We start from the raw sequence: 288,358 nt of genomic DNA on the forward strand, positions 1-288,358 counted from the left end.
TTAGAACATTGTTCTTCACGTACTATTAAATTCAATCACTTTTTCTTTGTCTTCGCCATCCTTCCTTAGCATTTATAATCCTGTTAATCTTCAAGACATTCACATATCTTCCTTCACTAAACTCTAGCATATTAATTTGTATGCTAGACTAGCTCAAATGACTTCTCAGCTTTAAGCCAAGGGAAGTTTTTCTCCAAAATATTTCCAATTATCAAACAGTTTTGTTTGCCAAATTTTTAAGTCCCCTTTTATGACTAAGTCCATGGAAGCTTGAAAGTGTATGGGTTTTTCATAACCTGCTTCAACTTTAATAAAACTAAATCAAAGTATTTTTATTGACAGCATCATAGATAGTAATCAAGTGACCCTTCACTAATATGTCTCTGGATCATTTCTTAAGGTCCTCTTAGAAAAAATAGTAGTTAATGAGCAAAAAATAAAAATACACACCAAAAAGATAGCTTAGTAGAGTTAATAAAACACATGGGAAATCTAATACAATTTCTTAATATTTTGGACATTTTTTAATTTGTATCTTTCTGTTGTAGTTCACAGCAAGTAAATAACCTATGCCAGAAAATAAGAATAGCATGTGTAGTGTGCATATTTTCCACACCAAAGAATGACCATGAGCTTGAGCCCCAGCAGAGCCCTATTATTCACACCTGGATGAGTGTTGAATACATGACTCAAAACACACACAGAGCTCTTTGACAAGACTAGGAGACTTACTGGTTCCAGAAATTTAAGGTAAACTCTGTTCAACCATTAGCTGACCACTAAGGGAGCCAAGCAGTGGCTTCAGTGACCACACAATACAAAGAATACAGACTTCACAAATGTATCCAGAAATGTCTCTAAACAAACAGCAACAATAACAATGACAAACTGCAACAACAGGAAACCCTGAAGAGCAGGGAATCTGACTTCCAGACATACCACATTATATTATGTAAACTATCCAGTTTTTAACAAAAACTGTGAGGCATACAAAAAACCAAGAAAGTATGGCCCATACACAGTGGAAAAGGCAATCAATAAAATTAGTCTGTGAGGGAGCCAAGACTTAGGACTTACTAGACAAAGACTTTAAATCAGCTATTTTAAACATGTTCAAAGAACTAAATAAAAGCATCACTAAAGAACTAAAGAAAGCAAGAGAATGATGTCTCATCACCTGGAAAATATCATCAAAATGATAGACATTATAAAAGAACCAAATAAAAATTTCAGAGTTGAAAAGTACAATAACTGAAATGAAAAATCCACTCAAGAAGCCCAACAACAAATTTGAATAGTCACAAGAAAGACTCAGTGGACTTGAAGATAGGTCAATTGAGATTATCCAGCTCAAGGGACAGAAAGAAAAGAGAATGAAGAAAAGTGAGTAGAAACCAGAGACTTGTGGCATACCATCAAACATATGATTGTGTGGGAATCTCAGAGGGAGAGGCAAGGGGCATGATAACCCTAGCTTTGTTCTTTCTCAGCATTGCTTTGGCTATTCAGGATCTTCTGTGGTTCCATATGAATTTAGGACTATTTGTTCTAGTTCACTGAAAAGTGCTGTTGGTATTTTGATAGGGATTGCATTGAATCTGTAGATTGCTTTAGGCAGGGTGGCCATTTTGACAATATCAATTATTCTATCCATGAGCATGGGATAGATTTCCATTTATTTGTGTCTTTTTTAATTTCTCTCGTGAGTGTCTTACAGTTTTCAGGGTACAGGTCTTTCACCTGGTTAGATTTATTCCTAGGTATTTTATTCTTTTCTGATGCAATTGTAAATGGAATTGTTTTCCTGATTTCTCTTTCTGTTAGTTCATTGTTAGTATATAGGAATGCAACAGATTTCTGTGTATTAATTTTGTATCATGCAACTTTGCTGAGTCCAGTTATTCTAACAGTTTTTCAGTGGAGTCTTTATGGTTTTCTATATATAATATCATGTCATCTGAAAATAGTGACAGTTTAACTTCTTCCTTACCAGTTTGGATGCCTTTTATTGCTTTGTTTTATTTGATTGCCGTAGCTAGGACCTCTAGTACTATGTTGAATAAAAGTGGGGAGAAAGGACATTCTTGTGTTGTTCCTGATCTTAGAGGAAAAGCTTTCAGGTTTTCACCATTAAATGTTACCTGTGTGTTTGTCATATATGGTCTTTATTACAGAAAAGGATACTATCAGCAAAGTAAAAAGTCAGCCTACAGTATGGGAGAATATATTCATAAATGATTCACCTGATAAAGGATTAACATTCAGAATATATAAAGAACTTGTATACCTTAACACCAAAGAAACAAATAACCCAATTAAAAAATGGGCGAAGGACCTGAATAGACACTTCTCCAAAGAAGACATAAAGATGACCAACAGATATATGAAAAGATGTTCCACATTGCTAATCATCAGGAAAATGCAAATCAAAGCCACAATGAGGTATCGCCTCACACCAGTTAAGATGGCCAACAGCCAAAAGACAAGAAATAAATAAAAAGTGTTAAGGAGGATGTGGAGAAATGTGAACCCCCCTACATTGTTGGTGGGAATGTAAATTGGCCCAACTGCTGTGGAAAGCAATATGTAGGTTCCTAAAAAAAACTAAAAATAGAAATACCATTTGACCCAGTAATTCCACTTTTAGGAATTTACTGGAAGAAAAAAATCCCTGATTTGAAAAGATATATGCACCCCTATGTTTATCATTGCATTATTTACAATAGCCAAGATATAGAAGCAACCTAAGTGTCCACCAACAGATGAATGGATAAAGAAGAGGTGGTACAGATATACAAAAGAATCCTGCCATTTGCAACAACATGGATGGATCTGGAGGGTATTGTGCTCAGTGAAATAATCCAAGCAGAGAAAGACAAATACCGTATGACTTCACTTATTTTTGGAATCTAAAAACAAAGCAAAATGGAACAAAACAGCAATAGACTCATTGACACTGAGAAATGAGTAGTGGTTACCATGGGGGTTGAGTTTGTGTGGGTTGGTGAGGAGGCTGAGGGAGATAAAGGGGCACAAAAATACTCAATCATAATGTAAGTTGGCCATGGGGATAGTAGTACAGCATGGAGAGTGTAGTCAATGATGCTGTAACATCTCTCTGTGTTGACAGACAGTAACTGCACTAGTTGGGGTGAGGATTTAATAATGGGAAACTGTTGAACCACTGTGTTGTATATTTGAAACCAATGTAAGGTGGTATATCAATAATAATTCAATAAAAAAGTAATAATAAAAAATAAAAAGCAAAAAATAATAATTTAAAAATATTCAGGAATATATTTACAAAAAAATTGTAAAACTTAATATACTGAAAAGTACCAAAGATTGTTGAAATAAATTAAACAATATATAAATAACTGAGAAGATATCCCATGTTCATTAACTAGAAGACTTAATATTGTTAATATGGCAATAATCTCCAAGTTGATCTGCAGATTAAAAGCAGTTCCTATTAGAATCCCAGTTGGCTTCTTTGTAAAAATCAGCAAACTGATCCTAAAATTCAAATAGAAATTCGAGAGACCCAGAATAGTCAAAGCAATCTTGAAAAATAACAAAGTTGGAGGACTCACACTTCCCAATATCAACACTTACTACAAAGCAACAGTAATCAATCAAGACAGTGTGATACTGGCATAAAGATAACATATAGATCAGTGGAATAGAATTGAGAGCCCAGAAATAAACCCATATATCCATGGTCAATAGGATTTTGACAAGGGTGCCAAGACCCTTTAATGGGGAAAGAATAGTCTTTTCAAGTAATGCTGGGATAAGTGGATAGCCACATGCAGAAGAACGAAATTGAACCTTTACCTTCACATCATAGGCAAAAACTAACTCAGAATAGATCACAGGCTTAGGTACTCTTAACCTATAAATAAAACTTTTCAGAAGAAAACAGGGGTAAAATTTGGATTTGACAGTGGATTCTTAGAAATGACACCAAAACACAGGCAACAAAAGAGAAACATAAATTGGACTTCATCAAAAATTAAACACTTTTATGCATCAAAGAATACTATTAAGAAAGGGAGAAGTCAACCCACATTTTGGGAGAAAATGTTGGCAAATTATATATTTATGAAAGGACTTGTATCCAGAATATACAGAACTCTTATAACTCAATAAGAAAAAGACAACCCAACTAAAAAATAGGCAAAAGATCTGAATAGCCATTTCTACAAAGAAGATATACAAGTGGCACATAAAGAGATGTTGGAATCATTGGCCATGAGGTAAATATAAACCAAAACCACAAGAGATACCATGATAGCACTTCATACTCACTGAGATGAATATAATAAAAAGTGAGATAAATGTTGGGGAAATTTGAACCTTCCTGCACTGCAGGTAGGAATGTAAAATGGAGCAGCCACTTTGGAAAACAGTCTGCAGTTCCTCAAGAAGTTAAATATAGAGAAATGAAAATACATGCCCACATAAAAACTTCCACACAAATATTTATAGCAGCATTATTCATAATGGCTAAAAAGTGAGAACATCCCAAATGACCAGCAACTGATGAAGGGATAAACAAATATATAGCATGTTCATATAATGCAATATTATTTGGCTATAAAAATGAATGAATTACTGATAGAGGCTACAACTTGGATGAACACTGGAAATAAGCCAGATACAAAAGGACAAATACTGTATGACTCCACTTACATGAAATGTCCAGAATAGGCACATCCATAGAAACAGAAAATACATTAGTGTTTTCCAAGGCATGGATTACGGGGGTGGGGGAATTGGGACTGATTGCTAAAGAACACAGGGTTTCTTACTGGGGTTATGAAAATGTTCTGGAATTGCAGAGTGGTGATGGTTGCATGACCCTATGAATATACTAAAAACCACTGACTTTATACTTTTTAAAAGGTGAATTTTATCATATACGAATTATATCTCAATAAAAAGTTAAAGGAAGAATGAGGAAAATGAAGTGATGTTACCCTTTGTTGGAGTAAAAAATTTTACCAAAAATATAAACCATTAGCCCAGTAGGAGAAAATACCAGCTCATCTATATATCACTGCATGACTTCTATTTCTAGAAGAAACAGTATGTTGCAGGTGGCACAGGCAGAAAGGTGGTATGAAATAAGGCATGTCAAAATTGAATATGACTGTCACCTAGACCACAAGTAAGATCAATAGCTTTGAATCAGAGATGCATGGGTAAGGTATGAAGCTCTGAGAGATCTGCCCAGGCAAGTGAAAGTCAGTGATGAATAGAGTGACCCACTGCCCTAGTTTGCCTGGGACTGAGGGGTTTCCTTTGATACAATATTTTCGGTAAGAAACTTGGGAATATCTTAGGTAAACTAGGATAATAGGTCACCCTAGTCAACAGAATGTACCCAACTGGGCCTAATGCCACGGATCTGGACTGCTCACGGACTGGTGTGTGCCTGAATCTGTCCCAGCCCCTGGGGATCTTCAACACATTAGAGATGAGAATGGGACATCCTTGGGTTCCAGTAGTCAACAACTCACTTGTATAACCCCCACACAAGAAGAGTAACAAGGAGGGAGACCCTAAGTGATTTCAGGAGATGGACTGTTACTCTAGGTGACACCCTGCTTCCTTGCACTCATTTTCATGCCTTCTAAATTCAAAAATGGCCAATGATAAGACTGAAAGGACAGGTGCTTATACACAAAAATGTGTACACATCCCTTAAGAAAGAGCTTCATTCAAAATGAAAAAAAAATGTAATAACATACCATATGCCAATCCCTGTTCTAAGCATTACAAATATAAATTCGTTATATCCTTATAACTCTATGATGTATATATGATTATTATTACCATTATTCATTATCCTCATTTTATGTGTGAGGAAACTAATACACAGACAAATTAAGTAGCTTACTCAAGGTCACACAGCTCATAAATGTTAAAGTCAAGGGTTCAAACCCTGGCAGTCTGGCTCCAGTGTCCAAAGTCTAAGCCACTGTGCTATGCTAAACTGCATCCTTAAGTGAGACCTGTTGTGAATGGACAAAGAACTGCAGACCCACAAGCGCAAGGCAAGTGAGGAGGCAATTGGGCCCAAAGACAGCAATTCCAATAAATCAGGAAAATGTGTCCTCTATTACTAAGCAACTCAGAATCCATAGTCACACACCTCTGAGGCAGGGCTTGGAAGATTTTTGTGTAGATCTTCTCCCCACATCTCTACTTCAAAATGCCTTTATTTGGGGCCTGTATTAAAAATGGGGAATCTGTTATTTCCCAAGACATATATTTGAATACTCTAGTATAAAATATTCCATGTGTTTCAGAGAGTCTGACACCTTGAATTCATGGTTTGACTCAACTTTAGTAAGTCAAAGCACAGAAGTTCTGCAAATGGCACAGACGGGGGTGACAGTGGTGGGGCTTGGATTGTAGAAAGCAGTGGGGATCAACCAGGGAGCACTTGAAAACATAAAGGCTATTTCCAGTGGGAATTCTTGGAAACACCATAGAAAATTAATATAGGTGACTGGCATAATCTCACCCAATAAAACCAGGAGTAGGTGTCAGGTAGTCCTATGGTCAAAACAATAAGATTATAGTGCATCGAGGGTTTAGGGATTGCATGACTTAGGATAAGTAGGATTCCGTTTTCATTACAGATTGGCAAATAGGAGACATTCTGTTACACCTGAAAGTCCCTCATTTGGTTGGCCTTGAGTGTCTACTGTGTGCCAGGGTCTGTGCTAGGTGTTAAAGATTCAGAAATGAGACACAGTCCCTGCCTTCATGGTCTTAATAAGTAAAACAGACATCTTTTTAATATTTTAAATAAATATATCATTAAAATTCTGAGAAGTCCTTGGAGAAAAAGAGCAGGATTTTCTGGAAAAGACTAACTGTAGAGGCTAATTTACATAGAAGCCTCAGAGTCAGCTCCTCTGGGTCAGTGAAACTTAAGCTGAAACCTGAAGGATGACTAGGAGTTGCATACCAAGATTTGCAAGTGGGGCTGGAAGTGGACTTCCCGGTAGAGAGGCTTGAGGTGGGAGAGAGCTTGGCAACCTTCTGGGAATTGAGAAGGACAGTGTGGCTGCAGAGAAATGAGCAGCCCGCAGAGTGGCTCAAGATGAGAATGGACAGGGGAGAGCAGGCTGAATCATATGGATCCTCGTAGACCATGGAAAGGAGTCTGGATGTATGCCAGGTACAATGGGAGGTCACCGTAGAGGGTATTAACAGGGGATAGGGAGTGGCACTAGCCAGTGTATGGTTTAAATATCTCCCAGGTATATATAATCAAGCCCTAAATTAAGAAAGACATATTTCCTGGTAGAGCCTTTGAACTGCAGCGAGGAAAGTCATCAACAGTGGTGCAGCCAGGGAAGAAAAGGTTGGTGGGTAGGGAGCGAGAGGTTGGTGGGTAGCTGAGCCTTGAAGGGAGTGTATGAGACAAAGGCACTCTAAGCCAGAATGGTGCCAGTATGGCTAAATGGAAGAAGAAAATTCTACAGGAAATGAATAGGACTTAGAGACTGACCCTGGAGAAGGGTACGGAGCAGTCATTGACATTTCCAAGGTTTGGAGCCATGGGACATGGAGAAATGTCACAGCCATTCTGAGCTATGGGGGATGAGGAGGCGGATTACTAAAAAAAGTGATCAATTCTGTTTGAGAAATGTTGCTTGTAAATGGAACAGGAGCAAAAGTGTAGAGGCTATGCTAATAATGATAGAAGAGATTAAGCTGGAAATTGATTTGGGAATAATGGAAGAGAAGTGAAAGCTGAGATTGAAGGCCGCTTTGAAAGAAAGGGACCAGAGCCCATCAGGGTGGAAGGATACAGTGGGGCCCTGGAAGGAAACACCAAAAGAACAAAACAACGAATGCAGTTAGAAAAGAACTCAGAACATTGTCACAAATAGGGTCAAAGGCAGCCAAGCAAAGATGCTAGAGTGAAGACTGAGGAAAGAACACAGAACTTACCTACCTTACAGAAATGTCTATAGAGTGAGAAGGACAAGATTAAGAGAAAAACAATGTTGTGCTTAGAGTGACAGCACTGGGTCAGATTCCCAAATTGTTCTATCTGAGGAGTCCCTAAGAACTGTGCGATGTCATGTTGTTTAATCTTACATCAACCTCATAGATCAGGGAGGGAAATTTTAAAAAATTTGTTTTTGTTTTCCTAATTCTTGAGTTAATTGATTACTTCCAAAACTCTATTTCCTGCTGCATAAAGTGACACCTACTTTAATTAGGCAGAACATCTTTCTTTTAAACCTTATGTATGCCCTTGTGCCTCATGTTTTCGAATTCAGCAAATAGGTTTTGTCAGGAAAGAACCCCAACCTTAAAGAAGATGGCAAAAATAACAAGACACCAAGTAAAGATTATTAAAGAGGCAGAGTAGCTTGTCATGGGTGCCAGAAGTAAATAAGACCCCGGGGATCAGAGCAGGGTAGTTTATTACTCAAATCACAACAACACCAGGAGTTTCACATGGTAGCACTGGCTCCCCTAAATGCAAGTCCAATGGAGCAATGTGATGGGCCCAGACGTCAGCCACATGTGCAAGGGGCTATGCTACAGCTGAGGAACCCAGGGTTAAAGGCTCTGCACCTTGGTAGTAAGCAGTAAACAAACCAGTCCCCCACCCCCACGGAGTGAGTTGTCCTACAGTAGTCACGTTGTGGTCTCCTTGGACTATTTCATTGCTTATGTGACTAGCTATAGAAGCTGCTCAGGGTCAGAATGCAGTTATGCCTTGAAAAATGTCACTATCAACAAGAATGTGCAGGGGCCCACTCAGGACCCATAGCAGACTGTCTTTCCCAGCAAACTGGAATTCACTTTATCTATTAAACATTCATAAGTCATATCAATTTGGTTATCAAAAGTTCTCTGTTGTTTTCATTCTTTCCAGAATTAAAAATTCTAATCTTAGAAATCTATTCTCCTATAGCTATTAGTATTCCCCATCTCCCAGCAACCAAAACTCCCAAACATCTTTATCTTTTTAGTCCCTACTCTGGAATTTTTCCTTACCCCCACCCCCACCCCAATCCTCTCTTTCTTTCCTGAGGAATAATGACTGAATTTGTTTCCAGAATTCCACATCTAGATGCACCATGGTTTAGAGCAGGACTCAGCAAACATTTTATCTAAAGAGCCTGATAATAAATATTTTAGGCTTTGTAGGTCATATTGTCTCTATCGCAATGATTCAGATCTGCCACTGTAGTGTGAAAGCAGCTATCGACAATAATACATAAATGAATGAGTGTGACTGTTTCTAATAAGACTTCGTTTACAAAAACCCATTGTGGGCCAGATTTAGCCCACAGGCCACATAGTATGCTGAACCTGGCTTAGAACAATAATAAGATGTTTTGTTTTTGCTGCAAGAAAACATTACAGATTAATGTGTCTGGTAAACAGAGAGGCAAATATTCTTTCAAATAGTGACTGAATCCAGCAACATATAGAAAACATTATACACCATGACCAAGGGGGGTTTATCCCAAGAATGCAAGGTTGGTTTAACATTCAAATCAATCAATATAATTCCCCATATTAAGAGAACAAAGGAGAAAAATACATAATCATCTCAACAGGTGTAGGCATTTGACAAAATCCAATATCCATTCATGATAAAAATTCTCAGCAAACCATGAATAGATGGGAACTTCCTCAATCTAATAAAAGGCACTTATGTGAAATCTATAGCAAATATTATACTTGCTGGTGAAAAGAGTGAATATTTTCTCCTTAAGATCAGGAACAAGGCAAAGATCAACTCCCACTGTTTCTATTCAATACTGTATCACTATCTTAGTTGATTGGTATCAAAGCAAGAAAAGGAAATAAAAGGAAGATGTAAAACTGGCTTTTTGACACATGACATGGTTGTATACATTTCTAAAATTCTAAAGTATCTCCAAAAATGCTACTAGAACTAATAAGTGTATTTGGAAAGATAACAGGACACAAAGACAATATAACAAACAATTGTATTTCCATGTACTAGCAATGAAAAATTGGAAATTGCAATTTAAAAATACAGTTTGTAGTAGCATCCAAAACTATGGCATGCTTAGGAATAAATTTCACAAAATAAGAACAAGACTGGTTCACTGAAAACACTGTAAAAAAATTTAAGGAAACATATATAAATTGAGAGAGGCTAAAAATTGATATCAATTCTTCCAAAATTGACATATAGATTCTATTCAATCCCAATCAAAATTCCAACATCTTTTTTTGTAGAAATTGTCAAACTGAATCTATAATATATGGAAGTAGAAATTGTCTAGAAAGGCTAAAACAATTTAAATGAGCAAATAAAACAACAAAGTTGAAGACAAACTATCTTATTTCAAGACCTACTCTAAAGCTACATTAATCAAGGATAGGCATATATAGATCAATGGATTTGAAGAGTCCAGACATAAACCCACATATGTAGAGTCAACTGATTTTCAATGAGATGGCCTTGGAAATTCAGTTGGGGAAAGGATAGTCTTTTCTACAAGTGGTGCTGGAACTATCGGATATCTATCTGAGGAAAGAATAAACATCAACCTTTTCCTCACACTACATGTGAAAGCTAACTTAAATCATATCTACGTACAAAAGCTAAAACTACAAAATATCCAGAAGAAAACACAGGAAAAATATTTGACCTTGAATTAAGCAAAGATTTCTTATATAGGATACAAAAAGTATGACCCATAAAATAAAATATTGGTAAAGTGGATTTCATAAAGATTTAAAGTTTCTGCTATTTGAAAGACACATATAAGAAAATGAAAAGGCAAGCCATAGACTGGGAGAAAAAATTAGCAATACATATATCTGATATAGGACTTGTATCAAGAATATATAAAGTATGACAGCTCAGTAATAAGACAAACTCTCCCTACCATTGATGCCAGGATTCTTGTTCACGGAGTCGAAGAATGAACTTCGCAAACACTCGAGGTAGGAGAGCAAGGCAGAGGCTTTTATTTAGAGAGAAAGTGAGAGGACAGAGCTCCTGGCTCATGCCAGGAGGGAACAAGAGACCTGGGGTGGTGTGTTGTTTAGGGGTTTTATAGGCTGTTGAGAGACAAAGGGCTAGTGATGTACACCTGCTTAGTGGTCCCAAAATGTTTACCTTTGAAGAAACACTAAGTTTCTTATTAGTCTTCCTGGTTATTTGCAAGATACTGCTCTGATTTCCTTCCAGGATAGCAGCTTCCTCGTCTGGGAGCATATCACTCAAGACTGCCTGCTTTGCTCCCAAGATGGGCTGAGTTTTTGTCTGCTTGCTAAGAAACTTATTTTTAAACTAATTGGATTTTAATGCAATCTTATTTTCAAGATGGAATCCTTCCCGTGTTTACTACGTTGTTTTGGGCTTGCTTGCTACATTGCTCAGGTTGCAAACCATTTGTTTAGGGCTGGAGGAAGAAAAGCAGCACCTGGGTAAAGTCAGAAAAACAAGCTGGGCCCCCCAGCAGGCCGAAGCAAGTCTCACAGTGGATTATCTTGCTTTGTTTTTTCCAGAAGCCTTCACTCTACTCTAAGCCCATGGTCCCTGTCTCACCATGGTAAAAAAGCATGAAAAGAAAGTCAAAAAAGAAAATATAAGAATAGCTGATAAGTACATAAAAAAAAGGTTCAACATTATTTGTCTCCATAGAAAGGCATGAGATACCACTACACAACCATTAGAATGGCTGAAATTAAGACTGACCACACTGAGTACTGGTGAGGATGTGGAGCAAGTGGAACTTTCATTCATTGCTTGCAGAAATGTAAAATGATACACCTGCTTTAGAAAACTCCATGGTAGTTTCTTATAAAATTAAACCCAGGAATTCTGTTAGGAATTCTACACAAATTCTACACAAATGACTTCTATAGAAGTATTCATTGCAATTTTATTCATGATAGCCAGTGGGCAGGGAGGGGGGGATTCTTGATGTGTTGATTTTCTTGCAGTAAATATTCCCACTGTTGTTGATTTCAAGCTACCAACCTGGCATCAGTGAATAGGGAGTTGAGAAGAGATGTGCACCATCGACTCCAGCAAACCAGTATGAGCCAGCTTCAGCACACCACTAATTCTCAGCTCGAAACTGGAAACTACCCAAATGTTGATCAACTGGTAAATGGATAAAGAAATCATGGTATATTCAATGTAATGGAATACCGCTCAGCAATTAAAAGGAATAAACTACTTATGCATTCTACAAAGTGAATGAATCTCAAAGACTATGCTGAATGAAAGCAGCCAGACACAAAGAGTACAGTTATGATGCCATTTATTTGAAATTCTAGAAAATGCAGACTAAAACAGGTGACAGAAAGATCAATGGTTCTCTGAGTCTTAGTGTGGGTGGGGGGTGAAGGGGACTTTGATGGTGGTTACTCATGTGAATATATTTATCAAAACTCACCAAACGGTATCTGTTAAGTGGGTTTAGTTTATTGTATGTAAATTACACATATTCAATGAACTCAATAAAGTTCATTTAAAAAGCTTATTTTCTAGTTTCTCCCCACTAACTAGAAAGATCTCCCTTTAGTTCCTGTCCTTTAATTTGACTTTCACTACTGGAAGAACTTAGTGTTATTAGTAAAGAAAGACATTTGAATATGTACTCTTACTTTCAAAGCATTCATAAAAACATTAAACAAGAGTAGTTCTAGAACCCTGGGGAAGTCCATCATTCATACTACTTTTAATTTAAAAAGTATCCTTTAATCCTTACCCTTTCTACACTGTCTCTAAGTTGGTTTCCCATTTGTCTCTACTCTACCTGCCATTCTCCATACCCAGGGCTGGTCATCATGCGGTATATACAGAGTGGACATAATGTTCTTCACGTACGGCCAGAGAAATGACATCACTCTCACACAGTAATGTCACTAACCTGAAGTAAAATCTCTAAGATTTGGATACCTTAGCAGCAAACTAATTATTTAACCCGCAGAAAGCTAGTAAAATAATTCACATGGCAAACACATAGCATCAGGCACTGTTCTATGAGCTTCATATTAAATTAATTCATTTGATCCTCACAACTTTCTGAAGTAGGTACACCTTCATTATCCCCATTTTACCAATGAAGAGACTGAGACACAGAGTGGTTCCATATCTTGTCCAAGGTCACACAGCTAGTAAATGTGAATGTTGGGATTCAATCACCTTTGCTTACAAGGAGCTTTGTTCTTTGAAGTATAGAACTTTTATAATAAGTACAAAAAAAGTCAGTTCTGTGGCAAAGACAAGATGGAAGGAAATGTCATTTTTTTCATTGCTGCTTTAAAAACCAAGAAATTGAACAGTGTGTTTAATATAACTCCAGTTTTGTTACTTCACAGCAGACACACAAATGGATAAATGAAAATCTGTTGAAAAGGCTTGCAAGATAAAAACCAAAATCATAAAGATTATCTCTGGGTGGCAAAATTATATATGACCTTTTTTTCCTTCTTCATTCTTTTTTTGTATTTTCCTGGTGTTGTACAGTAAATATACATTGCATTTATAATTGGAAAAAGTCAGTGTCTTTTCAACTATGTGAGAATTTTAAATATTTTAAATATTTCTGGCATTCTGTAGTACAGAAGAATCTGTGCAGTAAATCAAAAGTTCTCTTCCCACAAACTGTACTTCACAGTAAAGAGCAAGGACCATTCAAGTTATCACTGGTGTGATACCTGTTTTATATAATAATTTCATACACTATTTTATACTGTTCATGTAGTGTGGCCTTGTGAATTTTAACGAGGATGGCTTTTAAGCAAATGCTGCAAACAACATTATGACAATCAACTTGTTTTGCCATACACTTTGGAAAAGAGGTGGTTTAATTGAAAATTTGTATGCAATAGCATGGGAGTAATTATATGTACTAAGCCAAATTTACTTGTGATAATAGACTTAATTGGAAAATTCTTTAATGTGCAATTTTAATAAGGGCATTAAAGAAACTGGGAAATTTGAAGAACATCTAATCATTTCTGAATTATAATTGTAAATGAGTGCAGATGACCTAATCTGCTTACGTAAATGATAATTATTAATTTAGCATTTGTACAAATGAGCTCAAAACATGAACTACAGTAATTGCAATACAAACCAATAACTTCCTTGTTGCCATTTGCACAAATGATTAAATTATATGAAGAATGTTTTCTCTATACTTTAAAAGCTAGTGTAAATTTAAGAACCTAGGGAAGTTATTAGTGTAATTAAAACTAGTATGTATACACAAATATGGAAAACAAACAGCTGGATTTGTAAAGCTTGAAGAAAGAACATTTCCTTCTTTAAATCCTACTATCATGCATCTTTCATTGTAACTGTAATGAATAATTAATCACTGGAAAAATAGTATCACTTCCTGTAGTACCTCACCTTCTAAGGCACTGTTTTGTTGTTTTCTGTTTCATGTCTCTTTATTTTCTTTATTCTGAACACCTTTTCATAAATTTTTTTATTAAGGTATCATTGATCTACCCTCTTATGAAGGTTTCACATGAAAAACAATGTGGTTACTACATTCACCCATATTATCAAGTCCCCCCCATACCCCATTGTAGTCACTGTCCATCAGAGTAGTAAGATGCCACAGACTCACTAGTTGTCTTCTCTGTGCTACACCGTCTTCCCCGTGATCCCCCCACGTGTGCCAATCATAATACTCCTCCATCCCCTTCTCCCCCACCCCCTCGCCCCTGCCCTCCTTCATCCCTCCCCTTTGGTAACTGATAGTCCCTTCTTGGAGTCTGTGAGTCTGCTGCTGTTTTGTTCCTTCAGTTTTGCTTCATTGTTATACTCCACAAATGAGTGAAATCATTTGGTACTTGTCTTTCTGCGCCTGGCTTATTTCACTGAGCATAATACTATGGCACTGGTTTTTAAAAGCATTTTGCACTTAAGGCTTTCTCGAAGAACGTCTTCTCATTCCCACCTCAGCACAAATAATTTTACACTCTGAAAATAATGCTATAGATTGTCAGTTAACCAAGGGCACTAAGCGGAAACCCAAGGTAATTTTCAAAGCGTCTTTAAATGCCAAATACCTTTCATTATATTGTGATTCACGTTGAGAGAGTCTGTGCAGGAAAAAATTGGGGTAAAAATATCAGAAAATTGCAGCGTTTAGGTCCATTTATTGTTGGGGGACGGAGGGAAGATGCAGCACAGAATCTCTGTCAATTAAGGAGTAGCGGAGCCCGGGATTGGAAGCAGCCAGCCGGTTCCAGCGCGTGATGCCCAGGCTCCAGGAGGGCCGAGCGAGCCCCCTGCGGGCCGAGGAGCGCCCGGCCCGGCCCGGCGACTTCCCCATGCGTCCCTTTGTCAGCCAGGCCTGAGCAGCCTTCTGAGATCGCCCCAGTTCTCTGTGGCGCAACCTGCTCATCCCCAGGACTTTGGGTGACATGGAGTCCAAGACTTCTTTTGCCTTCTCGGAAGTGTGTCCTCCAACCCAGGCGAGGGTTCCTGGCCAAGCAGGCCAGTGGCCACCGCGACACCTGCCCCAAGCCACCTTGCAGCAAGGTGAAGGCTGTAGGCCCGCCCTGCCGAGGGGAAGGGAAACCAGTCTGGTGGCAGCTCGTCCACGTCGCCGAGCTCCGTGACCAGGGCAGCTGCCCACAGGCCTCCTTCTTCCTGCTGCTGTGGCAACCCAGAGACACACTAATCTTCCTGTGGGGCTTCGGAATGTGACTAACAGAAGGTTCTAGAATCCCAGATAGGCCACCTGACCTTTCTGCATCTCACTTTCCTTATTTGTAAAGGAGGACAATTATAGAGCCTACTGTGAGATTGCCTTAAGATTCAGTGAAGTAATACGTGTGTCTGGCATGTAGATGCTCAGTAATAGCAGTATCACTATACTGTATATATGACTGGAGTTATAGCAGGAATAGACAGCTGTGCCCGTGATAGTCTGATGGAACCTGAAAAAACTAGGACCGTATTTTTTAAAATTCTTAGATGTATCCCGCCTTCAGAAAAAGTGCATAAAATACATGTAAATGTCACAGCAGTGCTTCTTAAGTTTCATATGCACAGGAATCACCTGGGGATCTGTTAAAATGCAAGTCTGAGTAAAGCCTGACATTCTGCGTTTCCAATGCTTCTGATAGCAACGATTAAAACAATAAAGATAAATCAAACACCCCTGTAGTCACCATCCTCGTCAAGAGACAGAGCATTGCCAGCATGCCAGAATCCCAGCAATCCACTTCATTACTTTCAGAGTTAAGCATTCTCCCATTTGCTGTAGTAATCAGTACCTTGCTACTCTTTGCTTCTGAACCTTTATATGTGTACCTAGACAATGTGGGTTATGCTTGCCTATGTTTCAAACGTATACAAAGGAAATTATAATATGCATGTTCTTTTGTAACTTGTCTCTCAATAATATGCTCATGAGATTGATCCATGTTGATAAGTACAGCTGCCATTTATTCATTCATTCGTTTTACTATTATATGGTGTTTTACAGCATGATTATACCCTATTTAAAATGCTCTTATTTTATTTTTATTTTTATTGAGGTGTAATTGACATACAATATACTGGTTCAGGTGTATAGCATAATGACTTGATATTTGTTTATATTGCAAAATGATCACCTCCACAACTCTAGTAAACATCTGTCACCATACATAGTTACAGAATTTTTTTCTTGTGATGAGAACTTTTGAGATCTCCTCTCTAAGCAACTTTCAAATATGCAAGACAATAATACTAACTATAGTTGCCATGCTACCATAGTACATTACATCCTCAGGATTTATTTATTTTTAATTTGGTAAAAATATATTAGATGTAAAATTTTCCATTTTTACCAAATTTAAAGTATACGATTCAGTGGCATGGGTTATATCCACAGTGTTGCACAACCATCATCACTGTCAGTTCCCAATTCTTTCTCATAATCCCAAACTGAGACTCTAAGCATTAAGCAATAACTCCCCATTCTCCCCTTTTTCCAGCCACTGGCAATCATTAATCTACCTAGGGGCTGATGCATTTACCTATTCTAGATATTTCAAATAAGTGAAATCATACAATGTTTCCAAGGTTTTTCAATATTTTCAAGGTTCATCCATGCTGTAGCATGTATCACAAATTCATTCCTTTTTTGGCTGAATAATAATCCATTGTCTGTATATACTGCATTTGTTCATTCATCTGTTGATGGACATTGGGGTTCTTCCTATCTTTTGGCTGCTATGAATAGTGCTTCAGTGAATATTGGTGTACAACTCTCTGTTTGACTCCATTTCCAAGTTTTTGGGGGTATATACCTAGAAGTGGAATTGCTAGATCGCATGATAATCGAGCAACTGCCAAAATGCTTTCCACCATTTTACATTTCTACTACCAATGTGCAAAGGTCCCAGTTTCTCCACATCCTTGCTGACACTTATATTTTTATTACAGCCATCTTACTAGATGTGATGTGCTGTCTCAGTGTGGTTTTTATTTGCATTTATCTAATGACTAGTGACACTGAATATGTTTTCCTGTGCTTATTGGCCATATATATCATCTTTGAAAAAAATGTCTGTTCATGTCCTTTGCCCAGTTTTTATTTGGGTTGTCTTTTTGGTTAAGTTTTAGGAGTTCTTTATATATTCCTTTTTTCCCAGCTTTATTAACATATAATGGACAAATAAGGATTGTATATATTTACAGTGTGCAACTTGATGTTTGATATACATTATGAAAAAAATAAAAAATAGAACTACCATATGATCTTTATTCTTGATGCTAGACACTCATCATATGTATGATTTGAAAATATTTTCTTCCATTCTATAGGTTGTATTTTTCACTTTCTTGATAATGTCTTCTGATATACAGATGTTTTAATTTTGATGAAATCCAATTTATCTGTTTTTTTCTTTTGTTGCTCATGCTTTTTGTGCTCTAATGATTCATTACCAAATTCAAGTTCATGATTATTTACCCCTGTTTTCTTCTAATAGTTTGGCTCTTATCTTTAGGTCATTGATTCATTTTGAATTAATTTTATATATGGTGTGAGATAGGGGCCAAACTTCATTCTTTTGCCTGTGGAAATCCAGTTATCCCAGAACCATTTGCTGAAGAGATTTCCCTTTCCCCATTGAATAAATTTAGCACCATTGTCAAAAAACAACTGGCCATAGATGTATGGGTTTATTTCTGGACTCTCAATTTTACTACATTGATCTTTATGTCTAGCCTTATGACAGTACCATGATTTTCAAAATGTCTTTGGCTCACATTAGTTTTGAAATCAGGAAGTGTGGAACCTCCAACTTTGTTCTTCTAACAAGGCTGTTTTGGCTATTTGGTGTCCCTCATAATTCCATATGAATTTAAGGGTTGGCTTTTCCATTTCTGAAAAAAATACTGTTAGAATTTTGACAGAGATTGCATTGAATCAGTAGACCACTTTGGGCAGTATTAATATCTTAACAAGAGTAAGTCTTCCTAACCATGAACATCAAATATGTTTCCATTTATTTAAGTTTCTTTAATCTTGTGTAATTCTTTCAGCAATGTCTTGTAGTTTTCAGTGTATGAGTATTTCACCTATTTGGCTAAATTTAGTCATAGATTTTTAAAATTTTCTTACATGCTATTGTAAATAAGATTGATTTCTTAATTTCCTTCTCAGATTGTTCATTGCAAGTGTATAGAAACACAACTGATTTTTGTGTGTTGATCTTATACCCTACAATTGTGTTGACTTCATTTATTAGCTTTTGAGGCTTTCTTGTGAATTTTTTGGAGTTTTCTTATGTAGGATCATGTCATTTTCAAATAGTTTTACTTCTCCTTTTCCAATTCTGATGCCTTTTATTATTTCTTTTTCTTGTTTAATTGCTTTGGTTAGAAAACTATGATGTTAAATTGATGTGATGAAAACTGGCATCTTGGAATGTTCCTCACATTAGGAGAAAGCTTTCAGTCTTTCACTATTGAGTATGATGTCACCTGTGGGTTTTTTTTCTAATTGTCCTTAATCATGTTGAGGAAGTTCCCTTCTATGCATAGTTTTCTGAGTGTTTTTGTCATGAAAGTGTGTGGGATTTTGTCAAATGCGTTTTTTACATCAATTGAGATGATCTTGCAGGGTTTTTTTCTTCATTCCATTAATGTGGCATATTAAATTGGTCAGTTTTCTTGTGTTGAGCCACCCTTGTGTTCCTGGGAAAAAATCCCACATGGTCGTGGTGTATAATCCTTTTAATATGTTGTTGGATTCACATTGCTAGTATTGTGTTGAGGATTTCTGTGTTTCTATTCATAAGGAATATTAGCCTGTAATTTTCCTTTCTTGGGATATCTTTATTCAGCTTTGGTATCAGAGTAATGCTAGCCTAGTAGGATGAGTTAGGAAGTGTTCTTTTCTCTTTGGAAGAATTTGATAAGGATTGGTGTTGTTTATTTTTTAAATGTTTGGTAGAATTCATCTCTGAAGCCATGTCTTTTTTTGGCAGGTTTTTGATTACTGATTCAAGCAATTGCTTTGCTTGTTATAGGTCAGTTGAAGTTTTCTTGTGTCTGGTTTTTGTATTTGTGTGTTCCTAGAAATGTGTCCATTCCACCTAGGTTCTAATTTGTTGGTGTACAATTGTTCACAGTATTCTGTTATAATCCTTTTTATTTCTGTAAGGGCAGTAATGTCTGCACTTTCATTTCTGATTTTTAGTTATTTGTGTATTCTGGCTTTTTTCTTTGTCTAAAGGTTTGCCTAAAGGCTTTCCAATTGTGTTGATCTTTTCATAGGACCAGCTTGTATTTTTGTTTATTTTCTTTATCATTTTTCTAGTCCCTATTTTTTAAAATCTCCATTCTAATCTTATTATTCTTGCCAGATTTGGGTTTAGTTTACTCTTGCTTTTATAGCTCCTGAAGGATTAAAGTTAGGTTGTTGATTTGCCATCTTTCTTTTTTAAATATTGATGTGTTTTTGTGAATTCCCCTCAGAGCAGTGCCCTCACTGCATCCTGTAAGTTTTAATATGTTGTGCTTTCATTTTCATTTGTCTTTCTTTTCTAATATCCTTCATGATTTCTTCTTTGACCATTTGGGTTTTTAATAGTGTGTTGTGTAATTTCCACATATTTCTGAATGTTCTAGTTTTCTTTGTGTTATTGACTTGTAGCTTCATTCCATTGTAGTTAGAAAATATGCTTTTCATGATTTCAGTCTTTTCAAATTTGTTGAGACTGCTTTTGTGGTCTATCCTGGATACTATTCCACATGTACTTGAGAAGATATTCTATTGGGTAGATTGTTCTATATGTGTCCAGTAGGTCTCATTGGTTGGTAGTATTGTTCAAGTCCTCTATCTTATTTCCTACACCACATTTATTTACCAATTCTATTACTGCTAGACAACTGCATTAGTTACAGTTTGTTGCTATTTATAAACAAAGATCTAGAAAAATATCTCTGGGTACACAGGTTTCTCATAATATATATACCCTAGGAGTGACTTTGCTATGTGTAGGTTATACACATACTAAACTTCACTGGCCAGTGCCTACTTCCCAAAATGGCTGTACCAATTTATACCTCCATCCTGGTGTATAAGAGTTCTCAGTATTCTAAAGACCAGAGCAGAAATAAATACAATAGAGAAGAATAAAACAATAGAAAAAAATCAATGAGACTGAGAACTGGTTGTTAGAGAAGAAAACAAAATAGACAAACTCCTAGCCAGGCTTATCAAGAAAAAACAGAGAGGACACAAATAAATGAAGTCAGAAATGAAAAAGGAATAGTTACAACTGACATTACAGAAATACAAAGAATTATTAGAGAATTCTGTGAAAAACTATATGCCAATAAATAGGAAAACCTAGAAGAAATGGACAAATTCCTAGAAAAATACAACCTTCCAAGACTGACCCAGGAAGAAGCAGAAAATTTGAACAGACCAGTTACCAGCAATGAAATTGAATTGCTAATAAAAAAATTCCCAACAAAATTCCAGTAGCAGATGTTTTCACAACCTAATTCTACCAAACATTTAAAGAAGAGCTAACATCCATCCTTCTTAACATATTCCAAAATGTAGAAGAGGAGGGAATACTTCCAAACTCTTTCTATGAGGCCAGCAACACTCTAATACCAAAACCAGACAAAGACAGTACAAAAAAGAAAATTATAGACCCATATCCCTGATGAACATAGATGCAAAAATACTCAACAAAATATTAGCAAACTGAATTCAAAAATAGAATCCATCATAACCAAGTGGGATTTATTCCAGGGATGCACAGATGGTACACTATTAAAAAATCAATATCATACATCACATTAACAAAAAGGATACAAATCACATGATCATCTCAATAGATGCCAAAAAAGCATTTGATAAAATTCAATATCTATTCATGATAAAATCTCTCAATGAAATGGGTATAGAGGGTATATACCTCAACATAATAAAGGCCATATACGACAAACACATAGCCAACATCATACTTAATAGTGAAAAGCTAAGAGCTTTTCCTCTAAGTTTGGGAACAAGACAAGGATGCCCTCTCTCACCACTTTAATTCAACATAGTACTGGAGGTCCTGGCCATGGTGATCAGACAACACAAAGAGATAAAAGGCATGCAAATTGGTAAGGAAGAAATTAAACTGTTGCTATTTGCAGATGACATGATACTATAGATAGAAAACCCTACAGAATCCACCCCAAACTACTAGAACTAATAACTGAATTCAGCAAAATTGCAGGATACAAAATTACTACACAGAAATCCATCACATTCCTATATACTAACAATGAACTAGCAGAAAGAGAAATAAGGAACACAACTCCATTTACAATTACATCAAAAAGAATAAAATACCTAGGAATAAACCTAACTAAAGAGGTGGAAGACCTATACTTTGCAAACTATGACACTCATGAGAGGAATTATAGAAGACACCAATAAATGGAAATCTTTTCCATGTTTCTGCATAGGTAGAATTAATATTGTCAAAATGGCCAACATGCCCAAAGCAATTTACAGCTTCAATGCAATCCCTATCAATAGACCAACAGCATTCTTCAATGAACAAGAACAAATAATTCTAAAATTTATATGGCACCACAAAAGACCCCAAATAGCCAAAGCAGTCCTGAAAAATAAGAACAAAGTTGAGGGGATTACATTCCTTGACTTCAAGCTCTACTACTGAGCCACAGTAATCAAATAAGTATGGTACTCGCACAAGAACAGACCCATAGATCAATGAAACAGAATAGAGAGGCCAGATATAAACCCATGAATATATGGTCAATTAATATATGATAAAGGAGCCATAAATATACAATGGGAAAAAGACAGCCTCTTCAACAACTGGTGTTGGGAAACTGGACAGCTACATGTAAGAGAATGGAACTGGGTTATTGTCTAACTCCACATGCAAAAGTAAACTCAAAATGGATAAAAAATCATAAAACTGTTAGAAGAAATCATAGGCAAAAATTTCTTGAACATAATAAGCATGAACAATTTTTTCTTGGACACATCTCCTTGACAAGGGGAAAAAAATAATAAATGAACAAGAGGAACTACATCAAACTGAAAAGCTTCTGTACAGCAAAGGACACCATCAGCAGAACAAAAAGCATCCTATAATATGGGAGAACATATTCATAAATGACTCAAATGATAAGGGGTTAGCATTCAAAATATATAAAGAACTCATATGCCTTGCCACCTAAAAAACAAATAACCCAATTAAATAATGGGCAGAGGACCTGTACAGACATTTCTCTAAAGAAGAAATACAAATAGCCAACAGACACATGAAAAGATGCTCTGCATTGCTAGTCATCAGGGAAATGCAGATTAAAACCACAATGAGTTTTCACCTCACACCAGTTAGAATGGCCACATCCAAAAGAAAAGAAACAAGGAATGTTGGCAAGGATGTGGAGAAAGGGGAACCCTCTTACACTGTTGGTTGGAATGTAAATTGGTGCAACCACTGTGGAAAGCAGTATGGAGGTTCCTCAGAAAAACTATAAATAGAAATACCATTTGATCCAGTAATTCCACTTCTAGGAATTTTTCCAAAGAAAACAAAATCCCTGATCCAAAAAGATATGTGCACCCCTATGTTTATTGCAGCACAATTCACAATAGCCAAGATATGGAAGCAACCTAAGTGTCCATCAGTAGATGAACGGATAAAGAATAAGTGGTACCTATACACAATGGAATATTATTCAGCCATTAAAAAAAAAGAAATCGTGCCATTTGACAATGTGGATGGATCTAGAGGTTATTATGCTCAGTGAAATAAGCCAGGCAGAGAAAGACAAATATTATATAATTTCACTTATTTGTGAAATAATAAAATAAGGCAAAACAGAAGGAACAAAATGGCAGTAGACTTACTGACACAGAGGGGACTAGTGGTTACCAAGAACGAGGGGTTAGGGCAGGTATAGGGGAAAGGGAGGGGGATAAAGGGGCACAATAATTCACAATCACAATAAAAGTTATTCATGGGGACAGTAGTACAGGATGGAGAATATAGTCAATGATTCTGTGACATCTTTCTCTATTGATAGTACCACACTAGAGGGGGTAAGGATTTAATAATATGGGTAACTGTTGAACCACTATGTTGTAAATTTGAAACAAATATAATATTGTATATCAATGATACATCAATTTAAAAATAGTTCTCAGTACTCTTCAACCTGGGTACAGTTAGTAGTGTCAAACTTTTTAGTTTTTTGTCAACCTAGTAGGCATTTTATAGGATCTTATTTTGGATTTAATTTTTATATCCATGACAACAATGAATTAAATTTGCCACTTTGCCTTCCTTTTTCTCTTTTAGTTTTTCTCACATTCTAATTCTTTCCCTCCATTCATGCCATAATCATCCCCTTCCCATATGATTCAGAGAGTCAACACAGTGTTTAAAGTGCATGTTTAGAAACAGAGTTCGGTTCTCATCTTACACTAGCACTTTCTAACTGTGTGACATGTGGGAAATTACTTAACAGAACCTGGCCTAAACACAGAATAGTTACTCACTATTATTATACAGCTTAACTTTAGAATCCAACAAATTGATATTCAGATTCCAGTTTTGTTCTCAATATTTTGTTTGTTAAACTAACATTTTAAACCCTTTTTATTTTGAAATAATTGTAGATTCACAGGTTGGTTGGTACCAAAAATATATACAGAGAAGTCCTGTGTACCCTTTATCCAGTTTCCCTCAAGGGTTTTATCTTACATGATTATTGTATGTCAAAGCCAGAAGTTTGACATTGTACAGTGTAATGTATATGTCATTTTCTGACATGTCTAGATTCACATAACTGCCACTGTAATCAAGGTATACAGTTATTCCCTTACAAGGACCTCCCTCATGCCTTTTAACCACATACAGAGCACTCCTTCCACAATACCTAGCCTCTGGCAGTCACTAATCTGTTCCCCATCTCTGTAATTTTGTTATTTTAAGAATGTTATATGAATGGAATCATACAGTATTCTCCGCTTTGAGATTGGCTTTTTTCACTTGGCATAATTCCCTAGAAATACATCCAATTCAGTGCTTGTATCAGTAGCTCATTCCTTTCTATTGCTGAGTAGTATTCCATGCTAGAATGGCCATGGTTTGTTTAACTGTATATTCACTGAAGGATGTATTGGCTACCTCCAATTTGGGCTATTCAGAATAAAGCTGCTATGAACGTTTACGTAGATGTTTTTGTGTGAACCCAAGTTTTCATTAGGAATAAATGCCTGAGGGCACAATCTGGATAATATGGTAAGCTCACTTTTAGTTTTAAAATAAACTGCCAAACTATTATCCACAGTGGCTGTACCATTTTACATTCCCAATAATAATGTATGAGTGATCCAGTTTTTCCACATCCCATCAGCATTTGGCATTGCCATTATTATTTTTTTGATCTTAGCCCTTCTGATTAGTGTGTAGTGATGTCTCATTGTGGTTTTAATTTCTCTAATGGGTAATTATGTTGAACATCTTTCCATGTGCTTATTTGCTATGTGTGTATCTTCTTTAATGAGATGTCTGTTCAGATCTCTAGCCCATTTTTTAATTGGGGTATTTTCTTATTGTTGAGTTTTAAGAGTTCTTTGTATATTCTAGATACTAGTCCTTCACCAACTTTGCCAAGTTACATTCATGTAGCAAATGGCAGGATTTTCTTCTTTCTTGTGGCTGTATAATATTCTGTTATATACATATATTCACATCTTCTTTATCCATTCATCTGTTAATGGGCACTCAGGTTATTTCCATATCTTAGCTATTATAAATAGTGTTACAGTAAACATGGGGAAGCAGATATTTCTTCAAGAGCCTGGTTTAATTTCCTTGTGATATATACCCAGAAGTGAAATTACAGAACCATATGTTATTTTTCTTTTTAATTTTTTGAGGAACTCCATCCTGTTTTCTATAGTGGCTACAGCAATTTACGTTCCCACCAAGAGGGTACAAGGGTTCCTTTTTTTTCCACATCCTCACCAGCACTTATTGCTTCTCTTTTTGAAAACAGACATTTTAACAGGTATGAAGTAATATCTTGTTGTGGTTTTGGTTTGCATTTCCCTGATGAGTAGTGATGCTGAACACCTTTCCATGTACTTGCTAGCCATTTGTGGGTCTTCTTTGGAAAATTATCTATTCAGTTCCTCTGCCCATTTTTTTAGTCAGATTTTTTTGCTATTGAGTTGTATGAGCTCTTTGTATTTTAGATGTTAACCCCTTATCATATATGTGATTTGCAAATATTTTATGCACCCCATATGTTACCTTTTCATTTTGTTGATTGGTATTATAAATTTTAGAGTATTTCCACAAAAACTCTTACTGCAAATTTGTTAGGAATTGCATTCAATGTGTAGATCAATTTGGGGGAGAATTGACATCTTTACTCTTTTGAATCCATGAACATAATATGCCTCTCCATTTACTTAGATCTTCCTTTATTTATCTCATCAATAAAATAGATCTATACTTTCAAGTATTTTACTTCTTTTTTTGGTATCATTAATCTACAAGTACATGAGGAATATTATGTTTACTAGCCTCCCCCATCACCAAGTCCCCCCCACATACCCTGTTACAGTAACTGTCCATCAGCATAGTAAGATGCTATAGAATCACTACTTGTCTTCTCTGTGTTGTACAGCCCTCCCTATGCCCCCCAACCCCTACATAATGTCTGCTAATCGTAATGCCCCTTTTCCCCCCTTGTCACTTCCTTCCCACCCATGCTCCCCAGCCCATTTCCCTTTGGTAACTGTTAGTCCATTCTTGGGTTCTGTGAGTCTGCTGCTGTTTTGCTCCTTCAGTTTTTGCTTTGTTCTTATGCTCCACAGATAAGTGAAATCATTTGGTACTTCTCTTTCTCCACCTGGCTTATTTCACTGAGCATAATACCCTCTAGCTCCATCCATGTTGTTGCAAATGGTAGGATTTGTCTTCTTCTTATGGCTGAATAGTATTCCATTGTATATATATACCACCTCTTCTTTATCCATTCATCTACTGATGGACACTTAGGTTGCTTCCATTTCTTGGCTATTGTAAATAGTGCTGTGATTGATAAACACAGGGGTGCAACTGTCTTTTTCAAATTGGGCTGCTGCATTCTTAGGGTAAATTCCTAGGAGTGGAATTCCTGGGTCAAATGGTATTTGTCTTTTGAGTTTTTTGAGGAACCTCCATACTTCTTTCCACAATGGTTGAACTAATTTACATTCCCACCAGCAGTGTAGGAAGGTTCCCCTTTCTCCAAAACTTGCCAACATTTGTTGTTGTTTGTCTTTTGGATGGTGGTGATCCTAACTTGTGTGAGGTGATATCTCATTGTGGTTTTAATTTGCATTTCTCTGATGACTAGCAATGTGGAGCATCTTTTCATGTGCCTGTTGGCCATCTGAATTTCTTCTTTGGAGAACTGTCTGTACAGATCATGTGGATCATGTGGATTATTTGCTTTTTGTTTGTTGAGGTGGGTGAGCTCTTTATATATTTCGGATGTCAACCCTTTATTGGATCTGTCATTTATGAATATGTTCTCCCATACTGTAGGACATCTTTTTTGTTCTATTGATGGTGTCCTTTGCTGTACAGAAGCTTTTCAGCTTGATGTAGTCCCACTTGTTCATTTTTTATTTTGTTTTCCTTGCCCAGGGAGATATGTTCATGAGGAAGTTGCTCATGTTTATGCCCAAGAGATTTTTGTCTATGTTTTTCTCTAAGAGTTTTATGGTTTCATGACTTACATTGAGGTTTTAATCCATTTCAAATTTACTTTTGTGTATGGGATTAGACAATGATCCAGTTTCATTCTCTTACATGCAGCTGTCCAGCTTTGCCAACACCAGCTGTTGAAGAGGCTGTCATTTCCCCACTGTATGTCAGTGGCTCCTTTATCATATATTAATTGACCATATATGTTTGGGTTTGTATCTGGACTTTCTATTGTGTTCCACTGGCCCGTGGGTCTGTTCTTGTGCCTGTACCAAATTGTCTTAATTACTGTGGCTTTATAGTAGAGCTTGAAGTTGGGAAGCGAGATCCACCCTGCTTTATTCTTCTTTCTCAGGATTGCCTTGGCTATTTGGGGTCTTCTGTGGTTCCATATGAAATTTAAAACTATATGTTCCAGTTAGTTGAAGAATGCTGTTGGTATTTTGATAGGGATTGCATTGAATCTGTAGATTGCTTTAGGCAGGATGGCCATTTTGACAATATTAATTCTTCCTACCCAAGAGCATGGGATGAGTTTCCATTTGTTACTGTCCTCTTTAATTTCTCTTAAGAGTGTCTTGTAGTTTTCAGGGTATAGGTTTTTCACTTCCTTGGTTAGGTTTATTCCTAGGTATTTTATTATTTTTCATGCAGTCGTGGATGGAATTGTTTTCCTGATTTCTCTTTCTGCTAGTTCATCGTTAGTGTATAGGAATGCAACAGATTTCTGTGTGTTAATTTTGTATCCTGCAACTTTGCTGAATTCAGATATTTGTTCTAGTAGTTTTGGAGTGGAGTCTTTAGGGTTTTTTATGTACAATATCATGTCATTTGCAAATAATGACAGTTTGACTTCTTCTTTACCAATCTGAATGCCTTGTATTTCTTTGTTTTGTCTGATTACCATGGCTAGGACCTCCAGTACTATGTTGAGTAACAGTGGGGAGAGTGGACATCCCTGTCTTCTTCCCAATCTTAGAGAAAAAGCTTTCAGCTTCTCACTGTTCAGTATGATGTTGGCTGTGGGTTTGTCATGTATGGCCTTGATTATGTTGAGGTACTTGCCCTCCATACCCATTTTGTTGAGAGTTTTTATCATGAATGGATGTTGAATTTTATCAAATGCTTTTTCAGCATCTATGGAGATGATCATGTGGTTTTGTCCTTCTTTTTGTTGATGTGGTCGATAATGTTGATGGATTTTCTAATGTTGTACCATCCTTGCATCCCTGAGATGAATCCCACTTGATAATGGTGTATGATCCTCTTGATGTATTTTTGAATTTGGTTTGCTAATATTTTCTTGAGTATTTTTGCATCTATGTTCATCAGGGATATTGGTCTGTAATTTTCTTTTTTGGTTGGGGTCTTTGCCTGGTATTGGTATTAGAGTGATCCTGGCTTCATAGAATGAGTTTTGAAGTATTCCCTTCTCTTCTATTTTTTGGAAAACATTAAGGAGAATGGGTATTATGGCTTCTCTGTATGTCTGATAAAATTCAGCGGTGAATCCATCTGGACCAGGAGTTTTGTTCTTGGGTAGTTTTTGATTACCGATTCAATTTCTTTGCTGGTAATTGGTTTGTTTAGATTTTGTGTTTTTTCCTTGGTCAGTCTTGGAAGGTTGTATTTTTCTAGGAAGTTGTCCATTTCTTCTAGGTTTTCCAGCTTGTTAGCCTATAGATTCTCATAGTATTCTCTAATAATTCTTTGTATTTCTGTGGGGTCCGTCATGATTTTTCCTTTCTCATTTCTGATTCTGTTGATGTGTGTAGATTCTCTTTTTGTCTTCATAAGTCTGGCTAGGGGCTTATCTATTTTGTTTATTTTCTCAAAGAACCAGCTCTTGGTTCCATTCATTTTTTCTATTGTTTTATTCTTCTCAATTTTATTTATTTCTTCTCTGATCATTATTATGTCCCTCCTTCTTCTCACTTTCGGCCTCATTTGTTCTTCTTTTTCCAGTTTCAGTAAGTGTGACTTTAGACTATTCATTTGGGATTGTTCTTCCTTCTTTAAATAGGCCTAGATTGCTATATACTTTACTCTTAGCACTGTCTTCACTGCATCCCACAGAAGTTGGGGCTTTGTGCTGTTGTTGTCCTTTGTCTCAATATATTACTTGATCTCTATTTTAATTTGGTTATTGATCCATTGATTATTTAGGAGCATGTTGCTAAGCCTCCATGTATTTGTGAGCCTTTTTGTTTTCTTTGTACAATTCATTTCTTGTTTTATACCTTTGTGGTCTGAAAAGTTGGTTGGTAGTATTTCAATCTTTTTGAATTTACTGAGGCTCTTTTTGTGGCCTAGTATGTGGTCTATTCTGGAAAATGTTACATGTGCACTTGAGAAGAGTGTGTATCCTGCTGCTTTTGGGTGTAGAGTTCTGCATATGTCTCTTAGGTCTATCTGTTCTAGTGTGTTGTTCAGTGCCTCTGTGCCCTTACTTATTTTCTGTCTGGTGGATCTATCCTTTGGAGTGAGTGGTGTGTTGAAGTCTCCTACAATGAATGCATTGCATTCTATTTCCTCCTTTAATTCTGTTACTATTTGTTTCACATATGTTGGCGCTCCTGTATTGGATGCATATACATTTATAATGGTTATATCCTCTTGTTGGACTGACCCCTTTATCATTATGTAATGTCCTTCTTTATCTCTTCTTACTTTCTTTGTTTTGAAGTCTATTTTGTCTAAGTACTGCAATACCTGCTTTTTTATCCCTATTGTTTGCATGATATATCTTTATCCATCCCTTGACTTTTATTCTATTTATGTCTTTGGGTTTGAGGTGAGTCTCTTGTAAGCAGCATATAGATGGGTCTTGCTTTTTTATCCATTCTATTACTCTGTGTCTTTTGATTGGTGCATTCATTCCATTCACATTTAGGATGAGTATTGAAAGATATGTACTTATTGCCATTGTAGGCTTTAGATTCGTGCTTACCAAAGCTTTAAGGGTAGCTTCTTTACTATCTAACCATCTAACTTAACTCACTTATTGAGCTATTATAAACACAGTCTGATGGTTCTTTATTTTTCTCTCTTCTTAATCCTCCTCCTGCATTCTTTATATGTTAGGTGTTTTATTCTGTCCTCTTTTGTGTTTCCTTTGACTGCTTTTCTGAATAGTTGATTTTATTTTTTTGCCTTTAGTTAGTATTTGGTTGGTCTGCTTTCTTTATTGTGATTTTATTTTCTTTGGTGACATCTGTTTAGCCTTAGGAGTGCTTCCATCTAAAGCAGTCCCTTTAAAATATTATGTAGAGGTAGTTTGTGGGACACAAATTCCCTCAACTTTTGCTTGTCTGGTAATTATTTAATTCCTCCTTCATATTTAAATGATAATCATGCTGGATACAGTATCCTTAGTTCAAGGCCCTTCTGTTTTATTGCATTAAATATATCATGCCATTCTCTTCTGGCCTGTAAGGTTTCTGTTGAGAAGTCTGATGATAGCCTGATGGATTTTCCTTTGTAGGTGACCTTTTATCTCTCTCTGGCTGCCTTTAATACTCTGTCCTTGTCTTTTATCTTTGCAATTTTAATTATTATGTGTCTTGGTGTTGTCCTCCTTGCGTCCCTTGTGTTGGGATATCTGTGGGCTTCCTTGGTCTGAGAGACTATTTCCTCCCCCAGCTTGGGGAAGTTTTCAGCAATTATTTCTTCAAAGACACTTTCTATCCCTTTTTATCTCTCTTCTTCTTCTGGTACCCCTATGATGCAAATATTGTTCTGTTTGGCTTGGTCACACAGTTCTCTCAATATTCTTTCATTCCTGGAGATCCTTTTATCTCTCTCTGCTTCAGCTTCTCTGTGTTCCTGTTCTCTCATTTCTATTCCATTAATGGCCTCTTGCACCTCATCCAGTCTGCTCTTAAGTCCTTTCAGAGATTGTTTTATTTCTGTATTGTCCCTCCAACTGGATCCTTTAGCTCTTGCATATTTCCCTGCTGGTCCATCAGCATGTTTATGACCTTTATTTTGAATTCTTTTTCAGGAAGATTGTTTATATCTGTCTCCCCAGGCCCTCCTCTCTTGGGGGTTGTGTGGATGATTCTGGACTGGACCAAATTCTTCTGCCTTTTCATTGCAATAGAGGTAATCATAGGCAGGTAGAGTGTGTGTCAGCTGGGAGAACAAAGTCCCTTCCTGCTTGTTGGTCACCTTGCCCCACTCTGCTGCCTGTGTCAGTTCCCTGCACACCAGGAGCAGCCCTTGGGGTGGACCAAAGCCCTGCAGGGAGAGGCAGGTGTGCCGGGTGTTGTATCCTGCAAGAACCGTGCCCCTTCATGCCTCTGCCTGCACAGGGCAGCTGCTCGCCCATGGCAGCCCCAGTTCTGGCCCTGGTGGCTGCATGCTGGGAGGAGGCTCTGGGCGGCTACTGTGGGTGTGGCCGCTCCCAGGCTGCTCTGCTGGGACCTCGTGGGAGGGGGAATGAACGGCAGGCTGTTTATTGCCATAAGGGGCTTCAGAGCTGCGCTGCCATCCAGAGGGTTAGGGTGACTGATATTCCCCGGGACTCACAGCTGCTGGGCTGAGTGTGCCAGAACAATTCCGTCCAGCTGTGAGACCCCTGTCCTTTTAAGACTTTCAAAAAGCACTTGCTTTTCTTTTTTCCCAGGGGTGCCATCTGCGGGGACCTGCTCACAGGTTTTACTGTTCTGTTTCCCTAATATCCAGCACACCATGCAATGTGTGGCTGAGCTCCTGGTGCAGATGACTAGGGCTGGGTATTTAGCAGTCCTGGGCTTCCACTCCCTCCCCAATCTGACTCCTCTCCTCCTGCTGGGGAGCTGGGGTGGGGGGAGCGCTTGGGTCCCGCTGGGCCATGGCTTGTATCTTACCCCCTTCATGAGGTGCTGAGTTCTCGCAGATGTAGATGTAGCCTGGCTGTTGTACTGAATCCTCTGGTCTCTCTGTTAGGAATAGTTGTATTTGTTGTATTTTCAAAAATATGTATGGTTTTGGGAGGAGATTTCTGCTGCCCTACTCATGCCGCCATCTTGGCTCCTTGTATTTTACTTTTTAATGATTATACATTGTACTGCACTTTTAATTTCCACACCTATATGTTCATTGCTCTTTATAGAAATTCAACTGATTGTATCCTGCAAACTTGCTAAACTCACTTGTTAGTTCTAGGAATTGTTTATTCCTTGGGAGTTTTCTGCATAGATGGTCATGTCATCTGCAAACAGGTACAGTTTTATTTGTTCCTTTCTGGTTTGCTTACTTTTTATTTATTTTGCCTGCCTATTACAGTAGCTAGAACTTCCAGTACTATGCTTACTAAGAGTGGTGAGAGCAGACATCCTTGTCTTTTTCCCCAGTCTTAGAGGGGACACATTTAGTCTTTCACCATTAAACATGCTGTTAGCTGTCGGTTTTTGTAGATGTTCTTTACTAAGTTGAGAGATTCCCCCTCCATTCCCACTTTGATGATGTTTTTTTTAAAATCATGAATGGGTGTTTAGTTGGCACACACTTTTATGATGCTTACTATGGGCCATGCACAGTTCAAAATTAACTCTATTAATTAAGTCATTTAATCCTCACAACAATCTTAAGAGATAAATACTATTGACGTCATTTTTTCAAAGATGAGGAAACTGAGGCACAGGAAGGGCAAAAAATTACACAAGTTAAAACAGGTAGTAAGTAGCAAAGTCAGACTTCAAACCAAGCCACCTGATTCAGAGTCCATATACTCAATCACCACCATATCCTAACTTTGAGGTATTTACATTAGTGTTGGGGCCTTCATTTTTTCATTTGTGAAGTGGAGATGAATTCTAATTCACTGGGAAGATTATGTGAAATAGTGTACATGCTTGGCACATGGTAAAAGTGCTCCATGAATGTCAGCTATGGTAATTACTATAACTTTACTGTCAACCCTCAGAGCTAGAGAGGTAGGTAGAGTCCGTGGCATATGAATCTGATCTACGGACATTTGGAAACAGAGTATGCCTTTCTAGTAAGTAGGGAAATGAATCAACTCATGCTAATGGAAATGGATTACCTCATCTTAATTTAAGACTATAGCGCATAAATGAGTAGAGACAAAGGAACTTAGAGACCCCACCCAACTCCCACAGTGAAGTTTTATATTATATTTATGCCCAGTAGGAAACGTCCAGGATTGGAAGGCACCTTAAAGATCCCAGGACATACAGAGAAAAAATATAAAGTACTTAATGAGAAGTGTAATATAGGCATTTATTAAGCTTTTTGTGCAGGGCAGGGTCTGTATGAAAACATATTCAGATATTTCCTTTCCCAATCTTCACACAAGTAGTAGTTATTTTGATAGGAATTGGAAGAGGTGCTAAACAGGCTGTATTTGTCTGCAGTTGCAATTTTTTTCCTGATTTCTTTTCAAGTGTGTATCAATTATTGCCTTTTTTTTTTAAACTCAGGAAGCAAAGTGACTTAAGAAAAAAAAACTTCCAATGCTTTTAGCAACTCCCAGGTGTGTGTATTTGGTGAGCCTGGAGGGTATTAGCAGGCCTGCTGAGTGAGCAGAGTATTTCAATCAAAACACACAACTGAGCACTCAGTGCATAGCAGGAAAAAAGGGAAAAGCATAGTGTGAATAGAAATCCTTTTATTCCAAGGGTGCTGGCAACTCAGGCAGCAGCTTATACACCTGGGTTTCTGCAGTGCTCTTTCCGTCACAGCCGTGAGCAGCCTTTCGGACCCTTTGGCTGCTGTCCTTTCTCAGCTGTGAAGCTTTTCTTCTGTTTTGTGCTACCACCACCTGCTGTCCTATTCCCACCACACAGAAACTCTTCTTCCCTTTTCCAGAAAGAACTAATCTGACTGCAAGCCCATGATAGGAAAATCTTTAAAGGAGTTTAGGCCATGACACAACTCTTCAAGGCTTAATTTTAAAATCACAGGGACTTTAAAAAATAGACCTGTCTTGTTTTTAAATGCCTGTAAAGTATCTCTCTTTCTAGGCAGGTGACGATGAAGGGCTGAATATACAATTTTCACTGTGGCAAGAGGAAGCAATGGTATGGGCGAACCTTTACTTTGTTTTTATTCATCACACACATGTACTATGTGGCAGGCAGTATTTTAAATGTTCTACCAGAATCAGTCTTACAATCCTCATAACAACCCTGTAAGGCAGGTTCTATTATCATTCCCACTTTAGAGATGAGAGATGCAAAGCGCAAAGAGGCCAGATAACATACTCAAGGTCACAGTAGTGGATTATACTAGTGTTTAAAATATTAGGTGCTCCCCGCTGTTACATCAGCCTTGGCCCTGTTACTTGTGGTGCCTCTTCCCCTCTCTAATTACATCCAACCACGCCATGGAGCTTGCTTTGTCCTATGACATATGAGCAGAAGTAGAATGTTCTGAACAAAAGCTTTGAAGTCAATTCAGAGTTCACCATGTTCTTTTCTCCTTCATGAGACCAACAGTGTTTAAGAGAGGGGCCATTCCTTTATACTGGATCTGAGAATGCAGACAGATGGAGCAGAACTGAAGCTGATCCAGAAAGCACACATAACATGCCTGAGAATTACACCTTTGTGACTGTAAGCCACCCAAGTCCTTGGGTTATTTGTTCATGTGTTTGTCATCTTTGGCAGTGTAACAAACAACCACCAGATCTTAGTGGCATTTAGTAATAAACGCTTATTTCTTGCTTTTAAGCAGCAGGTCAGTCGGGCAGCCCTATTCTATGGGCCCAGGATGGAGAGCCATTGGCTATCAGTGGTATGTTCTTGTCATGCAACGACAGAATTGCAAGAAGGCAAGTCCCACTGCCTAAGGATATTTCAAGCCATTCTACTGGCATCATGTCTTCTAACATCCTATTGTATAAAGCAATTCACATGGCCAAGCCCAAACTCAAGAGATAGCAAAGTGTAATCTACTCACTGTGATGCATTAGCAAGGGTGTGGATGTATAATACTATTATTGATGTAATGAAGAGCTGGGACCAGTGATTGAATCTAATATGGTTACTAATTCATAACCTAGCTAAGGTGAATGATAGTGTGAACAGCCAAAATTCAAATCTAAACAGTCTGGCTTTCTATGTTTTTATTTTAAAAATTTTGATGTAATTCACATACCATAAAATTTGCCCTTTCAAAGTGTACGATTCAATGGTTTTCAGTACAGTGGTCCTCCTTTATCCAAAGGGAGTATATTCCAAGACCACAAGTGGATGACCATGGATGGTACCAAACCCCAATATACAGTATTTTTTCCTATACAGAATTACATATGACAAAGTTTAGTTTATGAATTAGGCACAAGAGATTAACAATAACTAATTAAAAATAGAACAATTACAACAACATACTATAATAAGTTATATAAATATGGTCTTTTTCTCTCTCTAAAAATGTCTTATTATACTGTACTCATGCTCCTACTTGTGATGGTGTGAGATGATAAAATGCCTATGTGAAGAAATGAAGTGAGGTGAATTTTGTAGGCATTGTGATGTAATATTAAGCTACTATTGACCTGATTGATGAGACGAGGAGGATATCTGCTTCCAGATTGCAGTTGATTCTGGGTAACTGAAATTGTGGAAAGTGATACTACAGTTAAGGGGAGAGTACTGTACATTTACAGAGTTGTTTAACTATCACCACTTATCTAATTGCAGAACATTTTAACCATTTGCAAAAGAAACATCATAACTTTAGCTGTCACTGTCCATTGCTTCCTGCTTCCAGCCCCTTGAAATCACCAATCTTTCTCTCTCTGTGTAGTTCCCTTTTCTAGAGAGTTCATATACATAAAATCATATAACATGTGGCATTTTGTGTCTTCTTTCCTTTAGCATAATGTTCTCAAGGTATATGCATGTTGTAGAATGTATTGGTACTTTATCCCTTTCTATGGCTGAATAATATTCCATATATATATGTATATATAATGATGAATGGACCTTTGGGTTGTTTCCATTTCTGTTTTAATTCCCTTGTGTATATATCTAAGAGTGACATTGTTGCATCATATGGTAAGTTATCTCAGGTGTTGGCATACAACTAATCATAGTATCCCTTTATAATCATTTTTATTTTGTAAAATCAGTAAGTATACTTTTTCATTCATGAGCTTACAAAATTGAGTCCTCTATATTTTGTTCATTGTCAAAATGGCTAAAGATTTTTCAATTTTGTTGATCTTATCACAAAGAAATTTCAGTTTTGTTGCTTTACTCTATGATTTTTTATTATTTTTTGCATTTACTTTAATCTTTAATATTGCCTTCCTTCTGCTTGCTTTGAGTTTAATTTGCTAATTTTTGTAGTTTATTAACGTGGAAATTTAAGTGATTGATTTGTGGTTTTTTAAAAAATATATGTGTTACAGCTATAAATTTTCCTCTTAGCACTACTATTGCTGTATCCTATAAATTTTGGAATGCTGTGTTTCATTTTCAGTCATCTGAAAGTATTTTTTAAGCCCCCTTGCAATTTCTTCTTTGACCCATTGGTTATTTAGAAGTATATTCTTTAAGTTCCACATATTTGTGATTGATTTTTAATTTTATTCCATTGTGATCAGAGTACATTTTATGATTAAAATCCTTCTAAATTGATTATGGCCTAAGCTATGGTCTACTCTACAGAATCTTCCATGTGTACTTGAAAAGGATGTGTGTTCACTGTTGATGCATGGAGTGTTCTACAGATATGTTTTAGTTCTAGTTTGTGTGTAGTGTTGCCCAACACTATTTCTTATTTGTTGATCTTCTGTTTAGTTCTATGCATTATTGAATGTGGGTACTGAAGTCTCCAAATATTACCTTTTCCTTGTGTATGGACCATAATTCCCTGGTTTTTTGCATGCATAATTTTTTTTTTTTTGCAAACTGGTCATTTTAAACCATATACTGTGGCAATTTTGGTAATCAGATTTTCTCTCCTCCCAGAGTTTGTTGTTGTCATCACATGTTTTTTTAGTGCCCTTTATGAATGAATTATGTATGGATTCCTTTTTGCCTGTGGTCTCTGAAGTCTTTGCATCACTTCGGAGGTCTTTTAATGAGAATTCTCCCTCTGTAACCTCAAGATCTGCCATACAATTCATACGATTTACTGCACACAATTCAGCCACACTGATTTATACCTAAGGGGGAGATTAGTAATGCACAGTAGCTAAGAAGATGGGCTTGAAAGCCAGGCTGCCTGGGTTTGGACTTGCTCTGAGACTTACTAGCTGTATACATTTAAGCAACTTATTTGGGTTTTTTTCTCTGTCTTAATTTCTCATCTTAAAAATGAGTCTAATAATAGTATCTGCCTCATAGAGTTACTATGTGTATTAATAATGATATAATAAAGGTAAAGTGCTCAACATAGTGCCTAGTACAATACGAATGATGTAGTCAACAAACATTATTTATATTAGGAATATTGACATTATTATATTTCTTCAACAGGTCCTTTGCCCTTGACATATTCTCTGCCTGCACTTTTCTTTCCCTAGGATTTCGTGTGACTGTCCTCTTCTTGTCATTTGAGTCTCTGCCTCAGATATTACCTCCTCAGACAGGCTATCCTGACCACTTTCTCCATCATGCTCTATTACATGACCCTGTTTTGTTTCCTTCAGAGCATGTGTCGCTATTTGAAAGTATTCTATTCACTTATTTGTTACCTCTTTATTGTGTGCTCATTTACTGCACCCCCAAATATAATACTCCAGGAGGGCAGGGACCATGTCTACTTTTGGTTACTTGTCAGTGGATCCTTAGGGCCTAGAGCAGTGCCTGATGCAAAGTAGGGACTCAATATATACAGATTAGTGGATTTCCTTTACATGGCCTTTGCAGAAAAACCAAAAGTTATAGAAAGGCAAACTAAAGACCAAAATAAATGGAACAACATACTGTATGTATTCATGGATAGGAAGACATGGTATCATAAAGATACAAATTCTTTTTCCCAAATAATCTATAATTTAAATGAATTCTAAACATGGTTTTTTTAAAATAGAACTCAACAAGCTAGTCCAAAATTCGTATGTAAGAATAACAGACCAAGAATAGTCAAGATAATTTTGAAAAAGAATGTGGCAGAGAAAGTTGGAGAAGGAGAAAACTGTTAGGAGAAAAAGACAAGTCCACAATCATGGTTAAAGATGTCAATAACTCTCTCAATAATTGATATAACAAATAAACAGAAAATATTGAAGAATACAGTAGTTTGGGAAAACACTATCAAGGACTTTGAGCTAACTGACATTTATATTATACTCCACCCAACAACAGCAAAATACACATTCTTTTCATGTGTACATGAAACATTGACCAAGACATACCACATTCCAGGCCATAAAACAAATGTCAATAAATTTAAACAGAACCAAATAATACAAAGTCTATCCTCTGATTCAGTGGAGTTAAGATGGAAACTACATAGCAGAAAGTTAGCTGGAAAATCTCCAAATATTTGGAAACTAAAAAAACACACTTCTAGATAACCCGTGAGTCAAAGAAAAAAATCAGAAGAGAAATTAGTATTTTACACTGAATAAAAATGAAAACACAGCATATCAGAATTTATGAGATGTCACTGAAAGGAATACTTTGAGGTAAATGTGTGGCATAAAGACCTATATTTAAAAAGGAGAAACGATCTGAAATCAATGACCTCAGTTTGCACCTTAAGAAACTAGGGAAAAAAGAGTATAGAAATCCAAAAGTATATATAAGAAAGGAAAAAATAAGCCCAGAGCAAAAATCAATGAAACTGAGAATGAAAAACAATAGAGAAAATCAATGAAATCAAAAGTTGGTTCATTGAGATCAATAAGATTGATAATCCTCTATATAGACTGATTAGGAAAAAAGAAAAAAGACGCAAATTACTAATGTCAGAGGTAAGAGAGGGGGCATCATTACAAGTGGGAAGCCAAGGGGAGGAGTTGTGTCAAGGTAGGGAGAAGTGGCCGACTTTGTCACATGCTACTGATAGGTCAAAAAAATATGAGGATTCAAAAAAACCACCGGTGGAATTTACTTGTGATCTTGATAAGACCAGGTATGGCGAAGTAGTGGAGACAAAAGGCTGGATGAATGAGGTTCAAAACAGAATGAGAGGATAAGAATTTGAGTCTGTGAGTATAGACAACACTTTTGATCAGTTTTACTGCAGAAGGGAGCGGAGAGGTGGGGCAGCATCTAGAAGAGGAAGGAGAGTCAAGAATGAGTATTCTTTTTAAGATGGGAAAAATAACATGATGGTATGCTAATGGCAATGATCCATGAGAGAGAGGAAGACTGATGATGCGGAAGGGGTAGGGGAGTTGTTAAGCCCATGTCTTTGGGTACACAAGGGGAGTAGAAAGCAGATGTGTTCCAGGAGACAATGGCCTTGCTATAGCACAGAAGGCACATCCATAAGCAGAGAGCAGGCCCAGTAGGGGGGTACAGAAGCTGCAAGAAGGTGTGTGTATGTAGTCCTGGGAACTTGCAGATCATCTCTTCTGATCACTTCTATTTTCTCAAGGAAGTAGGAAACAAGGCCATTAGCTGTGAATGAGGATGGGGGAGGAAAGAGATGCCTAAAGCCTCTTTCAGTTTTGACATTCTATGTTCTGCAGCTACAGGATAAAACAGAGACGCCGTCACTTATTTCCACCTTGGATGGGGGAAGGTTCAAAGTTCTTTCTACATAATCTTAGTAACAAACTGCATGGGGTTGGATGTGATATCAAAAACATTTAGAAATAACCTAAATATTCATAAGCTGTGGGAAAGGCTAAATTATGACCCGTCCACATTATGAAATAGTATGGCAGCAGATTAGTGGAATAAAGTAGTTCTGTACTTGTCAACATGTTAAGATCTCCAGGCCTTGTAAGGAGGTGGAGAACACACCATCTTCACTTCTCATTGCTATTCTCTCCCTTTTAAAAAATCCCTCAACTGTGCACCTTGAAATCAAATCAAAACCCTCACCACCCTTCTCATTGCTATTGTTCATGAACCCTCATGTTTTACTGATATAAAGAGAGCATCATTCTATAGTTAAATGCCAACACCAGAGAGCAGGTGTTAAGATCATTGTTTGCTTTGCAACTACAATGATCCCAGAGCAGTGAACAGAGGGAGGCAGAAGAAAGAAATAATATTCTGTGGTAATTGTTGCTGATATGCAAAAGTCACACCTTCCAACCCATATTTCTGAGAATTTTGAAGAAGTGCAATTTCCTCATAAAACAGAGTTAAGGCAGAGCCACAGGAGAGCAAGCGATGGAGACCATAAAGGAAGCATTCTTTTCACACAGGAAGTTGTCTATTTGGGGATTTTTAAAGATATCTCACTGTCTTATTGGATCAGTTTACCTAAAGCAATAAAACCTTATTTGATGGAAAAAACATCGGTCATGTGAAGCTAATGTTGTTTTTATTGTTTTGAATTTTTTTCTAATATTCCTAAGTCAGTTACAGTTTGTGCTTCTGTCCTTCCTACCATTTAAAAGCATAAAAACAATAAATGAGTAGGGATCAAGAACTCTTTGCAAGAACTTCAGAAATATGAATGAAAATGTGGTGATGCGAGTAATGAAGAAAAAGGAGGAGGGAAATAGAGAAGTAGGAGGAAGCAGAGAAAGAGAAGGACACAAAGGACGCAGAGACCAGAGAAGTTAACTGCAGAATCAGGGGTAGTAATATTATAAACTGGACTTCTGGAGTAGATTTTCTTGCTTTCCTTTGTAAGCTTATAGTTTCTGTTTACACTGTCAAAGCTTTTTGAAGAATATGATACTACTTCTAGCTTGTAAATTCCTTGAGGGCACAGGCCATGTCTTATAGATCTTTGTATCTCACATAGCATCTAGACAATTACTAGCCACGGTGGAGGTGTTCATTAAATATCTGGGGAAGGAATGACTGCAGAAGCTGACAGATAGTAAGTATTTTTAAAAGGAGTAAAAACATAGTTTAATAAAAATTTAAATGCATTTTTCCACATATTACTTTAGGTTAATCGTGAAGCCATACATTCCAAAGTTAACCTATGTTTTGCCAAATTTATATTTTATTGATTTATGTACTAACTTTTTAATTATTTTAATACACACTGAAATTTTTATGGATCATTAACACTTTTGTTCTTATGTTTCCCTAACTTTTCATTCTGAAAATTTTAAAACTACAAAAATTATAGCCTTTACGTAAATTCATTAGTTGTTAATACTTCACCAAGCTTATTTGATAGTATATACTATTCTATAAATAGTAAATAGCAAAAAAAAAAAATTCTTGTGGAGCCATTTCCATCATACAAAGTGTGTTGAAGCTTTTTTGCGGCAGAAAGGGTATTTCATCAACTCTTCATGATGAAGTGAAACCTCAAACATTTCTAAGACTTTAAGACTTTGATGAAAGAGACTGCTGGACCTATTTTAGCTCACAATTTTAAATCATCCTGAGACAAGCATAATTAAAGGAGTTCTTTTTTGACATTCACATAAAGCATGGATATATTTTTTAATTTGAACATGGATTTTTTTGTTATAAATCTATGCATAGTCTTGGTTAATTGGTCGTAACAGCTATATTAATCTCTTAATTGGTGGTATACATTTAGCTTGATTTTTTTAAAGATAAATATATGATTTAGCTCAGAACCTGGCACAAAAGCATTCCATGCTCTTTTTATTTCGTCTGTGTTACAGAGAAGAGTTAAATTTGTAAATCGAGAATTAAGTAGGACATTTGTACTCTGCATGTCAAGGTTGAATTCTAGGCTAGGTAATAAACATTTGAAACCACAGCATATATATCCTGGGAATTAGCCAACATTTGAATTGGTTTCCTGCAGTGCGGTTGTCTTTGCTCACAACACATTTCCTATTTTTTCTTTCATTAGCATATGATTAAAATTTAGAAATTCGCACCTTGTCTTGGTTGAATTTTGGTGCCTCAATTTTTCATATGCAAATTAGAATAACATCATTATATATCACATATATTGGTTTTAAGAAATAAAAATATTTATTTATCTCTTCCACAATTCACAAAGTATTTTCACTAACATTACCTTGCTAGTTCTTCACAATATTCCTATGAACAAGCTAAAGAGATAGAGGAATCTGGAAATACTTTACCCCACAAGCAAATCAAAGAATGAGATGTTTTTCAGAAGGGTAAATTCAGAAATGTGGAAATTTTTCACATATGCTGAATGCCTTAAGGAAGAGAAAGGATATGTATTATATTGCTTCCAGGACAGAACAAAAACTAGTAAGTAAAAAGTAATAGTAATAATAAAGGACAATTTCAACATACATTCTGTGCTGGATGCTTATAATTAGCACTTTACATACATTTTTTCACTTGACAATGGAAAAGATATTATACCCATTTTACAGATGAGGAAACTGAAGCTTTGAGAGGTTAGTTAAGTCATATAGATAATCATTGGTGAAGCAAGCATTTGATTATGTTTCAGAGCCAGTGATCTCATCCTCTAGGCCTATACTTTGTTTTCTTTATGCCATAATTGCCTATACCTGGGAAATGGAGATAGCTGAATAAGTCATTCCAGAATGCTTTAGGGGTGAACTGAGGACTGCCCAAGGGGGTTAACCACTGATGTTTCCCATGCAGTGTAGCTCAAATTGAATACTGCAACTGAGTGAGACATTCCGTGTACTCTATAAACAAAGCTTTGACATTTATCCTGGAAAAGAACAAGAGGTATAGTGGCTGAGCAGTTCCTACAGGTCACGAAGGCAAGATGGCACCCAGAATCCAAATGGATGAAGAGCAGGCAAGAAGCTATGTACCACCATCCACCTAGTTGCTCAAATCCAAACCTATCAGTCATCTTTGATTTGTCCTGTTTTTTCACTCAACTTCCTTCAATCTGGTTGACCAGGCAACTCTACCTCCAGCATATTTCCTAAATCCTTTTTTCTTTTTTGTCTCCATCACCATCATCCCATCTAGGTCTTCCTCATCTCCCACCTCAATGACTACAACAGCCTCCAGCTGGTCTTGCGTAAGCCAACCTTTACTTCTTAAGTCTATTCTCAAAAAGAAGTTAGTGATCTTGTGAAAATGTAAACCAGATCATGTGACTCCTCTGCTCAGAATATTTCAGGGATTACCACCACTCTTAGAATAAAGACAAATTCCTTCCCAAGACCGACAAAGCCCACACCCAGATTGGCCCCCATCTGCCTCCCCAGCCTCCTCTTGCCCTACCCTCACTCTTGCTCTCTCCATGTTCCAGGCAATGCTGTATGGCAGTGAAGATCCCAGACTCTGGGGTCAGGTGGCCTGAACTTGAATTCTGGCTTGACCACTTAGTAACTCTGTGACTTTGGGCAACTTATTTAGGTTTCTTTTATACCTTAATTTCTTCCATCTGTAAGATGGAAATAATGATTGTACCTAGTTCACAGATCCTAACTCACTTAAGTGAGAGAGTTAAGTGAGGCATATGAAAAGTTCTTCAAATATTGCCTGGAACATAGCATTACTATTAACATACCCAGCTCAGTCCTGCCTTCAAGGCATTTGCACTTGCAGTTCCTTCTGCCTAGAATGTTCTTATCCCAGGTCTCTACTAGGCAAGCGCCTTCTCTTCCATGTGGTATGATATTCACAAATAACATCTCATTAGGGAAGCATGCCTGACCTCTCCCACCCCAACCCAGTTATCTCTATGACAATACTTGGTTTTATTGTCCTAAAGGCACTGAAATTTGTTAAATGAATGTATCAATGTATGTGTCTTCTTAGGGACTACATTAGAATGTAGTTAGAAGGGGGATGGAAGCCTTGTAAGGCTCTTCACAACCTTTAAGGGGATTAAGGGATAAGAAACCTCTGTTTTAGAAATCTATTTTTATGCTGCTTGTTTATTCTATAGTTGTTTCCTTTTTATTTCCCCTTAGTGTTTAGTAAAGTTCTCTTGGAAAATGTGAGCTGTCCCAGCTGTGCTAAGGGCAAACACAGAGACAGGTTTTGTACCTTCCTGGGCCTGAGTCAGGGGGACCAGGAAGAGGGAGCATGAGACTGGCATGGGTAGTCCAAGGGATAGACCACCAGGGGCATGAGGAAGAACCAAGGGCACAGCTACAGCCTAGTGATGCCTCCTGGGGAACTCCCATGCTTTGCACGCAACTCTTTCCAGAAAGAAGGCTGAACCCTTACCACCCCATTCTGTCACTGCTGTGGAACAGGCATCCTGCAATGAGGGCGACATCTTCACACATTGCTTGGCACCCAGTCGGCATGCAGTAACTAACCACAGCTCATACTCATGACTCACCTCCTGTGTGCCAGACACTGTGTTAAAAAATCTGTCTAAGCTCACGACTCGGGCTAGCTCTGACCTCAGGCTACCATCTTACAGAAATAGCTTTCCACTGGCCACAGAGGCTGTGGTCCTAGTTACATGAATAGTAGCTTCAATTTTGATTAAAATTCTTTAGGCCCAGTCATATTTCGTTTCATGTTTGCGGTGAACCCGTGTGAAGTAAATGAATGCGTCAGCACACCAAGACCAAGGAGATGGGACTCTAGCTACTCTAAGCTATTCACAAAGTTTTTCCATAATAGTGAATTCAGGACACAGTTTTGGTGCCCATAAACAAAGGTTTGCAAAATCTCATCTTAGTGCTCTTTTTTTTTCCCAGAAGGTTGATGATATCTATTGCTTTGTTAAACTTTATGAGTTACATTTCAAAAGATAAAATACCAGTCTAATCCACTTTCTATTGATGACAGCAAGATTAACTGTTACCTCACACTCATGTCTCTTTCACAATGACTAACAAAGTATTTCTAAGTGTTGCCCAGGGATCCACCCGCTCAAAAAAGACCCATGTTGCAAATACTAATCTGGAAACCATCTATTTGGCTTCTAGAACAGATACAAATAAGCAGATTATGTCATTTATTCCCCCTCTGTCTTTGTATCTATAGTTAGATGTATGAAATAGAATCTGATGAAACAGATTTTAAGGAAATAGAATATGCAAAATTTGCTGCTGAGGAAAATGCTTGTTTTTAGAAATACAAGCACCAATAAAAAGATTTGCCCAGGGCTAGGAGTTGGAAGAGTGGGAAGTAATGATTTACTGGGTCCAGGGTTTTATTTTGAATTGGTGAACATGGGGTTTTTTAAGTTGGTTTTGTTTTGTTTTTTAGAAGGTGTTTTAGTATGATTGGATTAGGAGAGAATTTAAGAACGAGAATAAGTTAATTTTTAAAAATTTACAATCTTAACCATTTATAAGTGTACAGTTCAGTGGTATTAAGTACTTTTGTATTATTGTGCAACCATCATCACCATCCTTGGCGAACATGTTTTGTAGCTAGGTAATGGCAGTGGTTGCCCAACCCTGTGAATGTAGTAAATACCACTGAATTGTTCACTAGATAATGGTTAATTTTACGTAAATTGCACCTCGGTTTTTAAAAATGTATATATGCGGCTATTGAAATGTGTGATTATATCCTGCGCATGCAACTTGGTGTTCACAGGGCTAACCTGCACCTTCACCATCACACAATGCTTCCTGCCTGTTTGCATACTTAAGGTGTTTTCCCATATTATAATTTTCTAGCCCTTTTTGATAAAACAGGATTAAGCTAATAAAGGTAACCAAATTGCCAAGAAATACAATCCAAGAATATTAAAAATACGCCATTGAATTTTAAATTATTGGTGAAGCTGTTAAAGATGCAAGATGTGTCCTGAGTGTTTAAGTCAATTCCAGTCCTTCTGCTCTTTAATGAACAGCAGTAGGTCTTTCTTTTGCCTTCCACCGATATGATTTTTTTCCTACCTTGTATGTCTATGTCAGCTGAAAGAAAAAGAAAAAAATACTCGTATGAAATAAATGACCTTTCTATTTCTTGTAGATCACTTGAGTTGCTTCAGACGACTGTTTTTTTTTTTTTTGTCCAGGTGTCTTGTTTATCCCCCCTGTGTTATGGAAATAGCCCAACCATTCTGAAATCCCAATCTGCAAGACCAGGTGGGAAACCAACACACCATTATTACATGCCTGTAGAGCCCCTTTTAAAAAAGCAACAGAAAGAGACAAATCCCCACTCCTTTCCAAGGTCAACACAACCCAAGTCAAGGCTTTGAGTTCAGACAAAAATTTCAATTAAGGTTGGTTCGCTGACCCCTTTCCCTTCCCCAAAGGCCAGTCTGTCTCCTGGGGTGTTCGGCATTTCCCTAAATTAAGAGAGAGAAATAATTTTTAAAATATATACACATAACAAATGACTCTATAGCATCTATACGCTGATAGACAGTGACTGCAATGGGGAGGGGTGTGGGGGGGACTTGATAATATGGGTGAATGTTGAAACGACAATGTTCATGTGAAACCTTCAAGAGATTGTATTATCAGTCATACCTTAATAAAACAATTTTTTTTAAATATGCACATAACACAGAAAAGTAGAAAGAAGTAATTCAGTGCCGGTGCTAAAATCTTGGCGAGAGAGACAGGCGTGCGTCCAAACATACGGACACGCGCGCACACACACGCACACACGCAGCCAATCCGTAAAGCCTGGTGCCTTCCCTCAGGCTGGTTGGTTCTACTCTTTTCTGCCTGGAAACGCGTGTTGGGGGAGGGGACCAGAGGCAAAGTTCGCTGTGCTTGCTTTCTTTCCCCGGCAACCCCGCAAGAGGCTCCCGACTTCTCCTCCCCTCCCCCTCCCTTCGTTCCAGAATGGCCCCTGCCTTTCCCCGCTGCTAAATCCTCCATCCTCCCCCAAATCGGCTTGTTGCCACCGTCGGGTTAGTTCCTTGGAAGAAGTCATCTCGCTACCAAGTGTGGGACAGTCCACAATGGGGGTGCGGGAGGGTGGCGGGGATGGTAATGACACCCTGTACCCAGCAAAAGCAATAATTATTAGGTCGTATTTAATTTGTAATGAATCATCAAGAGAAATAAGGCCACTTTCGTTTCCAGTGGACCCCTTGGCTTTCCGTGGACATCTCTGGCCCGCGCGGACCGTCGCCACCTCCCCGGAGCTTCGCAGCTCTAAGGCGAGCAAGGAGTCCCCAGATAACTATTTAGTATAAACAAACCGTGCAGCTTTAATGGAATTACCTCAGCCTGCTAGTAAATAATTTATAGTAGGCAGTAAATAAAATATGGTTCTATGTCTTTAAAAGAGTTGTCAAGTGGAAAACACCCACCAGAGGGACGTAAACCCCGAAGATTGCCACGCTTAAAGACGCCGGTTGGGACGGAGGGGCGAGTAAAAGACAACATGTTTTTCTATCCCGAAGGAAGGCGTAGGTGCAGCCCCAGCCAGAGCCAGCAGTTCTCAGAGAAGGTTCTCGCAAAGAGAGGGAAGAGACCTAACGTCCTTCTCACTTATCTAGGGCAAGTGGTAAAAATGCAAAGGAAGGGGGCTGCACTTTCAGAGTAATACTTTCCATTGGAAAGCCTTGAAGCTTTCAAATTCGTTATCACACTTAATCTCCGGTCACCACTCTTCCAGAAAGATCAGGCCGGGGCCATGATTCCCATTTTGCAGATGGGTAAAGAGAAAGGCTCAGAGGCTAAGGGAGAGCCGCCATGTATGCCTGCTGGGCACTACTGAATAGGACGTGGGAGTTTAGGTCATTTCATCTCCGACCCCTGAAGTTGTTCTTACCCTGGCGCGCCTAGAAATAGTTGGTACCCCAACCACATACACTCACACTATCCAGCCCAGCATACTTGCCCTGTTTTACAGCGCTTCAGCATCTCTTCTTTTTTCAGTGACCTGACGACCCTCTAAATAAATTTTCTACCCCCTTCTTCGCCGCATCACCCCCGCCCTGGAGGGTGCATCACCAGTTTGGAGAGGAGGACAGATTTATGAGCGTCTCCTCAAGGTTACCCCCAAGACAACCTTGACCATGAAACCAGAATCTTGAACACTTGACCTAAATTTCCAAGGGCATCTGTTTCCGTCTGTAATTGTCACCAGGCTTCATTTGAAATTCGATCCTCTGTCACTAATGGTATTAACAGGAGCTGAGGTCCAACCTTCCAACGGGAGACTGTTGCATATGATTTTACTTTCCAACGAAAGTAAATCAGTTTCTATAAACGTGCAGCAACCCTCTCTCCCAGTACAATAAAACTGTTGTCGCAATCAATAAATCTCTGGTTTGGGGCAATGAAAATTAGATAACTGTTCTCTCTTTCTGTCTCTTCTCCACCCCCCAACCCCCGCCCATAAAACAAAGCCACTATTCAAAGAATGGGGCGTCTCGTTAACCATTTCTGAAGTCCCTTGCTGTACCCGGCGCCTTTCAGACACGCACCTCTCAGTCATCGGAGAAAACCAGACGTTTAATTACGGTGACTTTTGTTCGATCATTACGGATAATAAAGGCAACCTTTTCACTAGATACAATTATAACGCAAGCTGCTCCAACACCTGCACAGATAGCATTTGTCTCTAGCGTGGTTTCTCTCTCCTTCTCTAAACTGCCTTTGAATTTCTTCTTTTCCTCTGACCAGAGGATTTAATATGTTGCAAGAGATAGATTTCACGAAAACGCGTTGTCCCTTCTGTAGCTACATCTGCTCCGACCTATTAAGAAAAGTAAGACATTTTGATACTAATTGCAAATAAATTGTGATGTGTTCACCGAGTAATTGATTTAATGAAGTTCATATGAAACTCCTGAGATTGGCCAAGAGAAAGGCCCCCTGGTGTGTCTATTGTGGAGGGAAAGGAAGGTTGGTTTTTCGTTTTCTTTCTTTCTAAAAAAAAAAAAAAAGAAATAGATGTGGCGTGGCGGGTTGTGGGGGGGTTGAGGAGGGGGTCGGCACAGATGTTACCTCCGCAGCCGGCGCGGTGGTGGCGGGAAGGAGCCGCCGGGATGACAACTCCCGCCCGCCCGCCGCGAGCCCTGAGTCCCGCCAAACGAAGCGCAGTTCAGTGGCAGACGCCGGCCAGAGAGAGGATGAGCGGGGGCCGCCAGACGCCTCGGAATTGCCGGGGTTGCCTAGGGCGCTGCCGCTGAGTTCTGTGCCCTCGCTTTCCAAAGTGCTTGACGCCGGCCTCTAAACCCCTTTCTCGGCCCGAAGGCCGGAGGCCAGGAGGCTGGGCAGGAAGGAGGGGCCCCAGGCAGCAGCCAGCGGAAAGCTGCGGTGGCTCGTATACGCCGCCCCGCGTTATGGGCTGGGGGTTCCGGGGTGCGCGGTCAAGAATCAGGACAATGAAGCAGCTTTCGGCGCTCGCGCGAGTTTTCTCTTTAAACCTTTCTGACCAGACATATTTACGAGTTAAGGGGCTGGGGCTTGCGGGGTGCAGAAAAGGAGTAAGAATTTTCTGAATACCTGCTGTGTGCCAGACCCTATAGTTCACACCTCCGTCCCTCTCTCCGAGCAAAGGGTATTATTGCTCCCCCTTAACAGACGCAGAAACTGAGGCCGGAAATACCCTTGGCAGCAACTTGCCAACAATGTCCTGGGCTACTCTGGGCTATCCACCAAGCCCAGCTCTTAGGGAAGGAGAAGGCAAGTCTCCCCAAACCTTTCCCAATTCCCTCCCCCCGCCCCAGCCCTCCAAATATTTCCCTGCGTAACTTAGTCTGGAGGGGGGACAGGGCAGAACCGACCGCAGGGCCCGGCCCAGATCTCCGAGTTGGCGGGGCACAGTCCTCGGCTAGTGTTTGGAATTTTTGTTGCGTTTTGTTTTTCAAAAAAGAAGGGCTCGTTGGAGTAATCAGAGCCCGGGCTGAGCTAGCAACTGGCTCCAAGTTCCTCGGAGTTGCCTTGCTGATGAACTTTCCCCGAGTTGCTTCCTCCCGGCTGCGGAGCCGCTCTTCTGGGTCCCAAAGCGCGCAGGCCCAGCGGGGTTTGGGGAGTGCTGACTGCCCCGCCGGGCGACGCCGCCTCTTCCTCTGAGCCCCAGGGGAGAGGCGCCGGGGGTGGCCTTTGCAGCCCCACCCCCTGCACACTTGGGAGAAGCTGCGCCCGCAGAGCGCAGGCCGGTTCCCTCCCTCGGGTGAGGTGAAGAGTTTACCAGCCGGCCGGATGCAAATAGTCACCCTGGCACCCGACCGCGGCCACGTTCGCTCTCCAAGCGGCAAGACCCAGCGCGAAACCAAGGGAAAATCAACCCCCACCCCTTCTTGCGCCTTGGACATTTCCGACTGGATGGCGCTCCACACCCCGCCTGGAGCGCCCGAGAAGCTAGTGGGACCCTCCTGGGCCGGGCTGCCGAAGTGCCACCTTTTCCCCGAGCGGACTGGGCCCCAAGTGGGGCCCCAGGTGGAAAGCTCGGGTCACCACGCTTCTGTCGGGGCCCGCCCAGCGCAGGCCTAACCTTGGGGTGGGGGGGTAGGGCTCTCGGCCGGCCGCATTCGTTGTTCCAGCCCTTTTGCCCCCATGGGGCCCTTTGACCGTTTTTCTGGACGCAGAAGGATGGAGGGTTAGCTCACTTCGTCCCGGTGCGGGGGAACCCAGCCAGCTCCCTGCCCAGACTCAGCGTTCCTGAAACCCAAAAGGGACAGTCTGGATGTCTGGGGCCCCCTCTCCCACCTCTGGGCTTTGGAATAGGTGACCTGGGAGCAGCTTTCTCCTGCCCAAGGTCACGAGTAGACTTCCATGTCCACGAATTCCAGTCACTCCTCAGACCCCAGACGCAGACGGGGAGGGCCCCGAGTGTCGAGGGCCCCGGATATCGAGGCAGGGGTTGGCTACAGCGCTGCAGGGCTCGGCGGCCAGGCCTGCTGCAGGAGTCCTCGAGACTGGAGAGCGAGCAAACTGGGAGAGCAAAGTTAGAATTTGAGCGGCTTGGCCCGTCAGGATTGTTTCCGAACGACCTTTTCTCCTCAACAAGTGGGCACCAGCAGCTGATAACCGCGGACGAGGGGCATGCAGCCGTCGTGCACATTTTTTACATTCCTGGGGCCAGGGATTGACAGGGGCCTTGGAAGGTATGTGAGTCGCCGTATCCCGCTCAGTGTGACGTTGCAGACTGCGCGCCCCAGGACCTGCCCCCGTCCAGGGCTCAGAGGACCTCAGGACGCAGCTGCACCCTGTCCTGGCCGCAGCCCCTCGCCTCCCCCCGCTGCAGCGCCCCCTCGGGAGGGGAGGTGGAACCCAGCGGGCGCGGGGAGCCCGGGGGTAGGGGGGTGTCCGGGTGAAGGGCGGGAAGCTCCGTGCGCGCCATCCCCGCCTGGGAAGCGGTCACCCGCGGGGGCTTGGCATCTGAAAGTGAGATTTGGGTAGCTGGGAGTGGAGATTTACGATCCTGGAGGACAGAGCGTGAAAGGGGTATCATCATCAGTTTTGACTGAAAGAAAGAAAACATATCTTTAACAAAAAGAAGGGCCCTTGCCATTCACCCCCGTTGTTAGGACAACGTGAACTATCCTTGAAATGATTAGTTCCACTTCAAAGGAATTTACATTCAACAGTGAAAACTCAGCCGCTTTTATTTATTCGAAAAGACTTTTCACTACAGAGAGTCATATGTTCGGTCCTTCTATTTATTTTTCCGCATTCACGGTGCACTTGCATTAAATCAACAGAGAACCGTACAACGTACTCATGCGGGCCAGCCGGGGGTTACGGGGACCCAGAGCTATAGGTAGACAGGGTGGGGAAGAGGGCGCTGGGGTTGAGGTCTAGGACCACGCAGGCGCCCGCCAGGCCCGGAGGCTGAGGTGGAAAGTGAAGGAAGCAGGTCCTTGGAGCGGGAAGCATGCAACCGAGAAAACCCGACTCAAGCGCAGTCACCGGAGATCTTGAGCGTTTAGTACAGAGCCTGGCACACTTTATGTTTCTCGTGAAGGAAGTGGACTCCAAGTTCCCAGGGACACCCCAGAAAGAGCTATTAAAAACTGATGGAGTTGGCACATCTTCACCGGGCACAATTAGGGTCGATCTCCACTAACTGAGAAGACAAACCCTATCTCATAGTAGCTGGGGACATTTGGCCCAGCACAGTCACAGGGCCCACATGCCACGCCCAATCGCCTCCGCATGCGACCACTTGCCACCACATCCGGGAAATCAAGGGAACAAAAGTCAAAATTTAGGAGAGGTGTGTCCTGGTGTGTGGGGTGCTACCTACCGACGTCTCCCGGGCGCCTCTGGGCAGTGGCTAGGCTAAGGTGCGTGCGCTCCTGAAACAGCAGCAGCACCAACTCAGCTTCACCTTACCCGACCCCCACCAGCCCGTTCACCCCCACCCCACCTCCAAACTGCTCTTTTCTTCAGCCTGGGCTAGGGTTTCTCAACTACAAATGATGATGCTAAACTTTTCCTTGACGATCTTTTCCGGCTTCTATTTCAATAGGGAAGAGGATCTGTGTTAGCCATAGCATTCAAGAGTTTGTCCACGGTTTCCTAATGTTTCTGGATTCACACAACACCTCCCACCAACGTAAAACTAAGCCCCTGCCTTGAATTACTGTCAACATGAATTCTACAGTTGTCCTATCGATCCAGGTTTTTGGGTCTCCCTCACTAGCCTCGGAGGCCGTGACCACAGGCTGCTTAGCGAGAAGTTTAAGGTGGCGGACATTTGCCAAGGTGTGAGATGGATTAGTGACTGGGGAAGGCCTTAATTTTCCTGTCTTTGCAGGAGATACTCTGGGTTGAATGAGAACTCAGTTTTTCTTCAGCATCCTGGGGCTACTCTCATGTTCCTCCTTTCTCCTCAGTCCTCCTGGATTTATTTCACCTTCTTGGTCTCATGTTTCCTTTTGTTTCTTCTCCTGCCCACACCTGAAGATTACCCTGAGGTATCCCCACCCCTTTCCCTCTCTCTAAAGCTCTCTGGGACAGCTTTCCTGTCCTCTCATCCCGACTCTCGGTGGAGAATCAAACTACAGTTGAGTCAGCATCCCAAGTGGAACTCCGAATGTACCGCCCCGCCCCCAGGTGGTTTAAAAGAATGTGCAGTCAGAAGATTTGGACCCCCACCCCTCCCCACCCCCATCTGGATACGCCTCAGCCCTAACGCTGCACTCCTGGAGACTTCCAAACTGGTTGGCGTTTGCTCCTCAGGGGTATCTATGCTTCACCGCAGGTAGCAGCCACATTTCAGTGTCCGTCCCTGTGGGGTTACTTGGAGGTGCCTCTCTTGATCTCAGGCAGGAAAAAGGGAAGGAAAAAATAAAGAAATAGGAAGGGAGGGAAGAAGGGAAGGAAGGAAAGGAGAGGACGGGCGGAAGGGAAAGGAGAAGCCCCCATGAAAGCAATCCTGGGAGAGCCCTGGGAGGCGTCCAGCTGCAAAGGCTTGAGAATGAGAGGCTTTCAGCTCCCAAGGCAACTCCGGTGGGGGCAGGGCAGGAGGAGGCGTGTGAGAAAAGTGACACGTCCGAAAGGCACCCCAGGAGAGCTGGGGTCTAGGAAGGACTCGAAATGTATTTCTAATTACTTTTCATGCTCCCAGGGAAGGGGCTTCTTTTAAGTAGTGTTTTAAAAGCTTGTTATTGTACTGAGTTATAGTCCACATTTTGAAAGCGCTGTTTATACATTTTAACTTTTTGTATGGGGTGGGAGGATGGTAAATGCTAGACATGCACTTTTCTGGCAAAATCTGTAGAAAATCAGGACTTGGAAACTTCGTTAATGGTTTTCTCATCGTAAGAACTGGTAAGGAGTATCAGTCACTGATGTGTTAAAAAATTATAGATTCCTTATAAAATAAGGAAACTCTTGTTCATGTCTTATTTCTATGTAATGTCTCAGCTCAGGTAGCTTGAGGCTCCAAATGGGCAAGTGGGAGTGATGCAGACATGACTGCAGAGAAGACATCCAGTCAGCAGAGGGCACACTTGTCACTGTCAAACCCTACTTCCAGATTTGGAGATGACAATGGTAGGTAGGGGCAGGAATGGTGGGCAAGATCTCATTGGAATGGGGCTCCAATGGAGATCTAGAAAATGAGAATAAATGTCTGTTCCTTGAAAGTAAACACAAAGAGAGCAAGAGAGGACCTGTTGCTAAGTTTTACACCCATAGAGTTTCCAAAAAGTAAAAGTATCTCAGGACTAGGAAAACAGACCCTTAAAATTCTGATTTGACCACTATGACGCTGAGGTCAGAGTAGCCACTGAATGAAGATCTGATGTTTGCTGTCTGTCTATGATATCTTGAAACACATAGGGCTTCTCAAAACCAGGAGGCAGCTGGAAATGCTGTGAAGAGCAGTGCATATGACATTGAGAGCTCCTGGTTGTAGTATGTTCCAATGGGTTCTTAAGCAATTCACTTCCCCTCTCTGAGCTGCCATTTCCTTATCTACAAAGCGAAGAAATAGAAATGGAACTAGATAATCTCTAAGGTCCCTTCCTGTTCTAAAGTATGTGATACTGGGAACAAAAATGAAACCTGAGCCCACTTAGAATTTAATCCTCATATTCTAAGATCTTCAACCATGGTTTCTAAAAGAGTAACAGGTGGACAGGGAGGCAGGTAGCAAGCAATACCGACCCCTGTGTGATGCTAGCTTTTTATGATATCCATCCTGACAGTTATTCTGAGAACCACATCAAGTAGATCTTGCATCAAGTAGAACCTGAGATGCTCTTACACTGGACCCAGGTAGCAAATGAGTTGTAAGTAGAAATTTTTGAGGAAACAAAAATCCAGAGACCAAGGCACTGTTCACAATGGAGAGACTGAGGTCCTGGGATGGGACCAGAATATGAAAGTTAGAGCTAGCCCTTAGAGTCCTCCTGGGCTCAGACTAGATATCCTTGGGAACTCTCAGACTCAAGAATGCCACTGTCATTTCTCTTGACAGACATGTGTTCTTCAGCCCTTTCTAACCCACGGTGAAGTTTTGGTTTTCTTCTGATGAGCAATTTTTACACTGATGTGAACACCTGAAGCGGTTGCTTGAGTGGAGTTTCCTTATTTCTATCTGGAGTAAACAATAGACTCATTAACCACAGAGTCGGGCCACCTCTGGTTTTGTCACCCCACTCTTAATTGGCATGAAACGTCTAAAATTGAAAATGACAAAGCCATGGGCGGCTATGGATGTGTATTTGCTCACTGGCTGAGCAGCTTAGGGAACAGGCAAAATCATGAAACCCTTGAAGGCCTGTGGTCTGCTATGTTCTAGAACCTACCTCCCTATGTCCCTTCCATCTCTCCTCCCAGCCTTATGGGGACAAGCTGTGGCTCATAGATGATGAAGCTATAGATAGACTCATCTGGCATTGGGCAAAGTCAGGTTTGGGAGCAAGTGCAGCCATTCATCTGAGACCTGCACTGTCCAGCATGGTGTCACCTAGCCCCATGGTGGCTGCTGAGCACCTGAAAGGCAGCTAGCTCAAACGGAGGTATGCTGTAAGTGGAAACTGTGCACCAGATTTTGAGGCTTGGTACAAAAAAAGAATGCTAAACATCTCACTAATAATTTTCATATTTTACATGTGGAAATGATACTAGGTTAAAAACAATATATTATTAAAATTCATTTCAGCTGTTTCTTTTTACTTTTTCTGGGGGCTACTAGGAAATAAAAATCACACATACAGTTTGCATTTGTGCCTCTGTTTCTATTGGGCAGCATTTCTGAGACAGTTGGGTAAGAGCTCCTAAAAACCTGCTCTTCCTGCACTAGAAGAGACCATGCTTTCCTGCTCTTTGCATCTCCGAAGTCAAGAACAGTGCTTGACACATAGTAGGTGCTTACCCTTGAGTGAAAGAATGAATGCCCTCTCCAACTCACCAACCCTAGGAAACTGACTTTGGAAGAGACAGCCAAGATGAAATGCCTTCCCCAAGTAGCTCTGCCCTGCCGTGCATGGTGGTGAGTGAAAAGAACTTGGGAAATTGTAGGAGACCTAAGTGCAAGGTACAGCTCAGTGAGTGTGACCTTGAGCAAGTCACTGCTCTCTTAACCCCCTCTTCTTCCTCCAGACAGTAAGAAGGTGGGGCCAGATAGTTCCTCTAGGCACCCTTCCAGGGTTGATCCTCGGAGTCTGTGGCCGGGGAGGGGCAGAGGAACTTTTCAGAAGAGTTCATATCCTGTGCAGGATCACACATCTCTAGCAAGTTCTCTTTTGGCTCCCTTTTGCCTGCTTTACTTTACCTCCTTTCCTCTCACCATCGTCCATTCCACTCTGTGCTCTTGATTCTCTCCTCCCTGTGTCCCAGGCAATGGCATACCAGTACCCGCTTTTTCCTGCTTTTGTATTGCTCTGCTTTTCCAGTTGCTGAGGGTGGGAAATGAAGAAGGAAAACACCTGTCCCATCCCTGAAGTGACCACAGAGCAGGTTTTGAATGGAGTGGGACTCCTTGTCCACGTTTACCTTTTGCACTCTGGCGGTGGTAAGGGACAGCACTGGCAAATCAGAAGCCCAAGGTATAGAGCAGTGGGGAGCTAGAGCAAGATTCCAGCCTAAATATTTCAAGGCAGCCATCACAATTTCAGTTTCCCTTGCTAGCATTTGCTAACCTGTGGACACTTAAAATTTCCCTGGCTCTAGGGCTTCTATAGTGCCAATTTGAAGCATTTACTCACCTAACTGTTGAATGGGAACAAAAAGTCACTAGATCAGGGGTCACGTAGGAAGCATCAGTGTAAGGCAATAAGGAATGGTGGGAGCTATGGCAAACCCAAGAATGCTTATTCTGACTAAAGACATTGAAAGTCTTCCTTTTTTTTTTTTAATGGCGACCGAACAAAACACAACTCTAGATTGAGCTTAGCTCATATCCAGTGTACTTCAAAGTTTGCCATCCTGCCTAGCTAATCTATTGTCTAGGTTCTGGCTAGATTCTGTTTAAATCCGAGATTTTCTTTCATGATGGTGGACCCCATACAAACATGAATAACTTTAGAACTAGTAGTCTATACTTAAAGTCTAAGTTCCAATCAACATATGCAAATCTTTCCTTCCTACCCCCTACTCTTCATTCCTAGAAAAACCGTCCTCTCTTCCCTGGGGGGCCTCCATTCCTTTCAAGGGCTGCTTGAGCATTAGTTATGTTTAAAACTTCAAACCCAAGCAAAGAGCCTTCATGAGATTTGCATCCTTTAAAATCTGTTTATAAATTTTCTGCAGATTTTTCCCAAAACTTAAAATACTAATACTTATATAGATATAAACTGAGCTTCTTGATAACTTGGCATTTTTTCTCATGGAAAGAATGACTCTGAATGTTTCCAGTCTGTCATGGAGTTGAAAGGGTCTCAAGAGGACATATTGTCAAGAAACATCTGCCTCTCTAATGCATCCTTCTACCTGCTGGGGGGAGAAGATGCCTTTAGATCCAAATGATCTAAATACAGAGTCATTACTCCTCTGTCATCCTGCATTGTCACCCCCAGAAGAAAACAGGCACCCTGAAGGTAGGGCCTGTATCTTAGCCATCCCTGTAGCCCCAACACCCAGTGCCAGGTCTATCACCCCAAGTTTATCAAACTGAACTATCATTCTGGACAGTTATGGAACTGAACTGGCTCCTTCCCTAAATATCCTCTTCCCATTAATTTATTTGTTTTGCACATGTCCTTTGCATGTATATTTTTGGCTATGAAAATGGAAGGGGGAAATGTTTCAGCAGATCCTTTTCCTTAAAACCTTTCCAAAGAAAGACTTACATCCTATGTATCATTTGTTGAGTGCCTACTATATGCCAGGCACTCTTCTAGGAACTGAGGACAGACTGGTGAAAAAACCGGCAGTTCCTGCTCTCGCAGAGCTCATGACTAACAATGGCAAAGGCTGGGCTTTGGTGGAGCGCAGACAGGGCTTCTCCGAGGACGCCCTCCAAGGCTTCCCACCCTCACTTGGCCTTCTTATGCAGTCGGTGCACCCCTGGTCACAGCCCTTGCTGCTCCATATTTTTAGTTGACTGTCTACCTGAAGGTCTCCCAATCGGGACTCTGAGCTACTCCTAGGCACAGATTCCGGCTTCATCATTACTGCATCCCTAGGGCATGATGTGGTTCCTGCCACAGAAGTACCACACAATAAAAGTGTGCTGAATTAGTGGATGAGGAACTGACAATTCCATGTACAGTCAGAAAGTGACCAATGAGACTTAAGGACGTTGGAGTCAGAATAATGTGTGGGTTCATTAGCTGTTGTAGAACACAAAGCACTGGGTTTCGTCTTCTAGAAAGAACATCTTGGCTCCAGGCTGACATAGGGTCCATGCTAGAATTGGCTTTCCTTGCATTCGTTTGAGCGTTCCATTTTCGGGTGACAGGAAACATTGTCATTAAGTGGAAAACCCCTAGATTTGGGAGCAGATGTTAATTTGAAGCAGAAATCAAAGAATATCCTTGGAGTGTATTTCTTTCACCCTTCCTGCTACACATATAGAGACAGAATCTAGTCTATATTCATGTCCATATCCATCTCTCTCGATCTTCAATTTTCTTTTGCTCTCCAGATTTAAAAATGATATCGAACCTAAAGAAAAATGATGTGGGGAAACTAAACCATGTGAGAGCACACGGGAGTGATTGCCTACAAAACATGAACTTTTTGCATCCTGGATTTGATCTTTTCCCTTTTTTTTTTTTGGCTTGGGGTTTTTAAAGAACAGTATGCAGCTTTTTTATTTAAAGGTAATTGTTGGGGAATTGAGCATTATTTTCCCAGTTGTACTGATGTGAAATGTCAAGTCCATTTAGATTCCTGTAAGGGTTGCAATTCCTTTTTGTATAGCTTTTGTGACTTCTTTCCCATTTTTTTCTGCCCATTGCACATCAGTATTTTCTAGAATAGCACCCTCCTAACCTCAGATACAAAACACCAGCAGAGACATTTTGGAGAGCATCTTACACAGGGGCAGGCACTGTGAAGCATGTCCCTTTTTCCCCCCTAACATTTCCTGGGGAACTGCTGAAAACTAAATGTACCCTAGTCTTACAACCTTTCATATCTCAGTTCTTCCCTTGTTTACCATTCATTTAATAAGCTACCAAAAATGAATGATTCCACCTGGGCCATGCAAAAGAGGCCTGTAGAATACTTCCTGTTTTCTTTCCTGCATGTACCTTTTTAATTCTGTGGTTTTTCAGGAGCTCTTTGGGCTTAGGCAGATCCCAGTCAGCATCTGCACCTCCTAAAATGCCCCAGCGTCTGTATTTTGCAGTTCTGGTGCCGGGTAATCATGACACCCAGGGTCCCCACCTGTCTGCCTGCATGTCTCTTGCACATGAGCACAGAGCTCCCACTGGCTTCCAGGCAGAGCACTGTATGAAAAAAGGAGCCCTTTGGGTTGAGGGTTGGGGCCTTGGTGGGGAAGCTCCCTCTTCAGTGAGCACAATGCACCTCATTAAGCATTCTTTTCTGCCCCATTTTCTCCAGAGAGGAAGCTTGGGGGCTGTCATATTAGAGGGCTGCTGAGAATGGTATAGCTTCCGTCTGGACCTGCCCCATGATTCTCCCAGACGTTTCAGCCCAGCTATGTGTTTGTTCCCAGTTGACTGAGTTCCCGTCATGTGAGGAATCAGTTTAAAGTAGTTCAGGTCTGAAGTTTAGTGGCTGACTTGACCCCAGCTGACAGGGCTGCTCCTGTTATCAGCAACTGAAAGTGCTTCCGGCTCATTCGTCTGTCTCCCTCTCTCCTTTCCTTACCCTATCACCTCCTTGGATGGGGAAATAGAGAATAATCACTTTTCCTGCCTGATCTCGACCAGGGAAGAGCTTCAAGGGGATCAAGTTATTTCTAAGGAATATAAGAGGCTGTGGGGTGGGGGTGGGAAGGGGGCACTGGGGGCAAGGAGGAGGCAATATAGAAAGCAATCTCAGTGTTTCTGGTCCCGTATTTTCATTTAAAGATCTGAATGGAAAAATCTGAAGGATTAGTCACCCAATTGCCAAATGTGTCTTCCTCCTACAGCCAAGGCAAACACCTGCTGCGTGTCCGGCTCTGTGCCTGGTGTAGAAGGAGACTCAGAGGACAAACCCTCTTAGGTATTGGTCCATCTTTAACTCTTTGGGGCCGTGGAAGAGCAGTCTATACCTGCAGCCTCTGCTTCTTTCCTTCAGCCTGTGCACCTCGTTGGGTTCTCTGCGAAGCAGATTCTGAGGCAGAGATAGAATGCAGGGTATGTATGAATGAGCTGCCTTGGGATTAACAGCTGTGGAAGGGATGGAGAGGCGGAAGATGCAGAGGGAGAAGATGAGCTGTGGCACGGGCTCACTGACTGCACAGCCAACCTTGGAGAGCCCTCCAGGGGGACGTGACCCCTGGGAGTTACCCTGAGTCAGGCTGACGTAGCTACACTTGTATGCTGTCACAGAGATCAGTCATTCGATGTGTGCTACCCTGAAAAGAAGTGTGACCTTGGGTAGGGTGGCTCTCCGGAGCTGAGGCAATCTCTGAAGGTGCTAGCTGCTGAAGACTGTGTACAGATCGCACTCCCAGCAGCCAGCAGCAACTCTTTCATTGAAAGGAGAGCTGGGGGGTACAACACAGTGGTGACCACACCCCACCATAGGTTGGCTTTTCAGAAGCCACATAAATCCCTCTTGGCAAAGGTTAGCAATGAGCCTATAATTAGCTTAACAGCCTTTTCTTGATCCTCTTCTTACATGAATTTTCTGAGCATTTGGCACTGCTGATGACTCTGGCTTCAAAACCTCCCTTCACTTCTGCTAGAGTTGCATTTACCTTTCTAACAACTGCTTCAAAGTCATTACTCTATCTTCCTCATTGAACCATTCAGTTACAGGTGCCATTCCCATCCTCTCGTTCCATCCTAGCTCCCCTTCTGTTCCTTCTCTGTGTTCTGTTTCTCTCTGGATAATCTGTCTCATCCACCTCCATATGCCATGGCTTACTCCCATAGCTACTTCTCTGTTCTAAACTGCAGGTATAATTCCAACTGACCACTAGATAGCCACAACATAAATGTCCAGCTGTTGCAAACTCAATCTGTCTATATTAGCTTGGGCTGCCATGACAGAACACCACAAGTTGGATGGCTTAAGCAACAAAAACGTATTTCCTCACAGTTCCAGAGACCAGAAGTGTAAGATCAAGGGTTGGTGTTAGCTGAGAGCTCTTCCCTTGGGTTGCACACTGCCACCTCCCTGCTGTGTCCTCACATGGCCTCTTCTGTGTGCACACTTGGAGAGAGAGAGATCTCTGGCATCTCTTCCCTTCTTATAAAGACATCAGTCCTATGGGAATAATACCCCACCTTCATGACCTCATTGAACCTTAAGCACCTCTCTGAAGGCCCTATCTCCAAATACAGTCATGTTAGGGGTTAGAGTGTCAACGTATAAATTTCAAGAGGGGACACAATTCAGTCCAAAAAATGGTCCTAAAATGAACTCATTATCTTACTTCTCCTTTCACTGTCCCCCAAACCTGCCCTTCCTTCTCTTATCCCTTCTCAGTGTATCATGCCTCCCAGTGGCTCAAGCCAGAAACTTGGGGTCATCCTTGCTTTATTCTTTCCCCCCACCTTCTACATCTAAGCTCTAGTATTTGTCTATTGCTGTCTAACAAATTATCCCTAACTTAGCATCTTACTATAATAAACAGTTACTACCTCGTTCAGTTTCTGTGGGTGAGGAATCCAGGAATGGCTTAGCTGGGTGGATCTGGCTCATTGTCTCTCATGAGGTTGCAGTCAGTTGTCGGCTGAGGACGTAGTCATCTGAAGGTTTGATTGGAGCTACAGGATCGGCATTCAAAACTGCCCACTTACACAGCCATTGGCAGGAGGCACCAATTCCTCATTGGCTCTTGGTAAAAGGTATTAATCCCTCAGCAGATGGGCCTCTTATAGGGAGCAGCTTGGGTAACCTCATGACCTGACAGCTAGCTTCCCACAGAGTGAGTGATCCAAGAGAGAGCAAGCAGGAGACCACATGCCTTTTATGATGTAGTCTCAGAAGCCACACACCCTCACTTCCACCAAGAGAGACAACTTACCAAATGCAGCCCATACTCAAGGAGAGGACAGTTAATCTCCTCTTGAAAGGAGGAGTATCACATAATTTGTACACATACCCCAAGTCTCCCAGACATCTCTCATATCTATCCAACATCCATGCATTCTTAGACTATTATACTGGCTCCATATTGTCTCCTTGCTTTTTAATATTTCTAAAACCTGGTTAAATCATGTGAACTTCAGTGGCTTCCTGGAACCTGCAGAATAAAGCCCATATTCCTTAGCATGACATTCAAGGCTCTCCATAACTTGGTAGAAACTTCTTAAAGTTTAACTTTAATTTTCACCCATATCTCCATGCTTTTGAACATCTCTTTGGTCCCTCTGCCTCTCTTGCACTTCTGCCATGGCCATGAGAAGAACTTTCTTTGGGCAGCTGCTGCCCTTTCAGCCTGGGCTCCAGAAGGAAGACACACACACACAAAAAAAAAATAAAAATAAAAACCCTGCATGTTGGAGCCAAGCCCCAGTGGAGCCCGACCTAAATCAGCTGATTTCTAGACAACCTATAGTTGTATGACTAAGAATAAATGTTGTTTAAAACCACTTTGGGATGGTTTGTTACACAGCCTTATTGTGGCAATAGCTGACTAACCTGATCTTCCCTACTTTCTTTGCTCGCCAAAATTCCACTCAGGCCTTCAAACTTCAACTTTGGTGGTACCTCCTTTATTAGGCCTTCTCCAGTCATTACAATGAAGATTAATGTGCTCCCTTCTCTGAAATCTCATGTTTTATGTGTGTTTTATTACCGTAACAATTTTTTTTTGCTTTGTACTTTCAATTTCCTGATGGATTTGTAAGCCTGTTGAGAGCAGGGGTCATGTTTTGTTCTTATGTGATCCACTGAACATTGGGCATTTGGTAGGCACCCAATAAGTGCTCAATGACTAGATGAATGAATGAAAACGATAGATAATTTCCTACTAGACTAGGCAATACAAAACATAAGCTTCCTAAATTCTCAGAAAGTCAATCCCAATGAGCCAGAATACTGCAGTTAGTAAGGCATTTATTATCTAATAGTTTCTCAGTGAAGGTTTCGTTGTAGTCACAAGTCACTGGTTGCAAGGACAGACACCCAACATAGCTCAAAAGAAAAGGAAAGTTTATTGGAAATAAATGACACAGGGGATTGTCACAGAACCAAGATCAGTAAACAAAGTAAGCCAGGCCTCACAAGAGCAGGAAAGCCATCAGAATGGACACTACATGGGGTCAGGCAGTCTCTCTCCTCTGGCACCTCCCATCTAGTCTTCCTTCTCACTGAAGACCTGCTTTCTCAATTCACTCAACTACTTGTACATGGAGCATCATGATCATGATCATCCTCAAATGGCTGCTTCCCACAACTAATCAGCTGTCTCCTGGGCCCTCAATTCCATTTTCCCTGGAAGGGGATTGAATTGGTCCAGCTTGAATTAGGTGGGTTCCGTCGGCTGCAGGCAGGATGGATGGGTTCACTGGGCAGTGTAGGTTTGTCTCTTCAGCAGGGACTATAGGTGGGAAGTAGTACTCAGAGAAAGAGTGTGTGGGTAGGCAGGCACATCAAACTTGTCTCCTAAATGTTTATTGGATCAAAGAATCAGGAACCTGTCTTAGTGGAGGGGGACTAAATAGCTTTTTGCTTTATAGGCATACTCAGTAGCCTTAAAGTCCAAGATCATCAGAACTTGTATGGGTTGTAGAAGGAGAATCTCATCAGCCTGTGACTGTCACTCTTGTGTGACACTCACAACAGGCTGGCTGTTGGAAAGCACAGTGCCTGGCGTATAATAAGCACTAGGTCAACATTAGCTATTGTTATTTGTAGCTGTTGTGAAAAGCCTGCATTACTGAAGATCTGGATCTGTAGACTCCTAGAAGCAAAGATCGTCCTATTAGAATCTTCAGGCTCAAAGAACTCAGAATGCTACAGGAAGGAGGCTGAAAGGAAACATCAACCTCTTAGGGCCCTTTGTGAAGTGACTGTCTTGCAGTTATCATTGTTTAAACAGCTAACTTTACCAACAATTTGGAAGAAAGGACATTCTCAGATGCCACTGGTTAAACATAGATGAAAAACCCAGGGATCAATCATGTAAATGAGGTTGGGTACTGTGCACATTACCTCTTAAGAGATATTTGGGGCAGAGAGTCGTTCCCTGGGGTGATCACAGTGATCTCAGCTCTCAGCAAGCTGATGGAAGCCAGAAGGGTGGGAATGCAACTGCTCAGGAGTCATGCTGTTGAGTCATGAGGATGTTTAAAAAAAGAGGAAGTATCTGAGGAAAGGTGACCAACATGGGACATGGAAGCCCCTAACCCAAGCAAAGGATTTGAGGACTTTCAGAGCACACTAAAGGCAAGAGGAAGGCATGCCTGGATAGAGGGGGGGACTTTGCTATTTGAGCACGGTTCTCTGGGCCTAGAAAAGACATCGTGTTAGGGTGGCAGTCTAAGCTCCATTAAAGCTGGCGTTGGGGCTGTCATGTTCCCCGATATGGTCTGAGAGCCTAGCACAGAACCTGCCACACTGTACAGATTCAAGATATTACTTGTGCTAGCTAGCACTCATTCATTCATTCGTTTACACATTACTTTATCATTCATTCATTCATTTGTCCATTCATTCAGGAATGCACACCTTACAGGTTTTCTCAACCTCAGCACCATTGATATTTTGAACCAGATAATTCTCTGGTTGTGGGAGGCTCTCCTGTGAATTGCAGGAAGTTTAGAGGATCCCTGGCCTCTACCCACTAAATGCCAATAGCATACCTCTCCCAGTTGTGACAACCAAACGTGTCTCCAGATACTGCCAAATGTCCCCTGGAGGGCAAAGTCATCCCCGACTGGGAACTACTTCCACCTGCATCCAGGAGTTTCACTGAGATTCTCGGAGGATGGCATTCTGCATCTGATATCAAGAGGTGAGCCTGTTGTTCAGGTTTCCCATGGATAGAAAGAGCTGAGAAAAATAACTCAATCTTGGACTGTGAGTGTGCGGTGCATAACTGAGGAGATACTGGCAAGAAAGGTCCCCCAAAGCAAGCACGTCCAAGCATTTTTGCCCCTTTCCTTCTAAAATATGAAAAAATAACCATCCCTCACACATATTTTTTGTAAATTCATTTTTTAGCTTGTAGGGGTATTATACACAATATTCTTTGAAAAACATTTTCCTCAGCTTTCTTGTGATGTTATTAACATATAACCTATATAAGTTGAAGGTGTACAATGTGATGGTTTGATGCATGTATATATTGCAAAATGATTACAACAATTACATTAGTTAATACCTTCATCCCCTCCCATGATTTGTTTTTGCAGTGATAACATTTAACATCCCCTCTTTTTTTAAAAAAAAGATCCACTCTTTTAAGAACTTTCAAGTATACAATACGGTATTGTTAATTTTAGTCACCATGTTATATATTAGACCCCTAGAACTTATTCGTCCTATAGGTAAGAGTTAATCTCCTTTAACCAACATCTCCCCATTTCTCCTATACCCCCAGCCCCAGGCAACCGTCATTCTTTTCTTTATTTCTATAAGTTTAACTCTTTTAGATTCTACATATAAGTGGGAACATACAGTATTTGTCTTACTCTGCCTGCCTTATTTCACTTAGCATAATGCCCTCAAAGGCCATCCATGTTGTCACAAAAGGCTGGATTTCCTTCTTTTTATGGCTGAATAATATTCCATTGTATTGTCACATCTTCTTTATCCACTCTTCCATTAGTGGACACTTAGGTTGTTTCCCTGTCTTGGCTATTGTGAATAATGCTGCAGTGAACATGGGGGTTCAGCTTTCTCTTTAAGATGGTGTTTTTATTTCCTTCAGATATATACCCAGGAGTGGGATTGCTGTATTATATGGCAGTTCTATTTTTAGGTTTTTGAGGCATCTCCATTCTGTTTTCCATAGTGGTTACACCAGTTTACATTCCCACCAACAGTACAGAAGGGTTTCCTTTTCTCCACATCCTCACCAACAGTTGTTGATGAGGTTTCTCTGCCCAAGTACTTCCTTTACCTAAGATAACTGTTACTTATTGCTAGAATAAGGCAGGATTCAACATTGGTTTTATTTCTGTTTTTCATTTTTATAGATGTAAATGCAAAGAAACCTTGTTCACAAAAATAAGTCTATTGCAGTAGAAGGAGAAGTGGAGTTCTGTTAGAGGAATGTCACCTGTTTTTAAAACTCTTGTCATGTGACATACCCTCCAAATCACATAATGGCTATTATTTTTAATTGTGATGTAATATACACCACAAAATTTACCATTTTAACCATTTTAGTGTGCCATTCATTGGCGTTACTACATTCACACTGTTCTGCAACCATCGGCATCATCCATCTCTGGAACTTCTCTACTTTCCCAAATTGAAACTCTGTGCTCTGCCCACTGAACATTAACTCCCAGTCCCTCCGGCCCCTGGAAACCACCATTCTACTTTCTGTTTCTATGGATTTGAGTACTGTGGGTACCTGAAAAGGACAGTATGTGTCCTTTTCTGTTTGGCTTATTTCACATAGCATAATTCCTTCAAGGCTCACCGACATTGTAGCATGTGTCAGAATGGCTTTTCTATTTAAGGCTGAATAATATTCCATTATATGGGTAGACCACATTTTGTTTATCCATTCATCCATTGATGGACACTTGAGTTACTCTTACCTTTTGCCTATTGTGAATAATGCTGCTTCCACCTTCTGCTTATTGTGAATACTGCTTTCCAGTATTGAGTCCCTGCTTTCCAGTCTTTTGGTTTTACGCCCAGAAGTGGAATTGTTAGAGCCTATGGTAATTCTGTTTTCAACTATTTTGAGGAACTGCCACACTGTCTTCCACAGTGGCGCGGCTGCACCAAGTTTCATTCCCATCAACAATGCACAAAGGGTGCACTGAAAGATATTTTTAATGATCAATTAGCTGATGGTACAACTAGGCCCTCCTTCAATTTTGTTGAAAGCAACGAATTGGAGACCACCTACTTGCAAAGAGATTTGTTACTCAGTCCTGATTAGAGTCACTCACTTTTTTAACACTAGCACAGCATTTCAAATTGCCTCTCTGTTTGTTTTCCCAGAGGTGTTTCCATTCCCAGGACAATGCACTGGGGTGAGAGTTAGGATGAGTGAGAGTCAGCCTCTCTCTGGTAAAGTGAGAGAAATGGTAGGAGAAGAGGTACAGAAGTAAAACTGGCTTGCTGCCCCCACGACAGTCACTTTCTCAAGCAGATAAGTATTAGGAAAGAAATACATATTGAAACCGGGGAAATGAAACTTGGTTCAGACTTCATGGAACATCTTCACATACTCCAAGAAAAATATTGACCGTAGTTCTCTGACCAATGGGATGTCTTTACAGAAACAGCAAGTCAGAGTGGAAAAACTTGAGAGATTGAGTAATGGCCTAAGTCAGTGCTTCCTAAGCTGTAATGTGCATCAGAATTACTGGGGTGGGCGCCTTGTTAAGACACAGATAGTTGGGCCTGACCAATCGAGTTTCCAGTCCAGTAGGTCTAGGGTGGGACCCAGGAATTTACGTCACTCCTAAGCTCCCAAGAGCTGCCGCTGCTGGTCGGGCACCACACTGAAAGCCACTGCTCTAAGGTGAATCAGCTAAATCACAGGAGTCCGTGCACATACCTCTGTACCTGACTCATTCTTGCCCAGAGATTCTCCCACAATGTAGCAAATGAGTTTTTGCACCTTAATTGATGACTGCACTGTTTGGACACTGTGGGGGAGAAATGTAGCCTGTATTAGTACTTGTTGCCTTGTCTTACACTCCCATTGTCCACTGGAAGGCCTTTCTGAGGACAAAGAAGGTCTTCTCTAGCATCCACTGTAGGTGCCTGATGACTATGTGTAGAACTGCGTACTATGATTGTCTCCCCATGGAAATTTGTGACTGATAACATTTATTAATTACTATTTCCAACAGGAAACTATATATATCATTTCATAGGGTCACAACATGTATTGCTTATCCTTTGATGACAACTTCAGACACAATCAAGGAGAACATAAAAGTAAATAATGACCTATAAGATGTCATCCAAAGCTGATATTAACCTTTAAACAATAACACTATCAACTGAATCTGCCCACTTTTTTGGGACCATGAGGCAAAATGGGCATACAGAGTTAATGGGAGTATTATAAAAATATTTTTAATCTGTTGATGGTATAGATGTGTAAGGTACTATAGGGTGCAAGTGACAAAAAAGAATCAAGCACATAGCCTGCCATCAATAAGGTCCCAGTCTACTAGGAAAGAGAAAATTTGAACAGCAATACCTAGGTAAGTGCCATAAGATAAAGCAGTAAAGGATTTGGGGACTTGGCAGTACACAAGTATCACCTTCAGGTCAGATTTTTGGAGAAGGTGGGACACTCAAGGAAGGTTCTGTGTAGGCAATGTCATTTGAGGCAGGCCATGGAGAAGATAGAGAGCTGAGGTAGAGTGGGGACAGAAAATTTCAGATTGAGGGAAGAAAGAGCAAGAGCTAAGCCATTGAAGTAGGAAAACCTGAGAGCTTTATGAGGAGCAGATAGAGATTCCACATGATTTGAGGACATAGTGCATGAAATGAGTGGGGACTGATGATGGGAACAGATGGTGGCAGGCCTTGAATGACAGACCAGCTAAGGAATTTGGACTTTATTCTGTAGAGAATAGACAACCATTGATGGTTTTTGAGCAAAGAGTGGAAAGATCAGGATGTGTTTCAGGAAGATTCATTTGAAAGGAATGTGCAAGACAGACAAGAAAGGATAGAGCCCAGAGGCAGGGAGACCAATTACAGTAGTCTATGGGGAAAGAGAGGAGAGGACAGCTTATGGAGGGTTAGAATAGCCAAAATTCAGTAATTAATTGGATGTGACAGGGAAATGTGGAGGAGAAAGAGTAATCAAGTAAAGAGACCTTAGGCTTTAGGGCTAGGTGATTGGGTAAATTGCAATGTCAGAAATTAGGAACATGGAGGAGCAGGTGTGACAAAGGTGGAGGAGAGAGATGCTGATTTTGAGGTGCCAGCACACCATCCTCCTGGATGTCTCATAGGCAGTTAGAAGATGGTCTCTCCTGGCTTAGGAGAGACACCAAAGTTACAGATAAAGATTTCAGACTTCTACAGAGATGATAACTGAAGGGGTATTATTAGATGGGGAAATAGGCTGGGATTGCCAGGGCGAAACCAGTAAAAGGAAAACGCAGGCATGAGAGTCAAGGACTGACCCTTGAGAGACTCTGAACTTTTCCAGTCAGTCCACGAAGTTTCGTTACTGTACCTGCTTTGAGGCCACATATTTAGTGGGCAGGAGAAGAAAGAGGAGCAGAGATGGGGACAAGAAAGGAGTGAGAGAGAGGTGGGAAAGTAAAGTGCTGTGCAGCCGCAGTGAGGAGAGCATTTCAAAGTGGGGATGTGGTATCAATGACAGGCTCCTGAAAGGTCAGAAAGGAGGAAGCATATAAAGAGTTCGTTGGATTTGGCCTTAAAGTCTCAAGCCATAGCCAGCTAGTAGTCAGACTTGTAAGATGACCTCCAGTAATCCCTCCCTCCAGGTATTCATGCCCTGTGTGACCCCTCCCCCTTTAGTGTGGACTGCACCTAGTGATGTCCTTCTAGCAAATAGACTAGAGTGGAAGTGATGGGATATTACTTCTAAGATGAAGTCTAGGAAGACTGTGACTTCCATCTTACATTCTCTGTGTCCTGCCATCTCACTTGCTCACTCGGCTAAATCCAACTGCCATGTCATGCGCTGCCTTGTAGAGAGACCCATATGACAAGGAACTGGGCGTGGCCTCTGGTTAATAGCCAGCAAGAACTGAGGCCCTCAGTCCAGCTACCCATGAAGAACTGAATCCTGCCAACAACCACATGCCTGAGCTTAGAAATGAATCCTTCCGGAGTGACACTTTGAGAAGAGTGCAACCCCAGTCGGTATCTTAACTGCAGCTTGTAAGAGACCCTGAGCCAGAGGCTCTGATTACACTACACTCAATTTCCTGACCCACAAAATCTGTGACATAATAAATGTACGTTGTACTCAGTCACCAAATTTTGGGGTGATTTGTTATGCAGCAATAGATACTGAACACACTGTACTTGGAGCAGAGTGGTGAGGGCAGGATGAGTCCTTAATCACAAGGATGAAAGAGAACGAATTGAGAAATGCAGGCAGGAAACACAAGCAGCTCTTGTAAGAAGTGTGATGGTGACAGGAAGGATGAAAATGATATTTACCACCCAAGCTGTTTTCAAATGGATATAATAAGTTAAAATATTATTTAGAGCTATTAAGATTACACAGACTTACTGTAGGCTCAGGGCTATTTGAAGTGACATTATTTAGACATTCAGAGATTTATGAGTCTTTGTTGGGTTACTTCGTGTTGAGAGCCTACTAAGTGATAATAATCCTAACCTTTCATACCTAGATGTAATATACACCTGGCAACAGCCTTCTCAGTGCCATCCTGTGAATGCTCACTCCCTGTGATGCAGGCACGGCAGGCTCTGGAGAATCAAGATCCACTGGCACTGCTGTCTTCCTGGCTTTGTCATCTAGTGAACTTGGTTCCTGTGACACAATGCTTACTGTTAGCACAATAAAAACCAACCTAGACAGATGTGACCATAAAGTACAAAGCTGGCTCACAAACCTCGCATGGCAAAGGCACGTGAACTCCATGTGGGGCTCTGTCGTTGCAGCAGGGAGAGGGGTGTCCCAGTACAGCACAAACACATCCATAGAAGCAAACGTATTGAGAACTGCATATTGTCTCACTTCTGAGAGCTAAGCTCCACTTGCTTATACAATTCACCCCCCTTGGCCAGCACAGAGGCCCCAGCTGTTGCTCTCAGCAAAGGATTGACATTAACTGGTACTTTATCATTTTTATGGGCAGAACGCTTGAGACCAGCGATATCTGCCAGCTTTGGAAAGAAAACTCTCTCAAGATTTCTGTGTTCGGGTGACATCTGCAAAGGGCTCACCCATTTGTGGGTGCAGTTCGGCATGTGCTTTCGAAGCTTGACTTTTCAGTCTTCCTAATTGCCCTAGTCAATTACTCAGCATGTAATTCCTCAGGCAACAGAGTGTTCTAGAAAAGCTGTGGAGAAGCCGCCAGTCAGCTCATCCATCCCAATCCTTCCTGCTGTGCTTCAGACGGTGACTTCCTTTTCGAATCAACTTAGCAGGGAAGAAAACAAAACTTGGGACCTTGTCCAGTGGCTTCCAAAGGCCAACACCGCACGTGAGAGTGTGCTGGAATTCATAGCAGCTCAGCTCAGTTGGGTCAGCCTCGGCGTAGATAAGTGGATGAAGCAGAGGGCTATTCATGCTGTACCAATCACTGGAAAACATTTTTCCTCCTCCTAAAGGTAATGATGGTGGTAAAAATACATTTAGTGATTTTATGTATTCTTCCATTCTTTGCCTTTTGATCTTCCCACTGTTAAAAAAAATGGTTTTCTTGACTCAGTGCTAGGGTTTCTAAAATGCTGCTTACAAAGCGACAGAAATGAGTCGATTAGTCACGAAAACCTATTTGCACGGATGAGTCTTAACATTCGTAAGCATTAATAGCAGCAATAAAGACACGTTTCCCCCTCTGAGTTGGCTTTTTAAGATCTTTAATGTGTAACTAATAATTTACTTAAAAATAATTTCTGCCTTCTTGGTAATGAGGGAAGTGTTAGCCTTCCTCCCCCACCCCCAGGCTAGGCACTGAGGGGAGAAAACATAGTAAAGATGTCTAGGGTTTCATTTATAGGGTTTTGCTAATTTATCACTGTTATGTTTATTTACCTGGCTAGTTCCTCCCATCTTCTGTCTCAGTATTGAATATGGTCATCATTTATTTATGTATTACTTAATAGACACTTACATACTACATACTTTGTGCCAGTCACCGTTCTAAGCACTTTGCAAATAAAAGCTCATTTACCCTTCCTACCAACCTATAAGGCAGATAACATTCTTATTATCAGCCCTATTTCAGAGACAAAGAAACTGAGGCACAAGAAGTTCCACAGCTAGGAATGGTGGAGCTAAGATTTGTCCCCGGGCACTGTGCGCTCATGACTACTGCACTCTCTGTGAGTCATTAGTTTTGTTTCTAAAGGTTTTCAAAGTGCTATTTTAAGTCACATCAAACTGCCAACCACAGAGTGTGCCAGAGCACTGAGTAAATAGAAATGATGACAGCATGCTCCATTCTTGGTAGATGATTTTCTGCCCACGGTTGGGCCCCCAGGGGCAGGGGGAATGTTGCCTGTGAGACTCTAGCTCCTTGGGTGCTCTTTGAGGGGTTGTTCCAATGCCTTCTTTTTCCATCTAGTGACCTTTTACTCCTCTTTCAGGGCCTAGTTCCAATGTCCTCTCCTTTGACACACAGCCATTGAGAGGTAGGCAAGCAGGACAAATTTAGGGTAGGTGCACCAGAGGGCAGTGGGGGAGGATCCTCTGAGGGGACCTTGGCCCACTGCGGGGCTTTAACAAGCTTCCAGTGATCTGGGAATCATCACAGACATTTCTAGAGTGCTTACTGTCTATATGCTAGCTTAACCCTTACAATAACTCCATGATACAGGTATTCTTACTGTCTCTGTTGTACAAATGAGGAAACTGAGAGTCAGAGGTTAAGTAGCTTATCTGAGATCACATACTTGGTAAGTGGTAAAGCCACGATTCAGACAAACACAGGAAGTTTGCCTCCAGTTACCATATATTTAACCCCCCGCAAGATCCTACCTGTGTGAGAAGACCCGCTCAATGTAAAGAGCTAAGGCAAATATTAGGAGGAAGGTTTGAGAACCAACTGTGATGTGGACCTCTGGAGAGAACCACCCACCACCTTTGCACAGCCTCTTGCAGTTTCCCATAGGGTGCTTCCCATGGCCAGGTTTACCTGGAGTGCGCAGTATGGTCTGCAGGGGGGAAAAAAATGTTGAAGCTTTTGGGGGGCAAAAAGCAAATAATTCCCATGAGTATTTACTTTTTTACCCTAAAAGTTTAGAGCAACACATAGTCACTCAACAGCTCTTTTCGAATGTCTACCATGTGCCAAGCACTCTTCTAGCCCTGGAGCTGCCGTAGCAAATAAAAGTCTCACTTCCATGTTTTCACGCTGGATTTTTCTATTTGATTCCAACTATTCCTATCTCTAAATGTACCAAAACATAATAAGCTTAGGAACAAATCAACTAAATGGATAAAAACATTTATCATTCACACACACATGTATTTCTAATGAGATGCAGTTTGTCTGAGCAGTGAGGCCTTGGCCTTTGTGAGAAGATGGCAGGCATCGTGAGCTCCTGGATGAGTTTTCTCATCCATAAAAGAGCAGGGTGGTACCTTCTACCTCTAGCATCATCTTGTGTTCTGAGTAGCTTTATTTTACCCTGCTGTACAATGCAGGTATAATGCCTTGGCCCCTAGTTCTGTCCTGACTCCTGAAGCAGGCATGAGCCTCCTGTAAGTGCATGAGGGAATTTCAGTGTTTTTTTCCTCTTTTCCTAGAACCTGCCCTACCTACCCCCTCCAGTACGTAGACCCAATATCTGTAACTCCACCTCTCAAGCAATTAATTGTAAATACAGCATACATTTCAAGAAGATTATTTGAGATGTAAAAATATACATTTGGAAAAATTTCAAACTCACAGACAAGTTGCAAGAATAGTATCTACATTTCTTCCCTGAATCATTTGATAGTAAGCTGTCAACCTGATGCCCTGTCACCCCTGAATGCTTTGGTGTATATTTCCTGCAGAGGACATTCTCCTATATAACCACAATACAACCATTAAAACCAAGTTGTTAACAGTGATACATTATTACCATCTAATCGTCAAACTCCATTCAACTTTCTCCTAATGCCCTAATCATGTTCTTTATAGCAAAAGGATCCAATCCAGGATCAGAGTTAGCATTTAATTTTCCTGTCTTTTTAGTTTTCTTCAGTCTGAAACAGTTCCTCTGTCTTTTTTTTTCATGATCTTAACATTTTGAAGAGCATAGGCTATTCTTTTTGTAGAATATCCTTTAATTTAGGTTTATCTGAGGTTTCCTCATGCTTAGGTTCAATTTATGCATCTCCTGCAGGAATATCACAGAAGTGATGCTTGCTTCTCATTGCATCCTATCAGGTGGTCCATATTTCACTTTGTCCTATTACTAATAATACTCACTTTGATCACTTCACTAAGGTGGAAGTATCTGTGAGCCTCCTCCACTGTAAAGTTATTCCCTTTGTATTTAATATGTATTCTGTGGGGAGGGGAGGTACTCTGAGACTATGTCAATATCCCATCCCTAATCAAACTTTCACCGACTAGTTTTAGCATCCATTAATGTTTTCTGGCTGAACTTGTTATTACTGTGATGGATGCCAAATGGTGATTTTCTAATTCAGTCATCTCTTAAACATTTATTGGTTGATGTTTCATGTCAGGAAAAGCTTTTCCTTCTCCCCATTTATTTGTTTATTTAAATATGACCTATAGATTCCTATGTTTCAGTGAGATTTTACAAATCTTTCTTCTCTGGCTATTCTCAAATCTCCTATGTAATTGGACACATCTCCCTTCAGCAGAATGAGAGGCAGACAGCAGTTGAAATATTAAGCCTATTCTAGACTTTGTCAATCTCTCCAGACTGGAGCCCCATCGTATAAAGTTTACCTCATTATAACATAAGGGTTTTGGTTAGAGGATAATAACTAACCATTGAGCACTTAGACTGTGTGCTGAAGTTGTGTGCACGCATTATTTGAATTCACCAATGATTCAACTCTGTGAAGTAGGTATTACCATCTACAATTTACATATAAGGAAACCAAGGCATTGAGAAATTTATTTATTTGCCAAAGGACACACAGCCTGTGTCAAAGTACGGACCTCAATCTGTATGATTCCTAAAGCATTGCCACTTTGCTGTCTTGTCCACAACTTACCCCTGCAAACACAGAAGTCTCTGAGACCTGATTGAGTAATCACTTTCCATATTTCCCCTCCTTTTTATTTGTTCTCTGCTGGCCTCTGTACAGGCATACCTCGTTTTTTTGGTGCTTAGCTTTACTGCACTTTGCAGATACTGAGTTTTTTACAACTTAAAGTTTTGTCTCAATCTTGCATCGAGCAAGTTTATTTGGCACCATTTTTCCAACAGCATGTGCTCACTCCGTGTCTCTGTCATATTTTGGTAATTTTTCCAATATTCAAACTTTTTCATTATTATCATATTTGTTATGGTGATCTGTAATCAATGATCTTAGATGTTACTCTGGTAATTGTGTTGGGGCGCTATGAACTGCACCCATACAAGATGGCAAACAACCGATAAATGTGTGTCCTGACTGCTCTACCAACCAGCCATTTCCCCATCTCTTTCCCTCGCCTCAGGCCTCCTTCTTCTCTGATGCACGATAATACTTGAAATTAGCCAATTAACAGCCCTACAATGGCCTCTAAGTGTTCAAGTGAAGGGAAGAGTCACATGTCTCTCAGTTTCAAAAGCTAGAAATGATTAAGCTTAGTGAGGAAGGCATATCAAAAACCAAGACAGGCTGAAAGCTAGGCCTCTTGTGCCAGCTAGCCAAGTTGTAAATGCAAAGGAAAAGTTCTTGAAAAATAAAAGTGCTGCTCTAGAGAACACACAACTTATAAGAAAGCGAAACAGCCTTATTGCTGATATGGAGATAGTTTGAGTGCTCTGGATAAAAGATCAGACCAGCCACAACGTTCCATTAAGCCAAAGCCTAATTCCAGAGCAAGGCCCTTGCTCTCTTCAATTCTGTGATGGCTCTGAGAGGTGAGGAGGCTGCAGAAGAAAAGTCGGAAGCTCACAGAATTTGGTTCATGAGGTTTAAGGAAAGAAGACATCTCCAGAAATCAAAGTGCCAGGTGAGGCAGCAAGTGCTGATGGAGAAGCTGCAGCAAGTTATCCAGAAGATCGAGCTAAGGCCATTAATGAAGGTGGCTGCACAGAACAATAGATTTTCAGTGTAAATGAAATAGCCTCCTATTGGAAGAAGATGCCCTCTAGGACCTTCATAGCTAGAGAGGAGAAGTCAATGCCTAGCTTCAAAGCTTCAAGGGTCAGGATGACTCTCTTGTTAGGGGCTAATGCAGTTGAATTGAAGTTGAAGTCAGTACTCACTGGCCATTCTGAAAATACTAAAGCCCTTACAAATATGTTAATGTACTCTGCCTGTGCTCTGTTAAATGGAACAAGAAAGCTTGAATGACAGCACAAATGTTGAATACATGGTTTACTGAATATTTTAAGCCCACTGTTGAGTTCTACTGCTCAGAAAAAAAGATTTCTTTCAAGACATTGCAGTTAATTGACAATGCACCTGGTCACCAAAGAGCTCTAACGGAGGTGGACAATAAGATTCACATTGTTTTCATGCCTGCTAACACAACATCCATTCTGTAGCCCATGGATCAAGGAGTCATTTCAACTTTCAAGTCTTACAGTTTAAGAAACACCTATTGTAAGGTTCTACTCACCATAGAAGGTGAATCCTCTAATGGATCTTGGCAAAGTAACTTGAAAACTTTCTGGAAAGGATTTATCATTCTTGATGCCATTAAGAACATTCATAATTCATGAGAAAAAGGACAAAATATCAATATGAACAGGAATTTGGAAGTTGATTCTAACCCTCATGGATGACTTTGGGGGGTTCAAGATCTCAGTGGAGGAAGTCACTGCAGATGTGGTGGAAACAGCAAGAGAACTAGAATTAGAAGTAGAGCCTGAAGATGTGGCTGAGTTGCTATAATCTCATGATGAAACTTGGACAGATGAGGAATTCCTTCTTATGGATGAGCCAAGAAAGTGGTTTCTTGAGACGGAAACTACTCCTGGTGAAGATACTGTGAAGATTGTTGAAATGACAACAAAGGGTTTAGATTATTATATAAACTTAGTTGGTAAAGCCGCTGCAGGGTTTGAGAGGACTGGCTCCAATTTTAAAAGAAGTTCTACTGTGGGTGCAATGCTATCAAACAGCATCCCATGCTACTGAGGAATTGTTCGTGAAATGAAGATTTCATCGATGTGGCAAACTTCACTGTTGTCTTATTTTAAGAAATTACCACAGCCAGCCCAACCTTTGGTGACCACCACCCTGATTAGTCAGCAGCCATCAACACTGAGGCAAGACCCTCCACCAGCAAAAAGATTATGACTTGCTGAAAACTCCAACGATCATTAACATTTTTTAGCAATAAATCATTTAGTAATTAAGGTATGCACATTTTTTAGATATAATGCTATCATACATTTAATAAACTACAGAATAGTGTAAACATAACTTTGATATGTACTGAGAAGGCAAAAAACTCATTTGAATCACTTTATTGGATATTTGTTTTATTGCGATGGTCTGGAACTGAACCTGCAAAATTTCCAAGGTATGATTGTATGGCTTCCTTATTCATGAGGACAGAGTTTAAACTCCTTTGCTGGATAAAACAGTATCATCAAACTCCAGGTGTCACAAGTCAGCTGACTTCAAAGTCACTGAATTCAGTGATGAAATAAACTTGAAATAAAAAGACACACAACCCCCTTCCCTTGCCCCCAGCGTTAGTTCTAAGACCTAAGATTTCTGGTCTTAGAGTTAAATTTCCCGTGAATATTCCAGTGAGAGTGGAGTATGCTCTGTGACGTGGCTCTGAGGTGCCACGCCCTTCCCCATTGAAGTTCCTGCTGAGCTCTGAGATTTTAGGCTGCTTGGATTATACCCCTGAGATTGTACAGTGTGCAATTCATGTTGAGCGTCTGAAACATAAGACCAACAAACAGCAGGCTTTCATTGAACATGATTGTGCAAGACTGGTGCTTGGGGACCTCTTCCTTACCCCATTCATTCATTCATTCATTTATTGAATATTTATTAAGCACCGTTCATCCAGTTGATGCCAAAGAAGGTCAGTAAAATCTCTGATGACAAAATTCAGAGTTGTCTATTGGAGGAGTAAGACAAGTACACAGAATTCCAAAGGTGGGATTGGTGCTAAGGGAATACAGATACAAGCTCTCATTCAACAACTATTCTCAAAACTCTGTACTTTCAAAATGTGCCACAATGATTACATGTTTTCTGTATTCACTCATGCATTCGGTGAATGATTACTGACTGACAGTCTGGGGTGTGCTGGGTACCAGAAGCAGGAAGGACAGCAGCCATCAAAGAACTCGCTGTCTGCTCCAGGAAATCGTCAAGGGGAGGGACAGTGACAGTCCTCAATGGGAAAGACACGGGCTTCAGAAAGCACAAAGCAGGGATCCCACCTAGTCTGGGTGAGAGTTAGGGAGGGTAAAGTAGGCGCTGAAGGCTTTCCGAAAAGAGTAGTCTGGAAGCTGTGAGGGGAAGTCAGCCAGATGAAAGGATAGCAGAGTTTCTGTGAGACCCAGGAGGTCTTGCGAGTGAGGCAGCAGGCCAGGTGGGGGCTGCTGGAGTGGGGAGGCGGTGGGGGCTTGGGGAGGGGATGGACCCAGGACCATAGGGGCTTCCCAAAGAATGGACACTGAGCAGCAGCCTGAGGAAGGGATGCTCCTGAGATCAAATCTGGAAAAGCAGGATAAGGATAGAGAACCTCAGCTGTCATTGCAGGGAGACAATCTAGACCTCACTTCTCCCAGCCAACTAACATCCTGAAGGGGCACCAAATACCCTACGTTGAATCAAAGTATTGTTCTGGTTACTTCAAGTTTTCCCCAGATTTGCCGTACACAACTGGCGAGAAGTAAATAGCTCCTGTCACTGCTCAAGAGTCCTAAAGTGGAGATTTTAAACACGCATGTGCACCCACGCACACACACTTGCTAGGTTTGCTTATCTCTGTGAAAAACTGTTTACACAGGCCTGTGCAACTTTCCAGGGGCAGCTGCTGGCCAGGCCTCCAGCTGGCGACCACATGGGTCATGGCCTTGGCAGCCAGCCGAAAAGCTGAAACCACAAAGTACATGACTTGGGGCAATTTAATAGACATACTGATTTATTTTATTGCATTTTAAATATGCTCAGAGGCCTCCAAAGAAGTACCCATGCAAGCCTGATGTGGATCTCCACAAGCATGAGCCCGAACCCGCTCCTAGCTCAACCTCTCGGTCCTTGAGCTAGCTGCAGCCAGCAGCCTGGGGCTATCTTTTCCAGTGACTGCACTGAGGCCCAGTGCTCTGCTGCCCTGTCGCACTGAGTGTCCCAGGAGGGGTCTGGAGAGGGAGGTGAGACCCATGACCAGAATTTTACTGCAAGAGCCCAACATGTAGCACTCAGGACATCCAGTGCTGGGTTATGCAAAGTACCTAGGCAGGCCTGGTAGATCCTGGCTTTACTACACTTGACGTTTGTGACTAAGCCAGCCTTGAAGGGTGTGGGAGGTGGTAAACAAGATGCTAGATGTAAAAGCACTCTGTGAACTGGGGAATATAAATATTGTCTGTGGTCATTCTTCCCTCTGCCCAAAGGAAAGACCTGGGAGGGATCCAGCTGGTTACCTACCCAAGGCAGAAATGGCAGCAGGAATGGCTGGAGGGAGAAAGACCATGCCAGGGCCATTGGCAGAGAAGAGACTTGCCTGGCAGAACTGGGCAATTGGCAAAGCAGGCTTCAGGACCACAATCTCCAGGTGGCCTTATTTGGAGTGTGTCCTTTAGCTTGTCCTCCACTCTGATTTTCCCTGGGTGCCTCCTGGGATCACCCGACTGTCTGTGACTGCCAGGACCTGGAGACAGCCGCCCTGCGTTCAGTCCTCCAGGCTGCTTCTCCAAGAATACAGCTCACAGTCGGGATTGGCATCATTTTTAATCCCATTCCATTCCCATAGGGAAGGAAGATTATGATTAACCCCATTTTACAGATGAAGAAATTGGAGCCTAGGGAGGTTCCAGAATCATGCTCAAAGTCACTGTCAACAGTGCTTCCTTTCCAGTATCCCAACAGCTTTTCCAAATGTATTTATTCACTTGGCAAATATTTATTGAACACCTACAAACCACTAGACTTGTCTTAGGCAAAAGGGATGCATAGATGAATAACAACAGCAGCAAAAGCCACTGAGATGCCTTCCCTCAGGGAGCATACATTCTAGAGAAGGGAGAAAATGAATCAGCTTGCAAAGAAATTAATTAACAAGTTAAGTTCTCATAAAAGAGGGAAGGCCTTTCTCAAGAGGAGGCAGTGGTGGAGCTGAAACCACCTAATGGATGAGGAGGAAGTGTTTCCACGGAGAGGGAATAGCCAGCACACAGGTCCTGAGGCTATGCTGTCAAAGGGAATGTTGGAAGGCCTGTGTGAAGGGAAGGTTGTGAATGAGGTGGGGTGGCGGGACAATGGAGGCAGACGAGATCCAGGAGAGACTGGCAAGGGCCAGAGAGGGAGGGCCTTGGAGACAGTGCGGAGAGTTTGAGTTTTTTTCTAAACGCCTTGGCAGACTATGGAGGCTTTGAGGAATTGACATGATCTGCACAAAAGGTAGGGATTGGACTGGAGTTTAGGCGTGGCAGGAAGTGAAAGTGAGTAGTTCCTACAGAAGAGGCTGGTCCTGGCCTGGAGCTGCCCACACTGGAGATGGAGAGATGGGGAGGGGTTCAGGATTCACTGCTGCCCTGGATGTAGGCGTGGTGAAAAGCCAGGACTCAAGGGTGTGAGGAACTTTGGGATGGGGGCGGAGAAATCTGGCGAAGTAGGTTGGCGGCATGGGCAGGGCTGTGGTGCAGAAATCCATGCGTATGTTCTGGCCATGGTAAATGTGAGATTTGTGTAGGCACTGGGGATTAAACATGGGCTAAAATAGACACAGTTCCTGTCCTCACTTCAGCAGTGGTGTGTGGCTGGTGGTAGCCACAGACGTCTCCCAAAGAGGATCTGAACTGGGGTCCATGGATATGCTTGAGGGGAGTCTGTGAGCTTCCTAAAATTTTGCCTTCCAATCTTCCACCACTTGAATCCTTTTCAAATATGATTAAAATTATTGCTCTCCTCAGTAAAAACACATACATACAGAGTTACACAACCCCTCTAGGGCTTCCTCTCCCTACTGTAGAGCTTGTATTCTGGTCCTAGTGCACTCTGTGCAGATGCCTGCACGTCCTCCGTGATTTCTCACCTTCAAGCCTCTGCTCATGCAGCCCCTTCCACCTGGGAGGACTTATCCTTCATCTCTTGCCCCTGCTGCTTAGCTAACCTCCAGTCATACTTCTTATCTCTGTGCCTTCCCCTGAATGAAAAATGTACCTGGTCCATGCCCTCCATGAGCTTATGGTCTAGCTGGGAAATAGAGACATCAAGCAAGGAATGCCCGTGAAGCGGGATGAGACCTTGAAGGAGAAGGGCAAGGTGTGATGGGGCATCTGGCGTGGCCATAGGTGGTGGTGAATAGAGTACATCAGGGAAGAGTTTCTGAGAGCAGCAACCTCTCTGTGGAGAATGGAAAAAGAAGTGAAGATGTCCTGGGTGGTGGGGACAGGGAGACGACAGCATGTGTAAAGGCCTGGGGTGAGGGAGCATGTTGCATAAGGGGAAATAGTGGGGAGAGGGCTTTGTAGGTTGAGAAAAGGTGCAGTGGGAAGACATTGAGAGATGGGACAGTACATGATCAGCTTTGTGTTTGAGAAAGAGCACTGGCTGCTGGGTGCAGCACAGATGTGGGCGGAAGGGCCAGGAGAGGCAAGCAGGCAGCCGTGTTCCTGCCTTAGCCACCGAAGGGGGAATGCCTGCTCTGCTGTGGTCAGGGTAGTGTGCAGGAGGGCGGCTTGGGCGCTCCTCTCCCCCCACTCTGCACCTTAAGCCCGTGTTGAAATAACAATCATTTATACCAACAGAAGCTGCCTTATTTCCCTCTCCCAGGTGATAAAAATTCATCCTTTCTTGAAAGTAGGCCATTTGGGATATGCGATGGAAAAGAGAATACAGTTGACCCTTGAACAACACAGGGGTTAGAGGCGCCAATGCACCACCCCCACCCAATCCTGTGTGGTCAAAAATCAGCATGTAACTTTGGATTCCCCCAAAACAGTACTACTAGTTACCTACTGTTGACTGGAAGCCTCACCAATAACATAAACCGTCAATTAACACATATTTTGTATGTTACATGTATTATATTCTGTATTCCTACAGGATATAAATCAAGTTAGAGAAAAGAAAATGTTTTTTTAAACTGTTGCAAATCTCCAGAAAGTTTTCCAATGTATTTATTGGAAAAATCTACATGTAAGTAGGCTCGCACAGTTCAGACCTGTGTTGTTCAAGGTTCAACTGTATGTCCTTGCTCTATGGAAACAAATGGCCTGTTGAGACAACCCCTTTCTAAATGAGTCCTCTAAGCCTGTTCTATGCCTGACAATTCTGCATTGTTTGGAAGTACTTACTGCCATCACTGATGAGTGGTGGGGCTTGCAGACCCCAATATTGCATTCTTGAGCCATCCTCCTATCAGCTTGGCAGGAGGCAGAGAAGTGTGATGTTTATGGGGCCAGGGGAGGTGTTGGGAGACCCACAGAGAGAGAGAGAGGGCTTGGCTGGCTCTTCTCAAGTTGACCCAAAGGATTTCTCTCAAGATTGGGAGATATTGGAAGAATGTAGCACTTGATTCTGGTTTATAACGAACTGGGGAAATAGTAAGGGGGTAGATTTTGGAGATAATAATGCTTTCAAAGCCGTTCCTGTGATCTTCCGTGCTTTAGGGTTTATTAGCATCCAAACATTGGCAGCCCTAGTCAGAACATGCTCAGGGCATCGGAACTGCTTCCTGGAATCACAGTCTTCTACCCACATGGCATAAGCTCTAAATGCAGGCTCACGGGTCAGACAGCCCAAGTTCAAAATGTGATGCTGCCACTGGGTGACTCAAATTCTTTGACTCTCTGTTTACCCATTTGAAAATCAGGATGCTAATATGACCCACTTCACAGGATTGCTGTGAGGGTGAAATGGGATGGCCCGTGCCAAGTACCTCGTACATCCTGTTAATAGTTAGTAGTTGTGGAATGCTTACTATGACTTGTAACTAAACTATCCGGCAACTCAAACTCCCTCCCACCCCCAACCATTTGTTATCTCACTTCTTATTGCCACAAACACTTTGAGATGTCCTTGAATTTGCTAGAATAGTCTCAAACAAGATTACCCCTAAAAACCAGTGCTTGGAGCTGTGAAATAATCGATTAGCTTTCTTATATGATTGATTTTGCTCAGTATTAAGTATCTAAATCTAAGTAAACATGAAAAAAATGGAGAAAAGCAATAAAACCAAATTTTAAAGTCTGTATCAGTACAGAAAAGGAGTAGATGTTTAAAAAGACAAACTCAGTGTCATCCCCAGTGAAGCCAGAAAACACGAATACTGGTGGTGGGTGTATCTGAGTGATGAGGCAAGAGGTGTTCTCTTTTCTTTTTTCACTACATCTGCCATTTTCCAACTTTCCTTTAAGGAACCTATATTACTTACACACATTTAAAAAAAATCATTATTAGAAAGAAGAGAAAAAGCAGTGCAAGTGCTAATGTTGTTTCAAACTTCTGTGAATGTTCATAGCAGTGCAAAATAAGCTAGTTACAGCTTCAAAAAATTAACTAGTTTAATTCATGCTGTTTGTTCACTGAGAGTTAATTTAATATACTTATCCTAGAAAATAATGCATTATTCAGTTTAATCAATATTCATTTGCTTTTTGCATAATCATATTTGCAAAAGCATTTATTAACAATGTGCCTGCAGACTCACAGGGGAAGGCCATGCTATAAGTAGAGTAAAATTTTTGAAATAAAAGAAAAACAATGAATTCATCGACATTAGACAAATAATTGATTCTAATATGCTTGCAGGTTTCCATTTAAAATGCATCCAGGAGTCCTTTGTATATGTGTTTTCATTGGAAGCAACAATAGATACACTGTCAAATTAATGACTATCATGTTAATTCAAAAGGAAATTAAATCTGGGTTATTATTAAATAGTTGGCATATTGGTGCGTGTAACATTGGCTTTTTCTACATAACCTCAATTGACTGGAACAGTTGATGCCATGGATATTTGCAAATGTTTGTTCTTGTGCAGCTAAGAAATACATATTTTTCCATTTTAATACAGATGCTTAATATTATGTAGACACAGATAAAAATTCATGTTAGGTTTTTCAAACATTCGGAATTGAAAAATGTCACCTTTTAGGAAAAAGAGAAGTTTCCTGTGAATGAGTCCTATTTGCATCCTTGAATTTTTCTTTAAGAATATTTTTTATATTGTGAATATTATTTCTCACTGATTCATTTTATGTAATTTTTCAGAGCTCAAACTTTGGAGGAAAACACTGGGAAACTGGATTTAGAGGACTGTTGACTAGCTTCCATACGGCATTCAGAATGATACCCCTTTTGGAGAAATGGGTAATGTTACAGTGGTTCTTTGTTTCTATTTTATTTGTTTAGTATTTTTTGAGCTTAAGTATAGCTGTAAATATTTTCTTAAATAAAACTATCAGTTAAAACTATTATCAGCTAGGTTGTACATTTCCAGAAAACCATAGCTTGGGGGCAGAGATTGGAGGAGGCCAATTCATTATTTTAACTTCCAGATTGTAGAACAAACTCTGAAGGATTTAACATGGCTCTTGTCATGACACACACCTAAACATCATTTTATCCTAAGGAGAAGTGTCTAAAGCCTTAAATTTCAATATTATTCAGAAAGAATTACATGAAAAAGGTGCCTAAGTAAGGTAATACTCTACAAATGGGGGCGGGTTGAAGAGATAAAGTAATATTAAGAAAATTTTAGTAGAATGGTCATGAGATATCTTCCAAATATAGGTGTATCCCACTTAACTACAACTCATTAAGTGGAATATACTTACAGAAGTTACAAATTATGGCAAAAATCCTTCATCTAGCATCTTATGCCTCAACTATGCAGAAAGATTAGGTGTCTTCTCCCTACTGAACTTAAAGGGGCATTGAGCAAACATTGCAACTACTGGTAGGCTTGAACAGGGTTATTAAATAAACAAACAGTTAAGGGATTTCCTATAAGATAAACCCTTTTACAGAAGAAGCAGCTAAATGCTTTGAATTTTCAAAGAAAATATTTATCTAGGGAGAGGTGAGCAGTGGAATACATTTAACAACTAAGGCAATGAACACCACATGCCTCCAGATGTAATCAGAACAGCATTTCTATTTTTTACTATAAAAGTGCAATTTATCTTAAAATAAGTCATTTTTGAAAGCCTTGGTACTTTTTTTAATGTGGTTAAAAAAAACAAAAACCTTGCCACATTCTAAAATGTGATTTGTATTACTTCTTAGTGGCCACAGAACCCTCATGAAAACAGGTATAAGTTATGACCGAGGTTGATGAGGGCAATATGGTTTAATTTACAAAACTCGGCATCAGAGCCAACATTTCTGGAAGACATCAGTTCAAGAAAGGCAAGCTCATCTGTGCCTGAAGTGGCTGGGTCCCAGCAGTTTCAGCTGCTCTCCAAAGCCATCTACTGGGCCATGTCTGTCTTCAGTGTAGTCAATGCTAGATCAATCGTTTGTATCAGTTGGCAAGGTGACAATGATTTCTCAAAACCTGCAGATCATATTCAAATGTAAATGCGGGTGCAAGCTTTCTTTAATGTGCCTACGAAAAATCTTTAAAGTTCCTGAATTCTGTATCAGACTCAGAGGCTTCTCAGTTGTGATTTTAGATTTTAGGAATGACCCTTAATATGAGGGATGGTCACAACTTAATATAAACTGTTGTATATTTAAGAAACTATATATGAACTTTAACTGCAAACCTAAAGGCTATTATAGAAACACAAAAATAAAAAGAAAGGAATGCAATTACCTTAATAATAATAAAAAATAAAAAAAACAAAAGGAATGCAAGTATAACACTAAAGAAAACCATCAAATCACAAGAGGAGAGTATAAGAGAGGAAGAAAGGAAAAGAGGAACTACAAAAAACAACCAGAAAACAATTAGTAAAATGGCAATAAGTACATAATTATTAATAATTACTATAAATAATTACTTTAACTGTAAATCGGCTAAATGCACCAATCAAAAGACATAGGGTGATTGAACAGATAAAGAAGCAAGGTCTATCTATATGCTGCTTACAAGAGACTCATTTCAAAACTGAAGACATGCACAGACCAAAAGTAAGGAATGGAAAAAGATATTTCCCCTGAATAAAAGAGAGAAAAGGCAGGAATACAATACTTAAATCAAACAAAATAGACTTCAAAACACAGTAACAAGAGACAAAAAGGGCATTACACAGTGATAAAGGGATGAGTCCAACAAGAGGATATAACAATTGTAAATACCTATGCACCCAGCATAGGAGTAGCTAAATATATATAAAACAAAAACTAACAGACCTAAAGGAAGAAATAGACAACAGCACAATAATACTAGGGGATTTAATACCCCACTTACATCAATGGATAGATCATCCAGACACAGAATAAAAAAGGAAACTGGCATTCAACAACACATCAGACCAGATGGACTTAACAGATATATACAGAACACTCCATCCAAAAGCAGCAGAATACACATTCTTCTCAAATGCATATGGAACATTCTACAGAATAGATCACATATTAAGGCACCAAAAAAGTCTCAATAAACTTAAGAAGATCAAAATTGTATCAAGCATTTTTTCAGACTACAATGTTAAGAAACTATATATTAGTTACATGAAGAAAGCCAGAAAAATCACAAATACCTGGAGTCTAAACAACATACTTCTAAATAATACATAGATCAATGAAAAGATCAAAGAGGAAGTCAGACAACACATGGAGACAGATGAAAACAGAAACACGACAGTTCAAAATATGTGGGGTGCAGTGAAAGGAGTTCTAGGAGGTACATCGCAAGACAGGCCTACCTCAAGAAACAAGAACAATCCCAAATAAACAATCTAAACTCACACCTGAAGAAACTAGAAAAAGAAGAACTAATGAACTAATGAAACCCAAAGTTAGCAGGAGGGATATAATAAAGGTCAGAGCAGAAATAAATAAAATAGAAAATAAGAAAACAATAGAAAAAAAATCAATGAAACCAAGAGCTGGTGCTTCAAGAAGATAAACGACATAGATAAAACCCCTAGCCTGATTCATCAAGAGAAAAAGAGAAAGGATACTAATAACAAAATCAGAAACAAAAAAGAAGTTACAACTGATATCACAGAAATTCAAAGAATTATAAGAGAATTGGATGAAAAAGTATATGCCAATAAATTGGACAACCTAGAAGAAATGGACAAATTCCTAGAAACATACAATCTCCCAAGACTGACCCACAAAGAAACAAAATCTGAACAGACAGATTACTACTAATGACATTGAATTGGTAATCAAAAATCTCCCAACAAAATTCCAGGTCCAGATGACTTCACAGGTGAATTCTACCAAATTCTACCAAATTGTTTATGCTCTACTATTAAAGAAGAGCTAATACCTATCCTTCTTAAAGTACTCCAAAAAATCGAAGAGGAAGGAATACTTCCAAATTCATTCTATAAGGCCAGCATCACTCTAATACCAAAACTAGACAAATGTAATACAAAAAAAGAAAATTACAGACCAATATCCCTGATGAACATAGATGCAAACATCCTCCACAAAATATTAGGAAACTAAATTCAATAATACATCAAAAAGATAATGCATCAAGAACAAGTGGGATTTATTCCAGGGATGCAAGCATGGTACAATATTTGTAAATCAATCAGTGTGGTACACCACACTAGTAAGAGGAAGAATAAAAAACATATGATCATCTCAATATATGCTGAAAAAGCATTTGACAGAATTTGTCATTCATTCATGATAAAAACTCTCAGCAAAGTGGGTATAGAGGGAATATACCTCAGCATAATAAAGGCCATATACAATAAATCCATAGGTAACATCATGCTCAATAGTGAAAAGCTAAAAGCTTTTCCTCTAAGATCAGGAACAAGAAAAGGATGCCCACTCTCACCACTTTTGTTCAACATAGTACTAGAAGTTCTAGCTCTGGCAATCAGACAAGATAAAGAGATAAAAGGAATCCAGACTGGTAAGGAAGAAATAAAACTGTCACTATTTACAGATGACAAGATACTATATGTAGAAAACCCTAAAGACTCTGCCAAAAAACTATTCGAACTAATAACTAGATTCAGTGAAGTTGTAGTACGCAAAACTAATACACAGAGGTCTTTTGCATTCCTATATACATATAACAAACTAGCAGAAAGAGAAATCAGGAAAACAATTCCATTTACAATTTCATTAGAAAGGATAAAATAACTAGTAATAAACCTTTAAGAAGTAAAATACCTGTACACTGAAACTATAAGACACTGATGAAAGAAATTGAAAAAGACACAAATAAGTGGAAATCTATCCTATGCTCATGGATGGAAGAATTAGTATTGTCTAAAGACCCATCCTATAAATAATCCTAAAATGTCTATGGAACCACAAAAAACCCTGAATAGCCAAAACAATCTTGAGAAAGAAGAACAAAGCTGGGGGTATCACACTCCCTGATTTCAAGCTATTCTACAAAGCCACAGTGATTAAAACAGTATGGTACTGGCACAAGAATAGATCCACACAGATCAATGGAGAAGAATTGAGAGCCCAGAAATAAACCCACACATATATGGTCAATTAATGTATGACAAAGGAGGCAAGAATATACAATGGGTAAAAGACTGCCTCTTCAAAAATGGTGTTGGGAAAACTGGACAGCTACATGCAAGAGTATGAAACTGGGTCACTGTCTAATACCATACACAAAAGTAAACTCAAAATTGATTTAAGACCTCAATGTAAGACATGAAACCATAAAACTCTTAGAAGAAAACATAGAAAGAATCTCTTGAATATCAGCATGAGCAATTTTTTTCTGGACATGTCTCCCCAGGCAAGGAAAACAAAATAAAAAAAAACAAGTGGTACTCCATCAAACTAAAAAGCTTTTGTACAGCAAATGAAACCATCAGCAAAACAAAAAGGCAGCCTACAGTATGAGAGAATATATTTATTTGCAAATGATATATCCAATAGGCAATAATATCCAAAATATATAAAGAACTCACCACCAAATATGTACAACTCACCACCAAAAAAATGAATTACCCAATTTAAAAACAGGTAGAGGACCTAAATAGATATTTTCCAAAGAAGACATATAGATGGTCAACATGAAAAGATGCCCCACATCACTAATTATCAGGGTCAGGGAAATGCAAATCAAAACCACAATGAGGTATTACCTCACACCAATTAGAAGGGCCACTATCCAAAAGACTAGAAATAATAAGTATTGGTGAGGATGTGGAGAAAGGAGAACCCTCCTTGCACTGTTGGCAGAAATGTAAATTGGTGCAGCCACTGTGGAAAGCAGTACAGAGGTTCCTCAAAAAACTAAAAATACAAATACTGTTTTACCCAGTAATTCCACTTCTAGGGATTTACCTGAAAAAAAAACTCACAGATTTGAAAGGATATATGCACCCCTATGTTTATTGCCCCATTATTTACAATAGCCAAGAAATGGAAGCAAACAAAGTGTCCATCAGTAGATGAATGGATAAGGAACAGGTGGTTCACATACACAATGGAATACTATTTAGCCAGGAAAAAGTAAGTAATCTTACCATTAACACAACATGGATGGACCTAGAGGGTATTCTGCTCAGTGAAATAAGGCAGGCAGAGAAATACAAACAACATATGATTTCACTTGTATGTGGAATCTAAACAAACAAAACAGCAATAGACATATAGACACTGAGAAGTGTCTGGTAGGTACCATGGGGCAGGGGTTGGGGTGGTTGGGTGAAATAGGTGAAGGGGGTAAAGAAACATACCATCTAAATCATATATAAATTAGTCACAGCAATGAAAGTAGAAAATAGAGAATAGAGTCAATATTTCCTTAACATTCTATATTGACAGTAACTACACTACTTGGGGTGAGCATTTAGTAATGTAGGTAACTGTCAAATCACTATGTTGTACACTCACAACCAATATAATATTGTATATCAACTATACTTCAATAAGTAAATAAATAAAGGATCTTTAAAAAGTATCATGGATGGTTCCAGGGACCTGCTTCCCCTGCCCCCGTAACCCTGCTCTGGACAGCAGAGTCTTAGCAGTTTGTTAAAGAAAGACTTCATCTGAATATCCTACCAGATTGGCACAGGTACAGTGGTGCAGGGCAAATAGGGTTTATAACCCAACACCAGGTACTAGCACAGTGACTTCTTCTTAGAGAGACATTCACACTTTGTAGATGCCCGAAGGTCAGGATTCGTCCTTGTCAATCAGGGGTGGTATCTCTTATGCAAAAGAGAACCTTCCCAGTTGGGAAGTTTTATCATCTCAGAGGATAAAGGTCCTGCAGGACACAGAGTTCATTACTCAGGTGCCAGCAAACTCGCCTGATATCTGTAGGCTCCAGAGGGTTGCCGCTCCATAACCAAACCTGCACAGTCATTTAAGGGGTGGGGGACTCTTCCACATCCAAGGGGAAGCAATGCATTTTATAAAGCACCCCAAGTAATGCACTCTGTGTCACCTGGAAAGGTTTTGACTTTTTCACTCTTGTGCCAATTTCCTGCCAAAGTAAAGAACTTTATGTTATATTTATAAATCTACATGTTAAACAAGGTTACCTTTCAGGTATATTACCCTGTGAGTCAACAGTTGCTATGGTATTGCTACTGTATGCAAAAGTAAGGGTACAGCCACAACTAATCTTTGCCTCTACCCCTAGCTGGTCTCAGTGTTATCCTTCATTTGGCCAAACTTGGTATTTCCTACCCCACTCCCACTCCCTTCCGTGTTGAAATGTCAGACTGTGATTCATGCACTTACTGCACCTGTGTATCTCTCCTAAGGCTGTATTTTGTAGGTGGGTGGGCTGCAGTGCTGAGTTTTGAGAATTGTGGGTTGCTTAACACACATAGTAATGTGAAGTCATATGACATGAAAAGTGTTGCTCTTCAATTTTAAACCAGCCACCCCAAAGCATCTGCCCCCAAAATCCTATCAATCCAGTAAGAGAAATATACCTGTGTTCGAATTAAGTCACTCATTTTAAAACTCCTTTTCTTTGGAAAACTTTCAAAATATACATAAGTAGAGAAAATAGGACAGTGAGGTCCCACTGACCCATCACCCAGCAGTAATTACGGCCCAGCCTCCGACAGTAACTATGATTTTGCCATACTTGCTTCATCTGCTCACCTCCTCCCTGCCTTGGGCTGCATTTTGTTAAAGCAAGTGCCAGACTCATGTCGTTTCACCCTGTGTACTTCAGGATACCTTTTAAACATACATGGACATTTTCTTAGATGGCCAGAATGCCATGTTTGTAGCTAATCCAATTAATGACAATCCCTTGTCATCCTGTTATACCCAGTTCATAGTCACATATCCCAGATTTCTCAAAAATGCAAACCATTCAATTTAATCATTCCTCTACAAGAACAGGTAAGAGCATCTGATTAGAGCTCCTTACCAGATTTTCTGTACAGAACAACTCCCCAAGGGCCCCACTTGGTGGGGGCTCAGTCAATGCTTGTTGAATCTGGCCTTTTTCTTGTTGGAGGAGAGAAATCAAAAGTGACACAAGGAAAGGTAATTTTTCCAGGGCAGCTGCAGCCCCTGGGATTGAAGCCTGAGAAAGCCGCAATTGATTTTTGCAGCCTCCTGCCCCAGCATGCTGGTGCTCCTGTAGCGACTATTGCAGGCGTATCAAAAAGGCCACCTTCCTGTCTGCCTCTGTTCTCCGTTCATGGTGTGCATGTGCAGTTAATTGAGAGACTGATTAAAGAGTCAACTAACCCAAACTGAGTGGTTTTGTTTTCTCCTTTTTCATTTGATTCAGCTATAAAAGATTAAGGAAATGCATTTCCCTTCCCTCCCAAAAGTGCAAAACCTCAAACGCATGCCAGCTAACTGTTCTCTCCTATGACTAATTGATGTTTTGCACTCACAGCCTTGAAAAATAATCCTTCCCATGCACAGTGCTGGTTGCAATGAGATACATTAGGATGACAGCTTGAGCCCTTGTGAAGGTATGGAACTCAGCATGTAGATAATTGTGTCTGCAATTTTAAAATTTCAGATAAACTGTTTGGGGAGAAGGCTGGCTTGCCAGCACTTGGACAGCTGTGCCCAAAGGTGCAGCTCAGCCACTCTTTGGCCCCAGCAGCTTTGAACCAGCCATGTGTAACCTGGCAAAGCACCTAGTACCATGCTTGGCAAATGGGGATGAGTCAACAAATGTTTGAAGCTTGAATGAATACAAAAAGAAGTCAGTCTTCTCTGTGGCATCTTACTACACTGATGGACAGTGACTGCAATGGGGTATGGGGGGAGGGTACTCAAGAATAAGGGTGAATGGAATAACCACATTGTTTTTTTGTGAAACCTTCATAAGAGTGTGTATCAGTGATACCTTAATTTAAAAAAAAGTCAGTCTTAACACAATTAAAGTTTGTCCACCAAGAAAAGAAAAAGAGAAAGTAAATCAGCCAGTCCCAGAGTAGCGCACAGGAAACGGCAGCCCAGAGGGCTGTAAGTGAGCCCAGTCCCATGCGTGCTGACTATAGGCTCTTGGTTGACTCCCACTGGCTAGCTACATGGCGCAAATGAAATCCTTCATTTCAAATGAGTATTTAACGTGTTTTTTCTCAAAAGATCTGGTCATCTCCCTAGCACTCACAAATTTCTGTTTTTAGTTGTGGATAAGGAAAGTAAAAAATCATAGTTAAAAATTCTCCAAACCCACACATATTAAAGTTTCAGTTATGTAAAGAGTGAAGAGAGATCAACTCAGCCAGAATTGTTGGGTGGCCTTGTGGGTGGAGGATTCAGGCAGGAGCTGCTGAATGGTACAGAAGTTGCTAGGAGAGCTCTAAAACCATGCCCACCCTTCTACCCCGTAATCTCACTGAGGGGACCATATCCCAAGGAAATAATCCAAAAGACAAAGTCTCATTTCATAAGGATATTTATAGCAAAGTCATTTATAATAGGGGAAGATTGGAAACAACCCAACTGCCCAACAGAAAGGGGCCCGGCTAAGCCATAAATAGCATACCAGCTCAGTGGTGCACTGTGCAGCCACCGGAGCATCAAGCAGATGATTTGTTTCAATGTGTGGCAACGTCTGCACAGAAGAGTGTCAATTAGAAAAAGCAGAACAAGAAACATCATGTGCCCAGTGATTACAACTCTGTGAAAATATACCTGGTATTGTGAAAAGGGTCAGAAAGGCATCAAAAGTGGTGCAAACGTACACTCGAAACTAGTATAATATTGTATGTCAATTATTCCTCGACAAAATAAATAAATAAATAAATGTTTAAAAAATAAAGTGATCGTTGATATATATTTTTAAAGAGTGATGTAAGCAGAGCTGTTAACTTCACTGAATTCCTTTCCTGCCTTGTGGATGGTTTAAGTGTGTGATGCATAGAAAGGCAGGCAGGCAGGCAAACCACTGCTTCTTCAACATTCTGTTTAAAACATAAATGGGTTGCCATTTAAAACATTGTCATTTAGAGATGTTTATCGATTAAGAACACCAGAAAGAAATACAAATGGGAACTCAGAAAGACCCAGGGACATCTAAATCTAGTCTATTTGCCTGATAGAAAGTCGAAATTCATTTGGAACAAGATCCCTCCCGAATGCCTCGCAGCCCTGGATCAACAACTGGAAGCCATAATGACCAAGACGTGTTCAGACTCCTACAGAGAAGGACAGCTCACCGTGACCAGCAATGTGTGTTCCTTAGCAAATCACTTCTCAAGTGATGATGTCACCATTAAAAAAAAAAATCAACCTCTGCAGAATTCACCATCACCCAGCAGAAAACAGCATGCCAAAACCTTTAGAATTGATTTCTGTGCATTTGCAACACACCTTCCCGATTCTGTGGCTTAAATGAATCACTAATGAAAATTAGAAAGCATTAGTTTTGATTTGTATTTGCAGCATGGTCCGTGAAACCAAAGGGGAGAACGTCTTGGAAAATAAGTAAAATCATTACCTTAAGACTTGGACCTAGGGTTCACTGTAGGACATCTTCAAAGATTTTTAGAAATCTTTTGTTCATGTTAAAATAGCCCTACTGGTTGCTGATTTTGTCCTCAGTATTTCTCACAAAAGCAATTATAACTAAGAAGTGAGAATGTAATGTGTTTTGGAAGAAAGAGCATCACATGCCCGTGTCTGTTGGTGCATTTTCAATATTAAGGGACCAAATTGAGGGGGAAACATTCCCTTACAATTATTTTAGGTATCAAGACAAGAAGTATCAGCATGCAAGTTGGGAAGAAGCCAAAGATGATGACAGACAGCCGAATCATGTTTGATCCCAAAGTTTTCATTTATGCCACCATTTTATTGCTGTGAAGGGACCACAGCAAAATGGGTGCTGCCTCTACCGTATTGCTGTGCACAGGATATATGCACAACAGCCTCCCCCTGTGAAGGGCTTAATGTGCCGCCTCAGCCTTAAAAGCAGTGCACTTGCCGATACACAGACAGACTCTCTGGCATTTGTGCTGATATTACAGTCGCAAAATCAAATATTAAGAAGCCATATTTTTCTCAAAGGAATAAGATTTACCAGTTTAATTAAACAGTACATCCCTTTTCTTTGGGTCTCTGTCTCTTGCCTCCTCCATTGCCCCCCGGGGAATAGAAGGAATTCCAGTGCCACACGAAACTCAGAGCTCCAAGGAGCCTAACTGCTTTGATGGTATTTGTGAGCATGAGATCTATTTAAAGACAAGTGACTGAGTCTTGCTTTTCCTCTTTTAGACACTGTTGGAGGTTCATAGGGTGTGATTTTCTCTTAGTTGCTGAGCAAGCGGTGATTCCGTTCATTTTGTGATTTTTTTTTTTAATGAGGAAATAAAGAAGTAGACACTGATCCCCACCCCCACCCCCCTAAACAAAGCATGGGTTTTGGTTCTCTATACTCTGTGTCTGCCTCCTCTCAGATTTTAAAGAAATTCATCATCTTTGTTCTTTTCATATATACCAATGGAGTGTGTGTGTGTGTGTGTGTGTGTGTGTGTGTGTGTGTGATGGTTAGATTTCCTCAACTATAAAATGGAGATAATATTTCTTGTTCTACTTCCCCTTATAAGGTTCTTGTGAGGATAAAATGAGCTCAAGTATGTGAGAATGTTTTGAAAAATGTTGAATGCACGCTACAGTTAGAAGTGATTGCTATGGCCATCTTTTCCTTTGAGATCTTGACACTATGCAACAGGGAGAGCATTGAACTAGACAATTTCTACATTTTGGTTATACTTTGCTGAAAGCTAATACTTTTCCAAGGTATGTAACCAAATTTTTCGTAAGATTTGTGCATTGGGCATGTTCTCACCTTGTATCACTCTGCAAGCTCTGGTTTAGTTCTGTGTTTCAGAGGTATAAAAAAAATGACCAAGGGAACCCCCAAATCAGCTTAGGCCAAGGGAGAGATGTGCAGCGGCATGGGTAGGAGGAGATAGAAAATGGGATCTTTCCATCACCAGTTACTCCTGGAAAAATGTGTCTGCAGGAGAGGAAAGAGGCTTGGATACTATTTTGGGGGGCAGAAGGTAATTAAATCAGTATAAATCTTGATTCCAGAATCGTATTTAAAACATTCTTCAGGAAACATAAAATAGTATATTCTTCAGATAGTACTGGGGTGCCCCTTGAACTGAGCAGTTTGTAGTTAAGATTATGACCTCAAGTGATTGCTACTGAGTTACTAAGGAATATCAGCTCTCCAATGCTGTGTGAATCCATTCTCAATCGAAATGAAATGTTAGGCCTGCTTGGTGAAGCTGTATTCAAAGACCTAGTAAGGCTTTATTCAAAATCGCTGGCTCTGTTGTCCTTCAGCTCCACATTAGAGAATGGATTGCACCATTTGAGGGGAGTGTAGGGTTTTCCCAGGCACCAGACCCTCGGGGCATCTTCATCTCTTATGGGGCGTGGTATCCTTCATGAACGTTCACACATTCAGCACTTTGTACATTCTCCACTGGTCTCCCCAAACTGCCATCTCTGAACCCTCTGTGGACTGCTGAACATGCACTGAATGGACATTTTGAGGTGTCACATGAGGATGCCAGTTATTTACCTTTTTTGGGTACAGCAGTTCATGCAATTTCCCTTTCTGTGTTCAGTCTTTAGAAAAGTGAATGCAAAGTAGAAAACAGAATAATACCAGTGTTGATACTAGTGAAAAGAAGCTCAGGTCTCTTAACCATAATATGATTGACATAAGACAGAAATCAATACGTGGTCCAAAATTAGAGACATTCATCTCAGTCTTTGGACTCAGTTTTTTTACTTAGGACACTAGAGGCTCAACTGTGAAAGAAAAGAACACAATGGGAGAATGTAGACAAAATGCTGTGAATGTATCATTCAGATTGAGTGGGGTTTTTCAGTAATACTTTTAATTTTCTGGGAATGGAACACCCCCACCTTATCCTGTATCATGTTAGACAATTGTCCACACACTCAAGCCTCTACATGTGTTTTTAGGACTCCATTAGGTATGCAAACTGGAGCTCGTGTGTACACCAGGAATTGTGACACCAACTGCAGTCTGGCCAGTTTCTCTCTGTCCCATGGACCTAAAAATTCAGTCCTTCAATCATACTGTTTCTCTGCCTGGAATAACCTGCTGCTCTTTTATCCTGATCAAATTCCTATGCATCAGTCCAGTCCCACCTCCTCTAGGTGAGCTGAGTTGGCCACATAAGCTTTGGTCCATCACCACTTTGCTGAAGTGCTCTCAGAGCAAAATTAATACTTACAGGCAAACTGGCTCAGAACCTTAGTGAGTGGTTCGTGTTTCAGCCTCATAAGTCCTCTGAGACAAGTCCTTGTAACTGAATCATAGGTCCTCTGGGGCAAGAATATATCTCTGGCCCTTCTGTATCCCCCACACTACAGACTGTGGAGCTGGGCACTGTTTTGTTCCCAGTTCTGTGCCCCCCAATTTTTTTTAAAATAAAATGCTGAAGTGGTAGGTAGATGCAAGATAAAGGTAGAAAACATAATTGAGTGCTGTAAGAGGGCAAGTGTAGATGATCAGGTGTGTGCCTATAGACTAAGTATTAATCCAAGCTAGACAAGGGCAACAAAACATCCACGGATGCAGAAGATTTCTCTCAAAACAGGGGGGGTGAGGTTCTAAGCCTCCCCTCTGTTGGTCCCCAATTTCTCCCCTGATGGTCCCCCTGCAACTGTGCCTGTCTTAGGTTGTTCCTCCCTTGAGGAATCTTACCTGTCTCTGGCTAACCAGCCATCTTCCGGGTCTGTGCCCACAAAATTTATATGTGGAGGTCCCAACTCCCAGGACCTCAGAATGTAACCACATTTGGAGATACGGTGTTTAAAGATGAGATTAAGTCAAAATGAGGATGGTAAACCAGGACTCTAATCCAGTGTGACAGGTGTCATGTGACGAGGACGAGACATCAGGGTCCTGGGCACAGAGGAACAACCATGTGAAGAGGCAACAAGAGGACGGCCATCTGCAAGCTGAGGAGAGAGGCCACAGAGGAAGCCAACCCTGGAGCACCTTGATCTTGGACTTCCTGCCTCCAGAACTATAAGAAAATAAATTCCTGTTGCTTGAGCCACCCAGTCAATGGTATTCCACTATGGCAGCCCTAGTGAACTAATGCAGGCATATAGTAGGTACTCTATGAATATTTCTATGTTATTTCTTTAGAGGAAAGGGAGAATAACAAACAAAAGGAAAGCTATTAAAAGACAGTGATACAACCAAGGTGAAAAATTACCAAGTATCATGAACATAAATAACAGTATTAACTAAGTAAGCAGAAGTTAGACTAACAGAGCTTGGTGTATTTACACTTCTGGGAGTTATCACACATAAAAACTAAGATTTATGGAGCATTTACTATATGCCAACACTGTTTATTCTAAATGTTCTACATGGATTAACCTATTTAATTTTCACAACACTGCAAAGGAAATACTATTCTTCCCATTTTGCACATGAGGAAACTGAGGCTTGGAAATGTCAGGTGAGTTGGCCAAGTTTCCATAGCAACTAAGCGGAGGAGCCAGGCTATAAATGCAGGCAGTCTGACTTTAGGGCAGATATGCTTATACTGGCCTAATACTGTGCTCAGGGAGCATGTTTTCCCATGTTCTAACCTTGAAAACCTAAGACACATTTTGCCAAATACCACTGTCTGCTTTTTAAAGAAAATTTATTGAGGTATCGTTTATATATTATAAAATGCACCCATTTGAAGTGCACAGTGCCTTAAACTATTCTCTTTTGAAGGAAATGGAATGTTTTATTTCACTTATAGTTCATCAAAATGTTATTTCCTAAAAGCTATTCAATATTTAAGAACCCTCTGGTCCTTCTCTGCAATTTCCTTTTACTAGACACAGTAATTGCCATGAACCAAATGTAAATAATATCCTACCCCAACCAGTTTGAGTTCTATTCAGCACTTCTTGCCACTAATCCTCAAGCGGATTGAAAAATCTAACACAGTGTAAACTTTAATCCTCGGCAGTTGGTTTTCTAAACCAGATTCTCCAGTATAAAGAAATGCATCTTGAGAAGATCACTGTTCAATCTGGCTAAAAAATACCTGCTAAAGACTTGGAAGAGCCCAGTGGAATTGTCAGTCTGACATGTTACCATGTTCTGCTTGATACTAAAACAAAATGCCAAGATGTGAAAAAGGTACTTCCTGCAGTGGAACCGAGTCTAATTTAGTTTGAGCTCAATCACAGTCTCCTCTGGGTAGCCACGGAATGAATTGATAAACTTGTTTGAACCTTTTCACATACCTAAATGCTGCATACTGTTGGGAGATCTCACTACCTGTCTTGACATTCCGAAAGAAGTCTCAGTCACGAGAAAACCTTCCTTAAGTCAAAAACAAATCTGCTGCTCTGTAACTCCCACTAATTTGTCCTTTTGCTGCTTTTCAAAACTCTCCAGAAAACAATCAGCTCCTTTCCAAGTTCCCAGCTGCTGTGCTGTTTGAAGACAGTTCACAAGTCCCCAACCCAGTTTAGCAGTTGTTTACCTTTTTCCTCAATAACAACGGTTTGAATCCCTAGATTATAGGAATTCTCTCTGCATATTTATCAAAATTTCTCTTATAATGTGTCACCTGCAACCAACCATTATCTTCCCAATGTGGTCCAAATCAGTGCAGAGCACAGAGGAGCTTCATCTTTTTCCCCCCCAGCGTTATTGAGGCATAATTGACAGATAAAAATTATGTATATTTAAGGTGACAATGTAATGGTTTTGTATAGGTATACAATGTGAAATGATTACCACAGTCAAGCTAATTAACACCTCAATCACCTCACATAGTTACTATTTTGTGCGTGGTGAGAACATTAAAGATCTACCCTCTTAGCACATTCGAAGTACATAATATGTTATTATTAACCATAGTCACCATGCTGTACATACACTCTCCATTAATTATTCATCTAATAACTGAAACTTTGTACCATTTGACAAACATCACCCCATTTCCCCCACTCCACAGCCCTTGGTAATTACCATTGTATTCTCTGGTTCCGTGAACTCAAGTATTTTAGATTCCACATACAAGTGAGATCATATGGCATTTGTTCTTTCATGTCTGGCTTATTTCACTTGGCCTCATGTCCTCCAGGTTCAGGATCCCTCATCTTCTGCTTGGTGTTAGGACCATGTGCAGTTGCCATTTTCTAGGTCAAAAATGGTATGGTTGATATCAACAACTTCAACTGGTCAATCTACTATATTTCTATTATTACAATCTAATGTCAAGCCCAGAAATAAACCTATCCATATATGGTCAACTAATATGCAATAAAGGAGCCATGAATACACCATGGGGAAAAGACAGCCTCTTCAATAACTGGTATTGGGAAAACTGGACAGCTACATGTAAGAGAATGAAACTGGATTATTGTCTAACCCCATACACAAAAGTAAACTAAAAATGGATCAAAGACCTGAATGTAAGACAGTCTGTAGATTCAATGCAGTCCCTATCAAAATACCAACAGCATTCTTCAACAAACTAGAGAAAATCCTTCTAAAATTCATATGGAATGACAAAAGACCCCGAATAGCCAAAGCAATCCTGAGAAGGAAGAATAAAGCAGGTGGGATTATGCTCCCCAACTTCAAGCTCTACTACAAAGCTACAGTAATCAAGACAATTTGGTACTGGCACAAGAACAGACCCACAGACCAGTGGAACAGAATAGAGAGCCCAGATATAAACCCAAGCACATAAGGTCAATTAATATACGATAAAGGAGCCATGGACATACAATGGGGAATTGATAGCCTCTTCAACAGCTGGTGTTGGCAAAACTGGACAGCTACATGTAAGAGAATGAAACTGGATCATTGTCTAACCCCATACACAAAAGTAAATTTGAAATGGATCAAAGACCTGAATGTAAGTCATGAAACCATAAAACTCTTAGAAGAAAACAGACAAAAATCTCTTGAACATAAGAGAAGCAATTTTTTTTTAACACATCTCCTTGGGCAAGGGAAACAAAAGCAAAAATGAACAAGTGGGACTACATCAAACTAAAAAGCTTCTGTACAGCAAAGACACCAGAAGAAGAACAAAAAGACATCCTACAGTATGGGAGAATATATTGGTAAATGACATTTCCAACAAGGGGTTAACATCCAAAATATATAAAGAACTCATACACCTTAACAACCAAAAAGCAAATAACCCTATTAAAAAATGGGTGGAGGGCCTGAGCAGACATTTCTCCAAAGAAATACAGATGGTCAATAGGCACATGAAAAGATGCTCCATATCGCTAACCATCAGGGAAATGCAAATCAAAACCACAGTGAGATATTACCTTACACCACTTAGAATGGCCACTATCCAAAAGACAAGAAATAACAAGTGCTGGCAAGAATGTGGAGAAAAGAGAACACTCCTACACTGTTGGTGAAAATGTAAATTGGTGCAGCCACTGTGGAAAGCAGTATGAAGGTTCCTCAAAAAACTAAAAATACAAGTACCATTTTACCCAGTAATTCCACTTCTAGGAATTTACCTGAAAAAAACAAAATCACAGATTTGGGAGGATATATGCACTGCTGTGTTTATTGCCCCATTATTTACAATAGGCAAGATATGGAAGCTAACAAAGTGTACATCAATAGATGACTGGATAAAGAAGATGTGGTACATATACACAATGGAATATTTTTCAGCCATAAGAAGAAAACAAATCCTACCATTTGCAATAACATGGATGGAGCTAGAGCATATTATGCTCAGTGAAATAAGACAGGTGGAGAAAGACAAGTACCAAATGATTTCACTCATATGTGGAGTATAAGAGCAAAGAAAAACTAAAGGAACAAAATAGCAGCAGAATCACAGAACCCAAGAATGGACTAACAGTTACCAAAGGGAAAGGGACTGGGGAGGATGGGTGGGAAGGAAGGGATAAGGGGGAAAAGGGGGCATTACAATTAACACACATAATATAGTGGGGGGTAACACAGGGAAGACAGTATAGCACAGAGAAGACAAGTAGTGATTCTATAGCATCTTACTATGCTGATGGACAGTGACTGTAATGGGTATGTGGGGGGGACTTGATAATGTGGGGGGAATATAGTAACCATAACGTTGCTCATGTAATTGTACATTAATGATACCAAAAGAAAAAAAGAATGATAGAATGCTTTTGTGCCAGTGAATAGGAATGGAGCTTGTGCCTGTCAGAAGCTCGTCACTTAAGTGGCTAGGAAGGAGGATTCTCAAAACCTCTAATGGGGTCTCTGTCCCTGAGAGGTCAGTGATATTCAGAAGGAAGAAGGACTCCAGATTTTTCCTAGGAAGCAGCAATGAAGAGCTCTGTTAGGTAGATGAGAAGCCCCACAGAAAGTCCAGGAGTTTCCTGAGTGAGCAGCTGCAGGGGGCTTGTGGGCGGAGCCCTTGGGACATCTCCACCCTGCTTCACTGCCCTGTGTCTGGGCTCGGGCCCCCCAGGGATGGGACTCCTACAGGGAACTTGACAAAGGCAAGCAGAGGACCATGTTCTTGAAGCCCTACCTTCAGCCATACGGCTTTCTGGAAGCGGCTGGGAACCCTGAGCCTGGCAGGCCAGCAATGGGGCAGGCAGAAGGGAATCTCTCAGCCCCAACAAACAGTCCCAGGCCCCAAAGAGAAGAGGCGACAAAGCAGAGAGAATTGTTTCAGAGCCAGCAGAGAAAGGACCAAGGCATCACCCTCCTTAGCACAGAATCATCCTTCTCAGAGGCCTCAGCACTCCAAAAGTGGGGCTGGGTCATGCCTTTAAAAATAATGTTAGGTGGGAGCCAAGATGGCGGCGTGAGTAGAGCAGTGGAAATCTCCTCCCAAAAACACATAGAGCTATGAAAATATAACAAAGAAAAATCTTCCTAAAATAGAGACCACAGGACACAGGACAACATCCAGACCACATCCACACCTGCAAGAACCCAGCGCCTTGTGAAGGGGGTAAGATACAAGCCCCAGCCCGGCGGGACCCGAGCGCCCCTCCCCCCGGCTCCCGGCGGGTGGAGAGAAACCGGAGCAGTTTTTTTTTTTGGCGAGCGCTTTTTGGAAGCCTTAGAGGGACGGGCCCCCGTTGCTGGGGAGGCAGGGTGGCGGGACCGGTGAGGAGGTGCCTGGGAACAGCGCCGGAGGACAAAGAATATCCCGCGTTTCTCCCTGCGAGACCTGGGGGCGGGTGCCTGAGACCGGTGCCTGAGGACGGAGGAGGTCGCGCGTTTTTCTCCTTTTTTTTTTTTCTCTTTTTGGCAAGCGCTTTTTGGAAGCCTTGAAGGGACGGGGACCCCAGTGCTAGGGAGGCACGGTGGCGGGACTGGTGAGCGGGTGGCTGGGACCGGCGCCTGAGGACAAAGAATATCCCCCGTTTTTCCCTGCGGGACCGGTGGGCGGGTGCCTGAGACCGGCACTTGAGGACAGAGGAAATCGCGCGTTTTTCCCCTTTTTTTTTTCTCTTTTCTGCGAGTGCTTTTTGGAAGCCTAAAAGGGACAGGGACCCCGGTGCTAGGGAGGCAGGGCGGCGGGACTGGTGAGCGGGTGCCTGGGACCGGCACCTGAGGACAAAGAATATCCCGCATTTTTCCCTGTGGGACCGGTGGGTGGGTGCCTGAGACCAGCACCTGAGGACGGAAGAAATCGCGCGTTTTTCCCCTTTTTTTTCTCTCTTTTTCCCAAGTGCTTTTTGGAAGCCTTGAAGGGACAGGGACCCCGGTGCTAGGGAGGCAGGGCGGCAGGACTGGTGAGCGGGTGCGTGGGACCAGTGCCTGAGGACAAAGAATATTGAGCGTTCCTTCCCTGCGGGACCGGTGGGTGGGTGCTTTTTGGAAGCCTTGAAAGGACAGGGACCCTGGTGCTAGGGAGACAGGGCAGCAGGACCAGTGCGCGGGTGCCTGGGACCGGCACCTGAGGAAAAAAAAAAAAAAAAATTGCGTGTTTTTTCTTTTTTTTTTCCTTTCTGTTCCCTCTCTCATTGTTGCTGTTGTTGTTTTGGTTTGGAGAGTGCTTTTTGGAAATCTTAAAGGGGCAGGACAGGTCACTTAGACCAGAAGCAGGGAATCTGGGGATCTCTGGGCACTCTAACCCCCTGGGCAGCAGGGAGCACAGAGGCCCCTTACGGAGATAAATAGTCTCCTGGCTGCTCCCCCTCTAACGGGGCTCCACCATTTTGGAGGAACAGCCCCAGCCAGGCCAAGCCCACAGCAACAGCGGAGATAAACCCCAAAGCAACTGGGCAGGAAGCAGAAGCCCTGTCTGCGCACAGCTGCCCAGCACAAGCCACTAGAGGTCGCTATTCTCCCAGGAAAAGGCTACAAACCAACAAGAAGGGAAGCTCTTCCAGCGGTCACTTGTACCAGCTCTGCAGACTATCTCTATCACCATGAAAAGGCAAAACTACAGGCAGACAAAGATCACAGAGACAACACCTGAGAAGGAGACAGACCTAACTAGTCCTCCTGAAAAAGAATTCAAAATAAAAATCATGAACATGCTGACAGAGATGCAGAAAAAAATGCAAGAGCAATGGGATGAGATGCAGAGAAAAATGCAAGAGCAGTGGGATGAGATGCAGAGAAAAATGCAAGAGCAGTGGGATGAAGTCCGGAAGGAGATCACAGATGTCAGGAAAGAGATCACAGAAGTGAAACAATCCCTGGAAGGATTTATAAGCAGAATGGATAAGATGCAAGAGGCCATTGAAGGAATAGAAGCCAGAGAACAGGAACGTATAGAAGCTGACATAGAGAGAGATAAAAGGATCTCCAGGAATGAAACAACACTAAGAGAAATATGTGACCAATACAAAAGGAAAAACATTCGTATTATAGGGATACCAGAAGAGGAAGAGAGAGGAAAAGGGATAGAAAGTGTCTTTGAAGAAATAATTGCTGAAAACTTCCCCAAACTGGGGAAGGAAATAATCGAACAGACCATGGAATTATACAGAACCCCCAACAGAAAGGATCCAAGGAGGACAACACCAAGACACATAATAATTAAAATGGCAAGGATCAAGGACAAGGAAAGAGTTTTAAAGGCAGCTAGAGAGAAAAAGGTCACCTATAAAGGAAAACCAATCAGGCTAACATCAGACTTCTCAACAGAAACCCTACAGGCCAGAAGAGAATGGCATGATATACTTAATGCAATGAAACAGAAGGGCCTTGAACCAAGGATACTGTATCCAGCACGACTATCATTTAAATATGATGGTGGGATCAAACAATTCCCAGACAAGCAAAAGCTGAGGGAATTTGCTTCCCACAAACCACCTCTACAGGGCATCCTACAGGGACTGCTCTAGATGGGAGCACCCCTAAAAAGAGCACAGAACAAAACACACAACATATGAAGAAGGGAGGAGGAGGAATAAGAAGGGAGAGAAGAAAAGACTCTCCAGACAGTGTATATAACAGCTCAATAAGCGAGCTAAGTTAGGCAGTAAGATACTAAAGAAGCTAACCTTGAACCTTTGGTAACCACGAATCTAAAGCCTGCAATGGCAATAAGTACATATCTTTCAATAGTCACCCTAAATGTAAATGGACTTAATGCACCAATCAAAAGACATAGAGTAATAGAATGGATAAAAAAGCAAGACCCATCTATATGCTGCTTACAAGAAACTCACCTTAAACCCAAAGATAAGCATAGACTAAAAGTCAAGGGATGGAAAAACATATTTCAGGCAAACAACAGTGAGAAGAAAGCAGGGGTTGCAGTACTAATATCAGACAAAATAGACTTCAAAACAAAGAAAGTAACAAGAGATAAAGAAGGCCACTACATAATGATAAAGGGCTTAGTCCAACAAGAGGATATAACCATTCTAAATATATATGCACCCAATACAGGAGCACCAGCATATGTGAAGCAAATACTAACAGAACTAAAGAGGGAAATAGACTGCAATGCATTCATTGTAGGAGACTTCAACACACCACTCACCCCAAAGGATAGATCCACCGGGCAGAAAATAAGTAAAGACACACAGGCACTGAACAACACACTAGAACAGATGGACCTAATAGACATCTATAGAACTTTACATCCAAAAGCAACAGGATATACATTCTTCTCAAGTGCACATGGAACATTCTCTAGAATAGACCACATACTAGCTCACAAAAAGAGCCTCAGTAAATTCCACAATATTGAAATTCTACCAACCAATTTTTCAGACCACAAAGGTATGAAAGTAGAAATAAATTCTACAAAGAAAACAAAAAGGCTCACAAACACATGGAGGCTTAACAACATGCTACTAAATAATCAATGGATCAATGAACAAATCAAAATAGAGATCAAGGAATATATAGAAACAAATGACAACAACAACACTAAGCCCCAACTTCTGTGGGATGCAGCGAAAGCAGTCTTAAGAGGAAAGTATATAGCAATCCAGGCACACTTGAAGAAGGAAGAACAATCCCAAATGAATAGTCTAACATCACAATTATTAAAACTGGAAAAAGAAGAACAAATGAGGCCTAAAGTCAGCAGAAGGAGGGACATAATAAAGATCAGAGAAGAAATAAACAAAATTGAGAAGAATAAAACAATAGCAAAAATCAACGAAACCAAGAGCTGGTTCTTTGAGAAAATAAACAAAATAGATAAGCCTCTAGCCCAACTTATTAAGAGAAAAAGAGAGTCAACACAAATCAACATAATCAGAAATGAGAATGGAAAAATCACGACAGACTCCACAGAAATACAAAGAATTATTAAAGACTACTATGAAAACCTATATGCCAACAAGCTGGAAAACCTAGAAGAAATGGACAACTTCCTAGAAAAATACAACCTCCCAAGACTGACCAAGGAAGAAACACAAAAGTTAAACAAACCAATTACAAGCAAAGAAATTGAAACAGTAATCAAAAAACTACCCAAGAACAAAACCCCGGGGCCGGACGGATTTACCTCGGAATTTTATCAGACACACAGAGAAGACATAATACCCATTCTCCTTAAAGTGTTCCACAAAATAGAAGAAGAGGGAATACTCCCAAACTCATTCTATGAAGCCAACATCACCCTAATACCAAAACCAGGCAAAGACCCCACCAAAAAAGAAAATTACAGACCAATATCCCTGATGAACGTAGATGCAAAAATACTCAATAAAATATTAGCAAACAGAATTCAACAGTATATCAAAAGGATCATACACCATGACCAAGTGGGGTTCATCCCAGGGATGCAAGGATGGTACAACATTCGAAAATCCATCAACATCATCCACCACATCAACAAAAAGAAAGACAAAAACCACATGATCATCTCCATAGATGCTGAAAAAGCATTTGACAAAATTCAACATCCATTCATGATAAAAACTCTCAGCAAAATGGGAATAGAGGGCAAGTACCTCAACATAATAAAGGCCATATATGATAAACCCACAGCCAGCATTATACTGAACAGCGAGAAGCTGAAAGCATTTCCACTGAGATCGGGAACCAGACAGGGATGCCCACTCTCCCCACTGTTATTTAACATAGTACTGGAGGTCCTAGCCACGGCAATCAGACAAAACAAAGAAATACAAGGAATCCAGATTGGTAAAGAAGAAGTTAAACTGTCACTATTTGCAGATGATATGATACTGTACATAAAAAACCCTAAAGACTCCACTCCAAAACTACTAGAACTGATATCGGAATACAGCAAAGTTGCAGGATACAAAATCAACACACAGAAATCTGTAGCTTTCCTATACACTAACAACGAATCAATAGAAAGAGAAATCAGGAAAACAATTCCATTCACCATTGCATCAAAAAGAATAAAATACCTAGGAATAAACCTAACCAAGGAAGTGAAAGACTTATACTCTGAAAACTACAAGTCACTCTTAAGAGAAATTAAAGGGGACACTAATAAATGGAAACTCATCCCATGCTCATGGCTAGGAAGAATTAATATCGTCAAAATGGCCATCCTGCCGAAAGCAATATACAAATTTGATGCAATCCCTCTCAAATTACCAGCAACATTCTTCAATGAATTGGAACAAATAATTCAAAAATTCATATGGAAACACCAAAGACCCCGAATAGCCAAAGCAATCCTGAAAAAGAAGAATAAAGTAGGGGGGATCTCACTCCCCAACTTCAAGCTCTACTACAAAGCCATAGTAATCAAGACAATTTGGTACTGGCACAAGAACAGAGCCACAGACCAGTGGAACAGATTAGAGACCCCAGAAATTAACCCAAACATATATGGTCAATTAATATTTGATAAAGGAGCCATGGACATACAATGGCAAAATGACAGTCTCTTCAACAGATGGTGCTGGCAAAACTGGACAGCTACATGTAGGAGAATGAAACTGGACCATTGTCTAACCCCATATACAAAGGTAAACTCAAAATGGATCAAAGACCTGAATGTAAGTCACGAAACCATTAAACTCTTGGAAAAAAACATAGGCAAAAACCTCTTAGACATAAACATGAGTGATCTCTTCTTGAACATATCTCCCCTGGCAAGGAAAACAACAGCAAAAATGAGCAAGTGGGACTACATTAAGCTGAAAAGCTTCTGTACAGCGAAAGACACCATCAATAGAACAAAAAGGAACCCTACAGTATGGGAGAATATATTTGAAAATGACAGATCTGATAAAGGCTTGACGTCCAGAATATATAAAGAGCTCACACGCCTCAACAAACAAAAAACAAATAACCCAATTAAAAAATGGGCAGAGGAACTGAACAGACAGTTCTCCAAAAAAGAAATACAGATGGCCAAGAGACACATGAAAAGATGCTCCACATCGCTAATTATCAGAGAAATGCAAATTAAAACTACAATGAGGTATCACCTCACACCAGTAAGGATAGCTGCCATCCAAAAGACAAACAACAACAAATGTTGGCGAGGCTGTGGAGAAAGGGGAACCCTCCTACACTGCTGGTGGGAATGTAAATTAGTTCAACCATTGTGGAAAGCAGTATGGAGGTGCATCAAAATGCTCAAAACAGACCTACCATTTGACCCAGGAATTCCACTCCTAGGAATTTACCCTAAGAACGCAGCAATCAAGTTTGAGAAAGACAGATGCACTCCTATGTTTATCGCAGCACTATTTACAATAGCCAAGAATTGGAAGCAACCTAAATGTCCATCTGTAGATGAATGGATAAAGAAGATGTGGTACATATACACAATGGAATACTACTCAGCCATAAGAAGTGGAAAAATCCAACCATTTGCAGCAACATGGATGGAGCTGGAGAGTATTATGCTCAGTGAAATAAGCCAAGCGGAGAAAGAGAAATACCAAATGATTTCACTCATCTGAGGAGTATAGGAACAAAGGAAAAACTGAAGGAACAAAACAGCAGCAGAATTACAGAACCCAAAAATGGACTAACAGGTACCAAAGGGAAAGGAACTGGGGAGGATGGGTGGGCAGGGAGGGATAAGGGGGGGGAAGAAGAAGGGGGGTATTAAGATTAGCATGCATGGGGGGGAGGGAGAAAGGGGAGGGTGGGCTGCACAACACAGAGAGGACAAGTAGTGACTCTACAACATTTTGCTAAGCTGATGGACAGTAACCGTAATGTGGTTGTTAGGGGGGACCTGATATAGGGGAGAGCATAGTAAACATAGTATTCTTCAGGTAAGTGTAGATTAAAAATTTAAAAAAAAAAAAAAGAAAGAAAGAAAGAAAAGGGGGATTACTCCTTAACAGGATAAAACTATTGGTAAATCAAAGATCAACGCATGCTTTAAATATCCTTAATGTTGATCACTTAAAGGGTGTCAGATGATCAGCTATGGAGGTACTCTTTTCTGATAATATTCCTTTCTCTTAATTAAAAAAAAAAAAAAAAAAGCAGTTACTGTGTGCTGACCTCCAATGAGTTCTGCACAGTGGTATAGAGGGCATGTCAAAGTGTGGGCAAAGGGTCTGTTTGTTTCTACGCAGAAGATCAAGGCCTAGCTTGGATACCCAGAAAATGAACTAAGATACGATATGAGGAGGAGCTTCCGGCATCAGCACTCTCTGGAGGACTCGTGCCGGGGGATGATCATCAAAAAGCCTCCACAGGGATCCGGACGATGCTGCGGTTGTGGCTGCATCCAGCCCACCATCTCCTGGACTTGCCATGAGAAGGAGGAGGGAGATGTCTAGGCTGGCATGTGCATACAGTGAGACAACGAATTTGACTGGATCTGTACTGTTGGAACTCAACCAGGAGTTGGGAGGGGTGCAAGTTGTAGCACCCCAAAATCTCATGACTATAGACTATCTATGGTTAAAAGAACATATGGGATGTGAACAGATCCCAGAAATGGGCTGCTTTAATTTGTCTGATGGTTCAAGTACAGTTGGAAAATATCCATCATATCATAGATAAATTTTCACAAATGCCTAGGGTGCCTAAATGGTTTTCTTGGCTTCACTGGAGATGGCTGGTGATTATAGATTTGCTTTGTTTATGTCACCGTATTCCTATTATGTCAATATGTGTGTGCAAATTAGTAGTTTAAAACCTATACATACTTAAGGTACTACACAAGAAGATATGTCAAAGAAATAATCAATCCTCCCAAGTTTCCTTCATATGCTACATCTATAGCTTTTCTTCTTCCTTCCTAATTACAAACTTTAAATAGAATTCGTGCCTCATATCGAATTTACCGAGTATCATAATTCCTCCAGGTGGTAAAGATACCTCGAGACAAGTGCTGGGCATAGAAGCCACAGGGCATAAATCTGCAAAGAAGTAAAAAGCTAACCTTTGCAAACAATATGGCTTCTCTCTCACTTACCAACTTTACATTTCCCTGTATGGCCCCGGAAGATGACTGGTTAGCCAGAGACGGGTAAGATTCCTCAAGGGAGGAACAACCTAAGACAGGCACAGTCGCAGGGGGGCCATCAGGTGAGAATTTGGGGATCAACAGAGGTGAGGCTCAGAACCTCACCCCCCCTGCTTTGAGAGAAATCTTCTGCATCCGTGGATGTCTTGCTGCCCTTGTCTAGCCTGGATTAATACTTAGTCCATAGGCACACACCTGATCATCTGATCATCTACATTTGCCTTCTTACAGCACTAAACTATGTTTTCTACCTTTATCTTGCATCTACCTACCACTTCAGCATTTTATTAAAAATAAAAATAATAATAATAATAGGAGAAATGTGGGATCAACATATAAATCAAGTACAAAAATCAAATGAATATTCATATTTGACCTGATGGTTTATAGGTCATATTGCATGATCAAAACCGAAAGTTTCTGTGATGACTGCCCTTGTACTGTTCACCATGTAAGAATTTATTCACTCTGTAAGAATTCGTTCACCATGTAAGAACTTGTTCGTTATGCTTCAGAAGATTGGAGACTGACGAGAATTAGGCTTGAGATGGATTAATGATTGTACATTGAGCATTGACCCCCCTATACTGAATTTTATTGTTGTTAACAACCATTTGATCAATAAATATGAGAGATGCCCTCTCAAAAAAAAAAAAAAAAAAAAAAAAAAAAAAAAAAAAAATAATGTTAGGTGCCAAGTATTGAGCACTTAACTCTGTGCCAGGCCCGGTGCTGCATACTTCATATGTATGATCGCCTTTAGTCCCTACAGTATCACCAAAGATAGATGTCATTACTTTCCTCATTCTTCAGGCTCAGAGAGGTTAGGTAACATGCCCTAGACCACACAGTTGGTAAATGCCAGAGCCAGAATTCTTGCCTCAAGTAGAACCCAGGCTTCTCTGACTCCAGAATCCATGCGCTGACCACTTTGTCTTGCTACCTTCCCCAGTGAGACAGGACAAAGTCTCTCTCTGCTTCTCATTTAATTAATTAAATTAATTCTTCACATTGCCCCCAGAATTACCATCTTGCCAAAATTTCCAGCTCTATTCAAAACCTTCAATGACTCTCTTTTTGCTTCTAGCATGAAGGTCAAGGTCTTAAGGATAGTACTTAAGGTCTCCTCCATTTGGCCACAGCACACTTTCCAGATCTATTTCCTACTGCTAGCTTCACCTAGCCATGCCCCCTGCTCCCCGCCTCCTTCTCCCATGTGCCTCATCTGTGTGGGCTGCCTCAGCAGTCTCTGACAAGGCCACACCTCAGGTGGGCTTCGCTTACACACTGCCCTCTGCTTGGAAATCCCTTCGTTACGCAGCCTCCTTTCTGCGCCTGGCCCGCTTACTCCTTCCTCAAAGCCCAGTTGACATGTCAACTCTTTTCTGAAGTCTCCTTCCATCCCCCCAATTGGAATTACTGCTGTCTCCTCCCATCCCCTATATCCCTTTGTGGTTCATAACCTTATGATGTTTTCATACTCTCTTGAGGTGCAGTTTTTGCTGAAAGAGGACACCTCCTAATGAAAGGGCAGAAATCCAGGAGCATGCAGGAACCACACTTTCTATTCAACTTTGTGGCCAAAGGGAGTTGTACGTTTAGGGATTGCTCAGCCCAAGGCCTAGCCTCTGAGGTGTGATCTCAGCAGGTCTGGGCCATACCATTCCAGTAAGTGCCATCTGGGAAGGAGGGGATGTGGAGCCTGAAAGAGGCTCCAAGAATTCTAACAATCTTGTCTTATTCACTTCCAAGTGTTCCCATCAGTTATTTTGCTTCCTTTGTGGTTGTGTCCCCATTCAAAAAGCCTCAACCTTCCCCCAATTCTGCCAAAACCAAACTTCCAAAATATTTTAAGAGAGTTAACAGCATCTCTTTGAGAGCAGCCTGCATGCAATAACCCAGATGAGTCTCAAAAATGTCACATTGATCAGAAGAAGCCACATGTAGAAGAATATATTGTGTATCATCTCATTCAGTGAGATTCAAAACCAGGAAAAACTCATCTATGATTTTAGATGTCAGAACAGTAATTACCTGTGGGGGGCTGCATGTTAACAGGGTGGGATTGTTCTTTATCTTGACTGGGGTAGTGATCACATGGATATGTGTATGCATGAAGATTTACTGAGCTGTACCCTTAAAGTTGGTGCACCTGAGTGTATGTGCATTATACCTCAATTTTTTTAAGAGTGAAAAACAACCTTCCCCCCAATTTCCCATAAACCAAACATTCAAAATATTTTAACTCAATTTTCCATGTGTCTTCTGAGGGTGCCTTGTATCTTGAAGCCACAAAAACAACAAAAACATTCCAATGATAAAAAATGATTGCTCTTTGAGATTCACACACAGATTAAGAAATGTTGGGCCAAGATTATTTGAAGATTCTGATCCAGAAGTTTAGTACTGCAGAAAACATTGAGTCTCACAGCGGCTGTAAGGGGGAGTAAGTTACATATTTAGGGTTGATAAGAGCAGGTGGTGTCTCAGAAACACCATTTTTCATTTCTCCTCCATTCCTATTCATCCTTAAGCCCAGCTAAAATGTCACCTTTTCTGGGATGCATTCCCTCATCCCTTCTGTGTCCCACCCTACAAGACAGAAGCAACTAGTCTAGTTAGTAGCAATCTGTATTGCAGACGGGTTTTAGCCCTGGGCAAGTTCGCTATGGATTCAATGTGACCAAAGAAATCAACAGCAAAACATTCCCCAACTTTATTTCCAGGTGGCAGGTCAGTCACTAAAATCCCGTTCACTCAGACTGAGTCTGCATGCAGCAAGCCAGTCTCTGCCTCTGGGCCCCTCTGCTTACACAGCCATCCTCTGGGCCCCTCTGCTTACACAGCCATCCTCTGGGCCCCTCTACCTGCACAGCCGTCCTCTGGGCCTCTCTGCCTGCACAGCTGTCCCACACAGCTGTCCTCTGGGCCTCTGTCCTTGGCGCTGCCACCACTCCAGCCTCTGCTCTGCTCTCCTACAGCCTTGCAGCCCTGCCACCATGTTGCACCCAGGGCGGAGCTCTTCATATAGAGTCAACAGCAATATATTGCCCACAGATGTGAAGTGAGCTAGTCAACCAGGGCCAGGTGAGAATCCTGCCACAGGAACTGTCATTTTATCCACACAATCCCAACTAGTTAGTAGCAGAGCATGAATTAGAGCCTAGCTACTCATAGTGTGCTCTGCAGACGAGCAGCATAGGTATTACCTGGGAGCTCATTAGAAATGGAGACTCTCTGGCTGCACCCCAGACCTATAGAATCAGAACCTGCACTTCAACTTCATTCAAGGTGACCTGTGCATATTGAAGATTAAGAAGAGGCTTAAGAGAACACTCACTCAAATTTAAAAGTGCTTGTAAATCACCTGAGGCAATCCTTGCAATTCCAAATTCCTAGATCCTACCCCAGGATTCAGATTCAAAAGTTCTAGGGCTGGAAATCTGGATTGTAAGGAGGCAAAGTGTGAAAGTTTCTAGGGAAGTTGGCTCAAACTTGAAGAGCACGTGCTAACAGCAGAGCCAACACTACCGATGGTAACTGAGTTCTTTGTTAGATCCCAGAAGCCTACTGAACAGGGGTCAGTCATGATTTGAGAACTAGCTATCAAAAGAGAGGCCTTCCCAATCAGGACTCAAAGCTGTCCTTTGCTCATGGCTTGGTGTCCCCAGAAAATCCCACATCAAGGGCTCATCCACTCTCTTCCTGGCTGTGGGTAAAATTGTAGTATTTCCAGAATATCTCACCTGGCTTTAGTACATCTGTCTATCAGTAGATATTCAGAGGTGGAAAGAAGTATGGCTTTAGTGCATTTGCATCATTCCTCAGGGGTGGAGAAAAGTTCATCTCCATATCAATGGGTAATTACCTGGGTAAGGAGGGCTTATCTGTACCTGAGAGGTGAAGAGAAGAGCTGTTTTGCTTCTGCTGGAGCAGGAAAGAGGGAAGGCCCCAGACTGCAGTTTGTGAGCAATAAACGGCTTTCAAACTTTATTCCTCCCTTTGACTGATTTCGGTTTTTAAAGGTATTTTGCCCCAGGATTTCCTCTCCCTGGACTTACACTGGCACTTGCCATCTGTCTCAAACAAGAGAAAAACCCACCTCACCCAGGATCTCTGTGTTTTTAGAACAAAGACTATTCCCATCTAGGCAGACTACCAAGAGCCACTGCAAGCAAACCAGGGGCCAGAAGGAGTCAAAGGCCCGGGTTGCTAGCCACTGTGGGCCAAACCTCCCTGGACAACTGCAGCCACATGTACCTGAAGGTTTCTGCCAAACCTGGCACCTTGGAGCCCGAGAGCAAGGAAACACTCAGCCGGAAGTTCTAGTCACATTGTTCAGAACCACTCACAGACGGTTGAAAGCAGCAACATTCAGATGTCCCATCCATTAGTCATGTCAAGTAAAGGATTTCATTAAGCATTCAGCTAAAGTGGCCAGTTATCAGATTGACAAAAAAAAAATGAGTAGTAACACCCAGAGTGAGTGAAGGGTAGAGAAGAACACACACACACAACTGGGGGGAGAATAAGTCAAGACTAACTTTTTGACAATAGGTATTCTGAAAGGAAGGTGCAGGAGTGGGATACTTGGAGTATCTTGTGGCAATTCAGCTGAAATGACCTAAACATGATGGAGATACAATCTCCTACCTGTGTTTTGCCAAGTATGCTGGCCAAAGTGGTAAGGAATGAGAGTACCCATTGCCAGTGAGCGTATGAGGAAACAGGCACTTTTATTTACTGATGATAGTGTGGAAATTGCTATATCCTTTCTGGAGGGCATTTTGGAAATAATTATCAAGAACCTTAAACATGTCCGTGCTTGCTGATCTAGCAATTCATTCTAAGAATTTATCTGAAGGAAATAATTTTAAATGTGTGAACAGATGTCTACACAACGATGTTCACGACAATTTTGCCGGTAACACTGAAAAATGGCAACAACCTACATAGGAACCAAAAGAAGACTCGTCAAAGAAATTATGAGCCCTCTATCCAGTGGGATAGCCTGGAGCCATGGGAAATATAATTTCAGCCTATTTTTATGGATACACAAAGATATTCACAATATATTGTTCAATGAAAAATCAGGGTGTATAGCAGGATTCTGGTTTTCAAAATATCCATATGTCTGCATGGACTTGTTAGCACAGGAAAAAGTCTGGTGGGCTACATGTGCATAGTGTCTAGTCCTTGCCTAGTAAGATTAGGCAGTCTTTTAAAAATTACTTTTGCTTTTTCATATTTTCAAATTTTTCTGTAATGAATATGAATTTTTACTAAAATTTTTAAATAGTAAATCTTTCAAAAACTAAAGAAAGATCAGCCCAGATAAAGACGTAAAGGAGAAGCTGTTCTATTATTAGTGTCCATGCCAATCTTTAAAAATAGAGAACCTCTACAGGGAAACGCAAAGCAATTACAGTTTGTTCTTGGGATGGGACTGATCTTAAATGGCTAAGGAACAGACATGAAGTGTCAATTGATTTTTTAAAAAGTGGAAGGTAAACCATTGTGTTTTCCGTAGAAAAGGTTACGTTGACAATCCTGGCTTATCTGCTTGACATATGAGGGCAGAAAGCTGAGAGTAAAGTACAGTTAATAGTCCTGTCACTTTCTATGGACATTCAGATCCCTTTCATACATAGATGACATATCCACACCACTGAGTCACCCCACTGTCAGAGGCACTGGTCGTGGGCAGCCCCCGATCTTGCCGGGCAGAAGGAAATGTGAACAAATGGAAGTCTTTGAGAATAAGCAGCACATTGAGTGTCTGAAGCCCATCTGAGGAGCACAATTCAGGAGCGAGAGGGTTGCTCTCTCCCAATAAGCCAAGAGGCACCTGGTGCAGTGCAGTGAGACTGGGGCACTGAGGCAATACAGACAGGGTGGCCAAGAGGAGATTTTTCATCATCATCTCCAGAATGAGCCCTCTCTCACCCTAAGTCCTGCAAGAGCTGTGTTTTTCAAACTCCTAGTCATGACCCACACATGGGTCATGAAATCACTCTGGGACATGGCCAAAAAGATCGAAAGTTGAAGAACTGGAGGTTTTGCATCTGGATGCTACTGCTTGTGCTCCCACACTGTTTCAAGTGACGCTGCCATTGTCACTTGAATTCCCGAGCCCACATCTGCTGCTTGTCCTCAGCTTTGGACTAATCAACCTCTTTGCTAAGATAGTTTTCGACTAAGCCTAACTTTTTGGGGGGTATAATTAATCTAGAATTGCATAAGAACATTATGTTTACTAGACTCCCCCCATCACCAAGTCCCCTCTACAAACCCCATTACAGTCACTGTCCAGCAGCATAGTAAGATGCTGTAGAATCACTATTTGTCTTCTCTGTGCTATACAGCCTTCCCTGTGCCCCCCCCACATTATGTGTGCTAATCCTACTCCCCCTTTTTCACCTTGTCCCTCCCTTCCCACCCATCCTCCCCAATCCCTTTCCCTTTGGTAGCTGTTAGTCCATTCTTGGGGTCTGTGAGTCTGCAGCTGTTTTGTTCCTTCAGTTTTTGCTTTGTTCTTATACTCCACAGATGAATGAAATCATTTGGTACTTGTCTTTCTCCACCTGGCTTATTTCACTGAGCATAATACCCTCTAGCTCCATCCATGTTGTTGCAAATGGTAGGATTTGTTTTCTTCTTATGGCTGCATAATATTCCATTGTGTATATGTACCACTTCTTCTTTATCCATTCATCTACTGATGGACACTTAGGTTGCTTCCATTTCTTGGCTATTGTAAATAGTGCTGCGATAAACATAGGGATGTATATGTCTTTTTCAAACTGGGCTGCTGCATCTTAGGGTAAATTCCTTGAAGTGGAATTCCTGGGTCAAATGGTATTTGTCTTTTGAGTTTTTTGAGGAACCTCCATACTGCTTTCCACAATGCTTGAACGAGTTTACATTCCCATCAGCAGTGTAGGAGGGTTCCCCTTTCTCCACATCCTTGCCAACATTTGTTGTTGTTTGTCTTTTGGATGGTGGCCATCCTTACTGGTGCGAGGTGATATCTCATTGTGGGTTTAATTTGCATTTCTCTAATGATTAGTGATGTGGAGCATCTTTTCATGTGTCTGTTGGCCATCTGAATTTCTTCATTGGAGAAGTGTCTGTTCAGCTCCTCTGCCCATTTTTTAATTGGGTTTTTTGCTTTTTGTTTGTTGAGGTACATGAGCTCTTTATATATTTTGGATGTCAACCCTTTATCGGATCTGTCATTTATGAATATATTCTCCCATACTGTAGGATGCCTTTTTGTTCTCTTAGTGGTGTCCTTTGCTGTACAGAAGCTTTTCAGGTTGATACAGTCCCACTTGTTCATTTTTGCTTTTGTTTCCCTTGCCCAGGGAGATATGTTCATTAAGAGGTCACTCATGTTTATGTCCAAGAGATTTTTGCCTATGTTTTTTTCTAAGAGTTTTATGGTTTCATGACTTACATTCAGGTCTTTGATCCATTTTGAGTTTACCTTTGTGTGTGGGGTTAGACAATGATCTAGTTTCTCTTACATGTAGCTGTTCAGTTTTGCCAACACCAGCTATTGAAGAGGCTGTCATTTCCCCATTGTATGTCTATGGCTCCTTTATCATATATTAATTGACCATATATGTTTGGGTTAATATCTGGACTCTCTATTCTGTTCCACTGGTCTGTGGCTCTGTTCTTGTGCCAGTACCAAATTGTCTTGATTACTGTGGCTTTGTAGTAGAGCTTGAAGTTGGGAAGCGAGATTCCCCCCACTTTATTCTTCCTTCTCAGGATTGCTTTGGCTATTCAGGGTCATTTGTGGTTCCATATGAATTTTAAAACTATTTGTTCCAGTTCATTGAAGAATGCTGTTGGTATTTTGATAGGCATTCATTGAATCTGTAGATTGCTTTAGGCAGGATGGCCATTTTGACAATATTAATTCTTCTTAGCCAAGAGCATGGAATGGGTTTCCTTTTTTAGTGACCTCTTTAATTCCTCTTAAGAATGTCTTGTAGTTTTCAGGGTATAGGTCTTTCATTTCCTTGGTTAGGTTTATTCCTAGGTATTTTATTCTTTTTGATGCCATTGTGAATGGACTTGTTTTCCTGATTTCTCTTTCTGCTAGTTCATCATTAGTGTATAGGAATGCAACATTTCTGTGTATTAATTTTGTATCCTGCAACTTTGCTGAATTCAGATATTAGATCTAGTCATTTTGGAGTGGATTCTTTAGGGATTTTATGTACAATATCATGTCATCTGCAAACAGAGACAGTTTGACTTCTTCCTTGCCAATCTGGATTCCTTGTATTCCTTTGTGTTGTCTGATTGGCTAGGACCTCCAGTACTATATTGAATAACAGTGGGGAGAGTGGGCATCCCTGTCTTTTTTTTTATCTTAGAGGAAAAGCTTTCAGCTTCTAGCTGCTAAGTATGATGTTGGCTGTGGGTTTGTCATATATGGCCTTTATTATGTTGAGGTACTTGCCCTGTATACCCATTTTGTTGAGCATTTTTATCATGAATGGATGTTGAATTTTGTCAAGTGCTTTCTCAGCGTCTATGGAGATGATCATGTGGTTTTTGTCCTTCCTTTTGTTGATGTGGTGGGTGACGTTGATAAATTTTTAAATGTTGTACCATCCTTGCATCCCCAAGATTAACAGCTTGGTAGTGGTGTATGATCCTCCTGATGTATTTTTGAATTTCGTTTGCTAATATTTTGTTGAGTATTTTTGCATGTATGTTCATCAGGGATATTGGTCTATAATTTTCTTTTTTGGTGGGGTCTTTGCCTGGGTTTGGTATCAGGGTGATGCTAGCTTCATAGAATGAGTTTGGGAGTATTCCATCCTCTTCTATTTCTTGGATAACTTTAAGGAGAATGGGTATTATGTCTTCTCTCTATGTCTGATAAAATTCTGCAGTAAATCCATCTGGCCGGAGGTTTTGTTCTTGGGTAGCTTTTTGATTAACGATTCAATTTCATTGCTGGTAATTGGTCTGTTAAGATTTTCTGTTTCTTTCTTGGTCAGTCTTGGAAGGTTGTATTTTTCTTGGAAGTTGTCCATTTCTTCTGCGTTTTGGAGCTTGTCAGCATATAGATTTTTGTAGTATTCTCTAATAATTTTTTGTATTTCTATGGGTTCCATCATGATTTTTCCTTTCTCATTTCTAATTCTGTTGATGTGTGTAGATTCTCTATTTTCTCTTAAAAACTTTGGCTACGGGCTTATCTATTTTGTTTATTTTCTCAAAGAACCACCTCTTGGTTTTACTGATTTTTTCTTTTTTTTAATTGTTCTTGGTTTTATTTATTTCTTCTCTGATCTTTATTATGTCCCTCCTTCTGCTGATTTTGGGCCTCACTTGTTCTTCTTGTTCCAGTTTCAAGAATTGTGACTTTAGACAATTCATTTGGTATTGTTCTTCATTCTTTAAATATGTCTGGATTGCTATATACTTTCCTCTTAGCACTGTCTTCACTGCATCCCACAGATGTTCGGGCTTTATGCTGTTGGTGTCATTTGTCTCCATATATTGCTTGAACTGTTTTAATTTTGTCATTGATCCATTGATTATTTAGAAGCATGTAGTTAAGCCTTCATGTGTTTGTGAGCCTTTTTGTTTTCTTTGTACAATTTATTACTACTTTTATGCCTTAGTGGTCTGAGAGGTTGGTTGGTAGAATTTCAATCTTTTTGAATTTACTGAGGCCCTTTTTGTGGCCTAGTATGTGGTCTATTCTGGAAAATGTTCCATGTGCTCTTGAGAAGAATGTGTATCCTGCTGCTTTTGGGTGTAGAGTTCTGTAGATGTCTATTAGGTCCATCTGTTCTAGTGTATTGTTCAGTGCCTCTGTGTCCTTACTTATTGTCTGATGTATCTGTCCTTTGGAGTGAGTGGTGTGTTGAAGTCTCCTAAAATGAATGCATTGCATTCTATTTTCTCCTTTAATTCTGTTAGTATTTGTTTCACGTATGTTGGTGCTCCTGTATTGGGTGCATATATATTGATAATGGTTATATCCTCTTGTTGGACTGACCCCTTTATCATTATGTAATGTCCTTCTTTATCTCTTATGACTTTCTTTGTTTTGAAGTCTATTTTGTCTGATATAAGTACTGCAACACCTGCTTTTTTTTCCGTATTGTTTGCATGAAATATATTTTTCTATCCCTTGACTTTTAGTCTGTGTATGTCTTTGGGTTTGAGATGAGTCTCTTGTAAGCAGCATATAGATGGGTCTTGCTTTTTTATTCATTCTATTACTCTGTATCTTTTGATTGATGCATTCATTCCATTTACATTTAGGGTGATTATTGAAAGATATGTACTTATTGCCATTGCAGGCTTTAGATCTGTGGTTACCAAAGGTTCAAGGTTAGCTTCTTTACTGTCTAACTGCTATGTGAACTCACTTATTGAGCTATTATAAACAGTCTGATGATTCTTTATTTCTCTCCCTTCTTATTCCTCCTCCTCCATTCTTTATACGTTAGGTGTTTTATTCTGTGCTCTTTTGTGTTTCCTTTGACTGCTTTTGTGAGTAGTCGATTTAATTTTTACCTTTAGTTAGTGTTTGGTTGGTCTGCTTTCTGTGCTGTGATTTTGTTTTCTCTGTTGATATCTATTTGGCTTTATGAGTGCTTCCATCTGGAGCAGTCCCTCTAAAATACCCTGTAGAAGTAGTTTATGGGAGGAAAATTCCTCAACTTTTGCTTATCTGGGAATTATTTAATCCCTCCTCCATATTTAAATGATAATCATTCTGGATACAGTATTCTTGGTTCTAGGCCCTTCTGTTTCATTGCTTTAAATATATCATGCCATTCTCTTCTGGCCTGTAAGGTTTCTGTTGAGAAGTCTGATGATAGCCTAATGGGTTTTCCTTTGTAGGTGACCTTTTTCTCTCTCTGGCTGCCTTTAATACTCTGTCATTGTCTTTGATCTTTGCCATTTTAATTATTATATGTCTTGATGTTGTCCTCCTTGGGTCCCTTGTGTTGGTAGTTCTGTGGGCCTCTGTGGTCTGAGAGACTATTTCCTCCCCCAGTTTGGTGAAGTTTTCAGTAATTATTTCTTCAGACACTTTCTATTTCTTTTTCTCTCTTCTTCTTCTGGTACCCCTATAATGCGAATATCGTTCCATTTGGCTTGGTCATATGGTTCTCTTAATAGTCTTTCATTCCTGGAGGTCCTTTTGTCTCTCTCTGCCTCAGCTTCTCTGTGTTCATGTTCTCTGATTTGTATTCCATTAGCAGCCTCTTGTACCTCATCCAGTCTGCTCTTAAGTACTTCCAGAGATTGCTTTATTTCTGTGTTCTCCCTCCCAACTTTATCCTTTAACTCTTGCTTATTTCTGTGCAGATCCATCAGCATGTTTATAACCTTTATTTTGAATTCTTTTTCTGGGAGACTGGCTAAGTCTGTCTCCCCAGGCCCTCTCTTGGGTTTTATTTGGGTAATTCTGGACTGGACCAAATTCTTCTGCCTTTTCATGGTGATAGAGGTAGCTGTAGGCAGGTAGTGTGTGTCAGCTGGGAGAACAAAGTCCTTTCCTGCTTGTTGGTGGCCTTGCCCTTCTCCACTGCCTGTGTCGGTTACCCACACTCCTGGAGGAGCCTCTGGGTTAATCCCCTGAGATGCTCTGGGCGGAGTCTCCATCAGTGTAGCACAGAGCCCTGCAGGAAGTGGCAGGCAGGCTAGGTGTGCTCTCCTGTGAGAGTGGCGCCCCTGCCAGGCAGCTGCATGCTGATGGCAGCCTTTAGGTCTTGCATAGGCGGCTGTGCATCGGGAGGAGATTCTAGACAGCTGCTGGGGGCCACCAACTCACATGGGCCGCTCCAGAGCCCCTCTCGTGCCACCACCGCTGCCTGTGCGTGTGGCCGCTCTCCCTCTACTGGGCCTGTGTGTCAGGGTCTGCGTCAGCCGGCATAACTACTAGCAGGCTGCTTATTGCTGTGAGGGGCTTCAGAGCTGCACTGCCACCCAGGGAGTTAGGTCGCCTACAGTTCCCCTGTGTTCACAGCTGCGGCTGAGTGTGCTGGGACACTTCCGTCCAGCTGTGAGGCCCCTGTCCTTTTAAGACTTTCAAAAAGCACTCGTTTTTCTTTTTACCCAGGGGCACCAGCTGCAGGGATCCGCTCGCAGATTTTACTGTTCCATTTCCCTAATATCTAGCACACCACGCACTGTGTGTTTTTGCTCCCAGTGCAGATGACTAGGGCTGGGTATTTAGCAGTCCTGGGCTCCCTCTCCCTCCCCACTCTAACTCCTTTCTTCCCTCTGGGGAGCTGCTGTGGGGAGGGTGCTTGGTTCTCGCAGGGCTGCAGCTTGTATCTTACCCCCTTCATGTGATGCTGAGTTCTCGCAGATGTAGATGTAGCCTGGCTGTTCTGTATCCACTGGTCTCTCTTTTATGAATAGTTGCATTTGTTGTATTTTCAAAAATAAGTATGTTTTTCTGAAATGGGGTTTGTGGGGGGGACTTGGTATAGGGGAGAGCCTTGTAAACATAATATTCTTCATGTAATTGTAGATTAACGATAACAAAAAAAAGGGAAAGAAAAGGGGGATTACTCCCTGATAGGATAAAACTAACTGCAAATCAATGATTAATGCATGCTTTACATATCCTTAATTTTGATCTTTTAAAGGGTGTCAGATGATCATTTATGAAAGTACATTTTTCTGATAATATTCCTTTCTCTTAAAAAAAGAAAAAAAAAGCAGTTCCTGTGTGGTGATATCCAATAGGTTCTTCACAATGGTATAAAGCTCATATCAAAGTGTGGGCAAAGGGTTTGTTTGTGTTTATACAGAGGATGAAAGCCTAATTTGGCTACCCAGAAAACGAATTAAGATACGATATGAAGAAGAACTTCCAACATCAACATCCAATGGAAGAGTCATTCCAGAAGATGATCATCAAAATACTTCAACAAAGATCCTGGTGCTGTTGCAGTTGTAGCTGCATTCATCCCACCAGTTCCTGGACTTGCCATTGGAATGAAGAAGGAGATATCTAAGCTGGCCTGTGCATGCAGTAAAACAACAAATTTGACTGGATCTATACTGTCGGAGCTCAACCAAGAATTAGGAGAAGTGCAAGTTGCAGTGCTCCAAAATCGTGCGACTATAGACTATCTACTGTTAAAAGAACATATGGGATGTGAACAGTTCCCAGGAATGTGTTGTTTTAATTTGTCTGATTTTTCTCAAACTATTCAAATTCAGTTAGACAATATCCATCATATCATTGATAAGTTTTCACAAATGCCTAGGGTACCTAACTGGTTTTCTTGGTTTCACTGGATATGGCTGGTAATTGTAGGTCTGCTTTTGTTATGTAGCTGTATTCCTATTCTGTTAATATGTGTACGCAATTTAATTAGTGGTTTGTTAAAACCTATACATGCTTATGTTACTCTACAGAAGATATGTCAAAGAAATAATCAATCTTCCCATGTTTTCTTCTGTCTGCTACTTCTATAGCTTTTCTTCTTCCTTCCTAATTACAACCCTTTAGTAGAATTCATGCCTCATATAAAAAATTACCGAGTATCATAATTCTTCCAAGTGGTAAAGATACCTCAAGACAAATGCTGGGCATAGAAGCCACAGGGCATAAATCTGCAAAGAATTAAAAAGCTAACCTTTTCAAACAATATGGCTTCTCTCTCACTTACCAACTTTACATTTCCCTGTATGGCCCCGGAAGATGACTGGTTAGCCAGAGACGGGTAAGATTCCTCAAGGGAGGAACAGCCTAAGACAGGCACAGTTGCAGGGGGGCCATCAGGTGAGAAATTGGGGATCAACAGAGGGGAGGCTTAGAACCTCACCCCCCTGTTTTGAGAGAAATCTTCTGCATCCATGGATGTTTTGTTGCCCTTGTCTAGCTTGGATTAATAATTAGTCTACAGGCACACACCTGATCATCTACATTTGCCCTCTTACAGCACTAAATCATGTTTTCTACCTTTATCTTGCATCTATCTACCACTTCAGCATTTTATTAAAAATAATAATAATAATAATAATAATAATAAGGGAGAAATGTGGGGTTCACATATAAATCAAGTATAAAAATCAAATGAATAATCATATCTGACTTGATTGTTTATAGTTCATGATACGTGATCAAAACTGAAAGTTTCTGTGATGACTGCCCTTGCACTGTTCACCATATAAGAACTTATTCACTATGTAAGAACTTGTTCACCATGTAAGAACTTGTTCGTTATGCTTCAGAAGATTGGAGACTGTTGAGAAATAGGCTTGGGGTTGATTAATGATTGTGCATTGAGTCCCCTATACAGAATTTTATTGTTGTTAACAACCATTTGATCAATAAATATGAGAGATGCCCTCTCAAAAAAAAATATGTATGTATGTTTTTGGGAGGAGATTTCCGCTGAACTACTCACGCCACCATCTTGGCTCCCATCTAAGCCTGACTTTTATAAATGCAATCCGATGCCATAGATTTTTTTTCTGGGATGACCAAAAACCATAAAATGCCTTTCACATGCTCCCTATAATCAGAGAGGAGTGCTTGAATTTAAGGCATTTTTTTCACCCACCTACTCATGTGCAAAGGATAGATTCATTTTATAAAACAAAAATATCTTATTTACTATTTTATGCTTTCTTAAAGTAGTCAAACATGCTTTAATATTGATTGTTCCTCATAAACAGTATGCTTGGCTTACAGAAGAAAAATATGTTTATTAAGTGGCTAGTTTAAAAAACTTAAAGATACAATTGGACCAAGAAATACAACAAAAATTCATCTCAACAAAATATTTCCTGGACTCAGTTTCTGAGCAATTGCCCTACAATCTATAATTATGAATAAAATACCCTTTGAAAAGACCTCATCAGAATCAGAGAGAAATGAGAACAATAGGGTAGGTATTACAAAAGATTGGTTCTTCTCGGATAATTGTTTTTAATAAAATGGTAAAAGTGTAGAAAACACCAGGCAACTATAATTAGGATAATAATCTATTGTTCTACAGGAATATGTACCCTGTTGTCTCTTCTGTTGGAATGCAGCAAAGAAAATGAAGTAAAGGATGGGTGAATACATTTGAAGCATAGTTATACACTGAACTGTAGAGGTCATTAATTAATCTTTCCTTTATGACAGAACAAGCCAAAAAAACGAGAGTGGATGCTGGGCTGTATGCAGGGTCTGAGAGCACTCTGGTTTTAGAGAGAAGCCCAGGGAGAACATAGGACGGCTTTTAGAGATGACTGTATACATTTTCTGTTTATCTGCTGCGGTACAATGGTTTTCAGACACAAAGCATCTCCTCCACCTTGTTGAATTCTATTCTCTGTTGATCGTGAGTGTGCATTGGTCTCTACTTGGGCATGGTGGACCCATGAAGATCCATGAAGATTTTAATTTGATCACAACCTTACAGAGATGTGTTTTCCAGACAGGGGACCTAATGAGATACAAGACAGTTGAGTTACAAGTTCTGTTTTTCATCTTCATTTTGCAGGTAAAAAATAAGAGGGGGGGACATCAAACCATCTCCCCATTCCAGGCTGGGGAGGAGAGGAATACCTCTGCCCAGAGTTCCCATCTCCTAGCTGCTGTGGGTCACAGGACAGTCAGCCATTTCCCCAGTCCCTATAGAAGAGTATGAACTTGCCCATCTGAGTGAGACTGCCACTATATGCAGTGCCCAGAGGCCTAACACAAAACTATACCAAGTGAGCCTCAGGGGGAGGTCCTCACCTTCTGAGCCACAATTCTTTTCCTTCTCCCCTGAAGCTGTGGACTCTCAAACAGCTAGGTCCCAACACTCCTGATTTAGGTATGAATTTGGCAGTATTGCTCAGTAGTCAATAGCACTGGCTCTGCATAAGTTCAAATCATCGGCAGTCTATAGCTATAGGGCCCAAGCAAATCCCTTAACATCTCTGAGCCTTGATTTATTTATGTTTAAAATGGGAGTGAACATTAGTGCCTACCTCAAAGGGTTGTGATAAGGATTACATAATTAAATCTAATGACAGTTCTGAGCCTGGAACATAATGAACATTTAAATACTAGCTATTTTTATAATTATCATCAACTATGGTAAATATTCATCCACCTTTTCAGTCTAATCGGAGTTTGGAGACTGCATTAAGGAGGAACTAAGTCATCATCAGTGGAAAAGAAGTTTAGACTTTTAAAGTAAACCCTAATGATCCAAGATAGTCTTCTGTAAACACGTTTTGATTTTCCATAACAACATCCTCTTCTCTGTTCCCTTCAATCAGGAAACTTCTGCTACTCAACCTGTGCACAACATACACTCCCCTCTCCCAACCCCCAGTGCACGCACTCATCCATGCAAGCACTCACCTGGTAGGATGCTTAAACTAATATTAGCTTGCCCTTAGGGCCCTGAGCTGAGTGGAAGGGTGTGTGTGTGGGTGTGTGGAAGGGTGTGTGTGGGTGTGTGTCTTGTTTGCCATAGTCAAAGAAGTGGACATTGAGTTAAAGGAGAAGCTTTGAGCTTCTCCATTCCTGATGGCGTTGGATTCCCCTTGGCACCTTTCCTGCCAAATGGCATTTCACCTTCTCTTCTGAATACCCTTGGGGTGAGCTCAGTATGCCCTGAAGCAGTGACCCTCCCTTTAGCAAACTCTTCCTATTTACAAGTTCTTTCTTATTTTGGTCTCGAATGTGCTTCCTTCTAGCTTCACCTAGATCAAGGTCAGCCCCCTCAGGGGCCCTAATAGCACTTATATCATAAACATCAGGAAGAAACGTCCTATTCCTTCCAAAGAGAAGGCTGGAGTATCTCCGCATCTCCACTTACCGCCCTTTGAGATGACTGGTTCCTGGGTGGGCAGGTTTATCTCGGACCAGAATCCCACTTGTCTCGGGCAGCGCCCTTGGCTGTCTCCCACTTCCAAGGGCCATGTGATATAGTGAGTCATAAGACATACATATATATTTGGTCATTCAGATAACCAAATATATATTTCCCAGGTATATTGGTCCTCATCCACAGTTCCTGAAAACACTGCAGAGTCTTAAAGGTGAAATGGGTGTTTTGTCATATTAATGAGAGACTTTTGGATCCCCACCCAAGGGCAGGAGGCTGCATCAGCCAATGGCTAATAATTTAGTCAGTCCTGAGTATGGAACGAAGCCCTCTCAAAACCCCTGAGAAGAGCTTCTGGAAAGAGCTCTTTGCTCTTTCTCTCTGCTCTGCTTGGTTGGATCCTGCTTCTCAGTTGGGGAGACCTTCGAAGTTTGAGGAATCAGAACGCCTCCACTTGCCACCGAGCCAGGCCCCAAGCTCCATGAGGATGGAAGCTCCTTTATTTGGGACCTTGCCCTGTGTCTCTGTCCCTCTGGCTGTTAACTTGTATCCTTTACATTATCCTTTATTAAACTGGTAAATGTGTTTTCCTGAGTTCTGTGAGCCACTCTAGCAAATTAATAAAGCCCAAGGGGAAGGTCTGGGAACCTCCCATCTGTAGCCCATTGGTCAGAAGCACAGGGAACTGGCCAGCCAGCAGCACCTGGAGCCCTGGGTGGAGGGGGCAGTCTTGTAGGACAGAGCCCTTAACCTGGGGAATCTGGTGCTGTGTCCAGGCAGATAGTGTCAGAATTTAGTTGAGTTCTCCAGCCCCCTGCTGGTGTTCAAGAATTGCTTGGTGTTATGTGTGTGGGAAGCCCCCCAATCACCCCACCACATACTTATACATTGGAATCAGGTTGGGGAACACAAACAAAGGTATGCTACTATTACTGCTGTGTATAATATTGTTATTATTATGTATCTATGTAGGAAAACACATGCGTGCAGGCAGTTTTCCACCTTTCTCTTCCCTGACTGCTCTACTCTCGGCTTGGGTACATAACATCCTCTGCCTCACCTGACTTGATAATGTGATTTAATTGGCGTCCCCTCAGGAGCATAGGTTGCTGTGATTCACCCTGGGGTATAAATACCAGCGGGTGAGAACCTGGAAGCCCAGATTTGCGAGGAGCAACAGTATCATCCCCCTTTCTCCTCCCCCGCCCCCACAGTTTGGACAGAATCATTTAATTCTCATGAACTATCAGAGGTTGGGAACATAGCTTTCTCCCAACACAGACGAAAGAGATGAAGTGAAGGAATAAAGTCAATCACTCAAGGATGCTGTAGGAGACATTACTGGAGGGACTTCACGTGCCCTGTGAACTGTACATCTGAGGGATGGTGTGCTGAGGCCAGCACCCTCAGAAGGATGCTGTGATCTGTAGGCTGACCCACACATCTCTTAAAGAGCAGTGGATTTGGTTTAAGCCCATCAGGGATCACTCACCCATTACTGAGGGCAAATCTTGAAGTTGATAGACTGCTGAGAAGGTGTGTGCCCACGTGTGTGTTTTGGGGGTTGGAGGGTATCGTGGCTGTACCACATATAAATTTCATGTTACAAATTTCCTTTAAAGCTTCATTGCTTTTGATCTCCCTATTGGTTATATATATTTACTTATTTTGCACTCCACAAAATTTTAAGGTCATTGGAGATGCTTGGAAATACAATGTTATCTTAGGCTTTCTTCTCTGTTACTCAGCACAGTGGTAGAACAGAACACTGGCAAGTGCACCGTGTCAATTGTCGTTGGCCCCAGGAGGACTGGAAGACTGCATGGCAAATGCCCCTTCACGTCTTCTCTCTCTGCTGGGGAAGGGGAACAAGCTTTCACGTACCTCCCCAACTTTTAAACATAACTGGTTAAATAAAATAGCGTTTCTAAATAATCACTCAGCAATTTTGTTTTCTAATTGAAGAAAAGATGGGAAAGGGTGCTAGGATTTACTGAACCCCAGCTGTGTGCTAGGTGTTTTACTCATGTTAGTGGTAAGATTTTAAGGAAGCTTGACATTTGTCTAATAAAAATAAAAATTATGTTTAATTCCAAATGCTAAGAGAGTGAAATACATTATTAAACCTGGATTGTACCAAAAATCAGTTTATACCACGATTTTCCAGTTTGTTTTGGTGAACACTATTAGTTTTAAAACTGTATTTTGAAATAATTTTCGATGTACAGAAGAACTGCAGAGTACAGAGAGCTTCCACGTATTGTTCTCTCTGCTTCCCCAAGTGTGAACGTCTTACATAACCATAGTAAATTTGTCAAAATGAAGATTATTAACATTAGTACAATACTACTGATCAAACTCCACACTTCGCTTGTATTTCAGCAGTCTTTCCACTAGTGCCCTTTTTCTGTGCCAGGTTCCAATCCAGAACACCACATTGCATTTATTCAAGTCTCCCTAGTCTCCAACCTGTAACAAGTTCTAGGATTTTCATTCTTTTTCGTGACCTTGACACAGATGGACACGAGTGTTACTGGGTCTTCTGCAGGAAAAAAAAAAGAATTCTGTGGTCAGTTGAGAAAACACTGGATTAAACAAAGACTTCTTAGAGACTAGACAACAATGCTAATGTGGTTTTTGAATATTCAAGAGGGACCTGCGATACACAGCATTTCCCAAATATTTGGCCACAGAGGCCACGACTCACAGAGCCTCTCAAGGGTTCTGGACACGGGTTCTGGACCATCCATGGGGAAATTCAGACTTATGTGATTTTTATCACAGTCGTCTCCTGCCTCTTCTTCCTGTCTCTAGTCCTCTACATCATCCTCCCATCCTGCCGTCAGCCACCAGAGAGAGCTTTCCAAACTGCACAACTGCTCCAAAAATGTTCTTCAGCCTCCCCTTCACTGTAGGCCTTGAACTCCCGCCCTTCTGTACACGTTCCATGCCCATTCCAACCCAGTGTTGGCACCCCCATGCCCGCTGCAGCTGTCTCTTCCCCCTCAGACCTCTTCAAACTCTGACCTCCAGCCATCCTCGGTGCACCACTGCCTCCCAAACCTGACTCTAGCCTTTCGACACCTTCCCTTTGCCTTTCATCTCTTCCTCCTTGGTCTATCAAAACCCACACCATCCTTCCCAGCCAGTACAAATGCTCCCTCTTTCCAAAGGCCCCCTCCCTCCTCCACTCCCTCAAGCCAGAGAGCAGAATCCATCACTCTGGTCCTAGGCGCTCATAATCCCCATACCTACTTGGACCACCCGCAGCGCTGATTTCATTTTGCCACCCATTAGGGTGAGCAGCATGTTTGTGCCCCGCTCCAGGCTTGTGAGGTCCTTGAAGATGAGAACTGGAACTTGTTTGCCATTATAGGCTTAGCTCCCTATCTCTGGCCTTACACAAAATAGGGGAGTCATGAAGTGCTTGACAAATGAATAAACACTATAGCACTTGACACTTTACAAGTCTCTCACTGAGTCTCCTAATAACCCCATGAGGAAGGGAGTTACAATTATTCCCGGGTTATAGTTAAGGAAACTGAGCATAGGTCAGTTAAGTGACTTGCCCAGGTATCACATCACTAATCAGGTGTAGAGCGATGTTCCCTGATCCCAGTCAGTAACTGTGTTCTTTTCAACCTCACGCCGTGGACTTCTTGAGTAAGTAAGCAAGTGAACATCAAACATCACACATCTACCCTGGGCCGAGGACTGGGAAGTGTTGGGATCCAGAAATGAATAACAGTGAAGGCACATTTCTGCTGGACCGGGTAGGAGTGGCATTTTTTAATGGGCAAAAGCATCCTGACTTGAGAAAGGCAGTGAGAAGATAAAAAGGTCAGGAAAGGGTAAGAGTCAGAGATGAGTTGCTGGCGACCATACCGAGCTACTCATTGTCAAAGATCAGGGAAGCTGGGAAGAGCAGTGTCAAGCCGGAAATCTGTTCGGAGACAGTGATGAAGCCAACACTCTTTGATTGCCTAAAATTGGCTGTGCAGAAATGGATGGCAATGGAGACGTTTGCTGCTGGGGAGAGAATATACTTTAAATTTAATGAGGACAACTCCAGAAGCCCTGCTGATTCCTGATTGATAAGTACTAAGGCGCCTCACTTAACTTGCAGGCACAGCTGTCTGCACAGAGCATTGGCGGGTATTGGGCAGCAGCTAGGCCCAGAGGGAGAGTCCCTGCCTTTTTGCCTGTTTGTGATTCCACTTCCTGGACAGCAAATGGGAGAAGGAGCAAAGCCCGAAGGCCCGCAGCCCCCCAAAAGGTTATTTTGTACCAGGCAAATGTTGTCTATTGAATTCTCCCCAGCCTGATTAGAAAGGATTATTCTGAAGGTCTGTGAAGTATCTAGTAACCAATCTTCCTGAGTTATTTTTGAATAGCTATTGAATGGATAATTTCCATACCCATTATCAAAATGATATGCTGGAGGTGAAATTTAGCTGTATTGTATTTGATCAGTAATTGCAGAAATGCTTCTCTCAGATTTAATGCCTTATTGGCAGCCGGTCTCCCTACAGGCGCAAAAGACTTTGGGATACTTTTTGGTTGACACAAACGCTTTATTATTGTAATATTTTTGTTGCAGTGCGGGGGGGCAAAATTTATTGGAGCATCTGAAGATGAACTGAAGGTTTTTTTCTTTTTCACCTCCTGAGAGCAGCATTTGGCAACATAGTGCTTTCCAACCAGCAACAGCGAGTAAATAATGTATCTCGCAGTCACCCAAGCTTCAGTGCTCTGGAATAAGAGCAGACCCTGAGGCTCCCCATGGACAGCAAATCTGATGACAACAGCCATTCACGCGGGTCCCTGTTACCAGAAATAAATGGAAAAGGAAATGAAGCCTCAGAAAAGTGACTATGGAAAGGTAACTTGAGTTCTGACGTTCACTTCATATCTCCACTTTGCAAGATTCTAGATCAGCTGCTGCTAATAGAAATATAAGACAAGCCACATATGTAATTTTGATTTTTCCAATAGCTCCGTTGAAAAAAAGATGACAAGAACCAGCCAAAATAGCTTTTAACAGTATATTTTATGTAACCAAATATATCAACGTATTATCATTTCAACATAAAAACCAATATGCAATTATTAATGAGATCATTTACATTTTTGTTCATACTAACTCTTTGAAGTCGGGTGTGCATTTAACCCTTACAGCACATCTTAATTCAAACTAGCCCCATTTCGAGTGCTCCATAACCACATGTGTTGGGCAGCATAGGCCTGGCTTGAGCACATAGCAACTATAGCTTTCAATCAGTCCCTGATTTAAACTGGTCCCTATGGTTTGTTCTGCCCCTGAACTTGGGAAAAACTCAGACTGATCTCATTTTTTATAAGGAATCCTGTCCCCATTCAATCCTGTAGTCCTAGGCAGACTGCCAAGGTCTCAAACCCAAAACTCTAAATCATCTGCAAACAGGGCAAATAACGTTGCCCAATAATGATTTATGCAAAGAAAGGAAAAGGCAACCTCCCACTTACTTTCAGAAGGAAAAGAGGCAAGAGACTCAGCCAGCCTCTCGGTGATCCAAGCGCCCTAAAAATCCACCAAGACATCTTACCCCTGATCATCTTGTGGCATTAGACACGTCAGTTTGGCTAGGCTGGGCTTTCCAATAGTGATTTTGGAACCAAATCCCAGTAGAACCAAGATGCCCCATTGGGTTGGTTTTATATTGCCATAATAGAATCCTGAAATAAATATTGTTGAAAATTGGCAGGCAAAATAGATTCCTCTTGACTGAAGGTCTTTTTCGTTGCAGAATGATAATGCCATCTTAATTCTGTTTGTTGTGATGGGTTTGGACCCATAGCTGCATATCCTAAGCTTACCGTAGGAATGTTATTGCAAGGGACAGTCATGGCTACAGTATAGGCTACCATACTTTGGGGGAGCTATAAGATTAATTTAGATGTATATAGACTGATTTGGCATTGAATTCTCTTCTGTCTGGTACTACGACTTAATTATATTAGTCTCTAATTGTTTCACCTGTTTGAGATTTGTCTTTTCAGTAATATGGTTGAATTACTAGAAGACAAAGTAATTTATATGCTAGTATATTTCTCTATCCTCCCCATCCAAGCCTAGCATGGTGCTGAGAGGATTTGACGCCATTAATGCTTTCCACTTGACCTGATTCCAAGTTGCCCGACAATCTATTGCTAGAAAAGCGATGATCATTTTTCTGGGATACTGGCAAGTTGCTATTACTTCTTACTCCCCTTCCTGGAATGGCTTCATTTAGGTATTTGGTGTGCTGTGATGACATCAACAATGATGAGTTTCTGTACTGTAGCACAAATGTGAGGAGGCAAAACACTCAGTTGCATAGCTGGTTTGTCTACATGACGTGAGAGCTGTTGGCTGATCCCTTCACACACCCACATCAGGAGACTTGCTGCTTCCTACTCCTAAGCTTCAAATCCCCCCCAACAGCCCCGGCTCATTTCAGGTCTTTACTCGAATGACACTGCTTCAGAGGGGCCTTCCCTGACCAATCTATCAAAAGTAGTATCCAGGAGGAGCCAAGATGGTGGTGTGAGTAGGGCAGTGGAAATCTCCTTCCAAAACCATATATATATTTGAAAATACAACAAATACAACTATTCCTAAAAGAGAGACCAGAAGATACAGTACAAAAGCCAGGCTACACGTACATATGTGAGAACTCAGCGCCTCACTAAGGGGGTAACATACAAGCTGCAGCCCAGCAGGACCCGAGCACCCCCGCTCACCCCAGCTCCCCAGTGGGAGGAGAGGAGTCGGAGTGGGGAGGGAGTGGAAGCCCAGGACTGCTAAATAACCAGCCCTAGTCATCCACACCAGGAGCACAGACACACATTGCGTGGTGTGCTGGATATGAGGGAAACGGAACAGTAAAATCTGCGAGCAGCTCCCTATACCCGGCGCCCCTGGGACAAAATAAAAGGCAGTGCTTTTTGAAAGTCTTAAAGGGACAGGGGACTCACAGCTGGATGGAAGCATCATGGCACACTCAGCCCAGCAGCTGGGAATCCCGAGGAAATTCAAGCACTCCAGCCCCCTGGGAGGCAGCGCAGCTCTGAAGCCCCTCACAGCAATAAACAGCCTCCTGTCAATTCCCCCTCTGGTGCAGCCCCGCCAAAGCAGGGGAGAAACCTGAGAGTGGCCGCACCCAGAAAAACTGCCCAGAGCCTCCTCCACAGCCACACGGGCCAGACTCAGAGGCTGCACCAGTGTGCACAGACAGAGGAAGCCAGAACAAGGTGCTAAGGGTCGCCGTTCTCAAGGGAGAGCACACCTGGTGTGCCTGCCCCTCCCCGCAGGGCTCTGGGCTGCCCCAATGGCTGCCCTGCCCTCAGAGGCTCACAAAATAAAACCAGAAGCTGCTCTGAGGAGGGCAAGGCAACCAGCAAGCAGGAAGGGACTTTGTTCTCCCAGCTGACACACACGCCACCTGCCCACGACTACCTCTATAGCCATGAAAAGGCAGAAGAATTTGATACAGACCAGACTAACCCAGACATCCTCCCCTGAGAAGGAATCTGAGGAGATAGACCTAACCAATCTCCCTGAAAAAGAATTCAAAATAAAGGTCATAACCATGCTGAGGGATCTTCAGAGAAATATGCAAGAGTTAAGGGATGAAGTCCAGAGGGAGATTACAGAAATGAAACAATCTCTGGAAGGACTTAAGAGCAGACTGGATGAGGTGCAAGAGAGTGTTAATGGAATAGAAATCAGAGAACAGGAACACAGAGAAGCTGAGGCAGAGAGAGATAAAAGGACCTCCAGGAATGAAAGAATATCAAGAGAACTGTATGACCAATCCAAATGGAACAACATTCCCATTATAGGGGTAAGAGAAGAAGAAGAAGAAGAGAGAAAACTGGATAGAAAGGATCTTTGAAGAAATAATTGCTGAAAACTTCCCCAAACTGGGGGAGGAAATAGTCTCTCAGACCATGGAAGCCTACAGAACTCCCAACACAAGGGACCCAAGGAAGACAACATCAAGACACATAATAATTAAAATGGCAAAGACCAAGGACAAGGACAGAGTATTAAAGGCAGCCAAAGAGAGAAAAAAGGTCACCTACAAAGGAAAACCCATTAGGCTATCATCAGACTTCTCAACAGAAACCTTACAGGCCAGAAGAGAATAGCATGATATATTTAATGCAATGAAACAGAAGGGCCTTGAACCAAGAATACTGTATCCAGCACGATTATCATTTAAATATGAAGGAGGAATTAAACAATTCACAAACAAGTAAAAGTTGAGGAATTGGCCTCCCACAAACCACCTCTACAGGATATTTTAAAGGGTCTTCTCTAGATGGAAGCACCCCTAAGGCTAAATAGATGTCACTAGAGAAAATAAAATTACACCAAAGAAAGCAGACCAACCAAATACTAACTAAAGGCAAAAAATTGAAACTACTCACAAAAGCAGTCAAAGGAAACACAAAAGAGCACAGAATAAAACCCCTAACATATAAAGAATAGAGGAGGAAGAATAAGAAGGGAGAGAAATAAAGAATCATCAGACTGTGTTTATAATAGCTTAATAAGCAAGCTAAGTTAGATGGTTACATAGTAAAGAAGCTAACCTTAAACCTTTGGTAACCAGGAATCTAAAGCCTGAAATGGCAATAAGTGCATATCTTTCAATAATCACCCTAAATGTAAATGGACTGAATGCACCAATCAAGAGACACAGAGTAATACAACGGATAAAAAAGCAAGACCCATCTATATGCTGCTTACAAGAGACTCACCTCAAACCCAAAGACATACACAGACTGAAAGTCAAGGGATGGAAAAGATATATCATGCAAACAATAGGGAGAAAAAAGCAGGTGTTGCAGTACTCATACCAGACAAATAGACTTCAAAATAAAGAAAGTAACAAGAGATAAAGAAGAATATTACATAATGATAACAAGAGGATATAACCATTATCAATATATATGCACCCAATACAGGAGCATCAACATATGTGAAGCAAATAATAACAGAATTAAAGAAGGAAATAGAGTGCAATGCATTTATTTGAGGAGACTTCAACACACCACTCACTCCAAAGGACAGATCCACCAGACAGAAAATAAGTAAGGACACAGAGGCACTGAACAACACACTAGAACAGATGGACCTAATAGACATCTACAGAACTCTACACCCAAAAGCAGCAGGATACACATTCTTCTCAAGTGCACATGGAACATTTTCCAGAATAGACCACATACTAGGCCACAAAAAGAGCCTCAGTAAATTCAAATAGATTGAAATTCTACAAACCAGCTTCTCAGACCACAACAGTATAAAACTAGAAATAAATTCTACAAAGAAAACAAAAAGCCTCACAAACACATGGAGGCTTAACAACATGCTCCTAAATAATCAATGGATCAATGACCAAATTAAAATAGAGATCAAGCAATATATGGAGACAAATGACAACAACAGCAGAAAGCCCCAACATCTGTGGGACACAGCGAAAGCAGTTCTAAGAGGAAAGTATATAGCAATCCAGGCCTATTTAAAGAAGGAAGAACAATCCCAAATGAATAATCTAAAGTCACAATTATTGAAATTGGAACAACAAGAACAAATGAGGCCCAAAGTCAGAAGAAGGAGGGACATAATAAAGATCAGAGAAGAAATAAATAAAATTGAGAAGAATAAAACAATAGAAAAAAATCAATGAAACCAAGAGCTGGTTCTTTGAGAAAATAAACAACATAGATAAACCCTTACCCAGACTTATTAAGAGAAAAAGAAAATCTACACGTATCAACAGAATCAGAAACAAGAAAGGAAAAATCATGATGGACCCTACTGAGACAAATAATCATTAGAGAATAATATGAGAATCCATATGCTTACAAGCTGGAAAGCCTGGAAGAAATGGACAACTTCCTAGAAAAATACAACCTTCCAAGACTGACCAACGAAGAAACAGAAAATCTAAACAGACCAATTAACAGCAATGAAATTGAAGTGGTAATCAAAAAACTACCCAAGAGCAAAACACCAGGGCAGATGGATTTACCACAGAGTCATACAGAGAAGACATAATACCCATTCTCCTTAAAGTTTTACAAAAAATAGAAGAGGAGGGAATACTTCCAGACTCATTCTATGAAGCCAGCATCACTCTAATACCTAAATCAGGCAAAGACTACACCAAAAAAGATAATTACAGACCAATATCCCTAATGAACATAGATGCAAAAATACTCAACAAAATATTAGCAAACCGAGTTCAGAAATACATCAGGAGGATCATATACCATGACCAAGTGGGATTCATCCCAGAGATGCAAGGATGGTACAACATTCAAAAATCCATCAACATCATCTACCACATCAACGAAAAGGACAAAAATCATATGATCATCTCCATAGATGCTGAAAAAGCATTTGACAAAATTCAACATCCATTCATGATAAAAATTTTCAACAAAATGGGTATAGAGGGCAAGTATCTCAACATAATCAAGGCCATATATGATATACCCACAGCCAACATCATACTTAACTGCGAGAAGCTGACAGCTTTTCCCCTAAGATCGAACAAAAGACAGGGATGCCCACTCTCCCCACTGTTATTCAATATAGTACTGGAGGTCCTAGCCACAGCAATCAGACAAAACAGAGAAATACAAGGAATCCAGATTGGCAAGGAAGAAGTCAAACTGTCACTATTTGCAGATGACATGACATTGTACATAAAAAACCCTAAAGACTCCACTCTAAAACTACTAGAACTACTATCTGAATTCAGCAAAGTTGCAGGATACAAAATTAATACACACAAATATGTTGCTTTCCTATACACTAACAATGAACTAGCAGAAAGAAATCAGGGAAACAATTCCATTCCCAATGGCATCAAAAATAATGAAATATTCATCAAAATGCTCAAAACAGACTTACCGTTTGACCCAGGAATTCCACTCCTAGGAATTTACCCTAAGAACGCAGCAATCAAGTTTGAGAAAGACATATGCACCCCTATGTTTATCACAGCACTATTTACAATAGCCAAGAATTGAAAGCAACCTAAATGTCCATCGGTAGATGAATGGATAAAGAAGATGTGGTACATATACACAATGGAATACCACTCAGCCATAAGAAGAGGGCAAATCCTACCATTTGCAGCAACATGGATGGAGCTGGAGGGTATTATGCTCAGTGAAATAAGCCAAGCGGAGAAGGAGAAATACCAAATGATTTCACTCATCTGTGGAGTATAAGAACAAAGGAAAAAGTGAAGGAACAAAACAGCAGCAGAATCACAGAACCCAAGAATGGACTAACAGGTACCAAAGGGAAAGGGACTGGGGAGGATGGCTGGGTAGGGAGGGATAAGGGGGGGAGAAGAAGAGGGGTATTAAGATTAGCATGCATGGGGCGGGGAGAAAGGGGAGGGCTGTACAAGACAGAGAAGACAAGTAGTGATTCTACAACATTTTGCTATGCTGATGGACAGTGACTGTAAAGGGGTTTATAGGGGAGACCTGGTATAGGGGAGAGCCTAGTAAACATAATATTCTTCATGTAAGTGTAGATTAAAGATAACAAAAAAAAAAGAAAGAAAGAGAAGGGGGATTACTCCCTGATAGGATAAAACTAACTGTAAATCAATGATTAATGCATGCTTTAAATATCCTTAATTTTGATCACTTAAAGGGTGTCAGATGATCGGCTATGGAGGTACACTTTCCTGATAATATTCCTTTCTCTACACAGTGGTATAAAGGGCATATCAAAGTGTGGGCAAAGGGTCTGTTTGTGTTTATACAGAGGATCAAAGCCTAATTTGGCTACCCAGAAAATGAACTAAGATACGATATGAAGAAGAACTTCCAACTTCAGCACTCTCTGGAAGAGACATACCAGAAGATGATCATCAAAAAACCTCAACAAAGATCCAGGCGATGCTGCAGTTGTAGCTGCATTCATCCCACCGGTTCCTGGACTTGCCATTGGAATGAAGGAGATATCTAAGCTGGCCTGTGCATACAGTAAAACAACAAATTTGACTGGATCTATACTGTTGGAACTCAACCAAGAATTAGTAGAAGTCCAAGTTGTAGCGCTCCAAAATCTTACAACTACAGACTATCTACTGTTAAAAGAACATATGGGATGTGAACAGTTCCCAGGAATGGGTTGTTTTAATTTGTCTGATTTCTCTCAGACTATTCAAGTACAGTTGGATAATATCCATTATATCATAGACAAATTTTCACAAATGCCTAGGGTGCCTAACTGGTTTTCTTTGCTTCACTGGAGATAGCTGGTAATTATAGATCTGCTTTGTTTATGTAACTGTATTCCTATTATGTTAATGTGTGTGTGCAATTTAATTAGGAGTTTAAAACCTATACATGCTTAAGTTACTCTACAAGAAGATATGTCAAACAATCAATCTTCCCATGTTTTCTTCCATCTGCTACCTCTATAGCTTTTCTTCTTCCTTCCTAATTACAAGCCTTAAATAGAATTCGTGCCTCATATCGAATTCACCGAGTATCATAACTCCTCCAAGTGGCAAAGATACCTCAAGACAAATGCTGGGCATAGAAGCCACAGGGCATAAATCTGCAAAGAAGTAAAAAGCTAACCTTTTCAAACAATATGGCTTCTCTCTCACTTACCAACTTTACATCTCCCTGTATGGCCCCAGAAGATGACTGGTTAGCCAGAGACGGGTAAGATGACTCAAGGAAGGAACAACCTAAGACAGACACAGTCGCAGGGGGGCCATCAGGGGAGAAATTGGGGATCAACAGAGGTGAGGCTTAGAACCTCACCCTCCCTGTTTTGAGAGAAATCTTCTGCATCCGTGGATGTATTATTGCCCTTGTCTAGCTTGGATTAACACATAGTCTACAGGCACACACCTGATCATCTACATTTGCTCTCTTACAACACTAAACTATGTTTTCTACCTTTATCTTGCATCTACCTACCACTTGAGCATTTTATTAAAAATAAAAATAATAATAATAATAAAGGGAGAAATGTGGGATTCACATATAAATCAAGTATAAAAATCAAATGAATATTCATATTTCACCTGATTGTTTATAGTTCATAATGAGTGATCAAAACCGAAAGTTTTTGTGATGACTGCCCTTGTACTGTTCACCATGTAAGAACTTATTCACTATGCAAGAATTTGTTCACCATGTAAGAACTTGTTCGTTATGCTTCAGAAGATTGGAGAATGACAAAAATTAGGCTGGGGATGGATTAATGATTGTGCATTGAGCATTGACTCCCCTATACAGAATTTTATTGTTGTTAACAACCATTTGATCAATAAATATGAGAGATGCCCTCTCAAAAATAAATAAATAAATAAATACATAAATAACCGAAAAAATAAAAAAATTTAAAAAAAATAAAATAAAATAAAAAAATGATGAAATACCTAGGAATAAACCTAACCAAGGAAGTGAAAGACCTATACCCTGAAAACTACAAGACACTCTTAAGAGAAATTAAAGAGGTCACTAACAAATGGAAACTCATCCCATGCTCCTGGCTAGGAAGAATTAATATCGTCAAAATGGCCATCCTGCCCAAAGCAATATACAGATTCGATGCAATCCCTATCAAATTACCAACAGCATTCTTCAATGAACTGGAACAAATAGTTAAAAAATTCATATGGAACCACAAAAGACCCCAAATAGCCAAAGCATTCCTGAGAAGGAAGAATAAAGTGGGGGGAATCTTGCTCCCCAACCTCAAGCTCTACTGCAAAGTGACAGTAATCAAGACAATTTGGTACTGGCAGAAGAACAGAGGCACACATCAGTGGAACAGAATAGAGACTCCAGACATTACCCCAAGCTTATATGTTCAATTAATATACAGGAAAGGGGCCATGGACATACAATGGGGAATGACAGCCTCTTCAACAGCTGGTGTTGGCAAAACTGGACAGCTACATGTAAAAGAAGGAAACTGGATCATTGTATAACTCCATACACAAAAGTAAATTCGAATGGATCAAAGACCTGAATGTAAGTCATGAAACCATAAAACTCTTAGAAAAAAACATAGGCAAAAATTTCTTGCACATAAACATGAGCAACTTCTTCATGAACGTATCTCCCTGGGCAAGGGAAACAAAAGCAAAAATGAACAAGTGGGACTGTATCAAGCTGAAAATCTTCTGTACAGCAAAGTACACCATCAATAGAACAAAAAGGCATCCTACAGTATGGGAGAATATATTCATAAGTGACAGATCCGATAAAGGGTTGACATCCAAAATATAAAGAGCTCACCCACCTCGAGAAACAAAAAGCAAATAATCCAATTAAAAAATGGGCATAGTAGCTGAACAGACACTTCTCCAAAGAAGAAATCCAGATGGCCAACAGGCACATGAAAAGATGCTCCACATCGCTAATCATCAGAGAAATGCAAATTAAAACCACAATAAGATATCACCTCACACCAGTAAGGATTGCCACCATCCAAAAGACAAACAACAACAAATGTTGGTGAGGTTGTGGAGAAAGGGGAACCCTCCTACACTGCTGGTGGAAATGTAAATTAGTTCAACCATTGTGGAAAGCAGTATGGAGGTTCCTCAAAAAGCTCAAAATAGACATACGATTGGACCCAGGAATTCCACTTCTAGGAATTTACCCTAAGAATGCAGCAGCCCAGTTTGAAAGGGACAGATGCACCCCTATGTTTCTCCCAGCACTATTTACAATAGCCAAGAAATGGAAGCAACCTAAATGTCCATCAGTAGATGAATGGATAAAGAAGATGTGGTACATACACACAATGGAATATTATTCAGCCATAAGAAGAAAACAAATCCTACCATTTGCAGCAACATGGATGGAGCTAGAGGGTATTATGCTCAGTGAAATAAGCCACGCGTAGAAAGACAAGTACCAAATGATTTCACTCATCTGTGGAGTATAACAAAGAAAAAACTGAAGGAACAAAACAGCAGCAGAATCACGGAACCCAAGAATGGACTAACAGTTACCAAAGGGAAAGGGACTGGGGAGGATGGGTGGGAAGGGAGGGATTCAGGGGGAGGATAAAGAGGGGGCATTATTATTAGCATGTATAATGTTTGGGTCGTGCACGGGCAGGGTTGTGCAACACAGAGAAGACAAGTAGTGATTCTACAGCATCTTACTACACTGATGGGCAGTGACTGTAATGGGATTTGTGGGGGGACTTGGTGATGGGGGGAGTCTAGTAAACATAATGTTCCTCATTTAATTGTAGATTAATGGTACCAAAATCAATTAATTAATTAATTTAAAAAAGTAGTATCCCCACTACTCATTGTCCCTTCACTCTGCTTTATTTTTGTATTTTAGTGCTCAGGACCACTTGTATCATGTCTTCATTTGTTTATCACCTTCTCCTAATAGAATATAAGTTCTCTGAACACAAGGATTTTTGTGTTTGGTTAACTATTGTAGCGCTAGTACCCAGCACAGTGCCTGGTACATGGCAGCTCTCAGAAGATAGGGATCCAGGCTAGTCTAACAGCTAACCAACTGATGCCTTTCCCTCTTATGTTGCCTACTCCATCTACCCTGCCCCCTGAAGTCATGAGGCTCATCTTTTTCTTCTGATTCAAATTCTCCAAGGTTTCATTATCACTATTTTCACAATGAGGCCCAATCCCCAGGCCTACTTTCACAGTCCTTCTTGCTTAGGCCCTAGCCTAACTTTTCCAGTCTTATCTCTAGCTTGTCCTTGCCGGGCAATCTATCTTTGCTCTGATGCAGTTGTTTTAAATTTTTGTTTTTGTCAATGGAACACTTTCTTTTTCTCAAATAAGATATTAGATGGAACCCTAATGTAGAAAACAGATTAAAGGAGAGATGTTTTGGTTGAAACTGGGGTAGGCGTCCTGGTATTTCTCCAATCTGACCTTCCTCCTTCACTGCAGTATCCCCCTGAAGTAGCTCCAGCAAACTCAATTTGGAAACCCACTCTCACCAAGCTCTAACACTGTGTCTCTTAATGGCTGTAAATGCTCCGTGCCCCCCCACCCTGAATGTCCTTCAAGACCATTTGTGCAGGTCCAAGTCACACCCAGACTCAAGACCCAGTTACAAATCATCTCCATGAAGATATCCCTGGTCTCATCAGACATTTCCTCCTTTGAACTTTGTTCATACATCATTGATGGCCCTTAATTTCTGTTCCCTGTACCAGGGCGATTGGCATACAAGTTGTTTGTCTTACTAGGCTGTAGGATCCCTTAAAAGGAATGGGCATTCAGTGTTTTCTGAATGAATGATTCATCTTTGTAGCCCCAATAGGCCTAGTGTAGCACTTTGTACCTAGTAGGTGCTCAATACACATTTGTTTACTGAATGAATGAATGAGTGAATGAATTTCCTACATTATACCGAACAAAACCAATTTTCAAATTGATCTCATTCAGCTTGTTGTTTGTTTCCTTTTTCTTTTGGTCATAAAAACAGACAATGCATCCAGTACCCTGTGGCTCCTGAAGACTTCAGTAAGCTGCCAAATAACATTACTGAATTTATGATTGGATTAATGAAAAGCTTGTAGCAAAATTATCCTAGTGAGGAAATGATCCTTTTGGGGATTTCAATTTCAACTGGTAAGGCAACATTAGTTTTAAATGAAAGAAAACATCTGATTGTGTAGCCTTTGCACAGCTGATAAATATGCCAGAAGGAATTTGTCCCACGGCACCCTGCAGTAGATGCAAATAGGAAGAAACCCACCACGGCGAACTGAAGAAAAGGGAAGCATGCTGTGTGACCTTACGAAAGTTGCTCCCCCTCTTGGGGCCTCTGTTTCTCAGATTCTGAGTGTGTAAATGGAGTTTCATTTCAATGATCTCCAATTTTTCCCTCAAGCCCAAGCCATCAGTGGTTCTCTTAGATTGGAAGCAGGCTACCAGTATCCACTGGACAGTCCCAGGTAGCTACTCTCCTTAAGCAGCTGGCATTCAGACCCACTCTTCCATGAGGCCCCCCCTTCTAATAACCCTGCTGGGTATGAGGGACACAGCCAGCTTTGAACCTGTCCATTGCCAATGACCCACTGGATGTTTACACAGCACAAAAGGCAAATGGAGATCTGTCCAGGGAAGAAGGCCCATGTTGGCAAGACATTCTACTGGATAAATCATCCTGCTTGCCCCCAAATATCCAAGTGGTTGAAAAGGAACGAGACCACCTCCCACAGACTACAGCTCTCATCACTGGGTGGGCACAACTACATCCTATAGCAGCAAAGGACCTGTTAGGGACTGAATGCGTGTGTGCCCCAAAGTTCATGTGTTGTGTGAATTAACCACCAATGTGATGGTATTTGGACGTGGGGCCTTTAGGAGGTGATTAGGTCATGACAGTGGAGCCCTGATGAGCGGAACTGGGGTCCTTAAAACAGAGACCCCAGAGAGCTATCTCTCCCCTTCCACTTTGTGAAGACACAGTGAAAAGACAGCCCTCTATGAACCAGCAAGTGGGTCCTTACCAGATACCAGACCTGCCACGCCTTGATCTCGGACTTACAGCCCCCAAAACTATGGTCTTTTTGTTATAGCAGAAAGCAGGACCTCACTGCATTCCGTGATCGCCGACCACCTTACCTCCTGGTGCCTGTGCTACAGTTCTGCAGGGCAGTTGGCTGTTGCTCCTAAGGGGGAAAAGATGCCTCCTCACATCTGCATCTCCTTTTCCCTACACTGGTATAAGGAGCCCATTCTCTGAGCTCCTTTCCTGTAAGCACTGCAGTGAATCTAACAGAAGAAGTGGACTTGTTCTCAGCAGCTTACATCTATCCCCATTGCTGGCACCAGAGGAACAGTAAACTTTGTGTTTAAGCAGCCTATCAGGTGGAGCTTTGCACTCAGTAGACATGGGTTTGAAATCTGGCTTCATCAGTGTTTCTTATCTCTGTGAGCTTGACCAAGTTACTTCCCCTCTCTGACCTTTGGTTTACTCATCTGTGAAACATGAATGATACTAGTACCTTCTTCAAGGATTGATGTAAGGAATAAGCAGATGCATGTAGTAAAAAGCTTAGAACAGTGCCTCAACAGACAATAAAAATGCAGCAAATATTGACTATTATCATTTTTATTATTAATAATGAAACTTCCTAATATAGTTAGGCCCCACTAATTCTGAACAAAGTGTTAGTGGATGATTGTTTGGGGAGTAGAATGATTCCTATGAGGATTCATTGTAATGATATGAAAGACATATTTACATAGGGCTTACTATGTGCCCATTTTAAGTACTTTACATATATATGAACTTAATTCCCACAACAACCCTAAGAAGTAGGTAGTGGTATTATTATTATTCTCACATTACAGAAAAAAAGAGGTTAAGAAACTTGTCCTCAGTCATACAGTTGGTAAGTAGCAAAGTTGGGGCATGATCCCAGGCTTTATTACCTCAAACTTGGGGTGGTAACCCTTCCAATCACTTATTCTATCTCCTCCTGTAATAAATGTTCACTAATTAAGTGTGATTAGCATATTTCTCATGTGAAATATTTGGGGGCAAACTGCTGCCACTAAAGGTAGAAAATGGCAAGAAATGTATTCATTTTCCCAGATCAGAAGAGATTCTTCTGTTTGATGCACTGAAACTGGTCTTACCCAGCCTTTCTTTCCACCAATGGTAGGCTTATCTCAGTACACACAAAGTTAATGCTTTTATGACAAATGACTCTTATCTACACACTTAATTAAGATTTGCTCATTAAAGTATTTTTCAAGATTTTTTTGAAGCTGTTTCCACATCTTTCTCACTCCCCCCACCAAAAGCAACCAGTCTGTTCAGTTAATTCAGAGGGAGAGAAATCAAGCTGGCTGTATTTTCATTCATTTACATGAGTGATTACAACATGCCAGGTGCTACTCTAAAAGCTTTACACGCATCTATCATCTCATGTAATTCTCAGTCCAACCCAATAAATTAGGTCCTATTTCATCCCCATTTTGCAAATCAAAAAACCAAGAGTTGGAAAGTTGTTACTTACCTGAAACCACACAGCAAGTGGCCAGAGCCCCTGTAGAGCGCCTTGCCCTGGCCGTCCTCTAGCTGTGTCTCCCACAGGACAAGGAATTTGCAAGGCCAAGGAAAAGTGCCCACCCAGAGCCTAGCCTCCCTAGGCTCCTAGCTTCCCTGCTCCTAGACCAAACACAGGAACCTGGAACCCCAGATTTTCTTGCCCAAATGACTCCAAACCTACTTTTGGGGCCTGAGGGGGACTCTTCCTTGTGTCCATCCTCTGCAAGGCAAAGGGCAATACTGGTAGTGTGAGCCCCTGGTCTGAGGACTGACCAAGGGCTGGCTGTGGGGGGTTTGGATGAATTTTGGATAAGAGGGCTGAGGAATCTACTTGCATGTGCATGAAGCCCCCTGCAGTGAGGGATGGAACCCCGGGGAAGAGGGGAGAGAGAAAGGCTGTTGGTCAGGAGATGGGCTTGCTCTACGTGGCTATGTTCCAGCTCAGAATGCCAAGGGGTACAAGAATTGTCCATTCCAATCCAGCCTTTCAGATAGTCACAAACGTATTTTTGTCAGGATAGGAAGGCAGAACATATTTGCTTGGCTAATTTGCTAGTCTATCCCAGCCTCACAAAATTGAGGGACAGGAGACAGTTTATTCTTCTCTCAGGCATCACCTCAAGTACCACTTCTTTCAGGAATTCCTTCCGAAAGGCATAAGCCAGAACCGTATTTCCTCTCTCTTTCTCTTGTGCCTGCCTTTCCGCCAGCCCGCCTGGCCACACTGTCTAAGCTCATCTGCCTTCCCCACAAGACTGAACTCAGGACCACAGCTCATCTGCCTGCTCGCTCCTCGGTGCCCAGCGCAGTGTCCTGCCCGCATACACATGTGCAGATACCTGCCGAGTGAAGAGATGAAAAGGGAGAAAACAGAGGCAGTACTTCTCAGGCCAAAAGGAAAGAATGCAAAGCAATCAGAAAAGTCCTTGACATAAAGACAAGTGAGCTAACAAGAGTTTCTTTTTTTTCCAATGGAAACTTTCCAACATACAAAAAATTCAGGCATAGTGTAATGAATTTGCCTTGCTCCTCCACAGCTGGAGCAACAGTAAACTCACAGCCAGTCTGGTTTCATCTCCACCCTCACTCATTCTCCACCCCAGTCTTGGATGCAAGCCTCGAACGTATCATTTCAACTATAAGTCTTTCAGCATGAAAAACAAGAGTTGGTTTTTCACCAGTTTGGTATCACCGTGCCCAGCTGAGCAACTGCCGGAAACTGATGGGACCTGAGCACGATTGATTTTGGCGACTGCAGAAGCTGAGAGAGACTCCTGCAAACCGTAGCCTGTGTGTGAGCAGGGAAGGCTGCCTCTTTTCCTTCACACTGGGAAAGTCAGTGACAAGGAGCTGGGCCAGCATGCAGCCCATGGCTGTGGGTTCTCATCGAGGCAGCCATCTTTCTTTGCTCATCGCAAACACCGTGCTTCGTGATTTTAGGCACCTTTGTGCACATCCATGCTGACTTGTCTTAATTCTGTCAAAGCCTTCTTCCTCTCCCCTGGAGCTGTCTGGGAATTCTGGTTCATTGTTGATGGCAGTTTTTTACTTCCTTTGTGCTTAACTTGTTGAAATACGAAAGGGGTTGGACAGTGTCAGACAACATGGCCCCCATCACGCCACATTTTACATTGAAATCATCTTTAAGGGCTTCGCTCCTTGACACAGATGGTCTCCATATCCTAGGAGATGGTCTTTTGGCACGAAAATGAAAAGGCTGTGCCCCCTGTGAATCAAGAAACTTAGCGAGTTTATTCTGATAAGTCAAATGGACACCTCATTGTCCTAGGGCCTCTTAGTGTCTCCTCCTGTGGCGAGCATATTTTACTCCTCTGCTGAACACATATATGCGTCTGCACTCCTCTTTCCCACCTAGTGGTAGCCCCCATTGTCACGAAGGCTCCTTGCTTTTCCAAGGCATGAACTGGCCTTCCCCTTTACTACTGCCGTATCCAGGGTGACCTGCCTGAGTCACGCTGTGCTTCCGCAGAGCCCTCTTAAGAGAGCCTGTGCTTCTTCCTCCTGTCTGCATCGGGTCCATCCTTTCACAGCCTGCTGCTAACTCTTCTGTGCTGGCCTCTTAGAAAGCTCAGTTTCTTCTTTAGTGACCTTTTTAGGCTTCTTCAGTAATTAATACCTCTCTACCAGTAAGAGAAGTACAAGATCTATAATCACCCTTTCAGTCTCTTTCCTGACTTGCCTTATCCTTCAATAAGTCTTGCTTGGCTAATACACCGTTGTACTCATTCTAGTTCCCCTATTTAGGTCCCAGCAACTCCTGGCTTTCCATCTCTCTGAGGGATTTTCCACCCACTGGGCCAAACTGACATCAGCCACTTAATTCTTCTGGAAAACTTCCTTTCCCACTTCCTTGGTGTATTCCATGCTTCTCCTCTGTAGCATTGGTCCAACCATAATGTGTCCAGTGACTTCAGAATTAGATATTTGATAGCTCTTCTCTTCCTCCTCGCTACTAAGCTCCAGGAGGGCGGGGATGGCATCCAGGCCATAGTAGGTCCCCAATAAATATTTGTGGAAAAGGAAATGGAATAAATGAATGAATGAAAATCCTTGTATCAGTTTCTTTTGGCATTTCCTGTATTCTTCTAAAACTTGATCTCCTATTACTCTTTTAGGTTTATTTTACTTATTACTACAAATCAAACCAATTGTTCCTTGGGGAAAACTCCTCATCTTCCACAATTCCACATCATTCAAGCCAGACTCTTCTTTATTGTTTTTCAGCTATTATGTTTATCTGGACATTGCTTCTTAACTCCACAGCTTTAGGGGATCTGTGGATTCTTGTTTGAGTGGGGATTTTTTTCATCTCACTTTAATAGTATAATCACTTGGATGAGCTATGCTACAATGTAAAACATTCTTTATATAAATTTTTCATTCACCATTAACTACTTTTTAATAGTATCTGTAATGCTCCATGTTCTATTATTTGGTGCCAGAACTATCTAATTGTGTGTAGGTATGTATGTTAGTGTATATATGTGTGAGTTGCATTTAAGAATTATGAAAAATACAAGCAAATGTAATCTAAGGAGTTGTATAGACTTGAGAATAAATGATGTTTGAATTTCTCTCTTGCTCCCTGTCTTGTTTTAAGATGCTGTGCTAAACTTCCCAAGACTAAGAGATTCTAGGAGGAGCAGTTCTAGTGATCACAGAAGCAACTATTTCAAAGACTTCTTACTAATAAAGACTAAATGAAGGTGGACAGAATCCAGCCTCTGCATTTTATGTTCAATTGTAGTCAGCCTTGGACTAAACTCTTAGCTTTGCCAATCATTAGCTGTGTGAGATTGAGAAACTTACTTTACCTTTCTGATCCTCTATTTCCTCAGCTATTGAATAGGATAAACAAACTTGTTTGTGTTATATGTACCAACATCTAGAACTAACAAAGCTTAGTATACAGAATACACAAAGATCCCTCTTAAAGTCAATTTAAAGAAAACACAACCCAAAAGAAAAATAGGCAAAGTATATGATGAAGTAACTCACAGGAGAGGAAACTTGAATGGTGAATAAATACACGAATACTTACCATAGAAATACAAAATTAAGACCACAAACGATACGTTATTGCACACGATCCCAATTGGCAATAATATTACAGTCTGGCAACCTAAAATATGGCAAGGAGATAGAGAAATCGATCCTTTTATACTTTACGAAATAAAGACTGTTTTAGCAATATCTAGTAACAGATGTTCATAGTACATGCCCCAGCAATCCCACTTCTTGATATAGCTATAAGAAGACGAATACAAAGATGTCCACTGAACATTGTACTAGCCGAGAACTGGAGACAAAATGTCCATGAATGGGAGGATGGCTGAAAAACTGTGCTGTATTTACACAGTGGAATATGATTAGCAGTGGATCTGAGCAAATTGAAACTACATGCCACAATGGGCATGCATCTCAAATACCTAATTTTGACCAAAAACCCATCTGCAATAGAAGGCACATAGTATGAAGGTGTCTCCCTAATGTTTAAAAACATGGAAAACAATACTATACATTACTTAGGGATTCATACAGATATGTTGTACAGGTATAAAGCCTGCAGTAAAATTATAAAGACATGCATGGGAATAATAAACACCAAATTCCAGACAATGGTTGCCTCTCTGGAGTCAGAAGAAGGGAGATCAATGTGACCATGGAGGAGTGCACAGGGGCCTCAAGTGTATTTCTCCTGCTCTGTTTCTTGAGCTGGATGATGGGTACACAGCTGTGAATTATCTTATTGTCTGTATGTCTGAAGAAGCTTTAAAATGCCTACTTCATGGTACTGTTATAAGGTTCAAATGAGGTAATGGCCTGAAAATATTCAGCAGTGTTCAGCACCTAGCAATCCTGTAAACATCCCTTCGTGGTGCCATAAGGCTCCAAACACCTGAGCCTGCTTTCTGTATTCTCACCTTACCCTGCAGCTTCCCTCTTCTGCATGCCCAGCAAGTTTGTCCCTTAGAGCCAACAAAACTGCACCCCTTGCTTTGTTATTTGTATCAGTTTTACTGTTCTGTCTTCCTTGGAGATGGGAAGGCACAATCTACTCTTAAAGGGTCTCAATTGTACATGGCCTGGTTCTCCTGATATTGTTTGTGAAATGCTTCAGTTGCCTATTGCCACATAACTACATACCTCAAAACTTGGTGGCTTACCACAATACCCACTTTAATTGCTCATGAAATTTCCATTTAGGCTGGGCTCAGCTTAGTGGTTCTTCTGCTGGTCTTGCCAGTGGTCTGTGTGGCTGCATTCAGCTGTTGGGGCAGCTAGGCACTAGGCTCAGCTCACATGTCAGGGTGGCTGGGACTCTCGTGCTTTCCATATAGTCTGAGAGCTTCTGTCTTTCCACATGGACTCTCCACGTGCTTTCTGCAGCAAGGTGGCTCAAAGCTCCCAAGAGCACAAAAACAAAAACAGCCAGATCTTAATACCCAGAACTAGTACAGTGTCATTTCCACTGCGTTTTATTGGTTAAATCAAATCCAGGCCCCAGCCCAGGTGCATGGAGACGAGAGTATACAGAGATGTGAATACTTGCCGCATCCACCCAGCGTGGTGTCTCAGGGAAATAGAGCTGGGTCCTCTCTTCTAGCCCCCTGGACCACTGAGGACGACAGACTGCAGGCAGCACTAAGACATATGAGAGACTTCAACTATCAGAACATCACCTGCCACTCCGCATGCTCTCTCCTTCATCCCAGGCTCATTGATCAACTGCTCTTGATTTAGAAACACTCTTTCAATTCCACACACATATATTGCAAGATGACTGGGTACTGGGCACTATGCTGGGCTCTGGGAACTGCAGGATAAATAGCAGTGGTTCACACCCTTGAGGATTTCATAGTGCAGCTAACAATGAAGGGGGCTTAGAACCTATCTTTCCAGCTGACATGAGTTGACCTCACAAACCAAATCAAAAGCTAGGTGGCATCCAGGCTAGATGACAGTCACAAGAGCCACTTGACCTAATAGGCTGAGCCTTTGTGTCACAAAAGGGCATCTGATTAGTCTAACAAGGTGTAATTTTTGTAAGGGCAGGAGTCTGTTACCAGTCTGTGGCTTCGTTGTTTTGATCAACATTTTTTAGGTTCTGAAACTACAAACTAGCCATTTTTTCCTTATAGGACCTAGTGTCCTTTGCCTTCTTCAAAATAGGTGCCAAGCAAACATTTGCTTTTAAGTTGAATTGAATTTTAATGTGTAAGAAATGCTGTTGTACTACATGTGCTACTTAGAACACTATTATAAAAAAAAACACAGTAACCTCCAGAGACACATAGATACATGCCCATATATATATAAAATAGCTATTAGTCCTAGATTATTCTAGTTTGCTTTTAGCCAACTGCATTTTTTAAAGTTCCTGGACACTTCAAGAAGCAAATAGGCACCACTTATACTCCTCAGCTAATCACTTTTAATTCTTCCAGCAGTCATTTTGATAATATCAGACATAATGAAATCACTTATCAGTACCATGGGTCTGATTCCCCCTATGCAAAATAGTCTATTTTAATTCAGGCTTGGAATCCCTGCCAGAGCTCTCAACGCTGCTCTTTCTATAGGGTCATTATTAGAGGCCGTTTATTTTTATGATAATAAATTCTTATACAAATAGATCTCACACAATAACAGAACCCCAGCTAGCCTTTCCAACAGTTGTTATGAGGTGTTATCATACTCCATATTACATGAGTAAATAAGAAGCTGGCAGTTTCTGAACTACACCAACTGTACTGATGGCGGTTATGAAGGTGACTCCTGGATCACTGATAATCTGTCGCTGCAATAAGGATTTAGATTAAATGGAATCTTATTAAATCAGATATGACGAAACTGCAGGCAGAACTGTTATCTCTAACGTAAATAAAGATGAGAGCACGTCTTTTTTTTTTTTAAGGCCTGATTTTTCTTGATGGACCATGTGGCTTGTCTGACCTCATTAAGGTCCTTTGTGTGGTTTTAATCCGTAGTTTGGATACTCAAGAGTGTTACACTATTTTCAGTCTTTCAGGTGACATAAGCTTGGTTAATGGAAGAAAGATGGACCCCCCGCCCCAAGTAGCCTCAACTAAAAGCATTACTCCTGGGAGAAATCAGTCTTCTATTTAGGTTGGAGAAAATCAGCAGAAGAGAGGTGCTGAGTGGCCAGGAAATGGAAGGGAAGTTGAAGAAAGGAAAATGGGAAGGGAATGAGTCAAAGCTGTGTCCATGGTCTTGACCATTCTTCTTCACAATGGGATCCTTTCTGTTCTCCGAGCTCCTCTTTTCAGACACACAGCCTGACAGCCTAAAATTGCAGGAAGAAGAGTGGTGGTACCATTAATAGCTAAAGGCAAGAAATGTCTGGGCCCAGCTTCAAATTAGCCAGGTCTTTCAGCATAAAACTTGGAAAACAAGGGCATACATGGTGTGAAAAATAGCTTTGTCTTAAAGTATCTAAAGAGAAGAAAAGACCAAATTACAATCTTAAACTTATTGTGAAAGTGTGTTTTATTCATTCCATTTTCCTGTCTTGGTACACTATTATCCTTGCAAACGGAATTGTGCTGTACCAGGCACAATTCATGTTAGAAGCCTTGGACCAAATTGGTAGAAACAGATTCAGCCCTAACTCTCTTGAATATTTTGTTGTTGTTTAACTAAATCAGATCTGTGATTCATTAACTGCTTGTCATGTTTTGATATGTGGATCAGGAATTGATCAATAGCTGGCAAAATTTAATAAAAGGAGCTCATTTCTGGAGAAACGAGCTCGTTGCCATGCCAACTATCGATCTTCCCTGATGGAGGCTCAGCAGTCAGTCACAAAACGGGCCCTGTTATGCAGGCCCTACTGTTTGTCCATAGGAAATCACTGGGTTGCCAACCTCAAATGACTTCCTGTGAATAACTTCAGGTTCACAGTGGAGAGAACTGGGCCGCACACGTTTGCAGGAAAGACTCTACCTCATGATTGCAAAGGACACATCCAGTCTATTGAACACCTGAGAATCTTGTCAGATAGCTGGTATGCAATGCAACATTATTGAAATACAGATTTGCATTCTGCTTGTATGCCGTGCTTAGCATATTACAGCTGTGGAGAGAGAACGGAGAGCTTAATCTATTTCCACTTCATGTTTATGACGTGTAAATGTGAAGAAATCTGTTTACTCTGTGTCATATGTATTCACTTCCTAGGTGTGAGTAAGATTAATAGCGCCTTTATCAAAGAGAGATCTGGGTCGGTTCTGTGTTGTATAACATAAAGGCTGAGGGGAGAAGAGAAAGAATAATAATCAAAGAACTCTTTGAACTTTTGGAAACTCTGAAAACTCCTTTAAAGTTAAGTCACCAGAATATTTCAAAACGTCACCAATTCTAATTTGAGAAATTCTATTTGGTTTTATAGGAACGAAGACATTTTTAAATATAGAAATTGCATTTTAGTATATTGTTACCATGTGAATAAAGTTCTTCTAATATTTGTTCAACAAATACTTATTTGAGTGCCCATAATGTAGAAGACAAAGCTCATGACTATAGATGCTACATGTTGAACACCATTTTGGAATCATACTGTACTGTGTTTTGAGAAGAGTGGTTAAAGTTGTCCTGTTTAAGCCTTGTCCAGCCATGTCCAAGCCGAAGGGCATGATATCTCCCTTTCAGTCAACTAAACTCAGGAACCAGTTCATGTTGGTGAAAGTAGCCCACACGCAAAACAGAACCAACCTTCACATCTGTGATCAACTGATGTTTGATAAGGGTGCCAAAACCATTCAATGGGGAAAAGACAGACTGTTCAACAAATTGTGCTGTGAAAACTAGATACCCACATGCAAAAGAAATGAAGTTGGATCCTTACCTTATATCATAAAAAAATTAACTCAAAATGGATCAAAGACCTAAATTGAAGACCTAAAACTGTAAAATTCCTAGAAGAAAACATTGGAGATCTTCATGATATGTGATTTGGCAATGACTTCATAGATATGATACCACAAGCTAGGCAAAAAGAAAAAAATAGGTATTTTGGACTTCACCAGAAGAACTTTGTGTGCATTAAAGAATACTGTGAAGACAGTGAAAAGACAACCAACTGAATGGGAGAAAATATTTGCAAATCATTTATCTGATAAGTCATTAATATACAGAATATACAAAGAACTCTTATAATTCAACACAAAAAACAAACAACCCGGTTAAAAAATGGGCAAAGGAGTGGATAAATACATTTGCAATGTAGTTACACAAATGGCCCATAAGCACATTTGTGCAGCTTATGGTGCACAACATCACTACTCATTAGGGAAATGCAAATTAAAACCACAGTAAGATACCACCTCACACCTACTAGGATGGCTATGAAAAAAAACTAGAAAATATGGTTTGGTGAGGATTTGAAGAAACTAGAACCCTCTTGTATTGCTGGTGGGGATCTTAAATGGTGTAGCCACTGTGGAAAACAATTGTGAGGTTTCTCAAACAGTTGAACATAGAATTACCATTTGATCCAGCAATTCCACTCCAGAAGAATTGAAAGCAGGGACTCAAACAGATTATTTGTCCATTGCAACATTATTCACAATAGCCAAAAGGTGGAAAGCACCCAAGCGTCCATCAACAGATGGATGGATAAACAAAATGTGACATATACATACAATGGAGTATTATTCAGCCATAAAAAGGAGTGGGATTTGTTACATTACTACAACATGGATGAAGCTTGAGAGATTACGTTAAGTAAAATAAGTAAGACATGAAAGGACAAACATTATATGATTCCACTTAGATGAGGTACATAGAATAGTCAAATTCATAAGAGAAAGTGGAATAGTGGTTACTAAGGGCTGAGGTAAGGGAGAATGGTGAGTTAATGTTTAATAGGTACCCAGTTTCAGTTTCGCAAGATGAAAATGTTCTGGAGATGGATGGTGGAGATGGCTGTACAACAATGAATGTACTGCTAAATTGTACACTTAAAATGGTTAAAACAGTAAGTACTATATTATGCATATTTTATGATAATAAAAAAAATAAACTTGAGAGATTTCCTAATTTGGAAAAAAACAACAGAACCAGCATCATCTGCTATTATTTCCTTTCTAATTAATACCCTCAGCAAAGATGCCTTTCTCCTCTTTCATCCCAGCATCCCATCCTGTTATAACTGTCTGTTTTCTTCTCCATCTGCCCTAATGGTGTGAGCATCTTGAGGGCAGAGGCAGGCTTTCCTTTGTGATAGCAAGCTGGAAAGGAATGTGGGCTTTGGATTCAGATAGGCTTTAGAGCCCAACTGCAAATCTGGCACTAACTAGTAAGGGGCCTTAAGCAAGTTCTTGAATCTCTCTGTGACTGCTTTCCCACCTGCCAACTGGAGATCATTTTAAGGGAGGTGGTACATGTAAAGTGCCTGGAATCATAAGCATTCAAGACATCTTAGTTACGATAACAACAGTAATCTTCATAATTAAAACTAAATTATTTTTAATGTAAAAAATTCATGAGTCTAATAAATACAATGATTTCTATAACTGTCATACCCAACACAGGCCTAACATGTAACTGGACAGTGGTTGGGAAGTTGCAGGGTATGTGCTTTTACCACACTGCAATTGCCTATTGTGATCGCCTCTTTCCTGGTCTGTCTCCCCACTAGACTGGGAGTTCCTTGAGGGCTGAAACAGTGTCTTTTTTCAGTATCTGGACCATACTGTATGGTACTTGGTACAGATCCATGGCCAACAGACACATGAAAAGATGCTCTGCATCACTAATCATCAGGGAAATGCAAATTTCATCCAATACATGGTTATTGGATAAAAAAGTTAATTAATGGGGAACTGGTGGCATTGGGAAACCAAGTGACAGACCCCCAAAGCAGAGAAGAAAGAAGGAAGGGGATAAGGAGTGCTTGTGCAGCCATTCTCATTAATCAGGAACATTTCCTAGGGCTCTTTTCAAGACTTGGGAGGTCTTGTGATGATTTTTATTTATTTTTTATTTTTTTTAATTTTATTTATTTTAATTAAGGTATTATTGATATACACTCTTATGAAGGTATCACATAAAAAAACAATGTGGTTACTGCATTCACACATATTATCATGTCCCTACCCATACCCCATTGCAGTCACTGTCCATCAGTGTAGTAAGATGCCACAGATTCACTGTTTGCCTTCTCTCTGCTACACTGTCTTCCTCATGACCCCGCACACACCATGTGTGCCAATCATCATATCCCTCAATCCCTTTCTCCCTCCCTCTCCACCCGCCTTCCCCCAGCCCTCCTCTTTGGTAACTGCTACTCCTTTCTTGGAGTCTGCAAGTCTGCTGCAGTTTTGTTCCTTCAGTTTTGCTTCATGGTTTTACTCCACAAATGAGGGAAATCATTTGGTACTTGTCTTTCTCTGACTGGCTTATTTCACTGAGCATGATATCCTCCAGCTCCATCCATGTTGTTGCAAATAGTAAGATTGTTTCTTTCTTATGGCTGAATAGTATTCCATTGTGTCTATGTACCACTCTTCTTTATCCATTCATCTACTGATGGACCCTTAGGTTGCTTCTGTATCTTGGCTATTATAAATAGTGCTGTAATAAACATAGAGGTGCATATGTCTTTTTGAATCTGAGAAGGTGTATTCTTTGGGTAAATTTCTAGGAGTGGAATTCCCAGGCCAAATGGTATTTCTATTTTTAGTTTTTGAGGAACCTCCATATTGCTTTCCACAGTGGTTGAACTAGTTTACATTCCCACCAGCAGTGTAAGAGGGTTCCCCTTTCTCTGCAACCTCTCCAGCATTTGTTGTTCTTAGTCTTTTCGATGCTGGCCATCCTTACTGGTGTGAGGTGATATCTCATTGTGGTTTAATTTGCATTTCCCTGATGATTAGTGATGTGGAGCATCTTTTCATGTGTCTGTTAGCCATCTGAATTTCTTCTTTGGAGAAGTGTCTCTTCATATCCTCCACCCATTTTTTAATCGGGTTATTTGCTTTTTGGGTATTGAGGCGTGTGAGTTCTGTATATATTTTGGATGTTAACCCCTTGTCGGATATGTCATTTACAAATATTCTCCCAAACTGTAGGATGCCTTTTTGTTCTGAGAATGGTGTCCTCTGCCATACAGAAACTTTTTAGTTTGATGTAGTCTCATGAGTTCATTTTTGCTTTTGTTTCCCTTGCTTGAGGAGATGCGTTCAGGAAAAAGTTGCTCATGTTTAAACTCAGGAGATTTTTGCCTATGTTGTCTTCTAAGAGTTTTATGGTTTCATGACTTACATTCAGGTCTTTGATTCATTTCAAGTTTACTTTTGTGTATGAGGATAGACAATAATCCAGTTTCATTCTCTTGCATGTAGCTGTGCAGTTTTGCCAATACCAGTTGTTGAAGAGGCTGTCATTTCCCCATTGTATGTCCATGGCTCCTTTATCATATATTAATTGACCTTATATGCTTGGGTTTAAATCTGGGCTCTCTAGTCTGTTCCATTGGTCTTGAGGAATGGCATTTTCTTGTTCATGCTTGCTAATTAGAATGTAGCAAAGCAGAACATTGCACTGCATTTGCCTGTTTACTAGTTTGCCTCCCTTCTCTAGGCTATGGGTGCCTGGAGACAAGGGACTGTCCTTCATTCATCTTTGTGTCCCAACATCTAGAGTAGTGCCTGACACATACCAGTAGGTGCTCAGAAAATAATAAAATCCCATAATATGCATGAAAGGAGCAGAATGGAATTAGACTGAATGTTCTCGTTTTACCTTATTAAAGAATTCTTGCATTGGGAGGGGGTAGTCCTGACACAGTGCTTGGCATTCAGGTAGGCGTTCAGCAAACACTGTTGAAAGAAAGGAAGGAAGGTAGGAAGGAAGGGTGGGAGGGAGAAAGGGAGGGAGGGAGGGAGGGAGGAACAGACGGAGGGAAGGAAGACTTTCCTGTTCAGATGGTCAATGTTAGATTTGGGCTTTTCTCTTCCTGGAAGATGGACACAGTAGAACCTTCCTTACTCAACATCTCCTAAGTGTGTTTAGATGATCTCCTGCTCATCATGAACCTAGGTTTATACAAATAAACAGGACTCCAGCTGGGTCCATATTTTCAGGTGTTAGAGGGGAGGAGGTAGTAAATGGTGATGAATTGAGGGAATGCAACAGGGAAAATAATAAAATCCCATGAATTTTCCATCTGAAGAACATTAAAATAGCAGACAAAGAGGAAGAGAAAGAAAAAAAAGAAATGCAGGAGTGAAAAAGGTCATGGATGCTTCTACTCTGCAATCTGGAGGGAAGCAATTAATAGAGCATCACTTTTATTTAGAGCGATAGTATTGTCTTATTATACTGCTGCTCCCTCCATCCCCACAGTCTCCTCTTGCTGGAAGCCCTTAGGAAATGGTTTTGAGTTTACTGGCTAGTTCACAGCCTCTCACTACTTTCACTGTGGGGAGTCTAGGTTAAAACCAGTCCAGTGATGCAACTCTATTTTGCATAATTGTTCTTGCCTTCCAAGTTCTATATGAAGAATTCCTGACTTTCTTTTAAAATATCATTATAAGATTGCCCAGAGTGGATGTTTATCCTAGAACATGCTTTACTGTCAGGAACAATGAGTCACGCCATCCTAGAATACATGTGAGTGATGGTTCTTCACCATCACCAGCAAATACACCAGTGTATGGCTTAACCAGGAACAATCGCAACAGCAGCTTGGAGAATCAGCCCAAAGCTACTGCTCCTGGCTACACAGCAGCTCTGCAGGGCATCTATTCACCATGGCTGATACTGCCCCGTCCATGGTCCAGTCAGGGACTGGACTCACAGGGACCCAGAACTTAGGTCTACTGACAGGCTAAAGCCTGCTAGAACAAACTGTGCAGACTGGTGCCAAATTCCTTTGCTGAACAGGAACTCAGTTATAATAAATAGTGCTTGAAATCCAGACATCAGTGGGACTTCCTGCCATATGTAGTTTTTTTGTGTGTGATGGTATTTCTTGTAACACAAGTTGACCTGCATTATTTGGGGCCCTGTCAGGCTTCCTTTCTAAGCATGAATATCTAAAGAGGGTCGGTTACTCAGGCTATTGCTTTGAAAAAGTCCTTCCATTTTTAAATATTTGGTAGCAAAGGTAGTGTAGATACACAAAAGTAGGATGTCTCCATTTTCACAAAACAGAGGTCTGTAAGTATCTCTAATTACAAAAGGCAAACTAGGCTTTAATTTGTTAAATATGCCAACATAAGGCAACAGTGCTAAAGCCTTTTGGGGATTTGCAAAGAAATTGTACAAATGGCATATCTTTATGTTTCACAGTACAGCCTCATCTTCTCTGTAGACCCCTTTTTCCAATTCCTTTTGTACTGTTTGAGGTAAGGCACTTCGAGAATTCCCCTACATTCAGATAAGCCCCATCCATATAGTCACTCAGGACTGCTTGAGCCCATCGCCACTCTGCTCAGAATTCTATTATATGAGACCTTGTCTTTGCTATATGCCACTCAGCACCTAAAAATAATCTATTGCTCCAGTGAGAGTAAATCTTACATCCTGACTGCAAGGCACACACTAGGCTACATTCTGAGGAGATGGTGAGGGGAAGGACACAGTTCTTAGCCTTCCTTGGGGGGCTCATAGGCTAATGAGGAGGAGCGTCACTGAGTGGTGATTTGTTGTGGTTTATGGTACAGAGAAGAGCACGCAGTAAAGGCCTGAAACTACTCAAGTCTTTATTTGAGGAGCACACAGCAAAGAATTCAAACTACTCAAGGTTTATCTTCAGCCACACAGCCAAGCCAATAATAACACAAACCCCAAGTTGCACCTTTTCTTTGAATTTGTGTATCTACTCTGCACTATTTCTTACAAGTGGGGTTGAGTACAGGTAGGCTCCAACCCAGGAGTAATTTAAACCAACACCTCCCCTGAGTTTCTAGTGCCTAATTTTAAATATTGGTGGAGCTCTCTTATAGTCCCAGAGAGATTTTTTTTAAAGAGCTTTAAACATTTGCTCAGCACTAACGAGGTGCCAGATACTGTACTAACCCTTTCATTATCAACATACTTCTTTTTACAGTTGGGGAAACCGAGGCTGTGGGAACTTAAATAATTTGCCAAGGTCGCACAGGTACTAAGTGGCAGGGCTGAGAAGGACTCTCTATTTCTTACGAGCATATAAGGCTGCCTCTTTCATATAAAAGTTGAGTTAACATAATTACAAATTACTCTTTCTCCTCCTGTCACTGAGGCAGGACATCCCAGATTGAAATTTTAAATGCGTCTTACCCAGGCAAATGTTACAGATGGCATTTCGGTGTGTTTGAAACAAGGTAGAAAATAGGGAGAGGATTAAATCACAGAGAAAAAGCCATCAGAAACTGCTGAACAATGAGAAAGATGCTTCTCACAGAACCTCCAAACAGATTCATTTTTTAAATTGAAGTATCACTGATACACAATCTTTTATTAGTTTCTAGTATACAACACAGGTTCATTTTTTATAAATCTGGTAATAGTCCCAGGTGTCCATGATTGTAAATCTTGACCCTGGAAATTTAAGACTGTTGTTACCTCCCCAAGCCAGACAGAGACTTTTAACAGCAAAGTGCCTTTCTCCAAAATTACATTCAAAGCAACTATCTGAACATATAGTATGCAGAGCCAAGGATGTTAAACTCACATGGCTAAAGCCACATAATTCTACTTTGTAGCCCAGGCAAAGCCATGGTAGAACCTTTTGTTTCTACTTCTCCTCAGAAAGTCCAAAGCAGAGAACCCAAGCATGGATATATTCTTCCTGAATCCAATGAGGCTGCCTATCTACATACCCTACTCCTCAGCTGAACAGAAATATGGGCCAAACTACAATCACCTAATGCCAAAGCAGTTTCGAATTTTCCTTTGTCATACATGTTCAGACATTCTGACATAAAGAAATGTAACAGCTTTTAAAACACAACTGAAAATATGCTGTGTCTCAAATGATGATTATTTAAAATTAGGGAGTCATTGATTCCAGAATGAGCTTTTGAACTCCATATTACAGAGATTTAATAAGAATTTAAAGGGTACAATCCCAATCCAAATAGGAGTAGACTGAAATCTTTTTTTCTTAATGGGGAAATATTTTATATGATTCATGACTTGTATGTTAGAAGATTGTCCTTAATTATGACAATATTCCCTGTGGTTGACATTTCAGTTAAGTGGATGGGCATTTGGGGACCCCAGAGTTCCTTAGCCCACAAATCATAAGCTAAAATGGATGTGATTCCCCCAGAGATATGTGTCAGTTGGCTAAGCTGCCAACCTGGCCACTGTCAGATGGCTTTGGGAGACAGATGTGCCCTCTCCTGGAAAGGGTAGAAAGAAAAAATCCCACCTGATTTTTTAAACCTGTGAACTCCCTGGGAGAGCCAACACCATTCCCTGCAGTTGGGCTAACCACGGCCAAGCAAATCCACAGGAGTTTAGAATAATTTCCCAGAGGCATAAAATGCTGTTCAGTACAGGAGTGATTAAGGTGTATAGACTCTTTGACTACAGTTGACAGATTCAGCTGGAACCTGGAATCATGACCCCAGGAAAGATGTCTGGGCATCCTCCCCACACCACAGTAGGCTGCTTTAATTTTCTGTTAGGCTGCACTTTCAATTGATCTGGATTCTTGAAGTAGAAGTAATGGATCATTGAGGTTTCTCATCTCTTTCTTAGGAAAAAACCTCTGCTCAGAAATAATCCAAAGAGCCTAGAATTGCCATGTCTGCTCTCCCCCAGCCACATTCTAGCTCCACCCAACTATTCTTTCACCGATGTCAGACTGGATCTTGACTTTTTAAAGAAGACTCTGTTCACAGAACCTTAGGAATGGAAGAGCTTGTGAGGGTCATCCAGCCCAGCTGTCTCAGATTTACACTTCGGTTCAATAGAAACCCAGATAACCTAAGTGACTTGTTGAACGTGACTTGACTAGTTTAGGACGCCCCATGCAGGTGCCCAGTGTTGTGTCCACTACACCAACTCCTTTTGTCTTAAGATCACTGCCTTTCCGGACTGTTGGTGATGGCAGAGCACAGACTCAGGACTGACTCTAGGCTTCGTGAGTCTTTGTCATGCTTTCTGGGTACCTTGCAGAGGTGGGAGTTGAGTTGAGAGGTTGAGAATTGGGCAATGATTAAGGAAGGGAAAACTGATGGGGTTGCAGGAGCTCCACACATTTTCCCAACCCCCACCATGCATATAGCCCAAGGCCAGCCCAAAGAGTCCTCCCTCCCCACTTCTATCTGCAATTTCTTAGGTTGCATTTTATGACTCCTCCCATATATTCTGGGCTTCTACTGGTAATCCCTTTATCTTCACTGCACCTGAGGAAGCATTCGAATGGCAATGAAAGGAAGGGCAGAGTCTTTCTGTTGGCCCACAGCCCCTTGGGGCAGGGTCTCTGGCTGCCCTGGGCAGTGATGGCCACTGGATCAGAGAGGACTTGCCCTCTTAGAGGGAAGGGGTGCCGGCTTGGCCTGGTTAGGTCTGGACTGATAGGAATTCAGTTAGGACATCTCCAGGTGGCAATGGAATTGCTCTTTGGGGGATCTGAGGGACAAAAGCATCTGTCATCAGTTGGTACGATGGGAAGTAGGATAAAGTGCTGTAATAGTCTCATGATTGGAAGGGATTTTAAAAGTAACTATACAATTTTTCTCCAAGTCCCCACAAATATGGTGAAGACATTAACCCCTTCTAGACACTGCCTGCTTTGACACATTACAGAGGAAACCACTTTACCACAGAGTAATTTTTTCATGTGAGTAACTATCACTGAGGGGCCCCTATTATGTGCCACTCACTTACTTTCATTTTAATTCACCTAAAAACCCTAAAGACAGGCGCCGTTATTAACCTCTTTTCACAGATACGGAAACTAATATATTTTTTCAAACTAATGTTGTAAAGTCCCTGTCCTAGGTCAAGAAGCTAGTTAGTGGCAAGATGTAGAGATTCAAACCTTCCTAAACCTGTTTCACCAAAGCTTGTGCACCCACCACAGGACTTCTTGAGAAAGAGAAAGAATGAATAAGTGAATGAATGAATGAAGTGTGTGTGAGAGAAAGAGGGAGGAAGGGAGGGAGGAAGAGAACTGAGAGCTGTTAGGGGTGAAGGGTTCCGACTGGATTCTCGGTAATCTCAGATTACATAGAGGGAGGGGCCAATTAAAATTTTGTAAGGAATGGGGCATACAGACGTGGGGCAGGATGGGCCACTCCCCTCCTGCCAGGTAGACTAGCAGCGTAGCCACTGCCTCTCCCAGGGCGCCCCTGAATTCTTGTTCCAAAGCTCCTCAGTACCTGCCCCCATCAGGCTTGTCAAAACTAGTGCACTTTTTATGAATTTAACGTTCCTCCGGCCTCCCTCTTGAGACACTGAAGTGAGCAAAACATGCACCACGCTTTTCCTACTTAAATCTTTCCAAAACAAAGAGGCTCTGCCCATTCCCCCGCCCGGAGCTAGGGGCCCTCAAGGCCAGGGATAGTGCTGGCTGCTTCCGCGGAGACACTAGGTCGCGTTGTGCATGCACACCCTAATTCCCTCCCAAACGCTCCCGATGCGCAAGTCTTCTGGAATGTCTACTCAGCCCCGCATGCAGGCACCCCTGTTTACACTTGTTACACCCCTGTTACACTGCCGCACTTTGCAGACCCCAGCTGGTTTCTGGCCCAAGTGAGTTCGAAATATCAAGCAGAGTAGCTGGGCGCTCTGGAACGCAAGGCATTTTCTGAACAGCCTGAGTCACCTGGGGCGCGGACTGTCAGCCTGCCAGGTGTGTCGTGTAACTCTCCCACGGACTCTGCGAGCAACCCGGCCCGCCCTGCGCAGCCGGCTCCCGGACTCTGCCCGCGTCCGGCTCCAGAGGCGGCTCCAGGGGAGGTCCGGGAACTTCCCAGCCGCCGTCCTTGCCACCTCGCCTCTCGCGACGCGGGCTACGGGCTTCATGCCCAGCACCCTGCGCGGACAAGGACCCTCAAATCCTGCCTTAGCCCCCCAGGTGCAGCTAATTTCAAAAGTACATTGTACTTGAGAGTAACAAAGACATCTTCTCCCCTGATTCTGATGTCGACCCTTTGAAGGGGTAGGTAATCCTCACTGTTCCTAACTTAAAGATGAGCAACAGAGAAGGGAGGTGGTTTGCCCCAGGACCACGGCTGGTCGGCAGCACTGTAGACAGGACTCCAGATCCTGAACTTCATGCCAGGCAGCTGCTGAGGCCAGACGCTGTGGACAATTGAGTTCCCACCCAAAGCCACCCCTTCAACGTTTGCACTCTCCCTTCCAGCCTCAGGAGGAAGAGAAGAGGTTAGATATCACCAGCACCGGTTAAGAGAGGAGGCTTCATATTTGCATCAAGTTCGGTAGAGGCGGGCTCTACTAGACTCTAAACACTTGGAGCAAGTCACTTCGGCCATGTGCCTCAGGTTCCTTAGATGTAAAATGGGAAATAACAGTACCAACCTCAGAGGATTGTGGAGGGGATTTCTTGAGATGATTTACATCCAGCATCTTATATTTAATAAGCGCTGAACAAATCACTGTTTTCTTGGTTCCCCAGAGCACTGAACACCCTATGTCCTGGAAAGTTGTGAAGTCATTTTCTAAATGACTGGAAAGCCCAAGGTGAGGTGGGGGAGCTGAGAGGAGGCAACATTGATCTGGCTGGAAGCGGATGTTAGTGGGGGACTACTAGGTGATATGGATGGACGTGTAAAAAAAATACAAGCGCCACAGGCAGAAGGGTCAGTCGGTGCCCTGGGCAAAAAGGGCTGAGGCAGCGGATGGCTTTTTCGTAGCCAGACTTTTGCAGAGAGGAGCCAGATTAGGGACGGTGGGAGGAGGGGTGGTCGCGCGGGGCTTTTGAGGATCGTCAGCCTTCCAGTGCTGACCAAGTGATTGCCCCAGGCGCGGCTCGTCCCCCTCAACCCCAGAGAGCGCAAGGGAAACGTCCCTCCCACCTGCCTCTTGGCCAGGGATGTGGTGCGCAGTGCCGAGGCAGGGGAAAGCAGGATGGGAAGAAGAGGAGGGCTGGGAAGCGGCGGCGGCCCGGCTGGATAATGGGGAGCCCTAGCTCGGCACGGGCCTCCCGCCGTGGGGGGAGAGGGCCTCAGGCGAGCGCTGGAACCTTCGCCTATCGCCTCTGGCGTGTGGGGCAGAGGAGGTCCCACTGGTCACAGGGCGTGCGGGAAAGGAGCTCTTTGCGTCTGGTGTTCTGTCCCCGCGCGGTGTTACGACCAGACAGCGATGTGAGCCCGGCCCCGGAGAGCAAGTAGGAGGGCTGCGTCTGCACCGTCCTGGACCGCTGGGAGGTGGCTGGGCCCAGCCTGAGGATCGGCCTCGGCTTAATCTTAGCAGGAGCTTGGCTCGCCCTGTTTTTAAACGATCCCTAAACATACAAAGCCCCGGTTTTCAGAAGAGGCAGCCCGGGAGCCAAGTGGCCCTTCTGTCTCTCGGAGAGAGGGCGCGTTCAGCCCCTTTAGGTCGAAGTTCGGGGAAGGCCGGGAAGACTGCCGGAGGAGCCCGGACTCCATCCCTGCTGCTCCGCAGCGCCTGCGCCTGGCCTTCTGGATCGCCGGGCTGAGGCACTGAGGGAGGGGCGCTGCACCGCCTAGACCCCAGCAACCTCTGGCCGCTGCAGAGGAAAGCTTCTCGTGTGGGCAGGGCCCTGGGGACAGAGGAGGTGGTAGAAGATTAAGTCCGTTTAAGACAGATGGGCTCAAAGAGAGTTTTTAGAAGACCTTGGTGGGGGTGAGAGGGGTAGGTAGGGATTGCCCAACAAACATGGTGAGCCCGCGTCTACAGCTAGCGACCAGGCTCTCTTTGTGCAGGATACACTATAAGGACCCTTCCTTTCACAATGGGGTAAATTGAGGCTTAGAAAGGGGCCAGAATTGGCCCAACGTCAGTCAGTTTGTAGAAGTTTATAGCTGAGACCGGAAGCCAGTTTCTAATCCCCATTTGAATGACATGTGACACTGTCCCTTCTCTCAAAGATAGACCGCACAGCCTGGCACACACACACCTTCCTGACCCTCCAAGTGAAGAGCTTGATCAAAAGGGCCGAGGTTCCCTCGCTTGTCCAGAGTGCCCTGGCCTCCGGCCTTGATTGCCAGCCGCTGCTCCGGGTTTGGCCTAAGACAACAGCGCGCTCTCGGGCGGCGGTGCCGCAGGCGGGCTCCGCGAGCCGGGGGGACTGCGGCTGCGGAGGTGAACGCTAATGGAGGCCGCTGGGGCAGGGGGGCCTGGGTTCGGTCTGGACTCCCTGGCTTGGCCCTGGGACCTTCAGAAAGGACTGGTGGAGCACCCAAGCCGTGGAGAGAATCCGGGAAGGGCGTGCGGCGGGGGGCGGGGGGAAGGTGGGCTCAGACGGGCGCCCGCGGCGAGGGTCAGCCCCGCGCGGCTATTCCTCAGACTCCCCCGCCGGGGTTCCGCAGCCACCGGCTTCCCATCTCGGCCTGCCGCGCGCGAGCGTGGGAATGCTTGGTCTCCGTGGCGCGGCTGTGGGCAAACCGCTTACCAAAGCCGTCGAGTTCACACTTGAACTGCCTGACTCTGGGAACAGAAACCTAAACGCTCACTCTGGATTCCCTGAGCTGCAATGCCACATTAAAAAAGATAATAACGTGTAGGCTGGAGGCAAAAAGTAATTCCCCGCAACAAAAGAGTCCATTATATTCACGATCTTTAAAATTTTGTACATACATATATACCAAGAATTCAGCCCACTCCCTACTGCACCCAACATTTCAGAAATTTCCGTGTGTTCTGCAGTTCAGAGGCAGCCACCGCTGTGGTCCATGAGTCACTGTAAAATCCCAGCTCCTGTCGACTTGGTAAACGAGGCAGGTGAAACCCCTCGAGCCGGACTCCCACGGTGGAGAGGCTCTTGCGGCCCCTGGCGCTGCCGTGGGGCCACTTTCGAGCTTGCAGACTTCCACAAAGGTTGTGGCAAAAACTCACCCCTTGTGTTACAAAGCTTAGAAGGGGAGCACGCCCCAAGACAGACTTCCCGACAGGCTCCGAAGGCCTCCCCGGGTGCACCAGGCAGCAGCAACATTCCTCCCTATATGGAGGCGGGGAAGGTGCCCCTCCTCCGCGCCAAGGCCCTACGTGCGGAAGTCCGGGAGGGAAATCTAATGAAACTGCCATCCGTCTGGGCCTGCTGTCCACGGGGTGGGGCCGTGGGAGAGAAGATGAGGGGAGTCCCAGAGAGCCACCGGGCGCGGGTCAGGATTGGGCTACGAATCCAGCTGATCGGATTCCCAGCCACAGCGTGGGCCTGGACCCGGAGGTGGGACTGTAAGAGGGGCTGGGGATTTCTTTTTCCCTGGTTTTAGGGTCAGTCTGAGGATCTGGTCGTCACTGAAGTGACTCCTGGGCAGGGATCAGCGTGGGCAGAACAATTTCCTTTACAACGACAGAGAGCCTGGGGGTCAAGCAAATATTCGGGGGAGCTGAGCACTCCCCTCCCCTCGCCCGTGGCTTCTGGATGGACCCAGGCCCCCATCAACAAGTGATAAGTCCTTTTGGGAATGCTGGAGAAAGAAGCTTGCAGGTGGGGGAAAGACATGCGCTTGGCCCTGGGGGAGGGGGTAGTCCTAGTCCCGTGTAAATCGAACATGTGCAAGGGGGGCGTGTGCAATCCGAGACTAGGGCATGTATGTATTAGCGTGTATGTGTGTTTGGGGGGGTGTGGTGAGACAGAGAGAGACACGGAGAGAGAAATAAAAGACAGAGGGGAAGAATAGAGGCATGGATCACACTGGACAACTATTTCAAAATGCAGAGTTCGGTTTTATTCTAGAAACGCATAAATTGCACACAGCCTTTACTTGTCCATCTCCTGAGACCGTAACCAAACCGCACTCTCCTGGTTCAAGTTCGAAGTGGAATTAGAAACAAAGGCAGGCCACCATTCCGGCGCTGCCGGAAGGGAGGACCACAAAGCCTCCTCCCTTGTCTTCCCTACCAGAGCCGGGAAGCCAGTGCGAAGATCAAAAGCTTCCACATCACCACGGCGGGGCGCACCCCAGCCCTGACCGAGGCTGAGTGAAGAGGGGGTCAGAGGGAGGAGAAATCTGGGGGACTCTGGAGCTGGGCGGCTCCTGCCAACCTTTCCTTGCATACAAGGAAGGTGCGGGCGCAGGCCCTTCCCCAGTGGGTTCCGAGTGGTTTAAGCGTCTACTTTGGCCTTTCAGGGCCACCGGCACCTGTCTAGTGGCTCCTTGGTCCATTAGGTCCGTAAGCGACCCCACTGGGGAACTGTAGGTCCGGCCCAGCCCAGGGCCACCAATTCGGTCCTGCAGGTGAGCGTCTTTAACTGAGCCTCTACTTCAGGGCTAGGGTCCTGCCCGCTATGCGGGCGGGGCTTGCGTGGTTTTGCGGCCCCTCTGGGGCAGGGACTGCCTTTCTCGGAAGGCTGGGGAAGGCCCCCACCCCCACCCCCCAAACCGCTGCGTATGGTGGAGCAGGGAGAGGGGAACAGAGAGGAGAATCCTGCTGCTTGCTAGGAACCAACGCCCTAGCCTAAACCCCGGCAAAGCAAGACAGAGAGACCTCTTACGTGGGGGGAGGGGTCCTGCTCCTCCCCCCACTAGCGCGTTCCTCGGTTCTGGAGAGAAGGCGTATCCCCAGGGGCCCCACAGTTCCTCTGATGGAGGTGTAGCTTTAGGCTGCACTTGGTCTTGCTTTCCCGGGACAGACAGGTCAGGAAGACGGCTACTGAGCCTCGCCGATCCAAGTCAGTGGCTGCCAGGTGGAAGCGATCACGCGGCCCTGATAAGCCACGTCCCCAGCATCGCCCAGAGTTGACGTCGGGGTACCCGCGCGAAGTGACCGCCACGTAAGAAAGCCTGGGCCGTGCACAAATCGCGGGCTCCCGGTTAGGGCCGGGCGGGCTCTCAGGGAACCAGGCCTGCACTGTCCGCGGCCTCATCATTCATTTCCCTGGACCTGCTGGTAAAAATGCATCAAAACAGGCTGCGGAGCGCGGTATAAAAGCACAGCGGGATGAGCTGCTTTCCAAAAAGGATCTCGATGATTGGACAGGGCTCGGCGTGATTGACAAGAGCTTAGTTTGGTAAAGGGAAGACACGCAAGCTTTCACAGCGGGATCCCTTTTCTAAAATATATCACACTAGCCTTTGAAAAGCGCCGCGCACTCTAAGGAAATAGCGTTTCACGGCTTGCTTTATGGTGCGATGACATTTCTTTAAAACACAGCGAAGATCAAAAAAAAGGGAAAGAGAGAAATAAAATGTGTTGCAAACACAATGTTTTAATTAGTTTTTTTCTGCACGTTGCTTTTATCTGACGTATACAGTGCGGGTTCCCCTTTAATTAAACAGCCCCTCTCGAGCGGCGGCGGCAAGGAAGGGAGGCGAGGCTCTGCGCCCCTTCTTTCCCTTTAGGAGAAACAGAAGGGCTGCTCGGCCCCAGAGCCGAGCTCGCAGGCCCCTGTGCCCTTTGGACCAGGATCAGCAGGCTGAAGCTCTGGGGCTTCGGAAAGCGGCGGGACCCGAGCGCCCCACCGAGGCAGAGAGGAGGGAGAAGAGGAGAGGAAGGGAAGAAGGTTTTCCCCTCCAGGGAACCGAATGGAACGAAGGCCATCCTAGTAGCCCGGCCCGAAACCAACCTCCATCCCCGCTGGAGTCACTCCTACCCACCCCCCTCCGGCCCCCTACCCTGACCGCCAGCAGCCTACGTCCCTCCTCTCGGGTCTCCGGGTTGGGAGGTGGAGCGACAGGCGCCAGATGATCTCCAGGGGCTCGGCCCAATCCCCGCTTTGGGGCTCTCTGGGTCCCAAAGTAGCGGATCCTCTGATTCCTAACCAACAGGAAGAAGAGACTTCGCAAGCATCCGCTCACTGAAAGCGCGGCTGCCCCAGGAGCTGTCATAAGCAGCGGCGAAGAAAGGCGAAGCAGAAGCTTCGAATGATGTGTTGTGAGCCTAAGCGAGGCTTGTTATCTCTCTCTCTCACACACACACACACCATTCTTACTTTTGGGAAGTTCTGCAGACATCAGCATGACCCTTTCCCTCTCACACATGCCGGCGACCTGGCTTCAGTCTCCGTCCAGCCCTGGAGCCTGGCACAGACCAGGGCCCAGGCAGCACTCTCTCTACAGTATTTGCTGTAGTCTTAAACTCAGAGGGCTTGTTTGTTCATTCTGCTGGTGAGATTAGAAAACTCAAGATATAAACCTGTAGAGTCTGGGGGGTGGGGTGTACGAGATGCAGACTTGGCCTTCCTAGGCAAACTCCAGAACACAACCCAGTGAATTGATGGACCTCCTCTGCCATCCACATTTGTTTCTTCTACCGAAACCGGGAATGGAAGTCAAGGCTTTCAGCCTGGGAGTGGGGACAGGGGGTGAGGACAGCCACCACATGGCTGGGATGCCTACTTTCCACCTTTTGCTCAGAGGAAAATTTCCTTCTGACATCTTTCCACTCAAGCAAATGAGACAAAAGCAGGTTGAGCTGAGGGATACTTCTGAAGCCTGTGTGGCTCTGCAAAGAGGCCTGCAATGTTGCCTCTCTTTGGGAAAAGGGAAGATCCATTACTTCTCCCACCAAATATTTTTAAGTATTGGAGTTTAAATTTTGGGATTTCTGTAAATGTCTGAAATGTGTGGTCCTCAATATCAAGGAGTGCTTTTTAAATAGTGCATACTTTCTCCACGTTATAGCACACATAAATAGCATATGTTACATTCAAGTGGAGCTTTTAAAACAACTGCAAAGATCATTTGATAATCAGAATGATTCATTTAGTATACAGTCTCTACGAATCAGAAGATTTGATATTACAGAGCTTATGCACAATATGCTTTATCCATTGTATTATCCTCTTAAAGGCTCTTCTTTCATTAAGTTATTTATGATGGACCTACATTATAAAAACAATCAGCAAACATTAAGTGACATGTAATGACAAAGTAGTGCCAAGCTACTTTCCAGAGAAGTTTGCCTTCTGATTTTTTTGAGCATTATATTCAAAATAATTATTTGAACCTTCCATAGCTGAGAAAATGAAGTTCGTGTATGGAAATGGCTATACAGTACTCTCCCATACCTAGTCTTCTGTGTGTGTGTGTGTGTGTTTCTGGGTAGTTATGAAATTGTAAAAATAAGAAGAAGAAGAATACGTTCCAAATTGTTATGAATTGATCTTTAAAACTGTTTTAAAAGGACCAGAAGGTAAACAACATTAAATGGAGCCCTTGATCTTGAAGACTATATATTGTAGAAGAGGACAAAAGTAGAATATAATGGAATAAGACACTACTCAAATTGGGAAATTAATGAACTCAGGCTGATTTCTTTTTTTCTCACAAAAAGATAAACTTTTTTTAAAATAAAAGTTTCAGTTGTGTATTCATCCCAGAAAAGTCCAGTAACATTTCCGGGTTGGAAAAGACATAACCAAGAGAGTTGTGTTTAAAAAAATAATAATAAAGAAGCCCTGGTTGTTACTGCAAACTTCACCTAAAAATCACCTCAAACTTTCAGGTTATAAATGTAGTATTCATGCAATATTTATCCTAAAACTTCAAATCCCAGCATTTGTTTTCAGGGTATTAAAATGTCTTGCTGGCCCATATGAAAGACTGAGCTGTGATTGGTTTCTCTTATCTCCCCCACAATGCCTAAGACAGTGTCTTGCATGTAGCAGGCAAGCTATAAATATTTTTTGAACAGAGTGAAACCAGCTAACCTATGGCTCCTGTGAATTAAAAAAAGAAAAGGTTTTTCTAAGGGAAAAAAAAAGGTTAAGTTTCAAATCACTCTATAACTTGAACTGCAACCACTTGCCCTCATCTCTCTCTGCCTTCCAAAACTTCAGGGAGATGTCCCCAGAGCCAGAATGAAACTGAGCTATTGCTGGACAGTGCTGGTCCTTGTAATTATCTAGAAACTGAGAGGCATAAGTTTCCTCTCACCAGTCCTGGGGAGTCCACCTAGGGCTGGGGCCGGAGGCAGGGTGGGCAGCAAAGAAAGTACTCCTGGGGAACAATTCCAACTGAGAGGAAATGCCTCCCCAGCACAGTTCCCTTCTCCTTTCTTCTGGAAGGGAGTCAGGACTGGACTGGACTGGGTAAGATGGGGAGAAGTGGGATTGAAATAGCTCTTTTCTTCAAGTAGCTCCATCCCTCACTGTCTTCCAGTGGACATTTTGTTCTGTAGCAGCAAAAGTGTAGCTCTTTCGTTGAAATAAAGTAAATTGGACCAGGCCCAGGAGCAAACCATTTCTTGGCCAGAAGCCCTTGATTTTTTTCCACCTCAGACCAGGGCATAGCAAGGGTGCATTTCTGGAAGGTAGGGAGTGAGGCAGGAGCTGAAGGTGACATTTTTCAATGGGACCATCTGGTGGGCAAAGGGAACAGACAGGGATAGCAGTCTGGGGTGGAGACCCTGAGTTTACTCACAGAGCACACAAAGTTGGTGTATCTTAGACTTGAGTGGTGATGCCAGGATCAAGAACAGGAGCCTGGGAAATTTGCAGGGTGGGAGCAAAGAGGCTCCAGATATTGACCTACTCCAGCTCAGTGGTTCCCTCATGAGAACACATGGGGGGTCTTTAAAAAAATAGAAATACGGTACTCCTCCCTAGACCAAGTGAGTCAGAAGCTCTGAGGCAGGTCTCGGTATCTGAGTATTTCAAAGATTCCCCCAAGAGATTCTAATGCTCCAACCCTGGCTCTACTCTGTTGCTTCCAGAGCAGAAGACAGGCAACTCCTCCCTCTCTGAAATTTGAGGAGATGTGACCTTGCAAAAAGAAAACTAGACCTGCAACTTAACTCTAGTTGAGAACCACACACACCACACACACACACAAACAGATCAGGGGATAGTTAGAGCTGTAAAGTGTATACATAAAGGCAGCAGGCTGTCCTCCACTGCTAGGGCACATATTAGAGACTGAGGATAGGCAAGTAGGTACCACTGCCACAGTGGTTATGGGCCATATATATAAACCACCGAGAAGGCTAGTTTGCTTCCGTATGCAGCCAAGGCTCCCTGGGCTTCAGAAATACTTAGAAGCTAAAACCACTTCAGGAAGGAGGGAGAGGTGAGAGAGAAAATTCAGTGAGCTTTTTGCCAGGTGGGATAGGAGAATTTAGGTGATGAGGGTAGAGGGGTCTTCTGGAGTGTTCTTGAGGCCAGTGAGATTTAGACAGTTTCAGCCCTTGGAACTAGTACTGAGGGAGTGGTGGAAAGAGTGGTCTTAGCTGTGTTTTTCTCCCTTCATTTAATAGGTAGATAGGTTAGAAAACCTCTTTTGAGAAATTTGGGAGGTGGTGGGGAAGCAGGAGGAGAGGAAATTAGATGTCTGCTGATGAAATGTACTTCACAAGGCCCTTGGTCCTGAGGAAAACTTGACCTTTAGCCCTGGAGGACAGCAGAGGGGCATCTGCACAGCTGGTGTTGACGGAAGCCTGTGTGTTGAGGTTGGGAGGGTAGGGCTGGGCAGAGGGACCATGGGCTCTGAGAACTCCTTTTGACTGCCCTCAAGGGTCCCCTGAGGCATTCTTGCTCAAATCAGGCTTTTCAATCCTTGACAGACAGTCTGTTGCAGTGAGAGAGACCCGGAGAGCAGGCAAGGCACCGAGGTCTTTGAGGGTCAGGTCTGGGTGGAACTTGGATCCTAGTGGGAGGAAGGGGTGCCTCGGTACACATAGGCTGAGCAAATTAGGAAAGGACTCGATGGCAGCCTCCAGGCCCACTGGGGTGGCAAGGGGTCCACACACTGGACTTGCAAGCTTGCAGTGCATGGGGTCTCAAGGTCCCCAGCACAGGGGTCCTCAATGTCCAGAGAATGGGGCCTTGTGGTTGGTAGTACATGGGGTTCCCCTCAACGGATTAAGTACCTGCTCTGAGGGGAGAGGCAAGAACCCTCAAGGGGGTAAGGGTTGAGGGGAGGTGGCACCTGAAGGTTCCTCAGAAGGAGGAAGGCACCAATCCTTGAGTTCTGTTGCTCCCTCCCAAGCTTGCAGGAGCTGAGGGTTTCTCTAGGCAGGGCCAGGAGGGGGCTCACTTTAAATTTCATGTCCTCAGCAGCAGTCTCACCAAGATGGCTTCCTGCCTGCTTGAGGAGAAATGGCACCTTCACTGAGCTGGAAAGGGAATGCCACCCAGGGCCTTTCTTGGCCTTACCTTTCTTTTTTCATTTTACTGGAGTCATCTGGTCCCCAAGCTAATTTTCCACAAATGGCGCCTGTAGAAAACTTAGGTGCAGGGAGTGCCTCTTTCTCCATTCCCCTGAACACAGGACGCCTGGTCAGTCTCCATGAGGAGACAGTTTAGCTCATCTAGGCCCATCTAGGCCAGACTCCTGAACTGCAGGGTTACCAGATAAGATTCAAGATGATCTGTCAATTCAAATGTCAGATTATTCTTTTAGTGTAAATGTCTCCCATGCAATATTTGGGACATACTTATACTAAAAATAAAAATCATTTATTTGAAAGTCAAATTTAACTGAGCATCCCAGATTTAAGTGCTAGATCTGGTAAGCCCGCTTTAGGAGTATGGCTACTTGTATCCAGAGGAACTATTTGTTCTGTTTGGTAGCTGGTACCAGATTCAAAAGGTGAAATGTAACCTGCCAAAGTTGAATCTCAGGGCACAAGAGGTAAGAGCAGGGGGGAATGAAACCTTACAGAGAAATTTCTGGTAAGTTCAGGAGGAAAGAGGAGGGTGGGTGGAGAGACATACCTCAGAAGACAAGCTAAGACAGTCTGGCCAACTGGGTTGTTGGGAGCACCCTGGAATCTTTACATGGTTAAAAAACAAAATTCAAAAAAAAACACAACTAAATTCAACAGAGAAAATTTGAAGATCTAATTGGCTTTATTAAGTGGTTCATGAATGGGGCAGCATCCCATCGAGCAAGGAGAGAGATACTTTGAGTAGTTAACCTACCTTTATAGTTTAAAGGAGGGGCGCCCAGGGACAGAGAGCCCTTGCCCAAGGGTACTGGCTGATGGCATTCATCTGTGGGAGAAAGGGAGGGGAGTATCTCTGGGAGAGAAAGAGAGGGGAGTGACTCCAGGCCCTCACTGAGAAGGGGCAGTTGAATTGGGGCAGAGGTGACCTCTCTGTTCCTCAAAGCCCCTCAGGCCTGGAGAATTCAGGTCACTTCCTGGGGCTTCCTGAAGGCAGGCTGCTCATGGGCCTTAGCCTGGACTTAAATGCCTTGTTTGGTTTGGCCACTGCTGTTGCCCCTCAGGGCTCAGTCACGCATAAAGGGTCCATAAACTATGTATCTCTAGCCAAAGAATAAAGACAATAAAGCCACCCTCAGGGGCAGAGGTCACCTAGTCACTGATTGAGATATTCACAACTCCTTTTCCTCTCTCCTCTCTTCTTGTCCCCTCTTTCTCCTGAGGTCTCGTCCTGCCTGACTCTTTACTTTTCCCTTTTCTCCAAAACCAAAGTTATCCCCGGAAATAATCGAGATGTGAGGCTGGAAAAAAAAAATCATGTCATGCAAAATGAAGCTTGAAAAATAGGAGTGATGGTGGATAAAACCCACCAGTTAAGAATACCTCGCCTCTGTTGAGGCTACAGTCCAACCCGTAGTTCAGAGGTCGGCAAACTTTTTCTGTAATGGGTCAGATAGGAAATATTTTAGGCTTTGTGAGCTACATTCAGTCTCTGTAGCATAATCTCCCTCTTTACCTCCCTTCTCCTCCTCTTTCTTTTTCTACTTCTAACCCTTTAATTATCAAAAAACACACACATTCTTGGCTACTGGGGCCACAGAAATACAAGTCTCTACGGGCCAGATTTGGCCTGCAGGTTGTCAAATCACATTCAAACAAGAAGTTAGTCTAGTTCACCCCCATTCTGTCTTGTTTGGGAATGGAGGGAGAAAAGAGGGAGAAGAGAGGCCCCCATGCTTTAATACCAAGGACTGGATGAGTGACTCCAAACCAAATAAAAAAACAATAGGCAACTCGATTTTACAAAACGCCATTCCTGAACTATATTAAGTTCCTTGGGAGTTGAATGAGTTAAGGATGGCATTTTTTTTAGGTGGCAGGAATTCCCTCTCTCAGCTTGGGTGAAAGAGAAGATGATTTGGGCAATGCAGCCTCTGTCCCCAGGGAGGGGGTGGGGGTGGGGGGCGGACAAGGAACGGTGGAATAGGCCTGGATGAAGAAAATGGAGCTTGGCGACAGATGGACGGTGGGTGCCCCAGACCTAGACACCAGGGACGAGAATCACTGTCATAAACTATGATGTGGTCCAGAGGTACCCTTCCTGTCACCTTGAGTGAGAAATCCTGTCTCAAAACAGAAATGAACGTACAAATACCCAGGATAATCAAAAGCTTCCCTCCACTTGTTCAACCTGAGATGATTTACATTTTAGAACTAAAGGAGCACTAGGCAGCTAGAAGGAACTTGGTGTCCCAGGGAAATGTGTGCTCCAGAACGTCCGACAAGCTTTGTACCCCAAATCCATTCTCCTTCCCCTTCAGGTCTCTGGGGGAATGACTTGTAAACACACATCAATGCATCATTGCATATTTCTGCCTCTGCCTGGGTCCCCCTCTCCCCTCGTTGCACACTCCCCACCTACAAGAGGTTCTGATCCTGAAGCAAAGGGGAAGATCTCTTCCAATATAACTTGTCCTTCTGGCACCCAGAGTCACTGCCAGTGTATCTTAGAAGCTGGAGGCTAATATCTAGGCACTCCCAGAGCAGTAACTGTACACAGCAGCAGCAGAACCTGGTGGGCCAGGACCATGGCTCACCATAAGCCTTGCTCCCAGACTTGGCTGGTGACTGAGCATTGCCCACCACCCACAGTTTTACTCCATTTCCTGTATTTCTGGGGCTCTCTTCACAATCCCAAACTGGATTCTGATAGCCCTCGTGCAAACCTCTGTCTTTCTCTTTCTTCAAGTTTAACCCTATTTACTTTAGCCGGCGTCTCTGAAGTTCAAACATATCTATGCATACATATCTGCCTGCACAGCCTTGATTGACAAGTGCAATGAAAATGTCTCATTTCTGTCTGGTTTACATTTCATTACATTGGGCAGTGATATGCCTTAGCTTGCAGAGGACAAAGGCAAAACAGATTTTTTTAAAGGGTTGATTAACAATATCTATTTGTTCATTCTATTGAATTTTAAAAGTACTCAGAGCTTACAAAGTATTTGTCAAATGATGGGAGTGTAGTAAAAACTCTGATGTAGCCAATAAAATCTGGGGCCCAAATGAGAGGTAGGCAAATGTGTCCACGGGTCCAGAGCTCTGAAGATCGATATAGTTCAGCTCTGCCCCTGAAGACAATTAACAGCTTTATCTTAGCATAAAAATAAGGAGGAGTTAAAAACTCATTCCTTTGCAGCTTCCTTCCCCTTTCATTTTTTATTGTGATTTGCAGTTTTTCTTTTAAAAAGATCTGGGACTGTGTGAAGAGAGGGTGGGAATTTATGTGAAGAAAGTGTCGTTTACCAGGGGAAAAAAAAATGTGAAGAATAGTGAGTTTAAAGGATGGGTTTCTATGAGAAACACTTTTTGCTTCACTAGGAAGAGGCAGGGGCACCAAATTCACCGTCTTGGAATAATTCCCTTCCTGGATTCAAAGATTCATTTATTGAAATAAATCAGGAAGCATTGGCAGAACGGAAATCCGCTTGCTGGGTTTAAAGGGTCTTTAAAATGTTGAGAGTGTTAGATTGCAAATCTTTTCTAAATACAAAACAGAAGAAAAGACCGCAGTGTTTCCCTTGGACTTAAAGAAAATTGCTAGGTCTCCGACTTAGGATAATTTCATGTCCGCCACAGAAAATGCGTTAAGAAAGAAATCCTGCCTGATAGCACAACGTGCTGTTTTTCAGGAGGCTGGAGCGAAAAGTGCTGCAGAGTGGGGCTCTGGGTTGTATGGAGAAAGCAGTTGGTCCCTACTGCCCCTCTGGACATTCTGTTTCCCTCTGCTTCTCCAAGATGGATCCTAAAATTCAGGCTCAAAAGCTTTGCCGGTTTGGCAGTGATCAGTTGCTCTGATTTTCTTGATTGCCTTAGATTTGGGAAAGAAAATAAATCTTTTTGCTATTTACTGTGTAATAGCACTGCGAGGGAACGGATCCCATTATATTTCCTATCCTTACAGACATGTGGATATTTAGACCAGACCACATACAACTGGGGGACGCATAAAAGAGATTTATTGGTTAATTTACGCCGCCTAATACACATGTAAACCCCAGTAAGCCAAAGCTGCCGAGGGAGCCTCCGTTACAGCGTAAAATAACCAAGACCTGTGGGTTCGAGTTGCCCTGCCCTGCTCAGCCCTGCGATTCTTTCCTCCACCTGAGAAACCAAGGAAGAGAGCTCTAGACTTCTGCCTTGCCCCAGCTTGTGTGCAGGAAAAACTTTTCTTCGCTTTCCTCTTTCGGACACCACTCTGTTCTCAGACTCAGCTCCCTAAACCCCCCTGTCCCCCGAAGTTGTTTCCGGGGTCCCCTCTGAAAAGCCAGTTGAAGGGTGGGGCTGCAGGTAATCAGGAAAACTTTGCTGTATTATCATCATCCTCATTATTATTATTATTACCTAACAGGAGTGGTTTGCTTTGGAGGGGTGGGGGAGGCTTTGTTTTCATCTGCGGTAACTTGTGATATCTGGAGATACTTCGCTTTCTACTCTGTCTCAGGACTCAGGGCTCTCCTCCCCGAAAAGGAAACCTCCCTCCAACCAACCGAAATAGAATTCGAAATAGTCTGCCTCTGCCCTGCTGTTCCCGAAGCCCCCTTGCGTCGTCCTCTTGGGGGCATCTGCGGTTCCTGCGCCGCACGGAGCAACGACACCCCCTCAGAGTAGCACCCTCGGGCTGGCCCCGGCTGCCCCAGGAAAGGCTCCACCACCCGGGGTTTTGGCCTGGCTGAACCGCCTCAGGTCGGCCTCTTAACAAGCATCCCCTCCCCACTTCTCGGTTGATGATCTAATTGAATTATGCCTTTTTGTTCCAGGGACTACAGAGCACGTGCTGGAGGCAATTAATTATCGGAATGTGGCCATATCAAAACGGACACTGGGCACCGGGTAGGTCAACGGCGGCAACATCCCCCTGCCCTGCGCGCGGGGACCCCTCCCCAAAGGGGCCAGGCTAGGCTCCCTTAGCCGCCCTCCTTCCGCAGCCCCTCGCTGGGCTGCCCGCCTGGACTCCCAATCGCGCAAGGCCCCGGCTTCTCGGGGCACCTGGCAGGACTCCCCGGAAACCCTCGCCTCAGAACTGGCCGGGCTGGTGCTCGACAGCCAGCTCCCTCCCCGCCCCCGAGCCTCGAGAACCGCTCTCTGGACTGGCGCCCTGAGGAAATTCAAAGTTTTTCAAACGAACCAGGCGCCCAGGGAACTTGGGGGTTGGTGGGAGGTGAAGAGAGGTAGAAGGAAGGATGAATATAAAGGGGAAAGTGAAAAGAAAGGGGGGAAAGAAAGAAAAGCAGTCCCCCCTTTTTGTAAACCTGACTCCAGGGAATTCATTTGCATGATTTAGGCACATTTGTTCTTCTCTGAAATCCCCACCCCCGCAAAGAAACCCTCTGCTGAGCACCACTGAAACCATTCTTGGAGAGCCTATTTTCAGTAGATGTAATAATTTAAGTCAGCAGTGAACTCACCTTCCAACCTGGGGAGAGAGCTCTGATGTAGAGAGGGAGAATTGGGGCGAGTTGGGTGAGAGGGGGTGACTATGGTAAATGTGCTACCGGCAGGGTTTTCCCCCAGTAAACTGGCAAAGAAAGACGGTGAAGTCTCGGCCAGGCCAGGCGGATGGGGGGCAGGAAGTGAAAGGCTGCAGTAATAAAGCGCTGCTTGAGGCGGTCTCTCCAAGTGCCTCTGAACTTGATCAGACGTTCTGTTTCCTACACAGGGATGGCGGCCAGGCAATGAGACTGCTTCAAGGCGCAGACTTTGGGGCTTGGCCCTGGTTGGGATGTGACAATCACAGCCATCTCTCTCTTGGCCTTTCCTTTCCACTCTCACTCTCCTGTATTCTTTGCAAATGCCCTGCCAGACCCCCCCCCCCCCAAAAAAAGTGGATTTATAGTGCTATGTGAACCTGGCCATTATGTCCAGAAAGACCTTGCACCAGACAGGGAGTGGGGGGAGTAGGGAGGGTGACTCCACACACAACACTGGCAAGTAAATCCTTAAGGGATAAGACGTCCCCCGAGGTAACTTCGTGCTTCTCTGGGTAGGGGTAGAAGAGAGCAAAACTTTGGATGTTCAGAGGGAAGAAAATTCCACCTCACAGTACTCATTGCGGCTCTCCACTTTTGCGTTTGAAAATGTTGAGAACTCAAAGTTGATTAGCCCTGTTGTTTGAAATCTGTGCTGATCTTGTGTGTGTCTAGCGAATTTGCTATGCAGTCTGCTGTGTGTGTTTTGTGTCCACAGGCTGTTTTTAGTGCATGTTTAGTATTTGTGCTTGTGCATGCGTTTGCTGTTTTGTGCATGCGTTTGCTGTTTTGTGCATGTATTTACTCCGTTGTGTTTAGTTTGTTGTGTGCCTGTGTTTACAATTTTGTGTGCGTAGTTTGCAGTGTTACTGGGTTGTGTGCTTACTGGCGTGTTTAGTTATGTGCGTGTTTGGTGTGTGTTTACTGTGTTGCGTATGTTTCCTGCTGCGTGCTTGTGTTTACTGTGTTATATGATTGCTGTGTTGTGTCCGGTGTCCTGTGTGCGGTGGGGTGGTAGGGGCAGCGGCGAGGACAGCCACTACTAACAAACTAAAGACCCAACGCTTGGCTCATACCAAAGTGAGGAAGATCGGCCCTAAGTGTAATCGTTTCTCCTCGCTTGGGCCAAAGGCGGCAAGCGACAGCTCCGGACACAGACAGCTAGCTGGCCGACCTGGGTCTGGGGTCTAGGACCATCAGGGCCCACAGTAGCTTGTGGGGAGGAAGCAGCTAATAGGCTGTAAGCGTGGAACTGCTACGCTCGCCCAGGGAACGGCGCCCTGGGGCCGCTGAGGGGACACATTCTCGGAAGAAGAGGCGGAGGAGGCCCAAGCGGCACTGGGCGTCCAGCGCCGCACCGACGGTGGGAACGATCCTCGCGGGGAAGAGTTCTTTTGGTATAAGGGGGTAAAGCGCGCGCGAAGGATGCTTGTCCGCTTCCGGCCAGAGGGAAGGCAGGGAGAGGTCCGACTCCGCCCCGCCGGCCGCTGGCTAGAGCTTGATTCCAGCTTTCCACAGCAGCGCAAGCCCCGTGGAGAGCCCACTCACGGGCGCCCGGCAGCAGCCGCCTCACCTGCCGGGCGCCCGGCCACGGCCCAATCAGCGGCAGTCGCTCGGCCGTGGCTGCCATGTTCCCAGCTCCGCGCTGCCAATCAGGGTGGCGGCAGCCAATGGGCTGCAGGGCCGGAGGTCAGGTGACTGTGGGCCAGCTGGTTCCCCATTGGCGCGCGCCGGCGGCCTCCCGCTCGGTTTATGTGAGAGGAGTGAGTGATTGACTTTATCAGTCCAAGGACATTACTCCGGAGGCGAAGAGGCTGGGATTCGCCCTGCGAGCGGCGAAGATCGAGCCTGCCTCCTGCCCGCAGGCCGGCCAAGAGCCGGCTCGGCTACTAAGCACAGCCTAGCTGGGAGGCTGGTGCCAAGGGAGCCTCCCGGCCCCGCGGTTCTGCGCTCTCGCGGAGAGGAGGGGTGCCCGGGACAGGATTGGCAAACTCCGCCCTCCACTTATTATTTTGCTTATTTTTCTTTGTGCGCTCCTGTTAGTTTGTTAAACCAGATCTAGTCCCAGAGTCTTTTCTCCTCCCTTCTCCCCACTCTTTTCCACCCCCTCCCCCCAACCCCCCGCCTGTTCCTTCTACTTCCCCTCCTCCTTCCTATCCCTCTGCAGGAGACTCTCGCAGCGACGGAAAGTTGCAGCCCCGGCTACCGCCTTGGGGGTCTCGCGGCAGTATCCAAACGCCGCCACCCCTTTCCGACTACGGCACTTCGGAGATCTTCGCCCGCACCCTCGCGCATTTCAGCGGTATCGCCTGTGCCCAGAACGCCCCACCCATGACGATGCTCCTGGACGGAGGCCCGCAGTTCCCCGGGCTGGGAGTGGGCAGCTTCGGCGCACCGCGCCATCATGAGATGTCCAACCGCGAGCCGGCGGGCATGGGGCTGAATCCCTTCGGGGACTCGCCCCACGCCGCCGCAGCCGCTGCAGCCGCCGCAGCCGCCGCCTTCAAGCTGAGCCCCGCCGCTGCTCACGATCTGTCTTCGGGCCAGAGCTCGGCGTTCACGCCGCAGGGTTCGGGTTACGCAAACGCCCTGGGCCATCACCACCATCACCATCATCACCACGCCAGCCAGGTGCCCAGCTACGGTGGAGCCGCCTCCGCCGCCTTCAACTCCACGCGCGACTTTCTCTTCCGCCAGCGCGGCTCGGGGCTCGGCGAGGCGGCCTCGGGTGGCGGGCAGCACGGGCTCTTCGCCGGCTCGGCGAGCAGCCTGCACGCTCCAGCTGGCATTCCCGAACCCCCCGGCTACCTGCTCTTCCCCGGGCTGCATGAGCAGGGTGCCGGGCACCCGTCGCCCACAGGGCACGTGGACAACAACCAGGTCCACCTGGGGCTGCGCGGGGAGCTGTTCGGCCGCGCAGACCCCTACCGCCCGGTCGCCAGTCCGCGCACGGACCCCTACACGGCCGCCGCGCAGTTCCCTAACTACAGCCCCATGAACATGAACATGGGCGTGAACGTGGCGGCCCACCACGGGCCTGGCGCCTTCTTCCGTTACATGCGGCAGCCCATCAAGCAGGAGCTGTCGTGCAAGTGGATCGACGAGGCTCAGCTGAGCCGGCCCAAGAAGAGCTGCGACCGGACCTTCAGCACCATGCATGAGCTGGTGACACATGTCACCATGGAGCATGTGGGGGGCCCAGAGCAGAACAACCACGTCTGTTACTGGGAGGAGTGCCCCCGCGAGGGCAAGTCCTTCAAGGCGAAGTACAAACTGGTCAATCACATTCGAGTGCACACGGGCGAGAAGCCCTTCCCATGCCCTTTCCCGGGCTGCGGGAAAATCTTTGCCCGCTCCGAGAACCTCAAGATTCACAAGAGGACACACACAGGTAAGGGGGCCGGCAGGCGAGCGCTGGTTGCTTCGCGGCACCGCACTGCCCAGCGGAATTCAGCGCCAGGGAGAGAGGGGTGGCGCCCTGCTAGGGCTGTTCGGAATAGAGGCGCTGTCAGTGTCCCTCCACCTCTCGTCCTTCCCATCCCGCGGCGCTTTTGCCCAGTTCTAACTTCCCGGGCAAGACGGCTCTGCGGTCTCGGGAACTAATTGGAACCTTCTCGCGCCCAGGAATGAACTGGCGCCGCCTCTTTTTCTCTCTCTCTCCCTCTCTCTGTCTCTCTGTCTCTCTCTCTCTCTCTGGGTTATTATGAAGGGACTCCTAATGTGTTGAGAGCATATTGCTTACAAGCGCCCCAGCTCCCCGCACGCATTAGGGGAAGGCTACCATAGAAATGCTAATGAAAACTAACTTTCGGTTACTTCCGTTCTTTTTTACCCTTGATTGGCACATCTCCTAATTAAATGACTGATACTTTTGTCAAACTATTTTTATTTGGAGTTCCAGGTTCAATTCAGTTCTCCGGGAGGAAAGCTAAAGTAGAAAAAGCACCACAGTTTCGTGGCTTGTTCAGGACATCTTGTAAAACTGTCTGGATCCCCTGGATTTATATAGTTTTCTCTTTCCGAACGTTAAGTACGACGACCCAAGCTTTTTAATACTGGGCTTAGCAAAATCGCTGCATTTGAAAGAGGCAAATGAAAAGGTACAAAGGAGGAACTGAACGGGATTGTCCCGTTCCCGGTTCATTGTCCCGGCCGGGCTAGGTTACATCGCCAAGGTAGCGGCGGAACGTGTCCGCGCGTTTGGAGCCCTGGGCCGTGCGGGGTGGAACCACAACTTAGGGGAAACTTTGGAGGAGCCAGGGGCTTCCCTTGCTGCGCGAGAACAAAGGGACGAGCAGGTTCTGGGCCCGCCCTGCCCCCACCCCCGCCCCCGACCACCACCCTCTAACCCCGCAGGCTCAACCGGCGCTCTCCATTTTTCTCCAGGGAAAAGAGATGCCGCAGCCACCCCCAGTCGGCGCTCCCTCTCTGGGAAGACCGCCGGGCGCTACGTCTCCCGTTGCTCGGCCCTGGGAATCTTCCTCCCTCCCTTGACCATATCCTCCCCCCTTGCCTCTTTTCCTTTTGCAGGTGAGAAACCTTTCAAATGTGAATTTGAAGGCTGTGACAGACGCTTTGCCAACAGCAGCGACCGCAAGAAGCACATGCATGTGCACACCTCGGACAAGCCCTATATCTGCAAAGTGTGCGACAAGTCCTACACGCACCCGAGCTCCCTGCGCAAGCACATGAAGGTAATTACTTCTTTATTAGCGGTCGGCGGTTTATAAACAGTCGGCCCGACATTGGGCCGCGGAACGGAAGCGCCCGCTCTGCCAACCCTGTATCCGACACGTTAAATCCGATTTGCTCCAGCGGTGACACCTTGAACCCATTTTGGGGACCCGGAGGGGGCGGAGGAAGAGGACAGTGGGGAGGAGGAGGGAGCAGAGGGAACAATCAGTTGTTTACTGGGAAGCTCTAACCGAGCTCGCCAGGGCTTGAGGTTGAAGTGGCCGCCTCTTTCCGGCTCAGCCCGCAGTGAGAACCAAGGGTGCCGGCGCTGAACCCGGGGGTGGGTGATTCATTCGCTTTTCGGGCTTCGGATCAAACAATAGAGCCAAGGCGCGGGGTCCGATTCCCACGCATTTGTCCGAGACCCAGCAGCGCTCAGGGCGCCTGTGCCACCTTTTTCTCTACCTGCTTTCCCAAGCCGAAAAGGGCTTGGTGAAACCTGGGCCCGGGCGAGTATTTTATAGAGCCCCCAAAAGTAAGCGCTTGTCCCACTCCATCTGCGGAGAAAACATTTTTGAAGGGGCATGCATAAAACAGAGTGCTTTATTCCTTTTCTGTAACGCCAATCTTAGGACTTAAACTTTTTTTGTTTTGGCGAACATCTCTGGGTTTTCTAGACATAGGTAATATGGAAATTAAAAACAAAAACAAATTAGCATTTCTCTTCTAAGTGGGTCACTGGGAGGTCTTGCTCTTAACAGTGTTCGAATTCTGCTCTTGTTTTTGCTTGCACAATGCCAGTTGGAATTATATTCATTATAATATATACATGTTAATTTTAGGTTCATGAATCTCAAGGGTCAGATTCCTCCCCTGCTGCCAGTTCAGGCTATGAATCTTCCACTCCACCCGCTATAGCTTCTGCAAACAGTAAAGATACCACTAAAACCCCTTCTGCAGTTCAAACTAGCACCAGCCACAACCCTGGACTTCCTCCCAATTTTAACGAATGGTACGTCTGAGGACAAACACAAACACAAACCCTGTTAACTATAGAATGGACCAGATGCGTTCTTAAAAGAAAACTGAGACCAATCAGATGGAAATGGAGTTATAAGGCAAGAGGCCACATATAGGGCTACATCTTGTTAATTGCAATTGTCCAGGAGGTTTTTTGGGCAAGATCCAAAAGTAGCCGTGCCCTTTTCTCAGGATTAGAAAATATGTTTTGGCATTTGAAGGATTTAAAAAAAAATCTTCTCACTGTTTTCTCCTCTCCTTTCTCTTGCTCTGTGCACACCGTATCCCTAAACTCCTTTCAGTTCATTTTAACACTTGTCCTGTTTCTTGAGAGGAAGTTATAGAAGGCTTGGTGGTGGTGGTGGTGGTGGTGATGTTAAACTGATGGAAATTCTTCGCCTTAGTGGTGATTGTTTAAACTCTCACAGTCTTAAACCGTGCCAAAGTCCTGTTATGTCTTGAACTTTTTTCCTCAAAGCATTACACTTGTGAATGTATTTTTGTCTAATGGGGTCAAAACTGTTGTTCAGTATTTTTTCAGGCTGAGGATGTGATGTTACTCTACACAGATTGTGACGTCTAGTATACAGATGCCTTTTGTAATAACTTTTTTTTGTAAATACATATCCATTGATGCCATATTTATCGTTTGTAATTTAATTATTGCTACAAGTGCCGGGAACTGAACAATATTTATGGATAAATGTGTTTTCTAACAAATTCTGTACAGCTTTTGATTATAACTGCTTTAGCATTAAATTTTATTGTTTTGAAAGAAGAACACAATTTACAGTTTTTGAACCACTGACTCCTTTCTCTTGTTTTGTAACAGCCTCCTTCTACAAAGAGGAGACCTGAGCAAATTAAATCTTGTTTGTTGGTATTTATAACTCACTCAGATCCCTTTTTTAATTGTTAAATTATTTTTCTATTGCAGTGTAGATTCCTTACAGTGTCAGTTTCCATCTGGAAAGACCCTCCTTTCTTTATCTCTAGCTCAGATGGTTGTTTAACTATGAGTTTAAATGTGTTTGTCCTGGATTTTTGGCATGCAAATCAGATATTACTGATCAGTTCAGTTAGTGGCCATGACATCTCAATCTTGTATTTCAAAGACTAGAGAAGCTGGATTTAATCATCCCTGCCCTACATATATAAACATAAGGTAACCTAATGACTTTTATGTCCCTTAGTTTTTTATTACCTTACATAAAAATGAACATTGAAGCAGGATGCATGTCTGTCTATTCTATCAGGAGATCACGCATATATTCATATGTTTGTATCTATGACTTATCTAATCTGCCTATCAAATCTTATTTAGCTATCTATATATTTTCAAAAGTAAGCATATGTCTGAAGGGTGATGAGTAAGGCCAGTTGACATGCTTACTTAATGGTTAAAGTGCTTCTTAAAAGAACTATAGTCCATTTACAGTTTGGAAGGCAAAGTCTGGTTTGTTTTGCTGTATATAGTTCAATTCATAATTATCACAATTATTCATAACATTTTTGTAGCGGTGTAATAACTGCAGCTGCAGCAGTTCTGAAATGATACTATGGAAAGAAAAACATTTGCAAAATATGTATTTTTCAAGTTCATGGTTTGTAGGCAAAGATGTTAAGAGCCTTGTTTCCATTAAAATCAATAACAATGAAAAATGGTTGTTTGCTTTGTGATAAAATATTAACAATCCATTTAATCTTCAGCTAAGCAACTCATTTGGACAAACAGTTCTTTTACAGTTTATACGAAAAAGAAACTATTATTTTGGGGGGTTGAAGTGGGTGGAGTATTGAAAGACTTTTTAAAAAACTAGGGTGCTGTTTAATATTGAGAACCCAATCTCTGAATAACCAGCTGACAAATTAGCAAATAGAATGGTGGAGATAAGGAATTGTGAAGAATTTTAAAATGTAATGACTAGGCTTAGGTAGCTCCTCTTGAAGGGCAAGCTCTAGGTTTTTGGTGGCAGCCAGTTTGATATTACACATAATCATTTTGAATTCTAGAGTTTTGTTTATTCTTTTTGGAGAAATAAAGTCTTGGCACATTTTATTTATGTTTAAACTTTTTGTATTAGGTGCCTGATTTTTTTTACACATCCACATAAATCAACCTTAAATTGAAATGCTCAGAGAACTTCAGATGATTAAAAGAAACTTTGACTCCCTTGATACAGTTGAAGCAGTCTATTTTAAGTTATCTTATTTTAAGTTATCTACTGGTCCTTGCCAGTAATTAATTACTGAGTTTCCAGTTGCAAATTGCTTTGGATGCAATTTTTTGTTTGTGGAGAATGGTGTTTTTTGCACTTTCCTCCGCCAGTAGACAAGGAAGGGCCTGAATGCCATGAACAGAGAACAGGGATTACTTCACAAGTGATGAGCAGGTAACCTGTCCATCTACGACTCCTACCCCAGACATCCCAATCTTGACCTTGACGTTCAAGGTGCTGGACTTTGACTTCAAACCAGAGACTATTTTAAATGCTCAGCAAGTTTTTTGAAAGTGTGTATTTTAGCAAGGGTGTAAGTTTTTAGAAAGTAGCTCTAAATGTGTTCAAACTGAAGTTTAAATGTTTTTCTTCTGAAACATGCATCAAACTTAGTTTGCTGTTTTCTCCATGAATGGAGCCCTCTCTGTCCCCAGCATAACCTAACCTTAAATGAGAGTACAGTGATAGGTTGGTTGCAAGATTATCTCAAAAACTTGCTTCTCCCCGTTAAATATATTAGTTTTTCAGGAGACATAAAAAACTTGATTTTTATTTAATAAGCCTGAAATTATTCTGCTATAAAATTTTACAGTAAAGCAGTGTGTCCTAAGAGGGGAAGATGCCAACTAACTGATGGTGACCAATATTAAGATCACATAAAGGCTTTGCCCCTTTATATGATTTCCTCTCTTGGGCGTAGCGTCGTATTTCTTAGTCTGTCCTCTGCCCTTGTCATTTGTTGCAAAGAAATGTTTATTTTAGTAGTAGAAGACTTTTCACATTTTCTTCCTCTCATTTGACTTCTGGGAGTGCACATTTACATTCTGGAATTCTCAGTAAATACCTTAAAGAATAATCACCCCCCACTCCCCAAACAAAAACCTTGCAACCCTAAAGATGGATCAGCGGGAAACCATGAATGTCAGCTGGGCTCTTAGTGATCTACATGTTATTTTCTTCCTTGCACCTGGTAAGACCTTTGTTAAAAGTCAACAGCATCTTTTCCAAAATGGTCAGTTGCGCTTTAGATTTCCACTGTTGGGTGGGGAAAGGGAGGTGTCTGTTTCCACTCAGAATTCTGGCCTTCATCCAGTTAGGAAGGTTAAAGATCAGGGTACAGGCTAAGCAAGGCAGTCGGTCTTGGTCTTAGCTACTGCTAAGGATGGAGAGCGAGCGGGAACCCCCCTCCTCTCACAAAGCCTCCCAGGAAAGTTGTTCTGAACTTCCTCGCCCCTCCCCCCTTCTCGCCGCCTGCTGTCTCCTTGCCCCTACTCTCCCCCCACAAAACCCCCAAAGCAAACGAAAAAAGTCTTAAGTGCCACTACTTGAGTTTCTGTAAGAATGGCCACCAGCGTGTGCATCCACTCAAGGGCCAACTGCCCGGCAGCTAGGCCGGTGTTCCCGCAGGCTGTCTGGCCCTCGAGGCTCAAGTCTATCCGGGCTTTGCCCCGGGGCGAGGCCGGGCGTTTCGGAAGTCGGGGCTCCGGCTCGGCGTCCTCAGGCCCCCGGTTGGGGCCCCAAGCGTCCCTGTCCGCACGCCGAGTTCTTGCAGGTCCCGGTCGAAGCTCGGGCCAGGGGAGGGGACCTCATTTCCTAGGGTCAATTCTCGCGGTCTCGATCCGCTGACCCTTTGACCTCCACCTACAGGGCCCTTGGCGGCCGTAAGCCGGCGGTCGCCCTGGTTCCGAGGACGCTTCGCGCCCCAGCGCCTCTCGGCCTCATTAGGCCGATGGGGCTGTAAAGCAGGAGTCAGCCGCCGCCTAATCCGGACCTGGGGTCAATTCGAACCCAAACAATGGTGAGCTCCGAAGGCCGCAGCGTAGCGCCGACCGCAAACTTTGTGTTCCATTCATTTTCTTTAGGCGGCGGGGGAGGGAGAGCTGTACCCCTAAGCTCGAAGGCCACTCCGGCCCCAGGGGCTCTTAAGCGAGCGTCTTCTCGCCCGGCCCTCAGGGTCTCTCAGTGCCAGGGATTGGAAGGGCTGGCGAGGTCCCTGGCCTGGTTGGCGGCCCGCGCGAGGGCCGGAGATCGGCCCCAAGGGGGCCGCCGCGGCCCCGGGAAGAGACTTTGAAGTGGGTTTTTAGCGCGCACGTGTGAGAGCCGGGCCAGGCCCAGAGCGGGGACCCGCTGCGAGGAAAGAGCAGGCTCAGGCCAGGCGCCCCCTCCCCCGCACCCCGCCGCTCCGGCCTTTTCAAGCCGGCCGGACTCCCCGCCGCCCCCTCTCCCGCGCTGCGCGCAGGCGCACACTCCGCAGCCGTCGAGTCGGATTCGGCTGCTGGGGGTGGGGGGGAGAGTTGAAAGCGGCTTTGCCGAGCCACGGCCTCGGCGGAGCCGGGAGGGAGGGAGGAGAGAGATGTGGGGAAGGGGGGCTGGTTTGGGGGCGGTTCTCGAGTGGCGAAGATGGCGGCCGGATGCGAACCCCCGTGGAGCGCAGCAAAGCGCTGACTGCGGGCTGCCGAACTGTTGCGTGCTTTCAACTCCCTTGTTATTCCTGGGCTCTGAGCGCCTCGCGGGAGAATGTAGGTCGTGGCAGCCGAACGCAAAATTGTTAAGAAACGGAAGCGAAGAAGTTCTTCCAGGGCATTCTGGGCGTGGGAAGTTGGCGAGCCTTCTGGGGGGTGGGGTTCCTAGGGGACTTGGACTTGGACGCGCCAGAGGCCGTCCCACCCTGCCGTCCAGACTTAGACCCTTTCCCCTGGGCCCTCATGGGTGGTGGGGAAGCCATTTTTTTGTCACCTCGTCCGGCCGGGATTCCACGGCACCTTCGAGTCCCTAAAAATGCCAATGAGTGGGCACTGTTCTCTTCCAGGACAGTGGCGGGGCCCGCGAGGGGAGCACGTAGGCACCATTTGCAAATAAAATGCCCCGTCTTACCGACCGGCGTGCCATTGGGAGTTTGAACCGTACAAGTTGCCCAGGCCGTGTTTTCTGCATATCTCATTTAAAAGTGGGCCTAGGAAAAACTGCACTGTCGTAGCTTGTGTGTGTGCTGTAATAGCCGGTGATCTTACGTTAAGGGGGAAAAAAGCCACAATCCCGAAAACCTTCATTCAGCTTTTGCTTAACTGCCTTAATGCTGACGTTATGAAAGAAACCCTGGTAGCTCTGGGATCCCGAGCTCATGTTTACTCTGCAGAAAAATGCTGCAGATTCACCTTCAGATGTGTCTTTCGTGAGGAAAGAAAAAAAATGTGGGATAAAGAGGTGTAGCTATTGATCCCCCGGCTCCTCTACGAAAATAAACCGCACGAATTCTTCCAGGCTGCGTCTTCCAGGAGACCCACTGCTAAACGAAAAGGCAGCCTTTCCGGGGCAGCCCACCGTTAAGCATTTGGGCTCCAGAAGGTGTGGGGCATTTCCCTTGGGCCACCTTGGTGGGTGGGCAGGTGGGTGGGCAGGTCATTAGCAAAGCTGGCCGCAGATCTGGGGAGAAATCTGCAAAACAGTGCCTTTATCTGCAGAGAACAATTGATGGGGTTGTCTTTCCTCCTTTTCAGTGCACAAAGAAGCCGGCTTCCGAGCAAGAATTTGGAATATGCATTTAACTTGTCGTGCTTTGCATTGGAAACCCCTGAGCAATTAAAATAAGTATGCAGTGTAGTCGTTTCTGTCCTTTTCTTATGTGTGATTCCTGCAAGTCAAAGGGGCTGGAGCCTCTTACGCAGTTTGGAAACTTGTTTTGAAATTGCCACCAAACATCTTTTTTTTCTCCCCTTTGGGTGAAGTTTCCTTCCCGGGCTTAGCCACTCCTCCTACCCCCTCACCGGAATCGAGTATTGACATCTTTGAGAGAGATCAAAGTACTTGCCGTATACTTTTTATTTTTCCATGCTGTAGTTTGAGCCCTGAGGTTTCAGCTTTTTCCTTGGTTAAATCTCTTGGTATCAAAAATGTGGGAAGTGAAAAGTTCATTAACTTGAAAGAGCTTTAGCCAATGGTTAGGCACTTTGTCTCTTTAAGAACCACAGAGCCCAGATTGTCTCTTAAATTGACTTTAAAATCAAGCTAAAGATGTTCTCGTGAACTGTCTGTCCTGGACACCTGTGGTGTTCTTTGGGTCATCTGATATGGTAAGCTGGTTGATTTTCATAGTAGCTATGTGAGTGGAATTTCTGAAAAACTGGATGAGTGATAAATTGATAGAATTCTTGTATTTGTTTGAATGACGACTCCAAAGGGCACTGCTTTCCCCACTGAGGTTTGGTTTTTATCATAACTATTGAAATTTACAGCTTGAAAAACCGAAGTTTGCAGGGAGCATTTAAAGGGGGAAGTGTTCATAGCACTTGGACTAATAGTAACTTAACGCAGGAGCAAAACTTATTTGAATAAGATTTGAGAAACTCCTGTTTCAAAAAGTGTTCAAACTAAAGGAAATGGTTTTCTTTAAAAATCATGTAACAAAGCAAACAATTTTGCATATTTTTAATGTGCTGACAGCTCAGCCTGTTTACTAATCTGATGAATAGGGAGAATGTGAGCTTTGCAGTAACTATAAAAATAGCCTTCACCAGATGGCAAGGTTACAATGTTTGATCTCTAATAGGGTGTATATGTTGGCTAATGTGTTTTATTAAAACACAACCTGTGTAAAGACCATTTGAACATAAGGTGTTAAAAAGATTCCATTGTTTTATTACAAGCTAGCATTTAAAACAGTGTACCAGTAACATTTTATGAAATTTTTCTAAGAGTAAACAGCCTGTTTTGACCTCTCTGCAGTTCACTTTTTGTTTTTTTGCCAGTGTTGTCCTGCTTGGTATCCGGGTCAGTCTCTAATTCCTGACGAAGAACTTGATACTGACGTTGGTATGCAGCAGCCAGCCCTCCATAACACTACCTATCCTAAATGCAGGGTTAATGCCGAACCTACTGTGCAAGAAATGATTTACTGATGAGGTTTCAAAGAAAACCACATCAATTTGGATGTCTGTTACCTTGAAGTGATCATTTTAAGAGTAGTAGCTTCTTCCCTAGGTATAAAAAGCCTATTTTCTTCTTTTGGTGTATTTCATTCTGTGTTGAGCAGTCATTTGTGAAATGAAAAAGCAAAAAACTCCCCCCTCCACACCCTGCCAATTTAGGATTATATATGGGAAGATGGAGTTGAAGACTGGCCTAATTCATAACCCAGTGTGTATTATCTCATGGATTGTGTTGACCTTGTTGAAAACCTCTTTCAAGTATCTGCATTTCACATGTAGAACTAGAGCATTTAAACCTAGAAACATGAATGCTCATTTTGTTAATTTCATGTTTGTGTTCAAAAAGCAATACCCAGAATCCCTACAATTGTTGTTTGACTTAAATAAACCATTTACATAATTTTTTTGTGATTATTGTTTTATTACAGTGACAATGGTAGCCCCTAAATAACCTTAATAAACCTGTTGAACTGGGACAGTTTATATTCTATTCGCATTTTTCATGATATAGCTGGGCTTTCCCTGAGCAATAAATGTGCAATAAAACAACCCACTGAACAAACCCCAACCAACTGTTTTCCTGGAGAGACTCAGGGCTGGGTGCTGCGGAGGTCAGGGGAATAATTCAGAGTCAATGATTGTTTGGGGAGTGATTTGAAGGACAGACTGGAGGCAGGAGCTTGGAGGGAAAAAAAAGAACATTTGAACACCTCTATTTAGGTGAGAAAGAGGGAAAGATAAGCTGAAGATAACCCCAAAGGAGAAAGAAGGGCCTCTGGAGAAGGGAACATTGCACTAACATTTCACGTGTATTATTCAGAAGCTCCAAAGTGGTTCTTGGGACAGACAACTTGGCAACCATTGATTAGGACACTTATAGAATCATGGAATATAGGTGTTATTAAAACACAAGTTGTCATTAATTAACTGTAGTGTTAGAGAAGAGGAAGACTCTTGAGAGAAATTCTTTGAATTCTGGATACTTGATTTCTCATTTTAAATTTAACATCTGTAATCTAATGTAATCTGAGAGGGGCTATCTTTCTATTTATTTGACATGATTATGCCATCATGAAGTATTGTAAAATTGCAGCCTGTTAGAGTATATTGGTATTGGTTCTTTAGATCCAGTTTTATTAAAATTTCTGCCAAGTTGACTGATGGTGCTGTTATTTTTAAATAGAAGGAAAACTCATCTCCCTCCGATTTGTGTTGTGCATTTACATTGAGGGTAGTACACAGGTCACTCAGGAAAGATTATGGTTCTTTGATTCTTGGCTCCCTAAAATGGCATTTTTATATCCCCTCATAATGATGTTGGTAGAATTTTTTGTTTTGTTTTTGTTTTTAAGAACAAGAACTGTGTTCTTTCAGACAGGCAGTGGAGTATTATAATGGGATTATTTAAAAAACCCTTGGTAAGGTAGACTACAAAGTTGCACACTGAGCCAGCTGCACTGTGATAATAATACCTCCTAGGGTTATTCTAAGGATTAAACAAGAAAATGTCCATAAAGAGCCTGGCACAGAGCCGTCCCTGAACAAATGTGAATTCCTTCTTTTCTTCTTGCAGGTAGCTATTGTTTTGTTGCTGTGGGGTAGTTTCTTATTTTTAATATTACAGACTATTTTACTCGAAACTGATTTATACTGGGGTGCAAATTAATGCAGTTTTCAGGAAATAGATGGAGACAGGGTATATAAGAAATACTGCATTTCATAAGCATAATCACTAGATCAGGCATATGGGTTTATGAACATAGCTATGAATATTTAAACACATAAAATTAAGATGTTATTAAATGCCCGTTGTTCGTTATCTTCCAATGAGTACACTTACTCTTTGATGAAAATAAGTTGTGTACTTAAAATCTGTAAACATGGTAATTCCATGGTTTGCTTTTGATTTGATAGAATTTTTATAGTCAACAGCTTACTATATTTAAATTAAATGACAATTTTACAGTGTGAAAATTGGCACTCACATTTAACAGAAAGATTAAATCTTATAATGTCTTAAATTATTCAGTTGCCCTCTAGTAAATTTATGTTAGTCTTATGCGGGTGTGACTACAGAGCAAAGAAACTGATTTTCTTGGGGGGCTTGGAAGCTAGCTCTGAAAGCAATTCCCGAAGAGGAGTTCCCGAAATGTTTTGACCCATGTCAGCATCCTTAGAATAAGTGTATGGACTCCCTAGGTGATGGTCTCACTTACAATAAAAAACAACAAACAACAGCCACCAATCTTAGTATTTTACAGCCATTCTTCTGGTTTGATTATGTTTTAAAAGGATGCCCTGATTATTTTATGTTAATGACATTGAGGCGTGACTGAAAGTGTAGAAATGTTCTGTTGCAGCATTACGAAAATGCATTTTTCCTCAGTCAAAGCTCTATTTATGCAACGAAACAAAACAAGAACACCAACACACTAAGCTCTTCCCAGATGAACTGGCTGAGTGGGAAGTATTTCTTTCCACTGATTTTGGGGACTTGGAGCTCCCCAGAGAGGCTGCTGAATGAAAATGGCTTTTTGTATGGAGGCCTGGGGGACTTTTCATTATCCCTTTCTTCACTGGTTTATCACCTTTGCCTATCTCTTTCTTCCTGACCCTGTCCTATTAGATGTGGGGGTCAGCCATGTTAAACTGATTTTGAGCATTGGTTGGTAGTTAACGGAGATAAGAGCAAAGTTATACTAAATGACCAATTTCAAAACTGACTCCTAGTGCGGTGCTGTAGTGCCTCGGTGGCTGGATCTTCCTGTAGGTGGGATCACTCTATAGAGCCCGCAGTCTTTTCCCATAGAACAGAGAGTAGGGTGCGGGGGTGAGGGGGTGAGGGAAGGTCGGAGAGCAGGAAAACATCCTCTTAGATTCTTAGAGAAGTGTTCCTGTTCCTGGGGCCTTCTGTTGTTCTTTCCTTACGGGGGAAAAATGTTGTCTTCTTTTTTTTTTTTTTTTTACACCGGGTCGTCAGAAACTTTACTGGTGAAATGAGAAAAATATTACTGCCACAAATTCCCTCAGTAAATGTCCCAGAGTCAACAATAGGAGGCTTTTTGTGGTGCAAATAAATGCATTGTAACATCTTGATATAAACCCAGGGCACAGAAACTGTTTACAAATGTTCACTAATGTTTTCCAGCCAAAACTTACACGGAAAAGCCACACTCATATTTTTACAGCTAATCAGCAACAAAGTATGTAATTGGTTGGCTAGCTGATAACATTTCTTTGGAGACTCACTATTCTTTACAAAAACTATTTACCCAGGGTACACACTGAGATGTAATTATCTTATTGGTTGCGGTGATAACCCAAAACAGAAGGTGTTTCCTTAACTTCTGACCATTGACATATTAAATGAAGATGTTGAGCAACATCAGTGATTTCAATTGATTCATCAATTGCCAGTACCTAGCAGCCATCATGTTTCACTTTGCTAACAAGATGTGTCCCACATCTGATGCCAACAACTCTGGTCTTTCAAATGACATGTTTGATGAAGAAATCTTTTCAAAATCATTATGCACTTCAGCATTTGTCTTTTCTTCCAGCACAGCATCTGTGCATCTGTTCCATCAGGCGTCTATTCCTTGATCATTTCTGAGCCTTCCATGGTTTTGAGCCTGATTTGCGGGTGTATCAAGGATGTGGAATAAAGCTTCTTCCATTGAATGTTATGTTGTTGAACACTGAAACACAGTGTTTATGTCTGAGGTACCAGAGTTCATCTTGTGAATGGGACTGCAGGGAAGCGTTCTCACAAGACTTTGTGATAAGATATTGTTGTGAAAGAAACTGAGTGGGGGAGGGGAAAGAAGCTCTAATTTCAGAAAAACATTAAAGACATCTCTTTTCGCTGTCTTTGCTATGGGTGCTTGAAACTTCATTCTACTCTTACAATGCTGAAAAGCTTAAGAGCTTTAAGGCATCTCTCTGAACTGATGAAATGAGAATTTGTATGGTCCCACACGTTAAAAATGGATGCAATTCTTTCTTTAGTGAGCCCTGTTTAACTGCATAATTTGCTTATATGCATAGAACTGAGGAAGTCTTAGTCTCTAGTTTGCATGTGTCTGGAATGTATGCATCTGGCTCCATTAGATTCCCTGTAATTGCATATTGACTAATTGCATAATACAGCTATTTGAACACTGAATTTAAGCCCAAATGCTTCTATGAACACTGAATTTAAGCCCAAAGGCTTCTATTAACACTGTAATCACTTGGGGTAAGTGAATAGTTGGAATATCGTACTTGAAAATCCGAATGTAGGACAATAGCCACTTTCCTATTTTAAAAGAAAAGAAATATAGAAACAACTTTGATCTTCTAACTCAATCAGTATGGTTTTCTACTGGGCAAATATTAAATCAAAAAAAGAACTGGTAATTGATAAATGCAAAATCTTGATACACAAATATTTTATCAAATCTTTATACTTGCTTATTTTAAATTGAGCATCCACATACAATACAAATATGTTAATTAAAATTAAATCATTTTGAAAAGGTAATTGTACATTTGTTTTCAATTAGCATTAATTTCTTTAAATGTATGGCCTTGGGCATTTTTTGTTGGGGTGGGGGAGGATTGACTCTGTAGCCTGCACTAATTGAAACTTATTTGATGCACATGTGTTCAATATAGGAATCACGGCTTGTGTGTGCACACATATACATTAGTTTAGACCAAGAGTAGGTATTCACAGTAGTATGATGTTCAAAACTGAAGTTCCTGGTAAAATCAAGAGAGAGCGTTCTTTAGCTAAAACATGATAAAACCCTTTTCAGTGCTAGAAATTGTGCCAAGTGCAAACTGAATGGTTTAAATATTTATGCTTGATTTCATAAATGTATTGTCTGGAATGAAAGAAGTAAGGAACCTCACTGATCCCCAAGTTGAGCATCAGCCTCAAGCATGTGTGGTGTGTAAATGGGCTTTCCTTTCTCTTAAATGGTTAAATTCAGGGCATAATCTGAGCCCATCCCAGGAACTTCTGTACTTTAAGCTTTGAAGAATGTTTTCAGGAGACTTTCACTACACTCCTCGATTTTGTTAGGCATTCTAAAACTCAGAGGATAGCTAGCTATATCTAACCAAGGCCAAAATTGCAGTCATTTCAGAAAACATTTGTGGATAAAATGAAAGTTCCTGTGGCCAGGATTCTCACCTGGCCCTGGTTGGCCAGCTCACTACACATACGTGTGGACAATACATTACTATTGACTCTATATAAAGAGCTCCGCCCAGTGCTCTCAGCGATATGGTGGCACGGCTGCAGGGCTGCAGGAGAGCAGAGGCCCAGAGGCCCAGAGGCCCAGAGGCCCAGACTGGCTTGCTGCGTGCAGACTCGCTCTGAGTAAACAAGATTTTAGTGGTGGACCTGCCACCATGGAAATAAAGCTGGGTATAGCCCTTTCACCCCAAGAACATTCTTCTGTCATTTCTCTAGTCACATCGAATCCGTAGTGAACTTGCCCAGGGCTGAAACCCGTTGGCAAGACAATTGACAGCAGTCAGCAGGGTTCATTGCTGACCAAGGTAAAAGAAGGGGTTGCCCTCATGGAAAGAGTGTTTCAGCGGGCTGCCCTTATAGACTGGAAGACATTCGAGTGTCCCCTGTGGACATGTGGTACTGTGAAGGGGTGGAGGACTAGGGTCCATCCCAAGAGAAAGATGACTGAAGTGGCGTCACTATGAAGTGCTGTGGCCTGAGGAAGCAGCAGGAGAAGGAGCAGTATGGGAGCGCAGGCTGCCAGGTGCTGTGAGGCAGGTGAAGGATGTAGTGGAGCCGTCAGCCCCAGAAATGGAGGAGCGGAGGTTTGGTGAACAGGTGGGGGTGGAGGCCCTGCCGGTGCAAGAGGCATCGGCCCCTCCTCGGTGGAGACCCCACCTGGCTGAAAGCTGGTGGGAAGCCAGGACTCAGCCTCCACGGTTAGTGGAGCGCTCCCTGCTCTGCTTCTGTCCTCAGGCTCAAGCACAACGGGAGATGCGGTCTGCTGCTCAAACGAAGAGTCTGGAGGGCCCCATGAAGGTCCCAAGGACCCGGATGTGGGTTGGTTTGAAAAGGCAGGAGCAGACAGAAAGAAATTGGATGACTGGAGCTGTGGCAGCGATTGGGACCCGAGCAGCGGTTCCAGCTGCTGAGGATGAAGCAGAAGGCAGAGACACAGCAACATGATCGGCCTGTCTGTCTGCAAGACTTTCTGCTGGACAGGCTGGAGAAGGTGGGTATTGTAAGGCCCACCCATGGCCATTTTGGTTAACTCCTTTGAGTAGAACTGGTTTGAATACAGCCAGGATGACCACTTGGTGGCAATGGATCTCCTCAGGCTTGAGAGTTATAATTTGTTGTAATTTTTGTTATTTGTATATTGTCATAGCCTCTGTTGTTATTATGGAAATTGGTTACAATGCTCCAGCCCTCTCACACAGGGACCATTGCAGAGGACTGGGGGCGCATAGACTGAGAGGAAAGAATCCTGGAGGGGTGAAGTGTGGATAAAATGAAAGTTCCTGTGGCCAGGATTCTCACCTGGCCCTGGTTGGCTAGCTCACTGCACACGTGTGGGCAATACATTGTTATTGACTCTATATAAAGAGCTCTGCCCAGTACGCTCAGCGATATGGTGGCATGGCTGCAGCACAGCAGAGCAGAGGCTGGAGTGGTGGCATCGCCAGGGACAGAGGCTCAGAGGATGGCTTTGTGGGCAGGGAGGCCCAGGGGCTCTGAGTAAATGAGGTTTTAGTGATTGACCTGCCACGGTGGAAATAAAGCTGGGTATAACCCTTTCACTCCAAGAACATTCTCTGTCATTCCTTTGGTCACACTGAATCCATAGTGAACTTGCCTGGGGCTGAAACCCATTGTCAAGACAACATTCAATATTAATTGTAAAATTGTGTGTATTTAAATTGGTTGATTCATTAAATCAGCTGGATTGTTCAGGCATTGTACAGAAACAGCTGTGTTTCTACAGACAATGAAGTGGGGAGTCAGGAAATAATACAGATAGTTGGGTGTTAAACTGAATTTTGCACCTACTATGTGCCTGGCTTGGCACAATGTCCAGCAATAAATGAGTGTTGAATAAATGGATGAATAACTCAGTTTGTTTGCATAGAATATATTATGTGAGTTACTTGACTTTTTTTTGCTTATTTAGATATTTCCACAGAATTGTGAGATTCATGGGGCCACTTGATATGTGGTTTGCTTGTGGATTCCCTGTATCAAAATTTCTCAGATCCAACTCAGATAAATGAAATCAAACTTCTCAATGTCAGGGCCTGGGGACATGCCTTTTAAACAAGGGTTCCAGGTGAATCTAATGTATATGAAAGTTTTAGAGCTACAGTTTTTATAGGGAATGACAGAAATAATAACTCTTGAGAGTCTTTACTACCAATTTATCTACTTGTTCACCAGTGGTCTTTTAAGATTCAGTATATCAAAATGGTCTGCTCAATTGATAAACTCCAAATGACTTTTGTCTGAGGTGAAAGTTTTCCAGTGTGGACAGTTGGCTCAGTTTTCTCCACTTCATTTGCCAGTGTAGAACTGCCAACCGTTGAGAGACATGGATGCAGATCTGACGACTAATTGTGATCTATAAGCAGGAGGTAGATTCCTCAGCATGTGTTTGTTTCACATTATAACTTAAGTGCAAAAATCCAAGCTTTTTTGTATTACCGATCATTTCCCATTCTTATGCCAAAAGCCACCCTCCAGGTTTTCTGCAGCTTTCCTTGTCAATGATGATGACATATTAAAAATGGTAACATTGTAAATACTGTGCTGTCTTAACAATTATAGCACTTCCTGAATCGGAAAATGATGCCCTTGTTTTTTCTGTAATGAGTAAGAACAATAATTCTTTCACCTTCCCTGTGGTTCTATTAGACAGATATTACAACAGCTTTAGTTGCAAGGAAAAACCAACTCCACAGTTAACTGTCGGCATTATGGGTGCTAAAGGACTGTTTTTCCATTATGTTAAAGAAAATACCTGTTTGAATGCAGCAAGTAGAGATAGTTTATCTTCATTTTCTCAGCTATGGATTGCTCTTTGCTGAGTCTTTTCAATACAGATAGTTCCGACAAATAAGGTGTTATGTTCCAAAATTGCCTTTTCAAGTTCTAAGTTATGTTAAACTGACAATTTATTTCTAGGTAGAATCAGTGATTGTTAGAGTCCCTGGATTAACTCACAAAAAGTTAAAGCTCATGTAGAAGATTTTTTTTTTAATCTCACAATCTAGTCCGATGATGGAACCATAATAGGGGTTGGTGACCCACCTACAGATGCCAAAGGCTCTCCTTCTCCAGTTACCCAGACAAAATGGAGGCAGTAATGGTGGAGGTAGGAAAAGAGGAACCTGCCCCCTCTCCTTCTGTATCTTCTTTTCCCATCCCCTTGGGGTCTGGGTGGGCCTGAGGAGACCTCTAGAATCGGAGTGTATGTTGAACTCATGTAAGGTTTCTTATGTAGCTTTTAAATGCATGTAGGGAGTGGAGAAAAGGAATAAATTGGCACGTGTGTTGGAATTTGTAGAAGGCAAGGGACTTTGTAAGGCAGCGTCCTCTCTCTTTTCAGAACCACCCGCCTGCTCTTTTTCCTATTCTGCTTTGAAAAGCTACTCCTTTATCAGGTTAAAGCTCTGGTTTCCAAGTCAGATGCAATGTAAGCCAACTGAATCTACCCCAAACTGAATAATAATAAAAGAGTAAAGGGAAAGTATTTTAGCAGTAATCAATTGTTGTTCAGGCTACAAAAGGACTGGTACCCTTGATGTAATTTTTGTGCTTTTGTTTCGCCAGCAACCAATTATTTTTCACTCCAAAAAACAAAAACTACATTCTCAACTTGGTGTTTGTATTTTTATCCCATGTGCTTTCGCAACATGCACATTTCCTCAAAACACATTAATTCATATCAAGGGGCTTCTATCTTGAGAACAAACTACGATAATGTTTACTTAAATAGTGTCTGCAGAAAAGAATTGTATAAAATCGGAAAGAAAGCCCTATTTTTGTCTGTGTCTCCTGGCTTTTTTAGTTTTTTTTTTTTTTAAGTTACCATTTCCTGAGAAATTTTGAGTGCATTATTTACTGAAATGTCAAGTTTGCTAAATCCGGCTCATCTAATAAAAGCTCAACTTGTAACATTTTTAGTTGTGTGGTTCCTAATTTTAGGCTAATTTTGTATATGTTCTGATTTCTTATATGATTTTTAGTGCTGATTTTTGTGTTTTTCAATGTCAAATTATCTACTTAGGGTGTCAGAACAATTTTTAGTGAAACAATTAATGAAATAAAAGGAATAAATCTGCCATAAATTGCAATCAATGTTTGTCATTAACCCCAACCTGACATTAAATGGAACTCAGGTGTGACAAACCAAGACCTTTCTCATGGCTTTGGAACCCATCTCAAAATTCTTACATACTAAGAAATGCAGTTGAAAGGCCACTCTACGGGCTGCTGTTATGAAATGTCCTTATTCTTTCTTGTCCTTGGGATTCTGGAGAGGATTAGGGAGGTAGCTGATTGCTAATATTGTATGCTTAGTAAACGGCCTCCTTAGTGGCCCTTCCTCCAAGTAGTTTTCATCAGCAGTTTGTGAACTTCCCTGGATTTTTAAAGACTCTCCTTATTGTTCCATAAAATGCAATTTCCTTTGTCTTCTCAGTCCCTTTTCTGCTTTTTTCAGAATAGGGCTTAAAAGTAAGATAAAAGGCCTGATACTTTCCATCATAAAAAGTTGTAATGACAGGTCTCACTAATTAAAGTGGAACAATGGGAAGATTAGCCTTTCAGCTTTGTGTTGAATCTCTACAGTATTCTCCAAAGCCCTAACTCAGAACATATTGGAACACAACATCTTTAAAATATAAACAGTCACACATGGATTTTATTATCAGACACACACCAAATAGAGGCATGGTAGAGTAAAGCTTTCCGAACGCAGTCAGTAGGACTCCCTGTTCTGGGGCAAACCTTTTTGGTACTACTCACTCTATGGCTGAGGCAGGAAAGACGGGAGGGAGCATTGGAGGGGCGCTCTGCAGAGCTAGGCTCTGTGCTCATTTTGTATGCCGAGGTCTCCTCTGGATGCCTGGGTATCAGAGGAGAGCATATGTGTTTTTTACTGTGTGTGTTTCCTTCCCTCAATGAAAGGGCACATTTCAATCCAATATTAATAAATAATATTCCTTTCTTGTGGCTTCAGTACCACCACAATGTGCCTAATGCATTAGTGGAACATTAGTAATCCCAAAAAGTTGAAGCTATGAAAAAGTATTTGATGTGTAAAACATGGTGCACAGTGGGTCTTCATCTTTGGGGGGGGTCATAAGAAACATGTGTCTGGGTAGCATCTAAGTAGGCATTTTTCTGGAGATACATAGAAATAAAAAGAGTCAAAAGAGACTTAGAAAAATCCAGCTGGAAGAGGGCTGATAGCAAAGGCCAGAGAATGAGCAGGAGAGAACATACTCCTGTTTGCATTGGGTTTCAAAAAAAGTTTCATTTAGGTGTTCAGATATTTTAAAAAATAGCCATTAGGTCCTTGATAAGAGAAAGAATACATGCAATTGTTTTCTTTCTTTTTGTTTAAACTTCTTAGGTTTGGTCCACATTCCTGACTTGACAAGTTAAATGTCTCTTATTTTCTATAACACGGTTTTAAAATGAGGTTCCTGATTATCACTAGTCGTCATCTTTAATTTCAATATCTTTCTCTGTGGCATTATTCAAGATGAAGTATCTGAACTAGGCAGACACGTTGGGCATGTTTTGCTATTATTCACCCCTGAAGCTATAATACTGTGGCTCTGCTCCAAGTTGGAATAATCACAATTCTAACTTTTCAATGTCTGTGTTCCATAAAAAGAAATTAAACACCTAACCAAAGAGTGTGTATAAGGTGACCGTAGCTCCATCACAAGGGGAGAAAGGAGCCAAGACTCTGAAGAGATGAGAGAAAAGGGGTGCCAAGGACAACTACGTTCACTGTGTACAATATTGAGAGAGGACTCTTTGCTTCACTCGTTTGGCTCCAGAAAGTGACTTAGGAGGATTGTGTTGACATACTCCTTCTCACTGGTTTTTAAAGTAATTCCGCTCTTCTTTCTTGCACACCTACCTTCTTCCTTCCAAGTTGTACTTAGTGTTTTTACAGGGACTGCTGTCTCCTCACTAACTGGGCTTCCTGCCTCCAGGCTCTTGCCACTCTGTTTTACACCCTACCGTCAGATGAACGTTCCTAACACCTGATACTGATCCTGTCATTTCTATACTGGAGAGCCTTCAATGGCACCCCATTGCTTATCAAATTAAATGCAAATTTCATAGCTTGATACATAAGGGTCTGCTCACTTAGGCCCAACCTCAGTTTGTGGTGTACCTTTCCACACATCCTATAGTCCAGTCAAAATAGACTCCTTGGGAAGTTTAAAATCATAGCTAAGAGAACATCATTGTTTGGAAATCAAATCAGAATTGCTTCTCTATGACTCAGCTGTGTGACCTCAGGGCATCTGCTTACCTTTGAATTTCTGTTTTCTCATTGATGCAACAGGGATAATGCCAACATCTGCCATAGAGGCGTTGTTGTGAGGACTGAATGAATGATATCCACTTCATAGACATTTTTGGGAATAGCACGATATCTTAGATAATTTCTGTCAACAACTCACTGGCTACTTGTGTGACAAGCACAGATAGAGCTAGTCCTGGTGGGTGATCATGGACCTGGCTTTCAGATAGCCTAGAGAGACCTGAGAGATGCTCTCATAGGCACTCTTTAGTAGCTTATGATCAAATTGTTAGGGTCCAGGACTCCGGGGTTTCCCAGAGAACAAGACACATGGACACGGAGATGAAAATCCAAGCAGTCTTTATTCAGCCAGCAAGCTGGGGTTGACAGCACCTCCCCTGACACGCAGGCCAAGTCAGAGCTGCCGACCCCCAAGCAACTTTAGGTATGGTTTATATGGGATTTCTACAGTCATTGCACCAGAGCCTGCACATTACCCCAACCAATGAATTTGAAACACATTCTATACTTTGGCCAATAAAATTGAAACAGGGACACACCAGGTGCCTGATCTTTGCACAAGCATTCCTATGTGACTTATCACGAGTTTCGACCCCAGGGGGGTCGTTTACTTCTAGTTATCTAACTTAGGGCAGGGTCCAGGAATGTTAGCCTCACGTAGTTTCTACGAAAACTGGGTGGCTCTGCCCTGTTCCCTGCATTCCTATACATTCCCCCCTTTTCTTGATTAAACTGAGGAATCTTCCACAGCGGCATCCAGGGCCTGATATCTCTGTCGAAGGACCAGAAGTTGGATGGCGTTAACCCTTTCCCGCACAAATCTAAGCAGCCTATTTACTGTGCAAGGACCAATCGTAAGCAATAACAGCAGGATGACCAGTGGCCCTGTAACAGCCGAGAGTAGGGTAGCGAACCAAGGTTTATATTTGAACCAAGAGTCAAACCAGCTTTCGCTACTGTCATATTCTTTATGCCTCTTCTCTAGATCTTTCTTTAGTTTGGCCAGGGAATCTCTGACTGCACCTGTTTTGTCTACATAGAAGCAACACTCTTCCTTTAAGGCCGTGCACAGTCCACCTTCTTTTAAGAACAGGAGGTCCAGGCCCCTTCTGTTTTGTAGGACCACCTCAGCTAAGGAGGTAAGAGATTGTTCCAAGTCTGATATTGTCTGTCGAAGTTGTTCTAGGTCCCTGTCGACAGCCCGCCTCAGAGCTGTGAGCCCCTGTTCTCGAGTTACAAGGGCTGCGACCCCTGTACCAGCCCCTGCCATCCCTAGGGCAAAAAGGGCCCCAATGGTCAAGGCGGTAATAACTTCCCTTTTTTCCCGGTGGGGGTTTGGCCATTCCCAATAAGAAAGGAGGGTCTCATGAGAACGATATACTAGGCGTGGTAGAATGGCCACAAGTACACAAAACTCACTGTTAGCATTAAACACAGAGGTGGATATGGCCGGGGTGAGGCCTGTCTTTAAACAGAGCCACCAACCCGAGGAGGGTATAATCCACTTGTCCTGCTTCCATGTACATGTAGGACAAGCATAACTGGCTCCGGATTATCAGGACTGAGTTTACACACGTTCCCGCGACTGAGACCTGAGCGATTGTAAGTCCCCTTGGCCCCCTGTCCCAATAAGTGGGATAGGAGTTGTTAATGGTGTAGGAACCATTTATCCCGATTGCCTCATAGAAGGGGGGTGAACCTGGATAGCATAACCAACAGGGATCGGTGAGGGAGGGAGTGGTGCGGTTCAGAGTCTCTGTGAATGCCTGCACCATTTCCCATAAGGGGTTACCTAACTCGGAGAGACCCGAACCTGGTTTTCCTGCAGGCCCTGGAATCAGCTTCACCTATGTAGCTTCCTCGAGAGTCCATACGAAGGCACTTATCAGCAGGACCCCTTCATCTTCGGCTTAGGTGTATTCTCAGGGGATTCGCAGGATGCTGCTGCACTTTCCACTCTTCCTCGTGATCACCTGGGTTCATGTGAGGCAGGATTTTCCGAACGTGGGTGTGATGCACTCAAGGAGCGATACCGTCAATCTTGAGAGCAGTGGGGGTGATAAACAATACAACGTAAGGTCCCTTCCACCTGGGTTCAAGAGTCCTTACTTGGTGTCTTTTGACCCATACCGTATCCCCTGGGACTATGCCATGTTCCAGGCTCGGAATTTTCCCGCCTTCGTAATATGCTCTGATCAGGGGCCAGATTTCCTGCTGCACTTTGGCAAGAGCCTGCAACATATTCAGATAGTCAGGGGCCGGGTTCTCTGCACCGGGAAGCAGCACTCACCGAATTATGGGTGGAGGAGCCCCGTACATTATCTCAAATGGAGTTAAACCATGTACATAGGGGGAGTTCTGAGTGCGGAAGATGGCTAAGGGAAGGAGGGTCACCCAGTCCCCGCCAGTCTCCAATACCAATTTAGAAAGGGTCTCCTTTAGGGTCCGATTCATTCTTTCTACCTGCCCAGAGCCTTGTGGGTTATAAGCACAGTGTAACTTCCAATCTATTCCCAAAGCTTGGGCTAATCCTTGCAGGATTTTGCTTACGAAAGCCAGGCCGTTATCGGAAACTATAGCTTCAGGGACCCCATATCTGGGGATGATTTCCTCAATTAATCTTTTTGCTACTACCTGGCTAGTCTCATGCTTGGTTGGAAAAGCCTCCACCCACCCAGAGAAGGTATCTACCATAACCAGCAAATACTTATATCCATACTTTCCTGGTTTTACTTCGGTGAAGTCTATTTCCCAGTTCCTCCCTGGAGCCCTCCCCCTTTCCCGGGTACCTGCCGGGTGCAGCCCTCTTGGGGCTGGTCTTAGCATTGCACAGCTACCGCATTCTTTTATGATCTGACGAGCTGCCTCATTTTGGTGGGGAAACACCAACTGCATAGACTGAAAAAGGCTGAGCAGCTTTTTCCAGCCTAGATGGGTGGACTTATGCAGATTAGCAAGCATGTACTGTCCTAATGCTTCTGGCAGGATCAACCTACCTTCTTGGTCTCTACTCCAGTTTCCCTCCCCAGACACTTCTCCCAATACTTGTTTCCTAATCCACTCAAGATCCTGGGGGGAATACTCAGGTTTGGGTGGCAAGGTGGGCAGTTCAGGTATGGGTATTTCGAGGTCTGCAAGTACAAGGGAGTCCGAGAGGGCTGCCCTCTTAGCTTCTGCATCAGCATGGCTGTTGCCGATGGCCTCAGGTGTCTTCCTTGATTGGTGGCCCGGTACATGTATAACTGCTACCACTTTGGGTTTTTCGACAGCGGCTAGTAGTCTTTGGACTTCTTGCAGATTCCTCAGTCCCTTCCCTTCTGCAGAACGGAATCCTCTTTCTCGGTAGATGGCACCGTGGACATGGACAGTGCCAAAGGCATATCTGCTATCTGTGTAAATGTTGGCCCGCTTGCCTTCTGCTCTTTCCAGGGCCTCAGCGAGAGCAATAAGTTCCGCCTTCTGTGCTGAGGTGCCAGGGGGCAGAGCTGCGCTCCAGACAACTTCCCCATTGTGGGTTACTACTGCTGCCTCTGCTCTCCTGACCCCCTCCTGCACAAAGCTGCTCCCATCCATATACCAATTTAGCTCACAGTTTGGTAACGGTGTGTCTTTCAGGTCTGCTCGCACCTGGATAATTTCGGAAAGGATGTCTCTACAGTCATGGATGGGGGTCGTCAGATCTGGGTCTGGCAGAAGGGTGGCAGGATTTAGGGTTACCGGGTCAGAGAAGGCGATTCGTGGAGAATCTAGTAGGAGCTCTTGGTAGTGGGTGAGTCTTGCGTTCGTCATCTATTTTCCTGGAGGATGCTTGAGGATCTCCTCTATGGTATGTGGGGCTGTTACTCTCAGGTTCTGGCCAAAAGTCAGCTTGTCTGCCTCCTTTACCAGTAGAGTGATAGCTGCTAGGATACGCAGACAAGGTGGCCACCCAGAGGCCACTGGGTCTAGCCGCTTGGACAAATAGGCCACAGGTCTTTTCCACGGGCCCAGCTGCTGAGCCAGGACTCCTTTAACCACTCCCTTCTTTTCATCTATAAACAGGATAAAGGGTTTTTCTGGGTCTGGCAGAGATAGGGCAGGGGCCTGGAGGAGAGCTTCTTTTAGTCTGTCAAAAGCCTCTTGTTGTTCCTGAGTCCATTGCCAGCCCAGCCCTTCTTTGGTCGCCTCATATAGCGGTTGGGCTATTTCTGCATACCCTGGAATCCAGAGCCTGCAAAACTCGGCTGAGCCAAGAAATTCCCTCACTCCCCGGGGTGAGGAAGGGACGGGGATAGTCAGGATAGTTTGTTTCATGGCCTGCGTTAGCCACCTGGCCCCATTAGATATTTTGTACCCCAGGTAGACCACTGACCTCTGACAGATGTGGGCTTTCTTGGCACTGGCTCGATATCCCAGTTCGCCCAGTTCAGCCAGCAAGTTCCCTGTGGCTTCTTCGCACTCCTCATGGGTTTCCGTGGCCAGCAACAGGTCATCCACATACTGCAGCAGTGTCACACGGGGGTGGCTCCTGCGAAAGGGCTCCAGGTCCTGGCTTAGGGCTTCATTGAATAAGGTGGGAGAGTTCTTGAAGCCCTGTGGTAGTCTTGTCCAGGTAAGCTGCCCTTTTCTTCCCCCCACTGGCTCCTGCCACTCAAAGGCAAACAAAGGCTGACTAACTTCAGAGAGTGGGATACTAAAGAAGGCATCTTTCAGGTCCAGAGTAGTATACTACACATGCGTAGGTGGCAGGTGGCTGAGTAGGGTGTAAGGGTTGGGCACTGTAGGATGGATGTCTTCCTTCTACCCTCTCATTGACCTTTTGCAAGTCCTGCACCGGTCTGTAATCTCTACTGCCAGGCTTCCTCACTGGAAGCAAGGGCGTATTCCATGCAGATTGGCAGGTTTTAAGGATTCCTGTCTCCAAAAGTCTGTGGACATGGGGTGCTATCCCTTTCCTAGCCTCTTCCGGCATTGGATATTGCCGGACCCGGATGGGTAGAGCTGCGGCTTTGAGTTGAACAACGACCGGGGATAGATGTTTAGCGAGACCAATTCCTCCAGTCTTGGCCCATGCGGAAGGGAACCTCTGCAACCAAGAGTCCATTTCTCCCTGGCCCCCCTTTTCTTGATCCACCTGAAACAGATGATGTTCGTCGGCCAGGGACAGAGTTAACACATGCGCCGGTCATAGGGGCTGCCCTTCTTTGTTCATGATTTTTATCCCTTCGGGTTCAAAATGGATGCACGCCCCAACCTTGGTTAGTAAGTCTCTACCTAACAAAGGTGCGGGGCTCTCAGGTACGACCAGAAATGAGTGAGAGACCTGATGCCTTCCTAGGTCCACTTTTCTGCTAGTGGTCCAGGCACATTTCTTGGACCCTGTCGCTCCCTGGAGTATACTTGTGCCTCCTGGGTTCAGGGGACCGTGGGCCTGGTTGAGAACTGAATATTGTGCCCCAGTATCTACCATGAACCCAATGGGAGTCCGCTCCACGCACAGGGTTACCCAGGACTTGGGGAGGGGTGCCGAGCCCCATCCCCGTCAATCCTCCTCTCCTAGATGCAGGGTTTTAACGGGGTTCCCTCCTCCTTGTTCCCCCCTTTGGAGGCACTCCCTCTTCCAATGTCCATATCTCTTACACAGGGCGCATTGATCTCGTCCTAGGCGGGATTGACGGGGTCCTGTTCCTCGAGGTGGCCTAGGGCCCTCCTTCACCCTGGCCAGGAATATCCTGGCCATCTCCTCCCTCTGCTTCTTGTTCTCCCTCTTCTGAAATTCTCTGTCTTCCTTCCTATTTTTCTCCTGCATTACCCATTTCTCTTTCCTCAGCCTTTCTTCTCTATCCTCCGGAGTTTCCCTAGCATTGAAGACCTTCTCCGCCTGCTGCAGCAGTTCCCTAATAGAGATCTCCCCCAGGTCCTCCCGCTTGTGGAGTTTTCCCCGGATATCGGGGGCTGCCTGGTTGATGAATGAGAGGACCACAGCTGATCTATGTTCCTCTGCTTCCGGGTTTATGGGGGTATACTGCCTGTAAGCGTCAAACAGCCTTTCCAGATACGCGGCTGGGCTTTCCATTTCCCCCTGAACAATAGTTTTTACCTTAGCCAGGTTAGTGGGCCATGTGGCGGCTACCTGGAGACTGGTCATCAGAGTCTGGTGGTAGACCCAGAGACGCTCCCTACCTTCTGCAGTCCCGAAGTCCCAATCCGGGCGCGTAAGTGGGAACGCCTTGTCGATGATGGGCTGGAGGGTAGTGGGTCTTCCATTCTCTCCGAGGACATTTCTCCTGGCCTCATTGAGGATACGCTCTCGCTCTTTCGTCATGAAGAGAGTGTGGAGTAATTGCTGGCAGTCATCCCATGTGGGATGATGGGTAAACATAATGGACTCCACCAGACCTATAAGACACTTGGGGTCCTCTGAGAAGGGAGGGTTCTGAGTCCTCCAATTATAGAGGTCACTAGATGAAAAGGGCCAGTATTGATATGGTTGAGCGATGCCTGCACCGATGGCACGCACAGGCAGAACCTGCACTGCTCCTTCTGAGGTGGAGGAGGGAGCCTCCCCTTCTTGTTCCCTGGCCCCCCGAGGCCTTAACTGCATTCCTCCTGCTCTACCTGGCACCCAGCGTAGGGCCAGGGTGGGGGAGTGTGGGGAAGCTCTTTCCGGCCTCCTGCCTTCCTCTGCTGAAGAGTCTGGGGAAACTGCGGCCGCCTGGTTCCCGCTGGGTTCCCCAGCCTTGTTTTCTATTCTCCCGGAAGTTTCACCCCTTTCCTCCGCATACGGGGGTGGCTGCTCAATTGGCAGAAGGGGATAAAGAGGAGAACTGTCAGGGAGGACAGGCGGCGCACTCGGGTTTTTGGCCCTGCGATTAGGGGACTTTAAATCTTCCTGGGTAACTAGGACAGAGGCTCTCGGTGGGTCGGTGTGAGGTTTCTCCACCAAAAAGGGCCTCAGCCAGGAAGGGGGATTCTTAGCCAAATTTTCCCAAACAAGGATATAGGGAAGTTGGTCAGGGTGGCCCTCAGGGTTTGGCCGGGAGATAACGGCTTTGACCTTGTCAATAAGGTCCATGGAAAGAGACCCCTGGGTCGGCCAGCCTACTCCAAAGGAAGGCCACTTGGCCGAGCAAAAAGCATCGAGCCTACCTTTCTCGATGTTAAAACCCATATTCAGGGCCTGTTTCCTAACCTTCGGAAAGTGGGAAAGGATCAGACCTTTAGGAGTAGCCTGAGTCTGGCCCATAGTGAAAGATATGAGGAAGACAAGGGTAAAAGGTAGAGATGCCACTCTAACAAGATGACTGGTGTATGTGCTTGTGAACGGGTGCCTGTTGTTGCACAGTTTTTCTTCTGCGGGGGACGCGAATTTATCTGGGATTCACGGCTGTGACCCCCTTATCCTGTCATGGGAGTCTTCTAGCGGCGGGCGCCCTAATGGCTCTTAATTGCCTGACCCGTGCCCGCGGGGAATGATTTAGTGGCAGAGAGGAGGAACGGAAAGAACAGGGAACCTTAGAACAGGGAGATTTAAAATAAAAAGCACAGAAAGAAATATAAACCGAAACCAAAACACAATAAAACATCAATGATAACACTAAGCACACACACCACATCTGATGATCGGACCGGTCCTTCTTTCACTCTGGTGCGCACCACACTCACTACTTTCAGGATCCTCAAAAACTCTCGTGATTCTCCTGAAAAGCGTCCACTCGGACTGCCACAGGGTGATGAGCTCGATCCCTTCCTCCTCGGGCGCCATGTTCCTGCCGATCGGACTTGCTTTCCTAAGGCCGAGTCACTCGGACCCTAGGGCCAGGATTAGTCACCTGGACTTCACCCAGGGTCACTAACCCGGGGTCCGGGACTACCAATCCGGACTTTCTTACTCGGGGTCACTAACCCGAGACCATACACGGGATGGCGACTTCCGCTTTATAATGGATTTATGCAGACACGAGGGGGCGACCCTCGAATTACACTGCCCCGTCGGACAATTAGACCTTGCCTCCAGCCGTCCTTTGTTCTCAGGGAAGTCACACGGATCCCGGACGAACCCCCAAATGTTAGGGTCCAGGACTCCGGGGTTTCCCAGAGAACAAGACACACGGACACGGAGATGAAAATCCAAGCAAAGTCTTTATTCAGCCAGCAAGCTGGGGTCAACAGCACCTCCCCTGACACGCAGGCCGAGTCCAAGCTGCCGACCCCCAAGCAACTTTAGGTATGGTTTATATGGGATTTCTACAGTCATTGCACCAGAGCCTACATATTACCCCAACCAATGAATTTGAAACACATTCTATACTTTGGCCAATAAAATTGGAACAGGGACACACCAGGTGCCTGACCTTTGCACAAGCATTCCTATGTGACTTATCACGAGTTTCGACCCCAGGGGGGTCGTTTACTTCTAGTTATCTAACTTAGGGCAGGGTCCAGGAATGTTAGCCTCACGTAGTTTCTACGAAAACTGGGTGGCTCTGCCCTGTTCCCTGCATTCCTCTACAAAATGTGGTGGTGGTGACAGATTTTTATACCCAAAGTTATATGATAAAAGAATGCAAAAGTGCAGGGCAGTAACACAAGAAGATATCCAGTCTGAAGACCATGTATGAGCAATTGCCCGGTGAACAGGATGGATAATAACTGTTGCAATTCATTGGAAGGAGACATCCTGGTGGTTCAATATGGTGGGGGAAGGCTTCCTGGAAGATGGATTTGACTTGACATGGATGAGGTTTAGATAGGAGGAAAATGTGAGGGGGATGGAAGGGACACATTTCAAGGGTAGCAGGTCTTGGCTTTGTTTTGGGGTGCTCCACTGCAAGGAGTTCCTTTGGTCACAAAAGCCCTCAGTCTTTGTTCAGGAGGAACTTTACTTCAGAGTGAGATGCTAATCAATCTGTTTGGTGATGTAAATTGGGTTTAAACAAACTACTCTCCAATAGAGTTAGAGAATTCCCCTTTTTCTAAAGATGGATTAAGTTTGGATTCTCTCCCCACCCCACGGGTATGGCTTTTTGCCTTGGTATTTTCTCAAAATGGACTTGGAACTGAGATTAGTCTGTTGTAAGAGAGGTGTGCACGTTTGATTTTTCCTTAGCCTTAAATTGGAGGAAAGGCTGTGCCAAGGAGTTGACTTGAACCTGACTTCATGTTAGCTGGCCTGGATGAAAGATGGCCTCCCTTGATATGGTTTGAGACTAAATATGCCAGCCTTTGGGAAAAGGCCTGTGGACTCCTGACTGCCTGGGTCATAATGTCTGGAGATGAAGAGTGGGATTTCCCTAGGAGAAGATGGAGAATCTGTGTCAACCACTCTGGGGTAGGAAAGTGGGCCAATGATGCTAGATGGTGGGAGAGGAGGTGTTTCTCCTTTTCCTGGAGCTAAGGGGAACTGGGTCTGGAATCCTGAGTGTGGGAATTCCTGAGGATTCCTGTTGCGGTGGATTTTGAGCTGGCACCTGCTATGAGGATGCTACCAGCAGATGGGCTAGGAACTGAATGTGGAGTGTGAATTATAAACTAATAGTGTTAAGCTACTAACTCGGTTGTCACCCTCCAAACATTCTGTAAAGTTGTGTTAAAAATCACAGGCTGGACACAGGGCATAAATCTGCAAAAAAGTAAAAAGCTAACCTTTTCAAACAATATTGCTTCTCTCTCACTCACCAACTTTACATTTCCCTGTATGGCCCCGGAAGATGACTGGATAGCCAGAGACAGGTAAGATTCCTCAAGGAAGGAACAACCTAAGACAGGCACAGTCGCAGGGGGGCCATCAGGTGAGAAATTGGGGATCAACAGAGGGGAGGCTTAGAACCTCACCCCACCTGTTTTGAGAGAAATCTTCTGCATCCATGGATGTTTTGTTGCCCTTGTCTAGCTTGAATTAATACTTAGTCTATAGGCACAGACCTGATCATCTACATTTGCCCTCTTACAGCACTAAACTATGCTTTCTACCTTTACCTTGCATCTACCTACCACTTCAGCATTTTATTAAAAAAAATAAAATAAAGTAAAATAATAATAATAAGGGAGAAATGTGGGATTCACATATAAATCAAGTATAAAAATCAAACGAATAATCATAATTGACCTGATTGTTTATAGTTCATGATGCGTGATCAAAACCGAAAGTTTCTGTGATGACTGCCCTTGTACTGTTCACCATGTAAGAACTTATTCACTATGTAAGAACTTGTTCACCATGTAAAAACTTGTTCGTTATGCTTCAGAAGATTGGAGACTGTTGAGAGTTAGGCATGGGGTTGATTAATGATTGTGCATTGAGTCCCCTATACAGAATTTTATTGTTGTTAACAACCATATGATCAATAAATATGAGAGATGCCCTCTCAAAAAAAAAAATCACAGGCTGGATTGAAGGAATTAGGGAGAGCAAAGTCCTCTCCTTGAGGTAGGAATAGAGGTGCCACCTGAAATAGGCTCACCCCAAGTTTCTTACTGTCAGCAATTCTGGTTCAGTAGGTCGGGGTAGGGTTCTGGAATCTGTATGTTCAGCAAATTCAGGTGATTCTAATGCACAGGTGGGTCTAGGACCCACCTCTCTAGCCTGAAAATATTACCACCACTTGTTAGTGGGTTTCTGTGAAATGTTAGAATGCCTTTAACTTGATGGAGAGAAGTTGTGAAAATGATGTGTAGCATAGAGTTTTATATGGCAGACTTTGAATCATTCTGGTATTTTACAACAAGAATATGTTCATGGTGTAGTTTAAAAAAGCACACACACAGTAAAGATGAAACAAAATAGAGGTGGGAAATTCTGCTCTGGCCACCTCCCTCACACGGCTGCCAGAACCAAATGAGGTGTGGATGGGAGAGGGGTAAGGCCGGAACATCATGAACTATCATGCAAATCTCAAGTACTCTTAAGTGATGAGCATTACTTTTATATCCAAAAAGAATGAAAAGAGGGATTTAAAAAAAGCCAGAAAAAAGAAAAGCTATGAGAAAATCTATTTGTGTAAATTAAATCTCATATTACTCTATTGGGGATGAAGATCCTTTTGTTAGGCAAATAATCACTCCTGTTTCTCCTTTGTATACATACAGAAATATCTATGGTATTTTCCTTGCATGAGACCTATATAATGGAGAATGTCCTAGAGATTCCAAAAATGTTTATATGAAAGTTGTCATAGAAAATTTGATGCCTACTACTAAAAGTTTGAAAACTTCTAATGTTAGATCCGCCACTAAAGTGCCATATATTTCAGACCATCAGCCTTGTTTCTCTAACGTATGTCCCATCTTACCAATGACTAGATATCATAGGAAATTACTAACCTGATTTATATGATTTGTGAGTGTTTCTTCCACTTAGACTATCGAAGAATATGCGGTTACCTTTTGCCTTTTATAAGGATAGAGAATTTCCATATTCTTTCAGGTATTTTAAAAGAAACCTCAGATTTCCTACCATTTGAGCCTCTATTGTGAGACTTTCACACCATCAGGTTTACTTGACCTTGGGTCTAGTAGATTGAGACCCCAAGTGTGAACACTTCTCTTTCCCAGGAGCTTTAACTTCAAAGCCTCTGGGAACCATTTGATTGGTAATATCGTTAAGCACTAAGAAACAAACACTCATAAACTGTCTTCTGACCATCCTTGCACCACACTTTTGCATGCAGCACATTTGTCCAGGCATTCCTAGCTGTCTGTCCCTATGCCACTCCTTATGGAGAAAGCGTTTCTTTGATATTTTTACTTCCCCAATTCTCCCCTTGTGACAACTACATTAGGGAACTCTCTCTTTGGCCTAGCAGATGGGCACAAAGAAACGTTGTTTGAGATGTGAGCTGATCTTTCTTGAAATTTGAGATCAACTCCTACTTGGATTTGAACTTTGAAGACCCAGAGATAGGAAGTTTCCATAGAAGGATCAAAACACATCAGAGTAGGACCCATTGATTTGGGCTGGCAAGCCTGGCAGGTAGGATTACTTTGCTCAGCAGCTCAGAACCGCATATCCTGACCACCAAAAGAACCTCCTCACAAATGTCTGACAGGTTCCAGTGGTGACTGGAGAGAACATGGGGATAAGTCAGTGCAACTTATTGCCACCACTAGAAGAGCAAATCAAAGCATGTCCTATTGAATATTATCCTTCATTCAATAGCCAATGTCTGTAAGAGACTTAGATTCACAACAGTACGGCGAGCACAGAGATGTAGTTGTAGAGGTGTCTACAGGAGGCTGGTGCCTAGTGAACACAGTGGTACCTAGTGGAAGCAGCCATTGTGTCCAGTGGGGGCATGGGTTGCTTGGCAGGGTTCGAGGGCAAGAAATGAGGAAAGAAGTGGTGGGTGTCACATGCACCAGACCTGGACAGACAACAGGGCTCCATTACGAGCAAAGGTGAGATGTTTCTTGGAGATTTCCAGAAATACCTGAAGGGTACTTTGTAGGACGATTGGGTGTCACATGAGCAGGTATAGACAGAAGTCAGGAAAGTACAGATTTTTATGACCATATGGTCATAAAAGGCTGACAAGGCTGACAAAGCCTGAGGAAATTTAGGTTGCATAACAATTAACCAGTGTAAGCAACGTGGATTCCACTCTTAGTGAGCTTCCCGTCTGAGGCACCTACATGGCAATGAAAGAAAGACTGTGAAAAGTGACGGAAAGAGGAGTTTGACGAGGAAGGCATTCGTGGTGCCCATAAAACTAAGTGGGTCCTCATAGTGGTACAAGCGGGTATAGTAGAATAAGTAGTATTCAGAGAGCCAGGAAAGCAGGAGGGGCCTTCCAGATAGGGATCCTCATGTCCGTCACCACAGGGGCCCTCGGATAACGTGATGTCTGGAACTGTGACAGGCTCAGGGACGGTACCCTACCATCCAGCCTTCCTCGGGAGTTGGAACAGGTGCCAGTGGAAAGCACTGCGGGCTTTGGGCGGGCACACTGTTGGGGATTAGGAGAATCTTGTATAGGACAGAGGAAGGGTTTGTGGGCTGGGAAGAGAAACCTAGGCTGGAAGGTGTGCTAGGAGGCAACTGCAATAACTGAGGGATGAGGTGATAAAGGTGTGGACTACCAGTTGAGAAAACAAATGAAAGGAAGAGGAAACCAGGAAAGGTGGGGAGACAGAACTGATAGGACTAGCCAGACTTGGCAGACTGTCACCCGGCTCTGGACTGGATCCCAAGGAAGAGGCCAGAGAGAATGGAGATTTGAGCCTGCCCAACTGGAAGGCAGATGACAGAAAAAGGGAGGAGCTCCTCGACACCAGAATTACATTTCTGACTAACATTGACAACATATTTTGGTTGTCACAACTACTAAATATAGCCCAGCCTTCCCTTCCACCTGCCTTTTCCTCCCACTCCCCTTCTCAATACCACAACTCTGGTCCTTGTTAAATTTCGACAATTTATAAACACATGTTCATGTTTTTGTTTTTAACACAAATGGGAGCAAGATACACATAGGGTCCTGCAACTTGCTTTAACAATATATCATGGATATCTTTCAGTATTATTGCACATAGATTTGCCTCAATCTTTTTAACAGCTATGTAGCAGTCCACTGCATGGCTGTCCCATCATTTATTTCACCAATGCTCCATTGACATATTTATGTTGATTCCAAATATATACTGTCGTAATGAATGCTTCAGTTAATATGTTCATATACTTGGGCAAGTGACGAAGATAAATTCTTAAAAAGAGAAATTGTTAGGTCAAATGATACGTGTAATTTAACATCATTTGATATATATTGCAAAATTGCTCTCCAGAATGTTTATCTGATTCCACTAACAGGTTAATCAAGACCTCTGTGTGGCTGGCTGTGGCAATTTGTCAACCTGTTCTTCCTACAACTACAATAAATACTAGTTTGCCCCATTGGAAAGGATTATATTAGTCAACAGACTTCTAATGAATGAAGGGTTTCTTAATTAAAATAACCAGAAAGTCATTACTTGTAAATATATAAACAAGTTGATTATAGCAAGAGGCTGAATAGTTCTAATAAGCATGTGTGGATATTAAATTAACCATGGTTCACAAACCATCCATGGTTGCGTGGTTGATTGGAAATAACCACTTCACAGTGGTTATCCAATTCCTCTTTTCCTTGCCAAAGGATATTCCTGTTTGTTTGATTATTTTGTTTTGACATAACTCAGGATACTCCTAAACACATATGTGTCAAGGCATGGTTTTTTTTAAAATGGGTATTTAAGAAACTGAAATACTTAATGGAGGATTAGGAAACTAGCTTTTCTTTCCTTTTTGGTTCAACATATATTTCTTCAGCATGTACAGCATACTAGAAAGATGCCTTATTAATTGCTTTAGAGAATACATGGATGAGTAAGACCTAGTCCTTGCCCTAAAAGTGCTCCTAGGGAACAGGACAGGAACATAGGATGAATAAAAGAATGGCTATGAAGCCAAGGCAGAATGAGAACAGTGCTTAAAAAGAGGAACAAAGATCACCATGTAAGAACTTGTTCGTTATGCTTCAGAAGATTGGAGACTGTTGAGAATTAGGCTTGGGGTTGATTAATGATTGTGCATTGAGCATTGACCCCCCTATACAGAATTTTATTGTTGTTAACAACCATTTGATCAATAAATATGAGAGATGCCCTCTCAAAAAAAAAAAAAGAGGAACAAAGAAACTGAAAATTCAAAAGGGGCCAAACAAATCTGGTTAAGGGGAAAAGGGTTCATATAGGTGTGGTGCATTTGAGTAGGGCCTTCAAGAATGGGCAGAATTTTTTTTACTGAGACCCTTACTTCTGGAACCTTGAGGCCACCACGCTGTGGGAAGCCAAGTCTACATGGAGAGTCCATGTGAGTTGCTTCTGTCAACAGCCCAGCTGAGCAGAGTTTTTCAATCAACCCAGACCAGGTGCCAGATTTGAGTGAAATTTCCAGTGGGGCAATTTCCAGTAAGTGAAGACACCTCTGGACATTTCCATCCCTGAGCCATCAAATCACTCTAGGCATCCAAGCCTTCCCAGCCGAGGTTCCTGACATTGTGGAACAGAGATAAGTCATAACTGTAGTGCTCTATCTGCATTCCTGATTCAGAGTTCATGAACATCAAATGATGGTTGTTACATACACACACATGCACACACACACACACACTCATATGGATAAGATTCCACAGGTAAGCTGGAGATAGGGAGAGCATTTACAGCAAAGGAAGCCACATGAGCAGAGTCCCTGAGCTGGAGGAGCATGACTGTGTCCATAGAACAAAGAAGAGCCAGGAACAATCCAGGTGGGTTGGCATCAAGGACTTGAAAAGGGGAGTGGTTGGTGATCAGACTAGAGGTGAGAATGGAGAATATTAAATGGCAAGCAAATGTACCCTATTTGGTAGGCAAGTGTGGTCCAACAATAGCTGGGCATTAACCTATTGTTTTTGAGCCAGGAAAAGAAACATATTAATAAATGCTTAGCAAAATTAAATTTCACATTACCTTCTTCCTGCAATTCATCTTTTAAATTAATAAAAAAGTTTGACCTGTCATTCATTCAACAAATGTTAGTTGAATGCATCTACAAATGTAAAATTACTAAATATATTTAAATTACATTCTAAGTTTAAATAAGCAATTTGTTTCTTATCTCTTACTTTAATTTGTGTGATATCTACCATGAAAATGGTTTTGTCTTCCACCTAGTTTTTGGAGAAAACTGGGGTTGAGGGTAGCTTCTGTCCATGACACAAGTGCAAGCCTTGTTAAGTAAAAATAAAAATACTATTGAATAAAAGTGAAAGATTAATTTTTTCAATCCACTTTTAAAGTGGAGTCAGATATTTCTGGGACATAAAACATGCTATTTAACTATTTCAAAAGAAGCTATGTGGAACTGCTTTGGAAATTATACAAGTAATATTCAAATGCAAGTTATTATTACTAATGAGCTACATTCCAGATATAGAGAGATCAACATTATAGTGCCTATATTTCTTATTTAAATTACTTTGGACATTGTGCCTTGCTAAAAAGAATATTGCCTCAAAATAAAAAATAAATATGCACATGGATAAGAACTAAATAAGAATGAATAATAGAGCATAATCAAGCTAATAAACATGAGCAATATCTACAAAAATATTGATCAGTAAAATTCATACTTTGGAATGTAATGAATGCAAATAAAATAGAGTCCTAGTCTATTGAGACTCTGTACCTTTGATATTACACTAATTCAGATTCACACATGCAGTAGGATACATGTGTGCTGGTATAAGTGTTATGTGGCTGTTTACAGCCATGATAGAATTTTTGTGCTAAAATTCAATAGCACATAATATATAAAACAGCATTCTTGTTGATAATAAAACAAATTTGAAATTTGTCCCATAACAGCAAATTTTCTCCTAAGTTACTAAAGTTAACAGCTCTCATTTATTAAGCACTTACTATTTCTCTGTGTCAAGTACTGTGCTGAGTACTTTAAATTAATATCTCATTTAAAATTTACAGCAACTCCAGGAGGGAAGTGCTATTAAGAGAAAAGTAAAGTGCAGGTAATTTAAGTAATCTAAGGTCACCCAATTAGCAAGTAGGTTTCAAATAAAAATGAGGTCCAAACAAAGGTATCTTGAGCCCCAGGTACTTTGCTATTTACAGCTTTTAATTACTTAAAATAAGAGCCTTTCACTGTGGGAAGGGACTTTAGAAGTCATCTAAAGTAACTTAAACTCAAGAGACAGGTATACTAAAATGGTAGGAGAATGCCAAAGACAACTGTGCTTGTTTTGAAAATTGCCCAGGCTCAGCCCTGTACCAGGCGATGTGGAAGAACTAAGTCCCTTTCTCTCTGCCCTCCTACCTTTTGGTCCCTGGTGGGGCTCAGGATACACAACCCCAATGTAGGGCAAGTTGGCATATTGAATATTTCAAGCTGAAGGAATGTGAAAAATGTCAGGTGCAGGAAGGACTCTCTGAACTTCCCCTGCTACAGGTCACGAGACCGTCATGTGAGGGGTGCCTTCCCTGTATCTGGAGGAAAAGAGCAGTCTCATCTCTAACAGGAGAGGCACTGAAAAGAATTTGAGTGAACAGAACTTGCCGTGGCCCCCAGGTCACTACACTTAGCTCATACCCATTGTTGTTCTTTCACATTTTTCCATGACTCTTCTCTCTTCATCCTTCATCAAACCTAGCATAAAAACACTCAGGTTTAACTGCTTCATTGGGTCTTTTTTTCCTTATGAAGGCTCCTGTGTCATGTAAAACCTATATTAAATACATTTGTAGGCTTTCCTCTTGTTAGTCTATTTTTTGTTACAGGGGCCCCAACCTATAACTGAGAAGGGGAGAGAAAAGGATTATTCCTTCCCTACATACCATATGCAGACAATGGGAAGTGTTGCATCAGAACAGGAAAACTAATGTCCCAGCTTTCTAGCCTGAGGACTAAAGGAGGACCCCAGAGAGGCAGAAACTCGTCAGGTAGAGAGATCCTGTAAAAGGGTGTACGAAATCCTGGGCATGCCTCTGAGTCGCATACCAAAGATCACTAGACCACTGCCTAGTCTCAGAGTGGTCGTTGAGTGGTGTATGTACAAAACAGAGCCAAGGAGCACTGTCAACACTCTGAACACCGAGGTGACACTGGAAGCACAGCCCACAGGGGCTGGACTGGAATAGACTCACCAAGTCTATTACTTTCTAAAGCAAAACCAAAACAATACAAAATAAGCTAACACAAATCCGCAACATTTTCCTTAGAAATCAAGTAAGACCCAGCATCTCATAATGTAATACTCAAAATGTGCAGGATGCAATCCAAAATTTTCTCAGATGAAAAATTAGGAACCTTAACTTGCAAGGGAAAAAACACAATGATCTTCAGATTCCAACTCCAAGATGACACAGATGTTGGAGTTATGACAGATACTTTGAAGCATCTCTTATAACCATGGTTCAATAAATAAGGGCAAATACTCTTGTCTTCCTCTCTTTTTCTGCCTTCTCTGGTTTTAATTAAGTGTGTTTTTTCTCCTCTCTTAGCATATCAATTATACTTCTTTTTTTTAAAACTATTTTTAGTGCTTGCCATAAACTTTGCAATGTATATTTATAACTAATCCAATTTCAAATAACACTATAGCATTTCACAGATAGTACAGGTAGCTTATAACAGAGTATCCTCAATTCTTCCCTCCCATCCCTCATTGCATTACTGTCATTCATTGCACTTATCCATCAGCTATAATCACCAAATACGTTGTCACTATTATTATTTTAACAAATTGTCATGTCAATTAAGAATTTAAAAAAATATTTTACTTTACCTCCATTTATTCCTTTTCTAATACTCTTCCAATTCTTATTTAGATCTGAATTTCTGACCTATATAATTTTCTTTTTCTTTAAAGAATTTCTCCTATAATTTCTTACAATATAGGTTACTGGTGACAAATTCCTTCAAGTGTTGTCTTTCTGACAAAGCCAAACACTCTTGAAACAAATAGAAAAACAGAAAGTTTCAGCAAAGAAACAGAAAATATAAACTAAATGGAAATTTTAGAACTGAAAATACAATGATCAAAATAAAAAATTATTGGATGTGGTAAAACAGCATTGGAGTTTTAAGAAGAAAAGTTCAGTGTTCTTGAACATAGATCAGTAAAAATTATCTAAAATAAAGTAGAGAACAATGATTGAAAAAGAATGAACAGAGATTTAGAGACCTATGAAACAATATAAAAAAGTTTAGTGTTTGTTTCATCAGAGTCCCAGAGGGAAGAGAAAGAGCATGGTACAGAAAGAATATTTGAAGAAATAATGGATGAGAACTTTCCAAATTTAGCAAAGGACATGAACTTACATGTTCAAGAAGCTCAATGAAGGCCACTCAAGATAAACTTAAGTAAATTCACATATAGACATATCACAGTCACACAACAAAAAAACTAATACAAAGAGAAAACATTGTAAGCAGCCAAAGTAAAACACCACCTTATATATAGTGGTACAATGACAGTGCATTTCTTATTATAAACCATGGAAGCCAGAAAAGCATGTCATATCATTTTGGAAATACCTATAGAGATGAACTGCTAATGCAGAATTTCACATCCTATGAAAATATCCTCCTGGAATGAAGGTCATATAAATATATTTTCAGATGAAGTTACACTAACGTGTATGCCATGCCTGCCTGGCCTCCAGTCCTTCTGCCAAGATGCCCCCTGCACAGAGTGCTACAGGACCCACCAGGACTGGTTTTTAAAAATGTATAAAATACCAAAATTTGTTAAGAAGAAAATGGTCGCCTGAATAATCTTACTACTATTAAATAAAATGAGTTCGTAGTTGAAATTTTCCAAAAAAAAAAACCCTCCAGACCCAGATACCTTTTCTGTCAAATAATATCAAACATTTAAAGAAGAAATAAAACTAATTGTTCACAATTTTTCCAGACAACGGAAGAGGAAGGAACCCTTCCTAACTCATTTTATAAGGCTAGCATTCCTCTGCAGCCAAATCCAGAAAAAGATAGTACAAAGAAAACTATAGACCAATATCTCTCAGGGGCAAAATCCTCAACAAAATATTAGCAAATTGAATACTGCAATATATGACAAAAATAATATAACACAGTCATGTGGGGTTTATTCTGGAAATGTAAGGCTGGCTCAGTATTTGAAAGTCAAGCTGTGTATTCCACCATATTAACAGACTAAAGAAAAACGTACATGATCATATCAACTGATACAGAGAAAATATTTCCCAAAATTTTAATATCCAGTCATGACGAAAACTCAATAAACTAGGAGTAGAAGGGAATTTCCTTCACATGATAAAGGGCATCCACAAAATATCTATGGCCCACATCATACATAACAGTGAAAGATTGAATGCTTTTTTCCTAAGATTGGACACATTCAAGGATGTCTACTCTTTCCACTCCTGCTGAACACCATACTGGCTGTCCTAGTAAATGTAATAAGGCCAGAAAAAGAATGGAAGCACACAGATTAGAAAGAAGAAATAAAACTGTTCCCTATTTAGTATGATATGATTGTCTCCATAAAAAGTCCCAAAGAATCTGCAAAAAAAGCTTCTGGAAATAAGAGGTGAATTTAGTAAGTTTGGAGTTTTTCTTATGGGAAAGAAAATGCACCTTAACCTAAGCCTTACCTATTTTACAGAAATTAACTCTAGATGTATTATGGATCTGTGGTGATATTAGTGAATGTAAATTTTTGCAATTCCATGTGTCAGAATTTGTAAGATTTACATAGCTTGGTGAATGTAAGAGCAAGGAGAATTTGAGAAAATGTCACAGCCAATAGGAGCCTAAGGAGGCATAGCAACTAAATATAATGTGTCCTGCGTGGGAGCACCTTGGAACAGAAAAAGGACATTAGGTCAAAGCTAAGGAAATGTGGTGAAGTATGAACTTTAGTTAATAACAATGTATAAATATTGGTTCATTAATTGTGACAAATATACTAGTATAAGATGTTAAAATTAAGAGAAACGTGGGCGTGGGTTATATACGAACTCTGTGTACTATCTTTACAACTTTTTGGTAAATCTAAAACATTTAAAAAACTTTATTAAATGAAAACTGCAAAATCGAACTCAATAAATATTTTAGGTAAATATCTAATGAAATATCTATCAAATAACATGTTAATCAGTCAACCACAACTCAAATCTTATGTAATACATATGTGGTGTGTAATATAGACTGTGGATGCATTTTCAGATATTTTTATGAGGTGGGAACTCTGAGATAAGAGCGCCAAGGACCAAAAAAGATATTTAAAAGGTGCTAAAATATAGATGAAGACATGAGCAGCAATGCTCTCTTAGGAAATAAGGATACAGAGAGAAGAGCTGATGGCAAGGGATTGGACAAGAGAAAGAGGAGGAAGACACAGTGAACGCAGCAGAAGCGGATCACTTAGACATATGCATCACCTGGATTAATATGGTAAGAGACTTTCCAGAAGGACAAGGTAGTCCCCCAAGGCCACCAATGTCAAATGCAGCACTGCACAGAGTTCAAGAGAAGCTACAACAGATGAGAGATGACATATTTGGCAATAACAAGGCACTGCCCAATCTTTGAAAGAGTGGTTTTTAGATAATGTTGGGGCTGGAAGCCAGATTCTGGGCAAGCTGGGAGCATATAAAGGAGATGGAAACATCAGGCAGAGCTAGTTAAATTTGGTAGTGAAAGAGACGGAGAAACAGAGAGAGAGGTGGAGGGGGGAGGCAGTGGTGTACAGTGAAAATGTTGCAAATGGTTTATCTCCCTCAGGCTTGTACCAACTGCACAGCAGATATTAAGTACTTTTTCTTTTCTTTGAAACTGGCAGTAGTACAGCAAACCAACCTCTCTTTTTAGTATCCATCATTCCTTATGGGAAGCAGCTTGGTGCAATGTAGGAGTTCTTAAATTTCTGTTCTCAGAAGTACTTTACAGTCTTCAAATTTATCAAAAACCCAAGAGAGCCTTAATTAAAAAAAAAAAAAAAAAAAAGGCAGTTACTGTGTGCTGACCTCCAGTGAGTTCTGCACAGTGGTATAGAGGGCATGTCAAAGTGTGGGCAAAGGGTCTGTTTGTTTCTATGCAGAAGATCAAGGCCTAGCTTGGATACCCAGAAAATGAACTAAGATACGATATGAGGAGGAGCTTCCGGCATCAGCACTCTCTGGAGGACTCGTGCAGGGGATGATCATCAAAAAGCCTCCACAGGGATCCGGGCAATGCTGCGGTTGTGGCTGCGTCCATCCCACCGTTTCCTGGACTTGCCACCAGAATGAGGAGGGAGATGTCTAGGCTGGCATGTGCATACAGTGAGACAACGAATTTGACTGGATCTGTACTGTTGGAACTCAACCAGGAGTTGGGAGGGGTGCAAGTTGTAGCACTCCAAAATCTCATGACTATAGACTATCTATGGTTAAAAGAACATATGGGATGTGAACAGATCCCAGAAATGGGCTGCTTTAATTTGTCTGATGGTTCAAGTACAGTTGGACAATATCCATCATATCATAGAAAATTTTTCACAAATGCCTAGGGTGCCTAAATGGTTTTCTTGGCTTCACTGGAGATGAATGGTAATTATAGATTTGCTTTGTTTATGTCACCGTATTCCTATTATGTTAATATGTGTGCGCAAGTTAGTTAGTAGTTTAAAACCTATACATACTTAAGGTACTCTACAAGAAGATATGTCAAAGAAATAATCAATCCTCCCAAGTTTCCCTCATATGCTACATCTATAGCTTTTCTTCTTCCTTCCTAATTACATCCCTTAAATAGAATTCGTGCCTCATATCGAATTTACCGAGTATCATAATTCCTCCAGGTGGTAAAGATACCTCGAGACAAGTGCTGGGCATAGAAGCCACAGGGCATAAATCTGCAAAGAAGTAAAAAGCTAACCTTTGCAAACAATATGGCTTCTCTCTCACTTACCAACTTTACATTTCCCTGTATGGCCCCGGAAGATGACTGGTTAGCCAGAGACGGGTAAGATTCCTCAAGGGAGGAACAACCTAAGACAGGCACAGTCGCAGGGGTCCATCAGGTGAGAATTTGGGGATCAACAGAGGTGAGGCTCAGAGCCTCACCCCCCTGCTTTGAGAGAAATCTTCTGCATCCGTGGATGTCTTGCTGCCCTTGTCTAGCCTGGATTAATACTTAGTCCATAGGCATACACCTGATCATCTGATCATCTACATTTGCCCTCTTACAGCACTAAACTATGTTTTCTACCTTTATCTTGCATCTACCTACCACTTCAGCATTTTATTAAAAATAAAAATAATAATAATAATAGGAGAAATGTGGGATCAACATATAAATCAAGTACAAAAATCAAACGAATATTCATATTTGACCTGATTGTTTATAGGTCATAATGCATGATCAAAACCGAAAGTTTCTGTGATGAATGCCCTTGTACGGTTCACCATGTAAGAATTTATTCACTACGTAAGAATTCGTTCACCATGTAAGAACTTGTTTGTTATGCTTCAGAAGATTGGAGACTGACGAGAATTAGGCTTGAGATGGATTAATGATTGTACATTGAGCGTTGTCCCCCCTATACTGAATTTTATTGTTGTTAACAACCATTTGATCAATAAATATGAGAGATGCCCTCTCAAAAAAAAAAAAAAAAAAAAAAAAAACCCAAGAGAGCTTTGGTCTCTGGGTTATACCAATTGACATTTATCAGATTGGGAATGAAAACTGAGAAAATTCTGAAGTATTGATTAATTATAATATGCATGCTAAATATAATTATAAGCCCATTACATATTGACAAAATAACATTTCTAATAAAAAATAACTAGATTTCTCAAAGCAAAAAATAATTTGGTGCTACAAATGGCATTGTTTTATATTTTTGCAAACGTCTCTAATGTTTGGCTTAATATAAGGTGGCTGCATTCTCAGAACTGCTTTTACATTCTATCTGTTGCAATAAGTGGTTTGGTTAAAGTATATGAATATATTTCAGCCTCACATAGAAAGGAAGTTGAAAAGGGGGGGCTTCTCTATTAGTCTTCTAGGTAATAATGGATACTTTTCTTTGGTAATGCACCAAAACTTGAAAAGGGTTAGTTTTGTAAAGGTAAGGTGCAATGTGGAATCTGTAATTATATCAACCAAATTTATGTACTCTGTTACATTAAAACCCACTGGAATATTCGCCACTTAAAATAATTATTTTAACTCATGCTTTTCCTTTTTCCTTAAATTGTTCCAACTTTGGTCTTTGGGGGCTCTTTCAGCTGGCTCTTCTGTCCCTTTGATATAATGATTGTGTGTGTGCATGTCTGAGCATTTCTTTATTTTCTGTCCCTACAAGATGCCCCAGGTTTACCTTGTACAGTCCCTGCCCCAGCTGCAGAATGAGCCAGTTCTCCAAGGAGTCCTGGTTCCTTTTATTGGGGCGTGGTACTAGAAACCAACATCTAGAGTCTAGGTGTACTTGTTGCTGTTTAGGTATCATTACTCCTAACCCTCTCTGCTGACAGAGCAAGGAAATACATGTTTGTATACTAACCCACATATCTATAAATATTTTTATGTGGAACTATCAATATCTCTGTTAAGCTAAACATGAGTTTACACTGGTGTCTCCAAATCTATTCCATCACTACATGGATCATTTTAGCCACCCTTTCTGGCTTATCTGTAACTTCATTCACCACCGGTTTCCCACCACCCACCATGAATTGGTGTGTGAGTGTATGTGTGTTTGGAGAGGACCTCTGAGTTTGTAAATAATAACCTCTGAGTTATAATCTGAGCATTTGCTTTGTTTTCTGTGCCTCTCCCTCTCAAGTGACCCTGACCCTCAAGGAAACACCCTATACCTCCACTCCAGGAATTGTTCTTTTTCCTGCATTTTAAACAATTAATCCATGAGGCTGAAGTGGAATAGAATGCCTGTTGCCTCTGGCGATGGTTATCTGCTTCTGATGACTGTTGAGCTTGAGTGCTACACAGATGTTCCCCTGCATCCTCGGACTGGTGGTGTTCCTGTTGTTTCCTATCCTGCAATGGTGCCAGGATCAAGAAAGATCCGCCTACCAAAATGTTGGTAAGACTGAAAAGTATAAATGGAAAGCTACCTTCAGCCATGCCTTTCTCTGTGATGAGTGGCTCTAGACTCAACCCACCTCCACCCTTGGCAGTGTGGTCCAACCACCTTCTCTGTCCCTAGGAATTCCACATAATTTTCATCTTGAAATCTGGGATCTCACAACTTCCCTCCTCTCAACACATACATACTTGTGGATCATTTCCAGGGTTGGGCTCAGGAGAAGGAGCCAGCAACCCGTGCAAGTTCTCCATCATGTCAGGAACTGGGAGACAAACTGAATATCATTGTTATAAGTGGTTATTGAAAAAGAAAAACAAACCTCAGAATTGGTTTATGAGAAAAATCCTAAATTACAATGTCATTAGTAAATGAATAGGTCATTGTAACCGTTGACCTACTTGCTTACTGTGTTTCTTTGGGAGATGCTTTGGTTGTGCTATGGATGACTGATGATACTTGCACCATGGGGCATGCTCTAAAAACACATTGTTCTTTATCACCCCTAAAACAATATTGCATATGCAAATCTGTAATTTTAGGACATAAATTTCTAGAGGTCTGAATTTATGTTTCACATTTTTCTAGTGATTAAAACTGCTTGGCAAAAGTTTCTAAGTTTATATTGTAATGAGGAATAAAATATCAAATCAATAAATATTAATGAAAAATTACTAAATGAAATATTATCAATATATAATACGTCATGTCAATGTACATTCTCTCCCTACCATTCCATAAACTAGAGTATAAAAAAGGAATTTTAACTTTTAGATTGTTATAGTCTAAAATTATAAGTAGTAATTTTAAAGAAATTTAACACTCACATATATATAAAAATCTCCCCAATCTTAGATTTTATATGAAAAGTTTCAGAGTATATATCTAAATTTTAACCCTGGAAAACAAGCTGTATAGAATTCCTCACTAGGTTTAAGAAACACCACTATAATTAAGTTTGGACAGCTGCTATATATTTACAGTGTTCTTAAAGCTACAAAATTCTAACATAGTTCAGGCATAAGGAACCAACCTATATGAATATAATATATATCAATAATATAAGAAAAAACTTATATTATCTTACTGAATGACTCAGGTAACAAACATAGTGAGAAATACATCAACTTCATTTGACCGAGAATGTATCGATTTTAGTTTGGCATTAAATCCCATTACAAAAAATGCCTTTCTAATGAAAATCTTTTAAAACCATATCTAAGTCCCAGCCAATGATCAATCTATTTATCTCCAGAAATATTTGATGCAGTGAAATTCTGGTCTAGCTCACATACTCTTATGCCAAAGAGTTTTCACATCCCACTCTCAAAGTCTAGTTTCATTGCAAGAGACCAAACATTTCCTTAATGCATCCAAATTGTGCAGCACTTGAATAACCAATTGAGCTAGCCATATAATGTTTTCCGGGATATCAGGAAGATATAAGCTCTGCTTTCATTAGGATTTGAATTTGGTCATGTGTCTCTAGAACACCTAAGCAAGCAACCATAAAATAAATGCATTTACAAAAAAAGTGGATCAGACCTCATCATGAGATTGCTTCCTTGGAAGGAAATGTTGATCTAGAAGAACCTAGAGAGCCACCAAGATCCTTTGATGTTTGGCGACTTAATTTTATACCATTACCTTTGTCCATATTGATTTCTTTATGAGTAACATTACTTAATGCCTCGTGGCTATACTTTGGAATATTTTATTTATTTATTTATTTATTTTTGAGAGGGCATCTCTCATATTTATTGATCAAATGGTTGTTAACAACAATAAAATTCAGTATAAGGGGGTCAATGCTCAATGTACAATCATTAATCCATCTCAAGCCTAATTCTCGTCAGTCTCCAATCTTCTGAAGCATAACGAACAAGTTCTTACATGGTGAACGAATTCTTACATAGTGAATAAATTCTTACATGGTGAACAGTACAAGGGCAGTCATCACAGAAACTTTCGGTTTTGATCACGCATTATGAACTATAAACAATCAGGTCAGATATGAATATTCGTTTGATTTTTATACTTTATTTATATGTGGATCCCACATTTCTCCCTTTATTATTATTATTATTTTTATTTTTAATAAAATACTGAAGTGGTAGGTAGATGCAAGATAAAGGTAGAAAACATAGTCTAGTGCTGTAAGAGGGCAAATGTAGATGATCAGGTGTGTGCCTATGGACTAAGTATTAATCCAAGCTAGACAAGGGCAGCAAAACATCCACGGATGCAGAAGATTTCTCTCAAAGCAGGGGGGATGAGGTTCTGAGCCTCACCTCTGTTGATCCCCAAATTCTCACCTGATGGCCCCCCTGCGACTGTGCCTGTCTTAGGTTGTTCCTCCCTCGAGGAATCTTACCCATCTCTGGCTAACCAGTCATCTTCCGGGGCCATACAGGGAAATGTAAAGTTGGGAAGTGAGAGAGAGGCAATATTGTTTGAAAAGGTTAGCTTTTTACTTCTTTGCAGATTTATGCCCTGTGGTTTCTATGCCCAGCACTTGTCTCGAGGTATCTTTACCACCTGGAGGAATTATGATACTCGGTAAATTCGATATGAGGCACGAATTCTATTTAAGGGTTGTAATTAGGAAGGAAGAAGAAAAGCTATAGAGGTAGCATATGGAAGAAAACATGGGAGGATTGATTATTTCTTTGACATATCTTCTTGTAGAGTACCTTAAGTATGTATAGGTTTTAAACTACTAACTTGCGCTCACATATTAACATAATAGGAATACGGTGACATAAACAAAGCAAATCTATAATTACCATCCATCTCCAGTGAAGCCAAGAAAACCATTTAGGCACCCTAGGCATTTGTGAAAATTTGTCTATGAAATGATTGATATTGTCCTACTGTACTTGAACAGTCTGAGAAAAATCAGACAAATTAAAGCAACCCATTTCTGGGATCTGTTCACATCCCATATGTTCTTTTAACCGTAGATAGTGTATAGTCGTAAGATTTTGGAGTGCTACAACTTGCACCCCTCCCAACTCCTGGTTGAGTTCTAACAGTACAGATCCAGTCAAATTCGTTGGCTCACTGTATGCACATGCCAGCCTAGACATCTCCCTCCTCATTCCAATGGCAAGTCCAGGAAATGGTGGGGTGGACGCAGCCACAACCGCAGCATTGCCCGGATCCCTGTGGAGGCTTTTTGATGATCATCCCCTGCACGAGTCCTCCAGAGAGTGCTGATGCCGGAAGCTCCTCCTCATATCGTATCTTAGTTCATTTTCTGGGTATCCAAGCTAGGCCTTGATCTTCTGCATAGAAACAAACAGACCCTTTGCCCACACTTTGACATGCCCTCTATACCACAGTGCAGAACTCATTGGAGGTCAGCACACAGGGACTGCCTTTTTTTTTATTAAGAGAAAGGAATATTATCAGAAAAGAGTACCTCCATAGCTGATCATCTGACACCCTTTAAGTGATCAACATTAAGGATATTTAAAGCATGCGTTGATCTTTGATTTACCAATAGTTTTATCCTATAAAGGAGTAATCCCCCTTTTCTTTCTTTCTTTCTTTCTTTCTTTTTTTTTAATCTTTAATCTACACTTACATGAAGAGTACTATGTTTACTATGCTCTCCCCTATATCAGGTCCCCCCTAACAACCACATTATGGTTACTGTCCATCAGCTTAGCAAAATGTTGTAGAATCCCTACTTGTCCTCTCTGTGTTGTGCAGCCCACCCTCCCCTTTCTCCCTCCCCCCCATGCATGCTAATCTTAATACCCCCCTTCTTCTTCCCCCCCTTATCCCTCCCTGCCCACCCATCCTCCCCAGTTCCTTTCCCTTTGGTACCTGTTAGTCCATTTTTGGGTTCTGTAATTCCGCTGCTGTTTTGTTCCCTCAGTTTTTCCTTTGTTCTTATACTCCTCAGATGAGTGAAATCATTTGGTATTTCTCTTTCTCCACTTGGCTTATTTCACTGAGCATAATACTCTCCGGCTCCATCCATGTTGCTGCAAATGGTTGGATTTTTCCACTTCTTATGGCTGAGTAGTATTCCATTGTGTATATGTACCACATCTTCTTTATCCATTCATCTACCGATGGACTTTTAGGTTGCTTACAATTCTTGGCTATTTATACTTTGGAATATTTTATTTTAAAATGGATTACTTTGTGTTTTCATGGGGATTTCCATAGTTCAGAAATACAATTTGGTCCCCTGTTCTGCAATCTAGAAAGTTCAAGGTTATTTATTAATGAATCACTAATAGCTCTCCAAATCAGCCTTTGGTTTGTCTTTGCTTTGCTTTATGAGTGTTGGAATTGTAAATTTCTGGAAGGAATTTCTTAATGTTCCCACAGCCCATCCTCCACACCCAACTTTCATGAAGGAATAACCAAAACCTTTATGATGCTTAAACTAGATCCTAAACATAGAGTGTAAATATATAATTTACATACTAGAAAATTTTGTAGCTATGTGATCTTTCTTGAACTTCTCATCTTTTGCTCCTCATGGTTCAGTTATAGCTCATTTATTTAGAAACACAGGCTAGTGGTTGGTGGTTAGCTGGCTCTTCAATCATGCTGATTTTTTGGACCAAGTACCTTTATCATGATGGCCACAGTCTTTACCCCAACAATTTTGTGAATGCCTTGAAATCAGGGACTTTGGCCTTTTACCTCTCCATCTGTAGAGCTTAGCATTCTACCTGCATGTAGGAAGAGTTTAGTAAATATTAATTATAAGAATGAATGCATGTATGACTGAATAAGTAGAGTAACACGAAGAACAGAGTGTTTTGGAAGGTTAACTTGGCCTTGAGAAACATCATAGGTGGGAGGAAATAGCCAGCCAAAGGAAATATTATGAAAAGACAATTTCAGTAAGATAAGCTGAGGTGACAAGGCATGGACAAAGCTGGGGAGGGTGGAGAGAGTTGGAAGAGGAGAGAGAATTATATAGGAATCATTTTTGGAGATGACTAGATAGGAGTTAGTATAGGGGAAGAGAAAGAGTTAAATTTAGACCATGATGGTACCACTGTAGAAGAAGAAATTATTCCTAATGCTGTGTTTATGTTTACCATTTTGATTATATATGTTTCTGATAGACTGATTTAAATGCCTGTCCTTAATCATATATTTGATTTTTCAGTCAGAAGGTAAAATAGTACTTTTTATCAGTGCAGTTATGATTTCTGCATGTATAGGTCAAAGCCAGCTCCATTAATTTTATCCTGCAAAGCAGTGCATATGTCCCCAACAAGTTCTATCCCAAGGCTCAGTCCTAGGTTGCCTTCTAATTTTCACCCTTTCTCTTATTAATCTTATCTAGCCTCTGGGGTTCACTTCCCATCTCTATACCCATGACTCTTAAATTGAATCTGTTATCCAGACCTCTCCTGAAAGTTCCAGAGGCAAACAGCCAATTACTTACCTAGTGGTCAACTCTACTTGTCCTTCAGATGTGTGGGGAAAGTTGGGGTTCCTATGGCCAGGATCCTCACCTGACCCTAAACTACTTGATGATGTAACTGGCCTCCTGCTAGGCTACTGCTTCCACACCTGTGGGCAAAAAAGCTATTACTGATTGAGTCACTATATAAAGAGCTCTGCCCAGTGCTCTGGGTGGAGGCAGAGATGGAGGTGGATTACAGACTTGCACACTGTTGGGTGCAGATATAATTCTAGTGCTTGACCTCTTGCCAAGAAAATAGACCGGCTAATAAAACCTTTTACCCCAAGAACTTTCCATTGTCACTTCTCGGTCTCACTGAATCCATAGTGAACTTAACTGGGGCTGAAACCCATTGGCAAGACAGATGGAGATGTATAAACCCAGAAAATATTGAGAAAAATAAGGACAAATTCATGAAGCCAATCATTCCCTTCTTTCTTTCCTTCCTTTTCCTCCCTTCTCTCAAGTCAGAGATAAAGTATGTCAGTGAGGTGCACTATGGGAAATGTTCTGCAATAGGCAGTGTGGTCTTGGCTTTTGACACTGGACAGTGCTAACTCTTCTAATCATGAGCTGGATAGCCATAGTGTTTCTTAGAGGCTTTGGTATATGATTTAGGGTGACTTTGGCATGAGAATTAGAAGCAGTGGCTCTAAATGGGGTTGAAATAATAGAAACAGTAGTGATGATAATGATAATGATAATAAATATTCTATACTATAATAATTATGGTGATTTTGATTTACAGAAGAGGAAAGGGAAGCTCAGATTAAGTGACTTGCATATGTTCATATAACTGTAATCAGTGGTGTGCTGGAGTCAGCTTGTACAGCTGCCCTTTGAACACCATGGATTTGAACTGTGTGGGTCCACTGCTATGTAGATTTTTGCAATAAATACATTGGAAAATTTTTTGGAGATTTGCAACAATATGAAAAAAACATTTACTTTTCTCTAGCTTATTTTATTGTAAGAATACGGGATATAAGACATACAAAGTATGTGTTAATTGGCTGTTTATGTCATTAAGAAGACCTCTGGTCAACAGTAGGCTACTAGTAGTTCAGTTTTTGGGAGTCAAAAGTTATACATATATTTTTGACTGCACAGGGGTTCAGCAACCCCTGCATTGTTCAAGGGTCAACGGTACTAGCTTACAAGAGCGAATTGTTAACTTTTCAAGAATGTTCTAAGTTGGTTGATGTCTTTAGGGAACTTGAAATTGATATGTTGGTGTATTTATACCATGGAAATTGGCAAATTCTATAAATCAGGGCTCCTGAGCCCCCTTTTCCACCCCCAGATGTTTATAAGAACAACCCTGCCTATATCTAATTTAAGTGTTATGCTTTTTTATCTCCACATTAACCACTATGCTTTATCATCTCATTCATTCAATTTTTGTCTTCTCAAAGATTATCTGACTCATGTCCTCTATAAAAAGGATTACTAAATGGCAAGGAACTGAGATAACTACTAGATGGCACTTCTTTTTTGACTGTCCCTTCTCATATCCAGGAGCAGCTATCTAAATGTTTGTTATCTTGCAGGCAGAGATTTATCATAAATGAAATGAATGAATACTGGGTGGGACTACCTGAATGTCCCAAAAGATCTGTCTATCATCTAAGTTTGGAGATGAGTGCTGAACAGAAATGTGTGTGTGTGTGTGTGCTTGCAGATGTGTATTGCAGGGTAGGGGAAAAACAGTATCTAATAAATATCCCCATGCAAAAAATTAGTTTTTCCTCTTTCTTGTTTCTCCTCCTTTCTTGTCCTTCCTTACGTGTGGTCTTTCCATTGCTCTCTTTTGTTCCTTCTCTTAAGCAATGTTTTGTTAGGGTCACATGAAGGGTGTGACCAAATGTCACTGATGCTGATTCTGTTTTCTTTGTCCACATGAATTCTAGTTACCTTCTTGGTCAGAATCAGCTTCTGTTGCGATGTCACAACCTATGATTCTTGATCTGGGAGCATGGGCCAACTCCTCTTACTGTGGTGAGCATTTCGTAATGTATATAATTATCGAATCACTTTGTTGTACATATGAAACCAATATAATATTGTATATCAACTATATTCCAATAAAAAAAGCATGGGCCAATTAAATATTTTAAAATAGGAATATTGGTATTTTGCCACTGATACAAAAGGAATTCTCTATGAAACAACTAATCAAGCCATAGAGATTAATTTGTTGTAGAATGATTACTAAATTCAATAGAAATGCTATTTCATAAAAAGCCATATCCTTTATTCTGCTGGAACATATGGAATAATCTGGATCAGTTTATTCACATATGAAAGAGGTTGACTTTAGCATGTGGAAGGAAGCCTTATCTACTTGTGATCCGTATAATACAGCAGCCCCTCAGCAATATTTTTATTATTCATGAATATAGTACTAGAAAAAAGAGCCTAAGACTTACTGAGTACTACTATGTGCCGTGCACTGGGCTTGGTGTTTTCACTTAATTCTCACAACTCCATGAAGTAAGTGTGTACTTTATCTCTCATTTTACAGATAAACAATCTGAGTCTCAGAATTTAAGGACCTTGCCCCAGTAGTCAATGGTGGAGACACGATTTGAACCCGGGCAATGTGCCTCTGTAATCCTGTCTCTTTGCTGCTACATTCTGTAACCTCCTGTTTCTGCTGTTATTTTTTTTAAGGCTTAAGTGTTTCATTTATAATATTTCACTTATACCTGTCTTTTCCATTGAGATGTTTCTTTATTTCCATTTCATGCTTAGGGAAAGTTTGCCATAAGTATGTTAAATGAATGGCCTCCATGGTTAATTGGTAACACACCTGACACACCCTTCTGCTACTGCTGTCTAAAAAAAATAATTTTTTTTTAGAGGGCATCTCTCATATTTATTGATCAAATGGTTGTTAACAACAATAAAATTCTGTATAGGGGGGGTCAATGCTCAATGCACAATCATTAATCCATCTCAAGCCTAGTTCTTGTCAGTCTCCAATCTTCTGAAGCATAACGAACAAGTTCTTACATGGTGAACGAATTCTTACATAGTGAATAAGTTCTTACACAGTGAACAGTACGAGGGCAGTCATCACAGAAACTTTCGGTTCTGATCACGCATTATGAACTATAAACAATCAGGTCAAATATGAATATTCGTTTGATTTTTATACTTGATTTATATGTGGGTCCCACATTTCTCCCTTTATTATTATTATTATTTTTATTTTTAATAAAATGCTGAAGTGGTAGGTAGATGCAAGATAAAGGTAGAAAACGTAGTTTAGTGTTGTAAAAGAGCAATTGTAGATGATCAGGTGTGTGCCTGTAGACTATGTGCTAATCCGAGCTAGACAAGGGCAATAAAACATCCATGGATGCAGAAGCTTTCTCTCAACACAGGGGGGGGGGGGTGAGGTTCTAAGCTTCACCACTGTTGTTCCCCAATTTCTCACCTGATGGCCCCTCTGTGACTGTGCCTGTCTTAGGTCGTTCCTCCCTCGAGGAATCTTACCCGTCTCTGGCTAACCAGTCATCTTCCGGGGCCATACAGGGAAATGTAAAGTTGGTAAGTGAGAGAGAACCCATATTCTTTGAAAAGGTTAGCTTTTTACTTCTTTGCAGATTTATGCCCTGTGGCTTCCATGCCCAGCACTTGTCTCGAGGTATCTTTACCACCTGGAGGAATTATGATACTCGGTAAATTCGATATGAGGCACGAATTCTATTTAGGGGTTGTAATTAGGAAGGAAGAAGAAAAGCTATAGAGGTAGCATATGGAAAAAAACATGGGAGGATTGATTATTTCTTTGACATATCTTCTTGTAGAGTACCTTAAGTATGTATAGGTTTTAAACTACTAACTAACTTGCGCACACATATTAACATAATAGGAATACGGTGACATAAACAAAGCAAATCTATAATTACCATCCATCTCCAGTGAAGCCAAGAAAACCATTTAGGCACCCTAGGCATTTGTGAAAATTAGTCTATGATATGATGGATATTGTCCAACTGTACTTGAACAGTCTGAGAGAAATCAGACAAATTAAAGCAACCCATTTCTGGGATCTGTTCACATCCCATATGTTCTTTTAACCGTAGATAGTGTATAGTCGTAAGATTTTGGAGTGCTACAACTTGCACCCCTCCCAACTCCTGGTTGAGTTCCAACAGTACAGATCTGGTCAAATTCGTTGTCTCACTGTATGCACATGCCAGCCTAGACATCTCCCTCCTCATTCCAGTGGCAAGTCCAGGAAACGGTGGGATGGACGCAGCCACAACCGCAGCATCGCCCGGATCCCTGTGGAGGCTTTTTGATGATCATCCCCTGCACGAGTCCTCCAGAGAGTGCTGATGCCGGAAGCTCCTCCTCATATCGTATCTTAGTTCATTTTCTGGGTATCCAAGCTAGGCCTTGATCTTCTGCATAGAAACAAACAGACCCTTTGCCCACACTTTGACATGCCCTCTATACCACTGTGTAGAACTCATCGGAGGTCAGCACACCGGAACTGCTTTTTTAAATTTTTATTAAGAGAAACGAATATTATCAGAAGAGTACCTCCATAGCTGATCATCTGACACCCTTTAAGTGATCAACATTAAGGATATTTAAAGCATGCGTTAATCTTTGATTTACCAATTGTTTTATCCTGTCAAGGAGTAATCCCCCTTTTCTTTCTTTCTTTTCTTTAAAAAAAAAAAACAATTTTTAATTCCTTTAAGAATTGACTAGAAGGGTTAGTCTCAAGTGGCATCTACAAATGTGGCTTACAGGAAGTAGACTTGCCATCTTCCAGTCATGTCATGTCTGTTGTCATTTTCCATATTGTACATAGTGCCATAATCTCTTACATGATGCTATTTTGTGAATGAAAGCATTCTTATCTGCACATTGTTATCAGAAATCTTGTTTCTGTTTAGTGTTAGTTTCAGGGAACTATGCTATTCCCTCGTTGTCCACAAAGAAAAATGTTTTATCACTTATCCTTTTGAGAATTCACACAGCTGCGTGTATATTTTCAATTACTATACTCTTTCTTATGGAATAATCTTGCAGATTTCTGGAGATGCCAGGTCTTTCCTAGGTAATTGACATTTTTCAATAAAATTACTTTAGAGCATTCTCCTGTTGTGCACCTACCCTGCTGAAATTTCCTTCATCGTTTTTTCTGTCCACTTCCTTGTACTGGCAATGTGCAGAGGCATGACATAAATGTTCACCTGAAATATCTTTGTGTGTTTGTTTATTTCTGTGAACGAGCTGTTCACTGTTGATTAGTCAACCTAGATGTTGCTATCATGCTGCTGTTTTGTTTATCCAACACAATGAGTGAGAAATGACCTTTTAGAATACTTAAAGCTAGTTGGGAAAAGCCTTTCTGCATTCAAAAATAATTTTCTGAAATATATGCTTTTTAATTACTGTGTCTGTTTTTGGAAGAGGAAGGAAACACGCTCGCTCAACTTGAGATTGGCTCCCATATACATTGTATAGTCTGCCCTGAATCTTAGTATATTTTTCATAGATCAAAATGATAGCAAAGTGATATTGTCATCAGGTGCATAATGCTAATGCTAGGACAGCATGAGAACTATGCTCTCTTCTTTCCATAATTAATTAACTTATTCACCTATATATTCATTCATCAGATATTCATTCAGTATTTATCACATGTAAAGGCCCCAAGGAAGACTCAAAAATTCACAAGACTAGAATATACTGCAACACATCAATAGGATCTATATTATGAATCAATTTATATTCTTGGGCTTATCAAATCATTATGTTAAACTTATGGCAGGAGTCTTTTCCTTATTCTATCTGTTGTTTATGTGTTCCACACGTGAGAAATAAAATAACTGTCTGAAACAAATGAGTTTCTGGCATAGGCACTTCTAATAGCATAGCATAATGTAACCATACAGCACACATAACTGACTTGATTTCCTATCCTGTGGGTGTTTATTGTAGATACGAATATGTGTCTATATATTCTATGTGGTGTATATATAGTGTTAGCAATTATACTGAATGATATCTTTCGATTGTGTTTGCCCATTTTTTTCTCCAAGTTCTCCATCCCAGAGTTGTATCAATGAATCCTCTCACTGTTGAAGTCTTCAACACCATCAGCTGCTGCCGCTGCTGCCACAGGTAGGCCATTCCCGACAGGCTCATCCACTTTCTCCCTGTTGGTGGATTCCCTGTTTCATTTTGGTGTTCTTGCCCATATGCTCAAGAAAACACACCCCTTTCTCAGCTCCAAGTGGTGACTCATGACTGGCCCTCATCTCTCAGGTTCACTGCACACTCCCACACCTATGAACTGGTCTGGGTATGTGATGGGCTAGGGGTGTGTGTGAGGCTGATACAGCGTCACAGATGTATCATTTCCAAGGCACCATATCGTGAAGCTTTGGACAAGACACATCACTGCTCTAAGGAGTTTATTACTTAATTGGTAGATGAACATGTGTACATCAAAAAACAATAAACTCTAAGTCAGAAATAATACTAAACTCCAAATAAGCTTTACAGACAATAAATTCCATAGAAATGCAAGGGAGGGAGAGACCACTAATTTATACCATAGAGGCCCTCTGTGAAAATGTGTTGATGATGGAAATGATTCTTTTTATCTCTATTGATAGAATGAATTGATAGGCTCTAAATTGCTGTGAGCAAGAAATGATAGTTATGGAACAAATAGGCTCTGAGTCTTTGAAGAGTCTTGAAACCACAACCCACTACTACTGGTCAGCAAAACCAAAGAGGGTCTATCGAGGTCCTTGCAGTAATTGTCAAAAACGTGACCTGGCCATAAATACATTGCTGTTTTCTCTCTGATGTAAAGAAAGGATCTTTTTTAAATTTAATTTTCACTTAAAGGAAATGTCTATTCATTAGAGAAAATTAGAAGAGGAAAGTTGAGAGAAAAAAATCATCTTCCATGTTTCCAGTCAACATTTCAGATCTAGTTTCTGTGTGTATTTCATTAGTTTTCTTCTGAATGTGCTTTGTGTGATCAATGTACAGGTTTTTAGTCCACATTTCTTTTTGAAAGCTAACTGTCCAGTGTTTTTTGTAAGAAACAAGTCTCATTACCTCATCCCTTGGATCTCCTCGGAGCATCTGGCTCCTTCCTAAATATTCAAGGAAGACAGTGCAGTGGGGATGAGAACGAGGCCACCTAATGAGATTTTAAAAGAATGGAATATGACATCTGGTTACCAGAGAGTTTGAGCATACAAAAATATCCTGAAGAAAATGAACATTTGAGTTAGGTCCTTTAAAATACAAAGTGCTGAAAACACCATTAATAGTCATTTAGTATCTGACCAACCTGAACAGACTTCTGGTTGTGTACATTTGGTTGGTTGTCTACACTAAGGAAGTGGTTTTCTCTTGACACAAACACACACACACTCACAGAAATGTCCTTAGTCATTCCTCTCCTGAGAAGAGCTTACTCTCCAAGCAGTAGAAGGTATGATAAGGATGGGGAACATTTGCCAGGTAATTAAAGCTGCCTGTGGGAGGGACTTCACAACTAACTGGCTTTAAAATTTTTCTTTTCAAATTGAAAAAACAAAACACCTGTGAGGGCAAACTAAATAAAAATGGATTCAAAACAGTGTTAAATAAGCATTCAAAACACTTAAAAGTCAGGAAGTTACAAAACGTAGTGTGAACTTGGCTGTTTTCTTATCTCAGCGTTTTAGCTGTTAAAGGAATAATTTGCAAACTGCCTCATGGACTGGATAGGCTGGAAGGGTTGCATCACTGAAAATTCAATTACTTTGAAATAGGCCTACATGCTGAACATAATTATGAAGCCGAAATGTTGCTTCTGCAGATCCATGTGTGAAAAATCAGAGAGTAATACATAACCGCACACGATGTTTCTGTTTTATTTCCAAGAAAGTCATTCTGGATTTTTCATTCACCTTTTCCTTAACATTTCATCTAGAGAAGGGTAATTACTTCTGATCAGTCTCACATAAACATTTTGTTTAGCAACTTTGGGTTTCACATCCCAAAAGAAGACTATTAAGAGCCAGCATGTGCTAAGCTTGGTGTTAATAGGCTGCTGTGAGATGTCCTTTGGACACATTGCAAACAGGCACTTGTCACGTAAAATACATAATTTAGTTTAGAAAGGCAGTCACTTCTTTCATTACAAAGTTTGGGAATTTGACTTGACTTTAAACTGCTACGTGTTTTAGTAATATCCTGAAATAAAACACCTTAAGATTCTAGGAGTACACCGGTGAGATGAAAATCCTTTACCATGGAAGGATTCTATCATTTAAGACTACTGGATAATTTAAAAAGTTAGCTGAGCCACACTTCTTTGCACAAGAGTTGTTAGTACAGGAAAAAGGCAGTCATGTTCTCTTTTATCTTTTAATCATCTGAGGAAGAGGAGGAAAACAATTTGAGAGTATGTACACACATGCTTGCGACTTTGTGCAAACGCTGTCTTCTCCTGACTTATCTTTGTCACTGCTCTTCCTGAAGTGTGACACTATGTATAACACTGACACTGTAAGGGTGTCTTCAAATCAGTATCCTGCTTTTTCCTTTACAAACACATCGTTAAGTAACATTCAAATGCCTGACTGTCTGCAGGCTGGGAATTTTAAATATCTTCTCTAAGACCCAGTGAGATGTAGGGAATCAATTTCAGATAGAGAAAAAAAATGGATGAAGTTAGCCCAGGCAACCCCAAGAAAAACCCTTAAGTAAAATGTCTTGAGCTAATGAAAAATGCTTTGCTATGTTTTGAATCAAATACTGGTGTTCCAACATTAGAGGGTAAACCTTTAGTAGTCTCAGGTCTATCATGTTACCCAGTAGACCCTCCAAAAGCCTAATCATTGCTCAGTCACTTTCAAGTGGTGGCTCTTCGGCTTTTGAGCCATCAGATTTGGGTTGGAATCCAGATTGTACCACCAATTAGCTGGGTGTTTTGGGACAAGTCATTTAATCTCCCTCAACTTTCCTTTCCTTATCTATAAGACAAAGACAGTCACATGTACTTCAAAAAGTTTTTAAAATTAAATGTGAGAGCAAAGAGCTAGTACAGTGCCTGATGCACAGTAGGTATACTATATGTCCCCTTTATATTAGAGCAAATTTTAAAGTTCTCAATCTAATATCAGGATACTAATAAAAAGCAGTAGAAACTATTGGTTTACCAGAAGCATAATATGATGAAATTGTAAAAAGTTTCTAAGTGTCACCTTATTGATGGCTCAGTATACCATGAATAGGAAAACTTAATCTAGATTTGGAGATATACACACCCACGTACGCACCATATTATAGAAGCGCTACCTCTTTACAGGTCATCCAGAGATACCTTGGGTCATATTTATCCGCAATGTATACATAAAACTTTTAGTATTATAGCTTCCACTAGGACTTTAAAACATCTTTTGGGTGAAAAAAATTATTCTGAAGATTATGGTCATGAATTTTTGCTTCAGAGCCCCTTGTATTGGAATAATTTCAATCTGTGGGTTGGTTTTCTGTGATATTTTGTGTGATTTGTTGTTTGGCTACACTGAGAACTTAGACACTGAACCTAGAATGTAAATTACCACCAGTATGTGTTTTTTTTATAGCAGAGTAAAAAGTAAGTTTTTTAAAGTTCCAGTTTCTTTGAAGTATTATTTATATACAGTAAAATTCACACTCTTCAGTGTATACTTCTGAGCTTTGACACATGCCTAATTAGCATCCAAATCATAAAGCCCTTCCGTCACCTCCCAGAGCTCCCCCATAACCCAATGTAGTCAAATACTTCCTCTCCATCAACCTCTGGCAATCACTAATCTGTTTTCTACCCTATACTTCTGCCTTTTCCAAATGACATATAAAGTGACAATCTTAAAATATGTGGCCATTTGAGTGTAGCTTCTTTGGTTTAGCATAAAGCTTGAGGGAGATTCATCTATATTGTTTCCCTTTTTATTGCTAAATAGTATTCCCTTTTATAGCACCATTTGTTTATCCATTCATGAGTTGAAGGACCATCAGTGGGTTTTTAATAAAGTTGCTAACTTTGTGGTAGCTTAATGAGAAAGGATATGACATTTTATCTTTTCCCTAAGAACAGCTATTGAGGAAATTAAATACTAATATTTGAAATTTTACGATGACTTTACAATGCCTAACTTGATAGTCTCTCATCTAAGGATTAAATTCAAGAGATACTTAGTTTAAGGAAAATGTAATTTTTGTAAAACATTTCAGAATGCAGTGTGTATTTTCAATTATACTTTCCCTAGGTATGTCTTGGTATTTAAGAATCTAAAAAAAAAAAAGAATCTCTTCTCCCTTTAGTAGATTTCTGAACAAGTATGTCATGTGATTTGAAACACTCACTGTATACTTTGGTAACTTGACATATATCTGTATATACGATATATTTCCAACTCAGAGTTGATTTCATTGCTAAAGTAGCCGCAGCTTTCTCTTTTGGCGGGAGCGGAAGTGTTTATAACAGTTCCTGAAGATGGATCAATTGTATGTTTTTATGGGTTTGGCCCGGGGCACAGAAAAACTATTCTTTCAAATAGGTCTTTTGACATGCTTATTGAAGTAGAGTCCGCTGTAGCTAAAAGCCTCAGAAGTGGAAGCACAGTTTTATTTTCTGTGGGGGGTACTGTTCTCCTTTCCCCACGCACTCCTAAATAAGTAGCTAATTGTTAAAAGGAACAGACTAAAGTGGTTAAAGAAAATGTCTCAGTCTGCAAGACACTTCAAAACCAATTTTGAATTCCCTTCCTTCAAGGTGTGAAACCTACGTGTGACAGCGACAGAATGTAGACTTTGAACTTTTCCTTTAAAATGAACTGAGGAACAGTATGATTGGAAAATGGAATTATCATACAGGGCATTCACCATTCAAGATAGTTGATCAGTCTGTGGGGAGAGAGATTATACTTTTGTTTTTCCATTTCTCTCTAGGACAAGTATTTTTGGTCTTTTCCCGTTTTTAATTACTCCCCAGGGCTCAACTTCTGGTTTGGCTTTTCCTGGGATTGGCCACCTTTCATTAGGCTGTGTACTCGCAGGCCGGCTTACCCAATTTAAAACTCTTGGTCCCAGAGCTCAGGCATCAAATTATCAGATAGTTTATTTTCCTTTGTGTGCACTTTTCTGCATTCAAATTTAAAAAAGGAAAAGCAAAGCAAATCCAAAGAATTTTTTATTTCTTTGCCTTTATTTTTTTCTTTCTTTAAAAGAATCCATGCTCCAGATGATTCCAGAAATGGAACAAAAGTCCTGCATGGAATCAGAGAACTGGGGAACAAGGGCTTCTCATCCTTTTAGAGGAAACACAGTAACCAAGAGAATTAGAAACCACATGTTTACTGCACAATTTAAACAAGATGTTTCCAGACGGCCCCTCCCCCACGTTACTTAATTGGTTTTCAGTTTGTCACTTTTTGTTGTAACTTAACCAAATCCTTCTCCTGCTGATAATAAAACATTGTGTGAAGGCATAATTTTGAAGCTGCTCACACAAAAACATGCTCAAGCTATATTCTAGAATTCTTTTTCAAATAATATTACACAGTTTACTGATAGCTTTGTGTGATTCCCAATGTTGCCCTCCAAATATTTTAGAATTTTAAATTACAGAGGCTACATACCAAAGAGCCCCTACTATTTGCATTGTTTAATAATCTCACTCTGCATATTTGACAAATGGAGAAAATCACTTTATAATAGGTAAACTACTTGTAAGCATGAAAAGACTTCTGAAAATTTAGCTGCTTTCTAACATGAAGTACGCAATTTTAATAAGAAAGGATATATTTAAGATCAATTTATTGCACTAAGACTTTCCTACTCCTATAAGACAAGTTCTGGCCTATCATTTAGAAAATGAGCAAGTTGCTTACCTTATAAGAATGTGGGGAGGGTGAATTAATTACATCTGCCAACCGCTTCTTCCATTTCGAGGATAAAATTGTCTGTTGATTTTTACTATTATATAGTGCGCTTTTTCACGGTTTGAGGTGTTATGGAAACCCAGGGCCATAGGAATGTGTGGAGACGGGTAGAGAGGAGAAAAGTGAGCTGAGACCAGCCTTTGCTAGATTTGTTTGCTGTTCATGAGCATCTGAAAAACTGGCGAAGCCAAAGTGTGTCAGTATCTAGCCACAGTAGCAACCGCTGCCATAACATGCAGCATCTCAACCAAAACATAACACAGCTCTGATAAATGGTATACTTCCCGCCTTTAGGGACTTTATGGTTCCCATGCTTTTGAGACCACTTTGGCTGCAGGGGCTGATTTTCATCCTTGTGGGCACAGACAAACATTTTATCCTTTGACCAAGGGGTGTTCTGGTTCCAGTGAGTGAATTCCCTCTTAAAAGAAAAATCACAAGAGACTAAATGTAAATCAGAAAGTTGGTTAATTAGATTACTATGAGAGTAGCCCCTAGGCTGATAAATGGGACCAGTTGTGTGGTAGGCACCCTACTTGGAAGCTTCTTGAATAGGACTCACAGCAAAGGGAAAGCAAAATTGGGTTTTTGGGATGTTTCTGTCAGACTCTGGGGTCCTAAAGACTCCATGTTCTTCATTCTTGGTACATTTTTGTCTAAACAAGTGAAATTGCTGCCTAGAACAGATCACTCTCTCCTGATTATGCTGGAGAAACACTGAGAAATTCTTATTTTCTTAAACTGTAAGTTTCTTTTTTCTGGATTACATGCTGACTGTACAGCTTTTAATTTCCATGTTTCTAACTCTTTTGTGCCCTGACAATATGTTATTTTAAGAAATCATTTTATGTTGAGTGTATTTCATTTCCATATTGTCTTAGGAAAAGCTTGTTATGGTAACCTAACTTTATCCCTAACCTTGAGACTCCCAGTTAGACTTTTTCTGATCCAGACATTTGGAGTGTTGGAGGTGAACAAAATCTTAGAGATAATTTAATCCAGCCTTCTCATTTTGTAAATAGTGGACCTATGGCCCAGAAAACAAGGAGACTTTTGCCTAAAGTGAAAAAGTGAGTTTGTGCATAGAAAGGACTCAAAGTGGAGGCCTGTTCACTATATTTAGATGAAGTCATGAGTGGGAGAGAAGTACATCAAATGTACTCTGTGGCCTCAGTTGCATTAACAGTGATGTAGAGAGTACTGTCCAGAGGGATTATGAAAATCCATTATTTTAATGTGTATGGTCTTATTATTTACTGAAATGTCTAGAACATTAAATTCAAACACAATATACTTTTTTTGGTATCATTAATCTACAATTACATGAGGAATGTTATATTTACTAGGCTCCCCCCTTCACCAAGTCCCCCCCACTAACCCCATTACAGTCACTGTCCATCAGCGTAGTAAGATGCCGTAGAGTCACTACTTGTCTTCTCTGTGTTCAAGCACGATATACTTTTAAAAGTAAGTTTGTGGCGGAATCGAGACTGTAACTGACTCTCAGCTTCATGCTTTAAACATAACATACCTTGTCAATTTTACATGCCATGTTATTTCATCTTTCTCCTACTTCCTGATGTTCAGCCCCATATCCAACTTAGTTCGCACTTACTGAAATATTTGTCTAATTTATATATCATTTTTAAAAGATTTTTTTCTCATCAAGAACTTTGTTACTTGATCCAGAGTATTACTTCTAACTGGAGAGTGTCTTGTTCTTTCATGTTGTGTACCACTCATAGAAATGCTAGTTAGTAAAATGGCCATTGGAAATGCTCTGGTTAGGCATCCCACAGTATGGGAGAATATATTTGTAAATGGGATATCCGACAAGGGGTTAACATCCAAAATATATAAAGAACTCACACGCCTCAACACCCAAAAAACAAATAACCCGATTAAAAAAATGGGCAGAGGATCTGAAGAGACAGTTCTCCAAAGAAGAAATTCAGATGGCCAACAGGCACATGAAAAGATGCTCCACATCACTAATCATCAGGGAAATGCAAATTAAAACCACAATGAGATATCACCTCATACCAGTAAGGATGGCCAGCATTGAAAAGACTAAGAACAACTCATGCTGGCAAGTATGCGGAGAAAGGGGAACCCTCCTACACTGCTGGTGGGAATGTAAGCTAGTTGAACCATTGTGGAGAGCAATATGGAGGTTCCTCAAAAAACTCAACATAGAAATACCATTTGACCCGGGAATCCCACTCCTTGGAATTTATCCAAAGAATACAACTTCTCAGATTCAAAAAGACATATGCACCCCTATGTTTATCGCAGCACTTTTTACAATAGCCAAGATATGGAAGCCATCTAAGTGTCCATCAGTAGATGAATGGATAAAGAAGATGTGGAACATATATATAATGGAATACTATTCAGCCATAAGAAAGAAACAAATCCTACCATTTGCAGCAACATGGATGGAGCTGGAGGATATTATGCTCGGTGAAATAAGCCAGGCAGAGAAAGACAAGTACCAAATGATTTCCGTCATTTGCGGAGTGTAACAATGAAGCAAAACTGAAGGAACAAAATAGCAGGAGACTCAGAGACTCCAAGAAGCGACTAGTGGTTACCAAAGGGGAGGGGTGTGGGAGGGCAGGTGGGGAGGAAGGGAGAAGGGGATTGAGGGGTATTATGTTTAGCACACATGGTGTGGGGGATCACGGGGAGAACAGTGTAGCACAGAGAAAGCACATAGTGAATTGGTGGCATCTTGCTCCACTGATGGACAGTGACTGTATTGGGGGATGGGTGGGGACTTGATAATATGGGTAAATGTAGTAACCTCATTGTTTTTTCATGTGAAACCTTCATAAGAGTGTGTATCAATAATACCTTAATAAAAATTTTTAGAAAAAAGAATAGCTCTGGTTTACTTTTTCAAGGTTATATTTTGCCTCCACAGTGATCATGGGCAGTGCTGGCCACACAGTAGGACTTCCATCATATTTCTTAATGAATTCACTGGTTAAACATTGACTACAAATGGTGAGCTAAGCTAGCTGGACTGAAATTAAGCCTAGATGCTTTAGCACAGAGATGAGATTTGGTAGCCCTTAGTCTACAAACATCTCTTGATTGACAAGGACCCCAAAGTGCTATTTGGTGTCTCCAGGGTTCCCCATCTCTGTGTCATAACCATCCAACTAGCTGTCCTTTATACTAGGGATCCTTCATACTTCTATTTCAAACTTCACTCCTTGCCTCCTTTTCCTCATTTTTATCCCAAAATGTAGGAAATCTGTTTACTTTTCACCAGCAACACTGCCATAACCTTAGTGTAAGCTGCCATCATCTCTCACCTGGACACCTCGATAAGCTAACTGACTGGTCTTGCTTCTACTCTCATCTCCCTCTTATCTGTACACTAAACTGCAGCAGGAATGATCTTTTGAGAAAGCAAATAAGACCATGTTGCCCACCACCTTCCACCCCCATCTATGTCTCCAATGTAGTATTTTTCAATTACATTCTAATACTCCTAGAACAAAGAATGCTTCCATTACTATGCTAGTCCCATTTGCTCCCACTCTCAGCCTCACTCCCCATTTTCCAGCAATAGTAACAGCCTTTCTGCTCCTAGAACAAGCCTAACACTTTCCCATGGTTGGGCATTTGTCCATTCTGTTCTCTCTTCCTGGATGGCCCTGTCGGGAAATCCAGGAATGCTTCATGAAATCAGCATTTGAGCTGGGATTTGACAGATAGGTAGGATTCCCAAAGAGAAAGATGACTCATTTTAAGATAACTACATGTAAATAATTTCCTAATTGATCAAGGGGTGTGTTCCAACCATTAATCTGAATCTGGAAGGAGTTCATATTATTATCCACTCTGATTAATCACTTCAAGCCATCTTATCCTTTTAATAAATGTTTTTTCTTGAAAATTTAACTTCGTCTGCTGCACCAATACTTTCTCACTGTTATATTTGAATATGCAGTGAGGCCCAAGTCATTCATATAAATCATTGAGACTGAGAGTTAACAACAGTGGCAAATTTATTTATTTTCTACAGCTTCACAACAGCATCCAGCCACTTAAACAATGGACTTAATATAGCGTAAAATATTCCCTACCTGTAGACATGATTGCCCGCTAATTGTTGTCAACCTTGGGGGAGTTATTCCTCTGAGTAAACTGGCATTTGCAGAGAAACATTTTTTCATTAAGGCTACCAGGGCTCTGTTTAGTGTACTGCGATGGTAATTTACAGAGCAGCACCGTACTGGCTTCAGAAATTTCAAACAGCTCCCCAAGTGCCTGACACACTCATTTGGTTTTCATCACCTCATATACAAGCAAAACAGTCCAGAGCCAAACGTGTGATTGGATTATACAAGTTTTACGCAACCGATTTGAAATCTAGTTACGTTTTTCGTAGAAAAAAAATTTGTTTTTGTTGCTTGAGGTCATACCAGGGAAGAGAAAATAGGTCAGGGGTAAGTGTGCGTGTGTGTTTGGAGGTGGAGGTGGGTGGAAGGTTGGGACAGCGGCAGAAAGGCAGCTTAGAGTTTCAAACTTTCTGTATAGCTGATTTATTGTTTAGAATGGACTCCATTAAGTAAAATCCTAATTTAATGTGATGGGTTAGGATTGAGGTCAACCATAAGAGAGAGATTTTCCATAAAAAGGAAAGGGCTGCTTTAAGATAAAAATTGTGAGAGTTGGGTAGGAACTCTATATGATTACATTTCCATCAGGAAGTCAATTAAGACCACTCAGAAGTCCCCATTTCCATGTCACTCATCTACCACCATCACCACCACCACTCAGACCAGCACCTTCTGTTCTGATCCAGAGCAGGCGAAGACAAGAGGGTGAGAGAGAGACCAGGAAGGTGAGGTAGTTTGGTTTCTTGGTGACAAAGAGATGACTGAGTAAATGAACATGAGTTTTTATGTAGGGGCAGCACAAGAGGGGCCAGAAGATGTGTTTTCACAATACTAATGGGAACAGGAACACATTTTTTATATTCCTCCAGCCACAGAATGCTGCAGTGTGCATAAGAGAATTGCACTTGCTCAGTAAATAGAATAATAGGTTATGTACCCATAACGCCACTCGCTCACTGCTTGATGACCCTCTTTTCAAGATCATTTCAGAGGACCAGGCATTTAACAGAAGGACTCTGAGAAGCCCCAGAAGGACTTACAGATCCTTGCAATGAACAGTCAGTCTCTCATAGCTTCTGGATAGCTAAAGTTTCAGTATCATTTTTGAAAAAAAAGAACTCATTGACCGATTGACTAACTCATTGACTGGCTGATTGGTTCACTCATTCATTCTTTCATTCCACATACATATATATTAAGTATCTCTCATGTGCCAGGCAATCTGATGTCCTACAGATACAGAGGAGAGGAATAAGATGTGGTCTCTGTTCGTAAGGGATTCCTAGTCGAGTAGGATGCAGAATGAGTAAATAGACGGTGACAACGCAGGGGACAAAGATGAGAATGCCTGTGAGGGAGCCACTGAGGGCTCTGGACACATGGCCCACCAGAATGTGAACTCTTTCTTTGCCTGAACACTGTAGGGAAATTAAGGGAAGATGCTGATGGACAAGAACAGATGAGTGCAGATTAAGTGACAGGAAAAGTGAGGACTGGTGGCAGATTTTTGCATGATTTATTTGTAGAGAAAAGTAGGAAAGAATCAAGAAAGTCTTGGAGGTTCTCCCAAAGCTGTTGCTGACAGAAAATGAAACTGAGGATCAGGAAGCCTGAGTCAAGAGGAATGATGGCATCTGAGAAGAGGTGGAGGCCTGTGACCCACAGGACCCACCCTGCCACCTGCCCCGCCTGGGGCGGCCAGTCCTGGAGTGTCGGCAGCAGGGCTGCTCTGGGACCTTTCTGAAATGTGTCTTCTCTTTACTCCCAAATTACCCGGAAGCTTTTTGGCTTGTTTGGACTCTTAGAGAAACATAAAAAGGTGATCTCCATGACAAAATGGTGCATGTGTTTTTGAAAATGCTGCAGCAAGCTGTCAAGATGATTTAGCAGATTCTGAGGAGCCTGATAAATTCCTCATAGCAAGTATCAAGGGAGAGGTACCTTTGAGTTTCCAGCCTTATGTTACAGATGCTCTGAATGGTGAGCTTCCAAAGAAACTTTTGGAGTATCTAATATTTCTGAGAAAAGCATTCTGGTTCCCATTTTACAGTAACACAGAGGCAGCCCTAGCAACTAATGGGTTTTACATTTGGAAGGGGAGAAAAGAGCAAAATACTTGGCCAATGACTAAAATATTTCCACATCATCTAGCTTACAAAAGATCACCTATGAGACACTTCAGTTTTAAAACCATAGATGTTAAATAAAGTAAGTAATTAATTCAAACTCTAACTACTTTGGGAATACTTTTCAATATTCTGCCTCATATAGATTACCCCGGGGAAAATGTGGAGTTGAATCAGGTGGCTCAGCCACATAGAATTTGCCACTGAATCTGCTTTTGGAGAGAAAGGGAATTAATTTGATTTTAGGAACGCCTCCCAGGACTTCAGAAAGAATAGAGGGGACCAGTATTTTTGTTCTTTTCTGAAGGGTTTTCATTTATTTCCTCTTCTGAGCTTCCAAAGGGGCTTGGTAATGCCTTCTGAAGCCCCTTTCAAATTGCCCTCATCATCTTACTTTTTGCTGCTTTCTTCTGGGGGTCCGGGAAATGAAGATCACAACAGAATTAGCATGGAGCACAAATGATTTGTAGTGATGACTCTATTTTGATGTATATGGGTGTGGGAGTCAAGGAAGAAAACTATTGAAACAATTTATGTGCAGTTTGCTAACCCCTGGGATTCAGGTGCTCAACAATTCGGTTGCCTCTATCAATGTGGAATGTGGTTCAGTATAACCATCCTTTTTCAGGGTGCTATTCATTTGGCCCCTCAACAATTTTTGACTACCAAATTGAAAGGACCCAGGGGGAATTCTGTCTGGGTACCAACCCAAACACCAGAAGGATGGTCAGCGAGATACTTTTGCTATTAACAAGGCCCCTTTGCAGGCACTTAAATGATGACTTATGCCCCAAAGATACTCGATCAACAAGCTACACCTTGTCGATGACTTTGAAACAGCTTTACCAAGCGATTAGCGTCAGCTTTACAATGTATTGTGATCATGTGGTACCTGAGCTAGTTTTGTGTGACCACTTGATCCAGGGTGTTATCCAGCCCCAGGTGGTTAGACTGGTATCTCAGTCTCGCTGCATTTTATCTTGTCTTATCTTCAATTCGCCTTTCAGTTGTCTTTCTTCCTTCCTCTTGTGCTGGCTGCAGGAATCTTATGACCCTTATTTAATAATAATTGTGAATGCTTGCTACCTGCCAGGTCACATTCTAAATGCTTTAGGTGCACAATACAATTGAGTCCTCTAAAAACCCAATGAATGTTGTCCTATTTTCCTTCCCATTTAGCAGATGAGTTTGGCAAATTTTTTCTGTAAAGGGCCAGATAGTAAATATTTGAAGCTTTGTGGATCATATGGTCCCTGTCACAACTACTCAACTCTGCCCTCGTGGCACATGGGAACCAGATAAACTGTGGAAACAGATAAACATGGCTGTGTTCTAATAACACTTTATTGATGGACACTGAAATTTCAATTTCATGTAACTTTCACATGTCATGAAGTATTACTCTTCTGACACATTTGTAACCATTTAAAAATGTAAACATCATTGTCAGCTCATGGGCTGCCCCAAAACAGGTAGCGGGCCATATGTGGCCTGTGGGCTGTAGTTTGTGAGCCCTTGACTTAAACACCCACTTGTTTCTTGTTCACATTACATGAAGGCTTCAGGTCAGCTATAACATTTGCTGGGTCCCATCCAGCTTGGCTGTGCTGGGCTCTCCAGTTCTTCTCCTGGAACGCAGGCTGAAAGAGCAGCCATTATGTGCGGGCATGCTGTTCTCATAGGACAGGAGCAAGAGGGGCAGAGCCAGATTACACAGGCCCTACAGGTTGCTTGTGCTTATTCATAGCACACGTGTCCACTCATATTCCATTTGCCTACAAAGGTTACATGGCCAAGTCCAAAGTCAGTTGGGAAAGTATACTCTGCCTCTAGGGAAGCCATGTGAGGGAGGGAATGAATATTGTAAATTAGTAAGCTAGTAATACAACTTACTATTTTATCTAAGATGGTACGATGGGTCTGGAGGTCTGGGGATTCTTGTCCCAAAGCCTGTGCTCCTCACCACTGTGCTGTGTGCCTCTGACCCCAGAAGGACTCAGCCCCCCCGCCTCCCCTTGAGAGTGCCCCTTATTACCTGTTCAGCTACTGGTGTTGGCTGTCCTGTACAAAGAGCCCATTTCTTCTGAGCTGCTCTTCCCAGGGTCTCAGTCTTCACCATGCTGTGTGGACGTCCTTGCACTTTCTGCTGCCCCCCAGACCACAAGAGCAGACCTCCCTGCACCCCTCCCTGCCCCGGCTGCCTGGCCATAAGGCCCCTGTTTGCCCCCTCTCATCGTCTGTGCTTCTCCCTCAGGAAGCCTGCCTGGTTCATCGGGAAAGGACTGGCTTCCTGGCAAAGGACACCAGGAATAAACCCCACTTACTCCCCCGACCTCCTGCCATCACTCCCGTTTCAGGAAACAATAGCTGACATGCGTAGCAGACTTTATAGTTCACAAAGCCCCTTCCCTTTGTCCACGCACTTGATCCTCATAACCGTACTGAAAGGCAGACATGATTACTACCATTTTACAGATAAAGAAACTGAGTCTGAGAGAAAATCAAAAGTTTCATTGAAGATCAAAGAGTTATTCAGTGATTCAGTTATTTGTTTAGTTAGTTAGTGGTGGAGCTGGGACTCAAACCTAGGGGTCTTTCCACTCACCCAGAAACACACCCTGTCTTTGATGTTTCCTAGTTTCCTCCCTTTAAAGCATTCCTACTACTGCTATGAGGCAGGATTAGAGTTCTTCCTCCCCTGGGATTTCAAGAACCTTAAAAGGACCAGCAAAAGTGAGATTTAACCCCTTATTGTTCACTGTGTGAGGATTACATCAGTCTACCAAACGGTCATAGTCACTTGACTGTGGGAAACTGTGTTGCTAGTGCAATGGGGTCCTAGACCACCTGATTCCTCACCTACTTCGTCCTTCAGAACCCACTTTAGTGGCACCTCCCATGGGAAGCCCTTTCGCAGCTTCCCCAAGCAGAGGGCTGAGGCTTTCCCTCTCCTGCGCTTCCATAGTCCCCGAGCACCCCACCTCCCTAGACTGTCTCTCTGAGTTGTAATTGTTTATTTGTTATGTGCCTCCACTGCTGAGCCCTGGGCTACCTATGAGGCTTCCCTTTTGTGCCCCTGACACAGCCGTCCTCCACCTGCCTTGCACTTACCTGGTTGCTTGCCTCCCTGCTCTGCTGAACTTCATGAGGACCAACACCCTGCCTATTGTCTTTACGGCTGTACCTCCACACCGAGCAGTCTCTGCAACATGCAAAATCCTTCATAAATGGCTAGTGGATGTTAGGATTCCGCTGTTTTCCACTTAGATGCACCCTCTTGAGTAGGGGTCAGTGCAAGTTGTCTTGTGTAGTTGTAAACAGACATAGTAAAAACCATTTTCTCCTGTCCAAGTAGTTTTAGAAAGTAAGCAATGAGCCAAATTCAGTAGGCAATGGGAAGGTGGCACTATCGTTACCAAGGGATTGGATGGAGACTGAGTGGCAAAAGGTCTTCAATTCCAGGTGTCCCAGCCAAGTGTGTTTTTTTCCCACACTGCATAGTCTTTGAGGCCAGCAGGAGAACTAGTTAGTTAAAGTGAGAGGAGAATGCAGAGGAGGAAGAGCACCATTCCAGTTCCTTCTGTTTCTTTGCTCAGATTCCAATCATCTGAGAAATACCCTATTCAGTGCACACCTATGTTCATTGCAGCATTATTTACAATAACCAAGATGTGGAAGCAACCCAACTGCCCATTGATAGAAGAATGGATACAGAAGATGTGGTCCATATACACAATGGATTATTATTCAGCCATAAAAGAGAAGGAAATCTTGCCCTCTGGGACAACATGGAAGGACCTAGAGGGTATCATGCATGCTAAATGAAATAATCCAGGCAGAGAATGACTAATAACATATGAGTTCACTTATGCATGGTATCTGAAAAGCAAACAAAAAATAAACAGACCCACAAATATAAACAACAGACTGTTTGTTACCATAGGGAAGGGGGTGTGGGGATGGGTAAAGCAGGTGAAGGGGATAAAGAGGTACAAACTGCAAATTGTAAAATAAGATATAGGAATGGACCTACAACACAGAATAGAATGTAACCAATAGTACTGTAACATCTTGGTACAATAATGGGGTAACTACACCTGTTGTGGCAAGCATCTCGTAATGTATATAATTATCGAGTCACTATGTTGCACATCTGAAATGAAATAATACTATATCAACTTTATTGCAAGAAAAAAAGGAAATACACTACTTAAAGCCCCCAGAGCCAAAACAGCATTGAAAAGGGGAAAGAGGAAAGCCTCTCTTAACAGACTGTTTTTCTATGTTCTCACTCCACAAGCCCTTGAGTTCTGAAGTAAATCTCAGCATGATATGAAAAAGTTCCAATCACTCTGATTTGCAACTTTCCCGGACAATGGAAAACCATTTGCTTGTCCATGAAAGTCCATTTTTTCCCCATCTGTACATGAACTCCAGTTAAAATTACTAGGAAACTCTTTTAGCCTGCTGAGCGTAATCTATTCAAGCTCATGTTTGTCAGAAGTTACCAGAAGCTTTGTGTCTTCTAGTAGATTCTCAATGTAATTTAATATGTGATGAACAAAGTCATGTTCCTCAGGCATGGTTAAAATTAGGAGAGAGCAGCTTTTATCCAATATGGCCAGAAATGCATCTTACAGATGGAAGCTATGATGAAATGCCACTTTAAATAAGCAGCCCCTATATTGTGCAGAAACACCCACATCCACTCCCTCAAACCTTAACGTGCTCCACTCCCTCTGTATTTTGTCCTCACGGGCAGACAGAGAAATTCTAGCCAAGATGCGTGATTTAGCAGATGTTTTGCAAAAGGTTCCGTACTTCTGGCCATCAGTACACGTGGGGCTGTCAGGAGCCCTGTAAAGATTTTACAAGCCTTATAAGTCATAGTTTATTGAGCCTGGGATGGAATTTAATATATCATCATGGTTCTGGAAGTTCCCTCTTTTTTGTCTGATACAGTTTATAGCTTTGTTTACATTTAAGCCCCCAATACAAATATCATATATAAAAATGTATAGGTGAAGTTCCCCATTGGTGCCCCTGTGTCACTGCCTTCTGGGCCTGCCCCTCTGTGCTTTGTGATGGTGGATGGCCACGCTCTCACTTTCTTCTTCAGGACTGCTGCTATCAGTACACCGAGTCAGCACTTTAGGCAACTTTCAGTTCATTTTCCATTGTAGGAAATGTTGCCCAAAGTTTCTTAATGATCCTGAAGTCTTATAAAATTATCTAGCAATCCCATCTTACTAAAACTGTCATATGCAGTTCTAAGTTCCTATCATGCCAGAAGAGTTGGGATGTCCCAGATCTTACAGCAGTTCTTGAAACCAGGACTAAAAAGTGCCATACAAAGCTTTAGTCAAAATTTAATACTCCAATCGACTGGGATGCCTGGTTGCCTTGGTACACCTACATGTTGGCCTTGTTTCACCAAATTTGAAGAGCTTGCGGGCAGATTCATTCACAGTATGGGGAAGGAAATAGAACAGAAACTGCAGCTGCCATTTGTTGAGCATGTGCTTCTTAGTAACTCTGGGAGACAGATATCTTTCTGTTAAAGTCCCCATTTTATAGATGAGGAAGCCAAGATTTAAAGCGGTTAAGTGCCAGGCCTAATATGACACAAGAAGTCTCTAGTGGGTTAGGATGTGGGTTTTCTTGGCTTTTTACTACATCATGACCTCCCGCTACAGGAGAGATGATAATGTCAGTTACAGTCTGGCACAAGCTTGGAAAGAATGAGGCACTGAAGCCAGATAGATATGGGTTCAGAGCCCCTTAGGCAGGAGTGTTTTTCCATGTCATTTCTTCTTACTAATGTCAATTTCTTCCTAAAAGCTTTTCCTGACCATTCTTTTTCTCTCCTGCCCTCAACAGGTAGATGTCTCTATCCTTTTTTGAACCCCTGAAGCACTTTGTTTTTAATCCTTTCGATCACAGTTTACAGTACTTGAACTGTAATAACTTGTTCATTTTTTGATTCTTTGTACAGCTGTTTTTGAGAATCTCTTATGTGCAAGGCCGTGTGCTCAATATTCTGGGGACACAGAGATAAAATACATGGGGATAATGCTTGTAAGGAGGTCACCCGTTAGTATACGAGGTGCGGCATATTCATCAGAATAATAATTGGTGCCCCTTATCGGATAGCTCCTATGTGCCATGTCCTGTGCTCAGCATTTTATGATATCTTTCCAGTTGACTCCTTCCAGCAGTTCTGTGAGATAGCTATTGTAAATCCCATTTTCCAGGTGAAGAAACTGAAGTCAAGGGAGGTTAAATGACTTATTCAAGGTCGCTCAGCTGCTTAAATGGAGGTGGTGGGACTAAAGGCAAAGTCTGATTGCCAAGCTCAGTGCTTGCTGCTCCACCCCACATCTCTCTGCAGGACACTGGACGGAGAGTGTTGGAAAGCGCCCTCAGACAGGAGCAGCGGAAGTTGTGGGGGAGTTCAGAGGTGGGACAGAGGTGCTGCACTGGTCTTCTCTCCTCCCACCCTTCCCTTCACCCCACTCTCCCATCCAGGGGCTGGGGACCAGAGCATAGGGACTGTCTTTTTTTCATCTCTGTATCCTCAGTGTTTGGCTCAGTGTTGTGAGCACATGACAGGTGTTCAGAGGACAGGGGTGGAACTGAATATGCTGACTGCAGGAATGGGGCACAATGGGGATTTGCTCCACATCATCCGGCACAGACGTGCTGGACAACTCTAGTTGGGCTCCCTCCCTTCTGTGGTCCTGGGCGGGGACACCATCACAACGGCAGAGGGGATTTAATGCACAACATTTCACTGTGGGCTTTGCTATTTTTATTAGCTGCATTTCTGTGATATGGGAGCGGGTGTCAGTATTTAACTCCTTTAGTTCATGGAAATTTTAATGTGGCAATAACAGGGTGCTTTGGTGGGATTTTAGAAAAAAGTCGTATCTTTTCATATTCCTTTGATAGGGTAAGGATTAGATATTCTGTGATGATTTTGACTGTTGAATAGTTATGAGGCAATGCAGTACAGAAGGGGGTAGGAGCCCATGGTGGTTAAACACATCGGCTTTGGAATCAGGTCAGTCTGAGTTTGAACTCTGGCTCTGCCATCTAGAAACTGTGCTGCCTTGGATAAGTGACTTATCCTTCTTGACCCTTAGTTTCTTCATCTTTAAAGTAGGAATAATTACAATGTTCTTATGAAGATTGGATGAAGTGCTGCATGAAAGTGTCTGACACGTAGGAAATTCTCTATGAGTATTAGCGATTGTAACAATAACCAGACCATTTAATTGAGACAAAATCTGGACTTCTTTTCATCATCTTCTAATAGTATTCAACCAGCGTTTATTGCTCATACACTATGTGTTAGATGCATTCCTTCCCATATCCTCCTTGTCAAATATGGATTTCATGGAATGCTAATGTGACATATGGAAAACACAACTAATTCCCGTAACAAAAGTGTCATGCCAAGGGATACACTCATAATGTCTTCTTTTTCTTTTCTTTCCTTTTTTCATTTTTCTTAATTTCCTGAGAGTGAGAGTTGGCTCCATGAGTTCTGGGAAAGCAAGACGTGCTCTAAGCGTAAAATATCCAATCCCCTTAAAAATTACAATTTATAAGGGAAAGAGTACACTCCTAATAATTAGGCTCGGAAAACAGAAATAAATCAGGATTGCCCCAGACAAAGTTGGATACTTGGCACCCGACATATATGTTGTGAGCACGAGTTTTGGTTTCAGAAAGACTTGAAGGTCTATTATGCTCTCCTTCTCTACTCCTTTTCTAGTCTCCTCCATGCTGACGATTCTGTTATGTTGTTGGTATCATGCAGTATTTAAGAACACAGGCTCTGGTGTCCAAGTAGATCTGGAGTCTAATAATGCTCCAACACTTACTGGCTGTGTGGCCTTGGACAAGTTACTGAACCTCTCTGAAACTCAATTTCCTTATCTATAAAATGGGTGTAAGGGTAGTACCTATATCATGGTGTTTTAAAGATTGTGGTAAGTAAATACAGAAGACTTTCCAAGTTGGAATGTTTTGAGACCATTCTAATTAGAGTGGGAATGTGTCCTGGGGGTGAGTGAGAAAAATGATTGGCTAGGTAATGTGGATCCAGGTTGCAAAGCCCAAAAAAGGCTTTGAAAGTCAGGCAGAAGTGATTGATCTCAATGTGTTAGTAACAATGGTACTTCTTCAGGTCTTTGCTCAAATTTTACCTTCTCAGTGAGGCCTTCCCTGGTGATCCCAGGGATTGCTTGCAACAATTCTAGTTTTAAACTATCCTCAATGTGTTTAAACCCAGCTTGGATGGATCACATATTCTTCTGTTAATAGTACATCAAACTCAAACTTTTCCAATGCATTCTTTTCCTTTTAATCTCATGAAACAGGCACCTTCTTTCCCCTCATTTCAGTTAATGCAAAGCAGGCAAAAATGCCTGTCCACATGGGGCTTTTGGTCTGGAGTGAGGAGAGAAGGAAAATGAACAAAGAAGATACATAAAATATTGAAGACTGTGGTAAGTGTCATGAGGAGATGAACAGGATGCCAGTGGGGACTACTGGCCACTGGGCGGGGGAGGGGCTACTTCATAGAGAGTGGCCACTGAAGTCTTTTCTGAGGAGGTGAGACTTCAGCTGAGATCTGAAGGTTGAAGAAGAGCCATAGGAAGAGAAGGGGAGGAGCATTCCAGGGAGAGTAAGTGGCATATGCAAGGACCCAGAGGCAGGGAGGAACACTCGAGAAGAGGTCTTTTGGGCTGGAGAGTATGAGCTATGAAGACCATAAACGAGGCTAATGTGATAGAAAGGAACAGGAGTGGGGAAAGGGGCAGGCCCTTTAAATAAAGGGTCAAAGAAAGCCTCTCTGAGGACTTGAATTAAGATCTAAGTGGAGACAAGGAAAGGGCCATGCAAAAATCAAGGGAAAGAAATTTCCAGACAGAAAGAATGGCCCCTGCAAAGGCTCCTGGTATAGCAGGCCTGGCCTATTGGAGGAGGGGTGGGTCTTGATGAAGTGATGAATGCCAAGCTTCAGGCGGAGAACAGAAAATGTATCAACAACATAATCCATATTTTAGATGTTTTAGGGGGTAATATTAGGGCCAATTGGTGGGAGTCCTTATTAAGTTTTGTGTGTTTGGGTTGTGATGGCTGGAATGAATTGTAGTGGGGTGCAATATTGGGGGCATCTCTACTTGAGAGGTTAAAAGAGTGGTGCCTTCCTCTTTGGGCTTTTTGAGACTAACTCTAATTTTTAGGTACAGCTATGTCCAAGCTGACTGGTAAGACTGTACTGGCTTCCCCCTGATCGTGACATCTCACAAATGTCTTAAGAGTCTTTTGTTGAATGAGTTTTTAGGCAATACATCCTCTTCTCCATAAGGCCTCAAGCATTAATAATAATGATAGTAATAGTTAATATTGTCAAGTACTTATAATTGTGCTTTATCTGAATTATTTCATTCAAGTCTCACAATCATCTTGTGAAGAAGTAATCATATTATTAATATTACTATTTTACAGAAAGAAAACAGGTTCAGATAGGTTGAGTCATTTGCTTAAGGCAACACAGCTAATAAGTGACATAACTGGGATTTGAACCCAGGTCTGCCTGATCCCAGATCCCTTCTTCTTACTACTCTGTGTTGCCTCTGAAGGTTAGTTTCTGCATTGGCAGTCCCCACTAGTACTGCAATATGATTGTATTTGTTAAGGCTCATCTGATACAGGGGATTTTAGGGCCCCAAAGGATGTCAGCTAATCGGGGCAGGAATAGCGCCTTCCTGCTCAGGGCAAAAGTTTGTTTGTCACACTTCTTGAAGGTAGAGATCATATCTTACAAAGCTTTAAACTCCCCCCACCCCTGGTTTAAAGCACAGAATAGCCTTGTAAGGTAGATGCTCAATAAGTGTTGCATTAACTTGAATTCAATTTTTAAACTCCAAGACATGTTACTTCCCTTTTAGGCTATTCCAAATTTCTACAAAGCTTTTTAGGGGTAGAGGTTGGTTCAATGGGGTATGTTTTGGGGGTGGGTGGAGGGGAACTTCCATAGGCTTTCTAAGTCTATAACTGAGGTAGGAAGAGAAATAAGAGCTCGGCCCACCATCTACCCCCTCTCCTTCATTCAGTAATACATTTAGTTTATGAAAATATGTAGTATCTTCTTAAAAGCAGGGGAAGCAAGGGAGAGCTTGATAATTTATACTCTGCCTGTCTCATCAGTGCCTTAACATAGCTCCCTATTCAGGCAGTATGGGAGAACTGGATATTCTCACTGGGAATTGGGACACATGCCAATGGTTGTGGAGAGCTCAGCAGCTCTGCCTGTCTATGTAGGTCTGGACTAGCCAGTCCAGCATGTGGATCAGATCAGAGACCAGTAAATGCCATTTTGTTTTGACACTGAATTGAAATGAGGGGAAAGAAGGTGCCTGTTTCATGAGATTAAAAGGAAAAGAATGCATTGGAAAAGTTTGAGTTTGATGTACTATTAACAGAAGAATATGTGATCCATCCAAGCTGGGTTTAAACACATTGAGGATAGTTTAAAACTAGAATTGTTCCAAGCAATCCTAGAACTGGGATTGTCCTGAGTCTGGTAATGGTTTAGTTGAGCAGTGGTGGAAAAGGGCAGGAAATATACAGGAGCCTAATACTAAGAGCAGTTCAGTTTTATATTTATGGATGTGTTTTGGCATATAGGTACAAATCTATACTGTAGAATAGATTCATTTTCCAAAATGTCTATTTTTGTCTACAACAATAATACAGTTACCAGTTATTGAGCCTGATTTGCTTGCCAGGTTTTCGGCTAAGCACTTTGCATGTATTGTCTCATTTAATTCTCACAGAAGCCCTACAAAGCAACTGCTATTAACTGCTTTTTACTGATGTGGAAACTGAGGTTCAGAGTAGTTAAATAACTTGCTTGAGGTCACACAGCTTTTAAGTGGTAGAGCCAGAATTCTCAAGTGAATCCCTAGCCTTAGGAGGGCATTTAACAAGGCCAGGGCCACCAGCTCTGGGGATGAAGACCTGAACAGTTTCTAAAATGATGAACTGTTGAGGAATACCCCTCAAAGACTCTGTTGCATGTGTGTGTGTGTGTGTGTCATGTGCGTTTTACATTCTTTAGCAGAGAAAGTGAATAATTTTCACTGAGTTTCTTAAATAATGATTGCCTAATTGCCTTTGACACTCACAGCCACTTAGTGGTTAAGTGATGTTTGTAGGGAAATGCTCTTGGCAGTCGCTTTTGGAGAAAGATGATCAAAAGCACACCAAGAATGCCAGTTAATGCCATCATTGTTTACTTAGTATAAATTTACAATAACAGGAAAATATGTTCATGAAAATAAAACATCATCTAAAGAATTTAAAGAATTGAAAACGGTTCCCATCTTTGTCACCTGGCCTCACCTTCCTTTAAAAAACAAACAAACCTGTTTATCATTTTGTCGTAGGAAACAGTGATCGTGTTGATAAAAAAAGGTAAGCTTAGGTAGGAATAATAAATAACTATCATGTCGGTTGAAAAGCCTTTGTAAAAATTTTTTTCATCCTCGAAATATTCTTTTGAAGAAAGGCATACGGTTTAAGGGTTAATTGGTAAATCAGACCACAAGGAACCATACCTTTATCTGCCAAAAACATCAGAATTGATAGGCTGCTCAGAAGTGGGTGAACTTAGCTGTTTTTGCCTTCTCCTTCTGCACCCTTTGCTCCCACTCATCAGTCGCTCCTCAGATACATCCTGGGCTTTCCTCACTTGCTCTCTCTGCTCAAGCCAGTCCCTCTTCCTAGAATTCCTCCTTTTATGATCATACATCCAAATCCCCACCCGTTCTCCAGGCTAGCCCAGGGGGAACGTCCTCTGTGAAAATTTCTCTGATCTTCTCAAAGAAACAATATCTCTCTTCCGTCTGTCTATCCCTACTTCCGTTATCTTAGCAGTCCCAGAGCATTTTGCTTTTATATTTCTCGAGGTTCGTCTCACTTTCCACTGTGAAATCTAGTTTTTAATATTTTTGTCTTATGTCTTCTGTTAGTCTCTAGATTTCCTGGAAGCAGAGCACCTCTTTACTCAGCTTTGGGTGGTCCTCAAATACCAAGCCCAGTGCTTGGAATATAAAAGTCACTCAGAAACATCCATTCCAATTTGAGTGCCTACCATGTACCGGCCCTGGGGTTTGCCGAGTAAGTGAAACAGTTCCTGCCCTCAAAGTATTCTTTGGAGATAGACATGTTAATGAAGACTTTCAACATGATCTGGCAAGTAATAAGGCAGAGTCATTCATGTACAGGGAAGTTTGGGAGCCCAGAGTTGGAGCTTGACCAGAGAGAAGACCTAGTCCAGAAGATGACTGGTCTTGGTCAGAAAGTGGGATGTACAAATTTATGATGCCAAGGCAAAACCATTCTAGACGATGGCACTATTCAGGGGGTGTCCATGAGAGCTGAGTAAGCCAACAAAAGTGAGTACAAGATGTGGGATGGCTTTTCCAACTGGACAGTGGTGCCAGGAATTGGGAAAGAAAGGATATCAGTGAGTCAGATGCCAGAGTCCTCAGTGAATGAAAGAGAAATGCCCAGAAGAGAGGTAAATAGTCACACCAGGGAGGAGTACAAGATGGGATCTCCAAATGGTATGAACCTTAGAGGCAGAGGGACTTTTCATGAAGCTGGAGCAATGGTCTCGTAAGGCAATGGTGAGGTAGGAGGCTGCTGGTTCCCTACTCTCACCCACTCCATTCCAGAATTCAGACGTTCACAGATGGAGCAGCTTTCATTGGTAAGAGTTGCATAGTGAGGCTCATCATGTTTGTAGAGAGACAGATCTTTGTTAAGGCAGGAAGCAGAAGGTGTTCTGTGAAAACAGTGAGCAGAGAGAGGTGCTTATTTGTACGTTTAATAAATGTAGATAAAGCTGATAACATAGGAGCAGTGGAAGGGGCCTCAGTGATAATCTAGTTCACCTTTATCATTCCACAGTTGAAGAATCTGAAGCCCAAAGAAAAGAAGTCTTTTTTCTTCTTGGGTTTCAATAACTAAATTTCTTTCATTTTTTCAAGCAGTTATTTTGAAACATAGATCAATCAGTGTTTCTCAGAGTATCCTTGAAGCACATGAATGGTCTATAATGGCCTCCCAAGGTAGTCTTTGGGCTACTTCATAGTACTGTGTTTCTAATATGATAAACCTGTGAAAGCATATAAATACAATGTTTTGATATTAAGGTACTTCTTATGAAATTCTATAAACATATATCAATAACTCACTGACATTATCACAGTGGCAGGTTCTTCCTAGATATTAATGGCTGGTTCCATCCCCCAGCCCCCAGCCCTAACCCAATAGTGTGTCTGTTGACTACTGTGTGGTCCTTGAAGGGTCCACCTATACCACTCTGCTGAAACAGTTCTCACTAAGGTCACCAATGACCACCAGGTCATTAAATCTAACAGATGCTTTTCAGTCCTCATCATATTCAACCCCTCAGTGGCATTTGATACCGACACTCATTCCTTCCTTCCTGAGGTACATTACACCCTTGCTTTCTATGACACTACAGTCTCCTGCTTTTATTTGTTCACTTTTTTGGTTCTCCTTTACAAGTTTATCCTCCTCTACTTGACTATTAAGCATTAAAGTTCATCAGAGCACTGGTCTAGAAGCTCTTACTGTCTCATTCCATGCTCGGTACCTCAGTGACTTCATCTATTTCCATGGTTGAAAGCACCATCTTTACGCTGCAGACAAGATTTATATTCCCAACCCAGGTTTCTCCTCTAAGTTCTAGACTCCTATGTGCAACTCAGCATCTCCACTTGGTTATCTCAAGGGCATCTCATACCCAACTTGCCTGGGAGTGAACTCATGATGAGCTCCAACCATACTTCCTTCTCCTCCAGTGTTTGGTATCACAGTGATTGCCAAAATCATCTACTCCACTGTACACACAAAAACTAGAGTCATCCTTAACATTTCCCTTTCTCTGAAACTCCAAATTTATCAGCATGTGCTGTTGCTTTTACCTCCAAAATATCTTTCAAATTTGTCCACTTATTTCTATCTCCATTAGTACCATATTTAGTCAAGCCATTGCAGTTGATTTTTTCTGCTAACAGCTTTATTGAGATACAATTCACATAAGATAAAATCCATCCATTTAAAGTATACCATTCAATTGTTTTTAGTATACTTATAGCATTGTGCAACTATTGCCACGATCTAATTTTAGAACATTTTCAGCAATTCTAAAAGAGCCCTATTTACCTTTAGTAGTCACTTTCCATTCCTTCTACCCATCCTATGCAACCATTAATCTACTTTCTGCCTGGGCATTTCATTTAAATGGGTTCATACAATGTGTGGTCTTTCATGACTGGCTTCTTTCACCTATGTTGAAAGAATGGGCCATACTTGAACATAATGTTTCAAGTTTCATCCATGTTATAGCATGTGTCAGGACTTCATTCCTTTTATGGCTGACTAATATTTCATTGTACAGATATGCCACCTTTGGTTTATCCATTCGTAAGGTGATGGATGTTTGGGTTGTTTTCAGTTTGAGGCTATTACACATAATGCTGCTATGAACGTTAGTGTAGTAGTTTTTGTGTGGGCATATGTTTTCATTTCCTCTTGAGTATATTCCTAGGAATGGGATTTTTGGGTCATATGGTAACTTTATGTTTAGCTTTTTGAGGAACTTCCAGACTCTCTTCTAAACTGGGTGCATGATTTTACATTCTCACCAGCAGTATATGGATCCAATTTCTCCACCTCCTTGAAATGGTTGTTATTATCTGACTTTTTTATTAAAGCCATTCTGGTGAATATGAACTAGTAGCTCACTGGTTTTGATTTGCATTTCCTTAATGATTAGTTATGTTTGAACATATATTCATGTGCTTATTGGCCACTTGTGCATATTTTTTTGGAGAACTATTTATACAGTTCCTTTTCCTGTTTAAAAAATCAGGTTATTGGTCTTTTTATTATTGAGTTGTGAGAGTTCTTTATATATTCTGGATACAAGTCTCTTATCAGATGTATGATTTGAAAGTATTTTTCTCCCACCTAGGAGTCATGTGTTCACTTTCTTTACATTATCCTTCAAAGCAAAAATATTTATAATTTTGATGATGCCCAATTTGTCTATTTTTTCTTTGGATGCTGTGCTTTGGTGCTATATCTAAATCATTTGGCCTGGTCTGTGGTCATGAAGGTTTATGTTTTCTTCAAAGCATTTTAGTTTAAGCTTGTATATTTAGATTTTGGGGTCAATATTTATATATGATAGTCAAGAATCCAACTTCATTCTTCTATATGTGGATGTCCAGTTGTCCCAGCACCATTTTCAAAAATACTATTCTTTCCCCATTGAATTGTCTTGGCACCTTGTCAAAAATCAATTGACCGTAAGTGTGAGAGTCACAGTTGACTCTTAGCTGTTTTCCCTGAGCCACTCTTGGTCATTTTCCAGTCCATTCACCAAATGGAAGTTAGAGTGACCTTTCAGAAGGGTATATCCAATCCTACCACCTCCGTGTTCACAACACAGTGAAAACCCTTCAGTGAGTTCTCATTATCTTTAGAATAAAGACCAAAATTCTTACGGTATGACTGAAGACCTTGAATGGCATTCTAATAAGATGCAGACATTAGTTAAATAATCATACCCCTACATGTAAAGCTTCTAACATGACAGGTACTATAGCAAAGTATGTCATGAGAGTCTATAAGGGAGTGATTTGGCCCAGTCAGGGGACTCTTGCATGTGCTCTTTCTTTACCTGCAGGGAAGGTGTCCATTTTTTTCACTGCTATATCCTCAAATATTTTTAGGTAGATCAAGACTGTAGGTTCTAGTTTGATTCTTTTTTTCTGAATGCTAAATCTATTTGTTTATTTAGATATATTTTTATTGATATATAGATGATATATAATATTATACTGGTTTCAAATATACAACATAGTGATTCAACAGTTACCTACATTATTAAATCCTCACCCCAACTAGTGTAGATACTGTCAACACAGGATGATGCCACAAAACTATTAACTGTATTTTTTTGCTGCACTTTCATCCCTGTGACTAATTTACATTATGATTGAGATTTTCTGTCTCTTTATCCCCTTCACCTTTTTCCCTCCCCCACCCTAAACCTTCCCCCATGGGAAGCACTAGTCACTTCTCCCTGTTGATGAGTCTATTTCTGTTTTGTTAATTTCATTTTGTTTTGTTTCTAGGTTTCACATATAAGTGAAATCATATGGTGTTTGTTTTTCCCCACTTGGCTTGTTTCACTTAGCATAATACCCTCTAGGTCCATATATATTGTTGCAAATGGCAGGATTTGTTTATTTTCTATTGCTAAATAGTATTTCACTGTGTGTATGTCCCACATCTTCTTTATCCGTTCATTTACTGATGGATGATGCTTTGCTTCCATATCTTGGCTATTGTAAATAATGTGGCAACAAACTTAGGGGTGCGTATATTGATTCTACTCTTAATGTGTGGTGAGTAACAGGGGAGTAAACACCAGTCAGCTATATTATGCAAATATAAACTGCTACAAGTAAGATCATCCACATCTAGCAGTGTGGTGGTAAGCATCTTGGAAAAGGGTTGCAAATATTACAGCTAAAATCATGATAAAAAGCTTTGTCAAAGATGATTTCCATATTCAATCAAAACTGTAGACCCTCTAAGTCAAATGTTTAAGACACTTAGCAGACTTCCAAACAAAACCAAAGTAAGTGGGTTGGCTCTTATTTAAGACTTGTGTGAGAGGCATCCCTTCCTTGTAGGACTCACTGAACCTTACACAAACATCTCTAGTAAATACACTCTAGACTTTGCTTCTTAATAGTCTCACACATTTTGTGATGTCCAAACTTTAAAGAGTGAAGTTTCCTAGATGGTAAGTTTCCTCTGGCTTTAGTAACTGCTGCTATTTATATGCACAAGAATAAAAATCGTCTAAGCCAGCGACTTTTGCCTGTTCCATGATACAGATATATTTTGGTTAACGGATAGTGTTTGGAAGGCTATTTTTGCTTTGTTTTCTTGGAACTTATTGGCTCTAATCAATACCTGGTTAGGTCTTCTGGCTATAGTTACCAGACACTGGACAGAAAAATAAAGGAGACCAGCCATGTTGAACATACACAACATAAGAGGACAGATGTAGTGGAATAGAGTTTTACTATAAAATAAAATATTTAAGAATCATAATAGTCAACTTCAGAGTTTAGTTGGGCCTTTTTTACACATGCAAATTTCCAAAGTATTGGAAAATATTCTGATGAGGAAAGAATTTTTGTATGATAATTTCTGAGCAGAAATCATTGATTCAATGACATTTTAATTTTACCATTTTAGACAGAAGAACGTAAAAGAGTAGAAGAAGATTCCTTGACAACTTAGAATTAGTTTATCATGAAACTGTACTGTGCTGCATTTGAAATAACTGAATATAAAACAATTTTTAAATTCTTTAACAAACACACAATATCAAATATCTAAATTTCAAGGTTCAAGTGCATCTGGAAATTCAACATCTTGGGCACCAATTCTCTCTTCTTTTGCCCAGAGGTTATTTACTGCCTTATTTTTTTAAAACTGAAGAAGTCCTTAGAGACCTTTTTATTAGTAGATCAGGAGATTTGGGTTTGGAGAGCTTAATAAACAAGTCTCAGGTCACACAGTTAGTTACTGGCTGACTCTGGATTTGAACCCATGTCTTTTCTCTGTCATTTTTCCCCTCTTTAGCCAGGACTCTAATTATAGAATTATAGGAAAGAGTAACGTGTACACATAGATAAATATTCTCAAAATATATATTCTCTATTTTTTTTCTACTTATAAGCATGATCATTGTAATAGTATTCAAACAGCCAAGAGCAGAAAACAGAGTGAATCCTAACCTTCCCATCCAGTCAAGGCTAGGTATTTCACATAGGTCAAAAGGAACACAAGTCACCTTAGTATAGCTTAGAGCTTAAAGCTAGGAAAAGTCTAATTTTTTGAACCTGTGCTCCTTTCCCATACCATAGGAAAGCATTCATTCAAAGTCTGTCATTACCGCAGACCCAAATTTAGAAAGTTATGGCTGTGATATTGCTACTCTCGAAGGAAGACATCACACAGAGCAGTTTTGCAAAATGTTGTGAAATTGAGTGCTATGGAAACAGGACACCACCCGATTCCCCTTTGGAACACATGAGGTAATCATTTGAATTATACCTTTGCAAAGGCATGTTAGAATGCATTTTTAGATCGCTGTTTGAAACAGTGATTAACATGACCCTTTTTTGGGAGGTTTGATCTGCTTGTCTGCTGCCTGGAAACACAACAGGCTCTAAAAGAGGTTTTATTATAAAAGTAATACAATCCAAAAGGCAAGGTGCATGAAGAAGAGAGATTTTGCTCTGTCCTGGTGTGTCTCAGATATTTATTAATCGAGATGGCATTTGCAGTGGCAAATCCCATTTCTCCTTTCACACCCCCTCTGGCTGGCATATGATGATAGCATTAGAGCTGATGCCACTTGGCTGATCATGCATTGCTGATCGCCATTCAAGGCAACAGGAAGAGACAAAAGAGAAACCCTAGCAGTCCCCAGAGTATCAATGTGAGGGCGAAATTGCTCACTGGAAATGCTTTAAAATTTCATCCCATTTCTGAACAATAACAAAATGGTACTTTCCTTTTATTCTTACATGTTGTTAGATGGGTTGCAGTTCATTGTTTATGAACCCCTTGCAAAGCTGCTCCTCCCATCTTCCCACCCCCTCACACCGCTATCTTCCAGTCCCCATCCTAAGTACTGCAGGGTCTTTAGTAATCTTCCCTTTGTTCTGCCTTGTGCTTCTAGCTAAAACATGATGGGGTTATATGAAACTGGTCACATTAGTAATATGAGGTGCCCCCCAAAAACCAGAAAACTAAAGTCCTTATTTATAAATAATATTTGCATTTTCTGGGTTTCTCATGATTTTACTAAACATTCTATTACTTCATGTTTAGAATTCACTTGACTTCATTTAGAATTCATTGCTTGATATAATAAGATGCTATGTAAATGACATGATTAGACATTTTTCCTAATTATTGTTCCACTGTTTAGAGAGACTGATAAAGTATTTATGGGAAAAAGTGTGACTTTATGGACACTCAGGTTCTAGACCCACTTCCTCATTGACTGGAGTTTCTGTTAAAGAGTCGTAAAAGTAGTAAGTCTTTAGAAAGTTCTGAAAAGATCTCTGTAACTGCTATGAGGAGTCAAGAAGGTCATAAGAAAATGAGAAAATCAGTATACAAGACCATCTTGGATACTCTGCTAATTTTTACACAATAATAACATTATAGCCTCCTTTTTAATATTATTGAATTAAGTCGTGGTAAGAAGAAATCTAAATATAAAAAGTGGGACTCAAGAAAATACCACCTGTTCTTTTTTTCATAAAATCCAGGCCTTGTTTTTGGTGATGCAGCAGTAAACAAAATGGACTTAAATCTCTGCTGGGTTCTAGTGTGAAAATTCTGATTGGATGGACTCTATAATATAAACATAGATAGGTGACTGATATTACTGATTTAATGATGAGAAAACTGGGGGCTGCCTCTACACTAGGACAGTTTATGCACAATCCTCCAAAGACGTTTAATTCATCACTACCATGTAGATTTGACAGCAAATATAAACGATTTAGGATACTTTCTTTTAAAGACCTGCTCACCATGTTACATAACTCAGATGCGAGACAGTGGGAGGAATCATTCAGCTGCAAATGGTATTCATTGCTACCAGCATTCTTTCTTTACTATAGATTCGATCCAATGACTGACTGCTCATGAGCATACAGGATCTGGGGAAAGAATTGGGATTTTCTGGGTATGTTCAAGATCAAGTTATACACTTAGAGATTTGTTTTTCTAAATTTTTTCACTTATGTCAGTCCTGAAGAAAGAATGGTGTCTTTTGCAGTAGGAGCTAATGCAATAGGAAGAAGACATTCTTCACGGTCAGGAGATGGAGATTCTAGTCCTGGTGATTTTTACAAACTGAGTAACCTCCTTTCTGGGCCACTATTTCCCATCTGTAAAATGAGGAGTTTGGCAGATGATCCCCAATAGCCCTTCCAACTAATACATTCCATGCTTTTATGACTTGATGAGTTAGGGTCGTATAGAAGAGCCTTCCCAGACACAAATACAGAGTTTAATTTTTCCCTTTAAATCATATCTTGGAATCAATTTGAACACTTTCTTTAAAGCTAAAAAAAAAAAATCTCAAAGAGCTATTTTGATTCTCAAATTTCCAAGTAAAATAAAAAAAGTCTTTGAAAATAATAATCAAGGGTTTTATGTGTAAAGATGGAGCTCATTTCTGATCACTTTTCCTATCCTATAAATGCTCATAAACTTTTTGTATTTAAGTATAGTTGATATACAATCCTTATATTGGAATGCTTATAAACTTTTAACATGGAAGATTTCTTTTGAATTCAGGGAAATGAGCCAGGGATGTAGTGTGCCCTGAATAGTCATTTTCTTCCATATCAAACAATGGTGTGAATATTCATAATGAACAACCATGTGTTTATGGCACTCTGATCACATTCATAATACCCATCATTCTTGAGTGACATTAGTATCTCTGGCAATCTGCTAAGTTTCTCGCCTACCTCAAGTCACTGTATAGCTCAAGTGGCTATAGCACTGAGATTTAGATATTATTTTTCTATATTTGCAAATGGGTAAATAAAGTTAAGAACTTTGGTTAAAGGTCACATATCCAGGAAGTCCCAGAGCCTGGAGTCAAACATAGGCCTCGCTAATTGCAAAAGTCTACAGCTGTTGTGTATATGCTATACTACCTCATTTGATCCCCACAGCAACCAGGTGAGATAAGATAGGTCAGGCATTAAAAGCTTCATTTTATAAATGAGAAAACCAAATCAAGGAGTCTACGTGTCTGGCCTCAAATCACAGACCTAGTCAGTAGTGAGGCAAGGACCAAAGCCTGATGACAATTATCCAACCATGAGTGAGCTTCCATTTGGGTTTCTTATATTAAGCAAATCTTTGAGAGAAGAATTAAAATATTGTGCCTATTTATGATACTATTCTAGGTTTTATAAGCAAAAAGATTTAGGCCATAAACTTAATTTACATAAGACAGTGTGTATTCTAATCACTATATCAACCAACCACGTTTTTGAGGAACCATGTTAGCATAGAAAAAATGTAACACAGTATCTATCTTCAAGGAGTTCATAACTTTGCTGGTATCTTACTCTGTTTAGGTTCTATAACAAGATACCACGGACTGGGTGGTTTAAGAAACAGAATTTTATTTCTTAGTTCTGGAAGCGGGGAAGTCCAAGATTTGGTAAAGACCTTTGGTCCGGTAAAGGTTGTCTTACTGGTTTGCAGACAGCTGCCTTCCCACTATGTGTTCACAAGGCCTTTATTTGGTGAGTGCTCCCAGAGAGAGTCCTCTCTTTCTCTTCTTATAAGGGCACTAATCCCAGGATGCAGGTCCCACTCTAACGACCTAATCTAAATCTAATCATCTCCCAAAGGCCTCACCTCCAAATACCAATCACATTGGAGGGCAAGGGCTTGCATATATGATTTTCAGGGCTGCACATTTAGCCCATAACATTCTTCCCCTGACCCCTAAAATGCATGTCCTCCCATGCAAAATACACTCATTCCAACCCAACAGTCCCAAAATCTCAATTCATTCCATCATGAACTATAAAGTCTAAGTCCAAAGCCTCATCTAAATATCATCTAAATCAGATGTGGGTAAGACTTGAGGTAGGATTCATCCTGAGACAAAATTCCTCTACAGCTGTGAACCTATGAATGCAGATAAGTTATGTGCTTCCAAAATACAGTGGTGAGCAGACAGGCATGGATTACACGTTCCCATTCCAAAAGGAGAAATTGGAAGGAAGACAGGGGTTATGGGTCCCAAGCAAGTTCAAAATTTCATGAGGCAAATACCATTACCTCTTAAGGCTCTGAAATTAGCCTCTTTGGTCCAATGATCTGCCCTCCCAGACCACTGGGGTGGGGGGGCAACTCAACCCCATGGCTCAGCAGGGCACTGTGCACCCTGGGGCTCTCTGCAGGGGCCTTGCCCCTGAGGCACAGGGCAAGGTCATTCTGGCCTGCCAATCTGGAGAGGAGGCTCCACCTTTTGAAACCTACAGGGAACTAGCCCTTTCCCTGGCCTGTGGTGAGAGTGGCAGCCCTGATGATGTCATTCTTCCCTTTTCTTAAAGGGAACTGGAGTCTGGGAGGAGCTGGGGGCCTCTTGGATTTATATCCCCCTTCTCTCCATCCCCACAGCTATAACCATAGTGCAGAATTGCAGTACCTCCCTCTTGGCCTCCTGCAAAGTGCTGCCAGTTAGTATGACTTTCCCTCTAGGCCATCCGTCAGGCCACTGGATAGACTATTCTCCCCAAACACCTGTAGCTACCAAGGGCAGGCCGCAGGCCAAGATGTGCCATTGTGCTATGCAGATTATTTCAGAGCTGAGAACAATCAAGGCCCAAAAGACTCAGAATGAAATTTTGACCTCCCATCCCTCAACTGCAGAAAAGAATTTAGAACGAGGACATACTCCAGGAAGAAAGCTATCCCCATAGATATCTACATTATAATGTAAACTAGGTGTGTAGAGAGGGAAGGATGTGGCTAAATTTGTTAAAATTCCTCTCTATGCCCCGTCATTGCTACTGTGTGGCCCAGTGAATATTTAATTACAAAACATTTACTCTTTTCATATTCTTGTGAGTTGCTGCCCTTTTTCTTTGAAGACTCAGACTCCTACCCCCTTCTCCTTGGTTCGGGATGCCATACACACCTCATTCTCCTTGACTGTTGTTGGAACCCATGTCTGTGGCTTCCCTGAACATATGCAATTAAAATTCATTTCGTCCTCCTGTTAATCTGTCTCATGTCAATTTGATTTTTAAACTAGCTAGAAGAACCTCGAGGGGTAAGGGGAAATTTCTTCCTCCCCAACACATGGATCTCAGATTCCTGTTCAAGGACCTACAATGGTTGCTCAGGATGAAGTACAAACATCTTAGCTTGGATTTCTAGACCACTGTGTCCAGCTGGAATATATAAGGCAAACTATTTTCTAGTAGCCACAATTTAAACAACAAAGAGAACAGGTGAAATTAATTTAAATATATTTCACATTCTTTTTTCATGCTATGTCTTCAAAATCTAGTATGTGTTTTCCTCTTAGAGCACATCTCAATTTGTGCCATCCATATTTCAAATGCTCAATAGCGATGGGCAGCTAGTGATGACTGTACTGCATAGTGTAGATACAGACATTCAAATTTTGCCAGCTGTTTCACTACTGTCCTTTCTCCAGTCCAGAATCTGCTTTTGGAGCCCACGTTGCAATGGGTTGTTAAAAGGGATCAGGATATGCCACCCCAGTTTATGCTATTTTAGTATAGGGATTATTCTGAGCTGAAGGCAACTGAGAATCAACAAATGTAGGAAGAATTCTCTGCCCTTCCTTTATCAGCCTAAAACAAGGCATACATTTCCCTCTGTGAAGGTGTCCCCCTCTCCTGTTTCAGTAAGAGGAGAAAGACTCATCACCAGAGAAGGAAAGTCAGCACTGAGATGAGTCTGCATAAATAAACCTTTCTGAAATCACCCTTGTCTTCCATTAGTTCCCCCATATTTTCTAGGCATTTCCCCACAACTTATTGTTCCTTGAAGCTCAAACCCCTTTTCCTTTGTTAAAATAGTATGTAATCCCCAGTCTAACTACTTCTTTGCATTTCACTTCTTTTCTGTGAAGTCATATGCATGAAAAATATTAAAACTGTATGCTTTTTCTCTTGTTCATCTGTCTTTTGTTAGCTTAATTCACAGGCCCCCAAGGAGTTAACTTAAGAGGATACTGGAAAAGTTCTTCCTCCTTGAAATTGTGATGTCTCTTTAGTCTCCAATCTGGGACAGACAAATTAACTTCTGAATTAACTAAAGCAGCGGGACTTGGGGTTTAGTGGTAGTTACAGATAAGACCCCGGAGTGCAGGTAAGAGAGAAGAATCCAATTAATAGCCTATAGAATTTGGTACAGTCTCTGCAAGTAAAATTTAGTAGCTTTGTTACTAACATCAACTTTTTGGACATCTGTAGTACATTTTAAAATGACATGTATATATAAATTTGGGATTGAATTCAGTACTAATAAAATCAGACTACTTTTGTACTTGAATAAGCTTTTGAAGTAGTTGAGAGAAATGACCAAATTTGGGTTACAAATGTGGTTTTCTCCTCTTCACTGCCTCTTTTCCATTTTTGCCCTTCCATCCTTTCTCCTGTTTGCTGAATCCCCTCTCTTCCTGTCTTTATGTTGACCAATCTGCCATGTATTCAAATTTTATTGAGCACCTATTATTTAAGCCCTTACTTTGTTCTTTAGAAATAATTATAACAATGAGTGAAATACCTTAATTCTCTCACTTATTTTTCAGGAAAATATTTACTAGGAAATTAAATTGAAGTATATGGATATTTTGGTTTGTGCAAACTCATGAAAGATGTTGCTATCATTTGACTTACATTTGTGTTACAAACATTTACAGAAAATACTGTTGAGATTCTTAAGAACCTGTGTCTTCCTGAATTACATCTTGTAGGTGTGTTAAAATACCTCAAGCACTAGAATTAATTTAAGTGGCAGGTCCTAATTGACAGGAATGATTTAGGAAAATTTCTTTAAACTGCCTTTTTCTTCAGGGGAAGAAGCTTGACTTTATTCTGAACTTTACCCGGCCTCTTTGAAAAAAAGTTTAGTGAGAAAGACTTGGTGTCAGTTAACAAAAAAATGACTTACGATTTGCATTCTTTTACTGATGGAATAAATGAACAAAGTTTGCAATTGAAAAGGCAGTTTACACCTTTTGTTGTTTTGGCCCATAGAAATCCTATTATACTTCAAGCATAGCTCTAAGGAATGTGCAAACAAGTATTAATTAGATCAATGACATGTCTTTGTAGTTTCTTCTATCAGGATATTTAAAACTGAATATTCAAACCTTCATTCATATTTCACAAAAATGTCTCACTAGTACATTTATGCCCTACGATATTTAACTGCTAAAAGTTTTTTTCCAGACGAAGACCCCAGAAGCCCTGGAAACTCGGCTAGAATGTCAGCAGTGTCCTGTCAAGGTGTTTGTGATTTAAGCAGCCCCTCTCTTTAAGCCCTTTAGTATTTCAAATTACTGTCTGTTATCTACCACAAATGATGACGGCATTCAAAGGAATTCATGGAAAGATCTTCCACAAAACCAGTTTCTTTCCGTTAGAGGAGTGAGGATGGATGAAAGAGCTTCAAGTAATGGGATCAAACTGCAAGCAAATAAAGCAGTTGCATTTCTAAAAACATTAGCAATCTAGATGAGAGATTTTTCTCAGGCCTCTGCCTGTAGACCTACTTTCTGTCTAACTTCTCTTAGTTTTTTTGATCCAGAGGAAATGCCCTGCATAAGTGTCGACAGTTCAGCCTTGATCATTGTAACCTGCACTTTTATTGGCAGATCAGAAACAATCAGTCTGGTCAGAAGTTTGATCCCAAATGCACACAGAAAAGGCATTTTAGGCAAAAGCACAGAATATTTCAGTAAGCGCTATGTGACAGATTATATGCTTTAAGGAAATATCTGCCTATATCTACCTGACCTGTTTCCTACTTAATATGCCTCTTGTTTGGGGTATAAAGTTTTTTCTCTTCAAGTATAAAACTGCATGCATTATGCATTAAATTATACCCAGGTTGTGTAAATCTCATGTATTATCTATTAAACAGATCAAAGTTGGATATTTTTTACATTTTATTATAGTTCCCTGGGATTTCAAATGAACATTTTCCTTTCTGAAGTAGGAAGGAGACTTCTGAGAAGTTTTCTCATGGTCACTTGTATTTTCCTCTACTATAACAATCCAGAGGAACAAATCTTACTAGTAACTGTAGCATATTTTCTTGTGCAAAATGGAATGGAAAAGTGTGATGTAAAAAAAAAAAAGTAAAATAATGCATCTTTAAAAGAATTTAAAAGTAGGTTTCATTGGTTAATATCATACATTTGAATGTCACATCGGAAAGCTTTTGCTGGAGTAAATACCAAAATAAAACATTGTGCTGTTTGATGGATAAGCTGAATTGAAAAATGTTAAGATAAAGCATGTAAGTATATATGCTTAAGTATTGCCTATAGGGTTATTTTAGTTAGACTGATTATACACATTCAATATGAAGTAATAAAATTATATTGCAGCAGAATACCATTGAACTGTTTTGTAGTTTTTTACTCTGGGAAAGAAATTGCATTCCCAGCAGTTTCTCAACGCCTGTAATTTAAAGAAGTAAACCTTTGTTCTTGAAACTTACTTAGTTCCTTCTAATTCTGTTGATGGACATCCATTTCTACTGCCTTACTTTATGTTAATATCTAACAAAGGAATGCTGTTAGCCTCCTGCCAGTAAAGGCCCCACCTCCTTTGTTGGGGGTGTGGAGAGGAGGGGGTTCCTTTTTAGCCTTTTACTTTACCGAAGACTTTAAACTTCCTCTCTCCGCATCTAGTCAAGAAGAGAATTTCTGCATGAGCTAAAAATTCCTAGGAAAAGGCTATAGCCCCCAAGTGTGGAAGGTGGTTCTTAGCTGTCAATTCCCTTTTGTTACTCGCTCAAATGGAATTATGAAATGTTCGTGGCTTTGTAGGGCAGAACGCATTTCTCCTGAGCAAATGCAAATGCATTAGGTGTGCCCAGGTAATTTGAAATGCTCATGCTGGCAGCTTTTCTGCATGAGTAAAGCTGTTTAATTAATGCATTTTTCCCTTCCTTCTGATTAGTTGATTCTGATTTTCTGTGAATAAATTAAAGTCTCTGTAATATGCTTCCTATAGCTTCTTGGGCTACCCAAGGCCTGATACCTCCCACCAGGAGGGCAGATGCAAAGAAATGAAATGATTCCTCGGCACATTTCTCACAGAGATTTTTCTCCTATACAAAAGACTCCGATTTGCCTTGTAATATGGCTTGGATGAGTGATGTGTTCAAAGATCTTAAAGGGTTGTGTTGATGTTGCTCAGTGGTAATAGTCTTTCCAACTCGAATCCTGGAAATGGGGGGTGCTTCCGCTTAGTCGTGCTTCATTGAGATTTGGGGAGTAAACATTCCGTGAGGTAGGAAAGAAGTGGCATAAACACTTTCCGTAATAACAGTGCTCATGTGAACTGTCACTGCTCAGTACATGTGCCAGCTTCTACACAGGGCACGGGAAGTTAACACTTTTCTGTAGGTGCCACAGGTTTCTAAAGGAGACCTTTGATTTGTGAAAAGATTCTATTTGCATCAGAAAGGCGGAGCGGGGAATAAAAAGAAGGCTAGAGGGGATTGGGAAAGGACTGTTTGAAGCCCTGACTCGACCACAAACCAGTTTCTGTAAAACCAAGGTTGTGGGGCAGATGCATTTTCTTAGGTGGGACCCTCCCAGCCCTCGTATCCTCAAAAATCTTTAGAAGGCAGGCGTCTCTCCACAGGTTGAAGAAAGGTCCCACACTGTTGCCTTATGGTAGGTTTTTGCTTCTATAACTAAAAGAGAAGTCCCTAGAAAGACTTGTCCTCCTTGCCACATTCCGCCCAGACACACTAGAGGAAACGCAATCGTGTGTTTGAGAAACTCACTAATGAGCATAATTACAACGGTAGCAAGATCTCTAGCTTGTCCTTTCTCCTAGCTCTGAGAGCTGTCAGCAGCCTTTTACGTGGATGTTGATGTATTTACGTGTTTAACAGGGATGCCTTGACTTCGTTTTTAAGACTCTTGTCAGTGAATGTTAGAAGTAAATGCCGAGGTCATAGTCGAATTCCTGATTTTTTATTAATATCTCTTACCTGCTTCCATTGTTCACTTAATAACCATCTAGCTCAGGGCTAATTGGCATGGCTGGTTTGCAGAAATAGGTACGGCTTACTTTGCACTCTAGAAGTGTTCTTGGAGAAATTATGTGTGATGAAGTGTTGGTCAAGAAGGGAACACTATTTTTACACTGACCCTTGTAATTATGTTAAGATCTGTTATGTTATGAATGCTTTTCCTTGAGGTCTCTCACCACTCTAAGTAGTTAATGAGCTAAATGTGGTAGTGTTTAAAGTAGACCAGTTTGATTAAGTAGACAACCTACTGCTAAATATAATATTTTACAATGTGTATCCAGCTGTTTGCTTCTTAAATTTTTATTTTGAAATAATCTCAGACTTACAGGAAAGTTGCAAGAATAGTACAAGGGGCTGTCATATACTTTTCACTCAGATTCCCCAATTATTCACATTTGCTTCATTATTCTTTCTGTAAATAAATATTTCTTATGTTTTCCTAACCAATGGAGAGTTGCAAACATGACGCCCATTGCTCCTAAATATTTCAGTGTGTATTTACTAAAACACAAGGGTGGTCTCCCATATAGTCCTTGTGCTGCCTTCAAGATCAGGAAACTAACATCTATACAATACAACCATCTAATCCACAGACTCCATTTAATTTTGCCAATAGTCCAATAACATATTTTAGAGAAATCAACTAGTCAATGAATAAAATGTATTTTTTCTTCTGGTCGGGGATCCAATCCAAGATCACATTTTATATTTAGCTGTCACACCTCTAGTTTTCTTCAGTCAGGAACAGTTTCTCAGTTTTTCCTCATCTTTCATGGCCTAGACATTTGTAGGGTAGTTCATTGTTTTGTAGTCTGTACCTCAGTTTGGTTCTGATGATTCCTTACAAATAGATGCAGTTACACATTTTTTGGCAAACAATTTTTTCACAAAAAAAATAAAGGGAGAAATAATACTGTCAGTTTATCATATCAGGAGGTACATTTTTTGTCAGTTTATCATATCAGGAGGTACATTGAATTGTCCCATTATTAAGGATGTTAACTTTAACCAGTGGTTAAGGATGCATCTACCAGATCTCTTCCCTGAAAAGTTACTATTTTCCCTTGTTATAAATATACATGTTTTGGACAGATACTTTGAGACTGTGTAAATATCCTGTTCCAATGATGATTTTCTAATTCTGTCATCCTTTCTACCATGGCATTCTACTGTAAAGAACCACTTTCCTTCTCTGTTTATTTATAAAAGCATAGTGTCATGAATTTCTGTTTTATGAAATGGGTTACAGAATGTTGCTATCATTATTTTGATGTTTAAATAATCTCACTCAATGGGAACCACTTTAAGCTGTTTGTGTCCTTTTGACATGCTCCCATCGTCTTTAGGACACTTTTTTACTTGCTGGCACAAGACATCCCAGGCTCATCTTGTGTTTTTTCCTTTCCCAGCCCTACAATCAGCCATTTGTTTATTGGAGACTGCTATTTAAACCACCAAGATCTAGGAACTAGGTGTGCTCACTGCTGCTAGGATGTTGTTTCTAGACCCTCCCAGTGGACAGATAGAAAATTCTACATATACAGTAAACAGGAGTGGACTCACCATAAGGCAAATTAGGAATAAGCTTCGGGGCTCATCATTTAAATGGTCCCCCTAAGGCAGTGTGTTCATGTAATCTTACGTTTTTGCCAGATTTGAGAATGATTAAGACCACTGTCTCCATTTTGACTTCCTCGTCGACACACTTCCCTTTTTGTAGGGTGGCATCTGAGTGGCTGCAGGCATGTGGGGATTGGGCTAAGCGGAAGTTGAAGTAGGAATCCATTTTTTATTTTTAAAACTTTTTTGTCTTTTCGAAAGATTTTATTAAAGATCTCTTTGAGCAAGATCCAGCTGCCAAGGAGACCCTTGTTATGGGGATACATTTTGAAAACCACTTTATTGAGGTATGATGACATACAAAAAGCTGCACATATTTAATGTGTACAAGCTGGTGAATTTGGAGATAAGTATATACCCGTGAAACCATCACCACAATCTGTGCTGTAAACATATTAATCACCTCCCAAAGTTTCCTCCTTACCTCTTCACTTATTTATTTCTATTAATAATAAAAACTGTTAACACTAAGATCTACCTTAGCAAATTTTTCATTATATAATGCAGTATTGTTAACTATAGATGCTATGCTGTACAGTAGATCTCTAGGGCATTCATCTTGTATGACTGAACGTTCTTATAAGTGGGGATACACATAATTGGGGTTTAAGCAATATATTTATGTTGCTTGCAGTTACCTGGGGGTATAATTAAGTTACTGCTACCTGTCAGGGGTAGGAATGGCTTGCATTATCACTCACTGTGCCATCTCACCTGGCATCACAGATAATGCAGGCCCAGAAGTCATATCCTGATATGAATGTATCCCATGGTGGTCATCATTGGAAGTACGTGGTTAATGCAGGAAAAACAAGGCTGAAATCTTCAATGCCAGAAGCTAGTCTTTAGAACATTCTTCCAAATCTTACAAGTCATAAATAAGAGAAACTCGATGGTGTTTTCCCTCCAAATTTCATTAAAAACCTTTAAGTTACATGATATTAATAATAAAGAATTGTCATGATGAAAGGAATTTTTAAAAACTATTAATAAGAATAAAAACATATTTTGATCCATCATGCTACTGAAGATTGACTTCTCTATTTTCCCTATGGAAATTTCTATTACAAAATCATCTAAGGAGATAATCGAAACATATGCAGCATAAAAAGTGGGAAAAATATAGGTATGTGTCAAGCAGTTAATTAATATAAATATTTTGTTATTGTTATGGATTTTGTAATGTTTGAGCTATGTCAGCTTTTACAAATTTGTGATTTGTTGCGATTTCTAAACTCTAAGTAGATATTCCATTTGTTACCTCATTTTGCATTTAACATTTGTCAGAGTATTCTGTTTCTTAAAGACAGCCTTATAAATTGTACAAACTTAAGACCTAGGAAACCTGGATGCACATCTGACAACAGGGCACATGGTAGGTGCTCAACAGATTTTCGTTGAGGGAGTCAATGAATGAAGAACGAAGAAAGCATCTTTTGACACAGTTTTCCTGGGCACAGAGAACATTGTAGGAAGTGCCCACCAGTTTGCAGCAGGGTCAGCGTCCTGGCAAAGAGGGGAAATGGGAGCCTCAGCTTGAGGTCTCCCATAGGTGGGGAATTCTGCTGAAGTAGAGGTCATTGCCTCCCCACCTTATTAAGAGGCTGAAGGATGTGGTCTGAGTTAGGTGTGGAGTGGGGAATGATTTGCAGGGGCACACAGGGGGGCCATCCATAGTCTGGGTTCATTCTCTCATCCTGGATATTATGTCTACCATGGATAATGAGGATTCTGGCAGCAAAATGCGGGTCTGGCATATAGCTTCCTTGTTAACAGAGATATTACCATCTGACTCTTTCCAAATAGTAAAGTACACTAAAAGGACATCCATTTCTAGTTATTTGTAGTCCCAGTAGAGGGAAATAAAGGCCAAAAAATTTGCACTCTTCTAAGATCAGAGACAGGAGAAAAGCTAGTGACAATTTGGAAAATAAGATTCATAAGTCATTGTTTTTTTTCATTTGCAATTAAACCATACCTCTGATAATATTGAGAACAAATAATAATTTGATTTCGGTTTTGATTTTTTCAAAGTCAGTCATGTTTGCCACTATTTTTTCAGGTGGATTGTTTGAAGCATTTAAAGTCCTCAAGGGGAAAACAACAGCAAAAATGTAGGCAGAAGCCTTGTGTCTTTATTTTCAATCACTTATTTTTCAAATATTCATAAATGTGAAGTACTCCATAAACAATCAGCCCCTATCCAGATATACTGAAAACAAAGAAAATATTGCATTCCATAGAAAGTGAAATGGAAGGTTGCACAGAATAAGACACTGCATTTCACTAATTAATTATGATTTCTGCATGAAATGAATCCACAAAATCATCACATGTGTATTACTTAATATTGGGTTGTTAATCACTGGGCATTTTTGATAACAAAATGACAAAAATTGCTTCATAGGATAATTGGAGTGCATACGATGAATACAGTGAGCTCACTTTTATGTTAGAAATATTTATAAGTGAAAAGATGTTATAAAAATATCCAGGACAATTTTGATAAGAGAAAAGCCACTCATAATCCCTGCAGTTTAGACTAATATTTTAATTTTTTTCTGTTATCTTTGACAACTTTTTGTTTGTATGCATAAGTTTCTACATCATTGCAGCCATTAGGTTATTACTACTATTTTATAGTTTTTAATTTTCATTTAGTATTCTTTGTTAAACATACATGCTTCCATGTTTCTGCAGTCTCCGAAATGATTGTAGTAATGGCTGCATAACCTCCCAGTGAGTAAATGTATCTTACTTTATTAAGTCATTCTCCTATTGTAGTGAATGGCAGGTAATGTGAGCTCTCAGGATAGTGTGTCCCCTTCTCCCTGGGGAAGCAGGAGAGGAGGGTGGGAAGGAAAAAATTGAATGAGTGAGAAAATTATGGCTTGAATTGATTTCTCTCTGTTATAAAAGTAATACACGATAATTATGGAAAAACTAGGGAACCCCAGGGTATATTAATAGGAAAATAAAAGCCACCTATAATATAGCTACTTGGCAGTCATCCTAACTCCAATATCAAGGATTGCCAAGTCTTGATTATTCAGGGGCTGATATATTTTGGACCATCACGTAGTATCACTTTTTCAGCTTTGGCCACTTACAAGCCACAGGATAGGGAAACAAAAATCTTGTCGTTTTTAGACATATTTCATTTGGACCCCAAACAGTGTCACCCAGCCTTATCTCCTGGTGTTTGGAAGGGGTTTGAATGTTTCCGGAAATGACAACTCTTCCCAAAGCATGAATATTTGCTAACCATTGAGAGGAATGAAAAAAGAAAATAGAGAGCCATAACAATTCGTGGGGAGCGGGGTGTTAATTTCAAAAGAAATGTGTTTTAAAAGGTTAAACCTGGATTTATAGTTGGAATAGAAGTGTGACTTCCCCTAGGGACTCTGTTGAAGAGGATAATTCTCTTTTGGATGGTCGAGTTGTGGTATATATACCTTACGAGTGGAACTTACCCTTCAGCCTTTCAATGCAAGTCTCCTCTTAAGAGTGAGTAAAGGATTTTTCTGAACTCTGGGCATTTTGGGTGGAACAATTCTCTGTTGTGTGTGACTATCTTGCTCATTGCAGGGCATTTTGCACTGGCTTCTCTCCACTAAAGCTAGTGGTGTCCCTCGTTCTGACAAATAAAAAGTCCTCATTTCTACAAGCCCTCCAGGGATAGGTGGGATCACCTTCTTCAGCTGAGGACCGCAGCTTTGGTTTCTTAAGTCTTAGACAAGAAGCATCTATCTTGGCGGGCAGCTGTAAATTGAGGCACTTCTAATCTTGCCAGTAAATAATGTTGTCTATAGTAGAGGGATCATGGCTAACCACAATCTGACCATGAGCTAAAACTCTAGCATGGTTCAGAAAATGTTCAGAGCAAAATCAGACAAGGCCTTCCCTGTGTGAACAAGCAGTGGAGGTCTGATGCTGATTTTATTTAACACTGGAAATACCTTTTCCTGAGAGTATTATCTTATTCTTAATAATGCTCTGTCACTCAGAAAGCCCCTCCAGTCCTGTTATCTGTTTTAAAATGGGCTGCATCCCTATAAATTAAGGGCATTTAGTATTTGAATTTTACAAAGAAACTGAGGCTCAGAGATCTTAAATAACTTGCCTGAGGTCACACAGGTGGGAAGAGACAAAGCCAAAACTGGAACCCAGGTCTTCAAATTCCTAGGCTGTGCCCAGTTTATCACACAACTCTTCACCATACTGATTCTGGGCTTACCATGGAGAATATGGAGAGAGGGCAGCGGGTTTGGTCCCAAGAAGAAAATGAAGGCAACAAAAGATGGCTAGGAGCCTATGGGCTACTAAGCCAAGAAAAGAAACTTGCAGGCAGCAGATTCTCCAGGAGCTTGGGCAGAGAAAAGAGAATATTAAATGAGTCTTTTCCATTTTGAGTAATGTGCTCAAAAGCAATGAAACAGAACTGCAGAAACAAAACAGACAGAAAACATACAGTCATGTTCGATATTCATAAAGTAGTTCTGGACAGGGAAGAAATGTTCAGCACTGGATAAGATATCAAAAGGAGTTGTGGAAACTTCCTTAGATGCTTTCAAGCCCAGTAGGATGTGTATATCTCAGGATGGCATGCATCCCATAGGTGGGAAAGGCGCTTATTGACGATTTCAGTGTCTCTTCAAGAACTGAATCAGCTGGGAAGTGTGTCTCTTGCCCCCTGGAAGTTTACAGCTCTCTCTAGCTCCCTGGCTCCCCACACTTCTTTTGGAAGTTCATCCTGTCACTCTTAAATTTCATATCTTCTTATTCCAACTTTTGCCGGGTGGCTTCCATATTTTTGCATGAACTTACTCATTAGGTTCTTAGAATGTTATTTGTAATTCTGAAGTGTTTCAAAAATTCAAACTAAATATACCCACCTATGCACTTCCCAAGATAAAACAGAGTCAGTGTTTTGCCATATTCACTTTCAGTCACTTTTTGTAAAGAAACAGGATGGCACAGATATCATTCCCTTACCCTTCCCTCCCCAGAGATAACCACCAATCTGCAAAGCCAGTGTGCATGCATCATTCTAATGTATGTTTCCTGTGTATGCACGTGTCTCTACAAAACAGGAGAGGTCAGCCAACTTTTTCTATAAAGGCTCAAATAGTAAATATTTTAGGTTTTGCATGTCTCTGTAGAATATTCTGCTGTTTTCTTTTAAAAAA

The 288,358-nt window shown here is 41.7% G+C and overlaps 1 protein-coding gene and 1 long non-coding RNA gene across 3 annotated transcripts; both read left to right on the forward strand.

Moving 5' to 3' along the window:
• Positions 1–50,620: 50,620 nt before the first annotated feature.
• Positions 50,621–180,229, forward strand: LOC118972133 (uncharacterized). The gene is made up of 3 exons (XR_005060963.2): positions 50,621–51,201; positions 84,489–84,587; positions 180,156–180,229. It is a non-coding gene; the product is annotated as an uncharacterized lncRNA (long non-coding RNA).
• A 2,845-nt stretch (positions 180,230–183,074) lies between these two features.
• On the forward strand, positions 183,075–194,085 carry ZIC3 (Zic family member 3). Of its 2 annotated transcripts, none has more exons than XM_037016869.2 (3): positions 183,075–184,254; positions 185,394–185,557; positions 193,522–194,085. In XM_037016869.2, the coding sequence occupies exons 1-3, from the start codon at positions 183,195–183,197 to the stop codon at positions 193,669–193,671; spliced, it is 1,374 nt and encodes a 457-aa protein (XP_036872764.1). In that variant the 5' UTR covers positions 183,075–183,194; the 3' UTR covers positions 193,672–194,085. The 2 variants fall into 2 exon arrangements, with proteins under 2 accessions (XP_036872764.1, XP_036872763.1); XM_037016868.2 differs by lacking the exon at positions 193,522–194,085 and adding an exon at positions 186,380–188,208.
• The last annotated feature ends 94,273 nt before the right edge of the window (positions 194,086–288,358 follow it).

Source organism: Manis javanica, chromosome X (genome assembly GCF_040802235.1).
Source record: "Manis javanica isolate MJ-LG chromosome X, MJ_LKY, whole genome shotgun sequence".
NCBI lineage: Eukaryota > Metazoa > Chordata > Mammalia > Pholidota > Manidae > Manis > Manis javanica.

What these genes read in the sequence shown, in the direction of transcription:
- ZIC3 (XM_037016868.2), top strand. Translation starts at nt 183,195, where the DNA reads ATGACGATGCTCCTGGACGGAGGCCCGCAGTTCCCCGGGCTGGGAGTG. An exon ending in TCACAAGAGGACACACACAG is followed by an intron (nt 184,255 to 185,393) that starts GTAAGGGGGCCG and finishes TTCCTTTTGCAG; the next exon opens with GTGAGAAACCTTTCAAATGT. An exon ending in CCCTGCGCAAGCACATGAAG is followed by an intron (nt 185,558 to 186,379) that starts GTAATTACTTCT and finishes TGTTAATTTTAG; the next exon opens with GTTCATGAATCTCAAGGGTC.